The following is a 232017-nucleotide window of genomic DNA, read 5'->3' on the forward strand; positions in this document are numbered from 1 at the left end:
TCCCTTTTGCCTTCTTCCCCTGCTGCGCCCTGCGAGGAGGCGCTGTCTGCTCTTCCTGATTCTCTGCTCCGTTTGCTCTCTCTGCCAAGGGGGTCTGGAACACAAACTCGGCCACAGATCTGTGCATCCTTCTGGAAAAGTCCTCACAAGGCTGTATCCTGACCTTCCACACTGGCCTTTTCTGCCTGGTCCCAGAGTCTCCACATTTGGGGTTGGGGGAGTGGGGGATGGGAATCACCTGGGGGCGGGGTCACTTCAGTTTTCATGTTGCATCTGGAGGTGTCCCACAGCCTCACCATCACGGCACACCCTGAATTGTGGCGAATTGTGGTGTTGGCACTGCTGGGGAGCCACGAGGAGGCTTCACTAGAATTCCTCAAAGGGCTGGGTGGCCCCAATGGCAGAAAGAGGGACCCCCCCCCCCAGTCCCTAAAGTGGGAAGTGAAGGAGGATCTTAGTGAGTAGGGGTTGAACTGAAGGCTCTTAAAGTCCTTACTTCCTGCCATCCTTCTGGGAGACACCCAGGGCTGGAAATCAAATTAAGCTGGGCTTTCCCAAGTCGCTGGAGCTATGTCTTTCAATCCAGGTCACAGGGGTCACAGGCCCTGCCAGCCATACACCAAGGCACACCATTCTGCAGGGGGGAGGGAGTGACACTGGAAGGGCTGGCATGATTGGCATTTGGCACCCCAACCCCTCGCTCAGCGGCCTCCCTGCCTCTGCCCTTCCGCTGTCTCCTCATTTCTCCATTTTTGTTTGTTCTTATGGCTGCCAATGGGCTCTTGGGTCACCTTTGTTATCATAAACTCATGATTTCCAAAGTGTTCTCTGTGGAACACCTGTTCCTTGAGGATGTGCCTCAGAAAATCGACAGCAGGGAATGCTGGATACCCTCCATCTCCCTCTTGGGATTTTTTTTTTTTTTTAAGATTTTATTTATTTATTTGACAGAGAGAGATCACAAGTAGGCAGAGAGGCAGGCAGAGAGAGAGAGAAGGAAGCAGGCTTCCCTGCTGAGCAGAGAACCCGATGCGGGACTCGATCCCAGGACCCTGAGACCATGACCTGAGCCGAAGGCAGCGGCTTCAACCCACTGAGCCACCCAGGGGCCCCTCCCTTTTGGGATTCTTGACTCACATTATCTCTTCAGAGCTCTGAAAAATCCCATAACCGCTGGTTTCATTCTGCTTCTATAGTTTTTTCCGAAACTCTTTTGGTCACGAACACTTACCTGGGAGTTCCCAAGGAATACCTATGAACAGGGTTTGGTGAATCACTCTTTGGGAAAAACTGGCATGAAAATGTCTGATTTGTAGGAACCCTGTGAAGTCAAATTCACTAATGAGGAATCTGGCATCAAAGGCCGATGGAAAAATGCATGCGCTTTGCTCTAAAGAAAATATGACATTTGTGTAGATCAGAGGTTCCCGCCCTTTTCACCACGAAAGATCCTTTTTAGCTCTTTCCTCTAAGGGATTCCATGTTTTGAAAGCTTTTATCTACCCAACAAACTACACTTATTGAATAATAATTTGTTTCTTTGAGTTTTATTCATCAAAGACGTATAACTGCCAATTAGTGCTTCTGATCAGGCAAGATAACCACTGTTACCACACTGAGTTGATATGACTCTAGCCAAAAGCAAATAAACCTAATGTTTTATTTAGTCTGGAAACCTCACTGAGGTAAATGTATGATTTCCTCTGGGCTTTTTGAAATCTTGAAAAGAACTTGCAGACCGCCCTCGCTGCCTTCACAGAGGGCAGGGTGGGTGGGAAGCAAGGCTATGTGTGGAAATGCAGAGAGGACGCCCAGAGTTAGAGGAAGTCGGGAGGTGGTGGTTAGTGAGGGTCCCACAGACAGTGTGGACAGTGAGGGGCTAAGTGGCTACAGCCCCTGGGAAGCCTGAGGGTCCCTGGATTAGGGGGATCAGAATCCTGGTGAGGAGATGAGGCCAAACACAGAGCTTTCCAAGAGGGGCAAGAACCTGGACAATGACAGTTGCCATCCGTGCACCTCCTGAGTTCATGTACCCAGAAGAGGGCTGGGGAGTGGACAGGACAGGACAGGAAAGTTGTTGGACTCCTCTCCCCACACCTCCCTGATTGAGTTTTCATTATGAGCTACTGGGTTGGGAGTGCACTCAGTTCTACGGCTATCTTGGCTAGTGAGGGAGCTTTGAGGGCCCCTTTGATATCGGTCTTCTAGATTGTGGTTGGCGCACCCCAACCCGGGAGGAAGAACCTCTGCCCCAGGGGCTCCCTGACTTAGCAGACCCCGTTCCTGAGGAAAGCGGTGGGGAGGGGGGTATCATGTTCCTGTTCCTGTGGGAAATTGGGGGGATATCATGTAGCTCTGCCCTGGATGGCAGGTGACCATGGGCTCCTGGTGCATTTGAAGTGGGCTTTGGTGTCCTGCCACCTGACTTTGCAGAAAAGCTGCTGGGGGCATGGTGGGTGCAGCCCATGGCCCTATTACCTGAAGTGAGAGAGAGGGCTCCTCCAGGAGGAGACCATTTAAGCCCTAATCAGCCCTCAAGAGCTGGGTCCCCAGCCCATCTGGGGCTCATGGACCCTAGCCCTGCTTAGCAGTGACCTTGAACTTAAACATTCTGCCTTGCTTCATGTTTCTTTTCCCTCATTAGACAGGACCTAGCATTTTCCCAGAAGATACAATCTGTGTCTGGCAGAAGCCTGCTTGCAAAAATAAATCTTTCCCTGAACATTTTCCAGGCTCATTTTAGAAACAAATCTGGGTGATGCCTTTTAGCCATTTCCAAAGACAAACAACCAAGGCCTGAGGCCTGTCTCTGCCGCATATGTGTACTGAGCACGGAGGAAGGGGATCTGCCCCTCAGAGGAAACCCCCCCTCACCAGGGAGCTGAACAGCTCTCCAGACTGACCCCTGCCACGAGCCCCTGCTGCTCAATCTGGTGACACAGGTGGGATGCCCAAGCCACACGGGGCGGGCCCTTCCTTCTCACCCTGCCCGGGTTCTCCCGCAGGTGGGAGCCTTCTGCGGCTTCTGGAAGCACTGACAGCTGCAGAGGCTACAACCTTTCCCACGTCCATTCAATCTCTCATTGGTGCGCTCAGTAAATATTTATACGGAGCACCTGTCCTGTGTCGGTAGCGGCGCCGCGCTGCGGGCGGGACAAGCAGCCCTGAACAAGCACCCACCACGGGGTCCTGCGCACGTGGCCAGGATGGAAGGCTGGAGGAACGCGGTGGTCACCCAGGACCCACCCAGCTCGCGGGGCTCTGCCGCAGCATGATCGCGTGTGGGTCTCCCAGGAGCCCTGTGAGCTGAGACGGAAAGAAGGAAGGACGGCAGGAAGGGAAGCTTCTCTGCATCTGGCTCCAGCTGTCCTCTTTCACATGTGCTGTCTGCTTAAACTTCCGGACGCCGCGCGGTAAGGAGGTATCTTCGCCTCCGCTTGCACAGAGAAGCAAGCCCCGGCCCAGATGACGGCAGAGGAGGGACTGACACAAGGTGGGTCAGATTCCAGAGCCCCAAACTGTCTCTCGTGCAGGCACACTCACACGCGCGCACAGACACTCGCGCACGCGGACACACGCACACGTGAACTGTGGGGCCCCTGCTCCAGCGGTACCAGCGGTTCACCCATATGCCCACAGTTCACCTTCCTTCATCAACGCATAGGACGCACTGTGTCCTCAGGAGCTCACTGTCCCAGAAGGTGGCCACGGGCCACCTGTGACTAGAGCACAGGAATGTGATTGAATCCCAACTGATACACGCCTGAGTGCAAAACACACGCTGAATTCCCAGCACTTAGGAAGAAAAGATGTAAAATATCCTGCCCTTTCCAATGATCACGTGCTGAATTTATGTATCTTTGGGGATACTGAGTCGAAGAAAACGTGTTCTTAATATGATATTTCCTGTTTCTTCTTATTTTTGAAACATGGCTACTAAAACATGTGAAATCACACACGTGGCTCGTGTGTGTGGCTTGCATCCTATTTTTTTTCTTTTTTAATAAAGATTTTATTCATTCATCTGATAGAGATTACAAGTAGGCAGAGAGGCAGGCAGAGAGAGGAAAGGAAGCAGGCTTCCCACTGAGCAGAGAGCCCGATTCGTGGCTCATCCCAGGACCCTGAGATCATGACCTGAGGCGAAGGCAGAGGCTTTAACCCACTGAGCCACCCAGGCGCCCCTTGCTTCCTCTTTCTAAAGGGTAGCACTGCTCTGGATAGAAAGAGACTCTAGTGCCTGAGTGGCTCAGTCGGTTAACTGTCTGCTTGGGAATCAGGTCATCATTCCAGGATTCTGTGATCGAGCCCTGGCATGGAGCCCCTCATTGCACTGGGTTCCCTGCTCAGTGGGGAGCCTGCCTCTCCCCCTGGTTGTGCATGCGCTCTCTCTGGCAAATAAAATCTTTTTTTTAGAAAAATAAAGAAATGCAGAAGAGTAGTTAAAAGTAGGGAAAGGGGGCGGGTAGGAAGTAGTGCAGAGCAGGGCACCGAGCAGGGCTGGCAGGTGGGTACAGGCAGTCTCAGGGTGCAATAGCATGGGCGGAGTGGGTGGCAGGCCTTCCTGACTGCAGGAAGGGGCAACTCCCACAATGGGGAGGTATAAGGGCTTGTGCCTGAAGGAAGGAGCCTGTGTCCGCAGATCCAGGGGGCAGTACAGGCTTCCCCCAACCGAGCATGAGTCCTGGAACTGTAAGGACCCTCAAGGTCACCCCTTCTGCTTCTGGGTTTCAGAGGGTTGATGTTTGCCAAGACCCTGATATAAGACCAAGGGGCTCTCCTATGCCCAGCCCGTTGTGTGTGTGTGGGGGGTGGAATACTCCACAAAACATTGTCCCAGTGCCTGTGCAGCCAGTTCTAAGCTCTGGGGAAGAAATGGGGAAAAAATAAACCCAGAAGCTCATTAATAAGAGTGGGGTGGCCAGTGACAGACAACAGGCAAAGAAACAAATGTATATACATCAGGTGTGATTGGTTAAAAGAAAAATCAAGAGGTAGTAGGGGTCGGTAGGAGCTCTGTAAGGGAGAAGGTGACATTTCAGTAGGAAGTCCTGAAGTCACCGACAGGAAGAACATTCCAGAGAGCTGGAACAGTATGTGCGAATGTCCTGAGGTAGAAGTATACCTCTTGAGTTCAAGGACAGCTTCAAGCCAGCATATAGGGCAAAGTGACCAAAGGAGAGGTAGGGAACCTCAGAGCCAGGGAGAGGACCTAAACGGATCTAGAGTCACACAAATGTTTTCCATCAATGGCAGTCATGGTTATCATAATGACTACTATTCAAAGAGAACACAGGCTTCCCAGAAAGATGGCGATTGCCTCTTCACAGGATCTTCCAAGATGAAGAGGTACCTCTGACCTCAAGGCTCAGTGCGAAAGAAATGGGACAGCCTGTGGCTGGGCAGGCCCATACTGTCTTGGGCTCAGTGGTTTATCTGTAAGAGACACCTGCCAAGAGGCATTTGGACTGTGTGATCTCTGGGGGTGGAAGCATTGTGGCTATTCAAGAGGCAGGAGGCCCAGGTGACCACAGGACTCTGTTTCCTACAGTTAGGGAGCCAGAGCCCCAGTGGCTTGCTCATGTTCTGGTTTATCATCCTCTCCCATCTGCCCCCAGCCCTGGGCTTGTCATTGCCCCTTCCCCACTCAAGAATCCACAGTGATTCCCTACGCTCTGCTGTCTTCTTTGTCAGCTGGCCCTTTGCCACACGATCACTCAGGCCTTTCACGTGTCCTTGTCCAGTGGTTATTTGCCAAAAAAAAAAAAAAAAAAAAAAAAACAAACTTGGCTAAGACTGCTGGAGGAAATTACTTATTTTTTGCCGAGAGGGAAAGACATATTTTAATGTATTTTTCCTCCCAAGAAAATGATCCCCCTGCCCTTCTCTGAACCACAAAGCCAGCACTGTATTGGCTGTCTTGTCATTTTAAGAGTCCCTTGGAGTGAAGGCTCAGAACAGGTGAGGCTCCTCTGGACAGCCTCATTCCCCAACCTTGGCCTAAACTCACCAGCTACCAGGGAGGCCGGTGGGCAAGTGGGCATGGCAGGTGCCTTCAAGGAGCACCAGCTCCCACCCCATTATGCTCAGCCAACGTATAGTGAAGGCCTACGGTGTGTCCACTGCCATGGCCTAATAGCTTGAATGTGGCCCCTGTGGGGGACACTTGTGTCACAGAAGGGCCACCACCATTTTTGAAATGAAGACTGGTAGAAACAGAAAACCAGTCTTGTGAATCTGATAACTGCAGAGCTTATAAAACTGCAAGCTTATAAGAATATTTCCAGAATCGATCCTATCTCATGACGCCTGTTATCTGGTCTCCGGAGGGGATCTAGTGTGCAGATCCTTCTGTTCGCTCTTTATCGGGAAGATGGGCAGCATTACACAACAATTTGCAAACGAGACTCAGAAAGGTTAAGTGACTTCATTAAAATCACACAGCCTCATGATCTGAAGGCAGACGGGACCTCTACACCTGAATCTAGAAGAATTCCCCAATCCAGTGGCTCAGGGAATCTCCTGGGGGAGCTTTTGCCATGACCAAACCCACAGTCGACACCTGGGGAGGATATGATTGAATTGCTAGGCCTGGAGAGGAGAGGAGATCTCCCTCGGTGATGCTGATGGAGGAACTGAGGATCATAACTCCAAAGTCTGCAGGCCTGCTGCCTTGGGGACAGAGGAACCACCATGGCTCTGCCACTGACCTGCTATGTGATTTTGGGTTAGATTCCATAACCTCTCTGTTCTTCAGTTTCTTCATTTGCCAAAAGGGACATCTCTTTCGGGGTCTCTTTTGCACGTGGGGTCTGGGAGTCACGTGGTAATGGGAAGATGCTCGCAAAGCCCACAAGGCAGGACACTGTGAGAAAAGGCTTTGGCTCTTGGCCCTCCTCACATTAGACCAGAGGGAGGGACAAAACGTCCCACGCAGGAAACCAGCTCACCGACCCCCACGTTCTCCACCCTGCAGACCCAGGGGTGCTCTTCCTGGGTTGGATGTCAAGTGTGTCTTGGCAAGGGGAGAGCTTCTCAGAGGAGGGGCAGGCGGGACCAGCCCCATGGGCCAACAGGACCCCAAGTGGCTAAGGCTGGGCTTATGGTGGCTCCAGAGAAAGAAGAGAGGCCATGGGGCATGTGGGTTCAGCAGCCCAAGCCACCCCAAGAAGGGAGGTTTCCTTGAAGGAGGGCCCATAGACAGAGGTCTGGCCTGATCGAGATGACGGGGGAGAGGGGGTCCTTCTCCAGAATGTGATTCTTGGAGCTTTTCTTTGTTCCCGGTTCCTAATTGTGAAACATGTGTTACAGAACAAACAGAACTAGGATCATGTTTCCCATGTTATAAAGGTGATTTCACGTTATTTGGTGGTTTTTCAGTGTGTTTGTTTTTCTTTGGAAACATTTTGGGGCTCACGGGGACATTACCATGCGATGATGGGGGACTGTTGGAGGCCGTCGCCTCTCCCCATGCCAGGTTTATTATCACAGTGGAGGGGGGCTCAGAGAGCTTGCGACTGGGGGTGGAGAGGTGTTGGGGGCTCTCAGAATACAAGGCTACAGGGGCAGACCTGAGCCACTGAGAACTCCCCGAAGCCCCCTCCTGCACAGACAGAAGCTGTGTCTCCACAGTCCCCTGTGCCCAGTAGGGACATGCCTCACGCGCCTAACTGGGGCCTGATGGAAGCAGCTTCCCTGGGGAGGGACGGGCACGAGCCAGGCAGCCAAGGGCAGCCCCGGCCTTCCCTCTCTGACGCAGAGGACAGTTGTCTCCTCAGCGCCCTGTCCACGCCAGGCCAGAGGATACAAGCTGGCTGGCCACACTCCTGCTGGAAATGTGGGCTCTGGAGCCAGGACTTCTTGGGGAAAAAAAGCACATCCTGCCTCAGGAAGCGGAGCTTCAAAGTCTCTTTCTGAGTCCTTTTCTGCTTGTGTACATCTTCTGTAGCCAAAGTCTATATACATGAGCTGGGGGTGGCCAGGAAAGGGGCCGTGGGTATAGAGCCGTGTGGCCAGGCACCCCGCCCCCCTGCCCTGCCCAGGCCTCCTGGCAGCAACTCCCCACCCCCACCCCCCAGGCTGCTGTGCCCTGGGCGGGCTGTGGATTTGCTGGAGAGACTTGGGCCGGAAGTCTGCGGTTTCCTTTGGTTTTCTAGCTCCCTCTACCAGGCTTGGAAGGAAATCCCATCTGTTGTGTTTGGCGACCTTTTCTGCTCCCTTGGGTCCTAGGGACCTGAGAAGTGGTGCTCTGGGCTGTTAGACACCATGGACACTGCTGAGTGATTGGCCCTTTGTCGCCTTGGTCCCCACAGGCAGTGGCTCCATTTAGCCCAGGCTCGGCCCCCCTCTCCCATTCATGCCCCATCTCCATGAGCCACCTCGGGCGCTCCCCCAACCCTGATTCCTTTCCCTTTGCTGAGGCCGCCACTCCTGTCTCCCGTCTCTCCGGGCACTGTTGACTGCCCCTCTTTAAGTCAAGATACCAATCTCAGCCTCTTCCCCTCTAAGACCACTCAACTACTCCCTCCTCCCCAGGGGTAAAGCATAAAAGTCCTTGACTTGTGGAGCTGATAGGTGTGTGGGAGAGCTCAGCCCTTCAGAGGTCTCTTATCCCAGAACAGGGAGGAAGAAAGGTGCTAATCCAGAGCAAAAGCACTATTGGCCAAATGACCCTTCCATCTCTTCCCCGAAACCAAACAGAACAAACAAAACCCCAGTTTTTTCATTTTACCAAATAGCTCACCTTGTTATAATAGCCTTATTTTACAGACCAAGAAACCAAGGCTAAGAGAGGTTTGCGTGGGCTGCCTCTCAGCCCTTCTAGGTTCCTAACCCTCCAGGGAGCTTTCCTGGTTTAATCTGAAACTGCTCCCCACCGTGTGGAGGACAGGGAGCGACTGGAGAAAAGTGGCAGACCACTCTGCGCTTGTAGGTGGCAATTAGTTTTTTAAAGATTTTATTTATCTGAGAAAAAGAGCATGTGTGCACAAGTATGAACAGGCAGAGGGGCAGAGGCAGAGGGAGAAGCAGGCTCCCTGCAGCGTGGGGATCCTCACCCAAGGCCGGATCCCGGGATCATGACCTGAGCTGAAGGCACACGCTTAATCGACTGAGCCACACAGGCGCCTGGGGAAGGTGGCAATTTGAAGAATAACGAAGGGAACTTAACATGTGAGGCTTGTCTTCCAGGGCAGCAGATTGAATAAATCCCAACACCTGCCCTCCAGATCTTAAGAGTTTATGAAAAGGCCCTAATTGGGCTCCGTCATGTGTATTGTGCAGGTGTCATCAAACACAACAGCATCTCATCTCCAGGCGCTGTCCTTGGAGCAGCCTCCGGGAGCAGGCAAGGTAAGAGGAGCCCGCGTTTTAAGGACAGGGGAGGGGGTGAGGAGCCTCTGAGTGCTCAGGTCCCGCTCAGGGGTCCACTGGCAGTCACGACTTTCGGATGACGTTCCCCAGCAGCCCTGGGTTGACGTTGACCGAGAAGCTGGCCCCTTGTTTAAACTTTCAGTTGGACCAGTGCCAGGCAGGAGGACAGGTACTGCCTGTGGCCCCCGAGCTGAACCCCACCTGCTGAGACATGGCCTCCGTCACAACCTCGGCCACTGCCGGTGAACAGGTAGGACATGACCAAGTGACAATTACTTTCCACCTACCTGATGGTAGGACTGGCTAAGCCCTCCTGCAGAAGATGCCTTGCTATGGCTTGGGGTTCTGCAATGTGCATGCTTGATTCTGAGCCCCTGTTCTGCCCCTGGCACTGCCCTCACAGTCATGCATGTATTGTGTCATCTTCATAGGAATCCTCTGCTTCTTTTCATCCTCCAGATAAGGAAATGGGTGCCAAGTGTGCTGAGTAACTTTCCCACATCCTATAACTAGTAGGTGGCCAAACTGGGATTTGAACCTGAACTGATTTTGTTTTTAAGAAGGCTCCACACTGGGTGTGGAGCCCAACATGGGGTTTGAACTCATGACCCTGAGAATGAGACCTTAGATGATATCAAGAGTTGAACACTTAACTGACTGAGACACCCAGGTGCCCCTGAACCTCTTATTTTTAACTCTTGTGTTTCCATCATTTATCAGTGGATATATTGCTCAGCTGACCAATTTAATATTTTTAGACTGACAAAAGCAAGAGAGGGGAATGTCCATATTCACTCCTTTCGTTTGGGGTGATCCGTCCGCAGACAAGAGACAACAGAAGCCTTCAGAAATTTCAGTCTCTCAGGAATTTAGGGATGGGATAGGAGCGACCACGGTGATTATTCTAAAACTGACCAGAAGGTGGCACCATTGCACAGCAGCTGCACATCCAATTGGCTGCTATCAGAACAGGATGGGAAAGGGTTTCCAAAAGTCACTGAAGATCTGATAAGCCTAGCAAGACTGTGTCCATGCCTGTCCATTGCTCATGTTCCCCCGATGACAACAGCTGCTGTCTGCAAAAGAATTCACTCAGTCCGCCCATGTCCATTTACTAATTCATCTATTTAGCAGAGATATCCTTTGTACCTAGCAACTATTTTAAAAATATTTTGACTTGTTAGATCTTTTAATAGAATCTGGTCTGTCTCTGAAAATGCTGTGCTTCCTTGACTGGATGGAATTCCTTTTTTTTTTTTTTTTTTTTTAAAGATTTTATTTATTTATCTGACAGAGATAGAGCAGGAACACAAGCAGGGGGAGTGGGAGAGGGAGAAGCAGACTTCTCGCAGAGCAGGGAGCCTGATGCAGGACTCAATCCCAGGACCCTGGGATCATGACCCAAGCCAAAGGCAGACACCCAACGACTGAGCCACCCAGGCACCCCTGGGATGAATTCTTTAATGAAGTTTCCACCTTGGCCTGAGTGGGTGGTAGAGACAGGTGTTCGGTCTGGGTTGAAAGTGAAGAGGTCAGAGGTCAGGCAAGAGCAGTGGTGGGCTTTGACCAGGTATCTGGGGGGCCAAGCAGACAGCGTTACACAATCTACCCTTTGCCTCTGTATGGGGTTGGGAGCTTGAGGAGCTTTGGAGTTGGAGAGAGAAGAGGGGAGAGAACTGAAGAATAAGATTTCTCACATTGTTGATGGAAGAAGGGTCGTCTCCATTGCTAACGTGGTTCTTGGATTTGAAGTTCCTAGGAAGGCCACAATAGGGGCAAGAATGGCTCCACTGTGGCCACAAGGGTGTCTGTCACATACTCTACAAATGTGGGGAATATCCCCCAGGAGAAGTAGGGAGTCAACATAGAGACCCCAGGCACTGAAATGTGTAGAGATGGGTCTTTCCTGATGGAAGGAAATAATGGTGCAGCCAGAGTCCCGAGTGGGAGAGGCCCACACGGGGAACACACAACTCCCAGTGTGACATGCCCAAGATTACCTTCAGAGAGCAGGTGAAGGAGCAAGTAGAGTTACTTGTCATAACAACCTCCAAAACACCTGCTTCCCATAACTCAGAGAAAGTCAGAAATAGAGCAAAGTGTCAGGAAAGGAGCCGGGGAAGGAGGCTTTCCGGGACTCAGGCATGAACTGTATGACTGTGTGTATGGGCAGCTTGTTGCCCAGGGGCCAGATGGAGAGTGGCTTCCTCCTAGGGGGCAAGGCAGGGCCTTGGGGCATACCTCAGAGTCCTCATTGGTGAACTCTGACTCCTGGAGGGAACAGCCCAGTGGGGGAGAGCCCAAAGCTCTTCAACAGTACTTTCCACCTTTTATTTTCTCTGAAACTCTAGCCCAGTCTTCATACTGTGAGTAGCTAGTAATGGAGAATTTGCTAGAAGGAATATGGAGTGCTATAGAGAGAGTCTAAGCTGTGCTGGGGGAAAAACAAACAGAAAAACCATAAAGTGCTGTGACAAACTTTGTGAATTACAGCTTAAGAAATACCTTAAAACAATTTTTTAAAAAATTTTATTTATTTTAAAGAGACACAAGCAGGAGGAGGGACTGAGGGAGAGAATCTCCAGCAGGCTCCCTGCTGACCATGGAGCCCGATGCAGGGTTTGATCTCACAACCTTGAGATCATGACCTGAGCTGAGATCAAGAGTCAGATCTTAACCGACTGAGCCACCCAGACCCCCCTTAAAAACCTTTTTAAAAGCCTATTATCTTAAGATGACAGGTATCTATTTTCATAACTATGGCACAAAATCTAAAAAATGAGAACAATGAATATTTTAAAATGTCATATAAAATAATTGCTATGATTTATTTAAATATAGTTATAAAGAAAGTTCATAGAAGATTTTGTATTCAAGTTTCATTGCTGTGCAACTCAGAAAAACTTTCCTTCTCTACAAGTCCTTATGTGGAAGCATGAAATTCTAACAGTTCTATAAGAGAATATAAAAGCAGGTTATCAACAAATAAGACCAATAAACATAGCATAATTTCTACACACTGTAGGAATACTAATTTTTTATTTAACAATTTGGATTTAAGGGGCTTCAAATATTTGTATTTTTAAAAAATTTTTTTAGATTTATTTATTTATTTGACAGAGAGTACAAGCAGGGGGAACAGCAGAGGGAGAAGGGAAAAAGCAGGCTCCACAGAGCAGGAAACCTGATACGGGGTTTGATCCCATGGCCCTGGGATATTGACCTAAGAGGAAGGCAGATGTGTAACTGACTGTGCCACCCAGGAGGGCTTTGAATATTTTTAGGTGTTTTGCACTTCACCAACACCTGGAAGGTCTTTCAAATGATTAAATTCTAGTCTGTGTAGTGATAATGCCAGTTCCCAAATGTTATGGGCTGAATTGTGTCCCCCACCCTTCAAATTTATATGTTGAGGTCCTGACTCCAGTACTTCAGTATACAGCTATATTTGAAGATAGTTTTTTTTTTTTTTTAAAGATTGTATTTATTTATTTGACAGAGAAAGAGAGCACAAGCAAGCAGAGCAGCAGGTAGAGGGAGAAGCCGGCTCCCTGCAGAGCAGAGAGCCCAATGCAGGGCTTGCTCCCAGGACCCCGGAACCACGACCCTAGCTGAAGGCAGACGCCCAACCAACTGAACCACTCAGGTACCCTTGAAGATAGTCTCTTTAAAGAGATAATTAAATTGCACACCTGGGTGACTCAGTGGGTTAAAGCCTCTGCCTTCAGTTCAGGTCATGATCCCAGGGTCCTGGGATCCAGCCTCACATCGGGCTCTCTGCTTGGCGGGGAGCCTGCTTCCCACCCTCCACCCCCCCACCTGCCTCTCTACCTACTTGTGATCTCTGTCTGTCAAATGAATAAATAAAATCTTAAAAATATATAATTTAATTAAAATGAGGTCACTAGAGTAGACTGCTCTCCAGTATGACTAGTGTCCTTATAAGATGAGGGAATTTGGACCTAGATACATACATAAAGAGAAGACCACATGAAGACACAGGGAGAAGACAGCTGTGTCCAGAAAGAGGGGTCTCAGGAGAAACCAACCATGTCAACATCTTGATCACTAACTTGTGGCCTCCAGAACTGTGAGAAGTTAAGTCTCTGGTGTTTAAACTACCTGCTCTGTGGTTCTTTGTTACAACAGCCCCTGTGGATGAAGACACTGAGCTACACAGACAAACAGGGATGAAACCATAAGTATAAAGGAATCCCTTTTTCTAGAAACCGTAAATTGCTTTTTCTAGAATGACTTGCGTCTGCCTTCTTAAAGGAGCTAATTACATCAAAAGGGAATAATGAATTCTCAAATTTCAAATGTGCTCATTTGTTTCTTTGTGACTGAATATGGCCTGAAAGTGACAGAAATCTTTGAGAGAGAGAGAGAGAGAGTCTGTCTTCCACAGACTCACGGCTGCACTAACCAGATCCATGGCCAGGTACAGACTCCAGTTTGGGACGACAAATGAGCAGACATGCCTGGTCCCCGTGGGGGTTTCCCACCCAGAACTGGACCAGGATCGCCGAGGAGCTGCCACAGGTAGCATCCGGGACCCATGCTCTGTTTTGGTGACTACAGCTAACTATAGTTTTAAAAACAAGTAGTTGGTGGACTGAATATAGCTTTTTCAAAAATTAGTTTTGTATGGATAAGCTAGATCCTCCTAGCACATAAAGGCAATTTTCTATGGAAAAAAAAAAAAAACCCTAGAAATTACAGCTCTTGGTCTCTGAGGTTGCCAGGCCAAGAAGCAAAATGAATTATTTCAGAGCTCTGTTTCTTGGCCGTCAGCATTCTGCTGACATCGCTGCCTACAGGTACCTGAACTTTTTCTACAATAAAACCTTATTAATTTGAAATCCAAAGAACAAAAAGGAAAATTCTCCAACCGCCAGTGGACTTTGCATTTACCAGGTTCGGCTTATCTCAGCGTTTTTATTAAATAGTAATAAAAGGCCACACGTTGGTTGGGGACCAGCCGTGGCTTTGAAATAGTCGCTATTTTTAAGTAACCAGCATAGAAATGGTAAGGTTTGACTCTAATTTGGTTTTGATTTAATTAACTCTGTGTTGTGCCTTAAACCTCCCCGCACCCCCCCCCCCCCCAAAGTCCAGAAAGTTCTCAGCAAACTGCTTGGATTAGGCGTTTATCGGGACAGGGGGGCGTCTGGGGAGACTACCTTGCTTGGCCTCTGTGGGCAGCAGCAGACACCCCACTTTTGCTCAGCAGCTTTGAGGTCACCTGTTCCTCTGTTTCGTTTTGCTTTTGCTGCCATCGCCGCCGACTCCATGTGTCTGTAAGCTTCCCGCCGCCTTCCTCCCGGACTGCATCCCCAGCTCCGTAACCGTCCATCCACCCGGCTCCCAGGCTCCAATCGGCCCTTAAAAAGCCTTCTTTTCTCCTCAGACCTTCACGAGCCCTCCTCGATCTTCCTTCTCAGAGCCTCTCTGCCCCTGTGGCCGCCTCTGCCCAGTCTAGGCCATCCACACCTGCCAGCGGGCTCAACCCATCCCTTTGTCCACTGACCCTCTCTTTTCTCCTCCCAGAGCAGCTCCCATCAGAGCTTGTCTGCGGTCCTCAGCGCTCAGGGGAAGGGGGGGTGGGGGGTGGGGTTTGGAAGCGAGGATGCGGGGAGGAAGGGGACGCCCCTCCCGGGCGGGCCACTTCGTTGGCGCTTCTGCTCCGGCCAGACTGGCCCTGCTTTCCCGGAGTCAAGCTTGAAGCTTCTGCGGAGTATTTGACATGGAAACAAAAGGTTTCTGTGGTTAAAAATAAGTTTGGGAAACTGCTAATCTGTGCGACGGGATCCATGTCCTTCAGCTTAACCCTCACGACCCAGAACAGTGCAACGAGGACCACCTCTCTGTTTTTGTCTGCTTTTTTCCTCTCTCCAAAGTCACTCACTCATCGGGCCCTGAGAACATCTGGGACTAGAAGGCCCTCCCTTCTCTGTCTTTCTAACTCTCTGGGGTTGAAGGCACACCACCCCTCTCTGGTGCAGAGCCCACCGCTCTGATGCGGCTGTGTCCTCCCTGACTGCCCCTCCCCCACCCTGAAGGCTCTCTCTCATTCCATGAGCCCCTGCTCCTCTCCCTGGCCACAGCCGGTCTGACTAGCGGACACTTCCCAGTCTTCCATGGCCTGCTACAGAAGCCCCTGGGGGCTGGAAGGTATGGAATGAAGAAAGGAGACCCTTCCAGAGAGGGGCAGAGAAAGAGGTTTGGGGGGGGGGGTACTCCTGACAGTATCCTGGTTCCTGTTCCTGCAGGGCCATCTTGCAGCAAACCTTCCCCCTGCTGAATGAAGCCCATTGCCGGGGCCTCTGGTCCTGCCAAGGAAAGAGCTGGTTTACATCTCCCTGACTGGACCCCGAGCACCTGGAGGACAGAGACTGTGTCTCATTTGGCATTTATTGTGTGCAGCACACGGCACAGGAACACGACAGGTGAGCTGGGGGAACTCCAAGGACCAGCCTGCCTGCCTTGAGCATAGAGCATGTCTGAGCTTTCCTGTGAACTGAGCACAGCCCAAGCCTGTGTAGGGACTCACATCCTCACCAAGATGAGAGTAGCAAGTGTCGGGTAAGAGTGTGGAGGATGGGGGCCCTCATACTTTGATGGGAAGGTGAGATGGGGCAGTGGGGCTCGATCCCAGCACCTTGAGATCATGACCTGAGCCCAAGGCAGACACTTAACCCACTGAGCCACCCAGACACCCCCTGTCTGTATTTTTTCGAACTGAGCTATAATTCCCATACTATAAAATTCACTATTTTAAAGTGTACAACTCAGTGGGGTCTCTTTTTAATCTATTTACAAGTTTGTGCAACCATCATCTCTAATTCCAGAACATGTTCACCAGCCACAAAAGAAACCCCGCTCCCACTAGCAGTCCCTCCATCTTCCCCCGAGCTGTCCCCAGGCCCAGGCAAACATTCATCCATTTTCTGTCTTGCTGGATTTTCCTCTTCTGGACATTCCATATCAGTGGAATTATTTGTGGTCTTCTGTGACCAGCTCATTCATTTAGCATAGGTTTAAAAGCTTCGTCTGTGTTGTAGCTTTTTATTTTCTTAATCAGATAGAGTGAGGAATTTTTTTTTTAACGATTTTATTTATTTGACAGAGAGAGAGAGAGATCACAAGTAGGCAGAGGCAGGCAGAGAGAAGGGGAAGCAGGCTCCCTGCTGAGCAGAGGGCCCGATGCAGGGCCCGATCCCAGGACCCTGAGATCATGACCTGAGCCAAAGGCAGAGGCTTAACCCACTGAGCCACCCAGGCACCCCTACGTTGTATCTTTTATCAATACTTCATTCCTTTTTAGTCTCAAGCAATAAACCATTGTATGGACGGACTGCATTCGGTTTATCCATCCTTCAGTTGATGGACATTTGGGTTGTCTCCACTTTTGGGCTTTAAGGAATAATGGTGCTGTGCCCATTCACGTACAAGTTTTGGTGTGAGCATGTTTCTGTTTTTCTTGGACATGTACTTAGCAGAAGCTCGTAGTTTGATGTTCTGCTGATGGGTTTTTGCCTTTATTGCTTATGATTTTGGTGTCATGTCTAAAAAAAGTTATTACCAAGACCAATCTCAAGGTGCTTCTTCCCTGTTTTCTTCTAGGAGTTTTATGGCTTCAGATCTTCTGTTTAAGCTTAATCCATTTTGAGTTAGCTTTTGTGAGTGGTGTAGAAGAGGGGTTCTGTTTCATTCTTCTGCATGTGGTTATCCAGTCTCCTTATATGATTTATTAAAGAGACCTTTTCCCCATTGAGGATTCTTGGCTCCCTTATCAAATATTAGTTGACCACACACACACACACACACACACACACACACACACACCCATATATATACAGGTTTATTTCTGGGCTCTCAATTCTACCTCCATTGATCCCTATGTCTGTTTTTCTGCCGGTACCATACTGTTTTGTCTACTCTAGCTTTATAATACAGTTTGCATGTGCTTCCATGCAAAGTTTAGGATTTTTTCTTCTATTTCTGTGAAAAATACCATTAGAATTTTGATAGGGATTATACTGAATCTTTCCAGATCTGATAGTAGCATTTTTTTTTGGGGTTGTGTTTTGGGAAAAGAGTCCTTACGTTTTAGAATGACTGAAGAATTTACGGGGGTGGAAGGTGAGCAATGAAGCCTGGGAATTATTTCCAAATCAGGAGAGAGGGAACTGGGCGGCAGTCTAGATGAAAGGAGCTTGGCCAAAAGTAGACCATTGTGGGAACGGGGGGACAGGCATGGGGAGCGGGGCTTGTTTTGTTCCTACTTTTGTGTGTTGGAAATTGTCCATCTTGCCATGTTCGTTTATTTTTAAAGTAACCATGAAAGGGGACATTGGAAGAGAAACATCACAGGTAAAGCAGTGGTCGAGGTGGCTGTCAGGCCTGCCATGGTCAGCAGTAGACTGGACCCCACAGGCTCGCTCCCACCCCTTTGCTGGCTGCTGCTGCCCAGGGGGCACCTCCCGGGCCTCTCTGCCTCCTGTCCTGTGGGTGCGTCCCAGGAGGGAGTGATCTCAGTGGCCTTGACCATCCAAGCCTGGCTTCACCGCCATTTCCATGGGGACCAAGGTAGGAAGAGGGGCCGATCCCATGTGGCCAGGCTCTCGGGCGTCCTGTCACTAGAGCCCTTGAGTAAGCAAGGAGCTGCGGTGAGAGAAGCAGCGTGGAAAAGCTCACCGCAGGGTAGGAAAGGAAGAGCGGATTTCTGGATCAGAGGTTGGGGAAAGTCCTGACCAAAGGAATAAACTGAAGGAAAGCAACAGATAAACCAGGCAAATCATCTTTGAATGCAGAGCTTAATGAAAATTAAAAGGCCCCGCAGGGAGGAGGTGTGCTTCTCCTTTGCTCAAAGAGGAGCCACTTTGGAAACGGCTGGTGCCCCAGGAAGAGCTCATCGGTAGACCTGGCTGTTTAAGAACAGGGAGATGTTTCCCAAGGAGGCACCATCCCGTGCAGTGTGGGGTTCCCAAGTTCCCCCTTAAAAATTTATTTATCCATTTAAAAAAAAATTTTTTTTAAGATTTTATTTATTTATTTGACAGACAGAAATCACAAGTAGGCAGAGAGGCAGGCAGAGAGAGAGGAAGAAGCAGGCTCCCCGCTGAGCAGAGAGCCTGATGTGGGGCTGGATCCCAGGACCCTGAGATCATGACCTGAGCTGAAGGCAGAGGTTTAACCCACTGAGCCACCTAGGTTCCTATTCATCCATTTTAAATGTTGAGCGTTTGCCCCTAAAGTCCCTAAGACCATTATAAAGTTTTGGCAAGAGCGACAACACTGGAGTTACGCTTCCAGCCAGCAAGAGGGGGGCCGTAGCCCTTGGGGATGGTGAGGAGGATCCGAATACGGGTCAGGGGCAGGAGCAACCTCTCTGTCCTTTTTCCTCATCTCTGAAGGAAAATTCTTCAGTGTGCTTTCAAGCAATTGCCAAATTAGCCTGGAAGGGGGCCACAGGAATTAGGAGGGAATGTTAGGAGCCAGGCCAAACCTGTCCCAGACAGATGTGAATGTGCGGAGGGTGTGATGGGCTGAGCTGGTCATCACCCTCCAGGTCCTTGGGATGCCTCCAGGTGTCCCTCCCCACCCAACCGTCTCCTCGGACTCCTCCCTGACTGTTTCCTCACTTCCAAGTTTGTCAAAACTGCAGGGTCACGTTGGCTCTTATCTTTATTTTTATTTTTGAGGTTCCAAACACAGTGTTCCTCAAGAGACCTTTTCCACCAGGCTTGTCTTCCTGAAACCAGTATCCAGAATGCAAACACCAGATCTATTCAGCAGGTTCAAAAAACAGGTCTCTGATGGCTTCCTCATTTCAGGAAACATTGAATTAATTATTTCCACTCAGGAAAATACAGTGTTGGAACCCATTCCTGCTTCTAGTCCCCAAGTGAACACCGGGAAGAAGCCAACGAAAAGCATTCTCAGTGCATACAAATCAAAAGAGGAAAGGAACTCATTTTCCCTAGAATGAAGTTTTGATAATTAAAATAATAAAGTATATGGGTTTCCTCAACTCCTATCCACTCCAACGGCCAGCCATGCACCCACTTCCCATTTGCCTCTTAAGCGTGAACTATTCTGCATCAGTTATCTATCACACAATAATGCCGTGTAACAAAACATCTCTGATTTTAGCAGCTAAAACAATAGCCATTTATTGTTGCTCCTATGACTATGGGTTGGATAAATGGTTCTGGTGATTTGGGTCAAGCTTGGCTGATCTCACCTGGACTTACTCTGTGGCCAGCTGATTGGTTCCAGAGCTAGAACTAATGGATTTGGCATGGCCTTGAGCAGGATGAGTTGGCTCTATTCCACAGACTAGCCCACGGTGGTCCTCTTTTCCTCCAGCAGGCTGGTCCTGGCTTGTCTTCATGATTGAGGCAGGGGTCCTAGGCAAAGAACAGACACATTCAAGGCTTCCTGACCTGGACTCTAAATGGCACATCACTACTTCTGCTACATGCTGTTGGCCCAAGCAAATCACAGGGCTAGCTCTGATTCAAGGGGCGAGAAATCATATCTACCTCTTAATGGGAGGAATTGCAAAGTCATGAAGCCAAGGGGTGGGTACAGGGAGGCCATTAATTATGGCCTTGAATACCATCCATCTATTGGAAATGCCAACTTCTTTTCATTGTAGACTTCGTCCAATTTCCCACAGTAGTCAAACTCTTACAGATTCAACTTCCAGGTTCTTCATTCCTAGGGGACTGGGAAAGCAGAGCATGCCAACCTTCTATAATCCTTCTTCCCGTGACAAACATTTCCAGAGCACTGGCTCTGCCAGGTTCCTTGCTCAGTAGGTCCTGGGGAAACAGAGGAAAATGACAGCTCCTTGACCTTGATGTGCTCAGCTCAGCAGGAAAAGGGGGCCGTGGACAGTGAGAGCAGGTGAGAAGCAGCCACTCAGTTCCTGCAGGAATCCCTGGGGAAGTAATAGTTGGTTTTGAGAGGTGAGTTAGAGTTTTCCAGAAAGAGTAGGAAGACCGTTTATTCCAGAAGCCTCGAGGATGAAGAGATGACTGTGTTTCGGGACTATGAGCTGCTGGCAGGGAACGGCAGGTCCCACGGGGTGAAGGGACTCTTCTGTCGAGTGTAGACCTTTATTGTGAAGGGTAGGCAAAGCCAGCAGGGTGTGTGTGTGTGTGTGTGTGTGTTTAAACTGCACTCTCTGGGGGGGGGGGGCGGCACACAACAGGACAGCTGAAGACAGGGAAACCAGCTGGGAGACTATTTCATTTTAAGTCCTTTTAGGTTGCAGATTCTCTGACAGTCCACCTGAAATGCGGAGAGTCTCAGAGCAGCTAGCCAGTCTACGGTGGGGGCAGGGCTGGGAGCTTTGTCCTTCTCCTCTCTTGACTGACTTCGTAACAGGTTAGCTTTTAAACGTCCAGTTCATTCCAGACACTACGCCTCTGGCCCTGAGAAAGAACTGGACCTCCCTGACCCTGCATACCATTTCCACTTTCTGGGAAACACACCCCGTGTGTGCTTTGGTGAGGGAGGAATGCGCAGATCCTTTCTGTCTCAAGCCTCCCGTCCGCAGTCCCTTATTTATGCGCAAACACTCCAGCCTGCGACAAGCCCCAGGTACCATGTCCAGCCCTCCTGAGCCTTTCTGATTCCAGCCCTTCTCTTGCTAACCGGGTTGTCACAGTCTCATGGGAAGTGGGGCAGGCAGGAAAATGGTTCCTCAAAGATGTTTTTTCCCCAGAACCTATGAATGTGTTGTAACATGGCAAAGAGGAGCTAAGGTTCCTAATCAGCTGACCTGAAGACGGGGAAGTTACCCTAGATTAGCAGGCCATCCCCAGGGTCCTTCAAAGCAGAAGAGGGGCACAGAAGGAGGGCGGAGGAAGGCAGTATGAGAGGATCCCTGCCGGGCATCACTGGCTTACAAGAAGGAAGGGAGGGCCGTGACCCAGGAATGTGGGTGGCCTCTGGAATCTGAAAAAGTGAAGGAAATAGATTCTCCCCTGGAACTTCCAGAAAGGACCACAGCCCTGGCAACCCTCTGATTCTGGCCCCAGTGAGACCCACATTGAACTTGTGGAACCACAGAACTATGAAATAGTAAGTTGGTGTTATTTTAAGCCACCAACGTGTGGTGGTTTGTTACAGCACAATAGGAAACCAATCCAGAGGTGTGAGAGGACAGTGACCTCCGTGGTGACAGGGTGTCCTCTATACCCCCATCACCTATGTGATGTCATATGCTCAGGGCTCAGGAAGTGCTTTGAGAATGGACAGGGCTGACTAGATGAAGGAGTTGACATCTGGTGTCTCTAGGCCCCGTCTGGCTGTGTGACCATGGGTGAGTCCCCTTACCTTCCAGTGACTCAATTTCCATGTCTCTGAAGTAAGGATGTCAGGCTTCATGCCCTCCAACATTTGGGTGATTTTGAGTTGATTCGTGAATAGGTCCCTTAACTTCTTTTTCTCTCCCAGTAGCCACCAGAGGGTAAGTCTCTCTCTTCCAACTGGTCACACCCAGAAAGTCTAATACTGCCAATCTCAAATGCCAAGGTCATTAGTTAGTGAGCACCTGAAGCCTTTGTCAACTCTGTTCTCATCACCCTCTCTGGGGCCCCCTTTTTTTCATGGATCCCCTGTCTGCAGGTTCAATTTGGGAGTCATGGTAGATAGACACGGCTGCCTGGGTCCACCTCATCCTCCAAACTCTGGGGCAGCCCCTGGCCCACTGTCGGCGATGAGGTATGTGGCAGGGACTCCTACATCACAATTTTGCTTAGGGTCAGAGCTAGGACATCCCCCCGGCCCATGACGATATTTTTAGTAGAGCTTTGAATTTGAATCTTGCATTTCCTTTGACCAGTGTGTGGCTTCTGGGTCAGCTTTTTTTTTCTTTTCTTTTTTTTTTAAAGATTTTATTTATTTATTTGACAGAGAGAGAGCATGAGTAGGCAGAGCAGCAGGCAGGGGGAGTGGGAGAAGCAGGTTCTCCGCTGAGCAGGGAGCCTGATGTGGGGTTCCGTCCTAGGACCCTGAGATCATGACCTGAGCTGAAAGCGGACGCTTACCTGACTGAGCCACCCGGCGCCCATGGGTCCACTTTCTCTATACAGTGTTAGAGGACAACTACCGTATCCACGGGAAGAAAATAAAGCTCTGTGTTCTCATCACTAGAAGGACTGTGTCACAAATATAGGAAGATACTCACGGTACCATCTGTTTTTCTAATCCTTCTACCTTTGTTTTCAGAGAGTAGTGATATATCCAAATGCAGATTCAACTTAGAGGATTTTTTTTTCATTTAGTAAAGAACTGAACCAAATTATTGCAGCCTGCCTCCGCGTGATGCTCACACGGTTTATGTTGTTTTAAAGTTAGAGATGTTTGTCTTAGAGCGGAAGTTCCCTGTCTTGGCCACCTATTAGAATCACTCAGAGTGGCAGAGAACCACTGCCTTAGATGGCAGTAATTCCTCTTGTCCTTCACCTGTTGTTTACAAAAGCAAGTGTACTTAGTGGTGACTCGGAAGAGCCACAGTGTCCCTGGGCCCTTGACTATCACATGAGAAGATGCTTTGTCCTAACTCACCCTGGATTCTACCTTACTACCAAATAACACTTTCAGAAAGTCCTGGGAGCGGGGTGCCTGGGTGGCTCAGTGGGTTAAAGCTTCTGCCTTTGGCTCAGGTCATGGTCTCAGGGTCCTGGGATCGAGCCCCACATTGGGCTCTCTGCTCAGTGGGGAGCCTGCTTCCTTCTCTCTCTCTGCCTGCCTCTCTGCCTACTTGTGATCTCTCTGTCAAATAAATAAAAATAAAATAAAATAAAAAAGAAAGTCCTGGGATCTCAGCCCTAGGCCTTCCGGCCAGCTCAGCATCCAGAATCCTCCGGAAGTGCACAGGTGAGACTCTTACAGACTCCCTCAGCGGTGTCTCTTCCGTGAGCCCAAAGGGACAGACCCAGTGCCTGCAGGGATCGCTCGGGCCCTGGTCCAGGAAAGCTGCTCTCTCCAGCCCACCTCCCCGCTTTCTCCCTGACTCCTCATGTTTTGCTCACAACTTTTCAGCCCTGGTGTATGTGTGAGGTACAATATGCAGCTGCCTCCTTCCTGGGTCCCCACTTGCCCCATGGACCAAGCCTTTGGCGCCTACCCTCAGCCCAGCCACTGGTGCTGCCTTTAAACGAACCTGATGCTCTTCACCCACGGATCCAGGAAGACTGGTACCTGTAGAAGTGGCTGTGAGGTCCAGGGTGGGGTTACATGACGGCCTGACGATTCCAGGCACCTAAGTTTTCTCTGGACCAGCATTGACCAATGGAGTCAGGCTCCTGGGAACGAGGGCTTCCAGGTCACATCTGGAACATGGGAACATGCTTGGATCATTCAGCCAACAAATGCAACTCACTGGTAGCGATTGTTAATTACCTCAAGGGCTCCTGAACATAGGCATTGGATCCACAGCCTAGGATTTAAGGGGAAGGAGTCAGGAATCTGGTCTGTGGTGCTGACGCCTGAGCAGGGAGGGGACCCCAGTAGGCCCTGCGGCACCCAGTGAGGTTCCTGCCACCTACAGCTCCCCCTTGGCCTCACAGCACGCATTCCCCCTGCAGGCTACACATGGCTTCTGGCGTCAAGCAGAAGTCAGCGTCCGCTGGTGTGTCTCCTTCTGAGAGCAGGTCTGACTCCCCTCACCTGCTCTGCTGCCACGGCTGAGAGGGAATCCAGTCACACAGCACATCTCTTTCCTGAGTGAAACCCCGTTGGCTAATGGTTTACAACCCAAAGGAAGAGATATTCCTCTTTCAAAGAAGAGTGAAACATCCCTCCTTCCAAAGAGCTGCTAAGAGCCAGCTGCTAATGGGGAGGGGGCACTTAAAATTCAGGGACACCAGTTCCCATAGCAACCTCGGGGAACTCCCACAGCCTGCCGCTGACACACACTGCTTTAGCAAGGAGTTTTAAGAGAATCACATATTTCTAAAACTAGTTTTTTTGTTTTTTGTTTTTTTAAGATTTTATTTATTTCTTTGACAGAGATCACAAGTAAGCAGAGAGGCAGGCGGGAGGCGGGGGGGAAGCATGATCCTTGCCAAGCAGAGAGCCCAATGTGGGGCTCGATCCCAGGACACTGGGATCATGACCTAAGCCGAAGGCAGAGGCTTAACCCACTAAGCCACCCAGGTGCCCCTAAACATAGTTTTTATATAGCTGTCCAGGGGTTCCTCAGCTTAGTCACTTTGATGAGAAAGTTGTGTAACTACTCTGATGTGACTCCCAGTGGTGGGGAGTGGAAGGACACGGGCATAGAAGTAGCCAGACTGCATCCCATGACACAGGGACATCCTAGGCTTTGCGTCGTATTCAAAAACCTTGGACAGGCTTCCATGTACTGCGCCATTTTGGTAATCTTGCCAAGAATCACAGAAGCCATAGATGCGTGATGTCAACATTGCTACGAGCCCTCTGACAGCCTGATTTGCACAGAAAACCCACATCTTTACTTAGCTCCTCTAATCTGCCACCTCAGAGCCTTCTGAGGAGGAAGAAAAAACCAAGAACTCTTTTTCCTCTTTCTTGGGCACTGCAGTGGGGAATGAGTTAGTTTCTCTCCATGTCCTTTTCTGGGAGGACAGGATGTTTGGTCCACTAGAGTGGATTCTCCAGGTACAAGGGCTTCTTGGGAAAAAAAAAAAAAAAAAGGACTGGGATTTCCCTTGAAAAAGGGAAAATAGAAAATAAGCTAGGAGAGCTTGTGGTGCCAGAAAGTAAGGAAGTCCTTGAAACACGGTTGGGGACATGTGACGAGATCCCAGGAGCCCACTTAAAAGGGCTCTCAAGAGCCAAGTCTGGGGAATTTGAGCAGCAAAATAAATAACTGTGACAATAGATCATGACCCAAAGAGGAAAATGAACATATTTTGTGAAGTGAAAGAAGCCAGATCCCCAAAGCTAGCTATCTTCAAGCTATTACATGAATCCATTCATTGGACCTTCTTGAAAAGGCAAAACTATGGAGATGGAAAGCAGATCGGTAGTTTACAGAAAAGGGGGGGGGTTGTGTGGGGAAGGGCTAATTACAAAGGGGCAGCTGAGGGAATGCTTTTGCTGAGGGATGCAACTGTTTGTTTCATGACTGTGGTCATAGATATGGCTCTAGACATTTGTCAAGTCTCATAAGACTACAAAGCACATAGAGTGAGTTTCACTGTATATAAATTTTTTTTTTAAAAATTAAGCAGGATGTGTGTTCCCCAAATAGAACACAGGTTGTTACAAATGAACCCAGTACAGATGAATAATACAATCACACTGATAGGTGGGGGTAGAAAAGAGCTAACCCCAAAACCTTTAGGAAATAGGAATTTGACTAGATACTGTCAGGCTAAAGAAGAAGATTCTATTTCAAGACAGTACTCTTAGTTAATTTCTCACAGGAAAGTAAGTTAGCAATTCTGAAACTACTTTATGTAGAGACTAGGGCTGAACAAATGAGTAAATATGTTGTAGATGTTGAGAGCCAATTTTCTCACTGGCAGAGAAAGAAATTACATATAAGAGAGGGGGGAGGCTAGAATGAGACTGTAGTGTTGGGTTGGAATCTGAGACACCAGTATGAAGGTATAAAGGCAAGGAAGACTGAGGAGCCATCGTAGAGCAGAAGAAGCTAAGGAAATAACAATGCAGTGCAGTGGGGTATCCTGAAGGATCCTGGAGATGAGAAAGGAATTAGATGATTAGAGAGACAAATGGTGAGCGTTTAGTAAGACCTGTAGATTATATAGTAATGTTGTACCTGTGTTAATTCCTGGTTTTTATAATTGTATTTTGGCCCATATAAGATGTTAATGTTTGGGAAATTAAAAAGATTTTATATTTATTTGAGAGAAAGAAAAAATGAGATGGGGAAGAGCAGAAGGAGAGGGAGAAGCAGACGCCCTGCTGAGCAGGGAACTCAACATGGGGCTCCATCCCAGGACCCTAAGATCAGGGCCTGAGCTGAAGGCAGCCACTTAACCGACTGAGCCACTCAGGCGCCCCTAACATTCAGGAGATTTGAGGGAAGGATTATGGCAATTCTTTTTTGTCCCCTGGTTTATTGAGATATGATTGACATATAACATTGTGTAAGTTTAAGGTGTCACAATGTGATAATCTGATATACTGCTAGGTTACAAAATGAGTACCACAATAGGGTTAGTTATCATCCCAACCATGTTACGTAATTACCTTTTGTTTTTTTTTTGTAGGGAGACATTTAAGATTTACTTTGAGCAGCTTTCAAGTATATAGTTCAATATTGTTATTTAAAATCACAATGCTCTACATTAGATCCCAGAACTTAATCATCTTCTAACTGGAAATTTACACCCTCTAACCAATAGTTCCTCATTTCCCAGCCCCTAGCAACCACCGTTCTATTGTTTCTCTTAGCTCAGTTTTTTTTTTATTCCACATTTAAGCAAGACCATATAGTATCTTTCTGATTTATTTCACTTAGCATAATGTCCTCAAGTTCCGACCATATTTTCACAAGTGGCAGGATTTCCTTCTTTCTCATGGCTGATAATATTCCAGTGTGTGTGTGTGTATCTCACATCTTCTTTACCCGTTCATCTATCAGTGGACACTTAAATTGTTTCCAGATCTTGGCTATCGTAAGTAATGCTGCAGTGAATGTGGGAGTGCAGATATTTTGTTAAGATCCTGATTTCGTTTCCTTTGGATATATATCTAGAAGTGGGATCGCCAGATCATATGGGAGGCTTTCACCTTTCCACATAAACTTTAGAATTAGTTTGTCTATACACACAAAATAGTTTGCTGGGATTTTGTTTGGAATTGCATTGAATCTCTAGACTAGGTTGGGAAGAATTGGCAATTTAACAGTATTGAGTCTTCTAATCTGTAAACACAGAATATCTCTCATTTATTTAGATATTTTTCCTTTCATTGGTTTTGAGGTTGGCTGCAAAGGGATACTAAAGATAGTTCATTAGGTTTATATGTAAGTGCTCCTTTTTTGGGGTGGGGTTGCTAGTATAAACGGTACTGGGCTTTTAATTTCCAATTCCAATTGTTTGTTGCTGGTTTATAAGAAAGCAATTAACTAAACTATATTAACCTTACATCCTATGACCTTGCTATAATTGCTTATTTTCGGGAGTTTTGTTATCAGTTCTTTGGGATTATCTACAAAGGCAGTTGCTTTTTCCTTCCCAGTCTCTCTGTCTTTACTTCATTTTCTTCCCCAATTGCTCTGGCCAGAACTTCTAGTATAATGTTGTCTAAGAGTGGTGAGAAGTGACATCCTAGCCTTGTTCTTGATCTCCAGGAGAAAGCATTCAGTTTTAGCTGTAAGCGTTTTATATATATTCTTTTTTTTTTTTTAAGATTTTTTAAGATTTTATTTTTTTATTTTTAAGATTTTATTTGACAGACAGATCACAAGTAGGCAGAGAGGCAGGCAGAGAGAGAGAAGGAAGGGAAGCAGGCTCCCTGCTGAGCAGAGAGCCCGATGCAGGGCTCGATCCCAGGACTCTGAGACCATGACCTGAGCCAAAGGCAGAGGCCCAACCCACTGAGCCACCCAGGCACCCCTTATATATATTCTTTATCAAGTTCAGACAATTGCTATTTCCAGTTCGCTTAGAGTTTTTAATCATGAATGGACATTGAATTTCATCAAATGCTTTTTTCCCCCTAAATAGTTGTCATGATTATGATTTTCTTCTTTAGCTTGCTTATGTGGTAAATTAGACAGATTTTTAAATGTTGAACTAGCCTTAGGTATCTGAAATAACTCACACTTTTAATTTTTTTAATACAATGCTGAATTGATTTGCTAATACTTTGTTGAACCTTTTTCATATTCATGAGAGTTATTGGTCTATTATTTTCCTTTCTTGGAATCTTTATCTTGTTTTGTATTAGAGTATGCTGGCCTCATAGAATGAGTCAGAAAGTAACTCTCTGCTTCTTTTTTCTGGGCCCTAGTTTTAAAAATTGCTCTTATCACTTGAATTGTCAATATTTATGTAGATGTCCAACATGTTTTTACTGTTGCCTTGTTCAGTATTTATTGATTTTTTAAAAAAGATTTTATTTATTTATTTGACAGAGACACAGCCAGAGAGGGAATACAAGCAGGGGGAGTGGGGGAGGGAGAAATGGGCTTCCTGCTGAATGTGTGGAGCCCGATGTGGGACTCAACTCCAGGATCCCAGGATCATGACCTGAGCTGAAGGTAGACACTAAGCCACCTAGGCATCCCTTTGCTTAGTATTTCTTTGCTTACTGTCTCTCTTTTTTTTTTTTTAAAGATTTTATTTGTTTATTTCACAGAGATCACAAGTAGGCGGAGAGGCAGGCAGAGAGAGAGAGAGGAAAGCAGGCTCCCTGCCGAGCAGAGAGCCCGATGCAGGGCTCGATTCCAGGACCCTGAGATCATGACCTGAGCTGAAGGCAGAGGCTTTAACCCACTGAGTCACCCAGGCACACCTCTTTGCTTACTTTTTCATCTGTTATTCCATTTCTTCATTAAATGTACATTATTTCTCATAGCAAGGATTGGTATGAAGTAAAATCACTTAGTCTTGATTTATTAAATGTATTTAATCGTTGCTCTTTTTTTTTTTTTTTTTGGTGGTGGGGGCGGAGAAAACACGAGTCCAAGCAGGCAGAGGGACAGAGAATCCTAAGCAGGATCCATGCTCAGTGTGAAGCCTGATGCAGGGCTTGATCCCTTGACCCTGAGATCATGACCCATGGTGAAATCAAAAGTCAGATGCTTCACCAACTGCACCACCCAAATGCTCCTTCACCTCTGTTCTTGAATAACAAGCCTGAGTATAGAATTCTCATTTATGAAATTTGCTGTGATTTTCCCTCAGCCTAGTCATGATTATTATTCCACTATTTTTTGGTATCTGTCATTGCTGCAAAAAAGTCTATTGTTAATATGAATAGTCTTTTCTTACTAGTAATTTTTAACATTTTCCCTTTATCCCTGATGTTCTCAATTAATGGGACCTTTTAAACCTGACGACTCAGGGCACCTGGGTGGCTCAGTTGTTAAGTGTCTGCCTTCGGCTCAGGTCATGACCCCAGGGTCTTGGGATTGAGCCCCGCATCAGGCACCCTGTTCAACAGGGTGCCTGCTTCTCTCTCTCTCTCCCAGGCCCCCTTATTGTGTTCCCTCTCTCACTATGTCTCTCTCTATCAAATAAATAAATAAAATCTTAAAAACAAAACAAAAAACCCGAGGACTAATGTCTTTCCTCAGTTTGGGATATCCTTAGGCATTTTATCCTTGCATATCCCTTATTTTCCCTGTTCATTTGTGAAACTTTTTTTTTTTTTTAAGATAGATTATTTATTTATTTGAGAGAGAGAGAGAGAGCAAGAGAGCAAGTTGCGGGAGGGGCAGAGGGAGAGAGAATCTCAAGCAGACTTCCTTCCAATCATGGAGGCTGACATGGGGCTCAATCTCAGATCATGAAATGAGCTGAAATCAAAAGTCAGATGGTTAACTGACTGAGCCACCCAGGCGCCCTCTTATCTGGAACTCTTATCTGGAATTGGAGATCTCACCTTTTTTTTTCATTATTTTCTATCTCTACTTCTGTAATCTGAGTCCTGGGTGATTGCCTCAGCTGTATTTTATAATTCATTTGCTGTACTTTTTAGCTGTGTCCAAACTGATAATTATCCCTCTCTTTAAATTTTTTAGTTAAATGATTATTTTTCCTTTTCAATATTATTATTTTTTTTTTTAAAGATTTTATTTATTTATTTGTAAGAGAGAGAGTGAGAGGGAGCACAGGCAGACAGAGTGGAAGGCAGAGTCAGAGGGAGAAGCAGGCTCCCTGCGGAGCCAGGAGCCCGATGTGGGACTCGATCCCAGGACGCTGGGATCATGACCCGAGCCAAAGGCAGCTGCTTAACCAACTGAGCCACCCAGGCGTCCCAATTATTATTATTTTTTAATTTATTTATTTGAGAGACAGATCAGAAGTAGGCAGAGAGGCAGGCAGAGAGAGAGAGAGGAGGAAGCAGGCTCCCCACTGAGCAGAGAGCCCGATGCGGGGCTCGATCTTAGGACCCTGGGATCATGACCTGAGCCGAAAGCAGAGGCTTTAACCCACTGAGCCACCCAGGTGCCCCTCAATATTATTTTTTTTTAAAGATTTTATTTGCTTATTTGACAGAGATCACAAGTAGGCAGAGAGTCAGGCTCCCTGCCGAGCAGAGAGCCTGACACGGCGCTCGATCCCAGGACCCTGGGATCATAACCTGAGCCGAAGGCAGAGGCTTGATCCCCTGAGCCATCCAGGTGCCCCTCAATATTTTTTTGTTAGTGCTTTTCAATACCTGCCTGTTTTTTTTTTTTTTTAAAGATTTTATTTATTTATTTGACACACAGAGAGAGAGATCACAAGTAGGCAGAGAGGCAGGCAGAGAGGAAGGGAAGCAGGCTCCCTGCTGAGCAGAGAGCACCATGTGGGGCTCGATCCAGATCATGATCTGAGCTGAAGGCAGAGGCTATAACCCACTGAGCCACCCAGGTGCCCTAATACCTGCCCGTTTTTGTTTCACAGCTGCTTCTTTTTGATTTATGAATGCCATCCCTTCTTTTCTCTCTGGGGATTTTAAGAATATATATATATATTCTTACTCTATATGTTCTCTCATGGTGTTATCTACATTTCTGCCAGCATGAATCACCTCATTTGCTGGACCTGATCCAGAGTTCATAGCACTGAACTGACTCATATGTTTTGCCATTTTGTCGGAAGACTCTTCTTTCAAATGAGTTTTTCCTTCACTGTTGGGTGTTTTCCTGGTTGCACATTCTTAAAATTTGATCTTAGGGTAGTGGTCTAACATTTCTTCTCTGGGCAGAGATTAAATTCTGGAAATTGGGTGTGAGTCAGTTTTCAGTCATGCAAGTACCCTGTGTCATTCTCTTGCTGTGGGCAAGAGGTATATTTTTAGTGCTCGAACTAATAAGCAAGCTATTTTAGCCCCTATTCTTGAGCAGAAAGCATAATTTCCAGTCTTGGCTTCATACCCAAGGCTCTCAGGTTAATCTGCTCCCACCCTGAGGAGCGTGAATATGGCTCCCATTCTCAAGCAGCCATGGGAGACTGTGCCCCTGGCTCATATCTGACCTTAGCTCTCCACAAGTTCCTGGGGGCAGTCTTTTAGCTAAAGATTTTTGTTGTATGTGTTCATCTTTCCTTTATTTCTGTATCTGTAATAGAAGAGAGTGGTTTTAGTCTGTGCCATCTTGACTTGGAAGGTCTGAGTTATTTCTATAATGAAAAAATATGCATTCTTACATAAACATGGATAAAAGAGCTGGCTCGATAGACATGTGATACACCACAATGATTAAGCACGTAATCCTTGGTGTTAGGCAGATCTGGGTTTGAATCCTAGCTCTGCTAAAATGCTAATTGTGTGGTGTTGTTGTTTTTTTAAAGATTTTATTTATTTATTTGACAGACAGAGATCATAAGTAGGCAGAGAGGCAGGCAGAGAGAGAGGAAGGGAAGCAGGCTCCCCTTGAGCAGAGAGCCCGATGGGGCTGGATCCCAGGACCCCGGGATCATGACCTGAGCCGAAGGCAGAGGCTTTAACCCACTGAGTCACCCAGGCACTGCCTCGTTGTGCAGTCTTGAGCAAATTATATAATCTCTGGGTGCCAGTTTCCTCCCTGCACAATGGATATAACAATACTGCCTGGGCTATTATGAGGACTGAATGAGGCAATGCATTTAAAACCCTGCATAGGGACGCCTGGGTGGCTCAGTTGGTTAAGCAGCTGCCTTCGGCTCAGGTCATGATCCCAGGGTCCTGGGATCGAGTCCCGCATTGGGCTCCTTGCTCGTCAGAGAGCCTGCTTCTCCCTCTGCCTCTGTCTGCCTGTGCTCGCTCGCTCTCTCTCCCTCTGTCTCTGACAAATAAATAAAATCTTTAAAAAAAAAAAAACAACCCTGCATAGGGGCGCCTGGGGGGCTCAGTTGGTTGGGGTTGGCCATCTGCCCTGGGCTCATGTCATGATCCTAGGGTCCTGGGATTGAGCCCCGCATCAGGCTCCCTGCTCAGCCTGCTTCTCCCTCTCCCGCTCCCCCTGCTTGTGTTCCCTCTCTCACTCTCTCTGTCAAATGGCTGGATGAATTCCTTATAAATACATACATATATACATGCATACATACATACATACAAACCTTGTGTAGCCTGGCACATGGAAATTCGTCTCTCCCCTCTTCCCAGGTCCTTACCTATTGAAATGGGTGTCAGAATCAGGCAGAGGAGACGGAGTGAGCATTTCCATTGCTGGTGGAGTTGTTGGAGAACAATAGGAATATTAGGTCACGGATATCTTTCCAAAAAATGACGCCTCTTATCATCATTAATCCCATTTTCAACAGATCGTGTTACAATATCCAGGCCAATACAAAGAATTTATTACCACGTGCATGTTAATACTGCTTTGTTGCTGCCCCTCCAATAGTTCATTTGCATAAGAAACATTTTCAAAATATGCTGGTATCTTTCAGAGATTTCAGAAGACAAGTTTGTTGGTGGTGTGGATTTTTTCTCTGCCTGTGAGTGCTTTGCATGGTAAGGAGCAGGAATAAGACTGGAAGAAATCATGACTAGGTGAGCTTGAATAAGACGCTAAATGTTGAAAGGAATGTGGTGATTTTTTTCTTATCATTAGTTAATTAGCATGTAATTATAATATTTCCTAAAATAAGAGCCAGATGCAAATTTCCTCCATTGACTAGATGCTTTTACTACTCCACAACATCCTAGACATGTACTGATGCTCATGTTTTGTATTTTCATCAGCCAGACACAAGTAACCAGAAAACTCTTTTTAAAATAAATGTAAATCTTCTTCTCTCTTCCTTTTGTCAAATATAAGTAGACACACGTAGGCACATAAGCAAAACCACAAACACGACGTTTTTGTATTTTTCCCCCTCCAATCTGGACTCAGGGGCTCATTATTATTATTATTATTTAAATAGTGATGAAATCTACAAACATAAAATCCCCCATGTACACCATTTCAAGTGGGCAGTTCACTGGGATTAAGTATATCACACTGATGTGAGACGATCACTATCCATCTCCAGAAAATTTTCACCAAAACACACTGTTTCGAAAGCTATCCATTTTATTAAGTACCTCTCGTTCAAGCAGAACAGCCAAAGAAAGAAATTCAGACAGAGCGACACGGACACTGCCAGCTGCTGCATTTCAGAAGCAGTAAAGTATCCTGCTTTGAAAAATCTCTTTCTACTTTGTCATTTCTTGCAAATCTTGCAAAATCCTGGCTTTAAGAAAACAAAATTTAAAATAGAAAACAAATATTTTGTCCCTGCTGGTATATAACAAGCAGAGTTTATAACAAAGCAACCGTTTTATAGTCCTCCAAGCTCATTAAAACTTCATTCTTCCTGTTGTGCTCTATCTTTTGGACAGGTATATAATTAAGATAGATGGCGTGTGTGATCTTAAGAGCTCCCTTATCAGAGAATGTTCTGGCCAAATTCAGTTTGTTACATTATGTTATTGTTTTTTTTTTTTTTAATGTCCCTTAGTATCATACTCCTCAGCTGTCTCCATATAATCAAATGTAGGTCATTTTCATTCCTAAAAGGTTTTCAACCTTTGCTGTATCCACTAAAGAACTTTTAATTCTGAGATGTCTGAATTTTACCACAGACTGGAGAGATCTTTTTCTGGCGTTAGGTGTAAGTTTTAAGGCCGTGAAACATGAATTGAACTATGTTTGTGGTCGTTATCTTTCACTTCTGTATTTTCTAAAAATTCTGTCATCCTGTGAAGATATGCCAGGCCATCTTATTACAGCATGGTATCCAGAACTCCCTCCACCTTCTTGGAGCTTAAGAATGTTCTAGAATATTATCAGGTAGGAACGGAGCATCCAGGATCAGGAGAGGGGGCTATGCAAAATCTTTGGCACGAGTGGACATCGCCTCCTGGGTGGTCACCAGACAAAGGGCTGACTGTGGAGACAGGGAAGCCTCGCCCAGGGAGCAGCAGCTGGCCTAGTCTGGGAGCCAGCATGGCGGCTCCCAAATTACTCCTTCATTCCCTTGCAGTGGTCCTCACATCTATTTTTTCTCCTTTGTTTCAGTGGTTTCTTCACATTCAACCACCACTCCCTGCCCTCAGGTAGTCTCTTCTCCTCTAGTCTGCAATAATATTTTCTATTCCTCCAGAGCAAATCCCACAGCTATGCCTCACATTTCCCAAATTTTGGTCTAGGCCTAGAGACCCCCAAGTGCAAAGGCCTTTAAAAATGAGCACTCTGAATTCCTTTCTTGTCTGCCTCCCACCACCTCACATCTCACCCTCAAGGCAACAGCCAAACAACAGGGGCTTGGAAAGGGGAGGCACAGCTACAGAGAGCAGAAAGGAAAGGGAAGTTTTTCATTAATATTTCAAAAACATCGTCCCACTGCTATGTAGAGAAGTAGATTTTGTCTGATGGACATAAAATACAGTCAGGCTCTCTACTAGGAAAATTGACCTACAGAATGGCAGTCCCTCTCTAGCCTCAAAAGATAGTCCCTTAACAATTTTTTTAGAAACAAACAAACAAACAAACAGTAAGTTGGGGTGCCTAAGTAGCTCAGTCTGTTAAGCATCTACCTTCTGCTCAGGTCATGATCCCAGCGTCGTGGGATTGAGTCCCACGTTGGGCTCGCTGCTCAGCGGAAAACCTGCTTTTCCCTCTGCTTGTGTTCTCTCTGTCAAACAAATAAAGTCTTAAAAAAAAGAAGAAGAAAGAAAGAAAACAACAAGATAATTTGTTATTGAGAAACTTAACGTCCTTACAAGGAAAATATTCTTAGAACTTTTAAAAATGTCAAAAATAGGGTGTCGGGGCCCACCCCTAGAGACTTTGATTTAATTGCCCTGGGGTGCAACTCCAAACAAAGCTAATTCTTAAAGTTCCCCACGTAGTCAGTGTAGGGTGGAAACCCTCCTCCGTATATAAACAAGGCATACTCATTCATGAGACACAGCATATACACAGCCCAGGCCCACAATACTCTCAGAAATCCACAGACATAATTAATTTATTTTAAAATTAGAGGCGAAAAAAATGAACATTTAGGTGGAAGAACATGCTTTACTGTATAATATTAACATGCTTTATACTAATGCATTTGTAAAATACAATTTTAATATTTTTTTTTGGAAGAAGGAACCTATGCCCAAGTGCCCAGGTACCACAGAAGACCACGTAGCCCTATAGTGAAGGAGCCAGTGTAAGAGTACATCTTTGAGTACCCTTACATATAATTATTCTGTTCACTTTAAAATATACCAGTAATTTTTAAAAAATCAGTAGTGTTTAGACTTGGCCCTGGCAATAGTGATGCCTACATTGTTTTTACTACGTCCTGTCTACTTCAGGTGGTTTGTGGCGGCCTCTAAACCACTTCAGTGAGCCCAATGTAAATTCTGCTGTGTTACCCACGACAGCCTAAGAGGCATTTTTGAGGGTCTAGTCTTTTATGCCAACATTTAATGCCATGTTTGATGTGGAGCCACTGACTGGGTCCTGGTGGTTTCAGAGACAGAGTGGATCAGAGGCCTCAGAACAAGAGATGCTTTGGTCCTGAGGGAGAGGCCCAGGGTGACTCCTGTCCCCACCAGTGTAGGCTCTCTCCACTCTGGCTGTGCTGGCCCCTGACGCCCAGCTCAGTTCTTGCCTAGTCTGTCCTGCAGGCAGAGCTTCGTGAGGCTCACTTACACTTACACACGAACTTCTGCTGCCCCCTTTCCTTCTTTCCAAGCCCACATCCAAAGTTTAAAAGTCGTCATCATTTAAAAAAAAAAAAAAAGTCATCATCATTTGTGTTGGCACAAATTCTGGAAATCAATGTGGTGAGGGAAAGGCCTCTGGACATCCATCTCTGTGTCCTCGTCACTCATGGAAGGGTCTCAGGGCTGGGGGGGCCTGAGTTCTCGGGCACGGAGGGACGGCTCCATGCTGGGTTCTGGGGGCATGTGGTCCCCTCTGAGCCCCGAGTGTGAGCCTAAAGCACACGAGGGTGAGCAGAAGTGCAGTGGGGGGCCCAGCGCCTAGATGACTTGGTCAGTTAAGTGTCTGCCTTCGGCTCAGGTCAGGATCCCAGGGTCCTGTGTGGGGCTCTCTGCTCAGCTTCTCCCTCTGCCCCTCCCTACTGCTCATGCTTGTGCTCTCTCTGTCTCTGAAATAAATACATACAATCTTTTAAAAATAAATGCATAAATAAAGCACATGGGGGGAAACTGCCTCCAGCCCCCCATCTAGAAACTCCCTGCGGCCACCCAGGTGCTGAGGGCCCTTTGGCTTCGTGCAGGGTGCTGGAGAGGGGATGACCCACCCTGTTCCAAAACAAGGGAAGGAAGGCTTGGGATGAATCTACCTAGACACCTGCAGTCTGAAGGCCTGGGATTCTCCAAGAAGAGCTGACAGACCCAGGAGACGTGGAGATTGCTCCCTCACTTACTCATTAAGGAGCTGTTCTTGGGAAAGCTGTGTGGCTTTTTTGAGCCTCAACTCCCTCATCTGTAAAATGGGGATAAGAACATCTACCTCACCAGGTGGTTCTGACATTTAAATGTGAAAAACATGAATTTCCTCAGACTGCCCCGGAAATCCAAGTTCCCACTACAGTCACTGTCTCCTTGGTCACAGGACTGTAGACAGAGGGATTCACCAGCCTGTGGACTTCAGCCCACCCTTTAGTAGCAGCTCATAAGCCCTATGCCAACTTCTTACACCTAAGTGCTAGGAAAATAAAAAGTATTGACTTTTGCAAAATAAACTAAATTCTAGTTTTCATTATTTCAGGACTAGTTACCAATTTATCCCTTGATATTTCTTCTTCAGACATACCCAGAAAAGTGCATTCCGGAAGGAGAACTCCCTTGCTTGAGAGCGTTGGCAATCCTAAATAAACAAAAATGCAACATTTAGAAACAGCTCATCTGGTGTTTCACGTCTCATCTGCTGCCCAGTTGGTCTGAGAATGTGGCCCAAAAGATGGCTTAGATGATCTATGACCAAGTGATCCAACCCCGGACAAAAGATTCATTAATTTGCTACAGAGAAAATGTGGCCCACAGAGTCAAAATTTAAAAAAAAAAAAAAAAAAAATTTTAAAGTTCTGTTTTCAATTTGGAATTTGAGCTATCCTGACATTGGCCCAAGTGTGGTGGAAAGGCAAGTCTTTTATATCCTTGAGTTGTTTTGACATAGCCAGGGACACTTGGAGGATAAGATTCAACAAATGTGGGCGCCTGGGTGGCTCAGTGGGTTAAGCTGCTGCCTTCGGCTCAGGTCATGATCTCAGGGTCCTGGGATCGAGTCCCGCATCGGGCTCTCTGCTCAGCAGGGAGTCTGCTTCCTCCTCTCTCTATCTCTGCCTACCTCTCTGCCTACTTGTAATCTCTCTCTGTCAAATAAATAAATAAAATCTTTAAAAAAAAAAAAAGAAAAAAAAAGATTCAACAAATGCGTCTTCATTGAATTCGTATCAGTGATGTCAGAATGAGTGAGGAGACAAGGATTGTGAACTCATCCTGTTTCTATTAGTTCTTCCCTCGGCTGATCCGCTGAGCGCTGCCTTTCCTACTCCAGACAGGCAGGATGAGCTTCTAGAAAGTTCGGCCCTGCTTGGGGTCAACTGAGTCCCAAAATGAACGTAAAATTCTTTTGACTATGCTGGATCTCCCTAATGTTGCTATTCTCTCTCTCTCTCTCTCTCTCTCTCTCTCTTTTTTATTGTGTGCACTGAAATACCTGTGGGAAAAATTCATAGTCCCCTTAGAGGAAATTCTGGAAGGGCAGCGTGGAATCAACTCAACCACGTTTCATTTTTTCCCTCCTCCTCTTTTGACATGTTCACCTATATGATAGGGATATCCTACCTTTAAAGTGAGTAAAAAAATAAAGTGACTGTGGGCGCCTGGGTGGCTCAGTGGGTTAAGCCGCTGCCTTCGGCTCAGGTCATGATCTCAGGGTCCTGGGATCGAGGCCCGCATCGGGCTCTCTGCTCGGCAGGGAGCCTGCTTCCCTCTCTCTCTCTGCCTGCCTCTCCATCTACTTGTGATTTCTCTCTGTCAAATAAATAAATAAAATCTTTAAAAAAAAAAAAATAAAGTGACTGTGTCTTTATCTTCCTGTCTCCCACAGCATAAGAACGTGTTAATGGCACACTCAGCTTCATTAACTTCCTCCACACTACACACAAACACATTTGTTTTTCCAAAGGCTATTTAGGATCTTTAAACAGTAATTAGACTCCACCTCTTCCCTGTGGGGTTCATGAATATCACCTCCCTTTAGAGACCCTGGGATCAAGGCTACAGGATATTAAATTACCAGTCCAAGGCCACAGGGCAAGTTTTGTTAGAATCAGATGGGCTGGGCTATATTCCCTGGTCTGGCCACAAAATGAACTCAGAACCTGTTTTCAGTGCATTTCCTGATGGCTATGGCTGTGCCCGGGGAATAGCATGTGTTTGTTTATTCATTCATCAAACATTTACTGGGACACCTGCCATGCGTGAGTGTCTGGAGACTCAGTGAGGTGTCTGGCCCTCTCCCTGCGGTTGAGGGGCTTACCATGTGTGGGGGGGACTGAGTTATAAAAGATGATGTGCAAAAACTCTGCACGGCAACATGGGTGGACAGAGAAGGAAGGACTTGAGCTAAATTTTTAAAGATAAAGAGCCAGGAGAAGGGCATTCTAGGTAAAGGAGCCTTGAGAGCAGGCCCAGAGTGCAGGGTGAGGTGAGCAGGGGCATGGCTCCCTTGTTGAATTCTCTGGCTATCTGGGCCAGAGCCTGCATGGCTTTCTACACCTTGCCAAAGGGTTACTTTTTTTTTTTTTTTTTTTTCTCCTGGAGGCCAAAGGAGGGAAGACCTAGCAAGTTTGCCAGCCCACAGGACTCTAGAACTTCAAAGAGAAACTTAATTGTTTGGTATATTAAGTATCTTTCTCTAGCACCTCCAAGAGTGAACTCTTGGACAAGTGACTCACCGGAGACAGAGGTTCTTAGCCTTGTGTGGGAAGGGTGGACGGTCTAGAAATGAGATAGAGCACCCAGGGAATGGCCTTCCTTCAGCTTTGGCTCAGAGCCTGGCCTTGCTGGGGAGGGCACAGCTCGGTCTCCGTGGATGGCACAGAAGTCGCTGTGGTGCCAGGCTGGTGGGACTGGCTAGATGTCTGACCTCTAAGGTTCCAAGGGAGTCACTCCACTGTGAAACAGCTTGGAGGTGATGCAGTGGGGGGATCCTACCCAGAGAAGCTGCTGGATGATGGCTGTAGCTGCAGGAGGCAGGTCCTGAGGACCCACATGCGCTATGAGAGCTGTCGCTGTTGGGATAGTTCTGTGCAAACCCAGTGTCACTAAGGGCTGTCAGCTGCCCACGTGGAGGGAGCGCTTTTGCCCCAGGCAGCTGGGGTGGGGAGTGTAGCCGGAGGGGCAATCCTTGCAGGGCCTCTGGGAAATTTCTCCAGCTACCACCCCCACCCTCAAATCCCTGACCTTCAGCTTGTCAATTCTGGGGGTGGGGGAAGCGTGGAGCATCTTCTCCAGAGGCACCATCGCAGCCTCATGATGGCTGCCTCCTTCCCTCTCTCACTTTTCCTGCTCCCTCACTCCATGTCCAGGGATCCCTTCTAGAGTAACCTCTGGACCCTTACCCTGTCTCAGGCTTCCTTCCGCCCCTACTTTCTGCCCAAGCAGAGCTTCTCCATTTCAACCCAATAAACCACTTTACTCTTTTCTGCTTTACGCACTTCCTCCTGTTTCCTGTCTTGAATGTCTGAGCTCACCTTCCACAAACGTCCTTCCACGTCCTTCCACGCTCCCATCACTCCCCACATTCCCTACATCCTGGCAGCGGGAGCCACAGGATGCAGCTGCCCCCTGTTCCCGGGGGCCCCTCCCGTGTTCTGCATCACTACTTCTATGTTATTTATACCACAGCATTTCTTTGCGTATTTCTGCATCATGTGTTCCACGGACACAAAATTGGGTGGAGAAAAGAGACTTTTTCTTGACTCTTCCTCCTGAAAATGTCACTTCTGGCAGGTTGCTGCAATTGACAAAACAAAAACAATAAAAAAAAAAACCCCGACCGCCCTCTCCACCAAATCTCTTTCTACAGGCAAAGTTGCAAAAGGCAAGGGAGAAAGACTTACACTGAATAAAAATAAAGGAAGGATGCTTTTCCAAAATTTCTGAAGCTTTGTCTGGAGAGAAATGTTTGCTTTCAGTTAGGACTGAAGGGGTTTGAGCATGCAACCTGATAACAGCTGCTTCTCTGATAAACTAACCTCTACCCCGTCTGTCTCTCTCCTTGCCCTCAAAGGCTCCTCTTATTTTTGTTATTGGCCTCAAAGTGTGGGGGTGGGGGGCAATTGCTGATTAATGCTTATTTTTATTTTTTTTTAAAAGATTTTATTTATTTGACAGAGACCACAAGTAGGCAGACGCAGGCAGAGAGAGAGGAAGGGACGCAGGCTCCCTGCTGAGCAGAGAGCCCGATGTGGGGCTTGATGTGGGGCTTGATCCCATGACCCGAGGATCATGACTTGAGCCGAAAGCAGAGGCTTTAAGATTTTATTTGAGAGAGTGAGCGCATGCAGGAACAAGGTAGGGGTTGGGGAAAAAGGGAAGTACAGAGGGAGAGAGAGAGACTCCCCAGTAAGCCTGGGGCCAGAAATGGGGCTCAATCCCAGGACTCTGAGATCATGACCAAAGCTGAAGTCTGATGCTTAACTGACTGAGCAACCTAACTGCCTGTGATTAATGCTTTTAAAACACTTAAGAAATACTGAGCGCCTACTTTCTAGAGCTCCCACCCATCATCTCTGTTCTCTGTGTCCATGTGTTTCTTTTTTTTTAAGATTCCACATTTAAGTTGTCTTTCTCTGACTTATCTCACTTAGCATAATACCCTCAAGGTCCATCCATGCGATTGCAAATGGCAAGATTTCCATCTTTTTTGGGCGCCTGGGTGGCTCAGTGGGTTAAGCTGCTGCCTTCGGCTCGGGTCATGATCTCGGGGTCCTGGGATCCAGTCCCACATCGGGCTCTCTGCTCAGCGGAGAGCCTGCTTCCTCCTCTCTCTCTCTCTGCCTGCCTCTCTGCCTACTTGTGATCTCTCTCTGTCAAATAAATAAATAAAATCTTAAAAAAAAAAGATTTCCATCTTTTTTTAATGGCTAAAATAAAATTTGTATATATATATATATATCCTTTATTCATATACATATTTGTGTATGTTATGTATACATACACTTTCTTTATCCATTCATCCACTGATGGACACTTAGGTTCTTTTCCTATCTTGGCTGTTCTAGATAATGCTTCAATGAACATGGCGGGGGAGGGGGGGTTGTGCATATATCTTTTTGAGTTAGTGTTTTCATTTTCTTCAGATAAATACCCAAAAGTAAAATTGCTGGATGATATGGTGGTTCTATTTATAATTTTTTTAAGAACTGCCATACTGTTGTTTTTTAAATAATGGATGCTCTAATTAACATTCCCAACAACGCACAAGGGTTCCCTATTTTCTACATCCTTACCAATAGTTACTACTTGTCTTTTCTAGAATAGCCGTTCTAACAGGTGTGAGATGACATTGTGGTTTTGATTTGCATTTCCCTGATGTCTTTGCATAGTGATGTTTACATCTTTTCACGTATCTGTTCGCCATCTGTATGTCCTCCTTGGAAAAAATGTCTCTTCAGATCCTCCGCTCATTTTTAAATCAGTTTGTCTGGTTTTCCATTGTTGTTGTTGTTACTGAGTTGTAGGAGTTCTTTATATATTTTTGGATATTAATCCCGTATCAGCTATATAATTGGCAAATATTTTCTTCCATTCACTATTACTTTTTAAAGTCTTCTTACATTGTTACTTGAGATTATTGAATTTTCAAGTGTCTTCTTCATTCAGTATGTCCGCAACGGCTGATTTACTAAGTACAGGTTGCCTGACATTTCCATATTTTCTCAGGCAACTTTCACAGCCTGGTGGGATAGGTATCCTGTTCCTCATTTCATACTTGGTCTCAGGCTCTCCCAGCTAGTCAAGGGCATCCTGCAGTTTCCCCTGGAACGGGCCTAAACTAGATGCTAGAAATCTGGTTTCCAATCCAAGTCCTACTACCATCAACTGTGCGACTTGGGGCACCCCAGTCTCCGGCCTCCCTAGCAGGGACAGACTTGTATTATTGTTAGATTGTAAGTGGCACCTATTATCTGACACACCTCCCCCAGTGTCTAGACATAGTAGGTGCTCAATAAATATTTGTCGATTGCGGTGGAAGAAAAGTTTCTGCCCAGTTGGGGTTAAAAGGGCTGCAGGGAGGGGTAAAGCGAAAACTGGGCTCAGGGGCCGCGGGGGCGGGCCAGGGGGAGAGGCGGGGATGTCCGGGAATTTGGAAAGTTGGAGGCTTGCAGGAGAAAGACACCCAGCGATGGCGGAGGGGAGGTGGGAGGGCATTCCGATCCGGGGCAGGGGGAAGACAAAGCGTCGCTGGAGAGGGGCGTGAGGCGTGCGGTGCGCTGCGGTGGGGAGAGGTGCGGGCGCGGGGCGGCGCGCGCGGCCCAGCCCCAGTCGGGGTGCGGAGCGGAGCGGGCGGCGCGCGAGGCGGAGGCTGGGGAGCAAGGGGGCTTGGGTCCCGCGGCCGCCGGGCTGCTCTCGCCCCCGCGCGGCCCCCTGCCCCTCCTCCCCGGAGGGCGGGGCGGGCCGGGCTCGGCCGGCCTCCTGGCGGCGCCGCGGCCCCTGCGCTCGGGCCGGGTTCTGCTGGCTGTGGCGGGAGCGCGACCTGGGCGGCGGCGGCTGCGGCGGCGGTGAGTGAGGCGGCCTCGGGCGCTGGGCCGGGGGCCGATGTGACTCCGAGGCGGCGGCGGGACCGGAGGGGCTGGGGCTCCGCCAGGTGCGCGGGGGCGCGTCCGCCCTGCGGGCTCGGGACGGTACCGCGCCCGCCGCCAGGCGCGCGGGTGCCGGGGCTGGAAGGTGCGCTCGCGGCTCCCGCCCGCCGCCCGGCCCAACAGATGGTGCGGACTCCGGCGGAGCGGCGTCGGGGCTGGGGCTGGGGCTGGGCCTCCAGGACCCACCTCCTTGCACAGAAGAGGGATTGGCAGCCTTTGCGCCTTGCCTCGACCCCCGGGTTCCTGTGACAGCTGCGAGGAAGCCAAGGTCCCACCCGGAGCACCTCAGCCCCTGTCCCATCCAGTGTTACTTAATTTCTCGGCGTGCTGGTGCAGACAGCCCCTTGCGGAGAAAGGGCTTGTGGCCGCGGCTCCCTCCCCGGCGGTCCCCGGCCAGGCAGGTCTTCCCTAAAAGCCCCCGCCTCTCTCAGAGCACAGAGCCTTGCTTTCCAAGGGACTTTTCCAAGTTGCATCACTCCTTGGCCTCTAGACAGGTGCTTGGCTATCATGTTGGAGTTACACAGGATTTTTTAAAAACTTTGTGTGTTTACTGTGTGCGGACCCCTTCCACCCCAAGGAAGCAGTGCCTTTCCAGCGCTGTTCAAAACACATTGAGAATTCTTTTGGGGCACTGGTTCTCAAACTTGGCCGCACATCTAGGGAGTTGTTCTTTTTTTTCCCTTGCTTTCTTTCTTTTTCTTTCTTTCTTTCTTTTTTTTTTTTAAATACTGATGTCTAGATCCCATCTCTAGAGATCTCATTCCGAGGGTCGGGTGGGAGGTGGGGCAGTCTGGATTATGGGATCAAGAAGCTAGGTGATTCTTAGGTGCAGCCCCATCAGAGAACCTCCTGGCTTTGGCGCTTGCTCTCACAGCCACTTTTTGTATTGGGGACGATCGGTGCTAACAGCTCATCTCAGGCACTTTTGACTGCCTGCTGTGGGCTACCTCTCCACCTGGAGAGCCTGTTGGTGGGTGCTTGCCAACCTTAGACTGCAGATGGTGCCTTTTTCTGGAGTATGCTTTCTTGCTGCCTTTCTGTTTACAGTAAATATTGCCTGGGCACTTTCTGTCCTGGAGGTGGGAAGTGTAGGAATTAAAGCCACAAAGTCCTTGCAGGATCAAGGTTATAATACAGGGTTGTCCTGCTCAGGCAAAACAAAGTGTGACTCTTCTAGGGGGAAAAGGTTTCAGATTAAAAAGACAGTACTTAAGGGATTTGTGAACTTTTGGAGACCCTCTGCCACAGATAATGATTTTGCCTGTGATGTGAGGTTTTGTTCTTCAAGAAAGCAAGCTAACAAGATCCTAACGCTTGAATTTGTGTTAATGTGCCAGCATTTGTGACTTAAGTTTATTCCCGTTGTGTTTAATCACACAGTGGTTGTAACATAGTGTATATTTCTTATTGATAGAGTAATATCTGAATTACGGAATTGGTGCCTTACAGTAGTAATGCACAGCTGAGGTGAGTCCTTAGCCATGTTTTGGATGATCTTAAAAATGACAGGGAAATAGGACAAAGGAAAAATTGAACATGGGTATCTGTATTGACTGAATTTGATCGTATATATTTTATTAAGAAAGTGTGTTGTCAGTGTCTGTGCTATTGTGACAGTCTGCTTGGATCTTGGTTAATTTTCTCTTGTATCCAAGTATGATGTTTTTATTAGATTCCCACCCAGATGTTGCTACCTGGCCACAAACTGGTGGCTTTAATTAATTTATTTATTTATTTTTAGGTGTTGACTGGAGCTCTAATTGGCATTTTTCTTAGGAGCGGGGTGACTTTTAAGAGAAAGCTCTCCAGAGGTGGAGAAACGTTTTAGTTCATTTCTAGCCCCTCCCATGAATCAAAAGAACCATTCACTTTTGGAAAAAAAATTGTGTGGTTCTGCCAGTTGGATTTTCTTTTTCCCACCTTCTGCTTGCATACCTTGCTCCTATCACTGTGTTCAATTGCTGGAAATGGGGCCGCTGTGGGAGCGGTCTTAATTGTCTTGGCTTGAGAATGGAGGTTATGTGGAGTGCATGGTCTCACAGGGTGGCCCCTGACCTGAATCCTCAACCTTTGGGGAACAAGACCATATGGAAAGTGTTTTCCTACTTTTGATTTTTTTTTTTCCCCTCCTTGGACCAGGCCAACAAAATGAAGCCTGCCTTATTGTGGTATTGCATGGTATCGTGTGGCTTATAACCTTTCTAATCTTGTCGCCATTTTGGGGGAAAATGTTTATTTGAGGATGCTGTTGAATTCTTGGTGTCTGAAAAGTTGCCCTTGAACAGCAGCGGATACACTGAATATAATAGTGCATCTGGCAAAAAAAAAAAAAAAAAAGTATCTGTGGCTCCAAACAAATTTTACTGAAATATTTCTCACTTAGGGCTTGCAACTCTGATATTCTAAAGTGATTGGAAATAAGTAAAGGAAAACAAGAAGAAAGTTAGCAAGGGGCTTCTTCATTTGGAGGAAGGGTATATGACCCTCAGAAGAGTGATTTTTGATTGGTGTTACAAGCAGACTACCCTATTGGTTTCCTCTTTTTTTTTCTTTCTTTAAGTAGGGACAGTTAACTTGCTTGTACATTGGGGGTGCAGAGTGGTTAAAGAAATGTAATGGCTTCCTTAACTGCCTTTCCCCCTGAAACCCACTTATCTAAGAGATGCCATCGACCTTTAAAAAACAACAGCTGATTCTGTGCCTTTCCTTTCTTAGCTCTCTCTGATCTGGGCAGTGCAGTGGCTGAGAGGTTGGCATCAGCAGTGAAAAACAAAGTTCAAGGGAACTGAAAATTGGGTAATTTTCCCTGAATGACCAAGTGCTTACTTTATTTTGTCACATGACATTGGTGTTATCAAGAAACAAGTTACAGCATGAAGACTCTGACAATGGAAAAGAAAAGAAAAAAGGGATGTGACGGGAATATCACCACAGCTGACCGGCTTTCATGTCTGGGAAGCTTATGGGAGTTTGCAGCCCGATGCCCAGATTCCAGCCTGCGTTTACCTTCCTCTGTCAGGCACTGCCCTCCCTCTGTCCCCTGAGCCAATATACCCTGGGAGAGACAGTGCCTCAATCTTAAATTCACACCAGATTTTGTTTGCCCCTATTACCGGCAAAGCTCTGCATTCCCTTATTGAGTTCTTGGGGAACCAGGGACATCCCTGACTTAGGGAGCTTGACGTCTGGCGGAGATGAAAACAGTGGGTTACAGTAAGCTGGGAGCTCTTATAATCACAACACACACGAAGAACTGTGAGGGGCAGCCAGGTGGCCCTGGCCAGCTGCACCTGGCCAAATGCCTTCTCAGTTCATGGGCAGGCCCCTGGGAAGCTTTGTTAAGGTTTAAATTAGAATTGACTAGGTTCGACATCAAGGCTTTTTTTTAAAGTAGGCTCCACAGCCAGTGTGGAGCCCAACGCAGGGCTTGAACTCACAATCCTGAGATCAAGACCTGAGCTGAGATCAAAAGTCAGATGCTTAACCGACTGAGTCACCCGGGCGCTCTTGGACATCGAGTTTTAAATGACTGACAGTATGACAGAGAGGAGAGAGCATGCAGGGAGCTAGTGGGGAGTGAGGAAAGGCGGCCGGATTCTGGCAGATGCCTTCGGTGGAGGGAAGGCTTACCCGCTCAGGGCAGGGCATTCCCTGGGGTTGGGAAGCTGGTAGGGAACGGGGCTGGATCCAGGGCTGGATCCATTTGGGGCTGCTGGTGACTGGCAAAGGAAGCGTCCTTAGCCGCAGCTACCTCTGCTGGGTGGGTGGGAGAGCTCCTGGTGCCTCCTTAAAGTCACAGCTGGGTACTTTGAGAGCAAGTGATTTGCTTCCTGTCTGCAACTCCAGCCAACAAGCAACACTCATTCTTTATCATTCTTTTGTCACTTTAGTTCACATTTCTTTGGACTGAGAACTGGACTTCACACTGTTTTTCCGCTCCAGATGGTGGTTTCCAAATAGCTGACCCATTGGGCTAATAACCCCGGGGTTATAAGAGGTGTTACCTTTTGTTTGTTGACCCCCTTCTGAGCTCCGGGTCCTGTGCCCAGCTCTTGTCTTCCGTAGCTCCGAATCTGTACCTACTCCAGAGGCAGGCGACAGTGGCTTCACCTTACAGGTGAGGAAGCCGAGGCCCAGCGAGGTCCTGGGTCCTGTGGTAGCTCACAGCGCTGCAAGGAAGTAGCAGAGTGGAGGTTCGAGAGCCTTCCGTGGTTTCTGCTGCTCTGTGTACTAAAGCAGAGCTGATTAAGAAAGTGTGTTTTTTGTACCCTGTTTTTCTAACATCCAGTCCTCTAAGGTTGGGATTGATTTATCATTTCCCTTTAACCAGGTGATATGTTTTGCTTCTTAATGGAGAGCATAGATTAGGCTGTTCAGAAAGACTGAATGGATCCCACATCCTAGATGAGAGAGAGGCCCGCATTTCTGCAGACTCTGCAAACCTCTGAGTTTCTGTAGCTACTTGGCTGTGGTGTAAGAAATTAAAAGCAAAATCCAGTGTTGAACATTCTGGAACAAGATAAAGCTGTGCACGTTCAGTTCTTATTTATGTGGTGCTTTCGACAAAAACAAACCTTTGCTGCATAGCAATTACCTCAAGCTCCTAAAATTACAGGTAGTAAGGGCTTCGAGGCCCTGTGGGGCTATAATTAGTAAAGATGAGTTTAAAACAAGGTTATGAGTGTGTGTTCATTGCTATGGTGGGTTGTAGCTCAGTATTTCAATCTGAGAAGGATTGGCTCCAGGGAACATTTGCAGGGGACTCAGTACAGGGTCATCATGGAATTAGTATGTTAGGGATTAGAGCGCAGGACATTTGTCATGAACATAGACAATTTCTGGCAGACTTTTTGTTTATAGGGACAGGTTTATTCCCTGCCACCCAGTCACGTGGTATCATTTCTGCTTGCACTAGGTAGAGTACACAATGGTTCAGGTTGTTACTATGTAGCTTTTTTTTTTTTAAGAAGTATAAAGCCCCTCTATTATTAATAATATTTCACTGTTGTTTATTTGGCCTTAATCACAGAGGACTGAGGCAAGGTGACCAAGATTTTCTAGTTTTGGCTTCAGGAATTTTCTTGGTTTTTAACCTCTGACTGTCCCTGGCTCTCTCTCCTTGCATTTTATCGCATTTGAAACAGGCCTTCTTGCTTTCCCTTGCAAATCTATGGCCCATACTGGAGAGAGGACCTACTGTGGCCAGGACTCACTCCTGGGGGGATCCTGTGACATCAGTATTGTTAGTCCCATTTTCTGGGTCAAGAACCTGGTGAGGTCTGGAGTGGGGTACTAAGTGGGAGTTTGGGGATTTCAGACTCTCAACAGTTGGCCTCTTTGGACTTCATTTGAAAGGAAAAAGAAATGGCCCAGTTATCAAAGCCATGAAGACGTTCTGTATAACCTATGAATTAATATATATATCTTTGAACTTCATTGTAGCTGTATTGGTCACTTTAAAAAAAAAAAGATTTTTGCCTAGGGGATTTTTATCCTCCTTCTTAAAAACAGTGACTTAGAATTACACAGCAGCAGCTGAAAAGTTGATGAGCCTCTCTCCTTGCCCTAATCTAATATCAAAAACCTGAAAAGTGACTGAGAGTGTGATTACAGTGGAAGCTTTAGGCGTTGGAGAGGAACTGATAAAAAAAGAAAGGAGGGAGAGATAGGGGTAGTTGGCAAGAGACTGCAGGGTAGATTTTACCAAATTTAAGATTTCTTCTCCTGTGAGTTTTTGGTGTGGGGATTGAGCCCCTTTGTTCCAGATGCAGGGAGACTGGCTCAGCCTTGCCACCCTGGGCCACCTGTGAATTTGGGGGGTGAGGGATGGTGAGGGCAGAGGGAAGGAGAAGAAAGAGGGGAAATGGGGAGTGGGGCGGGGATTAAAGCCTGCTGGCCTGGTGTCTGGCCTGCTCTGGACCCACGGCACGGGGTCCCTACAGTGAGGCTAACTTCTTGGGTGTGAGGCAGCTGGGTGGTGTACAGAAGAGAGGAGGTGGGGGGGTCATCTTTGGACTTCCCCAGAGACTTGTCCGAGATCAGTAATTCTCATAATTATAGCAGATCCTCCTAGAAAACTTACTTCCAGCTCTGTCTGGGAGACTTCTAATATAGCAACTCTAGGGACCAGGTACTCCCATAAACCCATTTTACAGGTGAGGGAAACAAGGCCATGAGATATCGGGCAAGTCATTCAAGTTGTGTCACTACAGAGTGGTGGGCCCCGGGGTTCAGACTCGTCTGGCCCTGAGCTGTGTTCTTAATGGCTCAGGTGGTCTCCCTAGACCCAGAGCTCTGGTTGCTGCTGCGTTGGTTCCTTCATTTCTTTGACCAAAAAAGCCCGCTTGTATATGCCTTTATCTCACAATTAGAATACCATCGGTGCCCTCTGTGTACGTGTTCCACTTCCCACAAACCTGCAAGCAGACATATGAAGAGGAGGGATCTCACCACTGACTGGGTATTCTTGTGTCTAGCAGAAAAGAGGTGCTTGGCGAGGTTTTGTGGACGGAAGGATGGAAGGCAGTGGCCTTTGGGAACACAAAGATGTCCCTGTATTTCTTCTCTCTAGCAGCTGCGGTGATTTTTTTTTTTTTTTTTTTTTTTTAAAGATTATTTGTTGGGCGCCTGGATGGCTCAGTGGGTTAAGCCGCTGCCTTTGGCTCAGGTCATGATCTCAGGGTCCTGGGATTGAGTCCCACATCGGGCTCTCTGCTCAGCAGGGAGCCTGCTTCCTCCTCTCTCTCTGCCTGCCTCTCTGCCTACTTGTGTTCTCTCTCTGTCAAATAAATAAATAAAATCTTAAAAAAAAAAGATTATTTGTTTATTTATTTGACAGAGATCACAAGTAGGCAGACGCAGGCAGAGAGAGAGAGGGGGAAGCAGGCTCCCTGCTGAGCAGAGAGCCCGATGTGGGGCTGGATCCCAGGACTCTGAGATCATGACAGAGCTGAAGGCAGAGGCTTAAGCTCTGAGCCACCCAGGCACCCCTGCAGTGATTTCTAAACAGAAAACAAAAAACAAACAACAAAAAACAAGAGGGAGCACAGGGGAGTGTTTCATAAAAGTAATCAGAATTCCTGAAAAAAAGCACATTTAAAAAATGGAATTTGGGGGCACCTGGGTGGCTCAGTGGGTTAAAGCCTCTGCCTTCAGCTCAGGTCATGATCCCAGGGTCCTTGGGATCGAGTCCCGCATCAGGCTCTCTGCTCAGCGGGGAGCCTGCTTCCCCCCTCTCTCTCTGCCTGCCTCTCTGCCTCCTTGTAATCTCTGTCTGTCAAATAAATAAATAAAATCTTTAAAAAAAAAAAAGGAATTTGTGTTCCAGGGCCATGATCTCATGTTTGTGGGAACAGCAGTTACTATTGGCAGTGCCCATGGTGCTTTGTGAGGAAGGAGGCCCTTCAGACTGAGACATTGCTGGGACGGCTCTTATCGGAGAGCCAGCAGACCACATTTTCTTTGGGGCTGAGCACCACATACCAGAAGGCTCCAGGTCCTCCATCTAGTTTGCTAAGGCCACAGCCGTAGAAAGTGGTTCTGTCCCTTGTGTCCTCATTCTGCCTCCACAGCAAGGGAGCGGGGGAGCACGTTGGGGTTTCTCTGACTCGTGTTGGGAGCCACGACTGCCCTTCACCAGGAATGAGCTCCCCCTTCCATCCAGACGGACTTGTTTCCTCACCTGTAAAATGGGGGTGTAGTGCTTGCCTCATAGAGTTGTTGGGACCACGTCTCTTTGACACGAGAGACTGGTTTTCAGGTGGGGCCCCCCTTTGGACAGTGGCGATCTCTGGAGACATTCTTGGTTGTCAGACTGGGGGTGGCGGTGGCTTCTAGCATCTGGCGGATAGAGGCTAGGGATGCTGTTAAAGACCCTCCAGTGCCCAGGGCAGCCCCCACAACAAAGAATTATTTGGCCCCAAAAGTCAGTCCTGCCAGGCTGAGAGCCCTGGCACCTGGGAGCTCTAACAGCGGTGGCTGTTTTTCCGCATTTCTTACCAGAGGGAGCCAGGCCAGGGGCCGAGAGAGCCCTTCTTTCTTAAGTAGGGAGGAGGAAATGGAAATGAACCTTTTATTGCTGCCTCTGGGGTTCCCCACAGGTGCCCCTGAAGTGTGGGAAGAGTACTTTCCTCTCCGTCAAGTGCTTAGCTTCATTTGTAATTGCTTGCATCTATTTACATATAAATAATACACATACATTTACATATCAATTTCAATAATTTATATGCTAAACCCCCTTAACGCCTGGGGTAGGTTATCATCCCGGTCTGCTGTCCGGTCTTCAGTGGCGGGTGGCAAGAGTGGGGCCCTGGGTGGAAGCCAGGCTCCTGCCCGGGTGTATGGCTTAAGGTCAGCCACAGACCTTGTGAGGCTTGCTTTTCTTTTCCTTAATAGAGGCCAGGTAACCCTCCTATCTCATGCCGTTCCAGGACTAAAGAAAACGAAATGAAATAATTCTCACGTGTGCCCACGTGACAATCGCTGTACGCCTGCGAAGCTTCGGTCCGGCTCCGAGGCGTGCCTTCTGGGGGTGTGTTTCCGAGAGCCCGGTTCATAAGCGGCCACTCAGTAAACGGCCCTGAAAAGGATTCAGGCTCAGTAGCCAAAGAACGCTGTGCTGCTGGCGAGGTGGAGCCCGGAAACCCTTCCGGCAGCGAGCGCATGACTGGGAGGCCATGCAGGGATTGAGAGGATGCCTGTGGCTGTGAACTAGCGGGTCCCCCTCCCTCTAGGTTCAGCCTTTGGCTTTTCCCTTATTTGTTCTGTGACCCTGGGCCACCTCCTTGACCTTCCTTACACCCCGGTTTCATCACCTGTGAAACGAGGCTGATGATAACACCACCACCCACCTGAGCACAGGTGTGGGGAAGTGACGTGTCCTTGAGAAGTGTCCTTGAGTGGGTGGCGCGCATGGGGAGCTTACTGGGGTACATGTGTTGTTATTAGGAAAATAGCATTCTTTATTACTTTGGGTCTACAGCATGTGTAATTTTACTCAGGTGAGGAAGGGATGGCTCTTGGTTTAGGAGCTGAAGAAGGTTTTCTCTGGAGTTTCCAGTATCTTTTAACATTTCCGTGTGGTACAAGGCGGGTAACATAAGACTGGCCATGTTCACCGCTTTGAGCAATTTAGGTTTTCGGTGGCATTAAGTACATGTACAGCGTTGTGCAGCCATCACCGCTAATTCCAGAACGTTTTCTATCCACCTGGAGGGAAACCCTATCCCCGCAGAGAAGTCACTTCCTGTCCCCCTACCCCCAACCGCAGGGCCTGCACCCCCTGCTTTCCTCTCCAGCTCCCTGGGAGTCGCCTGTCCTGGACATTTCTTATACACGGCATGCTATACACTATATGGCCTTGGTGGCTGGCGTCTTGCCCTTTGTTTCAGGCTTTCCAGGCGTCTCCACATATCCCAGTCAGTGCCGGGACCTCATGCCTCTAATTTACCCGGCCTTCCCCCGAGATCAGCCCGTGCCTCATTTCCATTGGCCTGTGCTTTTCCCAAGTCCGGTCTGGTTTGCAGGCGTTTCAGTGTCTTTCTTCCTTTCTTCCTTTTGGCCCTTCTTGGCCTGCCTTCTTTTTTCCACGGTTCCCACCTGGTGATTCTAATGGCCCTCGAAATGAAGATTGGGAGGAAGCAGCCTGGTTCTTGGTGCTGCGGGGGAGCAGGTCTTATCAGGGATTTTGTTTCTGTTGAAGAATCAGCAGCAGGAGTGAGCACCGGGGAAGCTGCACTTCGTTTCCCGAGGACAGAGTGGCAGGTTTTAAAAACAAGTGTCTGGAAAACACCTACCAGGCCCCTTTCATTCCTCTGTTTAAAAGCCTTCCACAATGAGAAGTGGCCCTCCATGAAGTTGGTTAATAAAACCCTCCCCCCAGTTTTAAAGCATTCTTGGGAAGTGTTTACACTGAACGCCACTGTAGGCTTCTAAATGAGAAGCTGTGGAGTGAGTGATCCTTAACCTGTGACTTTAATAATATCCTTTGCTTGAGATTTCCAGGTGGAGGCCTGGGCCAGATCTGTGGCTTGTCATTAATCCAGACAATCTTGACTCTCTCCCTGTCCCTCCCCCTTCCGGCAGACCTGGGGAAGATCGGACCGGCCTAAAGCCTCTCGGAGATGCAAACTAGCTCCCTGAAGAGGGACCCGGGTAAAAAGGGTGTGTGTGTGTTCCCCACAGCCCCTGTTCTGACCTTAGGAACAGGGTGGATGGCATCAGTAACAAGAGCGGAAAGCATTTAGGAAAGCAGCTCCGGGCTTCTGGGGCTCTGGCTCCTGCAGGAGAGGCCTGAGCTTTCGGTCAGGATTTGGAGCTTTCTGGTGTGAAGGAGGCCACCGGCCCCTAGAGCTGAGGTCGCTCTGCTTTTTGCTCTGGTTCTGGAGAGATGAGCAGCCGCCCCCCTACCCCCCACCCCACCCCGAGAGGAAGCAGGGTGTTGGCTGTTTTGGGGGAGCTTATGGAGTTTGAAACAGAGAAGCATCCAGAGAAAAGCTATATCCTGAAATAAAGGGCCCTCTAGAATGCCTTCCTTTTATGCCGCTTCCCTGGGGATCCGAATTATGCTGGCTGAGGACAGGAGGGTGGGGAAAGACCAGACTCAGTGGCACAGGTTGGGATTTACCGAGGGGCAGCAGGGCCTGCTGGTTACCAGCCTGGCCTCTGGCCTTGGACTGCTCTGTCCAAATCCTGGCTTCTGTACATGAGTTCATATGTCTAAGGTGCTTGGAGCAATGTCTGGGTAGGGAGGTTTACATGCATACATTCTTTTCATTCTGGCACTTCACTTTTGTGAATTCCCAGTTAGAATTGTAGAAACGCTCCTTGCTTTCAAAGCTAATTTACCTGTGTACTGGCAGGCTTGTGCAGTCCATGGGAGAGAGTGGTATCACCGGACCCCTAAAAAGCATGACTTCCATTGGAGAAATCATGCTTGATGAGTCTATGAGAGCTCTTTGAGGGAGGAAGTAAACATGGGAAGAAAAAGGGCAAACCCATGGATATGGTTGTAGAGTTCCGAAAGACCTTTGAGAAGACGTCATGTCCAAGCCTCTTGAATGTATGAGTCTCCCGCAACTTTCTGTGTGGAGGAGAGTTAAAGAATATGGCTGAAACCATCTTCTATTTGTCCTCAATAAGAGGAGAAAGGGGAATGGTGAGATCTTCGCATTGCAGTTGAGATGAAATCTTTTTAAAAGTAAAATGCAGGGGCGCCTGGGTGGCTCAGTGGGTTAAAGTCTCTGCCTTTGGCTCAGGTCATGATCCCAGGGTCCTGGGATCAAGGCCCGCATCAGGCTCTCTGCTCAGCGGGGAGCCTGCTTCCTCCTCTCTCTCTGCCTGCCTCTCTGCCTACTTGTGACCTCTATCTGTCGAATAAATAAATAAAAGCTTAAAAAAAAAGAAAAGTAAAATGCAGGGACTTTGGAGTTAAACCATAAGGAGTTGTGTGGTTTTCTTTTTTGTTTGTTTTTGTTTTAAACTTTGGACATTGTGCAGATATGTCAGCTATACATTTATTTTTATTTTATTTATTTATTTATTTATTTTTAAGGATTTTATTTATTTGAGAGAGCTCCTGTGTACAAGCAGGGGGAAAAGGGAGAGGGGGAGGGAGAGGGAGGAGCCCACTCCCCACTGAGCAGGGAGCCCGACGGAGGGCTCCATCCCAGAACCCCGAGATCATGACCTGAACCAAAGGCAGATACTTAACCAACTGAGCCACCCAGGCGCCCCTGACCTATATACCCTTATTATTTATTTATTTATTTTTAAAGATTTTATTTATTTATTTGACAGAGAGAGAGAGATTGCAGGTAGGCAGGGTTGGGGGGAAGCAGGATCCCCACTAAGCACAGAGCCCGACGGGGGACTCAATCCCAGGACCTGAGATAATGACCTGAGCCGAAGGCAGAGACCCAACCTACTGAGCCACCCAGGCGCCCCTGAACTATACTTTTTTTTTTTAAGATTTTATTTATTTATTTGACAGAGAGAGATCACAAGTAGGCAGAGAGGCAGGCAGAGAGAGAGAGAGGAGGAAGCAGGCTCCCTGCTGAGCAGAGAGCCTGATGCGGGACTCGATCCCAAGGCCCTGAGATCACGACCTGAGCTGAAGGCAGCGGCTTAACCCACTGAGCCACCCAGGCGCCCCCCCTGAACTATACTTTTAAATAATTCATTTGTTCTCTGTGGCTGTACCTCAGCAGTCAAGGCTTGGGCCTGAGAATTGTGTGTGCTGCCTCATGCGCCACAGATCATGGGTGCTCAGTAAATATAGGTTGAATGAATAAGGAAAAATTAATAGAACAAAGGAGCTCATTAAAAAATAACTTCAATTCTGTCTTTACAAAAATAACTTCCCCTTTTTGTGTTTTAGTTAAATAGTACATCTGTAGAAGAAAGTAGATTCCTCCGTCAGTAAATAGACAGATAGGATCACTTATGTGCGCAGATGCTGAATGTCATCCCTTCTGTGATTTAACCTCGGACAATTAATGAATGCATGAAATGGAGAGAAGCTTTGTTAACCCAGAGCTCTTTACCTCAGTAGGATTAGGGACCTTGGAGTTTTGCTAGACTAAGAAGACGCTGGCAGGAATTGGTTGCCTTTGTATTTTTTGTTTTTCTCAGCTCCCTGTGGGCCAGCACTGTGCCATATGTATAGAAATGCTCTGCGTGTTTGATGAATGAAGTAAGTTGTCCCTACAGTAAGTGCACGTGTTTTATTATCTCATGTCTAATATGTACCAGGCAAATTTATAATTGTCTTTTTTGCTCTTACAGTGGTTATGTTAACTGTTGTTGCATATTCATGCTGGGTAACAAACAACCCCAGATCACCATGCCTCACAACCACAAACATTGATTTTTCCCACTTGGTCATCTGTTGATTGGGTGTGGTCAGGTTGGCCCATGCTGGCCTTGGCTGGGCCAGGCTTCCATTTGGCTTCGGGTCTCTTCGTGTTTCTTATTCTGGGGCTCAGGCTGAAGGGGCAGCAATTACCTAGTGCATGTGCATCTTGGGGCGGATCACCATAGCGTAAGATGTCAAGTGGAAATGCATGATGACTCTTCAGACTTTAGCTCATAACTTCCAAATGTTCTGCCAACATTCCATTGGACGACAAACACGTGGCCCAATCCAGTATCAGTTGGGTGGGGAAGCGCACTTGGTCCATTCTAGTGGGACATAATGTAAAGTCACATGATGAAGAATGTGACTGTGTTACTCCATTATAGTGGAGTGAAGCATGGGAGAACCTGGAAAACCAGTGTTTTGGGAGCTTGTGGAACCTAGGCCAGCTGGGTGAAGAATCAAAGACGTTTTGTCCAGCTACCACCCTAGGCCTTGATAGTTATAAACTAGCCTGACACACACTGACTCCTGGGTAGCTGGATATCATTTCGTATTCATTCTCTGTGCTGGTGCTCCTGGGAGTTCTGAATATCTATGGGAGGGGCAGAAGGGATGCACTGGGTTTCCTTCTGGTCAGTAGTCATGACTTGATCTGCTCCCACATTGATGGCAAGAGAGCAACAGGTAGAGCAAAGAGGACAAAGGGCCAAAGTATCCAGGGAGGCCGGAGGTTTGGCTTACCCTCTGCAGGGTCCCTTCTCAGTATAGGTCCACGGGAGTGACCGCTGTGGACCAGGCAGTGACACAGGGCCTTCATGCATGCTGTCTCATCTTTATAAGGACCCTGGGCCTTCGTTTCCAGAGTCCTCCTTTTCTATCTGAAGAAACAGGCCTCAGGAGGGCTAGGTGACTTGTCTTAGGCCAAGTGGCTCATAGGTAGCAGATCCAAAGGAGGTGATCCTAGTACCTAGTCTAGGGCTTGTCCTTCTACATGCCTGTGACTGTCTCAGCCCAGCAGAGAACTGGCAGCATATCCCAGCCCTGTGATGGCAGCCTCTACTTTCCTGAAGGAGTCAACTCAGCCTCATGCCTCAGTGCAATGCCTTGGGAGGCAATGCCTTGGGAGGAGCAGAATGAAATTTTGGCCAAGAGGAGTCAGCCCTTGTATTACCTCTTTGCCGGGTGTCCTTTTTAAATGAACTGTCAGGCTCTCCAAGGAAGAAAAGACTGGCCACTGAGTGAGAATGCCCTGAGAACAGACGGGGATAAAGGGGGTGAGGAGATGAGACACTCCCATGTACCATGGGTAGGTTATAAAGCCAGTGGACTTCTTTTTGGGGAGTGGTTTGGCAGTGGGGATACCTTCACCAGCAAGTAAATAAAACTCAATTAAAAGGGGTTTAAATACATAAGAGACTCTTAATCTCACAAGGCAAACTGAGGGTTGCGGGGGGGCTGGTTATGGACGTTGGGGAGCGTATGTGCTATGGTGAGTGCTGTGAAATGTGTAAGCCTGACAGTTCACAGACCTGTACCCGTGGGGCAAATAACATACTCTATGTTAATAAAAAAATTTAAAAAATTTAAAAAGTGGTTTAAATAGTAAAGACATTTATTATCTCTTGTAAACCAGAAGTCCAAAGGTAGGGCAGTTTGGGCATTAATTAATGGAAGACCCAGATGCATTTCCTTTTTTCTCTTTGCCAGCCTCAGTGTTTGATTTGTTCCTGAGCTCATCTCTCCTACAGTCCTGTTGTGGCTGCCGCTGCTCCAACCTGTGTGCTCATATATAGGGATGACCTGGGACAGGAAAAGAAGAAAGCAGAGGAAAACTTTGCTAGGACCCCCCTCCCCCTTTGGCAAAACTGGGTCAGATGGCCACCCCGAACTGATGACTTGCATGGGAGAGTGGGCTCCCGTGGTTCGCTTAGACCAATCTGTGGGTTCAATAGAGGCCTAGTCTTTCCTGAAGCAGATGGGTATGAAGAGGAGAGGGGTTGAAACTGAAGCTTTGCTGGCCGAGGGAAAAGGGCAGTTGTAGGCAGCCAGTGGTGTTGGCCACAAGATGATCTTTCAAAATTAAGAATGTGTACATTCTGACTCAACCCTTCCATGATTAGGAATTTATCTTATGGATATACCTGCGCAAGTGTGCTGGCAAACATACAAAGATATCCATTGCAGCATTATAATAGCAAAACACTGGAAATAATTTAAGAATCTTCCAAGAGTGTACTGGTTAAATATATTAGTACTTTACAGAATTGAGCAAATCTGTAAGTACAGATAAAGAAAAATTCACAAAATATACTGTAAGTTTTCTTTTTCCTTTTTAAGCAAGGTGCATTGATATGATCCTGAGATCCCATTTTTTTTTTCAAGTCTTAATTCTTGATTACGAAGATAAATTTCTGTGAAAAGTCCCAAGAAACATGTTATTTCGTGGAAAGGAAATTTTTTTTTCATTTCATGTCCTTCTTGACTGTTTGAATTTTATAAAAATCACTGTATGTAGTACCTTTATAATAAAAAAGAAAATAACAGGTATTAGTGTATGCAGGAGCTTAAGGAGAAAAAACCAGGATCCTAACGTGGGCATTCTGAGGGGATGGGAGTGCCATTTGGCTGTGTATGATTGGCCTGAAGGGAAGCTGGGGAAGGAGAAAAGTCCAGGAGTGAAACAGGGTCATTTAAAAAAAAAAAAAAAAAAACAACTCCTTTAGTATCCTGCACATTGCCTTACACATAGTAGAATCAAACATACATTTGAAGAATGAATGGATATTTAGATCAAGACCCAAAGCAGCTTTATGAATTGCCAAAACCCAACTTAGCAGCTCAAGTCAGCAAGAAAATCGATTCTGCTGGAAATTAATTTTGAAAATAAAATATGGCTTCTGTTTCCTCCTATTTCCTTGAGCTCCCAGAATCCAATTCATTGCTAAAAATCAATCTGAGTATGCAACTTTCTGTTCATCATTCATCTCAAACTGAAGCCTACTGCGCCAAGTTCTGAATAATAAAGCTGAGTAAGGTTTTTACAACTAGGGGTAGGGCGAAGACAGGAACCACAGTCATGTGTTGGCTGTGTTTATAGTTGTGGCTTCAATGGATAGGTATCTGGATGGCCTAAACTGAGCAATTATTTTTGTAAGCAAAATAAGGCTCTTTGATACTCCAAACTAACAAATCAGAAAATTAATTATGTCACTCTGATAATAGGAAGAAAGCAGGTAATATAGTGAGATAGGGATTTTCTATTTGATTGGTCAGTATTAGTAGAAAAGTATGGATGTGCTTATTGGTGAAATGAAAGAATTATATGTAGTAGTATTTTCGAGTAGAATTCTCTGCCATGTGGAAAAGCAAAAGCATATGAATATTGAAAAGTCTTTATATTGGAAAGGGCAGGGAGAAGGGGCAGTAGGGTGCTTTCATTATGTTGTGCTGAAACTCTTCATAAGTCCTTTGCTTGAGGGCTCTCTCTGAATTTGATTCTTGTAAATCAAAGAAAGAATGTTGTAACTGACATTTCCATTAAGTTGCTTTTAACTTTTATACCCTTGGGTTTTAGCATTTGGCTCTCCGTAATGGCCACCGGATGCCCACTTTATTCAGACAATAAAGATACCGTTGAACTGTGGTAAGATCATTTCCTTTGGAATAAAATGAAAAGCTTTCTGCACTCACAATTGGAGGAAAATGTAAAATTTTAGTAGGCCTTTTCTGCTAAGACTGAAAAGAGTCCATGTTTGAACACCCATCAGCTTTGTGGCTCAAATGTGCCTTGGAAATTTCCAGCAGGCTTTTGAAATAAAAGAAGCAAATATACCTTTTCAGTGTGTGTTTTTGTAATGGATCCTTAGAAATATTTGCAAGAAGAGTAGTATTTCACATCTTTGTTGGGATTTATTTTGGGATCCAAAGATCCTGGGGTCATTGGTACAACGTGCTCTAGAGTGGACCTGATTTAAATTACTTATGTGTGCTTATGGGTGTGTGTGTGTGTGTGTATGTGTGTGAGAGAGAGAGGGAGGGGGGAGGAAAGAAGGAGGAAGTAAGAGGTAGAGCAGAAGGAAGAATAGTATAAGAGCAGGGAGGGAGAAAGAGAGTCTGTGTGCGCACGTGTGTGGATCCCTACAGGCCCAAATGGTTATGCTCACTTTACATAATGTTAGTATACATCCTCCTCTGGCTTTCAGACAGTCTATCCTATATCTGCAAATTGTGTGATTAAATTTGATAATTTTATTTATTTGTTTTTTAAGTAAACTCTACACCAAATGTGGGGCTCGAACTCATGACCCAGTGATTAAGAGTTGCATGTTGTACTGACTGAGCCAGCCCATTTCTCCTAAATTTGATAATTTTAGATGAAATCTGCATCTGTTTCAGAAAATATAAACATTAGGGTAATAACACTTCTGTGGTGCTTGGTAGTGCTTGGCACTGTTTTAAGCACTTCACGCCTATTAATTCACTTAGTCGTTAATAATAACCCTATTATTTTCCTATTTTTACAGTTGAGGAAAGCACAGACAGATTAAGTAACTCACCCAAAATGATGAAGTTAGTGAGTAGTGGGACTGGGTTCAAAACCAGGTAGTTTGTCTTTGTCTTTTCTCAGTTGAAAGTAAATGAAAAACTAATTGAAGTAAAAATTCATGGGATTTGAATCCTTCTGAAATCTACCAGTTAATCTTGTAAACCAGAGACTTTCTACTGGTGTTGATAGTGTTTCATTTAACTACAATAATCTATGTACTCTGAGTTCCTTGCTTCATGGTCAGCACTTTCAGTTATGTTACACGGTAAGAATATATTTTATACACTATTTTAGTTGTGATTCTGACTTACATGAAAGGACAGTAGATTTAGCTAGTCAACATGAACAACTTTTATTTACAGATTTTATTTATTTATTTATTTGACACAGAGAGAGAGAGAGCGAGAGAGGGAACACAAGCAGGGGGAGTGGGAGAGGGAGAAGCAGACGTGCACAGCAGGGAGCCCAACTCCAGGCTCGATCCCAGGACCCCAGGATCATGCATGACCTGAGTCGAAGGCAGCCGCTTAACAACTGAGCTTAAACAACATGAAAAACTTTACAGAGAGTTCCTTGTCTCCTCTTTCCTTAGGGAAGAAAGATGAGCTCTCTCAGTTCCCAAATGACTCTGTAATTTAAAATGAATTATTCCCCTGGAAGAAAATATTCTTTCTCCTCCTGCAGGAAGCAGCTACTGCTTTGAGAAAAGAGGCTGCAGTCATTTTTCTCTTCAGTGGCCTGGATTTAGTCCTCATGTGTGACTCTTGCCAGTTTCCTTTCTTTGAAATCTCAGCAGCAGCGTAACTAGTGATTCACCCTTCTTGAAATATATCTTGGGGCTCGTGTTCTTTCTACAGAGACAATTTCTGAATGTCTGGGTTCCTGCCTGTGCTTTTGGCCTTGAGTTATGATGGAGAACGAGCCCCCACTGGAGGAGATGGTATTCCAGAGTGACTGAGAGCTAAAAGCCAGGGGCAGTGCCTGGCACCCTAGTGAGACCACAGGAGATGATCACCTCTGCTATGGTTGCTGGGTATCTGGCCGTGTCCTCATGCTGTGTGCTGTGGTAGACACTGCGGCCCTTGTCTGCTTCCATTCCCAACACATTCCCCCCAGGCAGGTGCTGTGTTTGTGTCTGTCCCCACTTACAGATGTAGACCCAGCAGCTTAGAGAGGCCATATAGCTAGTAGTAGTTAGAGTAGCTAGTAGTAGTATAGCCTGGGGCCATATAGCTAGTAAGTAATTAGAGCTATGGTGCAAACCCGGTTGGTTTAGTTTTTTTAAGGTAGAAAAGTATAGCAATCCTAAGTGTATAGGGTTTAATAGAACTTTTCACTTCCTCCCAGGCATCCTTCCTGTTTATATCACCATAGGTGATTTTTTTTTCTTTAACCATAGGTAAATTTTGATCATTCTTCAACTTCATAAAAATGGAATCCTATTCATTTAGAGTGTGCTCTTTTTTTTTTTTTAAAAGATTTTATTTATTTACTTGACAGACAGAGATCACAAGTAGGCAGAGAGGCAGGCAGAGAGTGAGAGGGGGAAGCAGGCTCCCCGCTGAGCAGGGAGCCCCATGTGGGGATCGATCCCAGGACCCTGGGATCATGACCTGAGCTGGAGGCAGAGGCTTTAATCCACTGAGCCACCCAGGCGCCCCTAGAGTGTGCTCTTTTGTGTCTGGGTTTTTTTTTTAATCCGACATTATGTTGACATTCATGCACAGATTTGCACTAGCATTCATTTCTTTTTTCTCATTGCTAAATACATTGCTATATTTCTCACTGTATATTTCATTGTTTGACTGTACCTCAGTAATTGATTTATCTACTCTACTGTTGAGGGACCCAACATCAACCCCCAAAAGGGTTGTTTGTATTTCTTGACTGTTATTAAAAGTCTTATTTATTTATTTATTTTTATTTTTTTTTTTAAGATTTTATTTATTTATTTGACAGAGAGAGATCACAAGCAGGCAGAGAGGCAGGCAGAGAGAGAGAGAGGAAGGAAGCAGACTCCCTGCCAAGCAGAGAGCCTGATGCGGGACTCGATCCCAGGACCCTGAGATCATGACCTGAGCCGAAGTCAGAAGCTTAACCCACTGAGCCACCCAGGCGCCCTAAAAGTTTTATTTAGTATTGTATGTACATTCTTTTCTTTCTTTCTTTCTTTTTTTTTTTTTTTTTTTTTCAAAGTAATCTCTACATCCAACATGGGGCTTGAACTCAAGACCTGGTGATCAAGAGTGGGGTGCTCTTCTGACTGAGTCAGCCAGGTACCGCCTTGTAGATTGGGTCTTTGGTTCTATATCTAAGGAACAGAATTGCTGGGTCTTCCTTTTTGTGGAGCTGTGGTTGATATCATGAAACAGTTTTCCAAAGCGGCTTTACCAGTTTACATTCCCACCTGACAGTGTGAGTTTCGGTGGTTCCAGTGTCAATGCTTGCTTGGTGTTGTATGTCATCTCCATTTTAGTCCTCTAGTGAGTGTGTAGGGGGACTGTGTTGTATCAGATTTGGTTTTCGATCAATAGATGCTTATTATAAAACATTTGGAACATCACAGAAAAGTATAAGATGAAAATTAAAAACTTTCCATTTCTACCATAAAGATATACAGGTGTTAATATTTGGGTATATTTTCTCTTTCCTCTACCACATATGTGTATGCATGGGTATGCTAAATTCGAAACTGGAGTTGTTTTGCACAAGCAAGATACTGTTAAAGAGGACATTTTGGGTGCCCATATAATGAAATAAGAAAGCAATGAATGGACTGCCCGGGAGTAGAGTCCTAATGATATTATAAGGGTACATCATATTGCCATTTGCTTATTTTATTTGGAGGAAGAAGGAAAAAGGAAAGGAAGCGAGCATTTATTATGCACTGCCATGCCCTGGGTACTGTGGTGCTGGGAAGTGCTGTACACATCCAGAGGGGACCTGTGTGCTATGAGAAAGTGTAACCCACACGGCAGCCATCTCCCATACAACATGTTTGAAAAATAAGTTTTATTTTACACCTAATAACAGAGCATGTTGGAAAACTGGGCTCATGTCCCGGTGTAAATGGAGTTTAATTAAACTGACGGGTTGTTTTCCCCATTGCAATGGTACACACACTACTATTGTTTTAACCCACTTGAACACTCATGCACAGAGAACAACACTTTGAATGGAGAATACGTCATTCTTTGGTGCATAGGCGTCATATTTTAACAGTTGTCCTGTTTTCTTCAAATGCATGAAATCCAACTCTTTGTTGTTTTTGAACATTGAATCTAATCTCAAAATCCCAATTAAAGTCTATAACTGAATAAATTGCATTATTGGCTGAAATTTTCATTGGTTTGAAAGGTGGAACCTTGTTCTTTGAAGCCATGCTTCATCTCCTGAAAACCAAGGACTAAGTTTTGTTGCCCATAAAAACGCATTGGGGGTGAGGTAAAGTAGAAAAAAAATACACAAGAAATATATAGTCTTTATAAAAAATTTATTTTTTATTTTTAAAAATATTTTATTTATTTATTTGACAGAGATCACAAGTAGGCAGAGAGGTAGGCAGAGAGAGGCGGAAGCAGGCTCCCTGCTGAGCAGAGAGCCGGATGTGGGGCTTGATCCCAGGATCTTGAGATCATGTCCTGAGCTGAAGGCAGAGGCTTAACTCACTGAGCCACCCGGGTGCCCCAAGAAATATATAGTTTTATAATATTGAATCTACTTTGGATCTTCATGACAATCAGTAGAGATTTCTTGGTCTTCTCTCAAGAGCAAAGGTATGGAATCTTTATTGAAGCTTGCTAGGCTACAGTAAATTCTCTCTTGTGGGTATAAGTTAATTTTGCGTGTGTGGGGAATAACTTTTAAGAATGATAAATATTTTGTATAAACTTATCAAATCACTAAGTTGTACACCTGAAACTAACATTGTGTATCAACTATACGCAAATTAAAAAAAAATTTTTTTTAAGAATAGTGAGAATTGGAGCCTGGGTGGCTCAGTGTATTAAAGCCTCTGACTTCAGCTCAGATCATGATCTTGGGGTCCTGGGATCAAGCCCCACACCCCACATTGGGCTCTCTGCTCAGCAGGGAGCCTGCTTCCCCTCTCTGCCTGCCTCTCTGCCTACTTGTGATCTCTCTCTGTCAAATAAATAAATAAAATCTTTAAAAATAAAAAGGACAGTGAATATTTACTCTAATGTCTTTAAAAACAAACCCCAGGGTTCATAAAACTTTATTCAGAAAATACAACCTAACTAAAAATAATAGCTTAATTATAGAATATGTTGGACAATTACATATTTCATATTAGTTCATATTCCTGATTTCTGCAGTTTATTTTTTTAAGGGATAAGGCTAAATATTTAGCTTTTTTTTTTTTTTTTAAGATTTTATTTATTTATTTGACAGACAGAGATTACAGGCAGGTTCAGGTAGGCTCCCTGCTGAGCAGAGAGCCCGATGCGGGGCTCGATCCCAGGACGCTGAGATCATGACCCGAGCCGAAGGCAGCGGCTTAACCCACTGAGCCACCCAGGCGCCCCTAAATATTTAGCTTTTTAATTAAAATTTCAGTAGGGACACATTGTCCTGAATTACTAAAACCTAGACACTAATTAAGTTTACCATTTTCATTCTTATTAGTCTTATTTATCATGTGAAGATGTCTTTTTACATTTTCTTTTTTTATTGAAAACTAGTTAACATACAGTATTGCATAGTTTCAAGCGTACGGCTTAGTGATTCAACAATTCCGTACCTTCTACAATAGGTATAGTCACCATCTGTGACCATATGTATTACAGTATTATTGACCATATTCCCTAGGCTGTACTTTTCATCTCCATAACTTATTTTATAACTGGGAGTTTGTACTTCTTCATCACCTTTATCTAATGTCATCCACCTCCCCCGCTCCACCTCTCCTCTGCAACCACTAGTTCTCTATATTATTTAAGACTCTAGGTTTTTGTTTGTTGGTTTTTTTTTTCAGATTCCACATGTGAGTGAAATCATATGCTTTTTGTCTTTGTCTGACTTATTTCACTTAGCATTATGCCCTCTAGATCCATCCATGTTGTCACAAATGGCAGGAGCTCTTCCTTTTTTATGGCTGAGTAATATTCCATTACACATATGTGCGTGTATATATATGTATGTGTGTGTGTGTGCATATATATATAGGTATATACCTGTACTTTAGGTATATACCTAAAATACATTCAGGAGTGTATGTGTGTGTGTATACTACCTCTTCTTTATCAGTCCATCTATCAATAGACACTTGGGCTGCTTTCATGTGGAGATATCGTTAGAGGCTCTAGGTACCTAAGTCTCCTTGTTCCTACAGTAAGTAGCTGTGGAAATTTGCTTCTATTCCATAGGACTGCTTTTTGTGGTCCTTCTATCATTGCCTGTAACTGATACCTTGTTTGCTTGCACAGCAACTCACACTTCTGTCATTGCTTCTTCTTGGCTTTGGGCTAGGGCTTGTGATTTCCAACTGTGCAGGGTTGTGTTTAAGAAGAAAAGGAGGAAGCTGATGGTGAACCATGTTATATGTTGGCTGCTGTGTCCGAGGCTGTGTGTTGCCTAGAAAGGAAACAGTGACTTCCCAGCATTACTGTTCTGCATGCTCAAAAGCCATTCCTGCTTCTATTTATTTTTTGTTTGTTACAATAATAATAACTTGTTTGTAACGAAAATGGAAGTGCTACAGAAATGTGTGATTTAAATTCAAAATCCCCTGTTTTATCACCGCTGGGTATAACAACTCTTGAAGAATTTGGTAAACTTTTTTTTGATTTTTATGTAACTTTATAAACATATCTTATTTTACAGAAACAGGGCTACTCTAAAACTAAATATATTATTCTGATAGTTTTATTTTATTTTATTTTTTTAAAGAGATCACAAGTAGGCAGAGAGGCAGCAGAGAGAGAGGAGGAAGCAGGCTACCTGCCGAGCAGAGAGCCTGATGCAGGGCTCGATCCCAGGACCCTGAGATCATGACCTGAGCTGAAGGCAGAGGCTTAACCCACTGAGCCACCCAGGCGCCCCAATTCTGATAGCTTTTTAAAAGAATGTATCTTGATACTTTCTGTGACTGTGTATATAACATTTTTTTTTAAGTTTTAAGCTTAAATTTTGGGGGGCACTGGCCGAGGAGCCCAATACTGGGCTCAAACTCATGACCCTGAGATCAAGAGTTGGATGCCTGCTTAACCAACTGAGCCACCCAGGTGCTCCTATAATTTTTTTTTTAAATAGCTTTCTGGTATTCTGCAATGTGGATATATATAAGTTTAGCCTACTTCCAATTAATGGACATTCGAGATGTTATAAATACTTTGTATACAAATATTTATACATTTAGGATTGTATTTGTATCATTCTTCTGCCTGGGGTGAATTACTGAGAGTAGAATTGCTGGATCAGATGATGTATACATTTAAAATTTGGGATTATCTGCTGTAAATGTACCAGTTGGCCCTTGTTTTTCTTCCACCCTCATCAAAGGCTGTTTCTGCATATTTCCTGGTGTTTCCAAGCACAAATTGTGAGTCAGAAGTGTCAGAGGAGGTATTTTTGAGTTTCAGTTTTTAGTCAAAAAGGGAGACCTTGATTTCTTGGATGTAGAGGCAAGAAAGAGGAGAGATGGATACCTGTCTGTCGGTAAGAGAGGAAGGCAGAATCTGGAAAGGAGAAGAGAGGAATGGAAGAAAGAGAGGACACCAAGGGAAGCCCGAGTTTTCCACCAGAAGCAAATCCCTCCTGTGCCCTCATGTCTCTGCATGTGGCTCTTTGTAGCCTGGCCTGAGGGTCTTCCTAAATCCCACCTCCCTTCTCACCATTTCAGGTTTTCCACTTAACCCTGAGGAACTCTGGGGAACGAGGCCTCCCTCTTTCCATGAGGACATCAATCACAGGTCAACACTTAGTGATAGAAACTAGGCCTTGTAGATCTAAGATATTGTAAGGCTCACAGAATTGCTGGGCAGGTGGGAACCAGCCTGTAGAAATGGTCTGGGACCAAGGGAAGCTGGGGAGGTAGGGCCACAGCCATGCTCAGAGTGGGCCCACCTGCCGCCTAGGCCACACCGCCCTGGGGACCCAGGCCCACCTCATGGGGGCAGTGATGATACTTTGGCCTTTCCGTTCTTACCAGCTGGTGGTGGACTTTGCCCCTCTTCAGCTCTTCTGCGTACATGGGTAATTCCCCAACACAGGAAGAGATCGTGTTCAGATGCTGACTGAAACATGGATTGTTTCCAGCCTCTGTCCTCTATCCTGAGTAACCCCTTGAGCCTTCCTCCCCTGCGTCTTTGAGATCTCAGAGATGTACATGCAAATATATAGACACATCCAGGCTCACGCACTTGTCCACATACCCCTTTGTAAATCACTCCGTGTGCCCCCCTGATCAGGGGGCATGCATGGCGGCACGAGGTTCTGAAGATGTTGGGTCTGACCTCAGGGGTAGGGATTCTGGCAGACGGTTGGTTGTGCCATGTCTGCTGGTGGCCAGGTAAGGATGATTTAGATGGAAATTGGATTTAGCTTGGAAGCTGTGACCCTTCAGCCAGAAGACCTGGGTAGGCTGACCAGTTAGATGGTTGGATTATTTGTGTCCAGCAGTCTGGAGGCCCAAATTCACATTCCTTGAAGGGGTGACTTCAGGTAAAAGAGGACTGGATTGTGAGTGAAGAGACAGAGATTTTTACACTTGGTTCTGCCTGACACTGGTAGGGACTGGGGACAAGTCACAGGACTGTCTTAAATTGTCTTCTCATGTTTTATTATTATTATTATTATTTTTTATTTTCCATGTTTTCAGTGAGGGTTTGGATGAAGTCATTGTTTTTGAATCAGACTACGCATCAGAAGAATTACCCAGGTTGCGGGTGTGTGCGTACCTGAAGGTGTGCAGAATGTTAGGCCTCAACTCTAACCCATCCATCAGAATTTCCAAAAGGGGTCTTGGCGACTTGTTAAAAAGGCTTCCAAGTGATTCTGATGATGCCACAGTTCTAGAATGCTGAAGAAATTGCCTTATCAGTTTTAATGTCTCGCGAAGTCTATTCAATCCAAAGTGGGTCGTTCTAGAAAATTGGTCTTTTTTAAATTTTATTTTTATTTATTTTTTTTTTTTAAAAAAGATTTTATTTATTTATTTGACAGACGGAGATCACAAGTAGGCAGAGAGGCAGGCAGAGAGAGAGAGAGAGAGAGAGAGAGAGAGAAGCAGGCTTCCTGCGGAGCAGAGAGCCCGATGCGGGGCTCGATCCCAGGACCCTGAGATCATGACCCAAGCCGAAGGCAGCAGCCCAAACCACTGAGCCACCCAGGTGCCCCTGGTCTTTTTTAAAAAAGATTTTATTTATTTATTTGACAGACAGAGATCACAAGTAGGCAGAGAGGCAGGCAGAGAGAGAGAGAGGAAGGGAAGCAGGCTCCCTGCTGAGCAGAGAGCCCAATGGGGGGCTCGATCCCAGGACTCTGGGATCATGACCTGAGCCGAAGGCAGAGACTTTAACCAACTGAGCCACCCAGGCGCCCCTAGAAAATTGGTCTTATTTAGCGTCTTCAACTTAATATTTTAGTCATCCCTGAGGGATAATATCACTTGAGCCTTCATCCCTCATACCTCTTCTTTTTTTCTACTATCAGTTCTTCTCTGAACGTAATAGGACACCGGATTGTCTCATCCTCAGATTTTCTTTTTCTGCCTTCTGTGGCAAAGACTGCCAACTTTATATCCAGTATCTCTCCTCTCCTTCTTCTTTGGTAACCAAAAAACCTGATATTTTTCTAGGGTGTAGTAATGTGCCGAGCCCAAAGATTCTGCTTCCCGGCCTCCCTTTCACCTGGCTATGGGGCCAGGGACTTAAGCTTTAGTAAGCGAAAGGTGAAGTGTTCTGTGTGGGGCGTACGGGAACGTTCCAGAGACTGACTTGTATAGACAGTGCATCCTTTTGCTTTTTCTCTGTCTTCCTACCTGCTGTTTGGAACATGGACACAATGGCTGAAATCCGCTAGCCATCTTGGATCATGAGCTTGCCGCGGAGATGGAAGCCAGGCTGTAAGCATGCGGAGCATAAAGGAGGAGTCCCACTCCCTCAGGATGCCACGATACCTCCCCTGGACTGCTTAGCTCCTCACTTGTTTCTTACCAGTTAAGAAAAATTATTTTGGGTTTTCAGTCATGAGCAGCTGAACCTACCCTAACTGACAGTCCTGCTGTGTGGAGGCCTCCGCATCTCTAGGTGACTGGCGCGGCGTAGGAGCTTCGTAAGTATTTAGCAGGTTCAGCGCACAGTGTCACGGAAGCCTCCAGCTCCTTTGGCCTTTGCCTTTCCTACATCGTATTAAATTACTCATAGACACCTTTTGGTCGCTCTGTCCCAGCCACCGAGAAGGGGGTTCCCTCTCCTCTGTGCAGGGCATTCGTTCCACAGGCTCAAATATTTTGACGGGTTTGTGGATAGGAGGCCTTTGAAATTCCAACTGCATGCATTGTTATTTCAAATGAAAATCCAAGGACCAAATGAAAATGCAAGGATTCACTTTTCTGAATCTACTGAAGAAATGGGAGGTGATTTTCAAATGATGTCAGGAAAGGCCACCTTGGGATCTGTTGCTATCATCTGTAGGCTCTAGTTTTCCACAGTGCCTGCCAGGGACTCGATGTGAGAGGACCTTTTGGAAAGTGACTGTTCAAGAGCCCTGATTGCCAGCTCCTGGCAAGGGGGTCTGCCTTCTCAGTGGCAACCTCAGAGGTGGTCTTGGCCAGACCAGCTTGTCCCTGACTCACACGGAGTTTCGTCGTCCAGGCTGACACGCCCCTCCTCAGAGCCCGGGACAACCCGCTGGTTTCCTGGAAGCGTTTAGGCCAAGACTCCGCTGTGAAGAAAATGATACTGTTTTTGCAAGTATGGCCTAATGGGAATGTGTTTAAAACTCTTCCTTAACAGTAAAGCTCCTTTCCAAGAAATACGGGGTTAAAACAACAACAACAACAACAACAAATTCCTAGAACAAAAAGCAAAAGCCGGGAGATGAATGAACTCTTCACTGAGACCAAGGAGTTTCTTTCAAAACAGGTTTTATCGGCTGCATTGATTTGGGTGGCCTACCCCATTGTTGGTCCACTGAGAGCGGGGGCCAGAGGAAGACCCACGCCCCTTTGTGGGAAAAAGTGAATTCCATGGCAAACCCCAGTGGTTCAAGAGTGTTTGCTTCTCCTGGAAGTAATTATAGAACTACGCAATCCCTGAAAGGCAACATCTGGCTGGCTGCAGACAGGCGGGCAAATACTTAGTCTATGTAGATGGAGGTGACGTTGCACAGAAGGAAGAGAAACAGCCTGAGAACGCGGCCGTGAGGTTTAGTGCCCATGTCTGGAGAGAGAGCCCTCTCTGCCCCGGGGCTGACATTTTCTCTTCTGCTGTGGGTTCCTCCTGCCCTTCTATAAGAGATGCACAGCCCAGAGCCCAGACACCTACCCACTCCCTTTCTGAGGCTTCTCTTGAGGAAAGGGGGCCTCCTACAGCTCCGGTTGGCACCCAGAGCTGAGATGGGTGTGCTGCCCGGGGAGCGCCCTGGGCCAGTGCTCTGCGGTCAGCCTTGACTTCTCAGCTGTTTCCATGCAGTCTGAGGTGTTGGTTGAGACTGTTAGACACGTCTCTTTCCTCCCAGTTCCTTTTAAGGGGCCCTTTGCTCGTCCTCACCAGCCAGGTGCAGAAGAACCTGGGAGTTCTGCAGCGTGCCTCCCAGCTCAGTTTGAAGGGGCCCAGCTTTGGACCTCTTGAAATTCCGGCCCCTCTTTCCTTTTCAGTTTCGCATCTACCAGCTCACCAGCTGAACGGCAATATCATTGACTTATGAACATGAAGCGTTTTTCAGTTTTAATAGAACGTGCAGTATTTTGAAGTGAATGCATTTTTTTAAAGGATTTTTTTTATTCATTTGACAGAGATCACAAGTAAGCAGAGAGACGGGCAGAGAGCCCAATGCGAGGCTTGATTCCCAGGACGCTGGGATCATGACCTGAGCCGAAGGCAGAGGCTTTAACCCACTGAGCCACCCAGGCACCCCGAAGAATGCAGTTCTAATAAATCCAATGAACCAGTCCGGGATTTTCAGAGACCAGGTTTCTATGAGAGCTACGGTCATGATATTTAGAGGGACTTCTGGGGAAATCTGGGCCCTTACAGCAGGTTTTTGCAGATGGAGCATTTTCACATAGAAATGCTTCCGGTGGCAGTTTTGTTCAGACATTCTGCTGTTTTGACCTCTTGGCTGTGGTCTTGCAGAACCCAAGACAGTGGTCTTAGAAGCCTGGATTTGACTTCTTTCTGGTCTCTTCAGGTTTCAAGCACCTGAGGAAGGCTTAGAGAAGACCAGATTTCTTTCAAGTCAAGAGGTCATTGAATAAATCCCTGGAGGAATTCAGGAAGGGTATCCTGCTTTTGAATAAATAGTCTGATAGGTAACATGGATGAAATGCTTTGAGAGGGGGCTCAAGGACTGTTTGTCTGGATTTGAGGGGTTACAAGAGCTGAGAGTCCTCAGAGCCCTGAGACCCCCAGATTTCCACCTCTACTTGCTTGCTGAGACAAGGCCTCAGTGTCCTTACCTGTAAAATGATGCGGCCTGCCTCCCGGTCTTTTTTATGCGCATCAGTAAAGTTGTATGGTGTTGGTGCTTTCCAAACTGTAAAGTGTTGTATCCGTGTTAGTTACCAAGTTTGGGCCTTTGTTCTTTCCTTCCCCCAGCCCATGACCTCTGGGGTCAGCGGCAACATCAGTACCACTGCTTCCACCATCTCTGGGGCGGGCTTTCTTTCTCGCACCCAGGCTGGCGTGTCACACTTCCCTGTGTCACGGACTTGCAGCGGCCATTTGGCCCTGCTTCTGATTTGGGAAATGTGACCTTGCTTTACCTGCTCCCAGGTAGGGCTTTCCTCTTCTAAAATTCTCCTATTCAGACTCTGTCATGGTTCTCTGTTTCTGCGGCATTCTCTCCTCTGTCATGTACAGTCTTCAGCTCTTTCTGTTTAAGGGTGGGTGGTGAGCTCAGTTAGTGGGGAGGGGAGAAGAGATGTGGGGTGGGGATGGTGAGAAGGTGGCTTATTTATTTATTCATTTTTATTTAAGATTTTATTTATTTATTTGACAGAGGGAGAGAGAGATCACAAGTAGGCAGAGAGGCAGGCAGAGAGAGAGAGGGAGAAGCAGGCTCCCTGTTGAGCAGAGAGCCCTGATGCGGGGCTTGATCCCAGGACCCTGGGATCATGACCTGAGCTGAAGGCAGAGGCTTTAACCTACTGAGCCACCCAGGTGCCCGGAGAAGATGGCTTATTAATCTGACTTTTTTGGTGTTTTCTCCACATTCCCCTCCCCCAGCCCAGATGCTGCCCCCTTCCCCAGGGTTTTGAGAAGGCCTGAAAGCCCTTAGAAGGCCTGGGCCTTATTTAACCCTGTGGGGCCGCATTTTACATTTAATACAAATGCTTTTCATTCATTCAGTACAGATCTGCCAACTGCCGTATTTATAGCTTTGCACCAGACCCTACATTAACCCTGAAGATGTGGTGGTAGCCTTAGCAAGGAGATCAAAGCAAAGATTCTGCTCTTGGCAGCTTGTATTTAGGTGAGGGAGATCCTCTGGAGGAGAAGCCAGTAAACACAAAAGAAGGCTTATCAGTGGGTGATAAGAGTTCAGAAGGACAATCTGGTGAGATAAGGTGGGTTGTGAGGATGTTGGGGGGTGGGGAGAATACTACTTTATGGGGATGGTCTTTTCTATGAGATGGCCAACAAGAAGTTGAGGCCAGAAGGAGAGTGGCTATCTGGGGGAAGAGCATTGGGAAAAGGAGACAGGAGACAGGGACATCATGGCCCTTCAGAGTGTTCTGGGAACAGCAAGGGGGATTGGTGAGGGGAGCGTCTTCTAAGGGTGGTAGGGTTGCAGTGCAGAGCACGCTGGCTTTTGTAGTCATCTTCAGGCTTTTGTTGTGATAGCAGTGGAGTGGGAAGCCACTGAAGGATTTCAAGAAGGAAGGAGGTGGACAGCCTAGACCTCTCTGTGGAATTACAGAAAGCCCAGGACTTCCTGTGGACTTGTTCTGCAGCCACTGCCAAGGGACTGGGGCTTAGTGACCAGGGCAGGGCCTTGAAGGTGGGAGCAACAGGCCTAGAGTGAGTACCAGGAAACCAGGTGGTGGCCGGTTTTAAAAACATCTTCTAAAATGCCTACTAGGACATGAGAACACAGTGAGAGAGTCACATGGAGGTGCTGTGTGAATCCAGAAGATTATTAACGTGCGTATTGGGCTGATGGTTGGTTACTGTTATGTGGTGCCTTGAGGACAGTCTGAAGCTAGTGCTCTTTCTTGCATTCATTTATACATCAAAAGATTGACTACTTCTCAAACAGGTACTTGGTGCTTCTGTACTAACTGATACTAGGATTCATTGTCTCATTTCTGGTCGGCTGGCAGGACACATGGAGTGTTGGGCCTCCTATCTTTCTGACGGTAGGTAGAATTGGTAGCCGTTGGATCATTTGACTACTGATGGTAGAGCCCTGTCATTTGCCCCTGCTGTTTGGAGTGGGGGCTGCCAGCATGGCCTCCTCCCGGCATGAGGAGTTTCAAGACATTTGGCAGCAAGAACTAAGGTTTGGTGTTTATAGGAGGTCTTTTTTTTTTTTTTTTTAAGATTTTATTTATTTCTTTGACAGAAATCACAAGTAGGCAGAGGCAGAGAGGCAGGCAGAGAGAGAGAGAGGAGGAAGCAGGCTCCCTGCTGAGCAGAGAACCTGATGTGGGGCTCCATCCCATGACCCTGGGATTATGACCTGAGCCAAAGGCAGAGGCTTTAACCCACTGAGCCACCCAGGCGCCCCATAGGAGGTCTTGACTCACTTGTAATTTAGCCGACGCTGGGATCTATTATTTATTTATTTTAAGCAAAGATGAGCAAATATTTTCTTTGTTTTTAGAAAAAAAAATTCGCATCTGCTCTCTTTTCTGAATTGCTTCTAGTCTCACCACCCAAAAACATCTTCAAGGAAATAATTGTGAAAAGTCGGTCTAGTGTGGCTGAGCTCTCATCAGAAACCTCATTCGAGTCACACGTAGCCTTTTTGCTACTGAAAACACTGGTCCCTTTGGATGATATCTAAATTTCTAAGTTCAGATAAGGGGTTTTGACAGTGAGTTCCGTGTCTGAAAGTATTTTTTTTTTTTTTTTTTTTATTTATTTATTTGACAGACAGAGAGAGAGAGAGGAGGCAGGCTCACTGCTGAGCAGAGAGCCCAACGCGGGGCTTGATCCCAGGACCCTGGGATCATGACCCGAGCCAAAGGCAGCGGCTTAACCCACTGAGCCACCCAGGCGCCCCTCTGAAAGTATTCTTACTTGTTTCGTTTCTTCGGAAGGCGAGGAGCCGCAAGGGGGGGGTGGGAGTTAAGTGGCCTGCTTAAGAATGTGTGTGGCTTAAGAATGTGTGTGGTGCTGAGATCTTACAGCAGGTGGGATACTCAGAAAGAAAATAGTTCATCCCAAGAAGTTGTTTCCCCAGAGCAACTGAGGACAGAACACTCCCTGCTCTGTGTTTATTTTGGTAAAGGGAAGCAGAGTCGGGTTCCCTGGGGCCCCAAATGTCAGGGATGGGGAACACTTACGTTCGTAAGCTGCACTCATTTCCTTCAACAGAGACCTTGATCTTGAGTGCCCCCCTCAGAGATAAAGATCTCTTTTCTCAAATGGGGACCGTCCAGTCGTTCCCTTTAGGCTCTCAGAACTGATTCTTCAGAAAGGAGACGTTCAAGCCCCAAAGCCAAGTTTGGGCGGTCTTCCCAGGGCTGGACTTCTGGAGGCACTTTCCCTGGACCAGTCAGCACAGATGGGGTGTACTTCTTCAGGAGGGGTATGCTCTCGAAATTGCCGTTCAGCCCCCAGCTGTAGGTCACTGTGTGCATTCACCGAGGGCCATTAGGAATCAAACACTGGATAGATTCAAGGGCAGCCCTGCCCTCTAGGAGCTGGTAGTCTGTAACGGGGAGGAGGAGAAGTGAGAGGGCGATCGCAGTGAGGGGGCCCAGGCAGGCAGCACTGGGACACGTGTGGGGAAGGGTGGACAGGGGACGAAAGGCGGGAAACCTGGGGGAGTCGGGAAGGTGAGGCCTGTGAAGAGTAGGGGTTGCCAGGCAAGCTCGTGGGAGCCATGGAGACCCTCAGTCCCGCATGGGGGCATCTCAGGTAGCCCCAAGATTGTCAGGGACTCGGTCTTGGTACACCATGCTAAGGAGAGAAAAAAAAAAATACCAAGGAGTATGTTTATCCTCAGTGTAAAGGAAGAAACTATTGAATAATTTTTAAGCCCAAGTACAAATAAGTGGACAGATTTGAAAAGGTCACACTTGAAGAGATCAGGGTCATGTGGGGAATGGGTTGGAGGAAAACAAGAGGCTTTTTGGCTGAGAGAGAATTTAGGAAACTTTTGCTGACATGCAGGTGAGAAATGGAGCCAATGAAGACGCCAGCACAGGAACAGGGGAGAACAGCTGAGATGCTCTAGGAGGCAGGTCGGCAAGAAGGAGTCACTAACTGGTGTGGTACCTAAGGGAGAGGAAGAATCTAGGATGCTTCCAGGTTGCTGGGGGCTGGGGGCAGAGTTGACATTAGTGCCATGTCCTGTGCTTAGTCAAGAATTTTAAGAAAGGATCGAATGGTCCCAGGACCATTAGCGCTGTTAGACTGAAGAGTAGGCACAGCTCTGAGTTGAGTCTAACTGGGGAGTTGTTTTTCTTTTTTCCTTTTTTTTTTTTTTAAAGATTTTATTTATTTATTTGAAGGAGAGAGAGAGATAGTGAGACAGAGCGCAAGAGGGGGTAGGGTCAGAAGGAGAAGCAGACTCCCCATTAAGCAGGGAGACTGATGCGGGACTCAATCCCAGGACTCCAGGGTCATGACCTGAGTCTAAGTCAGTCCTCTAACCAACTGAGCCACCCAGGAGCCCAGGAGTTCTTTTTCTTATGAGAAACATGTAGAGACATCCCAGTAAGATGTTGTTTGGTCTGAGAAACAAAACTACTGGGAGAGAATTAGGAACAGAAAGTTCCCTACAGAGCATCTTTACCGTATGCTGCCTTGCGTCAAGGCATTGCCCTTTACGACCTTGACAGGAGGCAATAATTCCTTCTGTTCTGGAAGATTAAAGGCACAAGCCATCAGCCCCAAAGGTATTTTAGTTCAGAAGGTGGGGGGGTTCTGACCAGCAAGAGTTCACCGCTTCAGTGGAATCATGCCCTAGTTGGGGGGCTCCCCTGTTTCTGGCGTGAGGACTGCGTGCTTGGGAGGTAGCATGGGTCTAGTGAAGAGGTCAAACAGGGACTTGGAGTGGGATGGGCCAGATATGCTCAGAGTCTAGGTCCTGTCATCTGTTAGTTTACGACCTTGTCCGAGTTACTAAAGCTCCTTGTTCAGTTTTCTAATTTTTTGGAGGTGGCGGGAGGTTGTCAGTGTTTATTGAATGTAAAGTAATCCCAGCTCCATGGGGAAGAAAACTGCAAGGAGAAAGATTAATGCACATTACAGACTCACCTGTGCATTTCACACTCACATGTGTACACACGCACTCACCAGCGTCCATACCACATCCATATCTAAGCTCCAACAGTGACTAAGCAAACACCTGCCTCCCCCAGCCTGAGTGACAGCTGTTAGGAGGTGGTGCCAAGGTGGGGCCCCAGAATGGGTTCTTTTTTTTTTTTTTTTAAGATTTTATTTATTCATTTGAGGGAGAGACAGTGAGAGAGAGAGCACGAGCGAGGAGAAGGTCAGAGGGAGAAGCAGAATCCCCATGGAGCTGGGAGCAAGATGCGGGACTCGATCCTGGGACTCCGGGATCATGACCTGAGCCGAAGGCAGTCGTCCAACCAACTGAGCCACCCAGGCGCCCCCTCAGAATGGGTTCTAATAGCAGCAGCCTTCTCCCTCCCTGGCCCCTGACCTCTCCGAGGGACCCAGGATGCCTAGGAAGTAGGTGGCAGCTCTTTCCCACTCTGCCACAGACACTTCTTGGCCCGGATCTCATTCATGGCCTCTTCCGTGGAGTGTGGATCCCTCTTGTCGGCCATGGGTACACGTAGGTCTTGTCGGACTGCAGCATGTGGGCTGTATCCTTGGCTCCCCTTGCCAGTGAGGTGGCTGTACTTGTCCTTGTAGTCCCCACCAAGGGCCCCTGCCGGGCTGCCTCCTCTCACTGCCTCTGGGCCAGCTTCTTCAGCTTCCGTGTCTCTTCTACCTTCTGTGGGTCCCACTCCTCCCCACGATGGTGGGAGTCCAGCTCTTCATCTGAGGGTGTAGACTCCTTTTTGGAAGATTGTGACATAGTGACACTCATCATCTTTCCCAAAGGAGAAGAATGTCAGGCCAGCCTCTCCCACCGTATCGTATAGAATGTTCCTCTCTGTCTTGTTCATCAGCTGACACTTCTTGATCGGCCCACATCTTGGAGGAAATCTGACAACTCTTTCTCCATCATTTATTTTGTTGTTTCTCTTGCTCCTGTAATGTCTCCAGGTGGTGGCCTGCTCTCAGGCCTTGCACGGAGATTCCTGGACCCCAAGCCTGCATTGCTTCTCCATGGGGCTCAGGATGGATCCCAGTGGGTCCGCCATCTTGGGAATTCAGTTCTCCCATTTGACAAGAATGTTAGGAAGGTTAAATGTGAACTTATGTAGAGGACCCTAAGTAGTGCCTGATCCGTAGTAGGCACTCCGGAAATTGTCGATCTTCCTCTGTTGTTGATGTGGGACATGTCTGTATCACCACTGGACAAGAACCCTGGGTTTCTGCTTATGAACCAAATGGCACTTGATCCTTTGGGCAGATAGCCATCTTCTTTCTCTTCTACTCCCTGCATCTGGTTTTTGGTCAGTAGATGGAAGGGGATGGGCCCCTTTTCATCACTTCCGCTCTCATATCATCTCACACTGTAATGTCTGTGTGTGTACTGTGTGTGTGTGTTTGTGTGTCTGTGTTTGTGTGTGTCTGTGTGTGTGTCTGTGTGGTGTGCCTTGAGGTAGGAGGGTTGGAATATGAGAAGGCTCCATAATGATTAAAAGAGAGAGAGGAAAAAATAAATACAGTCTAAATATATCTGTTGTTATTTGTTAAAGACCTGCAAAAAGCTTTGTTAACTTCTAGAGAAACCATAAATAGAACCTAGTAAAACTGCTTTTTCAAAATATTAAACCTCTGCACCCTAATTTTATCATGGCTTATGAGCATGATCTTTAATTCTTGTATTAAACATGATACATTTTTAAAAAAAGATTTTATTTATTTATTTGATAGAGACACAGAGAGAGGGGGAACACAAGCAGGGGGAGTGAGAGAGGGAGAAGCAGGCTTCCCGCCGGGCAGGGAGCCCAATGTGGGGGCTTGATCCCAGGAGCCTGGGACCATGCCCTGAGCTGAAGGCGGACACTTAACGACTGAGCCACCCAGGTGCCCCAACATGATGCAGTTTTAAAAAATATTTTATTTATTCACTTGACAGAGAGTGAGAGAAGGCACAAGAAGGGAGAACAGCCCTGGGAGAGGGAGAAGCAGGCTCCCCACGGAGCAGAGAGCCCGATGCGGGGCTCCATCGAGGACCTCAGGATCATGACCTGAGCCGAAGGCAGACACTTGACGACTGAGCCACCAGGTGCCCCTAAATGTGATGCATCTGTGTGGCTTCAGTTTCTTTTCTCCTTTGCTAAAAAGATAAAGTACAGTCCTTTTCTTACTAAGAGTGAAGTTTATCATGGTTATGTCTTTTCAGATTTAGTGGAGAAAATCAGATTTACTTGAAAATTATGGGGTAAGGGGCGCCTGGGTGGCTCAGTATTTAAGTGTCTGTCTTAAGCTCAGGTCATGATCTCAGGGTCCTGGGATTGGGTCCTGCATTGGGCTCCCTGCTCATTTGGGAGCCTGCTTCCCTCTTCCCTCTGTCTGCCACTCCCCCTGCTTATGGGCACTCTCTCTCTCTCTCTCTCTCTCTCTCACAAATGACCGTGTAGAATCTTAAAAAAAAAAAAAAAAATAAGAAAAAGAAAATGGTGAGATAAGACCTCTGTAGGTTTTGTATTTTAATTCAAGAGTCTGAAAATAAGCTACAATGGCTTGGAGAATACAAATGAGCACAGTACCACAAAAACCACTTAAAAAAAAAAAAACAGCTTTTGAAGGAATTTACTAATATGTGTATCAAATTTATACCACATTGGATGGTGCCATTGGCAATGTTTTTCTCCATGTCAAAATATTATGGAAGCACAAGCAGTACTTTATCTGGGGATAGAGGTTTTTCTGACGGGGGCCAGTTTCCGAGTCATCTTCTAGAGTCCTGCGCTGTCTGTAGTCTGTCTTTGTCCCCTGTGGCCTCCCTCCCTTCTGGCTGGGCATTCAGTCCCATGGTCTTGGTTCCGCCAGCTGTGGTCTCTGTGGTTTGGGAAGCCGAGACCCCATCTGCCATCCTTGTCCTCAGGGAGCTTATATTTGGGCTTTTCTGGCATCCCTGCCATGTCCTGCGCACCTCTCGCTCCTTGTCTGCATTCTTTTCTTCGATGTGGGTGATTTCATTGGCCTTCGATTTCACTGTTTTTTATTAATTACATTATTATTTCATTATTTTTTAAATTTAAGTTTAATTAGCTAACATATAGTCCATCATTAGTTGTTGTTGTTGTTGTTTTTAAGGATATTATTTATTTATTTGACAGAGAGAGGGAGATACAAGTAGGCAGAGAGGCAGGCAGAGGGAGAGGGGGAAGCAGGCTCTCTGCTAAGCAAGGAGCCCAATGTGGGACTCGATCCCAGGACCCCAAAATCACGACCTGAGCCGAAGGCAGAGGCTTAACCCACTGAGCCACCCAGGTGCCCCTCATCATTGTTTTTGATGGAATGTTCGTGCACTCATCAGTTGCGTGCAACACCCAGTGCTCATCCTATCACGTGCCCTCCGTCACCCACTTAACCCCCCCCCCCCCGTTGAGTGTCTTAGTGTCTCACAGTACTTCCCTGAGAGTAGTCTCTGCTGCTGCTCCAGCTCTCCCCGAGTCCTGCAAGGACAGACGCCGTTCACCAGACGTGTCCAGTGCTTCTTGGAAAGTCCACCGAGGCTCCTATTTCTTCTGTGTTCAGGGTCAATTGCCCTTTAACGTTCACAGCCTTTTATGTGATGTCCCCGAGTTTCCTCTGACTTCCTTCCTCCACCAAGAGGGCAGCCGGCTGACGACTAGTGTTTGGGGGATCAGCCGGATTTCACGGATGTGCCTGAAGTGGTTCTTCAGTTTTAGTCCAGGCTGGAGTCGCTTCGTGGTGGATGTGGTGGGTGGGTGTTGGGTGAGCCAGAACCCCACACCCGGGCCACAGGCAGGAGCAGCTTTCCTCCACTTCCCTACATGCAGGGGACTTTTTTTTTTTTTTAAAGATTTTATTTATTCATTTGACAGACAGAGATCACAAGTAGGCAGAGAGGCAGGCAGAGGTGGCGGGGTGGGGGGAGCAGGCTCTCTGCTGAGCAGAGAGCCAGATGTGGGGCTCGATCCCAGGACCCTGAGATCATAACCTGAGCTGAAGGCAGAGGTTTAACCCACTGAGCCAGCCACCCAGGCATCCCATGCAGGGGACTTTTATTTTTAAGTCAGCGTTGGCACGGATCAAAGTGCAGGATAAGATCTGGAGAAGACTTGGCTGTGAGGCGGTTCTGTTATCCTCTCCTGTCCTAAAGACTGTTCCCGGCTGTACTTACGCCATGCTTCTTTTCTTTGGTGGGATCATCTTGATGTTTTCTCTGTACGTGTAAGTGGATGATTAGTACTGAGTACATAGGAGATGAGATCATTGACTCTCAGATTTGGAAGAACCTTCCCTTTCTGAGGGGCTGACCCTGGAATTCCTTCTCAAACCCGCCTTCAAGCCTGTGAATGAATGGGCAGCCCCACGCTGTTTGTCTTCCTCCACTGACGGGGAACTCACTGTGTCTCCCAGAACAACCCATTTTATCTTTAGGCATCTCTAACTGTTAGAGAACTTTCCCCACCTTAGATTCAGTTGGCATTTGTGTCCCTGGCACATTTAGTCACTGTTCCTTGTTCTAACCTTTGGAGCCATGCAGAGCAAGTTTAATCCCTTTTCACGGGGCGGCCCTTCTGGTATTTATGTTGGATGACAGTTTTTCCTGTTCTCAGCCCTGTTCTCCTCCTCTGCACCCAGTGCTTGCTCTTAGCTTCTCCGTCCTGAAATCATCCTGGCCATGCAAACCAGCCCCAGGCAGAGTTGGGGACCTGTTAGCAGGTCTCTTTTGGCTAAGGAGAGGCTCTTTTGTCCTTGGCACTCCTTGTATGTCCCCTGAGGCTGTGTCCTTGGGTGTAGAGACACACTTCTGAGAGAGTTGGGGGTAGTTATTCTTGATTTGAAGGGAGTCTACAGTTTGGTTAACAGCCTTGCCCTGCTGAATCTGGATGTATAATTCCCAGAGATCATTGTGTTCATGGACAACCATCTATCTCATGGTGGAATTGTTGTCAGCTATGATCTCCCAGATCTTTTTTCTAAGAAACAAGATTTGCTTCTGTGTCTTACCCATCCTAGAGTCAAACAGTTGGTTTCTTTGGGGCCTTTGATTCTCCCTGTTTAACTTCATTTTGTTCGGCCTGACCCATCGTCTAGTCTGCTGGTCTGTTTGGCTCCTTAACTCTCAACACATCGCCTGTGTTTCCTGGGTTTCTGTGGTTCTAGCGGTTCAGGGCATCTCATATGGTCTACCACCTATTGGGTATATGGTTTGGGGCCAGGGCACAGTGAAGAATCTTCTGGGGCAACTGGCAGAACAGATGAGTGGTATCTTAGGGACCCCAAGGGCAGGAGGGAACAGCCTCAGGAAATCTGATCTTGGGAAGCTAAAACAAGATATCACCTCATCCCTGCTGCTTTCTGAACGTTTAAATTTTTTTTTTTTCTTTCCTGGAGGCTGATTTTTCCCTGTCCACGTATTTGGGTGGCAGACTGAATAATGCTCCCCTCCCAAGATATCCACATTGTAGTTCTGGAACCTGTGAATATGTCACCTTACATGGCAAAAGGGACGGGATGAAAATAAGGACCTTGAGATGCGGAGGTTCTCTTGGATTATCCGGGTGCGCCCAGTGTCATCGCAGGTTCTCATGAGGGAGGGAGGGAGGAGAGGAGATGTCAGAGGAGAGGCAGAGTCAGAAGAGGCTAATGAGCCGGCTTTGGAGCTGGAGGAAGGGGCCAAAGAGCGAAGCGGTGCAGCCGGCTTCTAGAAGCTGGGAAAGGGGCGCCTGGGTGGCTCTGTTGGTTGAGCAGCTGCCTTTGGCTCGGGTCATGATCCTGGAGTATCGGGATTGCGTCCTGCATCGGGCTCCCAGCCCCAGGGGAGTCTGCTTCTCCCTCTGACCTTCTCCTCTGTCATGCTCTCTCTCACTCTCTCTCTCACTCAGATAAATAAATAAAATCTTAAAAAAAAAAAAAATAGAAGCTGGAAAAGGCTATGGAACGGATGTTGCCCTAAAGCCTCCAGAAGGAAGGCAGCCCTGACGACACCTAGATGTTAGCCGAGTGAGACAGCTGAACTCCATTTATAGTAAAAATAAATGTGTGCTGTCGTCCTAAGCCACTCAGTTGCAGGTGCCTTCTTGCCTTCAGGTCTTCCCCACACCACCCGCCCCCTTGCAGTAGGGAGCTCCCCCCCTGCCCCTCGTGCCCGTGCTGGACACGCAGTGTGGATTGTTCCTGCCTTCCTCTTCGTTGTCTGCCCAGGCCCGGCGTGCTTCTTCTGCGGGGTGAGTTCGTGGTGAATGTCTGTGGAACCGAAGACCCCAAGAGAGACCCGGAGGTGTCTTTCAGAAATCCAGCCGCTCCATCAGAGTTCTTGGCATCCTCGCTTGCAGCCCTGCCAGAGAAGGAGTAAGGCCGGTCCCTCAGGATTTTCTCCCAGTGAGCCCGGTGTGGGCCTCGAGAGGGCCACTTCTTCCCTAAGTGTTCTTTCAACGAACTTGCATCTGCTCGAGAGCCCCTGTGTGCTGCGTCCATCTGCTTTGTAGGACTGAACGATTGCCACGTGTTCATAGTCTCCAAATACCAGAGGTTTGTTAAAGGAAGAGAAGGACCCACAGAAATATGGTTTTGATGCCTTCTTTTTCTTCAGTGTAGTGTGGTTGAAAAAGTGCTTCCACACTGAGGATCTCATTGAATCCCCAGCCCTTTTCCAGTTTGTTAAGTATGGGAGTGACAGCATCCCGCTCTCTGTGTGTTGGGGTGGAAACCCGCCCCCCTCCCCGTTCCCACGGTCGTGACCCACCCAGTCTCTCTCATGGGGGCGGGAGATGCTCTATTCCCAGGGCTGCTGGAACCATGGCTCACCACCTCTTTAAAGTTGTCGAGAATTTTCTTCTTCCTCTTAGAATGCCAGACAGCACTTCATTCTGCTTTCCCTTTTCCCTAAGTCAGCATCCCCTGTACCCTTGCCCTCGCTTCCCTGCTCTTAACACTGCCTCCTTGCCGTCTGGGAGTTGGGCCGGCCTCGGTGACCTCTGGCTCCGCCAAAGCTATCTGGGGGGCCTTGGGGGAGTGATTCAACCCCTGGGAGCCTCCGTTGCCTCACCTGCAAATGGCGATACGTGGTAAGCTCCCTGGCAGGGTTGTTGAACAATGTCTTGGACTGCTCAGCACGGTGCTCTCGTCTTGGTAAATGTTCAGTGAGGGATCGCGATTATTTATTACTGTACTATTAATCAGGTACCTGGTGTCTTTAAAAGCACTAGACACCTAATCTCTCTTTATGCTGCCATTTCTACGGGTAGGCTGATTCCAAGGTCAGACTCTGCACTAGGCATCAGAATGGAAATGTACTTTTTTTTTTTTCCTTCTGGAGGTCTCAGACTGGGGTGGGGGCAGGAGTCTCCATTCCTTGAGTCATTTATTCAATCAGTCAGTCAATTCACAAACGCACTGTCCGGCAAGCTGTTCTCATGGAACTTGCAGTCTGACGGAGAAGGCAGACATTAATTTAAAATAAGAAAATACACCTGCTGTGGAGGAAGCTGGGCGAGAGTCTAGGGAGATGTTGCCTGGGTGTCTGGTGGACCTTGGGGTTGGATCTGTGTCACCGCATGGCAGACATGGTCTTCGACTCGGTGGCGGTGGGCTTTAGCAGCACTGGGTCCAGATCATAGCAGGTGGTGATAGCCTGGGTCCCAGCGGGGGACAGTCCAAGGTGTCTGAGACCTTGGGGACGCTGTCAGGGGCCCAAGCGTTTATAGGAGAGGGGCAGTGGTGAAGAGCTCTGCTGGGGAGGCATGGAGACTCAGGGCAGCTGAGTCCTCAGGTGCTTATTAAGGAATGTTTTAAATGGGAGTTTTAACTTGGCCACTCCTTCTGTTCAGCCCAAATGATACCCTGGTCCGCGTTTCCTGTCACAGTGACAGGAAACGTGGACCAGGCTATCAAGCAAGTTTAATTAATATCCTAGTCTGTGAACATGCTTCCCTCTTATCTCTCATTTTTCACTACTACTTTCTTTCTCTCCATCCCTATTTCTCTGTCTTCTCCTGTTTGATTTCTCCTGTTCTGTGATTCCCTCAGCTCTTCTGTTTTTCATCCAATTAACGTTTCTGTGTAAGGAGAAGCGTGCTCTTTGGCTCTGAGATGGAGGAGGAAGGAGGCTGAGTTCCGTCGTCCATAAGCGACACTGGGGAATGGGTTTGGTTTGACGGCCCATTTAAACTCCGCCCCATGCTGCCTTCTCCTGGGAAGGTATATCTTCTGGGTGTGCCCAGCCCTCAACGTGCTCGTTCTCCCTTCCACAATGCAGTTGGCAATTTTTAGTCATTTAGCTCTCCTCTGTCTTGTGGGAAACAGACTTTGTGCAGCCTTTCAGCTCGGGACCTTGCTGGGTTTCTCTCCACGTCCCTGTGATGGGATGCTCTGTGTTCACAGGGTCCTGGTGAACTATTTACCCTGTTTTTTCTTGGCAGAGGTACCATCCAGGAGCAGAGCTTTGAGAGCTCACCAGGGAGGTATGCCTGGTGATGTGATCAAGGACACGAGTATCTGTGTTTTTTTTTTTTTTAAAGATTTTATTTATTTATTTGACAGACAGAGATCATAAGTAGGCAGAGAGGCAGGCAGAGAGAGAGGAGGAAGCAGGCTGCCCACCGAGCAGAGAGCCCAACGCGGGGCTCGATCCCAGGACTCTGGGATCATGACCTGAGCTGAAGGCAGAGGCTTTACCCACTGAGCCACCCAAGCGCCCCGAGTACCTGGGTTGTGACCTCCTCCAGGCCCGAGGTGGGAGATATCAGGAATTACATGTGTTGGCTCTGGAGCGACCACAAGGACCACAGCAGTGGGTTGGACTGCCTGGTGGTTTCTTTTTTAATGTTACTTGAAGAAAAACCCCAACAAACAAACGAACAACTTTTTATTTGACAATGGTTTTAGATTCATAACAAAATCGCGATGAGAGTAAAGAGTTTTCATAGACTGTCCATCCACTTTCCTCTGTTGACATAATACATTTGGTTTGTCACAGTTAAGAAACAAATACTGATAAATTATTATTAGTTACAGTCCATCTTTTTTTTTTTTTTAAAGATTTTATTTTTATTTATTTGAGAGAGAGACAGTGAGAGAGAGCATGAGCGAGGAGAAGGTCAGAGGGAGAAGCAGACTCCCCATGGAGCTGGGAGCCCGATGCGGGACTCGATCCCGGGACTCCGGGATCATGACCTGAGCCGAAGGCAGTCGTCCAACCAACGGAGCCACCCAGGCGTCCCACAGTCCATCCTTTTTAAAGATTTGCTTAGTTTTTATCTACTGTCCTTTATCTGTTCTGGGATCCCATCTAGGATACCGAGTTCCCGGCAGCTGTCGCTTCTCGGGGCTGACTGAGATAGTTCTTGGGACAACTGATCAATCAGTTTTTCTTTCTTTCTTTTTTTCTTTCTCTTTCTTTCTTTAAGATTTTATTCATTTATTTGACAGAGAGAGACACAGCAAGAGAGGGAACACAAACAGGGGAGTGGGAGAGGGAGAAGCAGGCTTCCTGCTGAGCAGGGAGCCCAAAATGGACCTGGGATCAAGACCTGAGCTGAAGGCAGATGCTTTAACCCACTGAGCCACCCAGGTGCCCCACCGCTGCTGTTTCTGATAATGCTGACAGTTTTGGGGAGGACTGGTCAGGTATTTCATAGGATGCCCCTCTACTGCCATTTGCCCTTTGCTTTTCTCCTGATTACACGGGGGTAGGGACCTGGCGAGGAAGACGATGGAAGTCAAATGCCATTTTCCTCATAGCACATACTGTCAGGATGACTTATCAGGGCTGATGTTAACTTGATGACGTGGGGACCTGGCTGAGGTCATGTCAGGTTTCTCCATTGCAAAGTTCTCTTTTCTTCTTTCCATCCTGTCTTCTCTGGAAGGAAGTCACTGTGTGCAGCCTGCACTCGGGGAGTGAGGAATTCTTTTCTCCTTCCTTTAAGGCAGACTGTCTCAGTCAGTTATTTGGAAATCTCTTCTGCATGGGAGATTTGTTCCTCTTGCTCTATTTATGCATTTATTTAATCATTTGCTTATACCAGCCTGTACTCACAGGTATTTATTTTTATATTTTGGGTTTTGATACTTCTTTATCTGTTCCTCAAAGTGTTTCAGCTTTGGCCATTGGAAACCCCATATGTCCAACATATATCTCCGTTACTATAAGCATTGTGGGTTTTAAAAAAAAAAAATTAAAAAAAATTTTTTAGAGCACTTTAATTTAATTTTATTTTTTCAGTGTTCCAAGGTTCATTGTTTATGCACCACACCCAGTGCTACATGCAATACGTGCCATCCTTAATAGCTACCACCAGGCTTACACAGCACCGCCCCCCCTCCAAAACCCTCAGTTTGTTTCTCAGAGTCCACAGTCTCTCATGGTTCCTCCATCCCCCTCCCCCAATTAAAGCCCTTACTTACATTCTGGCACTACAAGATGCTCCAGGCCCTCTTGTATGTTTCCTGCCCCAGTCCTGGAAGTGGCCATTTCTTCAAGGAGCCCTGGTTCCTTTTACCAGATCATCTATCAGTGTTACAAACCAAGACGTGGGTGCTAGGTGTGTGCATTGCTACTGCAGTATTGTTGCTCCTAAGCCGTCTTGACTGACAGAGCAAGGAAAAATATGTATATACTGTATTTATAAATATGTAACTATCTGTATTGATATCGAGCTAAACGAGATCACACTGGTGTCTCCAAGTGGAATCCACTATCACAAGATCATTCTAGCCTTCTTCTCTTGCAAATATGTAGCCTTCTACCTCTAACAGGGAGAAGTAAGACCCCCACCATCTGCCATCCATTGACTTAACTGTTTATCCAGAGTATACACGTATAGTGGTTTCATCATTGTCGATACATTCCTCTTGGGAAACAACTTTATCAACTACCCTAAAATACCTGTGTATCGTTCCTTTTGCTTTTGGGCTCCACTCATTTCTAGAGTTACTTAGATCATTTCCTTTTCTCCTCACCCCCTTCTGTGAAGTTGTTTCATACATTCGTAATACAGCTAGATTCAGTCTGATGGCTCTCTAGGAGAGAGAAATGGGGAGTTGAAGACTCAGTTGTCAGGGAACAGAGTTAGAAAAAACTTGGAGATATTTAATTATATCTCCCAAATGTGTGGGGGTTCCTTGCCACTGGGTGACAGGATTCTCATAATCTTTTCTCCCTCTGCTTCCCTTTGTCCCTACTCACTTGCCAGGAACTACGTGTTTGTGTTCCCTTCAAATCCTAACCCTAGATGTGATGGCTTTTGGAGATGGGGCCTTTCAGAAGTAATTAGGGTTAGATCAAGTTAGGTCATAAGGGTGGGGCCCTCTCGGTGGGATTGGTAGTTTTGGAAGAAGAGGAAGAGAGAGGGATCTCTCTTCCCACACAGGCACTGAGGAGGGGCCCTGTGCTAACCCAGTGAGAAGTCTGCCATCTGCCAGGAAGAGAGCTGTCATCAGGAACTGAATTGGTCAGTACCTTGATCTTGGACTTCCCAGCCTCCAGAGACATGAGAGAGAAATTTCTGTTGTTTCATCCACTCAGCCTGCAGTGTTTTGTGGTGAGCAGGCTAATGTCCCACTCTCTAGAAGAAAGGCAGGCACCCCTGCACTGTTGAGGGACCCTTTCTTAAACCAAATCACTGATTCCCTTTCTACCTCTAAACAACAAAAGACCTCCCTTTCCACCAGTGATCTGGGGTAAGAGATGGGTCTAGGTCCATTTATGTCTGAAATCTCAAGGATAAAGCCTCTATTTCAATTGTCTGATGCTATGATGGGACACTTTCGGCAAAAAATAAGCATTAGGGTCAAGGGAATGCTGCTCAGTGGAGAGATTATAATCACTTAGTTGGAGAAAAACATAACCCTGTTCCCCAAGCATACCGATCCCATGAGAGAACAGGAGGGCCTGGTTTTAGAAGCAGGAAGCATACTCTCCAGGGGCTCTGAGCTGGACTCGAGTCCCAGCTCTTCACTGTGGTCAGGCAGACAGCATCACGTGCTGCTGTCCTGCCCAAGATCATGAGCTTGGAAGTGCTTGGTGAACCCTAACTTTGCAACGTGGATGTGATTGATAAAATATCCTCACTAAAGACTGAGGCTTCCTCGAGGCTGATTTTTCTCTGGGATGCTGCTGTAAGTTCTCCACGTTTCTACTTTTATTGTGAGGTGTCTTTAGCTTCTTTAGAAGATCATTGTGTCTTTGCCTTACAGCTGTCTGCTCATCCCGTGGAAGCAGAAATCACAGGAGCTGTCAGTGGCATAGGAAATAACGGCAAGCCTAGAGAAACGTACCTGACGCTCCAGAGAAATGTACGATGGCCCTCAACTCTTCCAGATGGGCGATTTAAAAAAACAAGAGCTCTTAACTGCCAGGGAGGGACTTCCTTTCATTGTTTTCCTTTTGTGTTTCTTCCTTTTTCCTCTTCATTTTTTCTCTTCCCTTTGTAGTGATCTTTTTCATGTCTAGGGTTCAAAAAAGTTATTTACTTTTTATTGCCTGTTTCATTTCACGACTTGGCACCTGTGTTGATACGAATGTCTGCTTCCTGCCACCCTCAGGACAGTCAAAGTGTACAGAGTGAATTTGCCATAGCTTCACACCATGATTTCCACCACGATGACTCAGAGAAGGTTCCAGCTGGGGAGAGCCAGCCAGGAAAACAAATTATACTTTGGGTTTTATTACAAAACCTTTCTAAATTGAGCCCCTAGGAGAAAAAGGAGACCTTTAAGTAAATTCACTTCTTGTGGTATTTTTCTATACGGTCATCACTGACCCATCCAAATTAAAGTGTGTGTGTTAATGTTCAACATTAGGTTAATGTCCAGAGGTTAGTTTTGGACATGACAGTTCAGAAGGTTAATATTTAGTATTCGAGCACTTAGAAGAGTACTTGGTACACAGTGTGAGTGTTTAAGAGTTAATTACATTATTGTCATTCTTGTGAATGCAAGGAGGGCTCCCGCGGGGTGAGTTGTGGGACAATGAAACAGAGATGGGGGACTAAGGTCAATATTGGGAGCAGGCAGAGGAAAGTAAACTGGAATTGCTGCTCCTGTGTTACCGGTGTGGGAGAAGTGGTAATGGAGGTGGGGCTGGATCCCAGAGCAGCAGTTAGGGTCTCAAAGCTGAGAACTAAGGAGCTTGAAAGTGGTTCATCTAACAGCAGTCAGGGGTATGCTACATGGTCTCTGAAAGCCTTTTTTACCTTTAGAACATGATTCTAGTAGGTTCTCCTCTGCTTGGGCATGGGCATGGATAAGTCAAGGGGTTTTGTAGAGGAGAGGGAAAAGGAGTGACTTCTTTCCCTCTGGATTCTTCTAGGCTGGATTTATTTCTGTCTTTTCTGGCATTGCCAGGGTGAAAAGGTATTTCCATGGACTTCTACTGTTGGTCTAAATTAAATGCAGACCATACCGCTTCAGCTGCTCTTGGCGCAGCCTCGGAGGTTCAGCCACAACCAGGACAACGGGCAACTGCCAGAGGGAGGGAGAGAAGTAATATTCCATAAAATTAGGGAAGGTCTGGCTCAGGATCTTTCGAGCGTGAATACCAGGTTTTGCATTTCATTGGCACCTCCGAGGCTGCAGTTGCATTCCTGAGCAATTGGGAGCACATCCACCGGAGATCTCCTACTGGGGCGGAGGGGAGTGGGCTGGGCAAGGGAGGCATCTAATTTTTTCCGCAACTGCCTGTATTTTTGTATTTTCCTTTCTGTGATAATTGACATTCCTTGAAAGAGTTGTCTTTGCTGTGTTTTGCTGCTGCCAACTGTGGTCAGGTTTCCCTGCCTTCCTAGTCAGCGAGAGAGTTCTCACCAAGGTCACTTTGATCTCCACGCTGCTTAATTAAAACAGCAATGCTCCCTAGTCTTCATCGGCTTAGTAGCAGTGTTTGGCTCAAGGACCCTCCTTCCTTTTGGAAACACTAGCTTCTGCAGGCTTGTAGGCCACCACACTCCCTGGTTTTCTCCCTTCCCCTGGCTGTCCCTGCTCTGGTATCCGTCTGTTCCTTCTCTTCTCAGTGTTGCAGCCATGGGCCTAGGCCCTCCTTGGATCTCCTTAAATGCCCATCATGATTCGCTGGGTCTGCGTGGGGCTCTCAGGGGACGCTGTGACTCTAGTCCAGGAGCACACTACACAGCAAGGCCCCAGGGCTCTGTCCTCAGCCTCTCCATCTGCGTTACCTCCTAGGGGAGCTCACCCAGCCCCTGGCTTTCACGAACATTTGACTCGCGTTGGTGTCAGTATCCCACCACCTGACTTGGGATGAGACCCAGAGCCCTCTTGGATGCCCGCACATCCCCATAATTTGGTTTCTGCCCTCTTCTCTGCCCTCCCCGACACCTTTCCTCCTCCCCTCTCAATTTGTTCTGGCCGAGTTGACTTTATTGCCAATTTTCCAACTCCTATAGGACATCCCGTTCTTGGGAACTCTAGACTTGCTCTTCTGTCTACCTGGCGCTCACGCAGCTTGCAAAGGCCTCCCCCTAGCCTTGCAGTCAACTCTTCCCCTTCCAGAGAGGCCTTCCTCGACCATGGTAGCCCAGACCGGTCTTCACCACCACCTTGTTCTCTCCTTGCCCTGCCTCATTTTCTTCACAGCACTTGTCAGTGTTTGAATAACTTGTTTGAAGTTCTGTGGTGGGAGGGGGCCTAGCCCTGAGAGAGGCTCTCCGTGAGAACCTGGGTGTGACTAAACAGAAGGTTAGGGTCAGCATATCCTCAGTGACCGGGTCGCCTGTGGATACCAACACTCAGTTCCAATGGCTACGTTTACAAGGGCTGGGCTTCAGGTATTATTAGTGTATTTTAATTATCATGACCTATCGGAAGAAAAACCGAGATACTGTGGGCATGTATATGAGGCTGTTGCATCACAGGAAGACCTGGTAGTTTTGTGGCAGGTGGCCCAAAGGAAGGTTTACGCAGTCGTTTGAATAAAGAAAGGGCACCGAGGCTTATACAAGGTGACACGTGCGCCGTGAGACCAGGAGGACCTGCCTGGACTGTAGGGTCACTGTCTTGCTCTCACAATATATGGTGATTCAGTTTCAGCAAAATGAACTTTATCCTCAGTATTAAATTTGTGTTGTGAGTTTGAATTGTATTGGCTTCTTAAACATACTTTGTTGAATGTACAGATTTGGTTTGGCTGTATGCTATCATAAGAATGATAAAAGTTGAGAATTTTTTCTTTGAGGACATGTACTGATACAAGCTTGCAAAAGACTAAAATAGGGACACCTAGGAATAGGTTTCAACATCGCAAACTGCTTGTGCAAAGGTATTTTTAACACAATAAAGATAGTGTGGCTCTGAGTGGGCTTTTTTAGCATGCTTTCAAGAGAGTGAAATTTAAAAATACCCGTATTCTTATGAATACCAAAGAATATCCTGACAAACCCCAAAAGGCTAAAAAAGTATTACTTTTGTTTATTTACGTAATGGAACCTTCTGTTTCTGGTGACTGCTTCAATTTCTAATTATTGAAGAGCATCCTGAATTGTGAAACTTCTGTACCCGAGACATCTGCATAAAGTGATGATATTTCTGTGGTTCTGCATAAACAAAGACAGCCCCACCCGTGCTGGGGCTGGGGTTAAGAAGGCAGGCGGGCAGGCAGAAAAGCTCCCTCTTCTGACTTTTGCTTTAGGTGCTTCTGGCCCCTCGAGACTGGGGAGGGAGGTGGATTTTGCACTTGGGAAATGAGACCCAAGAGGAGATCGATTCTTTGCCTTGAAAGGAGCTGTGAGTGTTGGTTCCCCACCCATTTCATTTGAATCTATGCGTTTGTTTATATCCTGTTCATTTCTGCCGTCAACCCTTCAGGCTGCTCTGATCCAGAGACTGGGTTGTTTATAAACCACAGAAGTGGATTCCCCACAGTTTTGGAAGTCCAAGATCAAGGTGCCTGCATGTCCCCTTCTGGTAAAGGCCCTCTTCCCGGTTCAGGGCTGATGCCTCCTTGCTGGGTCCTCATGAGGTGGAAAGGGCTAGGGGATTTTCTGGGGTCTCTTTTAAGAGAACACTAATCCCATTCCTGAGAGTCTAAGCACCTCCCAGGGGCCCGACCTCCTAGTACCACCATCTTTGGCGGTTAGGAATTCAACATGAATTTGGGAAGGTGGGGGAGATACAAGTATTCACACCGCAGCAGCTTCCAAATGTAAGTTGAGACTCTTGTGCTAACGGGCTCAGCCACGGGGAGACTGGGGCAGAAGACAGAGAGTAGAAGTTGGAGATGAGGGGGGGTGGGAGTGCTTCAGGAAGGGAAAAGCAGGGAAAGGACTTCAGAAATGCCCAGATTATCTCAAAGAACTTTCCGTTCTCCAGTTAACCTGAGTAACCGGTGAGAGCAAGATGCAGCCTGTTTGGCGTGACTTTGGGCCCTGGGATAGTCCCCCCCCTTCCCTTGTCGCCCATTGTCGTCCATCCGGAGTTTATCTGACTCGTGGTACCATCAGCCGCTGGGGGGTGAGACTGAATGGCTAACAGACAACCTGCATTTATGCATGTGGAAATCTGCTGGGTTGTTACTTTTTAGTTTTTTTTTTTTTAATTCTTTATTAACATATAATGTATTTTTTGCCCCAGGGGTGCAGGTCTGTGATTCATCAGGCTTACACATTTCACAGCACTCACCATAGCACAATGTCCATAACCCAACCACCACCCCCTCCACCGCAACCCTCAGTTTGTTTTGTGAGATTAAGAGTCTCTTATGGTTTGTTTCCCTCCCGGTCCCATCTTGTTTCATTTTTTTCCTTCCCAACCCCATCAACACCCCACCCCCCGCCCTGCCTCTCAAATTCCTCATCTCAGTGAGCTCATATGATAATTGTGCTACTTTAGGTTTATTTTTATTATATATTTTAAGATTTTGGGGTGGCTACCCAGTGTGATCTTCCGTTTGCTTTTAGCAGTCCTGCTGTGTGGGACTCAGGAAGCGTCTGTGGGCAAATCCAGGTGCCTGTCACTTAGAGCCTTGCTTTCTGGGTCCTGTGCAAACAACTGAGGGGTGCATTTAGGGCACTTGGTTGGTTTAGGAATTGATGGGTGCAGGGAGGTGGGAAGGCTGCATACCATGGACCCTTGCAGTCGTTTGGCGCGATGTGCTCAGGATGCCAGTGGCCGCCATCTTTTCCCTGATGAGGAAAAAGACGGCCAGATTTCCCTGGTTAACCTTACTTTGAGTGACCAGGAGGAGATGCTTTGCAGAAGACATACCGTATATTCCAGGGGCGAATGTTTGGCTTTGGAATTCCCTTTGCAGCGGTCGTGTTTGGGGGAGTTCTGGGAACCGGGCTGGTTGCAGCTGGCATTGTTGGAATTCCAGTGTCCCTTATACCTCCCTCAGGAGATGCTTGATAACCCAGGGCCCATTTTCTGTTTTGAAGTACGTGCGTCTTATAAACGCGGCTGCTGGGGATGGGGAAAAAAGCCACAGTGATCTGATCAGGTTCTAGTGTGTTAAGTAAGCAGTGACACAGCAGCACCTGGGTGGCTCAGTGGATTAAGCATCTGCCTTCAGTTCAGGGTCCTGATCTCATGGTCTTAGGATCGAGCCCTGAGTCACGCCCCACGGGGCGGTCTGCTCCTCCCTCTTCCTTTGCCCCCTCCCCCCGCAGTCCCTCCCTGATCATGCACACTCTCTGTCTTTCTCTCCAATGAATAACTAAAATCTTTAAATAAAAAAAGTGACTCAAATAACAGCTGGAGATAGGAGCACCCAGGAACGGTGGGATAGGAGATTTGATATGGGAAAGATTGGGCTTTTAAAATATTGTTCAAATTTTTTATTTTATTTATTTATTTATTTATTTATTTATTTATTTTTTTTTAAAGATTTTATTTATTTATTTGTCAGAGAGAGAGAGAGAGAGAGCGAGCACAGGCAGACAGAGTGGAAGGCAGAGTCAGAGGGAGAAGCAGGCTCCCTTTGGAGCAAGGAGCCTGATGTGGGACTCGATCCCAGGACGCTGGGATCATGACCTGAGCCGAAGGCAGCTGCTTAACCAACTGAGCCACCCAGGCGTCCCTGTTCAAATTTTTTAAAAAGCCTATGTGCGTTGTGCATACTTTATTAATTTTAGTTCATTTATTCGTTCATTTGGTGCCTGCTACGTGCAAGACACTGTCCTAGGTGCCAGAGGAAGGCCTCCTTGGAGAGTAACACCGCTCCTGACATCTGACAGTCCACAGAGGCTGGCTTGCTGGATGCTGGTACGGTGGGACATGGGGGTGCGTTTTCCACAGCTTTCCAGTGACCACGCCAGTGTGATTGTGTCAGATGCTGTGGGAGGCAGAAGAATGAAAACGTGATCCCTGCCCCAGAAAGAGCTCAGGTCTTTGGGACAGAGGGTCTGGGCTTAAATCCATCGCTGCCCCTGAGCGAGGTGTGACCTTGGGGGAAATCACTGGCCAATCAAACGTTGACACATCCCTAAAAGGGAGAAAATAGGGGTTGGGAGGCTCTGAACAGACAGGTTACAGAGAAAGCTTCCAATACCTGCTGTGGCACGGTGCAGCCACCATGTGCATTTGAGAAACTTAAAATGCAGCGGTTGGGACAGAACCGATTAATAGAGGAGTCGTGACCATGTGGAGCGGGGTAAGGTGGACTGTCCTGGAATCCAGAGCGGGCAGGCCTTGTGGGGGTAGCTGACAAGGTTTTTGTAGCTGAAGGGAGATCATTTTTAATGGAGGAAGAAAGTGTTTGAAGTCAAGGTCATAGTAACAGGGTGAGGATCGAAGCTTCTCTTGCTGGGTACCTGTGTCAGTGGTGGCCTCTTGGTGGCCGGGTAGAATGTTCTAATGGCAGTAGTGGGAATGTGAGCCTAATGTATGCGCGGAACCTGAGGAGCACCCCAGGGTGCGAAGTTGACTGTGACGTAGTGACAAGACTGGAGAAGTGTCTCGGGAAACGTAAGAAGATGCCCCTAGGTTTTAGGAGGTGAATTTCTTGGATATTTGGCTTCAGTGTAGATAGTTGTAGGTAAGTGTCGTGTCAGGAACGGCAGGTAGGTTTTATTTTATGTCTACACGGATTGTCAGTGACAATGGGAGGGCGGTGTTGAGGATTTGGGGGCTCGAGGTTGGCTTATAGCAAAAAGCAGTGATAGGTAACCTTGTGTCTGTGTGTTTGGGTTTCTACTCCATATAGCAAATGTCATGGGTCTCTCTGGTTAAGGTCTTTTCTGTGCGCCTGGCAACAAAGACATTTATTCTTGGAGCAATTATTTTATGATCCAAGTTAGTTTTTTTTTTAAATTTAAATTTAAAATTTAAAATTTTATTTATTTATTTATTTTTAAGATAGTGGGGGAGGGGCAGAGGGAGAGAGAGAACCTTGGTGTGGAATGCAACACGGGGCTCTATCTCACAACCCAGAGATCATGACCTGAGCTGAAATCAAGAGTCAGCTGCTAAACAGATTGAGTCACCCAGGTGCCCCAAGAACTTAGCTTTCTTGAGGCCGTAAGCGCCGTATTAAATTTTTTTTGCTTATGATTTTCTGTTATTTCCTTTAGCCGACAGTATATGATTTAATATTCTCTATTACCTTATGCAGTCATCATCAGTAATCTGACTCTAGAGATAGGGAAACACTCAGAGATGTTAAAAAAACTGTCCAGAGCCAGGATTGGACTGGACTCAAATGTCAGACACGTTCCCCCCCGCCGCTGCACCTGGGTGCTGGGCTCCATTGCTTGTCCTCACAACCGTCAGCTTCCGTCTCTTGTGGGGAGAACATTTTAGAAATCGCTTCAGGGTCAAGAGGTGAAAAAGAATGAATAATATATCTTCAACATTATTTGGACATGAATTTTGTATTTTCTTTCAGAGACCATGTCAAATATAAAATGTCAGTCACCAAATTTTAGAATTAAAGTTAGGAAGAAAAGGGACACCTGGGTGGCCCAGTCGGTTAAGCATTTGCCTTTGGCTCAGGTCACCATCCCAGGGTCTTGGGGCCTAGTCCTGCATCTGCCTCTTTGCTCAGCAGGGAGGCTGCTTCTCCTTCTCCCTCTGCCTGCCACTCCCCCGCTTGTGCTCTCTGTCTCTCTCTCTTTCCAACAATCAAACAAACCAACAAATAAATAAAATCTTTAAAAAAAATAAAGTTAGGAAGAAAAGAACATTATAAATATATTGGTAACACACATGCTAACCAGGTAAGTAAGGAAAGAGGAGTGGAATCAAAATGGACAAAAGTGGAACAGAGAAGGATGTACTGGGACCATCTGTGGGGACAGGAGAGAGCAGACTTCCAGAGGAGACATGGGGGTCCCTGGAAAGCCAGCCGGGTGCTGTGCTCCAGCCCGAGTGTGATCAGATTGGTTAGTCCTTGTGGCCCCCGATCCTTATACTCCTGGTGGATTCTCCAAAACATCTATCCTTAGTATAAAAAGAGTCTTTCGATAGGCTTTTTTCCTCCCCGTTCTCTTTATCCACTTACTTTTGGTGTGAAGTGGATAGATTTAGGGGGAAGCTGCAGCACATAGTATTAAAAATTTAATTTTAAAATTTTTCCCCCAGATGGAAAATTTTTGGTCGTCATTCTCATTTTTTTTTTTTTTTAAAGATTTATTTATCCATTTGGCAGAGATCACAGGTAGGCAAGAGAGGCAGGCAGAGAGAGAGAGAGGAGGAAGCAGGCTCCTTGCATAGCAAAGAACCCGGTGTGGGTCTCGATCCCAGAACCCTGGGGTCATGACCCAAGTCGAAGGCAGAGGCTTTCACCCACTGAGCCACCCAGGCGCCCCTCTTCATTCTCATTTAAGATGTTGCTTGTCGGGGCACCTGGGTGGCTCAGTGGGTTAAGCCGCTGCCTTCGGCTCAGGTCATGATCTCAGGGTCCTGGGATCGAGTCCCGCATCGGGCTCTCTGCTCAGCGAGGAGCCTGCTTCCCTCTCTCTCTCTCTCTGTCTGCCTCTCCATCTAATTGTGATTTCTCTCTGTCAAATAAATAAATAAAATCTTAAAAAAAAAAAAAAAAGATGTTGCTTGTCCTTCTCATCTTACTCAAACCATACTGAACTCTGTAGGTTAGTCAGCACTCTCCCTTCATTTTCAAACCTCAGACTTTATTTTTGAAATGGTTTTCCCAGGGAGTTTTCCAGAGTCTTTTTTTTTTTTTTTTAAAGATTTTTATTTATTTATTTGAGAGAGAGACAGTGAGAGAGAGCATGAGAGGCGGGAAGGTCAGAGGGAGAAGCAGACTCCCCATGGAGCTGGGAGCCTGATGTGGGACTCGATCCTGGGACTCTGGGACCGTGACCTGAGCCGAAGGCGGTTGCTTAACCAACTGAGCCACCCAGGCGCCCCAGTTTTCCAGAGTCTTGACTGTGTGAAGACATTTCCTTCGAAACCTTAAAAGTTTGTTCAGTTTCCTATGTTTGCACCACAGAACTGATAGGTAGATAGGAAAGAAGAAAAGAAAGAATGTAAAGCTTAGTTTAGGTAAGACTGCCTCTTTCTGTCATGTTTGGGAATAAGCACATTATTTATTTATTTCTAAAGATTTTATTTATTTATTTGACAGAGAGAAAGATCACAAGTAGGCACAGCAGCAGGCAGAGGGAGAGGGCAAAGCTCCCTGCTCAGCAGGGATCCTGAGATCATGACCTGAGCTGAAGGCAGAGGCTTAACCCACTGAGCAACCCAGGTGCCCCGGGAATAAGTACATTTAAAAACTAGTAAGCATTTTGCTAATCTTTGGCTTTTCTCAGTCTGATTTCTCACTTTTACCTAGTTGAAGTTCCTAGTTGAAGCGCTCTTTTAAGTGACTTGTATGATAAAACGGGAGTTACTCATTCCAAGCAGACATCCACAGAATCCCTTTTCCATGCCAGGAGCCTTGCTGGGTGATTGGGCCAGCCTGGCCTGGCTCGTGGGGACTGTCAGCCTCAGGAGGGAGGGCCAGCCGTGGTGGAGACATTTCCGAATGCCTAACTCTGTTTCCACGGTAGCTGGCAGGGCCTTTGGAGGGGCTGGTGAATAGGTTTCCAGGTTTTGGGGGTGCCATGGGGAATTAGAGCAATGAGGTGGCGATGTGTGACCCAGCATTGTGACTAATCTCTGTGCCCAGCTGATAAAATGTGATGTCCCAGAGAGAGGAACTGTTTCTGTCTGGCATATGTTCATAGTTCTTCCAAGTGCTAAGCTCTTTGTTCTTACTCAGAAACACACTCCCTGATCTCGCTAACTAAAGCAATTATCATCATTTAATGGTCTTTTCTGAAAGCATTATTTCCACTCCAAAACACCACTTTTATTTGCCAAGTGCCACAATGTTACTTCCTGGCAATTGGTCTGCATTTATTGCCAAATTATGTAAGTCCTTGGTTGGGCTTCGTCCCCAGCCGAGAAGTGTGTTCTGCGGAGAGCATTAGGATTGTAGCGGGGCCTGGTGTCTGAAAATGAACAGCTGTCCTTGAATTCATTCATTAATTCAGTGTTTACACTGTGCTTGGGAAGGAAATCCACATTTGTTTAAAACACCAGTGCCCAGCCGGGAAATGTCATTCTGTGAAAATATTGGATTGAGGTTTGTTGTCAAGGAAATGTAAATTGTGGACATTTCATGAAATTCAAATATGCGGATTAATTTGCTAACAGGGAGCTAAGATTATAATAAACCAAGGTGGCCTTATTCAAAGATTGAAATGTAATTAGTGTTGACTGTAGTAGCAACAGCTAATGAAAGGGGCTGTAAAACCCTAGAAAAGAATTTTATTAATAAATATTAGGAGGAATATTTTCATAGAAAACTCAGAGTCAGCACAGAAGAGATTATTGGTGAGTAAAATGTGACCCCATTTAGCAAATATCATAAACAAAACATTGCAGTGAACACATTTGTTTGCTTAGAAACTCTTCTGTTGAAAAAAGTATTTGTTATAAACTTTAATGAGTGCAAACGCTTGTAAAGATCCAGAATAACACGGGCCAGTGTTGCTCGCGTACGGGACCGGGGCACACCCAGGCATTCTGGTCTTGGCCTCTGTGCATTGCTTCCGCAGTCTAAGACACGCTTGCTGTTTTTGTCCTAGTTTTGAAGTATTTTGAAAATGTTATTAGCCTTGTCAAGCTAGATCAGTTTACAGGCAGGAGATGTATCCCTTTTTCAGAATTCCACTGGGAAGATAGTAAAGGCACAAGAGTGTTTCAAGCTTCGAAGACAAGGAATGGCAGACCTCGTGGAGGAGAGCTAGCTCACCAGTGGAGGAACAGGCCCTTGAGTTGGTGGTGGTGGAGAGATGAGGTGGCTTCCCTGAAGAGCCCCTGGGAGGCTCAGAGATGGAAGGCGTGCGTTGCCCTAGGAGGCAAGGATGAGGGGCTGAAACCTAGGGAATTATGTGAGTGCCTTGAACAACCAGCTCTCCAGGGCTCTCTATACACCCTGGTATCTAGACCTCCATCTGCCTCTGCTCCTCCTCCCCACCCTGATGAGCAGGCTGGAGGTCTGTTCCCTGGAGAAACTGATCTTGGAAGCAGATAGGGACAGCTGAAAACAGGGGGGGTTGAATGAGAGCTGGGACCTCCATGCTCTTCCCCTGCCCTGTTCCCTGACACCAGTGGCCAAGCTCGTGCAGCCCCAGATTCTTTCCTTGAGAAATCAGACCAGTCCAGAAAAAAATGCCCCAGATACAGAAATGACAGAAATGTGCGTGTCCCTCATTGGAAATCTTGGTACACCCTATTCCTTGAAGCTCACCAGCTAATAACTCCTCTTCATGCTTGCAGAGGCTCCAATCTGCTTTTAGGACTGTACTGTTCAATAGGATTGGACGGCCAAGGATCTGAGTCCTCTTAGGAAAAGCTTCAACAGGAAAGAAAGGACCAAAACAGACCGGCAATGAGAAACCTTACAGAAGATGGACCTATTGCAGAAAGCAGGAAAAAAAAATTTTTTTCTTTTGAAAAAAGTTAAAGTATCTTCAGAGAGAGAGAGAGAGAGAGAGAAGCTATTTCATGTCTAAAATGAGAATAGCATTTAGAATGCAACAGAACCAATTAGAGAATAAGAAGGAGATATTGGGGATTACAAATGAAATACTTGAATTTTAGGAGAAGGTGAGGATGTAGCTCTCAAAAAAGAAAAACTAAAAAGACAGAGTTGAGAAGTAGTTGAGGAAAAAAAAATCCAAAAAGTTGAAACTCAGTGTGAAAGATACAACATTACTAATATCTTAGTATTAAGATAGCAAAATAAAATGGTTCTCTGAACATTATCACAGAAATAACACCAGAACATTTAATAGAACTAATGACATGAATTTCCAAATTGGAGAAGTATATTAAGTGCCCATTAAAAAAAAATTATTTATTTATTTGAGATAGAATGAGAATGAGAGAGAAAAAGCATAAGCAGTCAGAGGGAGAAGCAGGCTCTCCACTGAGCAGGGAGCCCAAAGTGGGGCTTGATCCCAGGACTCAGATCATGACCTGAGCTGAAGGCAGACACTCAACTGACTTAGCCATCCAGGCACCCCAAGCGCCCATATTTTATAAAACCCTCACTCATGGAGCCCCTGGGTTGCTCAGTCGTTAAGTGTCTGCCTTCGGTTCAGGTCATGATCTCAGGGTCCTGGGATCGAGCCCCGCTTCGGGCTCCCTGCTCAGTGGGAAACCTGCTTCTCTCTCTCCTGCCCCTGCTATGTTCCTTCTCTCACTATCTCTGACAAATAAACAAATAAAATCTTAAAAAAAAAAAAAAAAAAAACCCAAAAGACCCCCACTAGGATACATCAGGTGAAATTTCAACCACAGTAGGGATGAAGAAAAGGTCCTAAAAGCTGTCAGAGAAGAGTACACAGGGCACACACAGAGGAAAGGCTGTCCTAATAGAAGAATTCTTTTTTTTCTTTATTTATTTGACAGACAGAGATCACAGGTAGGCAGAGAGGCAGGCAGAGAGAGAGGAAGGGAAGCAGGCTCCCTGCTGAGCAGAGAGCCCGACAAGGGGCTCGATCCCAGGACCCTGGGATCATGACCTGAGCCGAAGGCAGAGGCTTTAACCCACTGAGCCACCCAGGTGCCCCCTAATAGAAGAATTCTTAATGGCATCCCTGGAAGGTACAAGATAACAAAGTAATTCTTTAAAAAATCAGAGGGAAAATTATTTCTAACCTGGATTCTAAATCCAGTTAGACTCTCCATCATCAAACTAAGCATTGAATAAAGACATTTTTCAAAACACCAAGGACTCAAAAAGTTTACTCCCTTGGACCTCTTAAAAAGCTACCAGAAGTGAACTCCCCCAGACCAATTGGGTAAACTAAGAAAGAGGAAATTTTGGACACAGTATAGCACAGAAGGAAGAGAGCAATGTAAGACCCTAATGAAAGGTTCAGGGATAGAGGGCAGGGCACCAGGGGAAAAGATCACCAAATTATCTGATGTTTTGGTTATTTTGAAATTAGTACTGGTAAGCATCTAATGTGATGTAGCTGACAAAAGATTTAAGGATAGGTAGGTGTATTGGGAAGAAGACAAGTGAGACTAGCAATCAGATACTAACCCTAGAGAAGTTAAAAGTTTTGTAAAGAAAGATGGCCATAGCCTACAGTGTAGCTGTTTAGTGAATAAATGTTTATATAATACTTATATATTATTTTGGTTGATTATTAATATGTAATCATAATATAAATATAGTTAATATTATTGAGAAGCTAACAGAATGAGAAATTTGCCTGTATGGTATGTCATCGCCCATATGTAAAACTGGTGATTTAGGCAATTGATTTTAGGCATATTACTGAGCAACATAGAGGTGAGTACTAGAGAAACAACTAACATTTGCACTTGGTTTCCTCTGGGGAATGTGATCGGATGGGAAAGGGAAGCTGGAGAATCCAAATTTCCATTATATCTTGTTTAATGTTGATTAAAAATGAAATTGCCTAATACTGTCAGGATAAGCCTGAAAATAAAAGTAGGTATCATGAAATCATTGGGGTCGGTGAATTAAAAATGGATTTGCACATGAATGTCCGTCTCTAAGTTGTTCCCCTTTGTAAACCTGGAGGTGATGATGTCTAACATGTTTTATATTTAGAAGAATAATCATCAAACAGAAGAGACAGCACTAGGCCGGTAAGAGACAGATATATCCAGGCAGACCCAAGACAAATTGGAAAGACTAAGTAAATCAGGATGTACTGTCGCTGAATAAAAAATTGGTAAATTATATGGATATATTTTGAATTCCATACCTTAAAAAAAGAGACTATACCCATTACCCAGTAAATGTTGACAAAAATTATCCATACATTTGCCCACAAAGAAAACCTCAGTACATTTAAAAAGGAAGGAATAGTAGAAACTTAATTTTTTTTTTACTACAGTGCATGTAGAAATTCACAACATACGGAGATAGGGACCCTCCAAGCCAAAACAACACAACAGCAGATGTACTGGATATGAAAAAACTTTTTCAAAAACAACTCGTGGATCAAAGAAGAAATCAAATCCACAGACTGAAGCTACTTAGGAAATAATGTTAAAAACGTTACTGTGGTAGAAATTATTGGCTGCCTTCCCAGTGTCAACAGGACACTGATTTTGTTGAGAGTGTCAGTGACCAGCTAAACATCCCTATTTCTCAATCTGTCCTTGTAGTTGGGGTTGGCTATATGATTAAGTTCTCACCAATGAGATAGATATAAAATAATATTGGTGGGTGGGTCTTCCAGGAAACCTCCTTAAAAAGGTTGACTCAGCTGACCTAATGAACTTTTGACATATGTGATGCTGGGTTAGCCATTTTGTAATCCTAAGGTGTCTAATGCATGCTAAAAGTAGATAAATGGAAAAGATGAAAGAGATATTCCTCGGAAATATCCTGCCATCATCCATTCTGGCCTTGGACTTCCTGCCTCTTGGAGAAAAAAATTCCTAACTCCAGAGTTGCTAAGTTGGGTCTCTTTGTTAGTAGGAACCAATGCAATTCCTAAATGACACAGTCAGATATCACAACTCATGGGATGTAATTAAATAATAAAAATAAATAAATGAAGTGTGCAAGTCAAGAAGTTGGAAACCAAACAACAAAGTAAAATAAAGGAAAGCAGAAGGAAACAATAGAGATGAAGCTAGAACTCAATAAGAAAATTAAAAAAGGGAAATGATTGAGAAATGTTGAGAGCTACTCTTTAGGGAAACAATTATTTTTAAAAATATATATATAGAGATCACGTTTTACTTGCTCAATCAAAAATTAGGTGAAGAAAGCACAAAGAAATGTAACTGGATAATGAGAAATTATAAAGAAGATGAAATGATTCATAATTTGTAAAGTTCTCTGCAAATTAACTTGAACATGTGGATCAGATAGATGATTTTCTTGGAAAATGTGCTCTCAGGCTCACTCCAGAATAGAAAGAAACCTGAAAAAGGCCCCTAGGAGTGAAAGAAATGAGACAGCTGTTATGTGTGACCTGATGCTACTGCTCTTCTTGGGGCTTCTTTCCTGTCGGAGTTCTCCAAGGGGGGGTGGAAGTGAATTTCTGGTGGGAGGCCCCAGGGTGTGGGGTGGGCTGGGCGTCCTGCCTGGTGATCTGTGTTCGGTCTTTGACGATGGTGGCCACGCCCCAGAGAGGTCATGGCACTGATCCTTGGCATTAGGACACACCCCAAAATAAGGGACCTCGAGTCTTTAGTTTTTTGTAACATTTTTCAGATCCATGTGTTACTAGAACCTTTTTGGTAAGAAAAAAATGATGAAAAATTATTCTTAATCATCCGCTCTCGTTGTCAGTCTCAGGAACAAAGTAAAGCAATGTTCTGAACATTATATCCAACTAAATAGACTTCAAAGCAAGATTGTGCATAAAAAAGGTAGAAAGCACTATTCCAACAGGAAGGAGAGAAGAGAAAGTGGTGACCATCAGAAGGCCTTCAGTCTTAATCGTTTCATGGAAAAGTACCTTGTTCTCAAATGCTAGTAACTGGAAAATCCTATTGGTTAAAAATAAATAGCATGAGGTGTGAGGAAACCAACTAAGGGGAAAAAAAACAAAGCAACCAGAATGGCCTGTCAGCCAGAAACAGAATAAGGTGCTTATGCCAAAGGTGTTATGCGTCTTCCCCGCAGAGGCCAGGGTTCAAGCCTGGTGTTGACAACTCCATGGTCATGGAGGGCATCCAGAAAGGCCTGTTTGGATGAGCAGTTGGTTCCAAAGTGTCCTTGCTGGTTAAAGTGTTGCGCTTTCTTTGAACTTTCCCCTCATCATCTTCATTTAAACAGGTGTAATTCCAACCTAATGTCTTCTTTTTACCCTGTCTTTCCCTGGTCACAGGAGCAGGGAACCATGGAGCTGTATTTCGGTGAATATCAACATGTGCAGCAAGAATATGGCGTCCATCTGAGACTTGCAAGTGATGACGGCAAAAAGTCACGGAATTCCCAACCCTCGAAGGCAGGCTCTTATGGTGTCAGTATCCGGGTACAGGGAATTGATGGCCACCCCTACATAGTCTTGAATAACACAGAGCGGTGTATGGCTGGCCCATCTTTTCCTGAAAATGGGCCATCATTCCCATCTCCGGTGAGAAGTAACCTGCCCCTGCATTCCAGCAACGGGCCTGTGCTGGAGGAGACCAGCGTCGAGGAATTGCAGCTCCCAGAAAATCCTTATGCCCAACCCAGCCCAGTGAGAAACCTGAAACAATCCTCTCTCTTTGAGGGCAAGAATGGGGTTCTCGAATGCAAAGAGGGGCCAGTGAAGCCATCCCACATGTTGAACTTTCAGAGGCATCCCGAGCTTTTGCAGCCCTATGACCCAGAAAAGAATGACTTGAACTTAAAAAAACCCCAGCCTCCTGAGAGTAATTGGCTAAACACTCGATCAGAAGAAGGTTCCAACAATAAGCAGGCTTGGACTCGCTTCCCGAAACCTGGTAATTCTCAGCCTACCGGCCCTCCTTTGGAAGATGTGGGCAAATCGAACGTGACGGCCATTCGTTTGTGCAGCTCTGTGGTCATCGATGACCCCAAGAAGCAGACCTCAGTGTGCGTAAATGTTCAGAGCTGCACCAAGGAGGGGCTGGTGGAGGAGGCCCTGTCCTCTAGTGGGAGGTCCCTAACAGCCCACAGCCCACACACCCATCCCGAGACCAAGAAGGCCAGGCCGGACGTGCTTCCCTTCCGGCGGCAGGATTCTGCGGGACCCGTCCTGGATGGAGCTCGGTCCCGGAGGTCCTCTTCCTCATCGGCAACTCCCACTTCAGCCAACTCTCTGTACCGATTTTTACTTGATGACCAGGAATGTGCCATCCATGCCGACAATGTGAACCGTCATGAAAACAGACGCTATATCCCCTTCTTGCCAGGAACTGGGCGGGATATTGATACAGGATCAATTCCTGGTGTGGACCAGCTGATTGAAAAGTTTGACCAAAAACCCGGGCTCCAGAAGAGAGGAAGGTCTGGGAAGCGAAACAGAATCAACCCGGAAGACAGGAAGCGGTCCAGAAGCGTGGATAGTGCCTTTCCTTTTGGTCTCCAGGGGAACCCCGAGTACCTAAACGAATTTAGCCGGAACCTCGGCAAGTCCAGCGAACACCTTCTCCGCCCGTCTCAGGTGTGCCCGCAGAGGTCACCGGCTCAGGAGCACCGGGGGAGACAGAGTGTGGGCCGGGCCTTCGCGAGGCTGCAGGGGGCCCACCTCAGGCCTCCCCAGCAGAGCAAAGATGGGAAAGTTCCAGAAAACAAAGGTGGTCAGGAGAGTACAGACACACACGCTTCTTCCCTCCCAGCACAGAATAAAAAGGAGGAGGAAATCAAAACAGCCACGGCGAAGCTGATGTTACAGAATCGGCCACCAGCAACTTTGCCCGACTCTGGCGCCAAGAAGATTTCTGTGAAGACATTTACTTCCACCTCCAATACTCAGGTAATGCCCGCGGGCCTTTCCTTTCTTGCTGCAGGAGGCTACAGGAACGCAGACCCTCACTAACGGCATATCCGACTTGTTTCAGTTTTCCCCTACAGAGTTTTCAACCTACTACCAATTGTATGGTTTTCCGGGTTAACTCAGATACAGATAGAATCCCGTCGTAGACTTTTCTGTCGGGGGACTTGTCAGACACTCTCTGCTTCGTTTTTCCTGTTTGTGTCTGTGTGACATCTGCAGGTGTGCAGAATTTGTTTCCACACAGAGGTTCAGTGCTTCGGTTTGTGTAGATACATTGATTTTTCTCCTGACGTTGAGTGACTGGGTTAATATCTGGCCTGAGAAATTAGGTTAATTTTAATTTAGGTCACTCCTAAAGGGACGGAATTGACTTAAGTGGTATATTTAGTGTTTTGGTAGTACCCATAAAAAATAATGATAGTGGTAAAAATGATGATAAGGTTGGTAAGTGTCAGGCACTATTTATTTGTTATAGATTCTAGGATTGCCCCAACCCTGTGAAGGTAGGTACTATTAATCTAATTTACAGGTGAGAAAATTGAGGTGAGGCGAAGTTAAGTAAATTGCCCAAGGTTATGGAGCTACTGAGTGGTGGAGCCATTGTAATGAGGATCCTTACCTGAGGAATTGTTTTTGGAAAGTAGGAATGTGTTTGGAAGCTTCTGCTTCAGGGTTTTGCCTTCTTCCTGGAAACTTCATCCTGTGGTCTAATAACTGGCTTTATGTTCCAGGCCACTCCGGATCTGTTGAAAGGCCAGCAAGAGCTCACTCAACAAACCAATGAGGAGACGGCCAAGCAGATACTTTACAATTACCTCAAAGAGGGGTCAGTGATTTTCCTTAAAGGAGCAAAGTCTCGTCCTTACCGATGGGGGTCTTAATTTCCTTTTCTGAGACCTTCTGTTTTGCCCTCCCTTCCTGCACTGTGTGAACTGTTTGAGGCTTAGGAGTCAGTGGTTGGAGTTTGCACAACAGTTTTTGAGTCTTGGGTGTGGGTATGAAGAGCAGGGGGAAAATGAGTTTATAAACTGATTTTATAATAAAGCCATATAATTTATTATTATTTTATAATTTTTTTATAAAAAAAGATTTTATTTATTTATTTATTAGAGAGAAAGAGAGAAAGAACACAAGCAGGCAGAGCAGCAGGCAGAGGCAGAAGCAGAGAGAGAAGCAGGCTCCCCACTGAGCAAGGAGCCCTATGTGAGACTCGATCCTAGGACCCTGGGATCATGACCTGAGAGCCGAAGGCAGCGGCTTAACCAACTGAGCCACCCAAGCATCCCTTTATTATTATTTTTTTAAGTAATTTCTACATCTATTGTGGGACTTGGACTCGCAACTTCAGTATCAAGAGTTGTGTGCTCTTCCAACTGGGCCAGCCAGGGACCCCTGTTTTTCAAATGACTCTATTGTTTAAAAAAAAGTTCAAAGATGGGAAGAATGTCTCCTCCTCAGTTTTGACTGACTCTTCCACCTTGAGTTTTCATGTATGCAGTAGTAATCAATCGTCCTTCCCCTCCTGAGAGCTGACATTGGCCAGGAGCCCCTGCTTCCTTGATTTTTAAAGCATGTATGAGTCATTTAAAAGCACTGCTTTTCACAGACTTATCTTGGAGGTTGAGTTTGAGTAATCTGGTTTTCAGTCCTTGCTGAGATATTAGGTCAGGAATTTGCAGTTTCTGTTTCCATTGTCTCATCAGATAGGATTAAAAAGGGGGAAAAAAGCTTTACAACCCGACGTGACTGCAAGTCCCTGGCAAGTACTCATTGGTATCAAAACTTTACATTTTTTTTATCGTACCTTACAATTATCGAGCTGACAAAATAGGTTCAGAATGTAAGAGAGGGGCTCTTTTTGGCCTGGGGGTGGGGATGGGGACTAACTGAAGAGATTCTTCTAGCTGAGAGCTAGCTGTTGGTGTCTCTCTGTGAAGGGTTTTACCACGGTAAGATTCAGGGAGAAGAGCTTTCGCTTTTTAGAATTCTTTCTCTAAATTCTTTTTATATATTTTTTTGCTCATGATTTATTGAGAGACTGGTGAGACAGACGTTAACAGGAGGTGACTATTTGAGGGAACGTATTTAAAAATTTTTTTCTCATCGCCAGGAATGTGTGATAGAAGGTGCGGTCGAAGTTAGTAAAACTGTCTGAGGCTCCTGGGTGGCTCAGTCGGTGAAGCATCTGACTTTGGCTCAGGTCATGATCTCGGGGTCCTGGGATCAAGCTCTGTCGGGCCCCTGGCTCAGCAGGGAGTCTGCTTCTCTCTCTCTCTTGCTTGTAAATGAATGAAATCTCTAAGAAACAGACAAACAAAACTCTCTGATCATTATCTGTGAACGTGTAGACGAAGCTCTGGTGTTGACAGTCTCAGCTGGGGCAATTTATTTTTTTAAACACAGATAAAAAGCCAGTTAAGGTCACTGTAGATCATTCTTAGCATAAGATTTATAAGTAAAGTGTGGCTGTGGGTTGTGTGTGAGAGAGACACACACACACAAGAAATTCCTTGCTGGAATGAATATAAGTCATTTGAGTCCAACAACAACAAATTACTAAGTTTTCACTGTATGTTTTCTCCAGGCTCAGAATGTGGGTGCCTCTCTTTTACATTCCCTCTTGGAAATGGGAACCCTCGTCCCAGACAGAATGTTAACATAGAACAGCTTATTTGGAGAGAAATACATCATCCATCCTGCTCTCCTCACACTGGCTTTGTCTGTAGCCTTAATTAATTCATACCTCTTGCCATCGATCTTCTTAAACGGGTCTGTTGTTTGTATGTCATGGCACTTCAGGTATCCCGAGACCCGTGGTCATACCCCTCACTGTTTTTTCTGCTCCCTCTTTCCCAGAAGCACCGATAATGACGACGCCACTAAACGGAAAGTCAACCTGGTCTTTGAGAAAATCCAGACTTTGAAGTCTCGAGCAGCAGGGAGCACACAAGGAAATAATCAAGTAAATTGGAGTTCTGTATTCTGCAGAGGGCATTTAACATGGAATGTGGCAAACAAATTGCTGTTCCTCCAGCCTGTACCTTGGGTTATTGCAGTAAGTGGGAAGTTACCCGAGTAGTGAGCAGGACCTAAAATGGCAGATCCATGTTGTAAATATTATGGTGCCCCTGCCTTTTTTTCAGAAAGGTGTTTAAGAGATTTTATTTAAAAAATATGTAACCTGTAGCAAGATGAAACAGAAAGGTGGTGAAATTTAGAAAGAGAAAATAAGTACAGGAAGGACGGACTGAAATCAGGGACAGAGAACCCTAATGTAATCCGAGGTCCCGAAGGAAGAAGGTAAGTGTGACCGGACCCACGCTCTAGAACGTCAGAGAATAAGGACTAGAGACTGGTGAAGCCAGCAAGCATGTGGAAGAGAAAGGAAGGAGTGGAGTGGGGCCAAATTCTTTTTTTTTTTTTTTTAAACTGCCCATTCCATTTATTGTACTGAATCCAGTTGGCCCGTGGAGATTTTTTTGTTGTTGAAGGAGTCATCTCATGTTGGATGAACATCGACTACGTGCCCGACACACCTTGTACCCTGAAAGGAAGCAACATTTGGTAGGGATGACTAGAAGCTTGTTCCTCAGTCCTGCACCGCCTTGAACTGGGACCCATTTCTTGCTTGTGTGTCTTCTCTGTCCCTCCCGGGGAATTCTGCATGGAAAGGAAAGAGTATAATACCCGAGACAATTCAAAGCAAGTTTGTCTAAATGCATATAAAATATACAGGATGTTCTTAGGACTCAGTTCCCTCTTTTCTCTACTGGTCAACGCTCAGCTAACCCATGACTGCTGCTATGGCATCCATTAAAACGATTATGTACACACGCACACATGCACTGTTCCCCTGGGGGAATCTTTAAATTATTCGCCTAGCTTATAGGCAGGCTTCAGGGGCTCTACATAGTTCTTAAAATTGATTTAGGGGTTTTGTGCTAAAACTCTTAAATCCAAATTATCAGGGTGACTCTTGCTTTTCACTCAACTGCATATTTTTAGGGTGATACATCCTTTGGCCTTGATGTGAAGATTATCTTTGTAGGTTACAGGCTATGGGTATCCAGACCAAACTAGGGAAGTTAGGTTAAGCCCTCTGGAATCCGGGACACTAACAGTGTCTCCAAGAGTAAGGAAGGCTCTGGGAGAAGAAGGCAAGGCAGAGTGTTCTAGGTAGAGGGACCAGCATGAACAAATACAAAAAGGCCAGTGTGCGTGATGCTTAGGGGACTAGAGGCAGTTTAGTGTAGCTGGATCAGAGAGCCAGGATGTGGGAGGAAGTGCCAGATAGAAAAGACCTCAGAAATCGTAGATGTTTCCATTTTTGGCTGAAGGTGATGGGCTTTGGAGAGGAATGAATAGTGAGGTATTTGCAGAAATTCATTCCTTTTGTAGCTTTTGGAGAGAGAGGAGATAAGAGGAGGGGAAACCCGTTAAGCCAGAGATGATGAGATAAACCATAGCTTTTAGACTTCTTGCTAAGATCACAGCACCATGACTGCTTAATTGCCCAGACTTTTCTACTCCTGTTCTCTCCCCGTTATTTTCTGAATGTGATTATTTGTGGGCAGAGGCTTTGGAGTTTTATCTTTTTGGTGTCAGTGGAGTGATTTCCTCTGCGAGAAGGAAAGACCATACTGGAAACAGCAGAGAGTAGGTAGAGTTTTCATTCGTGTGACTACAATGTGTCATTTCCCTCATTGGGTTGGATTTAGAGTTCCATAATGGGTTTTTCTCATTTTGCCTGAGAAGATAGGAAATCCTGTGTTTTTGTGGATGGTTGGGTTCGGTTAACTTCACAGGAGTAGTGAGGAAGTACCTCATTCCAAGTTCATCACACACAACTCACACCTGGGTTCAGGCCCGTGAGACCCCAGACATGTCTTTTTCTAGTTTTGATTCCTGCCTTTTATCCTCTCTCTTCCCCTTTTGTGGCGTTCTAACCACTTCTCTGTAGTTTTAGCCAAATCGTTTTGAGAGCATTATCCTGTTACTCTACTCATGAGGGAAAAAAAAAAATGAGATCGTTAATACTCAGATCAGAGTCTGTTTTCTAATAGACTCTCTAATCAGACCCCTCTTTGTTCTATCTCCCTTCTTTGTGGACATGCAGCCTCTAACAGAAGAAAGCCAATTCAGCCAACATACATCTATTTACTACTTGAATACAGACCTGTGCAGAGAGTGAGAACATCTCAGGTTCTGGAATAATGATTCCCAGTGTAATGGAAGTTTTATAATAATAGATAGATTTTACGAAGGGCCTTGGGAACACAGAAACGTGGGCTTTGGGTATAACCTTAGGCAGTGGAGGAATCTTCAACAAATATTTATTTTTTATCTTTTTACATTGTTTTATTGGGGTATGATGTCTATACAGTAAATTGCACAAATCTTAACTGTCAAGTTTGTTGAATTTTTAATATAAGGTTTGTGTCAGTGCACACCACCACCCTGATCAAGGTCCAGAGCCCTTCGGTCACCCCCGGAGGGTTTCCTGGTGCCCCTTCCTTTGGAGGGCTTTACATTTGAATTGGGTCTTAGGATTTTGATGTTACTGCTTGGATTACATTTTGGAAGAAAGAGAAAATAAAGCGTCTTGAACATGTATATTAGGGTATCTCTTCAATTAATTACAGGCTTCTAATCCTTCGTCCGAAGTCAGAGATCTATTGGAACAGAAAAACAAGCTGACCACAGAAGTGGCTGAACTTCAGAGACAGCTTCAACTAGAAGTCAAGGTATCAGTTTTTAAAATTTCTGTCTTACAAAGAATATTTTAAGCAAATCTGGATGCCCAAGTGAAGTGAAAACCAGTGTCCAACCCCTGCCCCAAAGAAACATTCCTCTCATCACTGAGTAAATTCCTGTATATTTGACTCCTGCTGTCCAAAGAACTTTTTTTTTTCTTAAATTTTTTAAAGTAACTGAAACCCATAGACACTGTTTGCTTTGATGGATTAAAGCGCTGTTGGATTCGGGCGGGTCAGTAGGAAACCAAATGCATATAAAATATCCAAACCGAGTAATAGAACTAGCAGACTGAACCTTAGCTGCCTTGGTATTTCTTTTAGAAGTCTTACAGCTCATTCAGTATTTAATGTTCTTTCTAGTTGCAAACTCCCAGGCCTAATTATGTGGCTTGATTAAGTTGTTTAATAAATGAGTGCAAAGACACGGAGTCCATGAGAGTTTCGGGGTAGCCTTCTGTGGGATTACATTAACGTTCCTTGGAGATGCTTGAAAATCACATGCATTCATCTTAGAATCAGCAGAACATGAAAGAAGAGAGAGAGAGAATGAGAGCAAGCTTGGAAGAGCTCCAGGGCCAGCATGACAGTAAAGTGGAAGAGAATTCTGTGTTGCAGCAGCGCCTGGAAGAGAGCGAAGGGGAGCTCCGGAAGAACCTGGAGGAGTGAGTTCTGGGCGCAGAGCCTGGGTTCTTGCATCCAGTGGAGCCAGAACCTTCTTGTCTGTTCAGTACTACCCAGCCTTCCAAATATTTAGAGGGGCTACTGACCCTTCCTTTTCTCCTTCTCATCCTTGTAAAATTGTGAAGCTGGTAACACACACAGACTGTAAGCAGGAAGGCTAATGATTTAACAAATTCGTTGTATACCTTAAAGGATGCCTGGTAAAGTTTCAGCCCTGAGAGGGGCTCCTAGAGCTGGCAAGCGAGAAGCAGGGAATGCTGAGTAGGGATACCTAGAAACAGAGATCTTAAGGAGCCTGGCCCTAGCCTCCAAAAAGCACATGTCCTGTGACTTCTGTAATCTCCCAGTTTGTGAATTTTATTCTGAAGGATGCTGACCAGTGCTTATGCGTCTGTTGAGTCTGCAGAGAGGGAGAGTCAAAGCCAAGATGGCCCTGTCATTGTGTCATTTTAAAATCTGTGACAAAAGGCTCTGAAACCCAAGTCTGCAAACGTACAGTGCTATGAAGCTCTGCAGACACAGTGGAGGTCTTAAGTGAAGGTTTAAGCAGGAGGAGATTCAAGAACTATATAGTAAGATCATTTGATTGCCTTTGCAGTTTTGATGATGTAGATTTTGCTTTTGAAACATGCCTAGATGTTAGTTTTAGAAACATTGGTGAGAAAAAATAAAATAAAATTTAAGGTGTAGTGAAGACTTTACAAAACCAAAAGGTAAAATAGTTGTGAGTTTGATTTAGAGCAGAGGTTGGCAAACTTTTTCTGTCAGACGGTAAATAGTTTATGGTTTATGGGCCATATGGTCTTCGTTGGACCCCTTCAGTTCTGCCATTGTATTGTGCAAATGACTGTGTGTAAAATGTAAATGAATGAGCATGGCTGTATTCCGATAAAACTTTCCTTAGAAAAATTGGCCGTGGGCCAGATTGGCCAAGTAGGCGGTAATTTGCTGGCTCTTCCAGGGCTGGGGGCAGGGTAGGGGGTAGGGAGCGGGATGGCTTTAGTGAAAGCATTATCGAAGAGGTTCTGCTTTTGTGGGTCAATTTCTTTCTTGTCATCTAAATTCTTGTACACTACGGTCTCCTTTTGGGGGGAAACTGTCACTGTATAGCCTTCCCCATTGGTTTGAGTGCTCACTTGCCTTCTTGTTGGGCAAATTAAACTGCAGACATGAGTTCTCACCAGTGCCTTTTCTGGTTTGTGATTCCTTGTTCAGTGTAGAACGCAAAATGGGAGACACCTTGGGGCTTCTGATGACTCTGCTTAACCGTCTGTATGTTTGAGATCAGACTGGATGAAAAAAATGTAAGGCTTAGCACAATCTCTCTGATGGGCCTCTTCCCCTGCCAGACTGTTCCAGGTGAAGATGGAACGGGAACAGCACCAGACCGAGATCAGGGATCTTCAGGACCAGCTGTCAGAAATGCATGATGAATTAGACAGCGCTAAACGATCTGAGGACAGGGAAAAGGGAGCTCTGATTGAGGTAAGGAAGGTGGTGGTGGTGGGGGGTGTGGGATCAGGTGGTAAGGCAGGCCCCATCTGCCTGGAGAGGATGGGATGGGGCAGGGTAGGGGGGCAGGGTGTGTGGAGTCTGGATACTACAAGCCGTATTCCATTACGTGCATTTGCTCCGCTGTGCCTATGGCTAGATTCCCGAAAAGCATCATCTGTAATAGTTTTTAAACTTTGTCTTAGGAAAAATTTCAACCATACAGAAAAGTAGAAAGAGTAATTCATTAACTTCCATAGAGCCCCAACCCAAATCCAACAGTTGTCAACATTTTGTCCTACTTCCCCATTTCTTCATGTCCATTCATTTATCCTATTATTTTTTCATCTGTCCATCTCTTCATCTTTGCTGAGCCGTTTCAAAATAAATTATAGATAACGCCACACTTCACCCCTAAATTCTTTGGCATGCATCTTTAAAAAATTAGGGAATTTTGTTATGACAATATTATTATCATACCTAAAACAATGAATAATTCCTATAATATAACAATAATTCCAATACCTGGTTCTTACTCAAAATTTGCCGGTTGTCCCTCCAGTATATTTTATAGTTGTTTCCTCCAGCCCCAAGCCGGGATCCAGTCAAGAATCCCGTATTGCTTTCATTGTTCTCTTTCTCTGAGTTTATTTATCTTAGTATTCTGCCACCAATTTCCTATTTCCTGCTCCCTTTCCATTCCATTGATGGAATGTGGACCAATGGCCCACATTCTGGATTTGTCTGATTATTTCCTTATGTGTCCATTAACTTGTTCCACTGTCTCCTACATTTCCAGTACATTTGAAATTAGGTCTAAACACTAATAGATTTGGGTTAAACTTTGGACAAAAACACTTTGTAAGTGATGCTAGTTATGGGAAAGTATTTTAAAGATGCTTATGCCCATATAGCATTTATCACAGATTTTTTTCAAGGTCCCCATAAGAATGTAAGCTCTAGGAGGCAGGGTTGGTGGTGGTTGGCTTGGCGTTTTATCCTTATCAGCTGTTCCAGTGCCGGGGACATATAGCACTTGGCAAATATTTGGCGGATGGTTGGATGGATGCATTATGAGTGAAACAGTGAGTGAGTAAATGAATGAATGGGATGCATTTGCTGTGTACACAGGCTGCCCGTCTGGCTTCTGCCCATATCAGTATATTCCCTATTGACTATTTAGTTCTTACCAATCCATGAGTCAGTAAATGAAGCTGACTCTTCTGCTTAGCGTTTGTTAATGATTGTGTGGTTTCTCAAAGACAGTTATTATCTCTTTCGTGAATTAGACTGCCATCCTATTAATGTGGTAGATACACACATAGGCTATGAATGTCTACATTTTTTTAAAAATTGGAAATGGGTATAATTGAAGATCAGTAATAGAACTTTTGTGCCTATTTAGATGTCTTGATATTGGCTATAATTATCATAACCTGTATTTTTGGCATAGTTTTTTTTTTTAAAATATTTTATTTATTTATTTGACACAGAGAGAGATCACAAGTAGGCAGAGAGGCAGGCAGAGAGAGAGGGGAGGAAGCAGGCTCCCTGCAGAGCAGAGAGCCCGATGCGGGGCTTGATCCCAGGACACTGAGACCATGACCTGAGCTGAAGGCAGAGGCTTTAACCCACTGAGCCACCCAGGCGCCCCTTTGGCATAGTTTTGAAGCTTATTTCCATATAAGCTTCAGTTTATAGGAACAGCCAACGAATAAATGATACACAATTTAGAACAATGCAAAACAAAGAAGAAGAAGAAGAAGAAGCCATAAAAAAGTAAAACAGTAAAGGTACCTTGTCAGCATTTACTTCTCATTTTCTGCAGCTTTCCCTCTAAGGGCCTGGGTCTTGTCTTTGTTCTGGCTGTGGAGTTCAAGTTTCTGGCTGCCTCTACGTCTGGGCTGTCAAGTGTTTCTTCACTCCCTTCCTTGTTTCGTGTTGGGAGTAATTCCCTCGAGGGATTTTAGATCTCGCTCTTTGGAACTTAGAGTCTCTTCCCTATGACTTGGTGATGGCAGAAAAAAGAATGCTGGCGGCCACCCAGTTGCAGATGTTCTCACGAATTCATTTTACCATACGGGCAGAGGGGAATTGTTTCCTTTCTCCTACATGAGCATCTCTCTGTCTCCACGTAGACCTTTCCTCCTGAGAAGGCCTTGGGTATGTTCCTTAGCACCTGTTTCTCTTTTTTTATCCAATGGCTTTATCCTAAAAACTGCCACGTTTGTGATATTATATTCTTCTCATGGCTCTGCCTTCTTCTCGGGACTGAGTTACAAAGACAAGGTACATTAGAATGGGGTTTGAAGGGGCACCTGAGTGGCTCAGTGGGTTAAAGCCTCTGCCTTCAGCTCAGGTCATGATCCCAGGGTCCTGGGATCAAGCCCCACGTCGGGCTCTCTGCTCCGTGGGGAGCCTGTTTCCTCCTCTCTCTCTCTCTGCCTGCCTCTCTGCCTACTTGTGATTTCTCTCAATCTGCCAAATAAATAAAATATTAAAAAAAAAAAAAGAATGGGGTTTGAAAATGGTATATTTGTTGCAGAAATATTAAAACATCATAAAATGGGGGCGCCTCGGTGGCTCAGTTTGTTAAACGTCCGACTTGATTTCAGCTCAGGTCATGATCTCAAGGTTGTGAGATGGGGCCCTACATCGGCTCTGGGCAGAGCATGGAACGTGCTTGGGATTCTCTCTCTCTTCTCTTTCTGCCTCTTCTCCCCTGCTCACATGTTCACTTTCTCTCTCTCAGAATAAATAAATAAATAAATAAAAATTTAAATTATAAAATGGAATTTTAGAATGGAGGGGTGGTAAAAACATTTTTATTTCTATATTTTCTGTTTTAATATCTCCATTTATTTCTTCATTGTCTCCCTATCCGTTGATAGCTTTCATCTACCCTTCTATCATTTAGGGACAATTATAGTGTCCCTACAGCTTTGATACCTGCTTTTTATTTTATTTTATTTATTTATTTATTTATTTATTTTTAAAGATTTTATTTATTTGTCAGAGAGAGAGCGAGCGAGAGCGAGCACAGGCAGACAGAGTGGAAGGCAGAGTCAGAGGGAGAAGCAGGCTCCCTGCGGAGCAAGGAGCCCGATGTGGGACTCGATCCCAGGACGCTGGGATCACGACCTGAGCCGAAGGCAGCTGCTTAACTAACTGAGCCACCCAGGCGTCCCGTGATACCTGCTTTTTAAAAGTTCGTTTGTCAGGTGCATCTGGGCGGTGTAGTCAGTTGAGCATCTGACTCTTAGTTTTGGCTCAGGTCATGATCTTGAGGTCATGAGATTGAACCCTGTGTTGGGCTCTGCACTCATTGTGGAGTCTTCTTGGGATTCTCTCTCGCTCTCTCCCTCTGCCCCTTCTTTGCACGTAACTGCTCTCACTCTCTCAAATAAATAAAGAAATCTTTTAGAAAGTTCATTTCTCCTTATTATAATCTAGATTCTTCCTATTTCATTTTTTAGGGAGATAAGCCGTAATAAATTTCATTGTCTTTCTCTATGTATTGATTCTCTTTTTTTTTTTCCCAAATTATGTAAAAATGTGTTGAATGTTTTTCACATGTATCCTTTTAGTTCTTTAGAAAGATTTCCTAGGGCTAAGTTCCCAGAAATGATGTCAACTGAACAGTTTATGGCTTTCAATAAAAATGTAGCTTCACAAACAAATTTAAATAGAAGACTTCGCCATATCCTATGATTCTTGTGTGGACACTTTATTGATTCTAAAAGGGGAGGGTGTTATTTTTGCTGCTGGGAAGTCTTTTAAGTTGCTGGATTTTCTCACTAACTGAAACCTCTAATTGTTAGTTGTCATTTCACCTGAAATCCTGTTTCCTTATAGGTTCGTTTTAGCCCATTTGACCTTGATCTATTTTATATCTGCCCCTTTTTTCTGCTAGCCAGTTAGTTCAAGAACGTCAGTTTTGCTTCTTCCCCCATGTCTTGCCTCACACGGTGCCAAAATAGAGCAAATGAATAAATAAATTTCATTTTTTAAATTAATTTAGAACTGTCACCATTTAAGAAAAGGAAATAATTCTGAATTGAACCACATGCTTCTTTGTCTTTTTAAGCACAATGCACTGAGCATATATGAATGAATATAATTTAATTAAATAGTATATTTATTTATTTATTGTTAGTGGTTACTAGGATAAGGATATGAGCCTCGGTTTTAGTGATGTGTTTTCAGGCTGGTGATGAAAGACACAGAAAAGGAAACAGAGCAGCACATCTGCTCTGAAAATAGCCGATATTGTTGGCTTTCTGATTATTTGCCTCTTTCCTGTACTGGGAGGAACAGCATCTACTGCTGTCTTTCTGTAAGATGAGTTAGGGCACAGTTAATTTTCGGTGTCAGAGTGGGTTTCTCTGGAGGTTCATACCCACTGTTTCAATCAGGTGCCTTTGACTTGTCAGCAGTAGTGAAAACGTGACCTATGGTTTCTATACCACTAATAAAATAGACCCTATCTCCTTGTCACATTAAATTTATTCTTCATATCTTAATGAAAAGTGGCCTGGGGGAGTCTGATAACAGATGATAGTTATGGCCAAGTTTTCCATGGCATTTGGCTTAGAACAGGTTCTTAAACACAATGAACATTAAACACTTCTATTTTTGAGTGTTTGAAAAAGGCTGAAGGCTTTTTATTTTGGGGAGGCTTGCCAAATGCACAAGATTTTTCATGAAAGCTCTTTTAATGTTTCGCATTTTGTTAAATAACATTGGACACCAACACAAAATCAGTAAAGTAACAGTAAGAGAGAATAAAGTTTAAAAAAGAAAGAAAGAGTAAAAAATACCATTCTCTTAGGATAAACCATAGAATTGACTAAAAAGAGGTGACTTTGTTATTCTGTTAAAAAGTTGATGGTTCTGGGCTTTTTTTTTTTTTTAAAACTCAAGTTACAAAAGTGATTACAAAATAAGTTTTCAACCACTTCTTTGTCGGTAAATTCATTCCTCTCCAGTCTGGGGGTAATGGGTGAACATGAGTCCTTGCTCTAAGTGCCATGACGGGGGAGTTTCTAATCCCCAACCAGCGTCTTTGATGGGAGCCTGTGGTGCTGATGGGATGGGCCTCATTGCAACAGAGACTGGTAATGGCTTATCTCTGGCATTTTCCAAGATGTGAATACTTAAAATATTCTGGTATTGAAATTATATTGATCCGAGGATAGACTGTGCTCAGAAATGAGGTCTCTAACAGTAAAACCCTGGTAGGACAGGACTGCACAGCTTACAAATTTTAATTAAAAAAAAAAAAAAACAACCTAGAAATACATTTTTTGTCAACTGTGATATGCTTTCTAGGCTACTCTTTTGGGGGAATAAATTACATAATTCCCTATCAGCTACAGCTTTGTCATAAGACCTTTTCTGTGTCCTCTCAATGAGTGTGAGCCTCTGATAGAGACCTATAACTTCTGGGAAACATGCACACAGAGGAGATCAGCATTCTTCTCAGTTTGGCGTGGACTACTGTCAGTCAGTGGTGTGTGAAATGAGGCTTTCTATGGGCAAGTGAGCTGCTGGCTTGGTATTCTGGTGTGTGGGTCTCAGCGCACCTGCTGTCGGGACAGCCACTTGCCGCTGCTAATAGCAGCCAGGTGCCAGAGTGTACTTTCCTTTTTCTTTCAGCTTTTCTTGTTTCCTTTCAGGTTCTGAGCTTGTCCCTTTTCTTTAAGGAGAGGGACCTCCTTAGAGCACTTCCAGCCAGACACAATGCTCTGTTGTGTTTGCTTCGAAGAGACGGAGCAAGCACGGTGTAATTGTTTGCCTCTCTCCTCCTCGAGTGTGTAGGCTTGTTGTTAGGCCCACAGGGGCTGCATGGTAAAGAGAAGGGCAGCGGTCTCCAGTGTGTCCCAGACTTGCACGTGTGAGCTGTGTGGTCCTAGTCATGTTAGTTTCTCAGAGCTCTAGGTTTTTTGTTTTGTTTTCCATTTAAGAATGAGAATACTGTTAATCGCCTTGAATATTCATAGGAGTTTTGGAAATGCTTAGCACAATTCTTTTATGTTACTGCATACCAGGCACAGTCAAATTTGCAGCCCCTCCCTGCCCACATACACACATACACATTCATTTGGTTTTTATCTCCCGGATCGTTTTGTATCTGCAGCGAGCCTGGATGCATAGAGGTTTTGAAAGTGCTGATTCTGACTGGCCAAGACCTCCCTTTGTTTTCTCTGATTGGTGTCCCTAGAGAGACATGCTCATCTCCGATGGACAGTTACTTGTGTTTTGAAATTTATATTTTTGAGATGATTGGCAGTAAGGCTGCTGAGGTGGTGAAGTAAGGTTTTTGAAATCTCTCCTGCCTTTGGTCTGTACCCTGGACAACTTCCAAGGGCTGCTAAATGATACAGTGCGGTGTAATCTGATGGGATCTGTACAACACGGGCTGCCCAGGCGACAGCCGCAACCACAGATAACAGCACGTTGGTGTCAAACAGACTGTGAAAACCTAGGTTCTTGACATGCGCTGGTGACACTCCACAAAAGGCGACACAAAGCACAGCTATATTCTGGAAAAGATAAGTGTGGGAAGAGGAACTGCCTTATCATCAAAACAACTGAGAAATGTGTGAGAGTAAGAGCAGGAAACAGGGGTTAGAATCACAGGGACTCTACGGAGAGGCTGGCAGAAGACCCAGGAAGACCTGCAGGGGTAGCCGGTAACAACCGTGATGGAGGCATCTCTGGTCCTCCTGGAGGAGGGGCCGTCAGCCTCGCACCAACCAGGATGTCCCCCTTTGACAAATCTAAGGACGGGCTCCGTTTTCCTAAGACTGGCTCATGTGTTCTGTGCTTGGTGCTTCGGAGGCACTCAAATTACTGTAGTGACCTGGATGAGTCCCTCGGCATTTCACCGACTCCCATCAGTGCCTGCCTGCGAGTTTCTGGAAGGGTGAAGTCTTGGTCTCTGCAGCGTGGTTCTTCCCTGGGACTGCGGGGGTTCCCCTGGTTCAAAGATGTGCATATCCTAGAGAAAAAGAAAGAGATTCCATTGCCAGTTATATTTTCATCCCCTCACGAGTCACATAATCCCTGGAATGGAAAGTTTCTCATCTCTGAGGCCTCGGGTCCCCAGGTGGCAGCCGTTCCTCTGATTCCACGGGAGCTCTAAGAGCACAGGATGTGTGCGTCCTGTGAAAAAAAGACACTTGTTTAGAATTCTGTTATCTGCAGACTTCTGCGTATTGCACATGTTAGTTCACTTATACTCAGAACAGACACATTCCCGATATCATTGATCCGTGCACCAAAAATATGATCAGATCAATATCCTTCTTTCAAGGGGCTATAGTCTAGCAGGGTAGAAAAGAAAAGAGTCTGTATGGACTGCAAGGTAAAAGAATTACGTGTTCTGAGACGTCCAGCTAAAGTGAGAAGGATATCAGGAGGGGCAGTCAAGGAAGACTTCTTGGAAGAGGTCCTGCTGGATCTATGTCTTCAGAGATTTTTCTGAGAGGCAGAGAGAGGCGGGACTGAGAGGGAAGAAGGGCCCATGAGACGAGGGAATGCGTGTGGATAATGTCATAGGGGCCCCAGCTGAGTGGCTGGACGCGGAAAGCAGGTGGGTGGTGAGAGAGCCTACACCAGGGAGGTGAGGGAAAGGATCTAAGATGTTAAAGAACTTTTGAGTGGTCAAGGACAAGGACAAAGGCAAGAGAGGTCATGGATGCTTCCAAGCTCAAGCAGGTGATGCCATTTATAAGAATAATGAACAGAGGAGGAGGAAAAGAAAGAACTTGATGAATTCACTGAAAAATATAAACCTCCTGAGCCTGAGGTGCCCAAGGGACATCCAGATGGATGTGTCTGGCAGGTCGCCGCAAGTGCAGGTCTGAACTCAGGCAGGAGTCAGAGGTAAAGGTTTGGGAGTTACTTGCTTAGCATTAATAGTTGGGGGAAACATAGATGAGCTTGCCAAAAAAGAAAAAAGAATGCAAGTTGCATTCTTAGGGATCATCTTAGCTTTTGGGAAGAAAGAGAGAAAAGCCAGAAGAAATTGTGGTAGAAGCAGCAGCCTGAGGGAAGAGCATGGACTGTCTTTGAACTGCAAAGCCAAAGAGAATTTTAAGGAGACGGGATGGAGGGGGGTTGGGTCAAAGAAGGGTCGAGAAGAATGGGGACTGGGATGAAGCCTGGATGTGGTGATTAAGAGGTCACTATGACCTTGGGGGACAGTCTTAGTGCAATAGGATCCAAAGCCATATAGCAAGAGATGGAGGAGTGACTCGGTGGTCAAGAAGTATAGTGAACAGAAATTACAGTTTCAGGAAGTTTCATGGAAAAGCTTGTTTTTGTTTTGTTTTGTTGCCTTTGACCCAGGGGATTCTTATGCCCTGAGGAAAAGGACATAGATCCAAGAAACAGAGGAGAACAGAATGACAGAAGAAAGATCACTGATGGGGGCGCCTGGGTGGCTCAGTCAGTTGAGCTGCCTTCAGCTCAGGTCATGATCCCAGGGTCCTGGGATCAAGCCCTGCATGGGGCTCCCTGCTCGGCAGGAAGCCTGCTTCTCCCTCTCCCACTCCCCCTGCTTGTGTTCCCTCTCTCGCTGCATCTCTCTCTAATGAATAAATAAACATCTTTTAAAAAAATTACTGATGGAGGAAAGCCTTGGAGCAGGCTGGCGAGAGGCAGCTATGTGTGCGTGAAGTGGCTGTGGGTGGAGAGGGCCTGGCGTGCACAGGAGAGCCCGGGTGCCGAGGGAGCTGAGGCAGCTGTGTTGGAGTCCCCGCCCGCGGGAAGAGAGGGTGTCTGGGGCTTGACGAGAGCTCAGTGGGTCTGGGACAAAGATGGTGAAGTAAAAGGAATGCTGAGCTTCTGGCAGGACACACTTGGGTTTAGCTAATGTGATTTGTAGTGGAACTTGTTGCCCCAGTTTTGTGACTTTCTTCGGAAACTCTTGGCAGTTAAGGAGAAGATGGGAGTGTTGCACCTGTTCAGAGCAGGGAGTGGGACAGGGGGAGAAGGGGCGGAGTCAGCCCCAGTCCCAGGACCGTGGGTCCCAGGGGTGGTGTGGAGGCAGGGAGGCCGGCCCGTCAGCATGGCCCCCACTGAAGCGACAGCACGCAAAAGCCCATGGACTGCAAGGGCGACAGACCTTTCACTGCACAGGAAGGAAAGGAGGTGGAGAAGGCAGACGTGCCCCTTCAAAATAATGAAAATGGAATCATTTTCCCTTTTTCTCTCTCAAATTAAATCAAACTCAAAAAAGCCATGACAGACAAATCGAGGGCATGATGGCCTCAAAGGAGTGAAAGGGAGAGGGGGCGATGGTCCAGAGTGGTGGGTGGTGTGGGGAGGAGAGAGTCGGAGGATGGCTAGGGAGTAGGGCAGCCCAGGCTGGGGAGGACCTGCATGGCCCTCAGCGAAGAGGTTTAATCCTCACCTCCCCTTCCGTGCTTCCTCTCTCCAGGAACTCCTACAGGCAAAACAGGATCTTCAGGATCTGCTCATCGCCAAGGAGGAGCAGGAGGAGCTCTTGAGGAAGCGGGAGCGGGAGCTCACCGCCCTGAAGGGAGCCCTGAAGGAAGAGGTCTCCAGCCACGACCTGGAGATGGACAAGCTGAAGGAGCAGTACGACGCAGAGCTGCAGGCCCTGAGGGAGAGCGTCGAAGAAGCCACCAAGGTGAGGCACCACGCCAGGTCTGGCCGGACCCCGGGCATCGGCTTGGGGACAGACGAAGGGGCAAGACCACCTCGCCCACACCCGTGCCAGTCGTTTTCCATTACACAATGAAGCTCAGTTTCATCAGATCATGGAAACAGAGCTTGGCAGGGCTGCTGTTGACCATCTTGAGTCTGTGAATCCAAAAATTGTTACATGGGTAATGCTTTCACTTGAGGTGAGATTTGGAGGCCCATGCGCCAGCCTCTCGCAGAACCCAGAGCTGGACCCCTCCGGCTGCGCCTCAGGGTCAGTGCCCCGGGCGGGGTGGCAGGCTGGACTCCCAGATTTCTGGACTCCATCCCTGCCCCTGCCTTGGCTGGTTCCTTTTGACACGGGACGCCTCCCGTTGCACGGTTCAGGTTCTTTTCTCAGCAGAGTTCCATGAGGGTTAATGGGCTGAATTGTCCAAACCCTCGCAAGATAATTTTTCTCTTAATTGAATTCTTGGCTCCTGCGAATAGATTGAAAAATTATGTTGAGGTCTTTTGAAGGGGAAAATGCTCCGAAATACCATGCTGTCTTAAAGGAACGAGAGAAATGACAGAGCATGAAGTTTTTAGAGTCTTTGCAATGCACAGGTTAGAGATGTGAGGAAAGAACTCTTGATGTTGTTGCTGTGTCATCCTGTGACGATGACAGCAACAGCTCTGAGGGAGTAGGCCCCCTTCTCTCCCCGAAGTTCCATAGTGATTCACTGGTTTTCAATTACGGCATGGTAATTGCAAATGACAAGAAGTGAAAGATGGTTTTGTTTGTTATAACAATAAAAAGTCTGGGAAATAGTCTGTTTGGGGTTGTTATAACCGAGACTGTTTTTTTAAAGCTCTTCTCGGTGATTTGCCTTAGTTTTTGTTTTTTTGGTTCTTGTTTTGTTTTGTTCTTTTGCTTTTTTTGAGATATGCTTTAGTTTGGGGGAGAATATGGAAACTGATTTAATTTTTTGTTGCTTTGAGAGGATATGTGTGTGTTTTCCCATCTTCAGTTCTTTCTGGGCAGCTGCCTGGTGTCCTCACTCCAGGCTTTTCTGGGCTGTTGTTTCTTGGGGGACATGCTAGGAGGCTACTGAGTCAGATGATTCTTCTTTGAACTCGGCGTGTGTTCACCACCTCCAGACCTTGCATCAAAGCTTAAGTTAACATGGGTGATAATGAAGGGTATTTGAGGAGGGGGTTTGGGGCATGTTTGTAGTGATTTAAATATAAGGATAGTTAAGCTTGTGCCACACCTGGGAGGCAAGGGGTTTTGTTAGAAGCTTCTGTGTCCTCTCAGAGACACTGGAAGTGGGGAAGGGAAGCAGGGTAGGTGAGTGGAACGGAGATAATCTGTAGAAACCTTGCCTGTTGCATTTTTACCCTTCCAAAGGTCAGTACTGGATGTTAATTTACAGCATTTTCATTATGTCTGTTCAAGAAAGATAACTTCACTGACCCGTACCGGTCTGTGAAAGAAGTAACAGGTGAGTTCACCAAGATGCCTGTCGTGGGCAGAGAACATAGGGTTTCTGAGCACCTGGAAACCCACACAAAGGGGTTCCCTGTAGCATCCAAAGGGGTGCATGCCAGCTTTGCCCCAGGTCATTTTCTACAAGGTTTTTGGCATCTTTTCCTGAAAGGACAAATCTGATCATGTCAGCCTTTGCCCAAAAGCTCTCTTGGCTCACCATTGCCCCAGACATAAGTTCAAAATTGTTAGTGTAGTAGGTCCTTTCTCTGCCTAACCCTGTCTCTAGAAAACTCCATATTATTTTAGTCCTTTCAACTCTGTGCACATGTGGACTGACTTCCTTCCAATTTTCTGCCTGACCATCTTCTTATCCCTTAAGACCCTCCCCAAGTGTCCTTTCCCCTGTGATGGTGACTGGGTACCTCCCTCCTCTCGGTGGGGTTAGTGGCACCCTTCCATAGGGTTTTGGTAGCTCCCTGCTTATTCCTCTGCTGTAGTTTATAACATACCATGTTGTAATTCATCCTGTCTACCGACTTTACTAGACTCTGAGCTTCTTCAGCCAGGGGTCATTTTTATCCCCTCTCTTTTTTTCTCTAGAGTGGGAGTGGCAAACCCAAGTACCTCAGGGCCCAAAAGGGACATAAATGAGTGGGCCTCTGGGTGTGTTGTTGGGGTAATAGTAGGGCACGGTGGAGACTGTGGCAAACTAGGAAGTGTGTAGGGTCTTTGCTATAGGGTCAGTTGCTTCTATGCTGCTGTTGAAAGTTGTTAGTCAAGGGATCCTGGGCCCATGTTGCAATCTCTCTCTCTCTCTCTTTTAAAGAAGCCAGATATCTGGATGTTGATGTGAGATTTCCTGGCTTTTAAATCAGCAGGAAGAGAATGGTAGGGGCCAAACTCAACCCATCAGCACATTGACTGCATGTGTGTGATCCTTGTCTCTTGAGTTTAGCACAGTGTCTGGCACACAGCTACATCTGTGTGATGTCTGATGAGTGAAAGTAAATGGAAGACAAATTCTCCTCTTAAGTAGATTATCAGTCCCTGTGGCATGGTTCCTGTTGGGTTTTCTTCAATGGTGATGTGGAAGGTCTTTTAAGAAACCCTGCTATGACTCTGTGAATCTCTGTACCTTGCTTTTGTGTTTCCATGCAGTTTCTTGAAGAGCATCACGATTGTCTCTTTGCGACAGTTAGCGTTTGCTTCTGAAGGTGGTTGCTGAACAAATGTGACAGAATCATATCTAATGGAAAAAATTACGTCAGTCTAGTGGACAGAAGCTGCCTTTTTATTAAATGATTTACATGTGGGTATTCTAGAATAGAATTTTAAGATTATTTTATAACAGAATTTTAAGATTATTCTATTAACTACTTGGAGGAGAGTGAATTAAATATATTCTTAAATATATTTTTAAACTTGGTAGAGTGTCTCTTAAATGTGTGTGTGCACAAGCCTTTAACCTTTTCTTGCCCTAGGTGAGGGACTCCTACCACCACTGTGACTAAAAGACTTACTTGGTAAGTCTTAGGAGGCAGCCCAACTGTCTGGCATTAGTGTTTCTGATTTTTGCCAATGTCCTGGGGCCTAAAACCCCTTAAGTGCTATCTTATAGTTGTCAAATAACAAATATTTCATCCTGGCCTGAGCTTGAGCACTTAAAGTTTTACATTACTGCGACAATTGGTGAAAACTGTCAGGTTCTGTTACAGACATTTTACAGGTATTCCAAATAGGTACTCTGTAAGAGTGGTTTGTGTAGACTTAAGCAGCTACGCCTTTTTAAGAACAGGTTGACTGCTTCCCGGACGAGAACTCACAAGTGCTGTAGTTTGGGGGGATTTCCTCAAGCAGAATGAAGCAGATCTTTCCCTCCAAGCCGTGGTGGTCTGGGTCCCTGGGTGAGCTACTTGAGTTCTCCTCCCGTAGGGAGCTGGATCTTCATGTCTGTTGGAAAGCTGGGTTCTGTCAAAGGACATTCTTTCAAAGGACCTTTAAGGACTTTGACACCATATTTCCTGACATACTTTTTGGGTTATAAGGCTTGTTCTAGTTTTGAAAAGGAGATGTCCTTTCTGTCCTTGAGTCTGTGGCCTTGGCCGGGACCGAAGCGAAGAAACGGGCAGGGAGTGGGGTTGTGAGTGACTGCTGTCTGAGAGAAAAATGAAGCGCGTCTAGCGCATTAGTTTCTCCTTCCCACCTGCAACTCCTTGTGCAAAAGAGAAGGGCAAATGGTTTAGTGCTTTCAGGTTTTCCAGAGAGTGGGCTCAGCTCAAATGTCCAGTTCCTCCACGAAAGGCCCCTGGTTGCTTCTTGGGCCTTACCATTTCCAGGGACCTGTGAATGCTGGAAATTTTGTCCTGGGTTTTATCTCCCCTGTCATACTCAGGACTGTCGTCATTTCCCATTTGGCATTCCTCATGTGTGTGGCATTTACTTGGAGGTCAGTAGACGTTTGTGGATCACAGGAATAAACAGACAAAAGGGGGATTCCCTTTGAGTCCTGACAGTCCTAAGATGTTAGAGTGTTTTGGGGTCTCATGGATGAATTCGAATGGTTTCTTGTGGAAACGACTAAATCTTGTCTGTGGGGAGCACTGTCATCATGTTAGTGTCGATCTTCGAAGGACTAATATGTGTCTAAAAGACACAAGGCTTTTGAGGGTGTTGAAGGAGCCACTTTTAATTTTTTATTTTTTATAAAGGTTTTTTTTTTTTTTTGAAGATTTTGTTTATTCATTTGACAGGCAGAGATCACAAGTAGGCAGAGAGGCAGGCAGAGAGAGAGGAAGGGAAGCAGGCTCCTTGCTGAGCAGAGAGCATGGCATGGGGCTCGATCCCAGGACCCTGAGATCATGACCAGAGCCAAAGGCAGAGGCTTAACCCACTGAGCCACCCAGGCGCCCCGCCACTTTTATTTTTGTATTGTGTGGTATGACTTCTGGGCCAGGAGGCTGTTTTATGACCCCAACAGACAGGTTAAGCGACAGCTACCTCAGTTGTGAGTGGATGAGGGGAAGCGGAGGGACGATGAAGATGTGTGGCCGACTGCCGCCGTCCTTCACTTCTCCATTTGTATCATTTGTAAATCGAGCATTTACAGATTTACTTACCGAACCATGGCCAAGTGCAAGGTGTTATGAAGGTTATGAAGATAAATCAGATAAATGTACCTTCCAGAAGACTGTAGGGGGGAGGAGTAACACTCGAGCTAACTACAGAGGAGGAAAGAGCAGATGCCCCAGACATCAAGTGCAGTAGGAGGTGGCCTGTGCTCAGGAGAGGCAGCGTGTAGGGGAACGTGAGTGGTGTTCGAGTGTGGAGGCCGAGCACACCCGAGGTACTGAGTCCAGCATATTCAGCACCTCGTAGGTGGGAAAATGCAACGCGGGTTTGGGCTGGAGCCTTGTGGAACAATGCAAGTTAAGATGGGTACGGATTAAAAGAGACTTTGGAGAGGCAGAGTCCCAGATCCAACACGTGGACCATATTTGGATCCCAATTCAAACAAACCAATAGCAAATACACACACACACACACACACACACACACACACACACACTTGAAATCATTGGAGTTGGGGCACCTGGGTGCCTCATTGGGTTAAAGCTTCTGCCTTCGGCTCGGGTCATGATCCCAGGGTGGAGCCCCGCATCAGGCTCTCTGCTCAGTGGGGAGCCTGCTTCCCCCTCTCTCTGCCTGCCTCTCTGTCTTCTTGTGATCTCCGTCTGTCAAATAAATAAATAAAATCTTTAAAAAAAAAAAAAAGAAAGGAAATCACTGGAGTCATTTAAACACTGTCTCTTTATTTAAGGATTTCAAGAAATAAAGTAACCAAAAGTTTTAGGGGTGACAATAGTGTTATTCTTTTTAAGAGTCCATTATCTTTTAAGGAAATTTACCGAAGTATTTTTAGGTGAGATGGTAGGCTGTCTGGAGAATTTGCTTTAAAATAATCCTCTTGGGGGAAAGTACGTGGAGGTGTGGAGGAAACAAGATTAGTCGTGTGTTGCTATGTATCAAAGCTGCGTGATGGGTAAGGAGCTAATTCTACTATGTGCTCTACTTTTGCTAATGTTTAAAATTTTTTATAATAACACACATTTTTGGGTTTTTGTGTGTGTGTGTGTGTTTTTTAAGAACACAAAAAGACTTTAAGATAGAAAAGGTGAGGTGGAGAGGGATAGGAGGACTCATTGAATGCCTTAGTGCCATGACACCTGAGTGGTTTTCAGTTGGGGAGGGCACATTTACTTGGTGTTTGTTCTAGGGACCTAGGACAGGCTTTCCTAGCCACTCCACGAGGGTGGGGGCCACTCCTGGCAGACCGGGAAGGCTTCGGGTAGGAGAGGCGGGGGATGACGCAAGTGCAGAGACGTGAGGACAAGCAGCCAGGTCCAGGAACAGGAGAGCAGGCACAAGAGCACTGGATTTGGTTTAATGAATGATATATTTGAGAAACTTCTAGAAGCAACCTGTTTTTGCATTTACATATTTATATACAGATCTCTGTGCTTTCATTTTGTTTCGCTCCCTAGAGTGTCTGTCATTCTAACATTACGTCCACGTTTTAAATTTTATAACGCTTACATCAATTTTATTCAAACTCAGTAATGTCGCAACTTTTTCTCGCCTCCAAAGCTGCCCTCAAATTATGACTTCGTGTTTGTGTTTCACCGAACAATGTGGAATTGTCGCTCAGTCTTACAAAAAGGAAGACATGCTTCAGTGCCTTTCCTGTGTCATTTCTAGATTTTTATTCCCTCTTTTCTTACAACCTGTAAACTGTTTCTTTGAAAGCAAAAGGTTGGGCCCCCTGGGTGCTTCAGTGGGTTGAGCATCTGCCTTCTGCTCAGGTCATGATATCAGGTTCCTGGGATTGAGCCCCGCATTGGGCTCTTTGCTGGGTGGGGAACCTGCTTCTTCCTCTCTCTCTGCCTACTTGTGATTTCTCTCTCTCTCTCTGACAAGTAAATAAATAAATAAATAAATAATAAAATAAAAGCAAAAGGTCAGCAGAGGGTCAGATGGCAAAACCACTGCTAATCTCAGGATCAATGGAATTGCCTCCCTTAAAGATAGGGTTGTTTCAGGGGAAAATCTCATTTCTGTTTTCTCCATGGGAGTCAGGATAGTGAGAGAACCTGTAAAAAATCCCTATTTCCTCAGCCTGCTCCCTTCAGGTACTCCGCTCACTCTGCATGACCGCTGTTGAGAACAGAAGTGGCAGGGCTGCACTTGGCTGGGTAAAGGGAAGTATCTCTTTTCCACCGACTCATGTGTGCCCAGGGTGGCCTAGAACTCTCCATTGGCAAAAGTGAAATGGTGAAGATTCAAGGTTATTAAAGGTTAAACAAGATTCAAGTTTAAAGATAAAGATAAAGGTTAAAGATTCAAGGTTAAACAAGGTCTCCTTTCATTTCTCTTCTCTCCAGTTCTTTTTCCTGAAGAAACGACTCTTTTTGTCATTGCATTGCTCTTTTACATTCTGTATTGATTAAAAAGTAGTTGAATAGGGGTGCCTGGGTGTCTCAGTCAGTTAAAAGCCTTCGGCACAGGTCATGATGCCAGGGTCGTGGGATCGAGCCCCGCATCAGCAGGGAGCCTGCTTCCCTCTCTCTCTCTGCCTGCCTCTCTGCCTACTTGTGATCTCTGTCTCTGCCAAATAAATAAATAAAATCTTAAAAAAAAAAAAAAGCTACATAGGAGGCATGGTGTGATGTTCTAGCATGTTTGTTTGGGAACCACGGTGTAAGCCCTAGATGTGCCCCCTCCCCACTGCGATTCTGACCCCAAGTGCGGGGGTCCTTGGTGAACAGGACATCTCTGCACTTCACTCCTGGTGCTTTAACCGAGCTGCCAGATTCACTTGCTGTGTTTGTGGAAGACAGAGTAAGAGTCCCAAAGACAGCCATTCCCTTCTCATCAAACGTGGGAGTATGCTTTTGCGGTGTCAGTCACTGAGAGTTCAGAGGTGGGCGCGCCATGGTTTCTAGCTTCGAAGATCGTTTACAGTCTTGTAGGAAGAAAGCCTTGCAGGTAAGAGGATGATGTTTTGGTACTGTGGTGGAGTCGCAGGCAGGTAGGGAGAGCAGGAAAGTTTTACTGCTTTGGGTGGCAAAATTCAGGAGAGAAGTGGCACATCCATCCATTCTGTACCTGGACACCCTAAGTGTCTCCTGCGTACCAAATACTTAAGAATTAGAAGTGAAAAAGAGAACTTCCCTCCCCCAGGACCTTTTCAAGCCTTTCTGGACATTAGCATCCCTTAAAGCTGCTATCTTTGTACACAGCAACTTTTAATAAACTCACAGTTGACAATTAGAAATCCTGGACATTTAAATGCCCTAAATGCAAGACCAAGAAAGAACGTTGACCTGGGAGAGGAGCTAAAATAGATTGCATTTATTTAAGGAGTCAATTAGATTCCAGTTGCAGTTAAGATTTCCAGAGGGGAGGACCTCATAAAATAAAGTATGGGGCGCCTTGGTGGCTGAGTGGTTAAGTCTCTGCCTTTCGCTTGGGTCACGATCTCAGGGTCCTGGGATTGAGCCCCACATTGGGCTCTCTCTGCTCAGTGAAGAGTCTGCTCCCCCCCCCCCCCGCCCCCTGTCTCTCTGTCTACTTGTGATCTCTCTCTCTGTCAAATAAATAAATAAATAATCTTAAAAAAAAAAATAAAGTGGTTACAAGGAGGACCTCGATTTCCTGGTTCGGACAGCAGCAGTACCGGAGCTCTTCTCTCGGGAATCACGAGGGGATTTGGCTGCTGCTGTTCTGTGGAGAGCATCCCAGAGCAGGAGGAAGAAATGATGCCAGATTGCATAAGGAAGGTTCCTCACACAGGGATGGGTAGGACATCGGCCAGGCTTTAATGATGGTACCTCGAGGCTTCATGGGTGTGGTTAAGCAGGAGGGCGTTTTCCTGCAGCTCCAGTGGGAGGGGTGGTGGAGGTTTCAGGACACCCAGAGCCCTCCGATGACCCAGAAAATCGCAGTGAATTCTCATGCAGTGTGAAGAGAAAGTGTTGAACCTTAATTGGGTGGGGAAGGCAGTAAAAAAAACCTTACCCTGGCCTCAGGAAGGGTGACACAACAGCCTGGTCTACAAGTCATGCTGTCCCTGCCTTGCCTGCCTTGTCCATTTCCCACGTGTACTGAGGCTTGACCAGAGGACGAGGCTCAAGTAATTCAGGAGATGTGACGTTGGCCTCAGTTCCTAATCTTGGGAGTGGGTTGTTGATCTAGCCACCCAAGTGTCCCTACGGTTGCATTTTTAATGGGGTTTTTACCTTCCCCTCTCTCTGCTGAGGGGCAGAAAGGGAAAGGAGTAAGATTGTGAGGGCCCCACTTTTGGGGGGGGGGCGGGTGAGGTTTTGCTCTTTGCCAGTACTAGTTGCTTGGATTTATAGTCTGTGTCTATGAGCAAGTGCATGAGGGTGGATAGGGACCCTGGATTGAAGGGAGAAGTTTGCTCCATGGGTGGTGAGGTTTGTAGGAGGAAAGTTGTCATTTGTTTCTTGTCTGCTAAGGTGGTTGAATGTCTCAGTGCTGGAAATGCCTTCATGCATTTATAGAAGTAGTGAGAATTTCTCTGTGGTGTGCTTGCCTGTCTCCCCAAATGGAAGGAATATTTTGAGGTCTCCGAGGCATCTACGGACGCTACTCGGAGCTCAGGTATGTGAGCGAGACAGGAGCAGTAGCCTCTCACTGAGGGCCAGTAACCAGATGCATGCCCGGGCATGAATACGGTCAGCCCACGGACTGGGCTGTGTAATGAGAGGGTCTCTTTTCAATAGCAGGGACTGTCGCAGCCACTAGAATATTGCAAGTAGTTAAATCCTTAACATCTGAAAGTAAAAACACTTTAATTTTATTACCAGAAATCCTACTTAATCTGTGTTATACTTTCCCTGATCCTCTATACTCTCTCTGACCCTCTAAACTCTGCCTGATGAACATTTTTCTAAAGACCTGCCAAGATCATTAAGTAGATTTCTACTTGGTGGAAAAATTTGGCACTATTATTTGATCACATTAAGCAGAAAACGGAACATGTCATAAGCTTTAAGTCCATTAGAGAAGGAGCAGTGTGGACACAGAAATAGGTACAACATCCAAACAAACCCGGATATACAAGGCCGTAGTGGTAGCCAGCCTCTGAGATGACCCCTGGTGACCTGGGCTTCCTGGTACTCTTGCCCCTTCGTAGTCCCCTCCTGTGTTGAATAGGGGTGATCTGGGTGACCAGTAGGAAATGGTAGAGTCTGACTTCCAAGGCCAGGTTATAAAAGACACTGTAGTTTCTTCCTTGCTTCCTTTTGTGTCACTTTCTCTGGGGGAAGCCAGCTACCATGTTGTCAGGACCCACAGGCAGCCTGTGGGAAGTCCCTTGTGGTAAAGGACTGAGACCCCATCAACAGTCATGTGAGTGCGCCATCTTGGAGCTGGATCCTCTGGCCCCACTCCAGCCTTCAGATGACTGCAGTTTTGGCTAGCATCTTGACTACAATTTCTTTTACTTTCTTTCTTTCTTTTTTTTTTTTTAAGATTTTATTTATTTATTTGACAGAGAGAGAGAGATCACAAGTAGGCAGAGAGGCAGGCAGAGAGAGGGGGAAGCAGGCTCACTGCTGAGCAGAGAGCCCGATGCGGGGCTCGATCCCACGACCCTGAGATCATGACCTGAGCCAAAGACAGAGGCTTAATCCACTGAGCCACCCAGGTGCCCCTTGAATACAATTTCATCAGACAACCCAAGCCAGAGGTCCCCAACCAAGTCACTTCGAGATTCCTTACCTTCAGAAACTCTGTGAGCTAGTAAATGGTTAGTGTTATTTTAGGCTGCTGAGTTCGGGGACAGTGTGGTGTCTAGTAAAAGATACCTAATACCACAGTTTGACAAAGCCATCTCTTCTGTGTCGCTTTTCCTAATAGCTTACTGACTCCAGCAGAAATACAGCACCCTGCCACACTGCTACTCTAATTCTTGTGTCCTTGGACCGTTCCTGTTAAGTCATAGGTCATTCTCTTCAACTGGAAGGAGGGACCATCTTAAACGCTTTATATTTCTGACACTTTGTGGAGTGCTCACTAAGTAGTCTCTGTGTGAATGAATCAGAATGTACAACAGCGAAACAGAATATCAGCTTAAGGAGAGGTCTGGGTTCTAAGTCTGGGTCTGCGATGGACTTCCAGAAGTTTTCTGGTCCTTGTTTTTAATTCCTTTTTATTGTAAATGGAATACCGATCGTATTAATAGATACAAGCCCAAAATGAATGCATATGTGTATATGCTTGTGCAGGTAGGTATTCAACTTGTCAGGTATTCAATTGCTCAGGAAGGATACAGAGCAGTAAATGGTGATTGCCTTTGGGAACAAGCAGGCAGATGGAATGAGAGGAAAACTCTTTAAAAATTGTGTATAAAACCTTTCATACTGTTTGAGTTGATCCCATGTACAATGAAATGGGGGTACAGATCTGTGCCTCTGCTAGGTGGGACACAGGAACCCCTGAGTTTAGTGGGAAATGATTACTTTTTGTCCCTGGGGTCTCTGTCTCTGCCTTGTCCTTCACCTGCCGTCTGCTGCCAGGGTCCGTGGCTTCTGTGCCCGTGGCTTCCCTTCCATTGGCCCATCTCCTTCTCCGTGGCCGCCGCCGCAGTTCAGCCTCCTTAAGGTCAGCCTGGGTGGTTGGTGATGCTCTTCCTGTTTCCCCTCCTGACTCGGCCCCTCCCCATCACTCCCTCCTGCTGCAGGTGCAGCTGCCCCCGCAGCACCCCCCACAGCTTCCCTCCTGCTACAGAGTGCTGCGTAAGCTGCCTCTCACCTGCCTTTTACGCCCTGGTCCTCACTTCACCCTTTCTGTGGTGAACCCGGCACCGGTCACACTAAAGCATCTCTGTTGCCTCCAGAAAACTGTGTGTTTCTGTCAAACCCCTGTGCCCCCAGTAGCATTGCTTGCTGCCTCTGGGCCTTTGCTTTGAGGTCCCCTTCAGTAGACAGAGTCGAGACATGGGCTTGGTCTCCACTGCTTAGCAGCAGGGAGATCCTTTTTTGGGGTACCATATTTTATTTTGTAGAGTAACATTGCATTTTTTTAAAAATTCAGTTTCTGTGCACCAGTCAGCAAAATACCCTCAATTTTTCTCCTCCTCCCTATCCTTGTAATTCCTGACCTCTTTGGGAGGTAGTCTGTGTTGGGAGTTCTTAGCTGGGCATGATTCTGCCCACATGCCCTGGGGGACATTTGACTGCGTCTGGAGACTATTTTGGTTGTCACAACCAGGGCAAAGCTGCTGGCATCTGGTGGGTGGAGGCTGAGGATGCTGCTAACCATGTTGCAGTGCTCTGGACCGGCGCCTTCACCATGTGTTACTGTTGAGAGACTGGAATCTGCATGTCTAGTATGGGTGTGTGAGTATGCGCGTGTATAGATTCTTTGCTTTTTACACAGATGAAGGCTGTGTGACCTTAAGCATGGCAGGTGAGTGATGACTGCATCCTTTGGGGCAGACCACATCTGTCATCCCCAGAATCCTCCTCTCTCTATGGGGAAAGCAGTACTAACAGAGCCTGTCTCCCAGAGTCATATGTAGTCTGGCGTCAGTCTGTCTTTTCTGATTTGCTTTCCTTTGTCCTCCTCCTGGACTTGCCCTGTGTCCCCTTGGCCAGCCCTTGCCATATGTCCCCTGTTTCAGGTCATGTTAGTTGTCTGTCTCCAATGCCTCTCCTACCCCAGACCCCCTCCCTGTCTCGGCCAGTTAGAACCCCGCTGTCCCTTTGGACTGAGCTCATATGTCCTCTTCCTGTGGTCTTGTAGCTGCTGCCCTTTTTTTTAAGATCCCCAGAGCCTCTGTCCCTCTAGGAACATGTATCGTTTCGCCTTGCCCATAGCTGTGTATTCACTAGGCATCATGAGAAGTGAAGGCATCCAGCATTTTATTCAGAAATACAAAGGGGCTGATTTTGTCCCATGTAGGTGGGCCAGGAAAAGGGACTTCCCCAAGAGGGCATGAGACATGGACATGTCTTGGGAGCATGAAAGTCAGTGAGGTGACTTCCAGGTGGGAAAGGGCATTCCGGACGGAGGGAACATCCTGAGCTGGAGATAGGACACTCTGCGTTGTTGTCTCCTGAGACTTTTAGGGATACCCATGTTCCCTGTTCATTTTGGTATCCTCCGTAGTCTCACCCTAGGCAACTGATAGATGTGTTTGCGTGTTCACGTACTTCCTTACTCAACAAAATATTTTTGAGGGCTTCTATATTTGCCGTGAATGGATTGAGGCGTATCGTCGGTGGCAGATGGATCCCAGGAGAAAGCCATTGGAGGGGTAGGTGTCCTCTGCAGCGATGAGACGTGACCTAGTGAGTTCTGAGCTACCGATTAAGTCATGTGTTCGTGGTGACCACACGCTCGGATCCTGGAAGTGTGTGTAAGCACAAGTCAGAGGCAGATGTAATGGAAAACTCCTCCTGCCCCAGGGATCACTGGGGAACAGAACTTGTTGCAGCCAGCATTGTTCGGCTGGTTTCATGAGAGACCAAATAAAGGGCAAGATGTCCGTTCCACAGGGTGATTGCAGCAGTTTTCGTCGTGAAGAACAAAGTTAATGCTGTGTTGTCGGCAGCGGGTAGGAGTTGGGTGGGAGAAGGGACTGGGGAGAGGTTGGTTCCTTTCCTGAGAAATTCCAAAGTCGCAGATGGGCCTTATCCTCAGGGAATTACAGACGGAGTGGAAAATATGGCCAAGGGCACATATTTCCCCTTTGAACACTTCTCCTCGTCTTCTTTCTTTTTGTTAAGATTTTTTGTTAAATTTCTGCATATGTTTCTCAAGTGTGTGGTCCAGAGAAGGAATATTGGCTGCGTCTGGATTTAGGGAAACTCTGAGTCCACTTGCGGTTAGAAAAAAGGGCTGGATGTACATCAGAGACTTTTGGGAACAAGACAGGAGAAAGTCAGGCAAGTAAATGGCAGAGCCCAGAAGAGGTGGCGTTGAGAAGGATCTGAAAGTATGTGGGCAGATGTGGCATAAGAGGATGTGAAAGGCACATCCCTGTGTCTTTTCCATCCCTGCGTTGCCCAAGAGCCTAAAGATGTGTGTCCTGCACCAGGAGAAGTGTGGCCAGATGACTAGGCAGACAAGCCTCTGATGCCTGCAAATCCAGTTGGAAAGCATGGAGTTCTTCATGGCTTTGGAGCAAGAGCCAAAGCATTAAAAAGCTCTGGAAAGTAGGCATCGGGGTTGTCCTCCAGAGTCTGTTCAGGGAAGTCTCTAGAGCCAGCTGGGTTTATAAATAGGACTTCGGACTTGAGTCCAGCATGTGCCAAATCCAAAGGAGCGGTTTGCCGCTGGAATCCCACACGCTCTCTGATCTGCAGGGTCCTCTCTGCCTGGCCAGGTTTTTTCCTTCTTTTCTTCCTGACTTTGTGCGAGGAGCAGATTCCCACTGCTGCTTTGGGACTTTGTGTCTTGAGGCTTCAAGCTGCTGGGCGCTGACCTGGCCTGCTCAGCTTCCTGCTCCCCATCCTGTTACGACCAGTATCCCTTATAGCCCCAGCTCGCTGCCCTTCCCCGTCTCCGTCTCAGTGACCCTTCCGGGCAGAGGCAGATGCGTGCGCTGTGTACCGTGAACTATCTGCTGCTGAACTGGGGAGAAAACGTGGCTGGCAGGTGGTGACCTCTGTGGCTGGCTTGGGCCCCGTGGAGAACCAGGGTTAATAATTTACTGTACCTCTTTGCAGCCACCGATGTTGACCTTGACACAACTCTGGTGGAAGTGAGTCAGAGCCTGGCCTGGCACTGAGCTAACAAAATAATATGACTCAGAAATAACTTCTTGTTGAGAGGTGGCTGCTGTCTCCGTGTTTACAGTGGACATTCATCTACATCGGTCATGACTGTGTCCAGCAGGGGACAACTGTTTGCTCACCATATTCATGGTGTCCATGAGATAAAGATGTCATCCCAGGTCAGGAGACCTGGCTTCATGTGGAGCCACTCCTCCTGCTAGAGAACAAGAGCTACATTGAGAGCTCGGTGGCAAGGCAGGGGGACAGGCTCCCGGCCAGCCTACACCACACAGCCTTCATTTTAAATTCATAGCCCCTTTTCTTCCTTTCTTTTTCCTTCCTTTGTTCCTCCTTCCTCCCTTCCCTTCTTCCTTCCTACCTACCTTTCTTCCCTCCTTCCTCTTTCCCTTCCTTCCTTAAGATTCCATTTATTTATTTGTCAGAGAGAGAGAGAGAGAGAAAGAGCACAAGCAGAGGGAGAAGCAGGCTCCCCTCCCCCACTGAGCAGGGAGCCTGATGCAGGGCTTGATCCCAAGACTCTGGGACTATGGCCTGAGCTGAAAGTCAACCCTCTGAGCCCCCCAGGCGTCCCCAGCCCCATTTCTTGAGCAGGTCTTAATCTTTTACCGCAGGTGCTAGGTGAAGGTAGAACTGCATAAACTTCCTAATGTCAAGTCAAAAAAAGCATGCCTGGGGCGCCTGGGTGGCTCAGTGGGTTAAGCTGCTGCCTTCGGCTCAGGTCATGATCTCGGAGTCCTGGGATCGAGTCCCGCATCGGGCTCTCTGCTCAGCGGGGAGCCTGCTTCCTCCTCTCTCTCTGCCTGCCTCTCTGCCTACTTGTGATCTCTCTCTCTGTCAAATAAATAAATAAATAAATCTTTTTTAAAAAAAGAAAAAAAAAAGCATGCCTGCTTCTAGAGGCACTTTGTTTGGGAGTGGGGGAGCTCTCACTGTAGAATTTGCTCTCTCCCCTCCCTGAAATGAAAGCAACCCAAAGCAATAAAGAAAGTGGGATTAGAAGTTCTAGTTAGCTCTTGGATAAGCCTAGGCTGCTAGCAAATACACGGGGAGCCAGAGGCAGCCTTACGTGTCAGGGAGTGGTCCAAATGACCACGTGTTGGGTTGCACATGGCTCTCTGAAGTAGGAATGCAGTCATTTCCCTATCCAGAGCTGCACGATGCCCTAGACGGCCAGCTGCCCTTCTCCTTCCCCTAGACCTCCAGGAAGGCACCATGACTCGGTTAGAGATGGTCCCAGCACATAGTGTTTGGTTCCTGGTCATACTTTTTCTGGCACACTGGCCAGCAGTCGTCGGCAGCCAACCCACACGGACTCTGTAAATACACATGGACTTCTGGGGAAGGCAGCTGGGCCAAGACGGGAGCGTGTGGAGGATGGGACTGACAAACACAGCAAGCCAGAAAGGAGGAGAGGAGGAAGAGGAAGGACAGGAGCTAGAAGGGGCAGGACCGGGGATGGGGCCAGTGCCCAGCTACAGGGAAAATCAGCATTAGAAACGGGCAAGAGGGACAGTTGTCAGTTGGAAGTGTGATGGGCGCAGTGAGGTGCGGTGGAGGTGGGAAGGAGGAAGGATGGCAGGGGGAGGGGGAGGGGGGGGCGGGGGGTGGATAGGGAAGGGGGGGCTGGGAACATGGGGGAGGGGGAGGGGGTGGGGTGGCTGGGGAACTGGGGGGCTGGGAACATCAGGGGGGAGGGGGTGGCGGTGGTGTGGATAGGAAGCTGGGGGGCTGGGAACATCAGGACAGAGGAGTCGGGAGTTTGAGCCGTGGTCTAGAGGGTAAAGGGAGGAAAAATGGCTCTGAGAGACCCAAGCAGGGCGGCAGATGATGGAGCCTAAATGAGCTCGGTGCCTTCCCGGGCAGGATTTCTGCCGCAGGGGTACTGGCCCACAGTGATCCTAGGTGCAGAACAGCCGTGTTGGCTGCACTGCTGTGTTAAAAACATGTGGTTACTAAATAAAGGGCTTTGAAAATAAAATGGGAGGTGTGAGAAGCTAGAAGAGGATAAATGGACCTTTTGTCACCCAAGATGGATGACCTCTGCCTCCCGATTGTAGGGACTGTCGGTAGCATTGAGCCTAGGTGTGAAAATGTGCATTGGATTAAGGTTTTAAAGAGTTCCAAGTGGCATTCATGGGTCTGATGAAGCTAGGACTGTAGTCCAATAAGTGGTAGCAGTCTCTTTTGGTCTTTGAGCAGGTGTTTAAAGAGACACCCCTGGAAAGATGTCAGAAGAAGAATTTTAATGATTCACACTTAAATACTCACTTTTAAAAAATTTACACTCCAGCCGAGAATTCATACAGCCTTTTCAAAAGGAGGAGGACACATTCTTGGTTACCAGTGGTCTGTCTGTGAGCTTGAGGCATTGCTCCGTGGGTCTAGGAACTTGTTCCTACCAGATGGCTTACGCCCATTTCCCTTCCTCATGAAACCAACTTTCTTTGATATGTTCTCAGAGATTTTTTCTTCCTTCCAAGTCATTTCTTGATGAACAATATTGTAACAGCTTTCCTTTTGTATCTAGACATTATCAGATCAACCAATAGTATCTTATTAGTTCTAAATTTTGCGGGGGGGGGCAGTGGATTCCTTGGGATTTTCTTTTTTCTTTTTCTTTTTTTTTTTTTTAAAGATTTTATTTATTTATTTATTTGAGAGAGAGACAGTGAGAGAGAGCATAAGCGAGGAGAAGGTCAGAGGGAGAAGCAGACTCCCCATGGAGCTGGGAGCCCGATGCCAGACTCGATCCTGGGACTCCAGGATCATGACCCGAGCCGAAGTCCAACCAACTGATCCACCCAGGTGCCCTCCTTGGGATTTTCTATATTGACAACTACATCATCTGGGTTAGTTTTATTTCTTCCTTTCTGATATGTATGCTTTTTTTTTTTTTTTCCTTTTTCCTGCCCTACTATGCTGGCTAACACTTCCACTACTCTGCGGAGGAAGAATGGTGAGCATGGGTATCTTTGCCTTACTCCTGATCCTAACGGGAAGGCATTCAGTCTTCTACCATTAAATCCAGTGTTATTTATAAGCCTTTTGTAGGTGCTCTTTATCAAGTTTAGGATGTTCCCCTCTAGTCAGAGTTTTCTGGGAGTTTTTATTTTTGTTTGTGGTTTTTATGAATGGGTGTTGCATTGTGTCAAATGCTTTTTCTGCGTCACTGATCTGACCATGTGATTTTTCTGCTGATTTGCAAACATTCAACCAGTCTTGCATTCCAAAATAAATTCCACTTGGTCTTAGTGTTTCATTCTTTTTATATGTTGCTGAATTCTACTAGCTGTTATTTTGTTTAGGATTTTTGTGTCTATACTTGTAAGGGATATTGGTCTATAGTTATGGGTTTTTTTGCGAATATTCTTTTGGTACCATTTTTGTCTGGTTTTGGTTTCACAGGGTAACACTGACCTCATCAAATGAATTAAGAGTGTTTCTTTCTCTTCTGTTTTTTGGAAAACATTGTGTGGAATTCATGTTTATTCTTCTTTAAACACTTGGTGGAATTCTCCAGCAAAACCATGTAGGCCTAGAGATTTCATTTTGAGAATTTTTAAATTATGAATTCAATAGGTATGGGACAGGTAAATGATCTGTTTTATCTCGGGTAATCTGTGGTAGTTTATGCTTTCGAAGAATTGGCTTATTTCTTCTGACTTGTCAAATTCACGTAGATAGAGTTGTTTGTAGTATTCCTATAGTATCCTTTTGATGCTTCCAAGGTCTGTGGCAATGCCCTGTTTCAATCTTGATATTACTAATTTGTATTTTATCTTTATTTTCTCATTTTGCCAGAGGTTTGTCAATCTTACTGATCTTTTAAAAGAATCAGCCTTGGGGCGCCTGGGTGGCTCAGTGGGTTAAAGCCTCTGCCTTCGGCTCAGGTCATGATTCCAGGGTCCTGGGATCGAGCCCCGCATCGGGCTCTCTGCTCAGTGGGGATCCTACTTCCCCCTCTCTCTTTGCCTGCCTCTCTGCCTATTGGTGATTTCTGTCTGTCAAATAAATAAATAAAATCTTAAAAAAAAATCAGCCTTTTGTTTAATTTACTTTTTTCCCTATTGTTTTATGTTTGAAGTTTCATTGATTTCTGCTTTTATCTTTATTATTACCTTCCTTCCGTTTGCTTTGAGTTTATAATGTCCTCCTCTTTCTAGGTTCTTGAGGTGGCAGCTTAGATCATTGAATTCAGACTTTTCCTCCTTGAATTTTCCCTTCAGCACAGATTTAGCTGTGTTTCATAAATTTTGATATGTTGTATTTTAATTTTCATTCAGCTAAGTGTATTCTTATTTCTTTTCTTTCAGGGTGTTTTGAGTCTTACATTATTTAGAGGTGGGCTGTTTAACTTCTAAGTGTTTGGGTATTTTCCTCTTGTCTTTTCTTTCGATAACAGTCGAATTCCATTATGGTCAAAGAACACACTTGCTCGATTCCACTTGTTTTGAATTTGTTGAGATTTGTTTTATAGCCCAGGTTATGGTTTATCGAGGTATATGCTCCATGAGTTCTTGAAAAGAATGTATATTTTACTAGAAAAGGACTTTAAAGATTATTTATTTATTTGAGAGAGAGAGTGAGCGAGCATGAATGAAGGTGGGGGAGTGGGAGAGGGACAGGGACAAGCAGACTCCCCACTGAGCAGGGAGCCTGACGTGGGCTGGATCCCAGGACCCTGGGATTATGACCTGAGCCGAAGGCAGATACTTAACCCGACTGAGCCACCCAGGTGCCCCAGAAAAGGACTTTAAAATAGTACATATAGATAAATCTCGGGGTTAAAAATAAATTTTTTCTTTTTCCTGGGCAATGGATTGTTTCTAGTTGGATAAGCCACTCAGCTACTCACAGCCTTAGTTATATCATCAACAGAATGAGAATGCATCCTTTTTATGGTTTACAAACCCATCTATATTTGCAAATGGAAATTAAGTGGTAGAGGATATATAAATTATCATATTTGCCATTTGCCCGATTCAGGTAATAATTTTAAGGAATTTTTCTGTTTTATAGTTGCTTTAGTAAAAGAAATCTTAGAAAAAGCGTGCTTTCAAATAATTTGAATAATGCATAAGAGCATATGATAGGAAAAAATAAATGTTTCTTTTTAAAAATTTTTATTTATTTATTTGACAGAGAGAGATCACAAGTAGGCAGAGAGACAGGCAGAGAGAGAGAGGAGGAAGCAGGCTCCCCACTGAGCAGAGAGCCTGATGCGGGGCTCGATCCCGGGACTCTGAGATCATGACCTGAGCCCAAAGCAGAGGCTTAACCCACTGAGCCACCCAGGCACCACAAAAATAAATATATGTTTCAGGTCATACTTTTGACAAATGCATATTTTCCTCTCACAATATATCTGGAGTGTCTTTCGGTGAATAAGTGTAGAACATCTGCATTTTCTTTATTGGCAGCAACATAGCTCCCTGGACAATGATTTAGTAAGGGTTTAGCTACCCGCTACCTCTTCTGGTGCCCCAGCCTCATGGAGCTCTAGCCTAGCATTCTCCTTGTAGAGAAATCAAAAAGGTTGCCAAGGTAAGTCAGCAAACCAGGCCAGAATCAGGAGAGCCAGAATTTGAGTTTATGAGTAGCTGAGTCAGGGGACTGGAATCAGAGGTGAGGGCAAGTCAGGAGCAGAGCCCAGACTACTTAGACAAGCTGAGAGGATGACCTTTTTGGGTCAGCTGCCTTGTTGATACTACAGGACAGGGTTGGGCTCACTTGTGCTGAAGTCTGAAACTTTATCTCCCACAGGGCTTGGCTACCAGATGTGGCCAAAAAATTTGGCCCAGATCAAGCTTCCCTCCGTCTCCTGTATTAAGTTACCTGTCAGAAAAATGTAAACCAAACCTTAGGGTTCTGTGACTCTGTTTTTCTCTGTGGAAATGGGAATGGTATCATTGCAAGGGTCAGGGAGAGGGTGGGGAAGGAAGAAAGAAGGAGGTGGTTAACAGTGAGTAAAAGAGAAACAGGGTTGAAAAGCAAGAAAGACGATGGATGCTTCTGGAAGAAGTAAACTGTTATTATCATGATGTGTGCTAGCTTCTAGCTCTCAGGTTAATCTGCCAATCCTCCTCTGCCTCATTTCTACTATCTGAGTCCTTAAACGGGAGTCCCTGCCTGTAGCCATGGTCGGATTGAATGGGTGAGAACAGGTTGTCAGGCGTGACCTTTAGACATTCATACCAAATGACCAGATGAATATTGGGGACATTGAAAATCCAGAGGAGTCGAGGTCTTAGCAGAGTGGTAATTGAGTGAATACTTCCATCTAATTTATATTGAGAGTGACCATGTTGAGTTTGAAGGGCCTTTGGGACATCCAAGGAAAGGTCTTTGGCGCAAGAGAGAAACTAGCTGGAGTTACCAATCTTGGTTGGCCCCAATGGGCACTTGAAATAGTTAAATGATCCTAAAGAAGAAGCTGTTTGAATTCTGCCCTAGTTTTATATTCCCACTGTGAGGATGTGTTCTAGAACTTCTTACTGATGTCACAGCAATTGTAGGCTTGGCCTTGCCTGCCATGCTTGAAGTACTGTGGAGATAATTCACGTCTTTGGCACTGTTTTTCCCAGCACAGTTCAACTGTTTCCTGGTGCAAGCCAAGATTTTAGCAGAGGAAAGCTTTTGAGTGGACAGACTTAAATACAGCACAACCACACTAAACTCTAATTGCACAACACATAGAAAAGACTAAGATCAGATACCCTATATCATGTGCGTGTACTTCAGAGAAGTCGGGTTGAGTTTGGAAATTCATATATATTATGACGATCTGAACCACCACTCCTTGGGGGATGAGTTTTTCAAGATTATAAGTGAGTTCCCAAGAACAGCTTTTCCTTTCTCTTCTTGAGTTTATTTAACCCCCTTAGTTTTCTTTCCCTTGAGTCAACATTACTTTTTTTCAGGTATGCAAAGTCAAAAAAGCTATTAAAGAAGAAATTTGGTTTATTTTTGTTTCTGTGGGCAAGAATAATGGTTAGTGGGAATATTTGGCATACTGGCTTAGACTACCTTTTTTTTTTTTTTTTTGCTTGTTTATTCTGTTGGCTGTCTGTCTCATTCTAGACTACATTTAAAAAAATACTAATGTTTTTAGGAATTTGAAGGGGGTGGTATTCTCTGATAATTGGTAATAATATAATTTGTCATTGGGTGTTACCAAATAAATCTGTATACTTTTTGTTCACATGATTTATATTTTTCAGAGGGCCCAAGGTGGGGCCACCTGGGTGGTTCAGTTGGTTAAGCATCTGCCTTTGGCTCAGGTCTTGGTCTGGGGTCCTGGGATCGAGCCCTGAGTGGGGCTTCCTGCTCAGTGGGGAGTCTGCTTCTCCTTCTCCTTTTGCCCCTCCCTGCTCAGCTCATGTGTATGTTCTCTCTCTCAAATAAGCAAATAAAATCTTTAAAAAAGAGAGAGAGAGAAGATGGCCCAAGATTGAGGCAGGTATCTATATGGGACTGGGTGATTAGAACTGTGCTTAGTTGCTAGCTTTGTAGATAGTGTTATTGAGAATCTTGCCTGTACTGGCTTCTTCTTATAATGTGCAGGTCTAGAATTAGAGGTCATGTGTCCAAATGAACTAGAGTTAGGTCCAAGTCCAGGTGCTGCCAGGTATGAAAATAAAAGCCTTAAGATAGCCTTTCTTAGGGCACCTGGGTGGCTCAGTGGGTTAAGCCTCTGCCTTCGGCTCAGGTCATGATCTCAGGGTCCTGGGACAGAGCCCCACATCAGGCTCTCTCCTCAGCAGGGAGCCTGCTTTCTTCCCTCTCTCTGCCTGCCTCTCTGCCTACTTGTGATCTCAGTCTGCCAAATAAATAAATAAAATCTTAAAAAACAAAAATAAAAAAAGAGTCCTCCTTAGAGTCTCCAGTATTCTACAGTCTCTGTGTATACATACAGAGTATATGAAGTGTACAAGTTTTTGTAGCAAAAGATTTTTTCATTTGTTTAGGGTATGTATCTAAGAGTGGCATCTTTGTGTCATATAGTAACTCTATGTTTAAATGTTTGAAGAATTGCCAGACTGATCTTCAAAGTAGTTGTGCCATTTTATATTCCCACCAGCAATGTGTGAGGGTTCTAATTTCCTTACATTCTCCCCAGCATTTATTATTATTTATCTTTTGGATTATAGCCAGTGTAACAGTGTGAAATGGCCTGAATTGTGGTTTTGATTTGCATTTCCTGATGACTCATCTTTTCATGTACTGATTGGCCATTTATATGTCTTCTTTGGAGAACTGTCTGTTCAGGTCCTTTGCCCATTTTTTAATTGGATTTTTAAAAAATTATTAAATTGTAATAGTTCTTCGTATATTTCAGATATTAGTCTCTTTTCCAAATATATAATTTGCAGATTTTTCTCTCCGTCTTTGGATTGTCTTTTCACTTTCTTGATGATGTCCTTGGAGAAACAAACGTTTTAAATTTTCATGATGTTGAGTTAATTTGTTGTTGTTGTTACTTGTATCATATCTAAGAAATCATTACCTAAACCAAGGTCATGATGACTTACTCAGCTAAGGGTTTTTTTTTTTTTTTTTAAGATTTTATTTATTTATTTGACAGAGAACACAAGTAGGTAGAGAGGCAGACAGAGAGAGAGGAGGAAGCAGGCTCCCTGCTGAGCAGAGAGCCCGATGCAGGGCTCGATCCCAGGACCCTGAGATCATGACCTGAGCCAAAGGCAGAGGCTTAACCCACTGAGCCACCCAGGCGCCCCTCAGCTAAGGGTTTTATTATTTTAGTTTTATAGTTTTTATAGTTTTGACTCTTCCATGTAAGTCTGTGATCCATTTGGACTTAATTTTTGAGAATGGTGTGGGGTTAAGGTTCTAATGTCTTTTTTTTTTTTTTTTTGCATGTAGATATCAGGTGTCCCCTCACCATTTGCTGAAGAGGCTGTTTGTACCCTGCTGAATGGTCTTAGACCTGTCTGCCCCCATTAAGGTGTACTTCCCAGGCCCCTTACCACCTAAGTTGTTTCCTGGACTTTAGGTTTGGTGATGAGGCCTGGATGTGAGGAAGTTAGAGCATTTCCCCAAAAGAGACTGTTCAAACCAGAAGGGAGTGAGGCAGCACAGGAAAATTCAACTGTTGTGGAAAACAAAGAGTGCCACCTTCCTGACTGTCTGAAGGTCCCATAGGCACATATTTGATCCTGCTCAGCCTGCAACCTTGCTGAGGTCCCTTGGATACCTGGAGAGATTCAGTGATGGACATGGTTTCTCTGTGGTTGACTGGGCATTCACAAGTGGGCAGTACTAGGTAGTCAGAACAGTGGAAAAATAAGGGAGATGAGCTTAAGTAATAGAAAGCAGGTTCCTCAGAAGAGTTCAGAAGAGTTCTGTGACCTCAGGCACTGAGGTGACCTGAGGAGGGCACTAGATGAACAACTTTGAGGTCCTCTCTTATATTAAAGTACTGTCTTCGTGCTGGTGTGCTTAAAGATGTCAACATGGTGGGACTTTGCTGTTTAGAAGCCATATTATAAAAACTTACCTGGTAGTGCCAGAAAGTTTGGAAAGACATACACACACACACACACACGTACGTTTGGAAAGATACACACACATACACATACGCACGCACACACCGTATTGTTGCAGGTATGGCTAAGGGACTCAGGAGCCAACTGAAAGAGCTCCTGAACACTTTTGAGCAGTAAGATAAAATAGTATTGGGTATAGAAAATAAATATCCAAGGGTCCATACAAGTATCCATTTGTCCATAAACAAATGACTGAATAAATAAATAAATGAGGAAGAATAGACAAATCTCCCTTACAGAATTCCAAATAATTTATATAGGTACTTTGCTTTCAGGCAGGTCATTTAACTCCCTATCCCCTTAAGTGTGAGCTGTACGTCGTGGCTTCCTTCCACAGAGGACAATGTGGAAAGAAAGAAAAAGAATAACTTTTTTGGGGGGTGGGGGTCCATGGAGAAATGTGACACACACTGTTAATCAAGGTCAACAACAACAGTGATTGATCATGTATACCCTTGGTCTGATGTCATGAGAATGCACTTACTTCTGTTGTCTCCTTCCCCCAAAGCCATAACCCTAGTCTCATTATGTAAAAAGCATCAGACAAATTCCAGTTGAGGGACATTCTGCAAAATATCTGACCTGGACTCTTCAAACCTGGACGGTCTTCAAAAACTAAGGAAAGTCTTTGCAACTGTCCCAACCAAGAGGCCCTAAGGAGACAGGATGTTATGTGGTATCCTCCGTAGAACCCTGGAACGGAAAAGGGGCATTAAGTAAAAACTAAGGAAAACTAAATAAAGTATGGACTTCTGTTAATAATAATAATAATGGATCAATACTGGGTCATTAATTATGACAAGTGTACCATACTAATAAGAGATGCAATCTTAGAGGAAACTGAGTATGGGGTCTGTGGGACCTTTAAATTAGCTAAGTAGCCTTTCTCTGATCTGAAACTGTTCTGAAAAATAGATTTTATTTGACAAACTAAACCTACCTGGGGAAATCTCCTAACACCCAGTTCAGCACCTGTTCCTTGAGGTCCTCCTGAACCACCTCTTTTTGATGGCACAACTTTCTCCATTGCACGCCCCATGCACCTCTGTTAGCTCTCTTGCACATTGCACTGTGGTTAACGCACCCTTGTCCACCCCGCTAGACCATGCCCTCCTCGTTCATGTTTATGCACCCTCTCCGGCACACAGCAGGCACTCACAGGTTTGTTAGCTGATGCAATGAACGGTTGAGCATCAGAACAAATACTTCATGGATCTACCGTGTGCACGACTGTTTGCTGTACTTATGGTCCTTGTACCCAGAGCTGCCCACATCGTGGCCAAGAGGGAGAAGAGGAACGGATACCGATGCCATGATGCAGTAAGAGAAATGTCTGTTCTTTCTGCCTTCAAGCCCAGCATAAATTCACAATGAGATGCTCTCAAAAATGGGGTTCATCCTGAGTGGGGTTCACATGGTACCGGTGACACCAACTCTCCCCTCCCCACCACACCAGCTTCCTGCCCAGGGATTCTCCTAAAGAGGCTTTATTTCTTCATTTAAGGCTTTCACTCTGTGACATCCACAGGCAGGAGAACTAATCTGGAGGAGCCCACTTTATTTATCATCCGAAGACTTCGATTTCTCAGACTGATAAGGGCAGAATGAAGGAGAGCTGGCAGGCAGGAAGATAGGCACCCCTTCATGGAGGACTAAGAAGGTCTGACCCTCTTAGTGGTCCCAGAATATGAAATAGGTCTGATCTGATTTCCTTCCTCAGAGGCATCACACACATTTCAGAAGACCACTTGCAATTTTACTAAATAGCACAGTGCAGATACTAAGGGTGGCCAGGCTCGCATTTGGAAGGGAAATTTCCCTAAGCAATAGCTTTGCAACTTTGTTTACATTCTGATATATTTTATAGGATGATTCTGATACCACTCACAAAAGCATGTATGATAAGATTAAAAAACTATAGGAAATAGAAATTCAAATAGAGTTAATCCTGGGGAAACTGGAGACCAAATAGAGCCCACCTATGTTGTCTAGAGATCCCCGAGATTCCTGGTGGTCAGAGTGAAAAAAGAAACGTGATCAACCTCATGATGTTTGCTGTTCATACTGAGGTAAAAACGGGGAAGTAAAGCTTCTTTTGACATATAGTTTTGAAAATTATACCTACATTTCTTTCCTAGTCCAGAGTTTTGGGAACCCTGAGCAGAGAAAGAGGACAGATGCTAAGATCCACACATGCCTGCTATCATTTGTACTGGCTTTAGGCTCACCTGTGACTGAGAGAGAAATGAGTCATTGCCCTGGAGCTCGAACAGCCCTTGTGGTAAGGGCATTGTATTTCCAGATTGACTTTGACACTGAGAATTATGGTAGCACATTTGTCCTTCTGCTCTGGTGGGAGAAGGGGACCAGTCAAGCAGGCAGATGTGGGTTTGAGTATTTGTGATTCTGAGATCTGGTTTAATATCCGGAAAAAAGACAAGAAAAGGAAGTAGATTAGACTAGAACTAATGCTTTTAATAATGAATTCATGATTTTAAATTTGCAATGACATTCATGGCAATAAAGGTCAATTGCGTTGATCCTTTTGTCCTTTGGAAAATAATAAACATCTGAGTAAGAGCTGAAGAAAGAGGTAATCCCGGAAAGTCATAGAAAACTCACAGAAGTCATGTGCTTTATCTTTTAACAGGGTTACTAGGCAAGGAGATTGGGGTTACAGAGAGATTTGGAAGGCGTTGCCTAGTGATAGATGACAGGATTCTTGGCCCTGTTCTGTGAACTTGTTTTCCATGACCAGAAAACCTAGAGCAGACAGAGAGAGCCCAACTACTAGACCATGGATTCCAAATGATCTCAACAGGCAGAGGCAAAGGATTAAAAATAAGCTTGACTAAACTGAAAAGAGGTAAAATGACACCTCTTGTTTCTTTTTTCTTCATTTTTGGGGATTAAGTATAGAATGGAGGATTGAAAGCTCTGGAGGCCTGCTGAAGGACCATAAGCTCCACTGCGTCAACCCTGGTGCGGACACAGATAGCCTCACATGCGTTAAGTAAGCACACCGTCAAACTCCAGAATCCTCCAAAGCACCACTTGCTGGATGCAGTGAGGTTGTGAAGTCTGGACTTCTGTTCTTGCCCTCTGCTGTGGTTATCACAGGCGCTTAGTAATTTTCCCCACTCGGGGGTGTTCAGCAAATGGCAAAAATTTATGGAGTTCTGTTGTTCATAGGACACTGTTCCAGGCATGGTGACTGAGAAGAAAACTGAGACGTGGTCCCCATCTCCAAGAAACGCAGACTTCTGTCCTCAGTCTGTGCAGGGGAAATCTGAAATCGTCGGCCACGGTTGGGCTCCCCCAGACTCAGAAGAGTAAGAGAAATGGTAACCACTCAGAGATGTAGGAAGTACCGGTTGGGGATACCAACCTGAAAATCGCTTAAATCTTACAAGTCAAGAAAGCTCCAAAGACCATCCTTTTTATAGGCCTGTGCTCTTGCCATGGAACAATTTTACATTTATAGGCTCATCTAGTGACTTGCTGTTTTAAAGGCGTAGCCGTCACGTGAATATTTGTAACTGCATAGTGTGCAAGTGAGAAGGCTCTGTGTTCCGAACTGGAGGCCAAAAAGCTTTATTTATGATGGAAATACAAAGAATTCTCTTTATTCTTTCCTCATCTCTAGGTTCCTGCCATGGTTTTGTTAAGTCCAGGGTGTGAAAGAGCTCGTCTCGGCCTCTGTCCCATCTCTTGGTCTTTTTTTCCCCCATCTGCACCCAGACTCAGCATTTCACACTCCTCACTCATGAGCGGCTTATAATAAATGACTCGTGTAGACGATTAGGCCTTTAAAAATAGTAATACAAAATTAAGAAGCATTAGGAAGGATGGATTTTATTTTGGGAAAGGCCCCAATCCCGTGAACTTTCTGTTCTTTTTGTTTGGGCCTAAATGGGCCTGATTCTTTATTTTAGACTAATTGCAAACTGGTGTGTGTTATATTTTCCATCCCAGAGCAACTGTATTATGTGTTTCTCTGTTCGTTCCTGAACTCCGGCCACTGGTGATGGTACGCTGCGTTCAGCCGGCATCCCATCCAACAGATTTTGGCCAAGAGTGTTCCCTGGAAACCTGAGTGTCTAGGCATGAGCTCACACACTGGCACTTTTGCCATCCCTCTGAGTATCTCCGTGTGCTTCTTGTAGAATGCTGATTGTAAAGGCAGAAGGTAGCTCCTCTTCTTTGTAGGTAGTCGCTTTCTCTTTGCTCTTTTCTTAGGGATTTATCACCCATTGGTAATATAAAAGGAGCTGTGGGGTGCCTGGGTGGCTCAGGGGGTTAAGCCTCTGCCTTCAGCTCAGGTCATGGTCTCAGGGTCCTGGGATTGAGTCCTGAATCGGGCTTTCTGCTCAGCGGGGAGCCTGCTTCCTCCTCTCTCTCTGCCTGCCTTCCTCTCTGCCTACTTGTGCTCTCTCACTCTCTGCCAAATAAATAAAATCTTCGGGCGCCTGGGTGGCTCAGTGGGTTAAGCCTCAGCCTTCGGCTCGGGTCATGATCTCAGGGTCCTGGGATCGAGCCCCGCATCGGGCTCCCTGCTCAGCGGGGGAGCCTGCTTCTCCCTCTCTCTCTGCCTGCCTCTCTGCCTGCTTGTGATCTCTCTCTCCATCAAATAAATAAATAAAAAAAAAAAAAAAAAAAGAGGAGCTGTGAAGTGGTTGTCATCACTTCAAAATTCTTTGAGGAAGGGTCTTTTTTTTTTTTTTTTTTTAACATCCTCTCAGGGGCTTTGTAGGTTAGAGAATCAGCTAGGTGATACCCTGTGTGCCATGAACCATGGACCTTCCCTGTTGTCTCTAGAGGAGGTTTTTCCTGCAAAGCCCCAGAAACCAGTTGTCAGCAACTCATTTGCATTATATCATTAATAGTCTTCTTGCTTTGTCAGTCAGCTTGTGACCACTAGGATTACCTCGTGTTGGTCTCATTACCAGCTTCCTCGTGGATTGTAAAACGCAGTGACTCTGAGACCGCTGCCAGTTCTCATGCCTTGAGGATGTTTTGACCTGTCTTCGTAGAAGGCCTCCCTTCCGTGTCAAGAATTCCTCATGCCAATTACCTCCCGCTTTCTTTAAAACCAAACTTACTGTATAACCTGAATTTCTGGTTTTACGCCTTGGTGACTCTCAGAAAGGGCTTTACTTTGGCCTTTTGACCTAGGAGCACCGCCAAGGAGAGAAGGAAAGGATTATGGTGATATCAGCCTTCAGAATGGTCAGTCTGTCTGGGAAAATACGAAAGTAGAGCCAGCCTCCTGTCCTCAGGTTCCGCGTGTTACAGCATCGACGAGCGGTTCTGGGGGAGGTGCTTATAAACACCAAGAAAGAGAGTTAAGCCAGTGCCCGTTGTTTTGGGAAACGTTTAATGTCACTTGGATGACGACCAGCATTATTTTTCCTGGTATAGACTGACTTCAGTTTAAAGTCTTCAGGTCCCGTTCTGTTGCAGCTTCGGTTAATGGCACGTGAAGGGTGAGGGAGTTTGGAAGGCATCCATTTTCCTAGGAAAGCGTAACTTTGGAAGCATCTAAAGTAACTAATTGACAAGAAAAATGAAAGCATATTTCTGGAAGGCCAAGAATGTCTTAGCAATCCAGATAAATGTTGCTTGTAGAAGCAACACTGATAACCAGGAGTGACTGTGGAGGGAAGCCTCCTGAGCTCTGGAGAGTGGAGATAAGATAAACGGGTGAGAGAAATGTGTGTTTTTAGGGAAAATATTCACAGGGTTGACTAACGTGTAATTGGATACACTCCCAAAGGCAGCAAGTATATTCAAAAAGAGAGACCAAACCCAAACCACCCACTTTCTTCTTTGTGGGGTCTTAAAACCAAAATGTGACTATTTCCAAGAAAATGGTTCTAATTATCCATGGAATTGTCCACCCAACCGACCGAGAGTTATGTTTGACCCAACGTTTGGGTTTAATACAGTCCTCCACTCCCTAACAGGTCCCTTTTGTAGAGGAATTACCAAGGCGCTCAAAAAAGCGGTCGGTGGCCTGGGGCCTCTATTCAGGTAGACCCAGTTTGGACCCTGGGCGTGGATGATTTGGGGCATGTCGCTTAACTAGTCTGTGCCCTGGTTTTCCCATCCGTCGAATGGGGACAAGAGCAGAGCCGCAGAGCTGTGGTGAGGGTGCTGTTGGATCGTTGGCTGCACGGTCCTTGGCACTCTGCACATGCGACAGATGGACGCTGGCAGGCCAGGGAGGAGAGGAGAGGGGAGGCCTGGGCAAGGATTGCCGTGCAGGGGAGTGGGCTGCACTTTTGGTGTGAGCGGCACCCCAGCAATCACAGTGGCAGCAGATATCCCGGCCCCACAGGCTGCTTGGTTAGGTCCACCTGGGGTGGCAGTGGAAACGGAAGGGCAGGGAGTGCTGTGCCCAGTGGCCACAGGTCCCCGTGGGTGCCCGGCACAGCCAGTGACTTCAAACAGAGGGTGCCGGTGACCGCATCAGCCCCGCAGGAAGGAACGTCTTGTGCAAGAGGGCCTCTTTGTTTGCCCTGGTGTGTGCGTACCTCATCTTCCCTGGCAGGCGGAACCAGCTGTTTGCTTTTGTGGAACAAAGAACAGGCCTGGTGAGACTGGGGGCTGGGAAGTGGAGGGGTGGGAGCGGTTCCTGATGGGATTCCTCTTGGCTCAATCTTGGAGGAGTGTCTGGCGTGTGTCTCCCTGCGGATAGGGAGCAGACCGAAGACACGTACACACATGCTTGAACTTGGAAACAGCCAAGTCGAAGCCCGCAGTAAAGGGTCACGTGGGACCTGATCCCTCTTAATCTAGGCTTCTTATTCTGCCTCAAGAGGAATATTACGGAGGACAGGGGCCAGCCATAGAGTGGGATCAGAGAGAGGCTTGCAGTTTCCAGAAATGGGGCGGTTCCACTGGAGCAGGAGGGTTAGGAAGGGTGAGGCATGGGGCAGGCCCCAAGGAGTCTGCACACCACAGCTTTCATCTCCGGACCACCGGGATCTGGGTGTGTGCACTGTGCAGCAGAGACGGAGGCTGGCCCACGTACGCACATGGGGGAGGGCAGCCCCCAGGCTCCCCTGATGTAATTGAGCCCTGCTGACCTACAGGGAGAGGTTCACTTCTCACTTGGGAGCACTAGGCTTTGTGCTAGAGGAGATGGTTTAACAGTCTTCTAGAGCAGAATCAAGCAGGAAGCAGCCAGCCATGGCTGGCTTCCTTGCCTTGGTGTGCACAGCCTTTCCCTTCCCTTCTCTGTGTGGCACTGAGCACTTTGCAGCTTTACCGGCTCACCCAGGTGGAGTTAAGTCTCCCGTGCCTCCCATAGCATGACACTTGGTTTCTGTCTGCACTACAGAGTATACTGTATTGTACTTTCTTTCTCACGTCATGTGCTCTTGCCTCCCATTGATTGCTTCAGTGTGTGTGTGTGTGTGTGTGTATGGAATTTTGAGTGTTTATTTTGGGCCAGACACTATACTAATCCTTCTGAGCAAAAGTGGACATGTGCTCCTTGCTCTCCGAAGGTGTACAGCCCACTGGGAGAGAATATACAAGGATAAAAAAAAATTGTATAAGTAGATGAAAATTGCAACTTTGTGACAAGTGACAAGGCTCATGGAGGGGAGGGGCCAGGATTTGACCTAGGCTGAAGGGTTAGGGACAGTTTCCTTGAGGAAGTGATGATTGGGCTGAGTAGGAGCTAATGTTTTGGGGAGGTAGAGTCATCCAGGCAGAGGTACAAAGGCCTTGGGGTAGGAGCAAACATGGTTTAAAAAGGCCAGTGGAAGGATGGGGTGAGTGAGGAGGAATGTGAGATGTGATGGGTCTGGGAAGGTAGGTAGACCATGGAAGCCCTGTGAGCCAAGTTAAGAAGATTTGCTATTTGTTTTGTCTTTCTCCTTAAGAGCATGGGAAAGCCATTGAAACATTTAAGCAGGGGATTCAAAACACTCTCTCCTGCCCTCATGTGTGGGGGATAGATTGGAGAGAGCAAAAGAGGGGCTGTGGGCACACCAGCCAGGAAGGAGGTTTCTGCTGTTGTTCAGGAAGGAAATGGTGACAGCTTAGACTGGCATGGTGGCAGGAGGGATGGAGAGCAGAGGATAGAGAAGAGACAAATTTGAGGACTCCCGAGATAAAGTTCTAAATGGCTTTTCTTATTATAGGACTTCTCAAAACCTTTAATATGTGAGCTATGGTTACCCAAGAAAGGACTCAGCTGTAAGAATTTCTCAGATTATATGTCTACAAAAGTTGTTTTTCCCCCCAAAGAATTTTCCACAGTAGTTTGATTTATAGACTACTTTGGGAGAAATGCCGTATTACATAGCTCTCTTTTGTTTTGTTTTGTTTTTAATTTAAAGATCTTATTTATTTATTTGACAGAGAGAGATCACAAGTAGATGGAGAGGCAGGCAGAGAGAGAGAGAGAGGTAGAGGGAAGCAGGCTCCCTGCTGAGCAGAGAGCCCGACGTGGGACTCGATCCCAGGACCCTGAGATCATGACCCGAGCCAAAGGCCACTGACCCACTGAGCCACCCAGGTGCCCCATAGCTCTCTTTTGGACGGTACTTTTTGAAGAGGGCTCTACATCCTCTTCAGAGATCTGTCCTCCGAGACACGGAGTGGAGAGTGGGGTCTGATACAGGGTTTGGAGTCTCGGGCAAAGTCAGTTGAATTCAGGCTGAGATCTGGAAGCCAGGCTAGGAGTTTGAATTCAGTTTGTTCTATGTCAGCTCAGCTGAGCTGAGCTCTGTGGTGGTGGAGGATCGTTTGGGCAAAGCCCGTCTGGAAGACATACCGTAGACGAGTGGAGTGGGGCCTTGAGTGTTAGAACCAGGTGTCTTCGTTTTCCAGACGCCAGGAGGTAAGAGCCTGGCCTTGGTGGGTGAGGGGAGGGATGGGGGAAAAAACCACATCTTTTAGGTTGAGAAGGAAACAGAAGGATGTGTTTCTTTGTACCCTTTCTCCTTGGTGACTGTCTGCTTGGGGGCAGGAGGCCGAAACAGAGTCTTTTCTGTGTTTTTCTGAGGCCAGATGGACACAGGACTGTCTTGGACTGCTTGGGTTCCCAGGCCGTGCTAGAGGGAAGGTGTGTGTTCACCTTGTCCTTGTCAAGGGCAGGAGAGGTACGACCAAGGTTAATAGATAATGCTGAGTCCACCGACTTCCCACCACGGCGGAAATTCCACTGTGTGACTTGAAACACGTCACTTAACCTCTCCAGGTCCTGGTTTGCTCATTTGGAAAATGAGTGGCTACAAGATGTCAGACCCTTTCCAAGCTGAACCTTTTAGCCATCTCAAGGAACTGAAAATTCATTTTTTTCTTTAAAAAAAATTTTTTTTATATTCCAATATAGTTAACATATAGTGTTTTATTAGTTTCAGATATAAAATACTGTGAGTTATTCAACATTTCCATCAAACACCTGGTACCCGTCAGACAGGTGCCCTCCTTAATCCCCACATCCATTCTCCCCACTCCAAATCCCCCAGCCCACCGCCCCTCTGCTCCCTTCTGGTAACCACCAGTTTGTTCTCTATAGTTAAGAGTTTGGTTTTTTGGGGGCGCCTGGGTGGCTCAGTGGGTTAAGCCACTGCCTTCAGCTCAGGTCATGATCCCAGGGTCCTGGGATCGAGTCCCGCATCGGGCTCTCTGCTCAGCAGGGAGCCTGCTTCCTCCTCTCTCTCTCTCTGCCTACTTGTAATCTCTCTCTGTCAAATAAATAAATAAAATCTTTAAAAAAAAAAAAAAAGAGTTTGGTTTTTTGGTTTGTCTCTTTTTCTTTGTTTGTTTTGTTTCTTAAATTCTACATTTGAGTGGAATCATGTGATGTTTGTCTTTCTCTGACTTAGTTCACTTAGCATCATACCTGTTAAATCCATTTAAGATTCACTAATTAGGAGAATCACTTATCAGGTTAAGCAGCCGCAGTGCCTCTCAGAACTTACAATTTTGTGCAAAAATTCAGATTGAGAATGGGGCCTTTGTGAAAACTGTGAGGAGTATTCAGTTCACACATTCCTTTGAAATTCAGGCATTTTTCCTGAGGCAGAGTCAGTGATGAGAAGCAGGCTTGAGTCAGGACAGGTCTCTTAGTAATGCAAAGGTAAACTGTACCCTAATGAAGGAATCTGCTAATTGGGGCCTCTGTTTAGGAAAGGAAGGTGCTAAAAATTTATTTTTATGCAGGGTGTTTGGGAGGATTTTCTCATGGCAACATTCTTATAAATCTGGGGTTAGGTTCTCAGGTCAGATAACAAAAGTTGATGTAGCACATGACAGCGGAGGTAGTGTACATTAATGATAAAAAAGCGATATAAAATAAATGTGCACTGGGGCAGTGTGTGTGTTGATGACTGCCATCAGATACAAATATACTTAGACACTGAAGAACAGAGAGAACCAATTGATTCATTGAACTTGAATTTGAGTGCAGTGTGTGCCAGGCACGGGGGTGGGCCCAGAGGGAGATGCAGGCCCTCCCTACCTGCCAGGGGCTCACGATGGAGTCGTAAGTCTGTTAGGCTTTCAAGTCAGGTCTCCTGGGATTATATCCTGGCTCGACTGCTTTCTAGCCTTGAAACCATAAGCAGGTTACTTGACCTCCATTTCCTTGCTTCTAAGTAAAGGAGTTGACAGTGTCTGGCTCAGGAGGGGAGGGGTCATGTAGGAGTTGAGTGAGATGCCCTGGGAATGGCCCAGTGCCAGCAGAGATTGAGGGCTCAGTACATGCTGTTGTGCCTGTCTGGCTTGGGGCCTTGTCCTGTGGGATGCCACCAGCAGCTCACTTGGGGCCACTGAGGAATTGGGCCTCTGGTCCAGTTCCTCAGGCCTAGCCCTGAAACGGGATGGGGTGGAGGGTGTGGGCCATAAAAAGAGAGAAATATGGAAGGGAAAGGAGACTAAGGGAAAAAGAGTCCTTTTTCCCTTCAGAAAACTTACAAGCAAAGAGAACAGTGTTGGGGTGACAAGGTGAGCTCTGGGGCTGTCTGAGAAATACTGGGGAGCCAGAGGGGTGGTGGAGATGCCCTGGTGGGGTGGGGAAGTGGAAAGAGGCTAGGAGCCAAAGAAGAGATGGGAGCAGGAGTGGAGCTCCTGCGGGGACATCCCGACTGTCACCGTGGGTCCTAGCAGTGTTGCTCACAGGGGTTCCAGGGTGGGGTCTCATGGGTGTCTGTCTGTAGGTTTCCAGGTGGTGGAAGCTTTCTCTGGCTTGTGGGCTTGAGTAAGCACCCATTTCCTCTTTGGCCTCTGTGCAGACCTGTATCTGGGAGGGATCCGGCTGTTTTATTTCCTGTAAGACTTTGTCTCTGGAGCCTGGGGTATCTGGTAATCAGGGGGACAACGGGCCAGACTCTTCAGGGAGCATTATTTTGGTTTGGGGACCCACACTTGAAAGAGTACTTGATACCATGCCCCAGTGGGTGAGGACGGACCTTTGAAAGTTTAGCCTGAAGAAGAAGGGGCAGGAGAGAGTGGTGTGAGGGAGGTATGCAGCTTCACATGTTGGTACCGCTGTCATCGTGAGGAAGGACTGTATCATTCTTGGTTGGTACCAGTGACGTGTAGGAACGTAGATATCATCAGCTCAGCATGAAGATGTTTTCATGGCTGAGAGCTGTCAGAAAACGGAAGGGCCCGCTTTGAGAGGCAGTGTGTTTCCAGCCCCTGGAAGCTGAGACTGATGGCTGCTTATCTGCTAGACACATGGCGGGGGTAGACAGAGACGGGGGGTATTGGAGATTCAGATAGGGCTTTGAACCAGAGAAATTGGGTGTCTCAAATAGTGCTGACATTGTACCATTTTATGAGTCAGATATGAACGAATGAATAATATCCAGGTCTGTTTTAACTTATCTGGAGAAATGGAAACTTTGGTGGGCCAGAGAGAGGAAATAAACTTTATCTGCCCTGCAGGCGCCATGTTCTTAATCACAGAGACAGACGCGGTCTTGGAGGCCATGAGACCGCCGTGCTCACAACCCTCTCTTCAGGCTGTGATTACTTATATTTCATTTTGTTTTAAACAAAATTTTTATTTTATTTATTTATTTGAGAGAGAGGAGGGAACACAAGCAGGGGGAGAGGGAGAGGGAGAAGCAGGCTTCCTGCTGAGCAGGGAGCCTGATGCGGGGCTGGATCCCAGGACCATGGCACCATGACCTGAGCCCAAGGCAGAGGCTTAACCCACTGAGCCATCCAGCTGTCCCATGATTACTTATATTTTAATTGTGAACATGTTTAATGCATTTGTGGCACTTTAAACTCTTTAAGAATGGCACTGTGCCTCCTACGTACAACTCGTGTAATTATCCAGTGTAGTCCCTCAGTGGGTGTGCTTAAATCCATAATTGGATTGTCTTGCCCTAGACATTTGATGGCTGTGGAAAGGAGGCTCAGGGGAGCTTGTGACTTGCCCCAGGTTGAACAGCAGGCAAGGGGCTGCCCTGGGACAAGGCTGCCGGCTCCGTCCTGCCTCCAGCATTCCTTCCATGTAGGCCACTCTCCGAGCCTTCTGAGAATCTGGGATGTGTCAGGACCCACGATAGCATTTCATTGAGTCACTGTCCACGGACACAGCTCTCAGGACCCTCCAAGTGTTTGGCCGGGACTCTGGTGGCAAATGGCAGATTGTCCTCGGTGTGTGGCCAGTTGTTCTAAGAGCCTCGCTTGAGTGCTATGTTGACGCTCGCGCAGAGAGGGCCCGCCAGGCTCCCTCTCTGAATTTTCAGTGGGAGCCCCGGGGAGGGACCTCCCCTGACCAGTGCCCAGATCTTTGTGGATAATGTTCAAGGTGACTTCTCAAATTCATAGGTCACCTGGGCTGGTGAGGGAACTTCAGGGGGCAGTTCGGTAGGTCTCCAAGTTCAGAGTCCCTAGCAGAAGCAGTGCTTGTGCTCTGGTAAATGGCAACCAGTGGGTTGGCTGGGGCTGGGGGACGAGGCCAGTGCCCAGAGAGCAACTGGGAGTCCAGGGCAGAAGGCCGGTCAAGGACTGGGCCTTCCAGGCACCGGGGGTCACAGCCTCCCTGGCCCTCGGTGCACTAGGGCTCCCTTGGGACAGGCTGGAGAAAGGTGGGGTAGTCTCACTTTCTGAGCAGCTGCCCCTAGACCCACTCACACGGAGCCGTTGCGGCCACCCTGAGAGTGGGCACAGCACTACTCGCCCATTTTGCAGAGCAGGAAGCAGAGGCTCCCGGTGCACAGCTGGTAAGTGGTCAGAGCAGGGCGAAGACAATGGTGTGTGGGTCACTACGTTCTCTGCTGTTTCTTTAGTGCATACTGCATGGCTGGCCACATGCTGTGTTCTTCACATTCGTGACCTTTCATCCCCACCATGACCTCGTGTGCCGGGTAATAGGATTGCCATGTCAAAGTTGGAAACACTGCAGATCAGTTCAGGGCCAATGGACTGGCTCAGAGTCCCGTGGCCATGGGTGGCAGGGTCAAGATTTGAACTCAAGTCTGCCTGACTCCAGAAGCCCATGATCTTTCCTTGTGACAGCCCCATGGGCTCTTTAGGATGAAGCTTGTCCTAGACCTAGAGTTTTCTTCTCTGGGGACTGGAGACGGGCAGGCTGAACCTGTACGTAGTAGGGCTTTCCCTGATGTGATCGGCTGAGTTATGTTGCAATAACCACATCTCAGGGGCTTAACGAAGAAAAGTCTATCTCTTGTTCGTGTTACATTCCTCCTGGGGGTCATGGCAGGGTGTGGGTGGAGGTTGGCTCATCAGAGTTATTGGGGGACCCTGGCCCGTGATTTTTGCAGCCGTGGGCGGGGCATTTGTGGTTCAGGAAGTGGCTCTTAGAGCTGGGACCTGGCCAGCTTTTCTGACAGGAAAGGTGACATTTTGTTCTCTCTTTACGCTGGCGAGTGAGAGTTGTGCCAGCAGCCATGGCTCAGAGATAGTTGGTCTGAGGGGAAGGAGGCCAGAAACTCACCACGCCTCCTTCAAGCCTCTGTCGTGAAGGAAATCTGCGATTTCTGTTCTATAACTTCTGGGTGGTACATACTCACTCTTTCCTGGACACTGCTGTTTATACAGTGACTGGTGTTTGGACACTTGGCACCATTATTTTTCATTTTCTCTGATCCGGGCAGTGAATGGATCCATAACGCACCACCCTTGCTTGTAAGAAAACCAAACCGTGATTCAGAGAAATTGTTATTGGCGCCAAAACTCTGAGGGGGCTGGTGACCCTAGCACCTGGATTAGGACATCCCTCTTTGGCTGTGCCCCCTCTGCTTGTGAGAGCTGGCTGCCGACCCCGGCAGGCGGCCCCGCAGGGAGGGGCCCGGGGATCCTGCGTAGGCTTGATAGCAGCTCAGTCTGCTCAGCCCTGTCCCAGGAAACAGGCAACATCTTTGAAGGAGGAAATAAATAAAGGTCCTCCTTGTCGTATGTCTTAATCCTGGCTATTGTGGGAACCAGCCTCAAAGCTTGGGGAGAGTTTTGGTCCAGCCAGTTGCTTTTCTTTGTCCTGTCCCTGTTCAGCCACAGAAATGGGGGACAAAGGCAGAAGAGGACAATTCTCTGCATGGAAATTTGGTTTAGCTTGGGGGCTAGAAGAGGCACATATGGGAACGGTCATCTGATTGAGAGTTCTTGGTCTAAGAATTTTTATTCAAAATTTTTAAATGGAGTGATTTCTCCAATTTCAGGTTAATCCTTTCCGTATGTGTAGAAGTACGGTAGCAGCAAAATGGAAAAGTTGAAGGCTCAGCGTTCATAGTAACTAGATTTCTGGGAAGGGAACAGTATAGAACTGTGAATGCAATTAGGACCTACTGGCTTTTAGATTGAGCCTTTGGTTAATCTCGGAGGGTCGCCATAACTCTGCCTTGGCAATGCTCTGGAGAACCTGCTTGTTTATCTTCTCTCTTTAAAAATCCTGTTCAACCTGTTGGGCATGTGTGTGTTGACAGCGAGCTGATTTTAACCATTTGGAAAGCTGTCTGGCCTGTCGGTGACAAAATAACTGGGTGCTTTTTTTCCTGCCCCTCCCCTCCCCCCCAATATTTTCCTGGTGACACAGAACTCTAGGTGCATGGCGCCGGGTGGGGGCAGTCCCGTCGGCCAGCTAGCAGCTCCCCACAGGAACAGCCACACGGCGGGAGGATGTTGGGTTCCATAAACAAGAACTGCTACTTGCTGGTTCCGGGATCACCTTAGACAGCGGCCCTCAGGATGAGGGAAGTGGTGTCTTATAAATATGACGTGAGGCTCCTTTTATACCCTGAAAACTGAGAGGACCCAGGGACGCTGCGGAAAATTTTGTAAGAACTTTCTAAGGAGTGGTATAAAACATGAATAAAGGCAAAAGCATAATTAAAAGCTATAGCCTGGGGCACCTGGGTGGCTCAGTGGGTTAAGCAGCTGCCTTCCGCTCACGTCATGATCCCAGAGTCCTGGGATCAAGTCCCGCGTGGGGCTCTCTGCTCAGTGGGGAGTCAGCTTCTCCTTCTGCCCCTCCCCCCACCTGTGCATTCACGCTCCCCATCTCTCTCAAATAAATAAATAAAATCTTACAAAAATTAAAAAAAAAAAACCCAAAAGTTTATAACCTAAGGCTCTTTTAGAGAAGCCCTTGAAACTCCTTGCATGATATGACTGCATATTCCTTTCTCCTCCCACTGGCTTTAAATCAGGGTGGGTGGGTGTGTGGACATCGCCAAACCCCACAGTTGCCAGGTATCCATCTTCTCCTTTCTCTGGGTGAATGAAGCTGCTGCTGTACTTGGAAGAACCTAGAAGCAGGTAGCAGAGATCAGAGACAGGGATTTGAAGCTGGATATAACTCCTGGTTGTGTGACTTTGAATTTACTATTTTTTTTTTAAATTTTATTTATTTGTCAGAGAGAGAGCAAGAGAACGAGCAAGCACAAGCAGGGGGAGTGGTAGGGAGAAGGAGAAGCGGGGAGGAAGCTCATCAGGGAGCCTGATGCGGGGCTCGATCCCAGGACTCTGGGATCATGACCTGAGCCAAAGGCAGCTGCTTAACCAACGGAACCACCCAGGCTCCCCTTGGCTACCTGAACTTAATGTGCAGCTGTCATTGATCCAATTCTTACCGTGCGCCCAGGGCATCGCTCTTGCTTGGAGCAATGCCCCCTTCGTGATTAGAACAACAGGAAAACCAAGCTTAGAGAGGAGCAAGAGGGGCTGGGTCAGGTCAGCTGATGCCAAGGCCAGAATTCTTTTTCTTTTGTTTTTATTAACATATCACTCACCTAGCGTGAAATTCAGCATTTTCACTCTTTTAGAATGTACAGTCCATGACGTCTATGTATTCACAAGGTTGGGCACCCATAGCTACTGTCCCTCACCCCCAGGTGAAGCAGCCCCCTTACATCATCTGAATCCCCCCTTCCCTGGTCCTTTGGCAATCACTAGTCTACTCTCTTTCTCTGTGGATTTGCCTGTTCTGGACCTTTCCTCTCAGTGCAATCATACCGTATGTCAAAGCCTAAACTGGTGAGCATGTAGCTTTTTGGGAAAAGCACTTGACCTATTTGGGGGCCGAGTATTTTTATCAGAGGTGTTTTTATCCCCATCTTGCGTATCTCTCTAGGCTTGTTGCATGGCTTAAATGAGAACCTATGTCAAATGCATTCTGTGAACAAATGTGAGGTATTTTATTAGTGTAACTTGTGTCTGGGACCTGTATCTGCATGACAGGCCATGTCTGAGAGCAAATCTTGCAGGTTTCTTAAGTATTTAAAGGGAATTATATTGACTTACTTCACAAGAATATTGTGAAGAAAACCAGGGATATTTTTAACCTCTGTAATCACACAGTTATGTAGAGAAAACTGGGTAATTGAATCTGTTGAAAAGGGAGTATCTTTGAGGTGGTTTGGTAAGAAGGAAGACTACCACCAGGGCAGTGAGAAAAACGGTATATAAACGGTATCTTCTTTAAATATAATACATTGAAACTCGGTGAGTCAAAGCAATGAAGTGGCACTTTGTTCCACTCCGTGGCCAGAAGTTGCCCACCTTTGGATAAGGGTCCTCACGGCCAGAAGCCAGGGTACAGACACCGGTAAAAAGGATCTGAGATTAGCTGGCAGCCTTTGCAAAAATGAAATTGAAGCATGATGTTAAATGAGTAAAGCCTCTGGAATTCTTGAATTCCACGATTGCCTGATGACTGCCCCAGTTTCTTCAAGTTCATTCTAGAATCCCAGACTGTGAGAGCTGGCGGGACACTGGAATGAGCCCAATCATGAACAAGAGAGCCAACGGCAGGCCGACGAAGTTAAAGGACTGGCCTGAGTGCCTTACAGAGCGAACTGTTAGCCGAGGCTGGTCCAGAATCCACATCTTCTAACCGCTGTGCCTGCTGTTGGCATCAGCACTTCCTTGAAGATATTTGGGGTTCGGATAATGAGCACCCTCAACTTCTCCACTGTTCCCTTTGCCACGTGGGTTCCTGTGTCACTCGTGTGCTGCTCCCTTGCCAAAACACAAACAAACCTCTCACGGCGGAGTCCAACTGTGTAACCGATTCTGTTCTGAACCGCAGATACGTGGGGAAGGAATGCTGTTGGCATTTGGGAAATGGAGTGAGAGAATTTTCGGAAGCTCTGATGTAGAGCAGGGATTTAAGAGATGGTGTTTTTCTGTGGCTCAACCCCACTCTGCCCAAAAAATGGTATGTAGGCAGAGTCAGCGAGGAAGAAGGGAAACCCCATCATTCTCCGTGAGTGTAGGGATGCCCGCTTTTTCAAGCTTCTCTATCTCTTACCTTGTTTTAATTTTCTGACCTATTCAGAGCTAATGTTACTTGTTACACTTCTTTAATGGTGTGAACTGAGCTCAGAGGGGTCAAAGGTTTGCATAAGTCCCATTGTGGGCTGGCTGCAAAGCCTGCGGTCACGTCCAAGTCACCTGATGGCCCACACTGGGCCCTGGAATCAGAGCAGGAAGCTCAGAGGACTTGAACAGCTGAGGCCTATGCTGTGGACCTCCATAGGAATGCCCCAAGGTCACAACAGCTTCTCCTCTGTCTTAACCTCACCACTCAGAGTGAGATCTTTGGCATTCACTGGAGGTTTGTTAGAAATGCAGAATCCGGGGTGCCTGGGTGGCTCAGTGGGTTAAGCCTCTGCCTTCAGCTCAGGTCATGATCTCAGAGTCCTGGGATCGAGTCCTGTATCAGGCTGTCTGCTCAGCAGGGAGCCTGCTCCCCCACCCCCGCCTGCCTTTCTGCCTACTATGATCTCTGTCTGTCAAATGAATAAATAAAATCTTAAAAAAAAAAAAAAAAAGAAAGAAAAGAAATGCAGAATCCCAGGCTTCCTGAGTCAGAGTGAGCTTTTCTCGAGAATCCCCAGGTAAGTCTGAGGCTCAGGCAAGTGTAAAGTCCTGGCTTGGAGGCTTTACATCATGGAAATTCATGGACAGCAAGGGAAAGAGATGAAATGAGAGGCTAATGACTACAATGTATGCTGCTTAGTTGTTGCTCCTGTGAGGGGGATGCTGAGGACGCCACACAGGGGACCCGGTTCTCCTACATTCCAAGTGAGAAAGGGACTGGCTGTTTGGGCCCCAGGTGCTCCCTGGGGAGGTGAAAGTGGACATCCACAGCTGTGATGGTGAAAAGGCAGGAACCTCCAGCAGATGGCCTGACCCAGGGGCCACTCTGGGTCACCGTCGGCTGAGATCCTGCAGCCTCAAAACACGGGAGTGTGGGGGCGGCCAGTGGCGTGGAACAGGCAGACCAACATTCCATTGCCTGGACTCCTGGCCTCCATGCCTCAGGGGTTTTCACTCGTTCAGCAAAACAGGGAGACAGAAAAGGGACAAAAGCTTGCTATGCCAGAGGCCTTGTTAATTAGTAAAGCCAGCTATGACCACTTGTTAGGTCTGCTCTCGCCAAGCCAGGAGTGAACCCGTCCACACGGTGTCTGTTCCTGCAAGGAAAGTGCATCAGCGCCTTTGGATCAGAACAAACACGCAGGCGTGGCTTTTTCTGCCTCTGTTTGGGAGTTTTGTGCTCGTCACGGATAAAAGTTTCCTGTGGCTCCAGAGGACATGTGAGCATTTCTAAATGTGGGCTTTAACTCATGGAAATGGGCCAATTTTATAAGCGAGTCATTTGCAGTGAATGGTGGTACCCGGCAAAAACTGGGATTTTGCCTTTTTTTTTTTTTTTTGTGATACAGTTGTATGTCCTTTCCTCCCCTTTTAAATAGTAATTGGAGCATATGTTTAAAAGTCAACTATTTTGAAAGTAGTGGAAATTCAGCACACTGAAACATGCTATTTGCCTATTTTTGAAAAATTTCCTTCGTTGCCATTAGTTTAGCAGACCATCCTCGACTGGAAATGAGGCTAAGTTTTTAATGAATTCGCCAACCCAGAAACCTGATTTGCCCTTGGAATGAGAGAAGGGTCCAGTGCAGTTGTCCTGGAAAGACCACTAGAAGATCTCAGGTCTCTCTTTGGGGAAATACAGCCTTATGACATGTAGCTGCCCGAAACGTGCAGGTTGTGGTCGGAAGCCAAGTTTGAGGATTTAGAACCCCAGTAAGCGAACTGTGCCAAGTCCTGCCCTTTGGGGAACATACGTGGGTTTCGTGGGCTTGGTAATCCTGTCAGTGGCGAGGACTCCTGCCTCGATAGTGACAACAGTGAACCAGGAGGTAACTTCATCCGCTTTTGTCAAGTGAGAGAAGTAAGGCTCTGTGAGGCTAAAAGATGCTTTGCAGCGGAATGGGCACAGCCTGGGTTTGCATCTGCTCTCGCCAACCGAGAACTCCTTCCCGAGAACTCCTTTCTTGAGGTGGTTTACGTCTGCTTTAGGTGGGTTGAGACAGGCGTACGTGGAGGGGCTTGCTGAGGAGGAGAGGGCTCAGCACAGCTGCAGGGGAGACGTGGTCCCTCTTCCAGAGCACCATGGGCACTGGATCTTAATATAAAAAGAGGCCTGGAATAGAATGAAACACACCGTGGTGTCAGAGGCAAAATGTTATAGGCAGTTTTGTTGGAAAAACCCAAACCTTGAAAGGCAGTTCTCTGCAGCCCCTTGGATGTCTCTCATCAGCCTACATTGGATGTCTCTCCCTTCGGGTTGCTGGGTGGGAATTTTGGAGATGTGCTCACATAAGCGCAACTCCTGGGCCATCTGGGCCTTTTCCACTCTGCCAGCTATATGTGGTGAAAAGGAATTTCTGAGCTATGTAAACCCGCGTGGGAGATCTCGTTGGCTCTCCGCTGTTTGTACAGCTGCTCCCGGGGCTTCGGCTCCGCTATCTCTCAGGGCCCAGACGTATCTGCGAATGTGTCGGGGAAGGGTTCCTCACGGCTGGAGGAGGCGAAAACTGGGCTAGGGAGGCGGTTGCCTGCCCAAGTGCCTGTGGGCATGGATAGTCTCTTCCAAGAAAATGAGTATTTATTTTTTAAAAATGTAATATCTCTTGAAGTTCCATAGTTCAAGAGTTACAAGAAAGTTTGCAATGGATTATATCCCTGTCCTTTCCATAACACTGCTTCCCTTCCTTACGGCCAGCCCGTGCTACCCGTTTCTCGGGTAGCCGGGGGATGACCTAGTTATCTCATTGCCTTCCTTTTATGTAAACCTCCCTTCTGTGTCCCGTTCTGTCCCTTGTGTTTTCCTCACTTCCTCGTTCCTTTATTTTTTTCCACCGCACAGCTTATCATTGAACTGATGTAACTTGTTTAACAAATGCCCCATCAGTTGGATTTAGTTCAGCTCAATCCTTTGCTATTATAATGCCACAGTTTATCATCTTGTTTCTGTGGCACTTTGCACACATGTAGGATGAGTGGGAGAAGAGGAGGTGTGGAGTCACGGGCAATATACGTTATAATTTTGATTAATACTACCACATTGCCCCCCCCCCCCGGACCTTATACCAGTTTCCAGCCCCCCTCCCTCACCCCCAGCTGTGGCACGAGGAGAACCTCTGACCTCACACCACCCACCGCCTTCTGACCTTGGCCGCCTGAAAGGTGAAGAGATGATCTCAGTGCCATTTTAAGGGATGGTCCAGTCTTGACAAACAAAGAACATAGCACATCTGCTACTTTTGCCCTTGTGGTGATGACTACAAGGTGCTTCCAAACTTTTGGAGTGGCAGAGAAATTTGAGTTGGGGTTTTTTTGTTTTTTGTTTTCTTGATTTTATTTATTTCTCAGAGGGAGAAAGAGAGAGAAAGCACAAGCAGGGGGAAGTGGCAGACAGAGGGAGAGGGAGAAGCAGATTCCCTGCTGAGCAAGGAGCCTGATGTGGGACTTGATCCCAGGACCCTGGATCATGACCTGAGCCGAAGGCAGATGCTTAACCCACTGAGCCACCCAGGTGTCCCTTAGAGTTGGTTTTTGCTGACACTTTGTGACTACTTGCTGGAATGAATAATAGTTAAAATTTTGATGGACATTGGGAGGGTATGTGCTATGGTGAGTACTGTGAAGTATATAAGCCTGATGATTCACAGACTTGTACCCCTGGGGCTAATAAGACATCAGATGTTAATTTTTAAAAAAGCAGATATTACACTAGTAATGTGATAACGGCTAAATGAATCTTTAGAGATGGTGAGCTCCTTAGTTTACTAATGCTGTAACAGCCACTGTAGTCTTGTTGCAGACAGACAGGACTTCAGATCAAAGGCTCATAGGAACTTGAGCGAGGTCAGCAGTACTGTCTCTGCTGACCTCGTCCTGAGTCAGTCCTTACCGGCTCTGGGCCCTGTAGAGCTCTGCTGCCCTTCACCCCATTCCTGAGACACAGGAGTAAGCATTTGGAAAAGGTGATGCCTAGGCCAAGGCTCAGAGTTGGAAGGGGGTGCTTTAGGAGGTCCTCAAGACCAGTTTTGTTTCCTCTGCTGGGAAGTCATGGAGGACTTGCCTTGAACAAAGGGATATGATGGGGATCAGGTATGGTTGCCAGAAAAGGAAGTTGGGCCTATGGACTTGATATAAAATAGAGGCCTGGGTGTATATGGGGCGTGGGACACAGGGATGGGGAGGGGTTCTAGAAAAGTATGCTAACAGAGGTTTAAGGTAAATTTATTTGTAAACATAATGTAGTCTTCCCCTCTAGGAAGATGCAGAGGAAAACATACTGTCACTTGACAGTGCGTGCAAACAGGACTTAGCCTCTCCATCCACGCAGAGCCCCTGGAGGCACACCCAGCCTGTGTTACTGAAGGCTGACCCTGGAGCAGAGCCCCACTGCCCCGCTTGGCCATTCCCTTGCCCGGCCGATCCTCTTGGCCTGAGCTCCCTCAGGCCTCAGGAGGGACGTCCACCACTTGAGATCGGAGAGTATACCAAGTCCTAGACATCACACACAGTGTCAGGGGGCCAGTTAGGCCCCAATTCAGGTCACACCAGACGTGGTTTTCAGAGATTTCTGGGTGAACAAGAGAGCAGTGACTGCATGCATGTGCTCATACACAGGCTGGAATGTGCAGCCTGCTCTTCCTCTCCCTGGTGCCTCAGGACCTCAGACTACCGAGGTCGGCACCTCGCCTCTCCCCTCTCTCCTGACTCTGTAGCCCGGGTTCCTTTGTCTTCCACTGGCTGTGTTGAGACATACTTCTTCTGACATATAAGTCACCTGTTTCAAGTATGCCCCTAGAGTTGCGTTGCCATCACCACTGTCAATTTTTTTGCTTTTAGATTTTATTCATTTATTTGAGAGAGAGAGCATGAGAGGAAAGAAGGTCAGAGGGAGAAGCAGACTCCCCGTGGAGCTGGGAGTCCGATGCAGGACTCGATCCCGGGACCCCGGGATCATGACCCAAGCCAAAGGCAGATGCTTAACCGACTGAGCCACATGGGCGCCCCAAGCATAACGTTTCCAAGATTCATCCATGTTGTAGTGTGGGTCAGTACCTCATCCGTTATGTGGATATACTGCATTTTGTTTGCCCTTTTATCCCTCGCTGGATCGTTGGGTTGTTTCCGCTCCTCGGCTGTCAGGCATAATGCTGCTGTGATGTACTGTGCAAGCTTTTGTGTGGCCCGTGTTTTCATTTCCCTTAGGTATACACTGAGAGTGGAACTGCTGGGTCATGTAGCTCTGTTTAACTTTGTGAGGAACTGCCAAACTGTTTCGCGAAGTGGCGGCGCCGTTTCACACTCGCACCAGCAATGTGTAAGGTTCCGAGTTCTCCTCAACCGTTGCTGTTATCTTCCTGATTGGGTGCGAAGTGGCACCTCGTTATGGTTTTGATTTGCATTTGCTGATGACTGATAACGTTGAGCATCTTTTTAGGTGCTTGTAGGACTTCTGTAGCTCTTCTTTGGAAAGGGGCTGACTCACATCCTTTTGCTCCCACCTTTTTTTTTTTTTTTTTTTTTTTAAAGAGAGGGACTGCGCATGCGCATGGGGGTAGGGGAGGAGCAGAGGCGGCAGAGAGAGAGAGAGAGACTCTTAAGCAGGCTCCATGCCTAGCACAGAGCCTGACACAGGGCTTAATTTCATGACCTGAATTAAAACCAAGAGTCTGATGCTTAACCGACTGAGCCTCCCAGGTGCCCCTCTTTGCCCATTTTTTAATTGGGTTCTCTTTTTATTATTGAAGAATTTTAAAAATATATTCTAGATATGGGCCCTTTATCAGATAGAGGGTTTATAACTGTTTTCTTCGTTCTATGGGTTGTCTTTTCACTTTTTGATGGTCTCACTGGTAGCCCAAAAGTGCCCAACTTTTCGTTGTTTCTGCTTGTGCTTTTGGGATGGCATCTAAGACTTTGCCTAACCCAAGGTCACACATATTTACCCCCATGTTTTCTTTTAAGGATTTTATAGTTTTAAGTCTTACATGTAGGTCTGTGATCCATTTTGAGTTAGTTTTTGTGTTTGGTGTAAGGAAAGGGGGTCGATTTCATCTTTTTGCCTGTGAATCTCCAGCTGCCCCACCCTTTGCTGAAGACTCTTCTTGGCCCATCGAATTTTCTTGGTGCCCTTGTTGAAAATCAATCGACTGTGAATGTTGGATTTGCTTGGGGGCTCTCAGTTCTGTCCCACTGAATTGTAGGTTTATTCTAACGCCAGTGCCTTGCTGTCTTATAACTCTAGCTTTGTAGTCTCATGCTTTAATGGGAAAGTTAGGGCAGGAATGGGCAATCTAGACTTTTCTTTTTCCTTCCCTGGTCTGACCAGTTATCGGATTCTTTGGATCCTTCCTCAGGCTTTTAACCACACTTTATTTCTCCTTGTTCATCTTGCTGGTTTCGGTAGGAAAGGGTGCCCTAGTGGTCCTGAGAACCCTTAGTGGTCGGGCGCTTGAGTTTTCTCCTTTGGGACACCAGCTGTGTTCTGACCCAGTGGCTTGACTGTGATGGGTATTCCCAGATGAATAGAATTAAACATTTGCGTTCGAAAAGATGCTCTGTTTTCTGAAATTCTCTAACTGGTTAAGTTCAGGATAATATAGCTTACTGTCAAGAGATTTAAAGATCTTTCTGGAAGGCTATGCAAGCAAACAAGCAGTTCCTGCAGATAGCTCTCCCCAGGGGCATGACATAACTTTCAAAGCCAACGCTTGTCCTCACTGGGCCTTCCCTTCCTTGTAGGCATCTGCACCGCTATTCCGTGAGGATCTGATTTGCTGACGTTGGCCTCTTTAGAATAGTGTAGAAATGGGAGGCGAGAGATCTTCTGGGAGAAGTGGAATTCTGGACAAGGCCATTTATCACTTCATTACTAAGCCCCCCCCAAAAAAACCAAAAAACAAAGCCCAGGCAACATTGGGAATCAGCAGTAACCACACTGTAATTGTCGCCATGTCTTTCTGTTAGGAATTTTGGGCAGCCCAGAGCTCATTTTCAGAAGATGGTGCCCAGAGCTTGCACGAGGACCTCTATCATAATTCAAGTGAATTTTAATTTCTGTTTTGTATTGGACCTTAAAAAACTGTAAACAGAAACCGTCCTTCATCCAGAACTTCCGCCAAGGGGCCCTGCCCGTGGTGAGGGGTCAGGGATGTGGACTTGGCAGAAGGCAGTACTCCCAAGAACAGGTTCTGGAGTTGGTCTTCCCAGGTGCACTTCCTCCTAAGTGACCTTGGGCGAGTTCCTCATCTATCCAAGTCTTCGTTTCTTTGTCTCTAAAACAGTGATAGTACCCATGGCCTAGAGTTCCTTAAAAGCTTGAAGTCCCGTGTCAAAGACTTAATGCAGGTAAAGGTGATGACAGTTTTCTGTACAGGGCTAGGGAGTGAATATTTGAGGCTTTGCAGCACCAGGGGCCTTCCCTTGCCGGCGTCGGGCTCTCCCCGCTCCGCAGCTACGGCGTGGAAGCTGCCACAGACAGTGTGCTCACCAGCATACGTGGCGATGCTCCAGGAACACGTTATTTTTAATAACAGGTGACGTGCTGGACTTGGCCTCCAGGCTCTAGCATGTCGACCCCTGGCTGCGCACGGGGCCTGGCACGTCGCGGGTTTTTAATAAATGCCAGCCGTGCTCGCAGCCGGGGACAGCCCCTTGACGGCGGTTCCCGCGTGCCCCCGATCCGTGTCTTTAACAGAATGTCGAGGTCCTGGCCAGTCGGAGCAGTGCGTCAGAGCAGAGCCAGCAGGGGGCTGAAATGCACGTGAAGGCTCTGCAGGAGGAGAACGAGAAGCTGCGGGGCAGCATCGAGGAGCTGGAGCAGCGCGTCGCCAGCCTGCGCGAGCAGATTGCCGACATGAAGGGTGACGAGGCCCGAGCAAAGGAAATGCTCAAGAAGTGCGAGGTAAGGCTCTCTGGGCCCCCCACCCAGATCTGGCTGCTGCAGATCCTTCCTTTTTCCTGTGTCTGTGGATTTGGAAACGCAAGGGGATTTACTATCACGATTTAGTAGGAAAGGTGGAAGCAATGGTGACCACATCGTCTCGGCAGCCCCTTTCTGCTGTTCCTCTGTGATGGCATAAATGGGAGGTGAGCTTGTCGAGGAGGTGGGAACGGGGCTGATGAGGTCAGAGTGGGGAACACCAGCGTCCCCGCTCACCCAGACGTCAGGCACCCTCCACTTTTTGACACTGGTCCTAATACCACCATCAGACATTGTCACGCACGGTAACTTTTTCTTCTTTAACACATAGTTGGCGGATTTTGAAGCCGCACCAGTTTGCACCAATTACTTAGTTTGCCGGGTCTCTCGAAGTGGGAGGCTGTTAGCAAGAGACCCTCGCACAGGGGGCAGTGAGAGCTCGCACCGGCAGTCCAAGAGGGGACAAAAGCAGTGTAAGGGGAGCCGTGTTCCAACAGGGGTTCCCCAAATGCTCCTTCATTAGAATCACCTGGAAGCCTTTTCCAGAACTGTGTGTGCCCACGTCCATTCTATACCTGCTCTTTCCGAAGCTCTGAACGTGAGGCTGGATATGTATTTTCAGTCACGCCCATGATTCACATGTTCACATCTGGCGGAATAGGGAGCTGTAGTCGGGCACACACATCTGAGAGCATACCTGTCATGTGCCACCTTGGGCCCGCTGCTGGCTGTGTCCTGGGATGTCTCCCACATTCCTTTCACGCCCCCGAGCCCGCTCTCTAGGCACAACATGCATCCGTGTGCACTCTGACCCCGGGCGTCATTGCAGAGTGAAAGCCGGCAATTAGAGGAGGCCCTCGTGCAGGCAAGAAAGGAAGAAAGAGAAGCCGTATCAGCCAGAAGGACCCTGGAGAGCGAGCTGGAAGATGCGCAGGTAAACACAGCTGTTGTCTTTACTCCTCAGGAAAGACGCCGGAGAAGCAGCATGGGACAGACATGGATAGATCGCCATGGGTCCTTTCCTTGCAGGGAGTTTCCTGTAGTAAGAACCACACTGGGTTTCAGACCCTCGGTCTAGAGCTGTGGTTCTTAACTGGGGGACATCTGGCAATGTCTGGTGACATTTTCGCTTGTCACAGCCAGGGACACGCTCCCAGCGTCGAGTGGGCAGGGCTGGGCTGCTGCTGAAGGTGTTACAAAGACCAGGACGGCCCCCGCAGCTGTGATTATCTTGCCCCCAAGGGCAGAGGTGCCGAGGTGGAGAAACCCTGGTGTAGACATTAAAGAGCTTGACAGCTTTCCAGAGATAAAATATGAATTGTGCGAGAAGGCTGGCAGGCTCGGTCCCCGAGGCAGTGTGGAGTCAGCTCTCTGGCAGAAGCCAATTTCCTCTCTCCTCTGGGCAAGCATACTCCACACAGTGCGGTCCTTCAGAACAGCTATTAAAAGCAGGGGGAAGTCGGTTTTTTTTTTGAAACTAGATAGCTATCTGTATTCGTAATCAGTAGATTCTTAGAAAATTAGCTTTTCCCATTTGAAGGTTACCAAGATTGTAGGAAGTACATTCCAAAAAAAAAAAAAGTCTGCCCTGAAGTTCTAAAATGAGTTTGCACAGAGACCTCAGTGGGATGCAGGTATGTCCTTCCTCCTACCCTCTCCGGCCTTTAAAGAACCAGCACCAAGCACTCCTCAGGCCGCTTCTGAGGAGGCCAAAGCCAGTGATTCTGTGCTGTTGTCAAAGACGAGATTGTTAACGTTTTCCATGAGAACCGTTGGATGGGGAAGGAGCATATGAAAAAGATTAGGGACTGACAAAGCGGTCAGGGTTCAGATTTGAAAATCTGCCTAATGCCTGATTGCAGCTCAGACGCAGTCCCAGCTTCCGTTTGACCAAGCCTCTCATTCCTGTGAGCCGTGGGCACACCTGCCACTCGGACTGTTAACAGGGACTAACAGGAGCCTTCCTCAGTCATACAGGAAAAGGCTCTGTGTCTTGACAGACGGTGGTCTTCAAGCTCAAGGGTACGACTCACTATACCTCACTATAAATAACCCGTGTTTTGTGTTCTCCGGACGGATCGTTTTCCCGCCTGTTTTTGTCCCAGTATTTTGGTTAGTGGGCTTGTATCGCTGGTCTTGGAAATAGAGCCACTGTAGCAACAGCATTTTACTCCTAACTCCCAGCTGCACAATGGGGAGTGTGTGAGTTTGGAACACGTTTTATCAGCAGTGGTGTATTGGAATACATTTCTGGAGGAACTGAGGAGGCAGAACATTATTCTCAACAGCATCTCTAAAATTTAAAGTATGTTAGAATTTTCTGGGTAACTCTTAACTCTAAATTTATGGGCCGTCGGTAGTCAGGAAAATTGTGATTCCATCACAACGGGCTAGAATCTGCATTTAAAGTTAAGAATACTCCGTCCTCACCCTGTGACTCTGACATACCAAGTCTTTAGACCACTTTTGGGGATAGGTATTAATTTCCAGCCACCAAGTTCTTATCATAGCCCTCATTGTGAAGCTGGGCTATGAGACATACCCAGATGGGTATCTCTTCCTTGACAGATCTTACTACCTTGCAATAGAGGCAAGTTACAAGAAATATTTTTAAAATAATTTAGCAACATTTCTTCCAGGCAAATGTATGAGTGTCAGGGTAGGGTATGTGGGATTTTGGGCGGGGACCCAGGCTCAGAGTGGGCGAGTCTGGTGTCTCCAGTGGCACGGGAGACCCGGGCCAGACGGGGAGCCCTGCCTCAGCTAAGGGGGAAACAGAGATGCACACACCATATGGAGGTTGACTGGAGCCAAGCCTGGCTTGGCTGCTGGCCTGAAGCCTCCAGGAGTGGGATCCAGGAGGAGGAAAAGAGAGGCTGGGGGGTCTGCAGGGGCACGGGTTGAGTTGGATCCTATAGGAAGACACTTATGTCCTTCTGCATTTGTTGCTTTTCGGGAATTTCCATTTTGAGGTACGTTATTGAGAGTTCTCTCCCACAAAAGGAACCATACCTTGCTTACCTTACCCTGCATACTCCATTTTGCCCTCCAGCACCACAAAATCAAGCACAAACACAAATCCCAGGAGGTGACCCTGTTTCTGGTGTATGCCCAGCTGGACTGTGGTGGGACACACTCCTGCTAATTGCCTCCACACTGAACTTCTGATGACCTTCCGTTTACCACCTTCTTCTCTCCCAATGGCTTTTGTTGACCTTGGTTTCCCACCGCAGTTAACTTCAGCAGCCCAGCTGTGTTGGCTGGTTCTGAGTGCAGTTGTCCTAGCAGAGTGGAAGAGCCAGAAGGTCTCCACAGGTGGCTTTTTGGCCCCAGGTCACAGGGCTGGCCAGCAGCATGGCTGGTTGTGCTTTGCAAACCAGGAGTGCCCCAAGTGATTTGGGAGTGTTTTCAAGAGGCCTGAGTTGGTACGCGTGAGAGCAGCTTGTAAACTGTTAAGCACTGTACAGATACAGCATCTGCGGGGACACAAGACAAGTCCTAAGCAGGCATATAGCAACTCACATTCAGCCCTCAGTCCCTGAGACCATTTTCTAGATGATCTAGCCCAGATCTGGGTCATGCTGCCCCTTTCTGAGCTCTGCCCCTTCTTGGTATCTTTATGTCAGTGGCCCTAGCACTCGGCCATTTAAAAAAGCCAGCACGATCGTTTTAAGATACTTTAGGATTTTGTTTTAGAGTTCTGTGTTTTTACATAAAGAAGGTCAGGCTCTGTGACCGGGTGAGGTGAGAGCTTCAGGACATCCCAGGGAAATAGTGCACCCAAGATAGTTTCATTTTATGGTAAGTGCTAGGATTTGGTGCTGAATCACTAATCAACACTTATTTGCACTTTTCTAACTAGTGTCTTTTCCATTACACACCTACTACTCATCAAGTTTATCTCCCTGTGGATTGCCAGAGTCCTTTTTCTTCTGTGTATGCGTCCAACCCAGGATTCTGTGGATTACAACTCCTTCCACCCAGGTGGACTCTTGACCTGTGGGTCAATGTTCTCTTTCCTCATGGATTCATTTTTGGTTATTTTAACTAAGATGCATCTGCAGAGCAGAGGGAATTCTAGAACGTGAGGTGTACTGCTGTATAGTACGGGATGTAAATGGCCACATTGGTTCAGGTTTGTCTGATGTACATCTTTACCTCTCTTTGCAAGCACGAACTTGGAAATTTCATGTTTTCAGACACTGTCCTTAATCTCTGGCCCAAGCAACCTTGGTCATCTTCTGTATTTCTGTAATAAATCCTTTGTCTGCCCCTTTATTCTCATGCATGTTTTTGGCTGAGTCAACTTTGCATTTGGGTCCCTGAATTTCAGAACCAACCATGTCCTTGGGTCTTGTGATGGCTTTGCTTCTGTCCTATTCCTTATCACCTATGTAGCAGGTCTTATTGCTTTGAGGTGTGACTGCAGAACTCCCTCTGCTGCCTGTTCCTGGGGCTGACCCAATAAGTAGGTGACTGCGCTGTCCCTTCCCTGCCGTCTGCAGAGAAATCTGAGTCGGGCCACCCAGGAGCAGAAGCAGTTGTCTGAAAAGCTCAAAGATGAGACAGAGCAGAAGGAGCAGTTAAGGAGACTGAAGAACGAGATGGAGAATGAACGGTGGCACCTGGACAAGACCATCGAGAAACTGCAGAAGGAGGTGAGAGCCAGGGGAGCGAGAGATGTGGGCAGAACACCTGGGCTGGGGCCCAGTGCTCTCTGAGGACCTGTTGAGAGCCTGCCCTTTTGTCTAAGCAGGCATGCATCAGATTCCCAGGTCCCCTGAAGCAGCTCTTTGGACTTGTTGAGAATCCCAGTTAAAGGGAAACTGGTCTAGAAAATGCCAGTATCCTCTGGATTCTGGGCCCAACTCCTCTCAGCAACTACCCAAAGAAGCCTGGCACGTAAGGGCAGACTTAACAAATGTTACCTGATTCAGAACCCTGGGTAACGTCTGCATCTGCACCCCTCTTTCTTGTCCAGGAACTTGAAAGGCAGTTTCAAAGTCTAGTAGTTGTTACTTCTTATCTCTGCCCACCTCTGCCCTAAAATCCCCAGAAGGGGGGAAGCACAGAGCTGAGGGGCTCCCCCGATTCTAGGAGCCAACAGGAATGCCTGCCATCTTCTGATACCTACTGTGTACCAGTCACTATACTAGCTATTTTGTAACTGGAATTCTCTCCCTTATGTATTAATTCTGACAACATCCCTGTAAGGTAGATATGATGATTCTAATATTTCCCATGAGGACACCACAGAGGCCCAGTGAGGTTTAAGTGCATGGCCCAGTTACGTAGCTGGTAAGTGGCAAAGCAAGGGGGCATGACCCTGGGCTATGTATCCAGCCATGAAAGGTGTGCTTGTTCGCTCCTCGTTGCTGCTTCCATGTTACAGGTGACTAAGCCTGGACAGCCCATGACCAGGTGCTTTGCAAAATCTTTGGGGAGGTTGTAGAGGGAAGAGGAAGAGATGTATTGTTTCAATGGAACCCAAACCTGGTTCTCAGGCCCCAGCTGAGCGTCACAGGGTGGGCTCACACCCATGTCATTCCTTCCAGATGGCTGACATTGTCGAGGTGTCCCGCGTATCAACCCTGGAGCTCCAGAATCAGCTGGATGAGTACAAGGAGAAAAATCGCAGGGAGCTTGCAGAAATGCAAAGGCAGTTGAAGGAGAAATCCCTGGAGGCTGAAAAGTCACGTCTGACTGCCATGAAACTGCAGGATGAGGTAATACCTGGCCAGATCGGTTCCTGGTTTACCCCCACCTCACCCTCGCTTTGTTCAAAGTATCCGGGGAGACTGCCTTGAACCTCTTCTAGGAGAGACTCAGGGTATATTGGAAGACAGCACTTGGACTTGACCAACCTTTAGGATGGTCACATGGGGCAAATGGCATTCAAAGACACAAAGTCCCAGGGCCTCTGGGGTGAAATTGACATAACTTTAAAGTTACCATTTTCTCGATTAATTCAAGAGTTTCTGACTAAAATGTTTAGCGGCCATTTGTGGAGCACCACTGGTATACCCAGCTGTGTCTTAAGGATTGATGTATACTAGTGTTTTAACTTAACTCTAGAACATGGATTATAGTAAATAATTGCTTTTTGACGTTCATTTATAAAGCAGACTTTTATGAGAGCGTGTGTGGTGGACGTGAGCTTCAGGACAATGATCATGGGGACAAAAAGAAATCTTCAGGAATATATGAGTCCTGAAATTATTAAAACATATTTTTAGTTTTATACTTAGAAATAGTAGAGCAAAGTACCTCCAGTATTCGCTCCCTTCAATCTTGACTTATAAAGAACTGAGAAAAATCATGGGAATGTTTTTGATTATTTTAATGGAAAGCTGAAAGTTCTAAAACACAAGTACAGTGTATGTCAATTTTTCGTTACGCCTCTTGCCGGCTGGATAACCTTGAGCAACTTACCCCAATTTTCTGAGCATCTGGTTTTACCTCTTTGAAAACACACCAAATAGCGATGATTTAATAATGAAATGAGATAACGCGTGAGGCTGGAGAGCTGAGGGTTTGTATATCCTGGACACGAATGTTAAGGTTTTTTTTTTTTAGAGTCCAAGGTTTTGCTTTTTTGCATAAGCAGGGCCAAGAGCATCAAGATTCCACAGGAAAACAAGTTTTTCTTTAAAAACAAACTTTTAATATCTTTGATGATCAAAGAAATGTCGCCCATGAGTCAGTGCTGGTACTGTGTGAAAGAACAAAGGATATTCATTACAGACTTCTAGAATGTTTCTGAAAGGATCCTGATAACAGGTCCCCTCTGCTGCAGGGGCGTATGAAGGCAGGGCCCCCATAACTGAAATTAGCATAGTGACATCACAGTTCTCTCTGGCATTAAAAGAAAGTCATTTGTATTTCTACGGCAGATGGAGGGGGAGATTCGGATATTTGCCAGAACACCAACAAATACAGGGTTCTGCTGCTTTGATTTCAGAAAAATCACAGGGTCACCATGACCCCTGCAAAGTCCTTCCTGTTGCTTTTTGTGTAATGGTTATTGTTCTGCCAGAATCTTCGGATTGGAAGACACTTTAGAGATTTTCTAGTTAGATGAGGAAACTGAGATCCAGAGAGATTAGTTATGGTCAAAAGGAGACCAGTCTTGTTTATAAAAGAGCAGTCATTCAAAAGAAGATTCCTCATGATGAAAACGAAAGATGGCTCTTCCTCGATTTTTGTCAGTGGTGCAGCCCTGTGAGACACAGCTTCAGTCGGAATGACAGAGATGGACACCTCATCATTCTGGAAGGAAAGTGCAGGCAGATACTGCCCTGCATCGAGCTGTCGGTGGAGTTGTTGGAATTGGCAAGCCAGGGTCACGATGAATCCAGCCAGGGTCACGATGAATCCTCAGAAAACTCAAGCTCGCCTCTGTTCATGGCCCCCAACCCTGTGTTTTGGTTGAGCCGAGATAAAGCTGTCCGTTAACATAAGGGGGGCAGGGGGTCTGTCCTCGGGGAAAAGCACTGCCTTCTTTGCTTTAAGAGCAATAGACATTTGACCTGTTTTGCCTTTGGTGTGGAGCCAGAGGAGTTCTGAGGAAGGTTATCTCTAAAGAATGAAGACTTGAGTTCACTGTTGGTTTTTTTGTCTGAAACCCACTTAGCGAAGGGCAGCTCTGACTACTTAAAGGGATCACTAGCGTAGCGAGGAGTGCTTGTGATCCCAGACGCTCTCCACATCCGCTGGGGCATGGCCTCATTGAGTGCTTTTGTTGACAGAGCCCTCGCGAGATGTTAGGACGGACTGTTAGCACCACGCCAGACCAGGGGCTTTATCTGGAGAGGCCTTCTTCAGGCTGTGCTATTCTCACAGAAAGGTCAGGGCTTCCTGTCAGCTTCCAGGAACCTGTTTCCTAAAGTCTAGCCACTGGGCTTCTGACACTGTCCTAACCTGGTGCCCCCCACCCCCGCAAGACTGTCTTTGAGGCGTCCCCAACTCCTCTGTGAAAATCACCCCCAAAGGACGCTGTGCTCTGATGGAGTATGCCCCTCACTGTCATCAAGGAACTAAAGCCCCGGACTAGTTAGTTATTCCGAAGACTGCTGTCACCCAATACCCTGTATCTGCCCCAAGTGGGAAGGAAGTTGGAAATAAAACACGTAGCCCTGGTCTTCACTGAATCAATCCACGCAGATGTCTGAGGAACATGCAGTGTGCTGAGGTGGCTGGTCCCCTCGGGGACCTTCCAGAGAAGTAGAAAACAGGGACGACCCCTCATGGGTCAATCTTTTTGTTGCACTTTCTTCACAGCTGTTAGTTCAGTGCCACCTTGTGGATGAAAAAAACACTGTGCATTATGACAGCGGAGGCAGGATTTTCTTCTAGAGAGCAGATGGTTTCACCTCCTATGTCTGTTTGTATTATTGGATTTGGTGCCTGTGAGTTGTTTTGGGATCATTAATTTCATTTTTAATTTTCCCCTCATTTTGACCCTCCATTGAGATGATGCTGGTACAGGTGGGTAATAACCTGCACTGTGGGAAGCACTTACCTAGTTCGGTGACTTTCAAGTGTTTTTGGCCGTGACCTCTATAGTAAGGACTCCACCTCGCATCGCAACCCAGTAATACGTGCATCCATACAGATGTATGAGGGTCTAATACAGAGGTTTCATAAAACAATATCTCTTTGTACTCTGATATTTTCTGTTCTATTAAATTTCAAAATGCTGGCCAACATGTACAAAATTGAATCTATAACCCCGTGGGTTGCTCCCTATAGCTAGGAAGCTGCCGCTTTTTAGAGGAGAGGAAACTGAGGCCCAGAGGGAGCTAGGACTGGCTCAGGGTTTTCTGGACTGCAGGATATGGGCACCCCCTGATCGTCTGTGGGGTCCACCTCTGTGCTGTCTGTCCAGATGCTCTCCCGATGCAGCCCAGGTAACCACCCAGCCCTCCTTCTAGGTGCGCCTGATGGAGGAGGAGCTTCGGGACTACCAGCGAGCTCAAGACGAAGCACTCGCAAAAAGGCAGCTTCTGGAGCAGACGCTGAAGGACCTGGAATATGAGCTGGAGGCCAAGACTCACCTCAAGGATGACCGAGGCCGACTCGTCAAGCAGATGGAGGTCTGTAGGCCATGCGGGCGTGAGCCAGGGCCCCTGCAGGGTGAGCGTGGGGCGCAAGACAAGTGGCCTCTCTGTGCACACCTGAGCCTTTGGGATCCTTCAGTTTTTATTCCCTGAAACAGGCAGACCTGAGTAAAGTCATTTCTTGATTTGAGGAAGAAGCTGGTAGTTCAGACTCATGAGATGTCAGAGCTAGAAGGAGTGGTGGAAACAGTTTAGCACAGTGTCCTCTTTGTCTTGATGAGGAAGCAAAACCGAGCTCCAGAGAGGCCAGGTGGCTTTACGTAAGGGCACATAGATGGTGCATTTTCTGTTGGTTGCTTTGGGAAGTGCTTCCAACTACAGAGGCCACAAAACTACCGCAGATCTAGGGAGGGGCTGAGCTGTGCCCCAGGCCGAAACCACCTACCTCCTGGGAACATGCAGCTCCTCTGTCACACCACACACTCCATTCCTGTCTCCTGACTCTGGCCCTTTTTTCCCTGACAGATGGTCCAGCTTTGCCAAAGCTAGCAGCAAACTGTGGCTCAGTTCATTTCTGGATATACCATATATACGTGGTCTAAGACAGTGTGTCAGAATGTGCTCACTGGGGTCACCACCTGGGGGTGGCCTGTTCACGGGGTGAAAACACAACACGGTAGAAAAAAAGGGAATTGAGTAACAGATTCGAAATATGAACAAGCACCTGGGCAGGACAGGACGAATCCTAACATCAGTCCACCTGAGCTTATGAAAAAGAATAATCCTCAAGATCAAACCCAGCCCCAAACCAGAACACCCTCCCCTTCACTGGACACACACATACCCCACATCCCAGTGGAATTTAGAGAGGGAGAGAATCAGTTCCCAGACTTATAGGAGAAGTTAAAATTCTCAAGGTTTTGATAAAAAGACAGTGCTCAAGAATAGGGAGAGATGGTTTGAATTTAAAGTCAGTGGAATGTCAGGTTCAATTTTGCAAATAAATAAAAATAACTTTTAAAACCTCTTTGTAGCAATTTCCATCTAGGGAGGGATGTTTCAGCCATTGAAGATTTTATTAGATTTTATTATAGCCCTTTTTAGACACTGGAATAACCTGGCATGGTTTTGTTGTCCTTTTGTAGGATTGCTGTGTATTTTGCTATAGTTCCTATTTCTGATCTCATTAGAGAGGGTCATGTTAAGGCAAGCTAAGGTCAACCCAGTTAACTAGGAAGTGATTTGTCAAGGACCCAGACAGTCTGGTTCGAAGCAAGCTAAAGCCATGCTGGGCAGCTGTGTGAGAACCTTTGGTGTAATGGACCCCTGAATGCTCCTGGTGGGTTTTGAATAGCACAGACTTTAGACAGGAAGAGAGGACTGTGAGGAGGTGCTTTTAGTTAAGCATTGGGTTGTCATCTTCTTCTAGAACATTCTGACTGAAAGAACATTTCCTTCTGCCAGCTCAAGGTCTAGAAGCAGTGACATGATGGAGCGTCCCTTGCCCTTGGGCACTGTTTTAGATATTTCTTCATTAATGACAAAATGAACAGCTCTCAAGGCCCTACCGCTGGGCAGCACGCTGTAGGAGCGTTGCCTCCCCTCAGAGGCAGCTGGGAGGACTGTCTCGCCGTGACAAATGTCTTGCCTTTTCCTTCACTAGCACTTAACCAATTAATTCTCAGGACTCAAGAGCTCTCTCAACACCAGGCATTTTCTGTAAACGCAGAAACTCAGGTGGCTGTTTTATGTAAATGCGGCACTTGGGGATCCTTGTTGAGATGGCCTCCAAGGTGTCAGGGACCGGAGGACAAATAGGACTGTCTGAGCAGAGCCCGGCGTTCTGTTCCAACTTGGTCTTCAAGCCTGTCCGCTCACGGGAGAGAGCTTTCTGGGTTCCCTGAAGATGTCGTTCACTAGCGGGGAAGGCATTCACAGACATTTACTCATTCACGTGAGTAAGTCTGATTTTTGGGCCGTTTGGAGACGTCCATAGCTTGTCAGCCCTACTTTGACGACTATAGAGACAGTGTTTTTCCAGTGTTTTTCTGCAGACTCATGTTTCAAAACTCACAATGACGATTGCTTTTTAGCAGGTATGGCACGGAGTTAATCCAGACATATGATACATGGGCAGGTGACAGGAGAAACTTGTGCACAGACCTCACAAGCCCCTAATGCTAGGTAGGGTGGTTTGTGTTAGAAGCGTCTTTTTTCCTAAATGCAGCTACTTTGACATGCTTTTCTCTTAACACTCAGTGGTGTTAAGCGAGGAGCCAGCCAGGAAGACAGAAATGACAGTTCTTCTGGAATTACAGGGCCACTGCTGTCCCTGTGCTCCTCAGGTGCAGATTTGGGACTGACTACATAATGCATGAAGTGTCTGAGGTGCCCTAGAAAAGAGGCACAGGCAATAGTACATCATAGCCTTTACTCCTGCAAGGCTCTTGGAAACTGAGCAGGAAGGAGGGAAAGCATTGTCCAGAGCTTGGAATTTTTAAAGAAATGTATCTTGGATGATGTCTGAGCTCCCACATTGCCTTTTAACAGGTAACCTGTGGACCTTAGGCTTCGGTAGATCTTTGTAAAGTTACTGATTCCTAAGGGGGAAAAAAGACGTGAAGGAAACAGGCTAAAATGTCCTTAGGCTTATGTTAGGTTCGGGGTAATATTTTTTCTCCTTTCACAAATTTTTGAAATGCACAATTACATCTTCCATTACGAAAGCAATACCACACGGTTTTTCTGACAGTCTGAGAAGGAGATGCGTCCTTTCCCCGAACTCTGGTGATATCTCAGCTCTGATCTGCCTTGGAGGTTTGCATTCCCCAGGGCCATCCATGCACCCCACCTGGGTCAGTGCGAGTTCCGTAAGACTGTGTTGTGTCTCCCTTCTTTCTTAGGACAAGGTGTCTCAGCTGGAGATGGAACTGGAAGAAGAAAGAAATAACTCGGATTTGCTGTCTGAGAGGATCACTCGGAGCAGGGAACAGGTACTGTCTGTAGTTGAACGATGAACAGACTGTCCTTCGTGGAAAAGGAAATGTGAGAGGCAAAAAGCAAAGGATTCAGCTAGAGGAGGGAAGAAAAGTTCTTGCCTTATAGAAATGACGGAAGGCTGGGTAGTGTTCCCCGTAGGAAGCCATGAAGAGGGAGGTTTAATATATAACATAAAGCACACAAAGTGGAAGTTTCCAGAATGGTTATGGGTAACAATCTATTAGCCCTAGTAGACAAAGTGCTTTTAGAGCAGAGGCTCTAAGAATCATCAGTCCAACAAGCAACTGTATGAAACTGGGTAGCTGGTGCAGTGTTAGTGCCATGGGACGTGGAGGATACGATGCAGACTTGTCCTTTAAGAACTTCACCAGCTAAATAGCAGTACACACACCTATGAAGCCTTCACAGGACAGCAACCACCTCTTCCTAGTGAATGCTTTCTGCAGTTCTCAGAGGTGAGGAATTCTACTTCTCTTCGATCTGTACAGCAACTCTGGGAGGCAGCCGGGGACGGTACTGGCTGTCCTCACACTGGAGTTAATAGAACTAATTTTCCAAACGACACTCCATATAATCCGATGGTTTTTGAATTTTGTTTCCATTTTTAATTTTTATTTTATTTTTTTTAAGGTTTTATTTATTTATTTGACAGAGAGAGAGATCACAAGTAGGCAGAGAGGCAGGCAGAGAGAGAGGGAGGAAGCAGGACCCCGTGGAGCAGAGAGCCCAATGTGGGGCTTAATCCCAGGACCCTGGGATCATGACCTGAGCTGAAGGCAGAGGCTTAACCCACTGAGCCACCCAGGCACCCCATGTTTCCATTTTTTAATTAAAAAAAAAAAAAGTTTAGAGCGGCTGAGTTCTGTCCTGGGGATAGGGAGTCCTGTCACTGGAGAGCGGTGGTCCCCTTAACTGGTTGCCTTGCCCAAATGATTTGACATATCACATAGGGAAACATTATGGGACATGATTCAGCACACCGAGTGGCAGTTTTGAAAAGAACCTGTATTCAGTAACCTCGGCTTTCCATATCCATGATACCACTGGCTATCTGTAGAAACCTCTGAAAGGATGTGTTTTCCATGACAACTTAGTTGTGTGCTGGGCTCTAAAAATGGTACCAGAGAAACCATACATAGACATTCAGAAGACTCGTCACCTCTTGATTTGTTTCGGGGACTTTTTTTTTTTTGTTTTTAAAGATTTTATTTATTTATTTGAGAGAGAGAGACAGAGAGAGCGTGAGAGAGGAGAAGGTCAGAGGGAGAAACAGACTCCCTGTGGAGCTGGGAGCCAGATGTGGGACTCAATCCCCGGACTCTGGGTTCATGATGTGAACCTAAGGCAGATGTTTAACCGACTGAGCCACCCAGGCACCCTCAGGCACTTTCTTAATTCAACAAAGCAAACTAAACCTAAAAGCCTTGGGTGATGCTGAGTACAAATGAGGAAGTTTTATCTATTTTATGAAGAATTAAAATTAAAAATCTGAAATACACATGAATTTGGGCAAAATCTTCTATATCCAAAGAAGCTCTTTCCTCTGGTCGTTCTTGGACTTCCCCACATGCCCCACCTTTCCCTCACCTCAGAACAACGAAGAACCGGAAGTTCTAAAGCCGGGGGACGATGCCATTCCAAGATGGCAGCCCCTCATCACAGTTGAAGGGGAATCACTGGCTTCTTTTCCATCAGCCATTGTTTCCCTATTGACAGATTTTTTTTTTAAGGTTTTATTTATTTATTTGAGAGAGAGGCAGGATGAGAGAAAGAGAGCATGAGAGGAGAGAGGTCAGCGGGAGAAGCAGACTCCCTGCTGAGCAGGGAGCCTGACGTGGGACTCGATCCCAGGACTCCAGGATTACGACCTGAGCTGAAGGCAGCCCCATAACGAACTGAGCCACCCAGGCACCCTATTGACAGACTGTTTGCAAACAAGTAAGATAGTCATGCTATCTGGCTTCTGAGAGTGGAGAAATTCCAGGCCAAGGCTCTGCCCTCTCTTCCTACTGAGCGCAGCTTCAAGTTCTGTCTGCATGTTCCAGGGCTGTGCTAGTCCCGTCCTCCTCGAGGGGTGTGCAGCCCAGCAAGCAGGAGCTGCAGAAGCATAGGGAAAGTCTGTCTTGAAAACCTCAAGTCCAGATGGATCATCCAACCTTGACCCTTGAGCCCTTGTACGTTGGTACTAAAGTCTGCATCTGTTAGGTTCTTTCCCTGGTAGAAAAGCTGCTTGATGACAGGTTTCTGCCAGCGTGGCTGAGCCCCCATGGTACCGTGGCGCATTTCAGGATCGGCTAAGCACTCCTGATAACAGAAGCAGCCTTTGATTTGTTTTGCTAATGCTGCCTGTGGCTGAGGGAGGGAAGAAGGGTGGGGAAGTCTGTCATCCTATCAATAACCAGGCAGGCAAAACAGACTTTCCAACGCTCCTGTTTGACACCAAAAACAAAACACAGACACACTGGAACAGAAAGGGGTTGCCTTGCTCAGCTCAGCTGATGGCCCAACCTGATAAAAACTGGTCGCTCAGACCGGTTTCTTCCTCCTCTCACCTGAGCTCGTGAGGCATAGAACTGCTCTCCGCGATGTGGCCAGGGTCCTTTGAAGATTCTTTGAGCCCAGAACTTGAAGGAAGGCCAGGGAGGAGGTTAAGGGAATGAGCTTGGTCTCCAGGAAAGAGCATGGGCTCGTGAGTCCCGGGTCTGACTCCTGCGCCAGCCCCATAGGGTCCCAGGGCGGTCCCAGCGTCTCTGAGCACCATCTCTAACGTCTGTGAAAGTGCGTCTCTTCTCCCGATTCCAACGCTGAGCTCCTCTGACGAGGCTGCGTCTAACCGAGGGTCTGAGTCCCTTGAAGTCCCCAGCCTTACCCTGCGTCTGAGGTGCACGCCATAAGGGAGGGTTCCACAGCCTCTAGCCTGTTCGCCCTGTTGGTTCTGTTTTCTCCTTCTATTTCCTTTCTTGTTCCTGCCCTCCCTGAGGTGGGGGGCAGGGGGTAAAGCTTGGTGCCTGTCGGAGTGGAGGAAGGGAGCACTGTGGTCACCTTGTTGTAGGAATTGCTGAAGCAGTTACGTTACCCCAAGGTAAGGCGTCGCTTCTGGCCTCGGCTGCCTCTGGATTTGTGAGGAAGGGTAGCGGAGGGAGTTAGCTGAACAAATGCCTGCCTCGCAGGACAGCGTTTAATTCTTACCCAACTCTGAGGTCAGTCTGAGACTTCTTGTTTGCCTCACAAAGTAAAGGTTCCAAGGAAGAGCCCTGGGTACCGACAGTCGGGGCCCTATCTTGGATCCGCTTAGATCAATTTGTAGGGCCCTAGGCCTACGACCTTCCTGCCAGAATCAGAGAAAGGGGAAACTTCCAAACTTAAGACCCCTGTCTCTTGTCCCTGCCAAGTACCAACCTGTGATGCTTCCTTAACAGGGACATTCCCTGAAGAACAGGAAATTGTTCCCAGCTGGTATCTCCAGCCTGATTTACAGCGTCAGCCTGGAAGGCTCAGCAGACTGCTTCCAGGCACTGTAGAGGGAATGAATGGGGAGTTAGCCTTTTTGGATCTTGCACTTTCAGTTGAAAAGGGAAAAGGTTATAGGTCTTACCTAAACTCTGCTTTCTTATAAGCTCCCCTTCTGAATTTTACTTTCCCCAAACATCTCTCTCTCTCTCTTTTTTTTTTTTTTCCTCATCTTAGTAGCAGGGCTTAGGTAGAAAATCTGGGGGGGAAAATAGTTTTCACAATATGAGCCAACCCCTTTCACAGACTCTTAGATCTGGCACCACCTCCAAGTTCCTCTCCCCAGACTTCTCATGCAGTGCGCAGGAGATCTGAGGCCCAGGGCCCCCCGTGATCCCGCTGGCTCGCACAGGTGGTCAGTTGCAGAGCTGGTCGCAAATCTCCTGGCTCCCCAAACAGGCTTCTCTCTACTGGTGCTCGGAAGACCTACCGTGTACACAAATAGCATGGTGGGGAGGCTGCGGAAATGATCAGGTTGGCCCCTGTCCGTGAGTGCTGTATTTGGAGAGATGGAGGATGCCCCTTCAAATGGATAATTAATAACAAAAAGCAACAGATATGAAGTGCCAAGTGCAGGATTCAGGCAGCTCACAAAGCAAAGTCCATCATAGCAAGGGATGATGGTGGGAGTTCTTAGAGGAAGGTGAACCTGGAGTTAGTTTAGTTTTGTTTGTTTGTTTTTAAAGATTTTATTTATTTATTTGGCAGGCAGAGAGCCAGGCAGGGGGCGGGGGTGGGGGAGCACTGCTCCCTGCTGAGCAGAGAGCCTGATGCGGGGGGGGGGGGGGGGGGGGGGGCTCGATCCTAGGACCCTGAGACCATGACCCAAGCCCAGGGCAAAGGCTTTAACCCACTGAGCCACCCAGGCGCCCCCTGGAGCTAATTTTGAAGAAAGGGCAAGATTTAGACAAACCAAGGAGTAGGACTGGAATCCTAGACAGAATGGGTAGTGCGAATTAGGCTTGGGAAGTAGGGTATTTACAGTGTTTGGGGGACAATGAAGGGACTACTGTAACTTGATCGGGTTCCTGGTTTCCATAAGGGAATAACAGGGGGTAAGTTTGGAGAGGCAGGTAGAGGGTATTGAATGGACCCTATCCTGAAAACAGTGGGGAGCCATCGAAGACTGTGGAGCAGACAGTGACGCATACACAAAAGCATACATTTGATTAATGTGGTGGGTTTGTGAGTAAGAACAGCAGAAAGGGAGACCGAGAGGAAGCTCAACTGAATTGTTCCCTGGGACAGAGAATAGAAAAGGCAGTTATGAGATCAAACATCCTACCCGTTGTCTGTTTTTCCCCCTTCTTGTGCATACATTTGACACTCAGTAAATGCTGGGCACATTTATTTGTGAGTTCCGGCTGTTCTTTTCCATACATGCTCAGGATGTAATTTTTTAGACTGATGGATTTAGGAAATCCTAATGGGAATTTTTTCCGCCAAACTTTTTAAATGTTTGAATTTTGTTTCTAAATCTGGCTAACAGGGAGAAGGCACGGATTTAGACTTGATAAAATCGTGTCTTACTCTGTAAAACAGAGGTGAAGCGTATTTGTTTTCTCACCCAAATGTGGTTTCAAACCTGATTCAGGAGGTTTCTGACTTGTAAGTTGAAGGAAAATGGATTTAAATACTGGGTATTTCTCCGGCTTTGGTCTGTTTAAATCCAAAAAAAATCCTTTTTTTTTTCCCTCCTTCCTCCAAAACCATGTCTCCATTTACAATTGCTGTCTTTACTGAGGATTTGCTAAGTGCCGGGCCCCATGTACCCTGCAGTGCATGCTTTTGTGTCTTTGTTTTCGGCTGTGAGTAAGTGACCACCTAGGCTTGTGAAGCTTGGAGGTCGAGCCAGGATTTGACTCCAGAGCCTACTCCCTCCCACCTGTTCCCACCATTCCAGCATCAGACTTAAGACTAGTAAAGACCTCTCCAAATGCATTTGGGGCCTCTATTCCCAAGTTAAATATAAGGCGACGGTGTCTCTTTTTTTTTTTTTTTTTAAGATTTTATTTATTTATTTGACAGAGATCACAAGTAGGCAGAAAGGCAGCCCGAGAGAGAGAGGAGGAAGCAGGCTCTCTGCTGAGCAGAGAGCCCAATGCGGGGTTCTATCCCAGGACCCCCTGGGATCATGACCCAAGCCGAAGGCAGAGGCTTTAACCCACTGAGCCACCCAGGCGCCCCCATGGTGTCTCTTAATATGGATGAAGATTAATGATCTTCTCTTGACTGTTCAGTGAGTCCAGGATTTACACAGTGAAAGAGAGGCCCAGCATTGGTGTTTTCGAAATGTGTCCTACAGGCTGCTGTTCTAGTTACTGGACACTGCCGTGCTGTTGCTGGTGGCTGAGTACAGACAGTTAACAGTAGAACTGGGCCTCCGTGGAGAGGTGCTTCCCTGGCCGTGGAAGCTGAGATGACCCAGTCCAGTGGAAAGAGGGTTCTTCTAATGTAGGCAGCTGGCAGACAGGAGGAAAAATACCAACTCCAGAGCTCTGGGTGGCTTTACAGTCTTCCCAGGGGCTGAGTAAGGCTTCCTTGTGGCATTGGCAACAGAGGGAATCCCAGTGGATCAAGTTGCGGCCCTCATTCATTTTTGGAACTGCACTCTGGTGGTCAGCTCACCCCTGCTCCTTGTTCTGCACCAGGATCAGGCTTCTCGTGGGATAGGGTACCGGGAAGTCAGGCTCTTTGAGCAGCCAGTGACTAGAAGATCAAAATGGGGCTGCTTTCCTTTGAATTGAAATGATCCTGGTCTCAGAACTGGCTCTGATTGTACGGGCAGCCTAAAACCCCTTGTGTATAGTTGGTTAATAATGATTTTCCTCTCTTAGGATGGAGGATCTTCCTGGTGTTTTTAACACCAGCCAGGAGTATAGGGTCCCAGACCCCCTATGTACAGCCCAATGGTAAACACAGGTGATGGGTGAGATGTTGTTATTAGCGATCATAAATATCTCTGGTTTCTCATTAACCTGGAAGGCAGCTGCTTCTAATCCTGAGAGCTGGCTCAGGTCGTGGCTGCCTGACATAAAGCCCGCCTGAATCTGATACTGTTATTTCCGATCAAAATGCTCGGGGTTTAGCATTCCTTCAGTCCAGCTGTGATAAACTGTTGCCTTCAGCTCCTGTTCTGTTTTTAATTTGACTGGAAAGTTTTTGTTCGGTCTATTTAGTATCATTGAAGGGTAAACAATGGAATGCTTATGGAAAGCATAAGCTAATATAAAGAAATGTTTTCCCAGCCTCGGATTTACTTCTCTGGTCGCTAGGAGGAAGCTGGCCAAGCCGGAGGCTCTTCTCTCTCCCCTCTCCCCTCCCCTCCCCTCTTCTCGTGTCTTCTCTTCCCTTCTCATCCCTTCTCGCCACTGTGAGATCAGGGTAAGGAGGATCTGGTTCGGAATTTTCTCAAGTCATCGGGCCGGTCCTAGGGATCGCTGTATAGAGCAGAGCTAAAACATTTCTGGTTTACGGTGAAACCCAGCCTTGGGAATATTGTCCATCACTCCAGACGGTATTCCTTGTACAAGGCTCCATGTAGTGGATTTATTTGAGAGTTTTCTGTCAGACTGTCCTTATTGAAGAAGTGAAAGAAGCCTCTCCTGCTTGCTAAAATGCCTGGTTTGCAAAAGAGTCAGGAAAAATGGACAGCCTAGTCCCAGCAACTGTGAAGTTTTATGGTTGCGCACTTGTTCCTTCCTGTAGTTCACTCTGATTTATTTTGTACATCTATCTTAATAGCCATCTTTTGAGGGGATATAGGGCAGTATTAATAATGACTTTTGTTTTATTTTGTTTTGGGGGGGTCTTGGGAGGCACCACCATTTGCCTAGGACTCTCCAGGGAGGTTTTTTGTTGTTGCTGTTGTTTTTTTAAGATTTCATTTATTTGCTAGAGAGAGAGCGCGCACAAGCAGAGGGAGAGCCAGGCAGAGGGAGAAGCAGGCTCCCTACTGAGCAAGGATCCCGATGCAGGACTCGATCCCAACATCATGACCTGAGCCAAAGGCAGATGCTTAACCCCCTGAGCCACCCAGGTGTCCCTCCAGGGAGGTCTTGAACCTGAGGAGACCTCTGGGATGCTGCCCCCTGAGTCTTCCTCTGCACTGGGAGGCCTATTTCGTGGCAGGACCCAGATTTTCCACTCAGTGGCACCGAGGGAGGGAGACTTCGGCTGCTGCTTTGAGTCACAGGGATTTCTCTGAACCCCTCCCAGTCTGGGCCCAGTGCCGCGTGGCCCCTTGGTGGTCCTTGAGTCCCTCTCTGGAGCTTGTCTGCCTCGCTCCACTGTGGAAGTCCCTGCCAGAATGGTCTCTCCTTCACTGAGAGACCTGGGTCTTCCATGTTTGCTGGGAGACAGAAAAGGAGTGAATGATTTTCGGCCAGAAAGCCTGGGTTTGAATCCCAGAGCTGCTTCCAACACCCCTGAACCTCCCACCTGGGAAAGGGGTGATAACATCTGCCTCGGAGAGCGGCAGGAGGACTGACGGGCCCAGACATGCGGAGGACGCTGGCGTCACCCCGGGCATGTCACCAGGGGCTTTGATTCTTGATGTTTCCCTCCGTGGTCCTCGGGCCTGGAGCACAGCTGCAGAAACCAGGACCCGACCGCCTAAAAGCAGATGCCGTGGACAGACAGCTACAACCACACCCTCGTCTCCGCTCTGCCGCCCTTCTATGTCTTTTGGTATTTTTCAGCCTAATGCCTCACAGCGACTAAATTTCTAAATTTCCTTCTCTCTCCACAAGCCCATAGTTCTTCCTTATTCCCCACTTTTGGGAAAATGATGTCCCTTTCCTTCTCTTCCTTCTCTCCCTCCCTCCCATGCGTCTGAGCTACGGGAGCTGCCCCCGTGAAGTCCTACGCTGTGCTCTCTCTCTCAGAGGCTCAGAGAAAGTTCTGTCCCCTGCCCACCCCCCACCATGCTGCCCCCAGCACTGGGCCTGTGTCCTGATCCTCCCCATACACAGTCTCCTTGGTCCGCTCCATTCTTGTTACTGCCCAGTGTCTGTAACTTGCCCCTTCTCCCTGATTCTCGCCCTTGCCAGTTAATAGGTGCCGGGCCCCACTATTGCAGTCCTCTTAGGGGCGCTCATGTCCCCAGCCCTCCAGTTGTGGCTGTCATCTCCTCACCACTGGAGATCGAGGAGAGGTGCTTACCTATCTCTTCACACCCAGCACCGTCCCGGGTTCTGTACTCGGGTTCCCCTCTTTGCCGAGCCCTCCCGAGCTGACTTCTTGTCTGGCTCAGGAGCTTTCCCCCAGGCTTCCTTCTGCCTGACCTTCCTCAGTCCTCACCCATCTTGGTTTGTGGGACAGGGCAGTGTCCTGGTTTCATCCCAGTCTCTCCTAATGGGAGATGGGTGAGGGGAGGGGTTGCTCCCCAGGGCACAGCTCTGGGGTTTCCTCATTCTTCATACAGTTCTCCTTGGGGAGCTCATCAGGCCCATGGCTTCAGCTGGTACCGCCTCGTGTCCTCACCTGTCTGCAGCCTCTCCTGGACTCTAGGGGTACAGGACCTGCCTCCGCCAGGGGGGTGGGGGGTGAGGACTAAGTGAACAGCACTGTAAAAATGCTCAAGACTTCCCTCAGTAAGTACAATCCAAGCTCGCTCTGGTCCCCATGTAATAACAGCCCCCGTGGGACCGCTCCCTGTCCCCTCGCTCTTAACCTGCGTATCCCTTGCCCCTCCATGTCTAGTCCAGTCCTTTTGGTTCTTCCAGCACCCTGTCCTCTTGCTTACCATCGCTCTGACTCACCAGTAGCCCTGGTCTGGGAAGCTGTGTTCCCTCTCTTGCCCCTTTCTCTAGCCTGGCCTCTCAGGTGGGTCACAACTGAGGGGTCCTTTCCCTGGCCCTCTATGCCTGTGCTGTGATCACTGCCATGCCCCCACATGTATGGGTCTTATTCTTTTGTCCCCCATGAGGCTACAGTGAGGGCAGGTCCTGTGTTGGTCTTTGTCAGTGTCCTAGGACTGATAACATCATTGGAGCAAAGGAATGAACCCATCCTGTCACCCATCCCGTCATTCCAAGACCAGTTCTGCCCCAACACGCACCGACATGCACGTCCTTTCCTGGGACACTCCTCGGTATCTGGAGAGATGGGGTGGCTACTCCGGCGGGGGGATAGGGGCAGGGGCCTCTGGCTTCTGCAAGGGGAGAACCATAGAGCACCCACCAAAATGTGCTTTCACGGTGTGGCCGGCCACCTCAAAGGGCCTTTACAGGCCAATTCATTCAGGTGCCTTGTGTTAGAAATGAATATGCTTACTGGATGTGAGGTGGCTAAGGTCACACACAGGTGAACTCAGAGCCAGAGGAGAAGCCGGGCCTCTGCTGCTCGGCTGGGTAATGACTTCCCATTACAGTGACAGTTTAACCGTGTTCCCGGTGAAGGCCTGGCCTCCGCCCTTGGGGCGTGAACCGAGCCCTTTCCCCCCACAGGAGGCACATGGAAGTCCCGTGGCCCAGGACCACTGACGTCCTCCATGCTCCTGTGGGGTGTGTCAGCCAGTTTGGAGGCCGGACTCGGAGTGGGGTTGTGAGCCTGCATTCGTTAGCTGTGGACTTTGTGCTCATGTGGCAGTTATTGGAATATTCCAGCACCTTTGTAATAGCTGCTTCTCAGGGGCTCTGGGGCCAGACAGGGTGGGAGCTGGGCCTTGGATGGAATTCTCCGTGCTCTGCCGGTTGACCCTTAGCATTGCTGGCATTTTTACCCTGTTGCTTACGTATAAGGGTGCCCTAAGGAGATTGCCTTCTTCCCAGGTCTTGGTTTTTTTGTGACCACTTTATTTAAACCCTTGATCTGTTTGAAGCCTTTTCACCAAGCTGGTCCAGAGAGCAGGGCAGGCAAAGTAGTGGGCTGTGAGTAGGCTTGGTGTGGGTTCTAGTCCTGCTTTCTCTGGTCACGTGTATCACTGCCCCTGGCATCAGTGTCCCTGCTATAGAATTCTGAATCCCCCTGACTTAGAAGCCTGACAGTCAGAAATGCAAAAATGCTCAGGTTTTTTTTTATGTTGGCCACACGGGGACTCCATTACCTGTGGGCAGAGGCCCAGCCTCCTCTAGGTCCAGACCCCACCCATCACCAGCTTTGTTCCTCAGCCCTCCCTGTAACCCACTCTGGGCCACGCACACCATGCTGCCTTTCAGTCCGTGCATGCACCATGGCAGGGATAGTGGGAGATGGGAGCAGATGCAAGCATGGCCCAGCATGGCTGTGTTCCCTCTTATTCTCTTATTAGCCACCACCACCCCCGCCTCCCAGCTCCTGCCCAGGCAGAAGGCAGGGGAGGACTGGGCTTTTCCTTTACTCAAGGGCTTGTACAGGTGGTGAAAATGCAAGTGGAGGCCAGGCTAGTGAGACCATCACAGGTGCACTGTAGGCATCCAAAGACTGTCATGGGTGCACCTCTTACCCAGGTTGAACCCCCATCTTATGAAGGAAGGGGTGGTTTTATTTTGCTGCTTCACCCCATTCAGTTCTCCCGGCTTCTTCAGGCTGCCCTCTGCTGGACAGTCCTGGGAACAGGGTCTGGGGCTCCAGTCACTGCTGCCCAGAAAGCCCTGGGGATTGGGAAACAGAGGCAGGCCGCGGGATTTCTCTCTGGGGACTGCTCCCCTAGGCCCATGTCCTGTTAACATAGATGAAATCCTTTGTAACGCTCAGCCCTTGCCAGGTCACCTGCAGCTGCCCGGTGTTCCTCTGGACTATTGTTTCCAGCGCACAAAGGGAGCAGTCTAGCAGCATCTGAGATATGCTAAGGGTAGAAGAATTTCCTGAAGTTTGAACGTGTCTTGCAGCAGTCAGGAGCTCAGAGGAGTGCTAGCTCCCCCTCTTCCTAGCTGCGTACATCTTGGGCAAGTTGGATTGCTGACTCATCCCCGGACGAATGATGTCTGAACGCTCAATTTTAGCACCGGACATCCTACCCTGAGAACATCGTCCGAGCCGGGCGAGCTGGCCAGGGTGGTTGGGCACCATGCAAGCTGATGAGCTTCTCTGAGCCCCAGTGCCATCTGCAGAGGGAGGATTACCTACTTCCCGGTGTTGCTGTGGGGACTGTGGGGACAATGATGGTACTTGTGGAGTGCGAGGCCGGTGAACCCACTTTTCTGGAGCTGTCTTTGCACAGTGCCACGAATGGGGTGGCCTAGAACAGAAATGTACTGTCTCACAGCTCTAGAGCCCCAGAGTCTGAAATCAAAGTGTCAGCAGAGCCGTGCTCCCCTTGGACCAGTAGGAGAATTCTCTCATGCTTCTTCCGTGCTTCTGGAAGCTTTCTGGCTCTTTGGCAGTCCCTGACGATAGATGGCTCCCTTTGGTCCTCCGTCCTCACGTGGCATTCTCTCCGTGTCCCTCTTCAAGGGGCTAACTTTGCTGGGTGCATGTCTGTCCCTCAGTCCAAATTTCCCCTTTTTATAAGGTCCCTGGTCATACTGGATTAAGGCCTACCCTAATGACCTCACTTGAGCTCGGTTTTCCAAATAAGGGACCTATTTCCAAATAAGGTCATATCTTAGGGACTAGGAGGTAGACTTCAGTATACGTTTCTTTGGAGGGGGGAACACCATTCAGCCCCTAACAGCAGGTTTTGTTACGACCATTACCGTTGTTTGTGTCTTGTCTTTGCAATCATCATGAAACCAAGAGTTTCTAAGCAACAGCTCCTGCCCCAAGAGGAGATGGCATGATGAAGAGAAGCTAGCTTGGTGGTTGGAATTCAGTCCCCTGGATACAGAGACAGCAGAGACAGCCCCTCTAACTGCGGGGCTTTGTTCTCCTTGGGGCAGGTAGAGCAGATGAGGGCCGAGCTCCTGCAGGAGAGAGCCATCAAGCAGGACTTGGAGTGTGACAAGATTTCCCTGGAGAGGCAGGTAAGGCTGGTCTTGGATTAGACCCCCCTCCCTCGGTGGGGTCTCCTTTGCATGGCTGGGGCCTAACTCACCTGAGAGGTGGAGGTGTTCTGAAGACCTTTTCCAGAGAGGTATTCCCAGTAATATTAAATCCGCTTGGAGACTGAGCAGCTAGTGGGGGAGGACTTGCAGGTGGCGTCTCCTAGATCCTAAGAACCCAGATTTGACATAAAGGGAGTGAAAAAGAGCCATGAGTTGCCAAAAGAGCTTCCTGGAATCGTTTCTTTTACATGCTATTCATATAAATTCTTTACCAAGATCATATATGATATTGGCACAGGAGCTGGTTTCTCCTGCCATCCCCACCTCCCACATACGTTTATACAAAAACAAGGCCACGCCTGTTGGCCTGTCATCCAGGAGCCCTACGGCAGCCAAAGATTTCACTTGGGCTCACAAGGGAATGTGGTAGAATCTCTTTTAGCCTGCCAGGAGCCTACGCAAGGCCTTTCCCTGGAGACGTGCCTGGCTTCCCTGGGGTGCCCCAGGGCCAGGCTTCCTGGGTGGGGGCCGCGGTCCTTGCAGTGGCTGATTGTGGGCGCGCCCCAGCCTGCACTACCCTGCATGGAGAGTGTGGGAGACGCATGAGCCCTCACAGCACCCCTGTCTGATTCCAGAACAAGGACTTAAAGAGCCGGATTCTCCACCTGGAAGGTTCCTACCGGTCCAACAAAGAGGGGCTGGTGGTGCAGATGGAGGCCAGGATCGCTGAGCTGGAGGACCGTCTGGAGAGCGAGGAGAGGTGAGACTGGCTGGCCGAGGTGCAGAGGCCTGGTGGGCAGTGGTGGTCTCACTGCACAGTGCGTTCCCATTTGTGTCTCTTCCTGTCCTCACGAGCCTTCCTCTGAGGAAGGTAGAGTAAGACAATAGACGAGACAAGCAAGACCCAACCCAGTAAGCACTGGGAAGGTAGGTGGCTGAGTATTGGCCAGCTGACTACAGCGCAGGCCTCCCATGCCTGAGCCCCCAGCTTCCACTCTGTGCTGGCTGTTTCTCTCCACCCATCAGCACACCAGGCTGCCTCATCGGCTACTGAGTTGGAGCTGGAGTAGAGGCAGGGGTCGACTTTGCCCCTAGGGCCAGAGCAGGGGCAGAGGCCCAGGGCTGGCTCAGAAATGGGCAGGACCCCCATATTGGGTGGAAGGCATTTGGGATCAGAGGGCTGCCCTCCTTTCCAGCAGATTCTCTGCAACCTAGCTCCAAGATCATAGCCTGAGGGCTGGCACCGGCTTGAGCCTGGCTGGCCTCCGTTCTTACTCCTGGCCCCTCAGCTTCCTGGAAGGGGTGAGGTGTGTGTGCACAGAGCATTGCACGTTATGTTTTTAATAGGACTTGGGGTTAGGCTGGAGCAGCCTGGAGCAGACCCAAATTGCTCATGCTCTAGCAGTTGGGGACCCCCCACCTTACAAAGTAAAGCTTGGGACTAGAAGAGCTCAGGGCAGTCCCCATCCCAGCTCTGTCTGTCGCTGGATCTGCAGCCTCGGGTCAGGCGTTCCCCTTTGTGGAGCCTGCATTCCCTCACCAGTCCAGGGAGCAGCCCTTTCCTCCCAGACTGACTATCATGTGTCTCCAGCCCTAAGCCATGAGTTGACCAGGCCACCTGGCTGGAGCTTCCTTTCCTTCAGTCTGGCCGGAGCCTCCTGGGGGGCTGGATGAGAGGGTCCTCGGTTGTGTTCCCCCTGCCCTTCCAGGGACCGGGCCAGTCTCCAGCTCAGCAACCGCCGGCTAGAGCGGAAGGTGAAGGAACTGGTGTTGCAGGTGGATGATGAGCACTTGTCGCTGACCGACCAGAAGGACCAGGTGAGGCACCTCACGGTCAGATGAGACTTCCTGCCCCAGGCAGGCGGGCGGTAGAGCTGTGGAGGCCGGTCCTGTCCTCCCCTCTCCCCAGGCACGTCGTGGAACAAGGGGGCCTTTCCGGCCTACTTTAGCAGGCTGGGGGTTCAGCAAACTGAGCCCCGGAGCCAAGGCGGTTGCTCTCTTGCTGTCCCGCGGTCGCCTGGGGAGACGCGGCTGGACTGCGGCCCCTCTGTGCCGGGCTCTCCCTGCCCCCGCCGCACTCAGCCTGCTGGCTCTCTCCGTGCAGCTGAGCCTGCGCCTGAAAGCCATGAAGCGACAAGTGGAGGAGGCGGAGGAGGAGATCGACAGGCTGGAAAGTTCTAAGAAGAAGCTGCAGAGGGAGCTGGAGGAGCAGATGGACGTGAACGAGCAGCTGCAGGGGCAGCTCCACGCCATGAAGAAGGACCTGAGGTGGGTGAGAGCGGCGGCCCTGCGGTCCCCCGACACCGAGGCGAGTGTGGTGCTGTCCAGGCGTGCTCACGGCTGCCGTGGGACGCCGGCTGCGGCCCCCTCGCCTGTGTCATCCCCATCCCAGTCCCCTGCTGTCAGCCAGGCAGGTTTCATCCCGCTTATCCATAAGGGGAAACTGGGGCTCAGAGCAGGAAGCCTAGCCCCCAGCACCCTGGTCCCCTAGACCAGCCCTTAGGAGTCCTGCTTTTAGGGAGAAACAAGATACAGCTTGGCTTCCTATCCTTGTGAGGGCTAGATGGTCGCAGCAAAGACAGAACTGCCTCTGATACTCCCCTGCCGTGATCGGAAGGGGTCTGGGGTGGGGGTCCCTTTACCCACCCCAGGGTCACTGGGGTACTGGGTGAGTTCACGCTCCTGCAAAGAGCTGAGCCTTTCTCAGAGGCTGGCTATGGTTCTCTTGGAAATGGGCAGAACACCCCAGCCCGTTGAGAATCCAAAAATGGGGCCTGTCCATCAAGACCGTGGCCCCAGGACTGGCTTTAGGGTGCACCATTTAAGGGGGCACCCAAAATTACAGTAATCAAGGTAGATAATTAATGCACTACTGTAAAACGTGAATGCAAACAACCCACGGTAAACCAGCTATCAACGTTTTTAATTAAGACAGGATCAGTAACAGCACCCCAATGAGACATACCGTAGCTTGAGGTGAAAGGAAAAACCAGGACTGCTGAACTTGTCCCAACCCTGTCCAGCCCTCCCCGGCAACACCAGCCGCCCGTGGGCTGTTTGCTCCCTGTCGCTGGAGGAATGCTTGGGAGCAGACTGGTTCCCGTGCTTCTGTGCCATCCCAGCGGGGGGGGGGGGGGGGGGGGGGGGGAGGGACAGGAGCCCCAGACCCTTCCTTCCTCCCCTGACCAGAGATAAGCTGCAGCCCAGGGCCGAGACATGCGCCTCCTGTTGTTTCAGCAGACTTAAGAAGCTGCCGAGCAAGGTGCTGGACGACACGGACGATGATGACCTCAGTACGGACGGGGGGAGCCTCCATGAGGTGCCGCTGAGCTACACCTTCCCCAAGGACAGCACTGCCATCAGCCAGATCTGAGGCTCCTCCCGGGGCTGCGGCGGCCGCCAGTCATGCCTTGCGGGGCCCAGCAGCCAGCCGCCCGCAGCAGGGAGCAGGAGAGGCAGCGTCTCCGCAGGGCGGACCCCGGAGACCCCCACGCCTCCTCCTCACAGAACAGGCTGACTCCTCCACTTTGCATCCCTCCTGGGGTCTCTGAGTGGTGGCACACCTCTCCTCGGCCGGACAGCTAGCAGTTTAAATGCTGATGCACAAGGCGTAGGAGCCACCACTCACTGTGGGGTTTGGAGGCTCTAATTCGGCGGGAGGGAGCTCAGGTTCTGCATAGCTGTCTGCCTTACCGTTTGTAGTGGTGCTCCTGCCCCCTCCTCCCTCCCCGGCTGAGGGAAAGGGCCCCAAATGCTAATTGTTATCAAATAGCCATTGTACGGGGGAGGAGATGATGTATAGACTGTACATATTTGAATACAGATTCTCTTGGGCTGCTGCTGTTTCCACTGTGGAATGTTCCAGAAGCTTCGTGGGGCGGCTTGTTTGTAAACTCCACACATCTGTCTTACTATTTTTTAAAACATGGAGCTACTAGATTTTAAGTATTAAGACGCAGAGATGAGAGAGGGTAGAACACCAAGACTACTTTTGACATCAGAGTTGGAGAAAAGGGATTGTCATAGTGATAAGGGACAATTCATCCAGAGAAGAGAAATTCAAGTGGTGTTGGTGAACAACTTACAGAAGGAGAGAAAGTCAGAAGTCACTGGTCTCTGTGGCCTGCTTACTAATTTTATCTAGAATGACGTTACAATTTCTGAACCATGCTGAGACCAATTCCCAGTCACCAACTGCAATTTCTTTGCAATTTCTTTGCCACAGAGACTGGTAAGTCAGGTTTTTGACAGATGATGTGGTTTCCAGAGGGTTGGGGTCCTTCGGTCATTTCTTATTGGTCCTTTCCTCTCCACCACGTCGGGCCTCCCGTGGCTGCTGGGTGGGGAGTGAGAAGGTGTGAGGAAGAGGCGGGTGGCCTCCAGGAAGGTCATGGGAGAGGGAGGAGAGGAGATAAGCAGGCGTGTGCGGCTGTGGGGAAGCAGGGAGAGAGGGAAGTTTGTGAAAGCTGGGGGATGTGTAGGCAAGGGGCGGACTGAGCCAGATCTTGAGTTTATGTCAGGAAAGCGAGGGGGATAAAGCTGGACAGGAGGTGTGTCTGTGCAGACTGGAAGGCTCCCCCTGACTTCCTGGGACAGAGGGACGTGGGCCAGCACCAGGCACAAAGTAACCGGGATTCGGTGAGTTCTGGGGCGAGGCCACATTGCTGGGGCAGCATCACAGGGAGGGAGGAATTGGAAACTTGCAGTCTTGCCTGGCCTTCCTGGTGTCAGTGCCCACTGTGACCGGTCCCAGGGATGCCCAGAGACCAAGTCCAGGCACAGGCAGGCCCCCACAGGTCAGGGCCTGGGTAGAGTGGACAGTTCAGTAGGGCCATGGCCCGAGAGAGAATCACATAGGACGTACATGTATACAGGGGCAGAGAGGATTGTGTTCAGTTGGGTCAGCAGTGTCCCCAGGTGTCCTAAGAGATGGCAAGCCCATGGACCAGAGAACTCCATGCAGTTACCAGAGGAGCAGGGAGCCCTACCTACCCCAGGTCACAGAGCCCACTGAATAGGATTCAGAGTGATCAGAGTGATCCCCTGCTTTAAGGGCTGGTGTCACCACCCCCTTCCCCAATAGGCGGGGCTCCTGGAGCCTGGACAGCCAAGCCCTCCTCCTCCTCTGCTGGCTCGGAGTGAACATTGCCTCTGCTTACTCATTTGAGGCGTGGAGAGATTTGTCCCTTTCACCATTCATTCATAGAGCCAGTAATTATTGGGCATCCACCATGTGTCAGTCACAGTCCTTGGCACCGGGAACACAGCCGTGATACAACAGACCCAGATCCCCTCCTGGAGTGCAGGACCATAATCATACAAAGGGGCACAGAGGCCGAGCCCCTCCATACCCAGCCCTGGAGCCCCTCTGTCCTCTTGGGGACACAACAGGCCTGACTCACTGGAATTCCCAGGGAGTTCTCCAAAACTCAATATATTCCTGATTTCCCTGCTGCTTCCACTGTTATGAGCTGTTTGCTAAGAGGTCTGCCTAAAAATGCCTCAGCCCACTCGTAACTACAGGTGGGAGCAGAGAAGGTCAGAGGTGAAAGAACTTTAGGGGGCAAGTGTCTAGCTCGGGTTTGTGAGAAAGTCACTATTTCTGGCCAGTTTTCATGGTCACCGGGAGGTTGGCTGCAAGAAGCAAAGGTATGTGTGGAAAGAGAACAGAGATCCCTGTGAAAAAGTCTTGCATCCTCATGTCAAAGATGGGCCGTTGTAAATGTTAACCTGGGCGACACTCTACATGGGCATGGTGCTGGCGGTGAGGTGTGCAGTGTAGCGGGGTGGGAGGAGCAGCCAGCTGGGCCTTGGGATATTTTCAAGTCCTCACGCTCCTTGCCCCGATGACCTTGACAGGGGTGACCTTGATGGGGCCCGTGCTCTCAGTGCCCAAGATCGTCTAGGATAAATGAGGACTGTGGTGCAAGGTCCTTTCCAACTCTGACATGCTCTTATTCTTTGATTTTATTATATACTCCTTCCTCCCTCTCCCGTTTGTTGCTTTAAGAACTAACCCTACTCCATATTTTCTTTAGCTAGCTTAAAAAGAAGAGAAAATATTTTATTTAATAAACCAATATGTGGCCAAATGCAATGCCGAGGAGACAATCATCATATATCTTTTTAATTTTTTTTTTTTCCCCCTGATTCGGAGCATTCTTTGACAAAGGCAAGAAGCTTACTCTTTTGCACTTGGGCTTTGGGGATGTTTGACTGCTTTGGGTTGTCATGGGGAAGAGATGGTTGTGGGCAGCTACCTCCATGTACGTGAACTGGATGAAGCGAGATTGCCTTTCAATAAATGCTGTCACCCGACAGGAATCTTGACTCTACCATTATTTTGACTCCCTTGTTTTCTCCAGAGCCCGGCTCCGGGTGCACCCAGAAACAGCCAAGGTGAATGGCTGGAGGCTGCTTGAGGAAGAGGAATGTGGTGGCATTTCATGCCCAGAACCAGTTTCTGAAATTAGAAGGGCAGGCGCGGATCCGTGGTAAACACTGGGAGAATTAACATGCCTGCAGATGCTGGTGTTCTGAGAAACCCGACCTGCCCATTTGCAGAAAAAGGCAACATGGGGAGTGTGTTTGTAACTGAGGAGAAACAAAACACACCCTGTTTATTCCTTGTTCCTAAACTCAAACGGGTCCTCCTGCCATCAGAGTTTATACTTGATCTCTCTTGATTGATAGCAGGCTGACAACAGGTACCGGGGTCCCCAGTTTACAGAAAGGGGTTCCTTCTCCATGAATGGGACCTACAGGGCTGGTTCTTTGTCCTCAGATAGATTCTCTGCCCTGCGGCCTGGAGGCCGATTCCTGCAGGCCCCGGGCTCCCTCCTTGACCTATGGCTGCTCTGTTGGGGGTCAGCCAGGACGAGCACATAGGGGTTGGATATTTCTTTGTTATCAAAGAAACATTTTGTGCGTTGTGCAACATTTTTGGCTATGGCTCCTACAGGGTGGGGGGTGGGGGTTCCATCATGACTCCAGCTCCCACAGGACTTGGGTGACCTTATCTCCTCCTTGTGCCTCTGGTCCTACGTTGGTCCTGGCTTCCTGCTGCTGTTCCTCTGAGCCCCTCAGGAGCCCTGGTGTGTTCCCACAACTGCCTATTCTCTAGTGCAGCTTTTCACTGAACTCTTCGGGCCCCTGCAAGGGGATGCTGCTTCCTGCCCAGAGCTCTACCCACTGCCCCCTCGATGCCCCCAGCGATGTAAACATGCCACCCATCCCACCCACCCAGCCCTTGGCCCCTCTTATTCTGATCAGAGGGAGCGTCTCAGATATAAATGAGATTTTCTAATTTTAATAAGTCCTCAAAGATTTTGTATAGATGTATAGATGTTTGCTTTTTTCTTTAGGGTCAGATTTACTGAGGTATCATTTTATCATGTGTAGCAAGAAGTGTCCCTTTTGGTGTTATCTGCTTTTGAAACTACATTTATGCCCCTTGCCTTGGTCTATGTCTCCCCGCAGCTACCCCTCAACCCACCCATCCAGGGTCCTCCTGGTGGGGATAGGAGACCCAAGGGGAGCCCAGAGCCAAAGGGAAAAGTCCTTCCGGGCCTGTGGCACCCTCGTCTGCATTCTCGACATTCCTTCCTTGAATTTGTTGATAGCAGCAGTGATCCTGTCCTTGTTGGTAGATAGTCATTAACCAGAAAGTTTTCCAAATTTTCACATGACAGGGGGAAATGACCTGACAGACCATACCTGGCAGGAGCTGAACAACCCCACAGGGAAGTGGTGTGCCAGGCTTTGGAGGGACCTGCACGCCTTGCCCCTGCTCTCAGACCCGTTGAGCACAGGGCGCTGAAAATCATCGCAGGCATTCCGCCTGTCTCTGTGAGCAAAGCAAGATTTTGAGCCCCATGCCAGGTTTATGGAGGCTGGAAACAATGTGCCAGCACGGTTCCAAATGACACAACAATACTACCCATTGTGCCGGGGATGTTTGCAAAGTTTCCCACCGGGAGGAATCCCCGTTGGTCTCACAACAGATTGTCAGTGACTTCTTGGTTACGGGGAGCATGATTCCAGAGGTTTTCTGGGTAAACAGAATTAAACGCTTTCATGAGAAAGGCAGAAATTTGGGCAGGTAAGGAGTCGGAGGCTTGGAGAAGCTGGGTGTTTTGACTTAAGTCACATCTGGAGTGGGGAAGGCCCCTCTTGGAGCAGAACCTGCCAGCCCAGGCCAGCTGTTTGTTGTAGCAAGTACAAGGTTTAAGTCACAGTCTAGCACCTGTAGGAGCCTACAGTATAATTATCAAAATGGTGATTATTAAACTAAGTGGAAATTAGATTTAAATATTAAGTCCTTCGTATGTTTATGACATTACCAAATTTGTCTATTTTTCCCATTTATAGTTCCTGACCCAGGGCACGTGGTTGGAGATGGAGCTGTCAGGTCCAGAGTCTGGGGCTGGTTCTGGGGCTCTCCAGGAAGCTCTGCTGTCCCTCCCCCACACTCACTGCCCTGGAGGACAGAGGTCTTTCATTTGCTCCTGACCCCTCAGGCCTCCTGATCTTTTCTCTTGCAGAGTCTCTTCAGGTGTGAGCTTCTCTGCAGCTCAGCCACCTGTTGCCTGTCCCACTCAGCACAGCAGTTAGAGGCAGGTGGAAATCAAATCAGCCTTTGAAGTCGCAGAGCTCATGGACAAGGCGAGTCACAGATTTTTTGCTCATGGACAAGGCGAGTCACAGATTTTTAGCTGCTCGTCTAACCCAACTGTCTGTGGTGCCACTTGCTGTTGCGTCTCTCATTTTACCTTCAACAACCGCTTGGTGTTGCGCTTGCCTTCACTGCCTGGGCCCAGTCTGGGGTGATATGGCTGCTCGAGGAGGTCGCTGGGCCTCGCCACTGTCTCGTTGCACGGAAGGTGTTCTTTCAGAAACATCAGCAAGTCCTGGAGTTTGGATGGTTCTCAGGGAACATTCATCTTCCCAACCCCAGGCTACTCTCTGGTGAGATCCTTCTAGAACCACATATAACAATAATCTTCATCGTGGAGTGTCCCTTTCATGTTAGTTTTACATTCAAAATCGCATTTGCGATCCAAAATCAACCCGTTGTTCTCAACAGAACGCTCTCCACTGAGGTCACTGAGAAAACCCCTCACCCCAGAACCGCGCATTGAAGAACGTCAGGTGGTTGGGTTGGAGACTGAAACCCCCCGGCTTGATGGTGGGCTGCCTTCCCAGAGGTGACAGCATAGTCTCTGTGGGCCCGGGAGGAGCGGTCCCAGCGGGAACGGGGCTCTGGATTCTTGCAAGTGGGCAGAGGCTGACTCTTGCCTGGGGAAGGGTGGAGTCTGCTGATCACAGTTAGGGGCGCCTGGCTGGCTCAGTCGGAAGAGCATGGGACTCCGGATCTCAGGGTCATGAGTACAAGCCCCACTCTGGGTCTAGAGACTCCCTAAATAAATAAATAAATGTAAAAAAATTCTTATGGAGAAAAATGATAGCATAAACTCCAGTACAGTTAAACATAGAGTGTTAGTATCAAGTGTACAATACAGTAATTCAACAATTCTACACATCAGCATCTATCCTGGTGAGTGTGCTCTTAATCCCCTTCACCTGCTTTACCCATCCCCCCACCGACCTCCCTGGCAACCATCAGTTTGTTCTCTAGAGTTAAGAGTCTCTGTCTGGTTTGTCTCCTTTTTTCTTTGTTCATTTCTTTTGTTCTTAAATTCCACGTATGAGTGAAACTATATGGTATTTGCCTTTCCCTGAGTGACTTATTTCCCTTAGTGTTACACTCTAGATTCATCCATGCTGTCACAAATGGCAAGATTTCATTCTTTCTGACGACTGAATAATATGGCGTTCTCTCTCTATATATCACTTCTTTATCCATTCATCTATCGATGGACACTTGAGCTCTTTCTATAATTTGGCTATTATAAATAATGCTACAATTAACCTAGGGGTGCATGTATCTTTGAATTGGTGTTTTCATATTCTTTGGGACAATACCCAGTTGTGGAATTCTGGGATCGTATGGTAATTCTATTTTTAATCCTGGGGGGAACCTCCATATTGTCTTCTACAATGGCTGTACCAGTTTACATTCTCACCAGCAGTGCATCAGAGTTCCTTTTTCTCCACATTCTCGCCAACACTTATGTCCTGTGTTTTTTTATTTTAGCCAGTCTGACAAGTGTGAGATGATACCTTATTGTGGTTTTGATTTGCATTTCCCTGATGATGAGTGATGTTGAATATCTTTTCATGTGTCTGTTGGCCATTTAAATGTCTTCTCTAGAGAAATGTCTGTCCATGTCTTCTGCCCATTTTTAACTGGATTATTTGAGGGGGATGGGTGTTGTGTAAGTTCTTTATATATTTTGAATACTAACCCTTTATCAAATATGACATTTGCAAATATTTTCTTTCATTCAGTAGATTGTCTTTTGGTTTTGTTGATTGTTTCATTAGCTGTGCAGAAGCTTTTTATTTTGATGTAGTCCCAGTAGTTTTTGCTTTTGCTTCCCTTGACTCAGGAGACAAATCTAGAAAAATGTTGCTATGGCTGAAGTCAGTGAAATTCCTGTCTATGCTCTCTTGTAGGATTTTTATGTTTTCAGACCTCACATTCAGGCCTTAATCCATTTTGAGTTTACTTTTGTGTATGGTGGAAGAAAGCAGTCCAGTTTCATTCTTTGGCATGTAGCCGTCCAGTTTTCCCAATACCATTTGTCAGAGAAGATTGTCTTTTTCCCATTGCATATTCTTGCCTCCTTTGTCAAAAATGCATTGATCAGGGCGCCTGGGTGGTTGAACCTCTGCCTTCAGCTCAGGTCATGATCTCAGGGTCCTGGGATCAAGCCCGGCATCGGGCTCTCTCCTCAGCGGGGAGCCCACTCCCCTCCACTGCCTGCCTCTCTACTTACTTGTGATCTCAGTCTGTTAAGTAAATAAATAAAATCTTAAAAAAGAAAATGCATTGACCATATAATCATGGATTTATTTCTGGGCTTTCTATTCTGCTCCATTGAGTTATGTATCTGCTTTTGTGGCAATATCCTACTGTTTTGATGACTACAGCTTTGTAATATAACTTGAGGTCTGGAATCGTGATACCTCCAGTTTTGTTTTTGTTTTTCCTTTAAGATTGCTTTGGCTATTTGAGTTCTTTGTGGTTCCACACAAATTTTAGGATTCTTTGTTCTATCTAGTTCTGTGGAACATACTGTTGGTAGTTTTTTGCTGTTGTTGTTTTTGTTTTAAATAGGCTCCATGACCAGAGTGGAGCCCAGCTTGGAGCTCGAACTCATGACCCCGAGATCAAGACCTGAGCTGAAATCAAGAGTTGGACACTCAACTGACTGAGACAACCAGGCATCCCACTGTTGGTATTTTGATAGGGATTGCATTAAGTCTGTTGCTTTGGGTAGAATGGACATTTTAACAATATTTGTTCTTGGAATCCATGAGCATGGACTATCTTTCCATTTGTTTGTCTTGTCTTCAGTTTCTTTCATCAGTGTTTTATAGTTTGTAGAGTGTAAGTCTTTTGCCTTCTTGGTTAAGTTTATTTTTAGGTATTTTATCATTTTTGGTACAATTGTGAATGGGACTGCATTCTTAATTTCTCTGCTATTTCATTATTAGTACATAAAAATGGAGATTTCTGTATGTTGATTTTGTATCCTGTGACTTTAGTGAATTCATTTATCAGTTCTAGTAGTGTTTTGGTGGAATCTTTAGGGTTTTCTATATATCGTGTGTGTCATCTGCAAGTAGCACAAGTTTTATTTCTTCCTCAACAATTTGGGTGCCTCGTATGTCTCCCCCTCCCCGCCCCCCCGCCACCCGATTGCCATGGCTTGGACTTCCATTACTGTGTTGAATAAAAGTGATGAGTGTGGGCATCCTGACCTTAGAGGGAAAGCTTTCCTTCCGTATTCCACCATTTGAGTATGATGTTAGCTGTGGATTTTTCATATGTGGCCTTTCTTAGTTGAGGTATGTGCCCTCTAAACCTACTTTGTTGAGTGTTTTTATCATGAATGGTTGTTGTACTCTGTCATATGTTTTTTCTGCATCTATTGAAATGGTCATATGGCTTTTTTAAAAAAGATTTATTTATTTGACAGAGAGAGAGGTCACAAGTAGACAGAGAGAGAGGAAGAAACAGGCTCCCCACTGAGCAGAGATCCCGATGCGGGGCTCGATCCCAGGACCCTGAGATCATGACCTGAGCCGAAGGCAGAGGCTTTAAGCCACTGAGCCACCCAAGCACCCTGGTCATATGGCTTTTATCATCTCTCTTGTTGACGTGATGTATCACATTGATTGATTTGCAAATATTGAACCACTCTTGCATCCCAGGAACAAATCCACTTGATCGTGGTGAATGATTTTTTTTTTCTTTTTAATGTGTAGGATTGATTCTTTGTGAACATCTAAAACCCCTTAACAGGATGGAAGGTGCAATTGGGCAGACACACATGGGCCAGGAATCTTTGTATTTTTTCTGATTTAATGTGTGCCTTGTGAGAGGACTAGTGTTAAAACCCCTTTCCCATGTTGGGGAACATGCGCAGAAAGAGAGATAATTTGTCCAAAGTCACCAGCTAGTAAATAGTGGAGCTTGGGGAGAGCCCCCGGTCTGCTGCTCTTACCACCTGGAGCTTCCCGGGTCCTTGGCGGGTCTTCCCTGTTGCCCCTCCAAAACAGTCAACACTGACGTCTCTAGACTTCCCTAGTGGAGGCCAATAGGCCCAAAGTCTGGGTGGTTTGTCTGAGGTCACAGCGCTCCAACTTCTGGACCACCCCCTCCTTTCTGTATGCCCCCATCCCACCAGCAGCAGGCTGCCAACCTGGCCAACCTCAGCCTGCTGGTCCTTTCAGGACAGGCTTGTTGTCCAGGGAAGGGCTTGGAGATTAAGATAAACCAAGTATCTCGGATTAAATGCCCTTTGGTTTTCAAAAGGTCCAGATGGATAAGCCTGCGGTCTGGCTCCCTGGTTTGCTGAGGTGCCTCTCTGGGGCTGGGGCTGCCTGGCCTTTCACAGGGTGCCAGGGGTTCCCCACAGTTCCCAGCCTATCAACGGCCAAGGATTCAGGGCTCTTTGGAGATGGGCACAGGGCTCCCCTGGAGCTAGGCAGGGGGAACTGGATCTGTCAAAGGTAACAGACTCGCTCCAGCTCCTGGCTCCTCTCGAAGGGGATACGCCAAGTCACTGTCCAGTCTCCCTGGGGAGATTCTCCTGGCATTTGGTTGATGAAGGACTAGGAAACAAAACTGGCTTCCCCTCAGCCTGGCCACCACCCCCTCATCTGATCAGCCATGATCCAAAGCCCAAACTCTCCCAAGCAGCATCCATTCCTGTCTCATGCGTGGCTTCCCAAACCAGCTTCCTTTTCTGGAATAAGAAACCGTCTCTACTGTCTCCTCCCCTTCAAGGCCGGTTTTTTCTTTGATTTGATTATTTCATTGCTGCTGGATTCTAAAATTCAGGTACAAAGTGTTTGTGGGCTCGCTGACGTGGGGCGGCCTTCCCAGGCCCCACGGAAAGGTTGGGTGTGCCCAAGATAAGCCAGGCTCACTCAGCCCTGTGATGGTTAGAGGGGTGCAGCCTGGAGGGCAAGGGTATTTCTGAGAAGTAGTATATGTCCAGAGAGTGCTCCCCAGCTGTTAGGAGGCCAGCTGGGAGTTAGTCTCTGTGACTTTGTTACCAATATCACCAACAAAGGGATTTAGGAAGCAGCAAATATGAGGAAGACAGAAATGCACAAAGTTAGCACCGCAACAGATCTCTGAGGATTTCTAGTTAAGGAGTCTGGGTGTGTTTGTTTGTTTGTTTGTTTAAGGAATTTGTATTCCCACCACCAAGAATTAACCGTGGCTAGCATTGGGTCATATCTGCTTCCCATATATAAATAAAATGTTTTAGAGAAAGTTGAAGATTTTTTTCCCCTTTGCCCCTCACTCCCTGCTCTTTCCTTTTCTCCCTCCAGAGACACCCACCATTGAGAGAATCAGCCAGTTGCGCCAGCGTCCAGGGTCAATGAAGCATGGGATGTGGGACGACTGGAGGTGAGAGCCTTAGGGGGAGAGATGGCAGCTGCACTGGGGAGTGGGGAGACCCCCCCAAGGGGCATACTTGAGTAACAGTGTGGTGACTAAGCTTCTTTCTAATAGTGAATGCAGACAGGGACAGGGCTCTAGTTTGGCTGACTTGGGATGTCCACACTGGGATGTTGCCTTAGAGATCCTTCCTTCCCCTTCCTTACCCATCTGTCTCTCAAATATGGCAGACAAATATTCAAGTACGGATTTGAAGGAACACCCAGTGGTTTGCCCATTTGGGAAGTGGCATTTTCAGCTTGCCTGTGGTGCCCACACGCCTAGTTCCAGGCTCACAAAGACCAAGGTCTCACTGGCTATCTGCCCTAGGGAACAAAGAGTGGTGGCATCCTCTGTCCTCCCAGGACTCACCGAGTCTTGGCCTGGAATTGCAATTGTTCCTTGGCTGCTGCCTCGATGGGCCCCGAGGCTTGCAACCTTTCTTGTCCGGTCACATGGGTGAGGAGGGCGCCACGCACATCACTCAGCCCAGCTGGGGCCTGGCTGCCATGTTTCTTTTGCTGTGTTCCGTCCGGCCCCTCTCTGATCAGAATGTGTGTTTTCGTTTGGTAGACTTCCCTTTTAGCTCCACCATAGTGGCTGGAATCCGTCCATCCCAGGAATAGCTCCTCTAACAGTATGGCAATGGAGGCGGCCATTATGGTGTTCTTCCTTCAGCAGGCATTTCCCAGCTGGAAGATTCTGGAAATAGGATCACCCCTTAACTTGCCGAGAGAGGCCTCACGGGTACTCCCGCACGGCAGCTAGAGGGACTGAAAGACCTCATTTCTTTCTTTATGTGTTTATTTTTCCAAATAAAATAAGACAACGGTATTACCAAAAATGAGCAAATAACCCCACCAGCCTGATTCCACGGTCATGAGCGTTTTAGCACATTTCTTTCCAGTCTTTTCTCCTTGTGCAGTTTCTTTGAACATAACCACAACCACGGTGTTTATGTGATTTTATATATGCGGTGTGGTCGCTTAACATTCCGATAAGCCTGTTTCCTGATACTGGATAATCTTTATCACTTTTTACAATGCTACAAAACAAGCCATTGAGTACATTACCATGGCCATATTATTGGGTATGTAGGAGTCTAAATTTCGCCTTCCTACCATGAATATTTTTGTATTTGTAGGGTTTTTTTTTTTTTTAACCCATATTTCAAATTATTTGCTTTGGTAGAGGTCAGAAGTGGAATTACTGGGGTGTGAGGTGAAAAACAAATCTTTAAGTCACTGGAAGTGTCACCAAATTGCTTTTCAGAAAGGTTCAGCAGTTTACACAGACACTAATAATATACAAATGTGGTCTTTCCCCCACATCCCCTGCCCCTCAGAAGAGCAGGAAAATCTCTTTCATCAGGTTAATGTCCTTTTGTATTGCCAGTGGGCTTTATTTCACAAGATGTTCTTTTGAGATCTGTCCATTGTTTTTCTTTCAGTTTTTTCTCTGTTAAAGCTTAGTGTGTTTTTTAAGTAGCATAGACTAGAAAATGCAAATCATGTAATAGAGTAAAACAGTTTAAAAAAAAAAAGAGTTCTCCATCCCTGACCCCGGTTTCTCAAATCTCTACCCAGAAGCAACCATTCTTTCTAGTTTCTTTTATTTCTTCCAAGCCAACTTCTTGATTTTCATCCAGGCCCCAGAATTTGTAAGTGTCCCCATGGGGCACCTTCACAGAAAAGTAAATGAAAGCAACTTGAAGGGATTTAAAAGATGGTGAGGTGGCCGTGGGCCCTGGGACTCCCCCCCCCGCCACCCATCAGGCTGCCTCTTCCCCGACGTTCCCCACAAAAAAGGGAACCTGCCTTTGGATGAGTCACTAGCTGGGCTACATTCAGAACTAGAGCTCCTGACCCAGTGAGGTGATCCTGAAGGAAGGCTGCCACAAGGCTTTTTCTCCGGTAACTATTGCCAAATACATGAGGGGGCTTCACTGCAAGAGGCCAATATCTGTCTGAAGAGGCCTAGGCCTTCAGAAGGGATCCAGGCACCCAAATCCCTGTGCCAGGAAATGCCTAGGACTCTGTGGTCAAGCCCTGGGCCATGGCTGTGTCAGCCCCAGATTGCCTTGTGGACTGTCCTTTCCCACCTGTGCACTCAGGCATCACATCCCTTGGTCCCTCTTTGGCGACTTTCATCTGCTTCTTACAGTTTCTCTCAGGGAGTGGGGAGGGGCGTTGGATTCCTTACTCTCTGATTTCCCACTGGGTTTTTGTTCTCTTTTAAGAACACCCTTTGTCCCAGTTTCTTTGTCCCACCCTTTGTCAGACCCACTGCGTTTCTCTCCTTTAGCAGGTCCACATGGTCAAAATCCTAAATATAGGGACATTTATTGGCGAAGGCATTGAGGATTGGGACCGTTGGGGCAAGTGGCCTGGGGTCAGCCAGGGTCAGCCTTATTTTCCTGAGATGGCATTACGAGATTTGTACCAAAGGCTCAGGGTCTGTGGGAGGTGGCCCCAATAACCATGTATAAATGGTGGCTGCAGGTGTGTAGTTTTCCAAAGGCTCCTGGGTTCTCTGGTGTTTCCTTAAGGGTCTAAGAGATTGATGGGATGGAAGGCTTCACAGGGCTGGCTACCTACAAGTGAGTCCTAGTGCCATCAGTGTAGTGGCCAGCAGGGGGAGCTGTGGTCACTACTGGCCTCAATGGTGGTTTAGCAGACCTGCATATCCCGAGCCCAGGCCATCAGCCGTGGAGTCGCAGAGAGGACTTTCAACAATACCAATGTTTGTTTTCCCAGCCTAGCCCAGCTCATTTGGGGCTCCTAAGTTACTGCTGTGTTGCAGTATTTGCATCCCACCGATTTTATTTCCAACATTTGTTCTGAGATGCTATTTCGTGAGACCAAAGCTATTCCGTTTCCCCTTTCTGAGGGCATTAGCTGTGCACCTGCTCTGCACTGGCCTATGTTGAGATAAGTAGAACTCAGTCCCTGGACTCAAAGGGATAAGAAATGACCACTAAGAAAAAACGAGGGGGGCAGAAAAACGAGCTCTAGAAGAGATACAGGGGAACTATGATGTGGTTCATGAGGGGAAAGATTGCTATTGGCTGGGGGAATTGGGGAAGGCTTTGTGAAGAAGATTTTAATCTTACAGATTGGGTGCCTCTTTGGTACAAAGGACAGGGTGAATGCCTGGATTCAGAGAATCAGCCAGTTGTGTTAGAGTCTAGATAAATGAAATAGAGGAATGATTGGAGGTGAGGTTAGAAAATGGGTTTGGGATTACATTTTTGGAAGATTTTTTTAAAAAATTTATTTTAAAATTTAAAAATAATTTTTAAAAAATTTTAAAATTTTATTTTAAAAATTTATTTTACAGAGAGAGACACAAGTGAGAGAGGGAACAGGCAGGGGGAGTGGGAGACAGAGAAGCAGGCTTCCTGCCCAACAGGGAACCCAATATGGGGCTTGATCCCAGGACCTTGGAATCATGACCTGAGGCGAAGGCAGATGCTTAAGGACTGAGCCACCTAGGCACCCCTATTTTTGGAAGATTCTTTAAAAATTTATTCAAATTGTAGTTAGTTATCATATAGTGCAGTGTTTGTTTCTGGAGTAGAATTCAGGGATCCATCACTTACATACAATACCCAGTGCTCATCACAAGTGCCTTCCTTCTACCCCTCACCCATCTAGCCCATCCCCCACCCACCTCCCTCCATCACTTCTCAGTTTGTTTTCTGTCATTAAGAGTCTCTTGTGGTTTTTTCCCCCCTCTCTCTTTTCTTTCATCCTCCCCTGTGTTCATCTGTTTTGTTTCTTAAATTCCATATATGAGCAAAATAATATAGTCTTTGTCTTTCTTTGACTGACTTATTTCGCTTGGCATAATACACTTTAGCTCCACGTCATTGCAAATGGTAAGATTTCATTTTTGATGGCTGAGTAATATGCCATTGCATACACACACACACACACACCACATCTTCTTTATCCATTCATCAGTCAATGTACATTTGGACTCTTTCCACACTTTGGCTGTTGTTGATAATGCTGCTGCTATAAACAGTGGGATGCATGTACCCCTTTGAATCTGTGTTTTTTGTATCCTTTGGGTAAATACCTAGTAGTGCAATTGCTGAATCATAGGGTAGTTAGGGTAGTTCTATTTTTAACTTTTTAAGGAATCTCCATACTGTTTTCCAGAGTGGCTGCACCAGCTTGCATTCCCACGTAAGAGGGTTCCCCTTTCTCTGCATCCTTGCCAACACCTGTTGTTTCTTGTGTTGTTGATTTTAGCCATTCTGACTGGTGTGAAGTAGTGTCTCTTATTTGTTTTGATTTGTATTTTCCAGATGATGAGTGATGTTGAGTATCTTTTCGTGTGTCTGTTAGCCATCTGGATGTCTTCTTTGGAAAAGTGTCTATTGGTGTCTTCTATCCATTTCTTAACTGGATTATTTGTTTGGCTGTTGAGTTTGGTAAGTTCTTTATAGATTTTAGATACTGACTCTTTACCAGATATGTCATTTGCAAATATCTTCTCCCATTCCATAGGCTACAGTTTAGTTTTGTTGATTGTTACCTTCATTGTGATGATGCTTTTTATCTTGATGTTTTTTTCTTTGTTTCCCTTGCCTCTGGCAACGGTGACGTGTCTAGTAAGAAGTTGCTATAGCTGAGGTTATAGAGGTTGCTACCTGTGCTCTCCTCTAGGATTTTTTTGGAAGATTTTATTTATTAGATGGAGAGAGAGCACAGGTAGGCAGAGCAGCAGGCAGAGCGAGAGGGAGAAGCAGGCTCTCCTCTGAGTGGGGAGCCTGATGTGGGGTTTGATCCCAGGATCCTGGGATCATGACCCGAGCCGAAGAAAGCCGCTTAATCAACTGAGCCACCCAGCTGACCTGTCTTTTAGGATTTTGATGGTTTCCTATTTTACATTTAGATCTTTCATTCATTTTGAATTTATTTTGTGTAAAAAAGTGGTCCAGTTTCATTCTTCTGCATATCACTGTTCAGTTTTCCCAACACCATTTGTTGAAGAGACTGGCCTCTTTCCATTGGACATTTTTTCCTGCTTTGTCGAAGATTAGTTGACCATAGAGTTGTGGCTCTATTTCAGGGTTTTCTGTTCTGTTCTATTGATCTATGTTTTTGTGCCAGTACCATACTGTCTTGATCACTACAACTTTGTAATAGAGCTTGAAATCTGGAATTGTGATGCTTCCAGCTTTGCTTTTCTTTTTCAAAATCGCTCTGGCTATTCAGGGTCTTTTGTGGTTCCAGACAAATTTTAGGATTGTTTGTTCTTGTTCCGTGAAAAATGCTGGTGGTATTTTGATAGAGATTACATTAAATGTATAGATTGCTTTGGATGATATATAAACATTTTAACAATGTTTGCTTTTCCAGTCCATGAGCATGGAATGTTTTTCCATTTCTTTGCATCCTCTTCAGTTTCTCTCGTAAGTCATCTATAGTTTTCAGAGTACAGATCTTTTACTTCTTTGGTTAGGTTTATTCCTAGGTGTCTTATTGTTTCTAGTGTATTGCAAATGGGGTCGATTCCTTGATTTCTTATTCTGCTGCTTCATTATTGGCATATAGAAATGCAACGATTTCTGTACATAGATTTAAAATCCTGCTACTTTGCTGAATTCGTGTATTAGATCTAGCAATTTTTTGGTGGAGTCTTCTACATAGAGTATCATGTATTGTCTGCAAATAGTGAAAATTTCATTTCTTCTTTGCCAATTTGGGTGCCTTTTATTTCTTTCTCTTTTTTCTTTTTTCTTCTTCTTCTTCTTCTTCTTTTTTTTTTTTTTTTTTTGGTCTGATTGCTGAAGCTAAGACAAACAGTACTATGTTACGTACTAATGGCAAGAGTAGACATCCTTACTTGTTCCTGACCTTAGGGGAAAAGCTCTGTTTTTCCCCATTGTGGGTGGATAGTAGCTGTGCATCTTTTGTATAGGGCCTTAATGATGTTGAGGTATGTTCCATCTATCCCTACTTTGTTGATGGGAGACTCCCAGAAACAGGGAAGCAGTGATGTTTATAAGCAAGAGATTCTGGATCAACAACAACAACAACAAAAACCAGAGGGTTGAGTTTTATGCTTTCGTGTCCTGTTTGAGAAAGAGATGAATAATTTTTTTAAGTGGCTGGTAACATTTAGTATTATCCTTGATTATCAATAAGAAGAATCATCTTCTCCCCATTGAGAATTCTCTAATTATCCATTTTAAACGTCCCAAGGTGCAAATCACTACTTGAGTCTAAATCGTTGCTTTTTTAACTTGAGTGTTCATCACAGTAGCCTGGAGGACTTGTTAAAACTTTGACTGCTGGCCTCACTCCCAGAGTTTTCAGAACAGCCAAGAATTTGATGCACTGGGAGAACCTTGGGATTGCATTTCCTCCCTGACTATTCTCAATATGTCCACTGGGTGGCAGCAGAGAGCACCACATTCACCACACTGGACAAACCTAGAAGGAGACAGCGGGGCGTGGGGGTGGGGGGGATGGAGGGGGAGATTGCTGTTTCCTAAGGCTTCGTTGCAGGGATTTGCCTCCCAATGACCACGCACACCAACCTCAGCATCAAGCTGTCCAGCATGTAAGGACACATTTGTAGAAGGGAGTGCTTAGTGATTTGGATCTCATTCCTCCTCCTGGTTGTCCCCACTCCCGAAACTACCCCAACTACCATCTGCTTGGCCCTCTGAATTCTCCTCATCTAGTCCCTCCCTGGGGAGTGGAGTAGATTTGATAACTTTCAAGGTTTTTTCCAGCATGGTTTTTGTCTTGAGTGTAAGGTGAACTAGAACTTGGAGTAGGAACTGTGGGGTCCAGAATGTTCAGGTTAGTCTGTGGCCATGGGGACCTCCTTCAGGCAGACCTGTGGTCAGTAGAGACCAGCCCTGTTGAGACACAGGTTGGAATTAGGTGCCCTCCTGAGTGAGATGGCATCCTGCCATGTCCCCCCAGATGTCTGCAACCTCTGCTCCTTCATGCAAGGGCTGTCCCTGTTAGCAGCTCCAAGGGCCATTTGGTTGATTTTGATCCTTTTTCAAACCAACACAGAGCCTTGAGAGTCATCGGTTACACTCTGCCTGTTAGTTTTTCAATGAAGGACATCATCCCTGCTTGGGCTTTAACTGTTCAACCCACCAGCCACCAAAATTGTACCCATGCTTGTACAAAGGTCCCGTATGAAGCCTTCTCTGACCCTTTAGATACAAATTGCTCCCTTCTCTGGGCTCCCCTGGTCCTAGCTCTAATGTCGCTCTTCCCGGACCATGTTAGCTGGTAGTTGTTTTGCCCTTCCCCATTAGGTGGTAAGCTCCACCATGGTGAAGACTGTGTCTCATTATTCATCTCTGTAGGAGGGACCTCATCGATGCTGGAATTGAAATGACTTTTGTCTCACATTTTGATCAGTGATCATGGCTATATTTACCTAAACTGTATGATTTTGTGAATTGAAAGCATATTTCCTCTGGGCCTTTCTCCTCCTAAACCAAATAGATGTGATGATTTTAGTCCTGTGTAATAATAGGGTACCATTCACCCATGGAAGAACTGATGTTCTAATGAATCCAGAAGTTTGTTTGTTTGTTTGTTTCTTTCTTTTTTAAGATTTATTGATTTATTTTTGAGAGAGAGCAAAAGAAGGAGCGGGGGAACGGCAGGCAGAGGCAGAGGGAGAGGCAGACTCCCCTAAGCTAAGCCTGATGCAGGACTTGATCCTTGGACCCTGGGATCATGACCCGAGCTGAAGGCAGATGCTTAATCAACTGAGCCACCCAGGTGCCCCAAAGTCTCGAAGTTTCTAAGTTAATCTGTGAATCACTGAGAAAGAATCTACCCTGTTCTGTTCAAAAAGTGACAAATGGAGTTGACTAATCAACAAAAGACAGAGAATCAAACATGCTTTCTGCTAATGATGATTTTTCCTGTTAATGTTTTTTCCTAATTCTTTCTAGTTTAATTTGTTTATGATATTTAATCTTTTTAGTTGTATGCTTGATATCAATATTTTGACTCTAGTTTACTAAATATCAGTAATATTTTCTAATATTTAAAGCATTATTCTAGTGTTTTAGGATATCCTGAATATCTTTTAAAATCACTGTATTGTTCTATAATGAAAAGAAAATACACTTTCCCTAATTTTTATAGGCAATATTTCCTTTGGTATTTGGGGTTATTTCCTTTGGTATTTGGGGTTATTTCTCAGAATAGTGTCCCAAAATTGGAATTATTATGTCAAATGCTTTTTAAAAAATCCAAATGGAATATTAAGTTTTTTCACTTATTCAAGTAATTTGTACTTATTGTTAATAAATACAGATAGATTAATGATTACAGAAATATGAATAAGAAGAAGAAGAGGAGGGGAGCAGGTTTCACTATCTAGAAAGAACTATTAATATTTTCATGTATATTTTTCTAGATTTTTTTCTCTGCATGTTTATTTTATAAAATTTGGAATCATAATTTCATATAATTCCAATAATACATAATCTACTTTTCAAATTACCATGAATTTTTCCATGTATAAAATATATTTCTTCAGCACAGTTTTAACAGCTGCACAGTGTTCCATGGAATAACAATGACAGTTGACACTCATTTGTCCTTACTGTACGATAGGTGGTTATTCATGAGCTCTTACAGATCCTGGTGATAAGTCTACATGATAGGTACCATTATTCTCTCCATTTTAGCAAAAAGAAAAATTTGGCATGAAAGATCAAGTAATTTGTCTAATTATAATGTATATGAACCAAGAGTCTTTTGTACGACATTGAAGTTGGGGGTTTTTTGTTTTGTTTTGTTTTGTTTTTGCTGTCATAGTGATGTTGCTCTTAATTCATGAAACACATATTTATTGAGCTCCCACATATGTTGGGTGTTTTGCTGGAAGCTGCGTATACAGAAGTATAATTGTCAGCAGAAGGTAAAATTGGATGAGGAGGAGACCTATCTGAAAGGTTCCTGGCATCGGACTGAGTGTTCTCCGTTCTGTTTCCTCCCATGACTGGGGGAAGTCCGCACTGTGATGACAGTGTCTGGCTGTGTGTGCTTCTGTCTCTCCCACCAGTGTCAATATTTCCCAGCTCCTCTTCCTGTTCCGTGCACCTGCCAGGGCGGGACCTTGTGGAGCTGGCCTTCTACTTTCCTGAAACAGGCAACCAAAGCCAAAGGTGTGTTCTGTGGTCGGGGCGGGGGGCTGGTTTCACTTCTGATTCTGCTGTTTTGTCTTTGTAGTGTTTTCACAGATAATGAAAGTGTTTAGACAGGTTCACTGTCAGTTATTAAAGAAAAGTGCACTGGTTTCTTCACATGGAATGAATAGCTTCCCACCGGGTTACTCCACTCTGCTGGATCCCCACTCTTTCTTGTAGGCTAGTTGCTGATATATATTTGGTGTGTTTGGAGGGAAGCTAAGACTTTTCTGGGCATCAGAAAGGGAAAATTAAGCATTCTGGGGATTTTCATGTATTTTATTTTAATATACGTTTTATGGAGATAAAATTTGCATACCAGGGTGCCTGGGTGGCTCAGTGGGTAAAAGCCTCAGCTTTTGGCTAGGGTCATGATCTCAGGGTCCTGGGATTGAGCCCTGCATCAGGATCTCTGCTTGGCGGGGATCCTGCTTCCCTTCCTCTCTCTGCCTGCCTCTCTGCCTGCTTGTGATCTCTGTCTGTCAAATAAATAAATAAAATCTTAAAAAAAAATTTACATACCATACAATTCACCCATTTAAAGTGTACACAATTCGTTGTTGTTTTTTTTTTTTTTTTTTTTGGTTTTTTGGTTTTTTTTAAGATTTTATGTATTTGACAGAGAGAGAGAGGAAGAGAGCCAGAGAGCACAAGTTGGAGGGAGGGAGAGGGAGAATCAGGCTCTCTGTTGAGCAGGGAGCCCAATATAGGGCTTGATCCCAGGACCCTGAGATCATGACCTAAGCTGAAGGCAGATGATTAAGTGACTGAGCCAACCAGGCACCCCAATTCATTGGCTTTTAGTACACTCACAGTTGTGCAACTATCAATACTATCTAATTTCAGAACGTCCTCATCATCCCTCAAAGAAATCCCATATCCATACCAGTCACTCCCCATTCCTCCCTGCCCCAACTCCCCACCCCATCCTCCTGGCGCTGGCAACCGCTAATGAGCTTTCCGTCTCTATGGAATTGCCTATTCTGGACAATTTACATTCATGAGATCATACAGTATATAAGCTTTCGTGTCTAACTTGAGCTTAGCCTGGTGCTTTCAAGGGTTCATCTCTGTGGCATGTACTGATACCCCATTCTTTTTTATGGCTGATAAGATTCTGTTGTGTGAATAGACCACATTTTGTTTGTCCAGTTATCTGTTGATGGACATCTGAGCTGTTTCCACTGTTTGTCTATTATGAATAATGCTCCTATGAACGTAAGTGTACAAGTTTTTATTTGAACATATGCTTTCAGTTCCCTTGGGTATACACCTAGGAGTGGAATTGCTGGGTCATAAGGTAACTCTCTGCTTAACCTTCTGAGGAATGCCACACTGTTGTCCGAAGTGCCTGTACAGTTGTGTGATTACACTCCCCTTGTAGGGGGATTTCATGCTTTTTCATTGCAGCTACCATGACAGTCTCTAAAGCCAGCTAGTCGCAGGCCAGCTGGCCCAATAACTCCCCAGCTCACAATCCCACAGTGCAGAGGACTTTCTCAATCAGCTGTGATCCTCTTATCTTTCTGCAAGACAAGTTGGCAGGTGTATGGGGTCTTCACATCTCATGTTTGCATGTGTTTAGACGATCATTCCTACTGATACCTGACTTCAGTGTGGAGGCTCTTTTACACTTTTACCTAAAATCCCAGGCTTAGGACCAATTATGACACTCTCTTTGTATGGTTCTTTGCGGTTTTCAGAGCATTGGACTTCTTCCCTTTCCTTTGGAGCCTTGTGCTCTGTTTTTATTTATTTATTTATATTATTTATTTTTTAAAAAATATTTTTATTTATTTATTTTGCAAGAGAGAGAGAGAGACGGAGTGAGACAGAACATGAGAGGGGAGGTCAGAGGGAGAAGCAGACTCCCCATGGAGCAGGGAGCCCGATGTGGGACTCAGTCCCAGGACCCTGGGATCATGACCTGAGCCAAAGGCAGTCGCTTAACCAACTGAGCCACAGGCACCCTGTGCTCTGCTTTTAAAGCAGAGTGATCTTATTAAAGATTGGCCTTATTAGAGAGTGGCCTTATTAAAGCAAAACGATCCCTGCTAAGGTGTGTTAAGGCCAGTGAGATGTTGGCCTTTCTTGAGGGAACTCTCTGAGTGCCACTATTTGTGTGAGCATATCTGCGATGGGGCATGTGTGAATCCACAACAGAGTAGACTAGTTTCTGAGGCCCTCTCAAATCCAGCCCTACAGAATCCCTCTCTATGCAGAGGCCATAAGCTCAGCATTGTTGGAGGAACAGTACCATGTTCCATCCGCAAGATTTCTCTAGATCTTTCCTCTTATACAAAGATCATTCATGAAAAAGCTGAGATTGGTGGCAGGATTTCAAGGAATTTTTCTTTTTACTTATTTTCATTTTCCTAAACATTGAAGATGTAATCACTAAAAATGTTCAGAAGAAACAAGAGTGGTCCAAAGCCCAGCATCCAGAAACCTCCAGGATTTCGAGTTCTTCTCCAGCAGCGATTCTTGTTCACAAACGCTGCTTCCCTCTTGCCCTTTCGCCAGTTCTCTGTGCCTAGGAGAACATTCCTCACAACCAGGGCTTATTTAAAAAGAGTCTTTGCCAAAGATCCTTGTCAAACGGTTTTTCATCATCTATAAATCACATAAACTGCTTTCCCCCAACATTAATATCAGTGCGTATGCTGATTTCCTCTGAAAATGGTCAGGCATGATCACTCCTCGGAGAAGCAAGGTTCCTCTCTCTCTCTCTCACCAAAGTCTGTGTATTCCCAAGTATTCTTTGCATGAGCTTCTTCTTCTATCAACTCTCCCTGGATAAAAAGATATCAGATTCAATGGATAAGCCCCCTTTGAAACCCAGCTCCTAGGGGAGATGTGTGTTTCCGCAGCCTGAGCAGTCCAGAATCCTAGCCTGAAGGCCCCACGGTCAGTCCAAGGGCTGGATGTTCCTTGTTTAAATTGAGATTTATTTTCTAGCTCTAAATACAATTTGCCGTGCTACCCTACACCACTTGCTGCTATAACCCACTTTTAGATTTACAGTTGCTCGGAGATAGTTCTAATAGTCCAACAAACTACCACCTGGAAATAAAGCAATTCAAATTCCCAGCGACAGTGAGCTGCCTTATTTTGGTACTCCTGAGTCCCTGTGATATTGACTCATCAGAGACGCACTGATTCTTGGTGATTTCAGAGCCATCTCCCTTGGTTCCTGCTTCCGGAGAGGACTGTGTATAAAGCAACCATTGCATTCTGTCTGCCCGTCATAATCTTCAGGTTTCATGGGTGTGGGAAGATGACGTCTCCAGCAAAGGATAACCTCCGGGATCTAATGTTTAGGAATTTAGGAAGTTCTTCTTGAGCAGAGGCTGAATATTTCTTTGCTGCTTTCAGACCACTGTCTCAGAGCAGACCTAGTAACTGGAAACAGGAACCGTGGTGCACTGAGTACATATCACATACCTCGCAGTTACTATTACAGTGCTTTATAAATGCTGCCTCATTTGATTCCTAGAATAGCCCTGGGAGGTATGTATTATTGACAGCATTTTTCAGAAAGGAGAAGAGGCCTAGAGATACAAAGTAACTCAGCAAGATGGCACAGATCTTTGGTGAAGCGGCAGGTTGAACTCACTCACTTATCACTGCTCCTTCTTGAAACCCTACTCATAGAGCACTCAGCTCTTTTAAGACCATAAAACAACAGTAAAAGAGAAGACACTTGTAGGAGACACACAGGCCCAAGAGACCTCAAGGCCTTCATGGCAGCACCGAGGGCATAGCCAAGCATGAGTCTAGCATGTCCCACAGGCCATCCAGAGGGGGTCAAGCTCCTCCTTCTCCTCCTGAGATGGGCAATGTGAGCTTAGAGAATCCCCCCAGCAATGCTGAGGGGCTGTGGGGAGCATCTGGAGTGACCTCACTCCTGTCTGGAAGAGGAGCCAGAGTGCAGGCTGTGGGCCCTCTGGCCAGACAGGAATGTGTCCTGGGGTTTCTGTGGGCAGCGAGGCTGGCAGGCTCTGGCTACAAGCGTCCAAAGCCCAGGAGAACACCATAAGTGACAAGAAAAACTTGTCCCAAGGGGCCTGCCCCTGCTGGTCTATCCCTCCTGACCCTCCAGGCAGCAGCAGGGCGCCCCCCTCTGGCTGAGTAGCTGGCCTGGCTGATCCCTGAGGGCACCTTCAGAGAAGGGCTTTCCTGGGGTTGGAATAAGCAGGGGCAACACAGCCTGGGGTCTGAGGAAGGCATCCCTGTGCTGCCCACACCCCCACCATTAGCTGTGTAGCCGCTGGCTATTGAGCGCTTGACGTGTAGCTAGTCTAAGCTGAAATGTGCTGAGACGACAACACATTCACCAGATTTTGAGCACTTAGTACCCCTAATATATCCAATATCTCATTACTATTTTACTATTATAAATAGTAACCTCACTATGAGTGTCAAAATGATATTTTAGATTTAGTGACTTAAAAGACATTATTGACATTAATTGTATCTCTTTCCTTTCACTTTTTTGAAATGTGGCTCTTCGAAAAATTAAAAATTCCAAAACTGGCTTGCTTTGTATTTTGACTGGACATTGCAATTTAGACACTAGACCTTTACTGAAAGGCACAAAATCACACAGACTTGGCCATACTCTAGAAAGCTGGGAAGAAGTCTTCATGCAATCTCGATGCCCTAGGCTTCATTCAGTAATTAAATAAGCAGCACCTTGTCCTCCAGGGTCCCAATCCCTGGCCAGATCTGCAGCTGTCCCAACCCTCCACAGATCTGTCACAAGCCACCCCTAACCACAGGAGACAAGGCGAGGTCAAGGTTGCTGATCCAGGCCAGTGCACCCCGAGGGGGCTGCAGATATTCTCAGGGGGGACTGCAGGCCATTCCACTACTCTGGAAAGCTTGGTAGAAAAATATTCTACAGCTTCCCGAGTGTTGCCTCCTTGGCTGATGAGATCCGTGGTTCCCGGCCCGTGGCTTCTGGCAACCCAGCCAGCAAGGGTGGTGGTCTCCAACTGGTCGGAAGCTCTAACTGGCAACTGTGAGTCTGTCCAGTTAATGAAAGTGTTGAAAAATAATTACGTGTGAAAATGTGATTGAATAGTCAAAATCTGTCCAAAGGTGCTATTCTTAGAGGATATTCCTGAACGCTGTCCTAGGTGATGGCAAGTTTGGGAGCCACGGGCTGAGGTAATTGTATCCTTTAGGGTCCTGGTTCTCGCAGGTTTGGTTTCCACATCTGGCTGGTAAGTGACAGAGTTCCCCTCACCTTTCCCCCTGGGATATGCCCTAGGCATGTACATCCCTTCAAACTTCGGAGAATTTCGAGATTTGGAAAACTTCCATCATTTCACCATCTGGGGTGATGAGCAGTCCGCCCTCACAGCCCAAGCCTCATGACCAGTCCCTGTGCTCTCTGTTCAGCCTCACGGACTCCACGCCTTGGAATGTGGCACGTCTCCAAGAAGGAAGCCAGAGCTGGAACCATAAATTCCTTAGTTGGCGCTCTAGCTCTACATGCCACTGTCGCCCTCACAGAACCAGTCCTTCGCCCTTATGGAGACCACAGGGACCTGGGCCCTCCCAGTGCGTGGCCATCCTACTCTCCTTGACCTCCACGTGCATCTCCAGCCCTCCCCCTCCGTGAAGGTCACCTCGACCAGAGTTAAGGGCACATGCTCAGGGGAAGGCTGCCTGGGCCTTGTCCCCAGGCCTTCCTTGTTACGGCCTGTGGGACCATAGGCAGGTTACTTCCTCTTTCTGGAACTCAATTTTCTTATCTGTTCGCTGGGATTTATGAGAGCACCTACCTCACAGGGCAGGATGGGATGAATGATTCTGTGTGTGTATTTGTACCTATAATGAGATAATGTGGGTAAAGCTTTCTGTAGTCCCTGGATCATAGACGCTCTCAGCAAACATTAGCTATCCTTAGTTGCTACTGTCTTTCCACTTGCTTTCTTCCCGCAGCCACTGGGGCTTCTCAGAGAAAGACTGCTCGCCTCTGTTGCAGTCACCTTAGTCCCACGCTGCACCTGCCCGCGGCCTGGTCCTCAGTGTGTGTGTGTGTGTGTGTGTGTGTGTGTGTGTGTGTATGTCAACTTCTTATTCACAAATATGCGGTTAGTATATATTTTTTAAAGATTTTATTTATATATTTGAGAGAGAGAGAGAGAGAGAGAGCATGGGTCGAGAGGAGGGGCAGAGGAAAAGGGAGACACAGACTCCCTGCTGAGTAGGGGGCCTGATGTAGGGTTTGATCCCAGGACCCAAAGAGCATGACCCAAGCCGAAGGCAGATGCCTAACTGAGCCATCCAGGCGCCCCAGTGTGTCTTTTCTTTGTTTTATTGAAATGTATTTCACATTCCAGATAATTCACTCATTTTAAAATGTACAACTCAGTGGATTTTAGTATATCCAGAGTTTTGTAACTATAACCGCAATCAATTTTAGAACATTTTCATGACTCTCAAAACAAAGCCCATACTTACCTTTTGCAGTCAATCTCCCCTTTTTCTCCAAGCCCCCCACCCCCCTGCCCACCCCAGGACACCACTTATCTGCTTTTTTTCTCTTTAGATCTACCTATTCTGGATATCTCCTGTAAATAGGATCATGAAATATGTGGTCTTTTGTGACTATTTTTATTTCACTTAATGTAATATTTTCAAGGCTCACCCATGTTGTAGCATGGATTGGCGTGTCATTCCTTTTTATGGCCAAACAGTATTTCATCGTACATCTCTTGCGTTCTGGACTCCACTCTGATGCAGGGGAAATTTGCCCCACACAACAAGCAATGTTCTGACACTAGCCGGGCATCCTACAAACTCAACTCCTTTCTGACACTATATCTGGAGACATGAGATCCCACAGGTTAAGGGTTCCGTCTGAGAGAAGACTTTAACTACCTCTTGTTCTGACCTTAGTCAGTCTGTACTTTCTAGTTGATTAAGTTCTTTCTAGCTTATCCCAACTCAGGCAAAAGACACTGTGGGCAAAGCATCCCATGAGGGGAATGGAAACTACCCCCTCAAGTAATAAGGACTGTCCCGACCCAGCCTGTGATTGACCCTGAGACAAGGACTGACGTGACCTTCACTGCCCACCTGCATGTACCCATTGAACTTGGCTCCGCATTTTATTTATTTATTTATTCATTTATAGATATTTTATATATTTGTCAGAGAGAGAGAGAGAGAGAGAGCGCACACGCAGGTAGAGCGGCAGGCAGAGAGAGAAGCAGACTTCCAGCAGAACGGAGAAGCTGACCCCGAGATCATGCCCAGAGCTGAAGGCAGACACTTTTAACGACTGAGCCCCCCAGATGCTCCTATATTTCTCATTAGAAGTCACAATATCACAGTATGAGTATAACACATTTTGTCTATTTGTTTATCAGCTGGTGGACATTTGGGTGGTTTCTCTTTTTGGCTATTATGAATAATGTTGCCATGAGCATTTGTCTATAAATTTGTGAGTGGCTGTATGTTTTCATTTCTTTGGCGTAGATACCCGGAGTGGACGTGCTGGGTCCCATGTTAAGTCTATGTTTAACTGTCTGAGGAACTGCCAGACCGTTTTCCAGAGTGGTTGAGCCATTTGACATTCCTACCAGCGCTGCAGGAAGGTTCCCGCTTCTCTGTATCCTTGCCAACACTTGTTATTGTTCATCTTTTTGACTAGAGCCATTTCTGTGTATTTGAAGCAGTATCCTGTCACGGCTTTGATGTGCATTTCTCCGAAGGCTAATTATGGCCACACCTATTAGCCATTGTTTGTTTATTAACTCCTGGATTCCCATGATGGGTATTCTAAACACGTTCCAAACTTCCAGAGATCCCAGTTCTTCTGCTGTTGCGCAACATCCGCCAGCCCCACCCCCGCCCCCCTGCACTCATTCATTCTTCAACAGACAGTTACCGAGCCTCTCTTGTGGGGCATGGGCTGATCGCTAGAGATCTGTGGCTCTCTAAGCCCTGCGCTTTGCCTTCAACCCCCGTCTGTTCACAGTCTCTTCTGGATCCCTGACAGTCTGATGGCAACAGGGCACCATGAGACTCCTCTGCTTAAAGGGTTTCAGTGGCTCCCCAGAGACTTTGGGATGAAATTTAATGGCAAACTTCATGGCAACACAAGGTTCTGTGCAGAGCCATCCTCCTGCCCATTCTCCTTGCCCGTGCGTACTTCGTTACCATTGTAGGCTCCAAGTGCATAATTCCTTCACGCAGCCCACATATCTCATTCCTTCCCACTGGAAGCTTCCCCAGGTCGGGGGACGATTCCTACACATCCTCACATTTCCTACAGCCCTAAGACAGTACTCGACACATCCCATACCATACAGCCTACGCAGTACATTTACCATTCAATTCGTAGGAGAATAGAGGCGAAATACATGAATGGAGATAAGCCATTCTGCCGAACAGTGCGATTGATTTGGGGTTTTAGTTGGCTAAGATCGCTTCTATTCTGATCTCATTTCACATGGTCCAACCAGAGTGATATACCAGACCAGCTGAACTGACAAGGCTTTCTTTTATTTATTTTTTAAGATGTTATTTATTTATTTGAGAGAGAATGAGCCATGAAAAGGGGGAGGGAGCAGAGGGAGAGGGAGAAGCAGGCTCCCCACTGAGCAGAGAGCCCCACATGGGACTCTATCCCAGGACCCGGGATCATGACCTGACCTGAAGGCAGATGTTTAACCGACTGAGCCACCCAGGTGGCCCTCGAGGCTTTCTTTTAGTCAAGTGTTTATAACAGATAGTGATGCCTTAAGGGGTTTTAACTCATGGCAAGTTCACATTTGTTTGTACCCTGTAGGGTTTTCAGCAAAATGAAATAAAGTGATAGATCATAAGACACCCATGATCTGAATACAAATGCGTTGAACAGAGCCGTGTTGGGGAGGCTGCGTGGACATGTGGAGGGAACACTGGAGCTTTGGAAGTGTCTGATCATGCTGGTCATGCTGTACTTTCCCCTTTAGCCCTCATCTAGGCAGGACAAAGGTCTCTCTCCACCGAAGACGGGGAAATGTTTTCCTCCTGGATGGTTTTGTTGAGGGAGGGGATGGTGAGGACGGAAGTGGGCTTCTCGTGGGGTATCCGGCCGGGCCTGGCCCCGTGGGAGACAGGATGCAGGCAAGCAGCCCCCCAGCCCCCTCTCATCGGGCTGTTTCCTATTTTCAGAGTATATGTGCTGGCCTGTGTGGTGCAACAGTCGTAAATGCATTGTCCGCAAATCTAAACTGGGGCGGGAGGAAACGCCTGGCCTTTATGATATGTCTGTCTTCTTATTCGCTGAGACTGTTGTTTGGGGGAGATAATAAACATGGAGAGATAGGGTTTTCGGAGATCTGTGTGGAAATAACGCTCCTGATGACATCTGAAGCAGGACGCAGCTCTGCCACTGCAAACCTCAGCTTGCCCCCGGCTCTTCCGCTCTGCTTCCCTCCTTCCCTCAGGGTCCTCCCAGTTGTCCGTGGCTCACTGGGATTGCCCTTGACCCCTCCCCAGGGGCCCCGCCCCCTTGCTTCAGTTGGGCACAGCTCTGAAGGGCCATCCCCACTCCAGGGCACCCGAGGGGACCAGCTGCAGCTTCTGGTATGCCTGCACCACAAGGCCACCCCTCCCTCTCCCAGCCCTGCTTCCCCAACTCCACAACAGGTGGGTCTCTTCAGGGCACCCCTGAAACCTTCCTTTACTTGCCTGCCTCATAGTGTGGGTCCCAGGGAACCCAAGACATGTGGAAG

The 232017-nt window shown here is 46.8% G+C and overlaps 1 protein-coding gene, 1 long non-coding RNA gene and 1 pseudogene across 6 annotated transcripts; 2 read left to right on the forward strand and 1 right to left on the reverse strand.

Moving 5' to 3' along the window:
* Positions 1-21601: 21601 nt before the first annotated feature.
* On the forward strand, positions 21602-37766 carry LOC101677581. 2 transcript variants are annotated; one of them, XR_006602778.1, is made up of 4 exons: positions 21602-21712; positions 22018-22113; positions 32937-33039; positions 37304-37766. It is a non-coding gene; the product is annotated as an uncharacterized LOC101677581 (long non-coding RNA). The 2 variants fall into 2 exon arrangements; XR_006602779.1 differs by lacking the exon at positions 22018-22113 and having other exon boundaries at positions 21614-21712.
* Positions 37767-43051: 5285 nt separating this feature from the next.
* On the forward strand, positions 43052-205325 carry CGNL1 (cingulin like 1). Of its 4 annotated transcripts, none has more exons than XM_045067463.1 (20): positions 43052-43289; positions 81539-81541; positions 105711-107306; positions 108059-108153; positions 110187-110289; positions 112970-113071; positions 113597-113745; positions 115114-115249; positions 124704-124916; positions 174302-174508; positions 175356-175460; positions 179032-179184; positions 180082-180252; positions 183460-183621; positions 186489-186578; positions 198897-198980; positions 199637-199761; positions 200711-200819; positions 201106-201269; positions 202239-205325. In XM_045067463.1, exons 3-20 carry the CDS (start codon positions 105723-105725, stop codon positions 202372-202374), a joined length of 3888 nt encoding a protein of 1295 aa, XP_044923398.1. In that variant the 5' UTR covers positions 43052-43289; positions 81539-81541; positions 105711-105722; the 3' UTR covers positions 202375-205325. The 4 variants fall into 4 exon arrangements, with proteins under 4 accessions (XP_044923398.1, XP_044923395.1, XP_044923396.1 ...); XM_045067460.1 differs by having other exon boundaries at positions 43053-43289; positions 110184-110289; XM_045067462.1 differs by having other exon boundaries at positions 43054-43289; positions 110184-110289; positions 202242-205325.
* LOC101677301 lies at positions 77820-78467 on the reverse strand (annotated as a pseudogene).
* Positions 205326-232017: the final 26692 nt, after the last annotated feature.

This window comes from Mustela putorius, unplaced genomic scaffold, assembly GCF_011764305.1.
Source record: "Mustela putorius furo isolate JIRA1106 unplaced genomic scaffold, ASM1176430v1.1 tig00003896_pilon_pilon_pilon, whole genome shotgun sequence".
Taxonomy (NCBI): domain Eukaryota; kingdom Metazoa; phylum Chordata; class Mammalia; order Carnivora; family Mustelidae; genus Mustela; species Mustela putorius.

Bases quoted from the DNA above. Each gene is read 5' to 3' on its own strand.
- CGNL1 (XM_045067460.1), top strand. From the start codon at position 105,723: ATGGAGCTGTATTTCGGTGAATATCAACATGTGCAGCAAGAATATGGC. The intron at 115,250-124,703 runs GTAAGGAAGGTG...TCCTCTCTCCAG, and splicing joins AAAAGGGAGCTCTGATTGAG to GAACTCCTACAGGCAAAACA. The intron at 124,917-174,301 runs GTGAGGCACCAC...TGTCTTTAACAG, and splicing joins GCGTCGAAGAAGCCACCAAG to AATGTCGAGGTCCTGGCCAG.